We start from the raw sequence: 288358 nt of genomic DNA on the forward strand, positions 1-288358 counted from the left end.
TGAGCACAGGTGCAATATTTCACAAGATAAAGGCTCCTCTGTTTTGAGAAACATACTGCTTAACAGACATGGTATATGGAGAACTTAAACAGAAGCAGGGACTTCGGAGAATAGTAGCAAAAAAGGTTGACAAGAAATTTGGTGGTTAGTACCAATGCTGCTGAAATTCCACAATTATCAATACCGTATCCATCCTAATAAATACTAAATACTAAATATTAAAAATGAATGCCTAAACAATCTAGCACTTGGGACTGGACGTTCCGAACCGACATCAAGGACCTATCTGCAACTGTGGCGTCATTTTGCACTTGAACACACCAAACATTACAGCCAATGACAAACTAGCATGTACGATCTGTGCCTGGCTGCACCATATCGGAAAAATTACTCATGATTTTTAAGTGTTAACCACAAAATACATGTATGCACACGCTGCAATGGAAATGGGCAATGCTTTATAATCTCTGTCCTATGTAATCAATGTTCCCGTGTGAAGGTATATGGTGGCAGTAGTCTGTATTTGTAATTCAAAAGAGGAAACTGGAAGTTCTAGGACTAGCTTGGACTAGTCTAGTCGCGTAATGGGATGTTTTGATGGGATTCAGATGGAATATGAGAAGACCCTACTGATATCAAATGCAATTCTCTTCTCGTGCTCTGGTTTGCTAGGCCGAACAGTCAATCAACGCATATTCAACATGCTACTTCAGCTGAAAATTTTCCAGGAGAGGTTCGACAAGTGGCACCATTGCGGGCTCACCTTAAAAACTTGCTCAGATGCCGGCCACTGGTCTTTTGTCAAGTTGGCGTGTCGTGGGCCTTAGCCGTGGACAGATCTGGAAGTCTGCATTTGTGGTGTTTAGATATGTTTGAGGTCTTTCTTCCTTTAGTTTGAAGTACTCTGTGGTGCCATCGATCAGCAGATTCAAACACAAAATATTTCTAAACATGACTTTTGGTATGTACTGTTCAGCAGATCTGTTGCTCCACCTGACATCCCTAGTTACCTGTTGCTTAGTGCCATCGTAGGGCTCCCTGCCACAGTAGCAAACAAGGCTAACTTGTTGGGGTTGTTGAGAAAGACAGACAAATGTCTTTTATCAGAGGTTTCACAGGAACAAGACCCTCAGATATCAGTTACCCTGTATCATGGGAAATTCCCACCCAGATACTTTAATTCAGTTTCCACGTATGTGTCCACTAACAGGCCACAACAGGAATAAAATGCTCTATAATGCATTTGGCTCTGATAAAGTCCCACATATATAGTATAAGGTCAGTCAGAAAGTGATGGACCATTTGCAGCCTCCATGTTTATAGAACTTGCTTTGTACATTCCATGTCTGTAGGACGCTGTAGGCCGCTAGACAGAGATTGCCTCATTGCTAGGACCCCGAAGTTAGAGAAAACAAGACGCACACTTAACATGTCATTTCACAGCGAGGCGTCTTAAGAAGTAGCACTGCAGCTGGCCCGGCGCCAAAAGCAACAGAATTCCTTCAGTTTGGAATGCCCGCTTGATTAATATAGAAAACAGAGTCTTGCTTGAGCTCATTTGGTGCAGAAGTGTGGCACTTTCCTGCTAGTTAAGTTGCCTATCAAAATAACGAGGCTCGTCTGCCGTGACGGGCGAAGGACTGAGCTTTTAAAGCCGGAGCACTCAAGCTAATGAATTACCGCAATCAGCTTTTAGGCTTTCAGTATCTAAAAATCAAAATATGTGTTGATGGGGTTTCTTTTCTGCACCAAACTCTCATAAAACTAGAAATTAAATGCAACACACTTTCTGTAATGCCTTAACTGCTCACATTAAATCTACTTTGAGTCATATAATAGCTCAAATCTGACTCTGAGGTCTCATGAAAGCGCTGCCGTTAACATTGATTTCATTCTGCACATGCTGACACCATCTCTGGATGAATAACACACACGGGAGTGCTAGCCCTTTAGAAATTTACTGTGTATTCAGGTGATGCATGTATGTAGGAATCTTTGTGTTTGTGTGTTTACCCAAAGAGGAAGTTCCTGCGGTGAGACAGTCCTAAGCTGAGCACACACACACCGCTGGAAAAATCTCGGAAAACAACTTCCTGTGGTCACCTGCTCTCAATGACCCTGAAGAAAGAGACCCTTACAAACCAAAACTCACTGTCTCTCCCATACACAAACTGTACTACCCACAGTGTCGACATGGTCATAGGCAGGCCTTGGCTTTGGCACACAAGGAAAGGTGGATGAATGGGAGCCTCAGAAAAAGCCGGCAAAAAAATACGAGCAATCCTTTAAATCTCACTGCCATCTTCAAACAAGCATTTATTTTCCACTTACTTCTTCCGAAAAAAAAAACAAACAGTCTGGTGAGATAACTTCTAGTCACAATAGAGGCAATTCATGATACACCACAGTAGCTACATTCTGTTCAGCAAAATCTGCATGACATTACTACATGCGGCCGATCTCCGAGTCAGATTACATAAGTTTCCCTTTTCGGCACAGGGGACAGCCAGTGAAATCATCATGCCTACTTGAGCTTTGCTTATTTAACACTGCTGGGTGGACTATTAGGTGTCCACGCCTGTGGGCAGGTTGAGTGGCTGCATTCAAGACAGAAAGCCAGAGTGGTTGTGTGATGGATTCTGTATTTTAGGTGCGGGCAGGGAGAGTCTGGAAATTTTCACATTACCAGAGAAAATAATACATGCCTCTAAGACTCTTTTAGTTTACTTTGATCAGCTCTTGGCTTTAGAACATTTTATTCATCCCAATTCATGTTGTGGGATTGTATCCCAAGCAATATCTTATATTAAGTAGACATTGTCTAATTACATATTTTATACATAGTTTGAGCACTTCCAAATGTTTATCCCTTAACTTTGTCTAAATTGTACCATTTATTCACTTCTTTTGGTTAACTATTTCTTCAATTTATCCCTTTTGCAAAGAACTGATTTATTGTTTATCCCTATTTTACCTGTTTAGTATCATATGTTGCTAGAAATCGCTAGCTACTCGACAAAAAGCCTTGTGTAGCCCCCTCAATCAGAAAGGACTGGACCCATAAGAAGGATCTTTCAATCACACCGAGAGGGGTGTTGTAATAATAATAATTCGAAACATTAGTGCCACGTTTGAACTGGTGGTTTCTCTTTGACCCACTTGGGATGTACACCAGGTGATGTGGCAAGTTTCCAGGAGGTAGCAAAACAGTGAAGGGCTCAAACAAGTATTTGAGTAGACGAACAAAGCTGTGGGCATCAATGTGGGCATTGCCGTTGAAAACATGAATCCATCTTGGTCTTCTTGTTCGATTGAATGAATTCAGTCCTTTCAATAAAATTGGGATACAACACCTCTGTTATATTTCTAATCCCTTTGCACAAGTCACAAAAAGGGGCACCCCCATACTCTTGTTGGCCGGTTGTGGCTGTTCTCCAGTTGGTATTCATTGAGTGACACTTTATTTGAATTTTCTCCTATTGGACGTTCACCCAATGACACTCGAGAGCTTTCAGTCTGATACGGACTTCTCCACTGTCCTTCTGCCCCGCAACACTTACCCACAACCACTATTCATCCCACTGTTATTTGCCTGTTACAGTACAAGATGCAAAGAAAAGGCTCCAACAGCTTCAAGAGCAGTTTGGCCGTCCCAGACTGTCAACAGTGTGTGAGTGTTGTCGGGGGTTCAGGAGTATTCTGCCAAGCTGCGCTCCTGCCAAGAGCAGGTCAAGCAATTTCCGCTTAGTGTGTGTGGGCTTTCCATTGTAATATCTGGAGTATGTGCTTAAAACAGGTTACTTTTTAAAGATGTGAGCAGAGATGAGGGTATGCTTGAAACTACGTAGCTCGTATAAAGTGTCAGCCAACCGTATCAGAGTTCAGAAGTGTCTACAATTCAGGCATCATCCTCAGCCTCATCACAAGTAGGATATAGAAAGGGCTGTCATAAGTATAAAAGATTTAAGAATACCCTTTCTCTGAGCCCCTGAGCTCGCACAACAGCAATGTCATTTTCCATTTTCTGAAAATTCTAGCACTGCCTCAGATAGGAGAAGCAGTCAAGCACCATTTGTTTTCCAGTCCCTGCTGGGAGCAGAGGTTTAATCTTCCAGTCCAAAAGAAGAGCGAGGACAACCTTTTTGCTGTTGTTTAAAAGACTGCGACGTGCTGTCCTACAAGAAAAGCTGGGTGATGGGTGCGACTTGACAAGTCATAAATAGGGTCACGGTGAGGGTTCTGCAAGTTAGAGGAACAAGATCATTTTCCACTGCCAACAGTAGTTGCCATGACATCTACCTTTGACTATTCACCAGTCTTGCCAGTGCGGTTACCTTGAAACGGGATTTCAAACATTTATGAGAAGAAGGCATTTTACAATCAGGGATGGTCCGTCTAGTGACGCTGCATTGTAGGAAACGTAGGCGCCTGCGTTTCTGAAGCATGGATCTCACATTACTTTACAAACATTTGGAATCTTTGCAAATGTTTTACGCCTTCAAAAAGTTTGTCAGGTCTCCAGAAAACACGGAAGCACCGATTCTTGCTAGTTTGCCATTGCTGTTGCTGTCCTATATCTGTCCATACAGCTAGACCCCAGACCAAGTTGCTTCACCGTGTCACTCTGAGTGGAATATCTGAGTGACATAGTAGCGAAGACTTTAAATCAAGGTGTCAGTCATTTGGCACACCCTTCTGAATGTTATCTTTATACAGTGGCTCGTAGCCAAAGAATCATTTCATGGCCTGTTTTTGTATTGCCAGAGAAATACTGCCTATCATCTTATTTTTCTTGGCCTCCCCATAATCCCCTCTGTGCGAAAAAGGAAGTTACTTATCAAGGATCTGGTCTACCTGTGCCAAGCTAAGCTTCATGTTCTTCTACCGACTCAATATCCAGTGTGTGTGTGTGTGTGTGTTTTCCATATGTTTCTTGGAAGGAGACAGAGTTAGATTCCTTCAAGACACACACACCGGCTGCTGCTGCTGCCCTTTGAGGCCGTGCAGCGAGAGCAGCAAGTGATCGCCATAAAGTTTGCTGTTGCTATTGACAAAGCGGCCTCTGTTCTTCATTTTGTGCCCCCACCACCCCTTCCATCTCACCTCAGCCACCCCTTCCCTTCCCACACATTTCATGCCTTCTCCCTGCAATACCCCACTCTCTTGCCTCTCTGCCCACCCCCTGCCTCAATCCATTCCCTCCAACCTCCGTCCTCTTAATTCAGCTCACTTCTCCCCTCGCATTTCGGATGTAGGGCAGGAAAAAAAGAAACAGCGCCAAGCTCTGTTTGACAGGGGAGAGCAGGGGCAACTGCGGCATATGGGGACCATTTTGAAGGTGTGTTTTGCCGCATGGAGAGGGAGGGGACGGATGTAACTTCCGCCGATACTGACTAAAATAAGGAAGAGCACCTGCGGATGGCAACACACAAGCAGATATGCTTCGTCAGCTCAAGATACATACTTAATAAAACAGAAAGTAAAAAAAGATTAATCACCTACAACTCTGATAAGTGAGGAGAAAATGTTTCATTCTCCAGCCCCTCATATCGAGGTAATGAATATTTATTCAGAAATAGGCCATTAATCATGCATTAACCTCATAAATCAAGAAACAATGACTCTCCCCATAGACACAACAAGACACTTCTATTTATGAAAACAATCATATCTCTCGTGATATTAGCAATCCTGACCCATTATTATTTTATGTCAGATTGCTTTCCAGTATTGTGGTCGTGCCTGGCGCTATCTCTCTGTGCAGAGACAACAAAGAGCGTTTGGAGCCGACGCAACAGTATCTCGGAGCTTGGTATGGATTTTTCAGTGTGTATCAAAATCCTTACAACTTCAGTGTCAAGAAATTGAACCATCTGGACATCCAACACAGCAGAGAAAAACTGAATGCCAGTCTCAGATGTCAGAAGATGATTTTTGTTGTTTTTTTACAGCTTTAAAAAGACAACTCTATTGTGAAAAGTAGAGGGAGGTTGACGGGAGGTTGATTAATGTTGACGATTGATTTCTCCATATGTTGGAGGAGGAGGATTTTTATCTAAGATGACAGTCCAACACTCCAATAGTTTGGTTTTGTCTTAGCGCTTTCATTAAAAAAGCTTCCAAACAAGTAGACAGTTTTTTTTCCATCAAAAACGCTCAGTGCCAAGGACGACAGCTGAGGTTGAAATGGAAGCTAATGCCGAAGTGCCGAAAAACTGCTGTTCCACACATGACCACTTGAGGCTGGCTCCAAAAATGAGTCAGTCTCTGGAGACCTCCACGTTAAATGCCCAACTTTACAGCAGTGTAAATACAAGTACTAAGTTCAAGATGGACACCAAACTTAGCTTCAAAACTGTTGCTTTGTCTTCAACTGCTAGCATGTGCATTTCAGTGCTGGGTTTACAGCTTGCAGGAAAAAAATAACGAAAGTATCAATAAGGCAGTTTCAAGAGACGTATTCAGTATTGAGATGGTACTTGGCTCGGCAGTGCTGAACAAGGCTAGGACAAAAAATGAGGGAAGTGAGGGAAATAAAGACACAGGGTGAAGTCATCTGGCTGCGTGGATTGACTGATGGATCTGGGGGAAAACGGGATGAGCAAGGGGGAGATTGTAGGTCAGAATGTAAAGTTGGAATTAATTAGGGCCCATCGCGGGGCAAATGAATGGCTCATTGTTATCGTGGACAGACAGCCAGGAGGAACAATCTGGGCTTTGTGCTCCAAGTTCACCTCTCCGTCCCCCTCTTTCTCTCTCACTTTCACCCTTTAGGATGGTAATGTTTCAGTACGCAGCCCAAACAGGAGAGTGTTTGCGTCATAAAATACAGAATGATGGGAAATTAACTGTAAATGACCATTTTACATGCTTCATTTGGGTACTAACGTATTAAAGTTGTAGCGAGACTGAGGGCTCTGTTTGAACTCAGCAGAGGGAAGAATGGGACAGGCAGGTGGCTCTTATCTCTGGCAGACAACAGCATGGGGACACTTGCTGCATTGTATTCTCTCCCCCCTCTCTCTCTAACACACACACACACACACTTTCTCTCTCTCACGAACACAGTGAAGCGCAGGGTGGTTGGCTTGGTACCAACCATCTGCTTTGGACGGCAGGAGCCTTCCACTCTTCAGCAGTGATGTATGGTGTCTGGCTGCTGCTTGCCACCTCGCCCTGCAGTCACAAGTTCAGCACTTCATCATATAGAGGCACAAGTGGGTCAGACTCCGGCACTAATTGCTTTGAATGCGGCTCTTTGGGACCGAGCTTGTAAAGAAAATTCAATATGTGTCGTCTTCGACATGGTTAACTGTGCTAGCATGGAAGCAGCAATGGCACGCTGAAATATTTTGCTACTCAGCTTTAGCGACCCTCTGACTCGCACCACTATAAGGTCTTCATGAGATTGCTGCACCGTCTGGCTTGTATCTTGATAGATTTCCATCAACGTTCATAGTCCCCGAAGGATGAACCCTATTGACTATAGCGCCATTGTCAGGTCAAAGTTTCCTGCTGTAGATCTTTGCATGCTAAATTAAACAGACTAAATGAAGATGCTGAAATTGGTTAGCATTAGCATTTTTTGTAGCATTTTTTCTGCAACCCCACATAGGCACTCATGACGTGCCAACAGACTGGGTCTCTTCAAACTGGCAAGGTTCAAGTTCATCTGAACACAGCACATCAGCTGCAAAACAGTCGCATCCGAAGTAAATATTCACCTTTGCATTGTCATCCCAAGTACTTTGAAAGATTTACTGCTCCCCTAATTCCAGTGCAACCTGGTCCAGGTTTATTTTGTCTTAAAAGATTGGTCCTATTGACTTCAGCCCTGAATCCAATCTCAGCCATCTGTCCTGGAATCAGAAAGCATTAGCCAGTTACTCCTGTTTATTTCTTCCACCTAATGGGGATCTATACATCAGAAAGAGTGCAAGACAAACTCTCCTCCCCATTGACATCTTGATAAGTGGAAAATTGGGCTTGGAAATGGAGCTTGAGAAGGTTTACCGAGTCTCTCCACCCTGCATAATTGTAGCCTCGAAGCTGGCTGTAATTAATCTTTGAGAAAACTTGTCAAATTATTAATAGGGCCCTTAAGTGATGGCCCTGAAAGGAGGCCACTGTTCGGAGACGTCGGAGAGGGAGCGAGAGCCTTTGGAGGGTCTGTTTACTGTGAAAATAAGAAGAGGTCGCTCTCCAGGAGTTCCACGACTCCACGTGTCAAGGCTCTCCACACAAGAAGGAGTTAAAGGGAACGCAGGTCTCTCCGGAAACCAGAGAGCTCACGCTCAACACTTGAAATGTCATCAGGTGTAAAGTGAGCTGCTCGATAGAAGTGGACAACTAATTTTTGCCAAGCAGCCTATGGTTTTAGGGAATCTATGTATCCAGAAAATACGCAGGAATACTTCGCATCTGTGTTGGCCAGCACATAGGTTCTTTACCCAGAGCGCCTCTCACCCAACCCCCTGCTCCTAGTGAACACAACGACCATTGTTTTCACCAGCTGGCCACCTCACACCATCCCATTCTCACTTTTGTATCTTTACGAGGCTCCCTATGTAGCTGCGTGCGAGAAGGATAACTCTATTCACACCTATTCATGAATATTCATAAAAAAAAAAGTGGGGGATAGACCAGACTAAATCAGAACGGCGCTCTCACTGACAATTAAAACTTAGGTTAAACATGTGCACTTGAGCATCCATTTTAATTTTGACTTGTAGGAACTTGAGCTGATCACACAACTGTTTACTAGCTGGTAATATACTCTGTAGTCAGTTTCATATCACTCTATTGTTGGTAGCATGGAATCCAATTACACGCTTGAGTACAGTTCCTCTATTTTCATAAAGGAACTAAATGGAAGCTGCACGCTCAAAATAATAAACACAATTGCATTTTATGTGATACCAAAGGCCATAATTCTTATTGTGAATTCTTAGTTTAAGTTCACTGAATCCTAAGGGGAGAAAAAGGCTTTTATATTTCCCACTGGAAGACAAATAAAGTTTGATTTATTGGGCCATAATTGGGTGATTTTCTGTGAACTATTGGTTAGGTTCTTTCTTTTTTCCGTCAAGCTATCTAATCGCAGATCATGCTAAACGTCTACATTTTAAGCGCGCTCTCTTGTCGCCGTTTATACCTAAACATCATCCTGTGCGTGCGATGTGATTAATGGGCGGCCGCGTCGCCGGCGTATTACTCCTCAACTGGCAGACCAGGTGGCATCCACAGTTGAATGTCAATATTTGCCGACGTTGAGCTTGTACCGGCGCATGCACATGTGCTAGAGTGCTGTTACAGAAACACAGTGCAACATGGGAACAAGGAAAGAGGGCAAAGAGGGCAAAGAGGGCTTTTAAAAAAAAAAAAAGTTTAGGTTTAACACCTGTCTGTGAGCAATGAGATACGGCACTGGGCAACAAAACTGAGCTAGCTAGCCCGACGACCATCTGGCCCAGTTTAGAGCATGTTAGCTAGCAGTCCGAAATTTTATTTCATAAATGCATGTATACAACACTAGTTTAAGATAAGTCATCAAAAACATTGTAAATGAGAATAAAATACTTGTTTGAAACACGAAATATGTCTAATTGATGCATATTTAGTATACAAGCCTAACTACCTCAAACAGCAAGTGGTCAAGCTTGGTTTAGCTTTGTGCTAGCTAGTGGCCTCAAATCGAATCTGACGTTTCTATTCCCATTGCACAAGACGAATGATCAAAAATATATTAACATTTTACAGAGGAAACATTAGGGCATCTATCTTGGACATGCACAAGACAACACAAACTGTGCAACCTTGGGACTACCCATACGTTCAGGACAGCCACAAACATTCCTTATTAAATGCCAAATCAAAGACTTTGCAGAAGCTTTTACATCACCTTGATAATTCCTTGTTTATTTAAATGGATAAAGTTCTGTGCTAGGGTAGCTACCTCAAACCACAAATAGTTGAGCCCGATCGAGCTAATCGAAGACTTTGAAACGGTCTTCACAACCCATTGATAAATTCCTTGTTCCTTTAAAGGGATAACCTTTAGGCCGCTTTCTCAGGCTTCACAGATGTGTGAAAACACCCTAAAAATCCCTGAGTGTGTGCGTGCATGCATGTGTGCAGTCTTGCGAAATGTCACAGTTCCTTGTCTGACATTCGACGACAGACAGGCATGTGTCCGGGAAGCCGTTCCAAACCCATTCTTCCTGTGCGTACGAAAGACGCCTCGAGGCCCTGCCGTGTGTGTGGGGACTCCTGAATGAAAGGGGCATGTGCGTACATGCGAACGACAAAAGCAGTACACACAGCTATTCCGCTCTCCCGCAACACAGTGTTTCATGCCCACTTGAAAGCCAAACAGATTACATATTTCCTCACCTGCTGCCACAGGGTTCAGAGGCTCTGCTGTTGTGTAGGTGACTGCTAGTTGGAGTCAATGGAGCGGTTTATGTTTTGAGTTTTAATCATAAAACCATTTAGTCATTCAAACAAACAGATCCTTGAAGAGATTAGTGGTAAGATTACTAAATTCTATACTTGAAAACAAACGCCATCCGCTCCAGAAAACTATGCATGATGCATAATTGAAAGCTAGAAACTGGCGACAAATAAAGTTTTCAACGAATTCTCAAAAGCTCAAAGACAACCATCTCTACACGGAAAACTGGAACTTTAAAGACGAAGGTTTGCGAATTGATAAGGCTGATGCGTGGACATTTGATAAGCCTCTACGATTAGATGATCAGACTGTGGTTAGTTTCCATCATGACCTTATCAATAGTGGTATCAGATAGCAATCAGCTTATGAACGTTTTCTTTCCTGTTAGTCACCAATAAATATTTCCACGACGCAACTTGAATAAAAGAAAAACATCACATTTGTGCAGATAAAGTAGCAAGACAAGTGCTAAGCTAAGACAACTGACTCCAAGTGCCAGCTCCATATAACTTGTATTTGCAAACAATGAATCACAAAATGCCAACAACACCATACAGTTTTGTTCAACTGTGCAAATTTCTTGACTGAGTCAAGCTTTTTGGCAATCAGTAGAGGCACCCACACACCGGGAAGTTGCTGGACGAGCACGGTAAACTAGACCCTCACAAACACACACACACTTGGCAGTAGCCAGGCAGCCGAGGCCCTCAGACATGCGGCTGACAGAGATTGTCAGCACAGTTCTCTGGCTGCCTCTCTCTCTCTCTCTGTCTCTCTCTGCATGCGACAGAATTTCCTCTAGGATGGGGCCGGGCCCTGACTGGGCTCCACCTGGCCAGAACGAGGCCGAGAGACATTCAGACGGAGCGGCGGAAAGCAAGAAAGGATGAAGAGAATGAGTTCAGAGGGAGGAGAGGGCCTCATAAAGGGAAACATTTGCAAACCGGAAGGGAGTTATGTAAATGGGCTAGTCATTAAGGCCTTCTGAAAGAGAGGAGGCCAGATTGGGGCCAGGGGCAGGCGGGTAGGCAAGTAGGGAACATAAACCCATTATGTGAATAGGCCTCTCTGTTCAACGTAAGCTCCTCTTTCTTTTGCTTTTTCTGTTTTTTTTTTTTCAAGATCTGATTTTGTGTTCAGTACACAGCCTTTACTCAGAGTGTAATATCACAATGTGCTATGGAAACTTTCAGTCATTATTTCCTGCAGCGGTGAGGCTTTTACTTGACTCATCCTTTTAAGCTCAGCTTCCCCCGGTGGACAGTGATCGCTATTCACGGAGTGATTCAAAGTTAAATAAACACTGTGAGACTTCCCAGTTAAACACGTAAAGCTAATTCACAAATTCACAAAAAAAAGGCAATGACAAAACGCACCTGTTTGTTTCTGTGAACTAAATTTGACTACATTTGAGCATCTTATCCACCTACGTTTTTGGCTTATGTCTTCAAACCGTGTTTATGATGAACTATTAATGTCAAATTTGAGACCATCTGATCTGACATACAGAAGGAACGGAAATGTAGAAGTCTGGCCACGAACCCACAGAAGGTATATAAAGGCATATAACAGACGAATAAAATGTTGAGCGTTTAGGGGCTGCCAGCGACTCACAGGTGCCACAAGTACCACAAATGGAAAGTAATAGTTAGTTGGAATCAGTGCTAAGGTCGACAAAGCGATTATTATGTATGGAAAATTTTGAAAACAGTCAGCAATCACGCCTACTTTATGTATTTGTAACATTCTAGGGTCACGTCTGTATGAAAAGCATTTGGCTATGATGCTTACCCACGTATTTATAGCCTACTCGATGTATTAGAAAGATTCCATCATGGCTACTTAATGTACTTGTAACATTCAGCAACCAGGCCTAGTTAATGTACTAGCAACATCTGATCACATCGACTACCTATGCCATAAGTCTACTCCACTATTTCAGTGTGAGCAACTCCCTGTTGAATGCAAATCAGGCACAAATTTCTCACGCAACATGGCGGTGGGACGGTATTCGGCACGAACTTGGTCATTTGAGCGTGCGGAGACCACACCCTTTGAGGCCGAACATTCGCCTACATGTGGCTTTGTGGAATTGCAAGCTGCCGCAGCGGAGGCAGCCCTGTCAGCTCTGTCAGCTGTGCCTCGCGTAGCTGTCGTCGGTGACAAGAAAAAGACAGAGGAAGGAGAGAGGGGCCGAGGGGGAGCAACATCCTGTGTCTAATGTGACACCTATCAAAACCTGCTGTATAATTTACACAGGAAGGAAAGAGCAAACACCTGAGCCCTGTCTGTCAGGGGGCAGGAGACAGCTTGTAGCTTCAAGGATTTCGCAGTTCACGAGCAGATGCAGTCTGGTACATACCAAGACTCTCGCCTCGGCCTCAAGTAAGGTCATTTTAACCCATGTCAAGACAAGTACGGTTTACAACTTTAACAAGGGGCTCAATTTTTGTAAAGCTGCCACAAGGTGTCACTGTTACCCAAGGTTCAGAGGTCAGTGGCGTTAATTGCTCGTGGATGCCTGAATATTTTCAGGCCAGAAGATGTGGCCGAGAATTGGGTTCACAAGAGCCACATGCTGGCTGTATAGCTAGCCACATAAACTGTAACTGTTACACTCAAGGCAAACCTCAACATTAGGCCTGTGCTCTTACTTTCAAGCGTCCAAAGGTGATGGCAATGTGTGTACACAGTGCCTCCTTGTGGTAAAAAGAAGCAATTACATTAGAAACAACATGCATTGTATGACTCATGGTTTTGGAGAAAGTGATGGTGCTCTAACAATCTATGGGACAATTTGTTTAGCAATGAGATTGACTAGTGACAGGGATAAAAAGTGGGATAAATCAACTGATCCCTAGCATTGCAGCAACTCAACACTGAAACATCAGCAACTTTTGAATTGATAGACGTGAAAAATGTTGACATTCATGGTCCACAGAGGATGAATCCGAAATAATTTGGGTATTGAATGACATATACAGCCACCATCAGGTCAAAGTTTTAACTTACTGAGAAAAATATCTGAATATCTAATTTTTGTTGCAATCAAATCATGGTTCCCAGATGATGCATTAATTGAATGAATGAATTGTATGCAATTTACCCCAACCACTCCCTGACTCGCTTGAGTACCACATCTAATAAAGGTCTAATGAAAGACCAAAAGGTCCTCCTCCTTAGTCTCCAGGAACTTTTTTGTCAGATAATCAGTTTGAGCTGCAAGCTAAATGACTTGTTAGCGCAGTTTCTCTAGTTTGTTCTAATCTAAAAGTGACAGTCGCCCACTTAATGACCGACAGATCTTTCTGCATCCTGACCAGTGCTGTCTTCTCGCATAAAACCGAGCTTCTGGACGTTACCACGGGCAGCTGTGTGAGGAGAGAGGGCCTAGTTAACAGCCTGAGGCACTGGGGTGTGAGGACACATTGATTGAGCAGAGAGCGAGAAGCAATCCCCGAGCAGTCCTAAAGAGCCTCTAGCTTGTATTTATCAAACCCTCTCCGAGTGGGACCACTGCACTCGGATCAGTAGTTGGGTCACACCACCATTTAAACTTCGATAATAGTGCAAAAGTAAAATGGGCCACAAATCACCACTGTAGCACAGCTGGCTTTTAGAGAAACCACACCATCAATATAAGATATCAGAACATCAATGAAACAGAGGCCGTTTCTTAAAATGGAAAATCTATTTTTTAGATCACAGTCATTTTTATAAATAATATAGATGTCTGCTCATCAGTGAGGGAAGAGCCATTCACTGATAATAGTCCTGGACTCTAATGCATTAACAGTATTAGCGCCTCCTCTTGTCTCACTAAAACGTTTTCTGTCGAAAACAGGAAATTCACTTTTTATCACAACTTCATCTCAGCTTTTTTTTGTCTCAAGGGGTGAGCGAGGCTAAACGAGTCCTGCAGTGTTATCACACATTGTGATAAAAGGGCAAAGATGATGTTAACAGGAAAGCTGGACACGGTTTGAGAAGGAGGCGTTCGCAAGATCTGTGACTCCGACAAGAGCTTAGACCCAAATAGGACAAGTGTGTTGACCTGATAAACAAACCGCTAACACTGAAAGTTAAGACACAATCTTTGGCTCCATCTAGTGGACTTAGTGAAAACCTACACTGACTTTTAATCTCTCTACAAACTTTAAAGGGGAACTACTGTTTCTTACAACCTGGACCATATTTATGGCATAAAATACAGTTGTTTACTCACCCATATAACTTTTGTGTAATTTGCATTCCTTCTGTAGACTGGGGCACCAAAACGCAGCCTCTAAATAACGCATTATCTGCCACGAAACTTGTTCATTTCACCAACATTTTGTTATGATATGCGAGTGCTATTCCCCGTTGAGTGTTGAGTTACCTGTTATCATTATCCAGGGCCTGTAGATTGACCTGCTAAACTCTGACCTGGAAGATGTCATCTCTAAGCACCGCGCGCACCCGCACGGCTTGTTTACCTGTAATTTGCTACTGCTAGTTTTTTTTTGCAACATGGCTGAATATTTTTCCGATACTGTGGATGAACCACAGCAGTAGCAAATTACAGGTAAACAAGACGACCATCGCCGGTGCGCACGGTGTTCAGAGATGACATCATCCAGCTCAGAAGACATCATCCGGGGTCTGTAGGTCAATCTACACACCCCGGCTGATAACAGGTAACTCCGGACTCAACGGGGAATAGCAAAATATTGGTGAAATGAACGGGTTATGTGTTATTTAGAGGCTGCGTTTCGGTGCCCCAGTCACTCCCACTACACGGATATACGTGGCTCTAAATATCTACCGAAGGAATACAATTACACAAACGTTATATGGGTGAGTAAACGACCGTATTTTATGCCAGAAATATGGTCCAGGTTGTGAAAAACAGTAGTTCCCCTTTAAGTTTTGGTTTATGAGAAATAAATTACTTATAATGCACCTTTCCAAAACTACACAGTAAGAAATATGTAGAGTAAATCCTACCTTTATATACTGAGGGCCCAAAAAGCTTTATTTCATTACTGAGGACATACTTAAAAAATTTAACTTGCTCTAATCGATCTTTTTTAAAGTGAAAACGCATCTATATAAAATATATATCTTACAGAATTTATATATTTCATGACTTATTTTTGTCACAATATATACCTTATATTGTATATATCTCATAACTTCTATATCTTGTTAGTACACTGGAGACCAGCACCAAAGGATTTATTCTTCATATACTTACCTTTGTCTATATAACGTTATATCAGACATATATTTACATTACATACTGAATTTACGGCTTCCGGTGAAAAAGAAAGCACATCTTGTGGAAACAGGTGTTTCTACAGACATTTTCACTTGATATTTTTTATTATGTGCCTAAAGCTAAACTAAATACAAAAATCTGTCAAAAACAAAAGAAAAAAAAAGATCACATGTTCTTCTGTGGAAATTCTTTTTGAGGCATTCCTTGTCGAATCAGCGTGGCTGCTTAGCATCTTGTTGAAACGTCCACTTCCTCTTCCAACGATCAGACAGGTATCCTTACATCTTCTTCAGCGACTCTGAAACAAAGGAAACCGGACTTCTCGGAGATGTTTTGCCTCTCATGCAAGTAGCTTTGATAATTAACTGGATAAGCTGCTCAGCCACTGAGGCGGCAAAGAAACTGATAACATAGAGGTCTTGGAGATTTGCTGGGGTGGACGGGCAGTTCAGGACACGTTGGCGGTCAACTGAAGATGACTGTCCTTAGTGGAATCAATACTGTGTGGCAAAATAACTGAAGATCTTCTTAAATCCCTTGCAAGACAGACAAATCCACAAACTTTTTTTTTACATTTCATAATGGCGCCAAAATTTGAGGCGCTGTAATTGCTTGTTTTTTCCACAGGGAGGCACTGTCGACAACTTAAATTAAATATGCTTCCATCCTGGGTTATTCATCTTTTCCCTTGGGAGTTTGTCGATGAGCACAACTTTACTCCAACTAATAATCGTCTGCTCATTCTATTTTGGGGTCATTTCTTCTTTATTAAATTCAAGTGTGAAGGCCAGGGGAGATAATCCAAGGCTGACTGAAGGACAGCTTCACACCATGAGCACAGGGAATGAGCCCGGTGACTGATTAGATATGATAAAAGGCCAGGACGCTCCATCTCCACATCCCCCACCCAAGCCATACGTCAGCCGTTAACGCAGCAGTCTCGGTTTTACTGTCAAATGTGTGCAAACAGAGTCCAACATAAAAACGTAAGTGGCAGGCTTTTGAACTTTATTGGCATTTTTGCAAGACGTCATCTGTCATTTTAATTCCAGTTACAATAAATGCATATCAACTGTTTTAGAAACTGTTAGGAGGAGGAGTACTTGGGACAAAAAATAAATTTGGCCGCCGTCTGTGTTTTTTTTTCTCTTCATTTATTTACAAAGAAACGGATTTGTACTAGATCAGTCCTATCATTAACTCACTTGTTGAATGCGGATAAATCATGCAGCAGAGATTTAATTCACCGAAGAGATCTTGATATTGCTGAGAGAGGCTTTTACTGGGATATAACCAAAAAAGACTAGAAAAACAAGTTTGGCAATACTCAAGCGGTCACAGTTTAGGCTAAAAGCGATGAAACAAGACAACACACAATAACAATATCATCATTTTTAAAAAAGAAAAAAGTGCAAATTATCCATTTGGGATGATTAAGAATTCCAGTCGAAAAACTTTGATGGCTAAGATTAACTTTTGTCTTGTCCAAACCACCGACATCAAGTTCAGCAGATTCACAAATCAAAACTGTACATAAGTTCTTCAAAGTGCAAATATTATGAATTGGCATAAGCTGGTATATACATTTCATTTTCCGGATGACAAAAATAATCAAAAATAGTCGTTTTTTTTTTTTTAACTTTTCTTTGTCCAGTCAGGCTCCACTTTCACGTTGGACATTATGAACTCGACTTCTTCCGCCGTCAGATTTCTCAACAGAAATCACAACATCTGCCGATATTGTTCTAATAATAATATTAATAATAATAAAAATAATAACTACATAAGCTACGCCACGTCACCAAAAGCTTCTCAATCCATGAAAATAAAAAGGAAGAAATTTCTATCTAATCTTAAAAGCCGACATCCTAGAGAGAGACCCACGTGTTTGTCTAAGTCATGCAGAACATGCAGCCACCTTTAACTCGGTTTTTATTGCATTTACCTCCGATTCACGGTCATCGTTACATAATAGTCGATCAGTTGCCAAGTGTAGTCAGCACCTCAGCTTTACGATGCAGGCTGAACCTAGCGTTACAGCTGGATCTCAATCTGTGATCAATAAAACTACATCTATTTCATCATCAGCGGACTTTACATCCACAGCAATTGTGTCATTATAATAAATTGCATAAGACTCTTTGTTCTCCTGTATTTAAAATGCTTGCTTATCAGTTTAAACGTCCGCAGCACCGAAGCAGAAGACGCCTCCGACCGATTCGACTGAAGGAGGCCTGAAAAACCTTTTTTTTGTTGTTTTTTTAAATCCATGGAGTTTTTGTTTGGTTTGTTCCACGGTAGCTTACAGATACTGTTTGGACTTGGAGATGAAAAGGCGTCGCTTTTACGGCCGATGAACTTGGCGTACGATGTGAAATATGTTCAGAGAAAACCAAAGTTTTGGCAAAACCTTTTATCCCCTTTGTCTCAGGATGGTGGCGTTTAGATTTCTTTATCTATTTATTTTTCTCCCCCATTTTTCTTTGATTCAAACTGTGAGATGACACCATGGATGGATAAAAATCCTTACTGCATAGGTTCGGGTCAGCGTGAGAGCATCCAAAATGATTGGTATAAATGCGCCCCGGTTTTCAAACGAGGCTCAGAGATGATTCAGAAAAATGCACCGTTTCAAAAGTTTCTCTCAGCTGTTTTCTGCCTTGTGGTGTATTTTGAACTGTTTGGTTTGAAAACAGGAAAAGCATCGGGGTCGGTGATATGTAAACTGATCGAGTTTCCTCCTCGCTGAGATGCACACTCGAGTGCTTTTAAGAGGCTGAGATGTTCACACTGTCAAATAAAAAGATGCTACATACACAGTTAAGACTTTTTCAAAACACTCTGAACTTAAAAAGGTGGAATGGCAGAACTCGGATACTGTATATTGTAATGAAGATATATATATATGTTATGAATCCTCCTTCTTTTTCACAAGTTTCGGAGACAAGTTGGAGGGAAATCTGTATATCAAAGGCTCAGAAAAGGTTCCCACCTCCTACACATTTTCTATTTTAATATTCCAAATGTTACTTTAAAGTCATTCGGTTATAATCTGTTAACGTCGCCGTGACTGGTTACACACTACAAGCAATGTCATCGAAGTTATTTAAAATCTGTATGTATAACGTACGTTTTGTCTCGACTGAAATTGTGCTTTCCGAGTAAATGCAACGCGTGAATGTCCCTCAGGTCATGTATCTCAACAGCACCGCTCTTAAGAGACATAAGCTGGACTTTTGTGTTTGTTTTTTTTTTTTTGCACGATCCTTGAGAAGGGCTTTGAATCAAAGGAAAATGAAAGACAATCGAGCCGGGGAAGAGATCTGATAATCAAAGACGGAATTTTTGTCCCCCCCCCAGGCTGGGCGAGCTGGGTTTAGAAGCGGAGACTTCAGAGCGAGCCGCGTTTTTTTTTTCTTTTAATGAGACTGGTAACACTTTCTCCCCCTACTGCTTTCCTTCCCTGTCACCTCTCTTCGCTTGCAAGGCTCCTCGGTCAGGTCATTCGAAGGGGGAGGGAAGAAACTTCACGCTGGAAACAAAAAAGAGGATGCCGTGGAAACCTAGAGGGAATGAAACCCAATCAATGGCTGTCATCGATGCAATCTTAAAATTCCACTGAATTAAATATGTTCCACTCTTACAAAAATTACCTTTAGTAGAGGAAGAAGAGGCGTGTTCTGTGAGCGGTGGCCATGTTCTCTGACATGTTGCGGACTTTTAGGTAGTTCACGAAACCCCTGAAGAACAGCAAGAGACCTGCGGAGGGAGAATTATTAACACTCTTTACAACGGAGGCCTCGATGTGGGGTTTAGGCTGAGATTAGTCTGCGAGAATAGAGCAACCTTACCGAGCAACAGGAAGATCCACCAGAGCCAGTACTGGCCATTGAAGTAACCAGTGAAGTAGTCGGAGAACTGGACGGAGGAAAACACATTTATCACCTTTAGTGTTAAAATGATTTTTGCAACTTCTACTGTGTTTTTCTTTTCTGATGATGGTGATGAACCAAATACGTAACGACGCTGCAGTTTTACACCCGTTTGTGGAATAAAGAACACAGACCTAAGGGCAACTCTTCATCCTCCAGTCCCACTTCTGTCATATCTATCAGTGAAATACTTCCATTCTGTGCAGTCTTGAAAGTATTTTCAGTGACGTTCTTGTACCGCAATAGTTCGGTTAGAACCACAGCGCACGTTCCACGTAGGTCCGATAAGTAGGTAAACTTTCAGAACACAACCGTCGAACCTTCAAGCTTCTGCTGAAATTCACCCAATGTCCATATGGACAGTTTTTTTCATGGGTTTCGTACAAGCTCGCTAACAACTCCAACATGTTTATGATTCACATTCGGATTCCCGTTTGGACAAGAACCCAAGCAGTTCTTGGCCACTGGCTGGTTGAAAAGCCCTTAAGTATGTATGACAAATGACATCGACGACTGTTTAGACAGTTTAGTTTAGTTCCAGGTCAACTTTACACAAGGAGTTAAAAACGGCTATATTTAATTCCACATGGAGTGCGGTGTTAGCTAAGAACAATGGAAAACTAGCAGGAACGATAAGGCCTGGAGTTTTAATGATTTTTATTTCCCCCCTATTGTCCTTCCCAGCACAATATAAAAATAACTTCAACTCATATAATTACTTAAAGTAGTTCAAGGTGGACTATGATGATGCTAGATTAACCTATGAGGAAGCTTGGTAGCTAGTAATAGTGTCTGAACAGAACTTTTCATACCAAACCCATGGTTTGTTTTAAGATCTTTTAACATCTGTAACGGGATACAAAAAAACTTCACGATTACCTGATTAAATGTGAACCTTTTATGCCTTTCGTTAAAGCTCGGTAACTGACAAACAAAACGGATACAAAGAAACCACATCCATCCCATAACTCAGCACTCCTTATCAGAACCAGATGTACCCTGCTCGCTAAATACACTACATTTGTTCATAAACTCTCTGCTGATTGCAAAAAATTCTAGGAAATACATACCCTTACGATAAGAATCCACTTGATGAGGGAAAGCCCGAAGCCGCAGATGGCTCCATAGCGTCCTGCAATGGTGTTGGTCAGACAGAAGGACAGGCAGAACCCAATCCAGTTGAACAGGAAGGCCACTAGAGGGAAATAACAAAGATTTATTTTCATCATTTATTCATTGCTCTTCATGTTCTACACAGGCTACGTGGCATTTATTAACTGAAATACTGGGAAATAGGTGTTGAAAGTTTCTTTCTGAGATAGTGATGGATCAGCTTAAAAACAAAATGTCAAACCAAAGCCATTCACTCTGATCTAAGGTTATGTTAGTTTAAGTCATCTCTTATCAAAGGTCCACATGAACTCTGTCACAATCTTGTCAAAACAAACCGCTCTGCTTCCGAGCGGTTTTTGGGACACAGGAACAAATCAAAACCAACTCACTGAAGAACGCCAACATGAAGATCCCATCGTTCCCGACTCGAAGCTGATCGGCGTCGCTGAAGTCATCTCTGGGAGGGAATTCGTCATCCTTGAATGGACACAAAAACAAACGTGCGGCTGAAAAGAGAATCTGACGCGCCTGCTACACAAAAGCAACACGTGCGCCCTCCTTCACCCATTCACTCCCATTAACGGGCGTTGCCACTTGTTTAGTACTGAGTCAAGCCTAAAAATTATTTATAAGATGCTCACAGAGTGGGTGGTGTATAATAGGTGTCGCTGAACTTTTTTTAGCCAAGTTTACATGAGAAATGTTTACTAAGAGAAGAACCTGAGATGGAAATAGACAAGTATTCCTAAGTAAAGCTTTTTCTTCGAAGCATTTTCAAGAAATTCAATTCAATTAGTGGAAAACACGCCCACAGGCAGATTAAGGAATTTAAAATGAGGAAGAACAGTCTCCTTACCCGTGGCATCACCTCCACAGCGGAGGCAGCCATGGCGGCTGCTTTAGCCTTCTCCGCTTCGTCATATGTGGGCAGCGAGGTGGCAACGCTGTAGGGCGGAGGCACTGGGAAGTCACTTCGGAAACTAGTCTCTGGGGAAACGAGAGAGAAAGAAAAGACTCAGTCAGGAAGGGGAACACGTGTGGTATCCAAGTAGTCTTGAATCGGCTGCCAATAATGTGGTGATGTTGCCATGGAAATCGGTATGACTCATGGGTGCAAAAAGTCCAGTAGTTGCCACAAAACTGCCGCAAGATTACATCCTGTCGTTATTTTTGGAAGCAGGCGACCACAGTTTTGAAACCAAGTTGATACATTTAAAGGAATTGGTGTAGGCAAAATGAGAAGTAATACCAGGTGCTGCAGCGGTCGCTCCCAGTTCGATGGACGCATAAGGAGGCGGCGGGGCATCCACCTCCCCCTGAGGCCTCGACGTTGCTCCTGCCGCCTGGGCTTCAGTCGGGCCGGCCTGGGCCTGGGCCTGGGCCTGCGCCTGGCACTGCTGGTCCTGGCTGGACGTGCTGGCCTGAGCTGTGGCTGAAGTGCACGGCTGCTGCTCGCTGGTGGAGGCCTCCGAAGAGTCGTCCTCGTTGTGCAACTGTGGAAGAAGAGGAGGAGGAGGAGGAGGAGGTTCAGAGGAGTTGGCACAAGCGGATCAGCTGATCAGTCAGCCAAACAATGTGGCTGCTGGAGGGAATTGCTGACACTGCCCCACATTTCTGAAACTGGCGCTGATCTTACGCTTTCATCTCAGCAGAATGCACTTCAAGACCCCACTTCTCATGAGCTGACATTATGGATTTAATTTCCTGCAATAGCATATCAGTGCATTCATAACTAATAATTTACTCTTTGTTTCTTAGTTTGCAGAAACAGTGACGTATTGATAAGTGCATGTAACTGTGCAGTGTTCTCCCACAACATCATATCATACACATCAAGTTACAACAAATGCAAACAGAACATATCCTGAAGCTTTAAACTCTAAAAGTTTAAACTGCCACAGGAATCGCACGATTACGACGTCATTCCAGTCGATACAAATTTAAATTATTGGTTGTGTTTGTCTTAAAAGTTGCCCCACAGAAGGCTGCGTTGGTATGTCAACAGACGGAGGCCTCGGAAAAAGTGATCCGCATGTAATCAGATAATGAGTCTGAGCGTCATCTGCAGGCTTAAGCAGATTCATTTTTGCCGAAAGGGCCAAATGGGTTCTGAAATTACAGAAAGGGACACGTTGGTTACAGAAAGGCTGGCGGGGAGTTTGGGAGGGAGGGCAAAGAGATTCCTTCACACGTCCTCTGCGACAACTCCCATCGAGGCGCCCATGAGAACTTGAACCCAGACTATTTTGTTTTTGATATAAGCATTAATAAAGACAGCTACACAAAATGGTGACGGAAATGAGGCCGTGGTTTTATCGGTGACTGAATCGCATCCCACCATATGCTGCGTCAGCGAGCAATAGCAGACAAAAAAACACAGACTATTTACATCTGCTGACATGACATGAACAGAAGCCGTCTCAACGTGGTCGAGCAAGTTTGGCGAGTTTGGCCACCTTGAAACTAATTCCTCAAAGAGTACAGTGAAGAACGTGCGGCTGACAGTCGAGTATAAAATGCTAAATCAAGTTCAAGTGAATCAGCTTTTGGTTGTTCTGCTCGTGCTGATACATGAAACATCACCTGCCTTCCTCTGGCTTGCAGCCTGCAAGATAAGGACTCGGTGATGCCGGAACGCCGAAGGAAATTTTAGCCACAAGCTTTCTCTCAAATCTGATTATTTGCATCACACGTCCGTTTCCATGAAGTAATGACAGTTTTCTGGTTGTGGTAGTACTCACTGACAATAAGGGGTAGCACCTTTTGCACCGACTGCTGACATTATATCTATGAGGTCATTAAAAAGTGACTAATATCTACCACGCATGGTCCACATCGTGCAGAAAAATGTCTCTAAAAAAAAAAAAAAGTGAATACATTTTAAAATCTTAAGAACTGAAATCAGCCTTTAAACCTCCACCGGGGTCAGGGACTGAATGAGCGTCTGGCTCCAAATCAAGGACAAAATGCACCCACGCACAAAACAATTGCATAAGAGATATTAACCACACAGCCACAAGCCCCCCGGTGTATCCAAACACTCCCAAAATTCATAACTGTGGAGAAATATTTAGAGAAAAAACAGAGCAATGAAAAGCATAGGCACAGTCTGAAAGCCACAGCGTCATTTAACTCCTATCAACTTGGCTTGAGTGTTGTTGACCTGGGCACTATCTAAGTAAGCCTCGAGAAGCCACCACACAGCTCAAACCAGCATGTGTTGTTATTGTTGAACACTGGAGTGTTGTTGAAAAGTTAGCACACACAACGCAGATTTGCTTTGGCTCAAACTGAAGCCTGTGGGATTATCAGTCATAAACCATTACCACAGGCATGTGAACACAAAGCACTCACTGATTCAAACGTTTTACAGCCTCTACTGTTACTCCACAAGCCCGTTTTATGAGTTAAGTTAAACCCAATATTCACAAAGCTGCCTGTAACTGCTAGCATACATTTAGCCCTCAATAACAAACTGAAGAATTTCTAACCACATTTAAATTAAGCTATAAAACTAACAAGAGAAAGTTAGAAAACTAACTTGATCATAAAATTATTTATTTTAATGTTTCGCCTTCACAAGGCTTTTACCTACCCCTTTAATGTAGGTGTTAACAACGGAAGTTATAATTCGTTTTCAAAAAAATCCCTTTAGCGAACATATCAGCATTAGCTAGCTACCCAACTCCCATGCTAACGCTAATGTACAGCTAAGTTTGTTAGCACTTATGGTCATTTATAGCCAAGCAACTGTACCGACTTATATGGCTGGCGAATAAATACGAATAAAAAATTGCCACGTTAAAGTTAAAGGCCCGTACGAGTAATCGGTGCCTGGCCAGCTAACGTTAGCTTAGTCGATGCGGAAGTGGTTTGTGAAAAGCTAGCTAGCTAGCCGTCAAAACAAAACAATTTTAAGGGGGGATTTGGGGAAAAAATACATAATATGTAAACGTTCGGGATAAGTTTGAAAAAGTTTGTAGACGTTATCTGGAGCCTTCTAACTGAGTGGAATTATTATTAGGCCTTAATTCTTGGAAAGGCCTTGTTCTTCTTAGACTGCCAAGGCCGAGCTGTCGGACCGTGTTTTGAACCGTCCACATAACTCACCACTTGGTATCGGCTTGCTGGGTCCATCCCGACGAGATTCAGCTGGCAGGAGAGCCAGCCGAGGAAAACCTAGAGGAGAAACGAACTTGTGTGTGTCACGGACGAGAGACACTCCTCCTCCCAAACCACCCAGAAAACCAGAACGAAGAGCGATGAAAGAAATGGCTGCAGTCTACACTGTACTCGCTTACGAAGAATACCGTTGTTGGTAGAGCGTTGCCCAGCGGAGTCAGCTCCACTAGTGTGTCGACGGACTTCCGATTGACTTTTCAAAATAAAATATGCAAACCGGCATAGCGTAACATTTGTATTATCAATAACACCAATTCCAGGTACTGCCAATGTATACGGTGTAATTCTATTATAATGATTATAATTATAATGTATAATCTTTTATTCAAACATTATTTGTTTTTGTTTTTTATTCAACGGCGCTCGACGGGTGTTTTATTTTGAAGGTGGATCCCCTTGATTTCCTATTCTCGCCTCGCTTGACGCTGGGGGCGTTTCTCATGGATTTCCACGGATTGAGGAAGCGTGATGACGCAAATACGCCCACAAAACATTTGTGAATCCCTGGAGTCTCTAGGTGGCGCCAAAGCCCTCTTATATCACCATTGCCAGCTTTGCCTGAAGTAAAGAATGTTACTTGCTTTAATTTTTCAAACATGTTGTAAGACGCAAAAATGACCTAAAAAATTTAATTAACTTAAAATTTTAAATCATTATGTAGAATTTTTTTTTAAATTCGTCAAACATGAATTATTAAGGAATAAGAAATAGGCCAAGGCGAAGCATTGGCAGTCAGCCTATCAGCTTGAGCAACTCTCCCAGCTCAGATCCATCACTCATGTTGCTGTGAAAAAGCTGGCCTTGGATGGAAGACGAATGCCCCTCAGACACACTTGATACGTGGAAAAGAAAATTCAAACACGTGACGGAGCGGTCCCAGCTCAAGGTCCCACATGCTTTCACCGACCTTCTCTTTAGTTTTTTAGCCTCGAGGTTACGTGTCAACAAGTCAGCTTGCTTTGTTGCATACAATGAGATGATTACTCCCGGGTTTCCATTGTTTCCCACTGGGAACCTTTTCTTAGTGAGATCCGTCCTTTTGCATGGTCAACGCGAATAAAAACACTCCTGCAGAGAATAAGCTCAGATACATGGTCAAAGATCAACAGCACACACAAAGAACTCCAAGAAGTCAACAATCTGATCCAAAAGCATGAAAATAAAACCTGATAAATGTTCATGTTTATGTATATATAAGCACACAGAGGCAGGTTTGTGACATCAGTGCTCATCCTGAATCAAACATTGCTGCAGACTCACTCATAATAGGTTGTTTTCTGAATGCACTGGAGTTTCAAGGATAAAGCACAAAGACTGTTATGGGTTGACTTTAAAGAGATAGTTTAGAAACCTATTTGAGAAGATTCCTACTTAGACAGACAGTAAAATGGACATTTTGAAGGCAAACACTCCATTTGATTCATCGCTGTGGGATATTTTTGGGTGCAAGCCCCAACTTTTGTCTCTCTGTGGTGCACCGCTGATGAATTCCCCCTCCGAAACCTGCCAAAAAAAAAAAAAAAAAAAAGGCCATCGATATTCTCCTGTCTGCTTGATCTGTCACATTAATACACTTAATATTCCTACGGCTCGCCAAAAGCCACCCTAAACAGAGCAATGAACAATGAGCGCGCAGTGAGGTATTGATAAAAGGCTCTTCTTGAATTAAATATTAATCCCATTCGCTAAGAAGGGGGATTACTGTAGTACATGTATCAGTTAAGCAGCTCACACTGAGACGGGAAGGGATGGAGAGGAGGGGAAAATGTGAAAAAGCCATGAGGTGTGATGCAAAAAAATAAATCTGAAAGATCATAAAGAGTTTCGCCCTGTGCAAGGTAGCAGGCATTAGCAGCATTAAGGATTTATGTGTAGTAGTGATAGATGAGTTCCTGCCTGCACCTTTCTAAAGCAGCAGACCTGTAAAAAAGGCTCAAAGTCATTTTTTTGCAGCTGCTGTAAGAACCTCACTTTTAGAGCCAATAATGGCACTTTAGGACATCCATCACTGACACACACACACACACACTCACACACACTCGCACACACACAATTGGGATGTTGTTACTTGGCAACATCATTTCAAGGTAAATAGGTGCTATAAAAAGGTGTTATATAAAGGAACAGTGGGTGTCTTTGTCAGATGCGGCGGCTTTTCAGCAGGGCCGACTCATTCTCATGCTGTGAAAGCGCCGCCGCTTGACTGGAGGTGAGTGCTTTGTTGGAGGCTTATGGAGTCGTGTATTACAGGAGAAGACATCTGTTAGTTTTGCGTGGATACGAGCTGCAATTTAATTGCCTTGCCGCGGTGCGTTTTGCATTTTTATGAGTTGTGAAGTGACATTAGTGGAAGCCTATTTATATATACATATATATATATATATAGTTCCAAAATGTTAGACATTTATATATGTGATAAACCAAAAATGCCACAATTAAATCTGTGCAGCATCAACTGTGAAGTATTTTATGTAAGGGAATGTGTGAAAATGTATCTCACTCACATTAACAAATGTGAAAAAAAGACAAAAGACAAGGTTATGTCACATTTCCCCACACAAGATGCTATAGCTAACTCTTCTTTGGAAAAAAAAAAAAGGCAAAGGAGAGAAGTTAACTACGATTCCCAAGGTGCATTTCAGCAAGAACAAACATGAAGCTTGAAATTCTGATGGCCGACGCTAACATTGGCTAGAACTAAGGGTTGCAGAGTTGAGAAAACTGCTTTAAAACTGACTGTTTTTAATTTAACAGCACCTTCTCCTTGGCAACAGCCACAGAGGATCATGGGTATTGTAGTATTCAAACCCCTCGTCGTGCCAAAAGTTGTATTTATGATTTTATGACTTATTACTGACATTCACAACATAAACCAATTGCTAACTGAGAAATCTACACACACACATATATATATTAATTTAGCTATTAAGCAAATGATGAATTATAAATAATTTCCTTACAGTCCATAAGTGACTGCTGCTTTTTCACCATTGCACATGTACTTCATTACACTGTTGAATCTTATGTGTTCAAAGTAGACCTTTTAATTTAGTCTGCAGATAATAAGGTGATAGTAAGACTGATGGGAATCTAGCCAGGAATTCAAATGCAGAACATATATAATCTTCCCTTATTAACAGGAAACTGTGACAACACTGGGTGACCTAAGCTGACAAACACGTAAAAAAAAATGTCTGCAGTAAATGCAGGAGTAATTCAAGTGCTGCGCTGTTCCTTGTAATGAACACATTTTCTGCAGGTCACTGTATTGTAATCACCTGTTGGGAGGGTTAGAGCCATTTCCCGAACTTTCTGTGAAAGACGTCTGAGCAATGGCCCCGAGAATACTTGGGGACAGCCAAGTCGAGGTGCTGGAGTGACCATTACAAAGCCCTGACCTCAATCCAATAGAAAGTGTGTGGGCAGGATTGAAAAGGCGTCACTAGGGAGGCCTAGAAACCAGACTCACTTACATCAGCTCTGTCAGCAGGAGTGGGCTAACATTCCTGCAACTTATTGTAAGCTTGTGGAAGGCTACGGGACGAAATTTAATTGCGGTGCCACCGAATATTAAATGAATGGAGCTAATACTAAATTAAGCCAATAATGGCTTTCCACATTCTTAATGAAGTAGTCAGGAATTGTTTAAATGTATTTGGCTAAGGTGTATGTAGATGTGTTAGATACAGTGCCGCTTAAAAGTTTTGGGTCCTTCAGTCTCTACTTCTGCCTAAAAATGACTCAAACCTCAGTGGATTTTTTCCTGTCCTAAAGTCCTGAAAGCAGACTAAACAAACCAAATCAAGGGTTGCAATAGTAAATGCATCCTGCCCGTAAATTATGGGGGTGGTAATGTCCTTGGTCAAGCTGATTGAGAGATGGCTACTTCAAGGAATCTAGGACTTTTCAGTTTACTACATAATTCAAATGCAGACACTGAATCAGAGGCTCTCCATACTTTTAGCTGGCTGTATACGTATGAGATATATGATATCTGCCATCCAGCCCTCCTCTAAAACACTGGCTGAACATAAGGACTTGAACTATAATAGAAAAGTATAAATAAGAAGCAACTCTTGTCCATAAAATTGGTCCCTGTGCAGCACAAACTGAAAACACGAGTAATTAAACGTGTAATTACGGCGTCTGCGGCTTCGTCGACACAGGCTAAATAAAATGTCTTTTAAATAGCCGTCAGTATGAGCTTCAAGCAGCTGCTAATTAGCGAGAAAAGTGAAAACGGAGAGCATTAATCACATGCACACGCCTCTCCCGGTGTCTGCAGATGATTGTGTGGGCGTGTGAATGTGTGTTTGGCAACGGAGAGGGGAGATAAATCAGTGCAGGGTACAGCGCGCGTGTGCTGGGTGTACTCAGAGTATCCAGCAGGGTGCAGAAAAGACAAGGCTACCCTTTAATACAGCAGGTTTAACTCTGTCCCTGTCACCGCTTTGATAAAATAAATCAAAATGTATGTCTGAAATCCATGCACAATCTGGTCAGAAGGTTGAAATGAAGTTGAAATTGATCAGATAGGTTGAAAAGTGTGCATTAAATTTGTCAGAGAAGCTGTAAACCATATACATGTATAATTTTATGCATTTAAAAGAGCATGCTGACAGTCACTGTGTGAAATAGGCCTAAATAAATGCTGTCTTTGTCTCATGCTGGGAGAGACTGTAAAGGGAACGATAAAACGGACTTGTTAACCTTTTAGGAGATATATGGTGACATTTAAAACAAAGATACTTTTGTGTCGGCCTCTCGCTGGCAGCCACCGCTCGCTCATAATGAGTCCACGGAATGGAAGTGCTCTCGTCGCAGGGATAGGGACAGGGAGGGGGGTGGGCGCGAACGGTTGGACCAGGCTGATAATGTCAGCACGCAGTAAGAAACATCCAGAATGTGGACGCCAACATGACCGGTTTCAGAGCTGCCCTGTGTGAAAAAAATGAGAAAAAAAAAATGATAAAACATCTGCCACGAGATCCTGATGAATCGAGAGAAAGTGCAGTGGGACGGTTTAAATTATTCCACTGCATCTGGCAGAGCAAGCGAAAAGTTTGCATAATGACTCAAACTTGAGCGTTAAAGTGCACTAATTAAGTCTGGTGTCAGGGAACTTCACTTAGACTTGGATATTTGCAATAAATGAAGCTGTCTGAGTCATGAGAGGGCAAGTGTTTTCATTCCCCGACAGACAGAATGAAGAAGGATGTGATTCTTTTAAACCCCGTGACACCGCGCTCTCAAAAAAATTTCCTTACTTTACTTTTACATGTGATGCTTGGTCGTAAAAAGCAGACTGGATTCAAATCAGTTGAGCATGAACCTGCTATACCTCACCTGTCCACTAGGGGTCCTCGATGGCTGACATCAAATCGTCACCTAACAAGTCACATGTCTGCCCCAAGCACATACAGACCTCAAAGATAGCGTATTTGTTATTTTCCCAGACTTTCAAAATGCTTACAAATGTAATTCTCAATAGCATTAGGCACAAAACACAATAGTACACACAGCTCCGAAGATGAGTCGCAGCAGAGTGACGTAAGCACGACGTTTAAAACCAACCGGAAGACTATCCATCGAAGGGGCGTGGCGTTCCGTATCCAGTCACAGATGAGGAACAGCACAGAAACATCTGCATACCTGACAACGGACAGAACAGAACAAGGCAGTAATGGACAGGGCCATAATATCTGGTTTGTTCCTATTTAAACCCCATCTTCCCAACCAATCTTTTCGAACTGAGGAAGCTACTTAGATGAAACGTCTTCAAGAAACGCTACAAGTCCAGCTGCCTTTTGTTTCGGCTTGTTTTTGGACATACCCTGACCTATGTATAAAGTTTAGGGGCTACAGCAGGTAGATCGATCTCAAAAACAACAAACAAGTAATATGAGACACAGGAAATCTGAAACAAAAGAGTGAATATGCTGGTATTGAGGTCTGTATATGTATGGGGCTGATGTTTTGTGATTTTCTGGTGGGCAACATAACCAGATGTTCCTCTTTTAGAAGTGAGGAAGCTACTTGGATGATTGGTGAAACAACGATTCATTGACAGAAGGTAAGACCATGAGCCAACAACCTTGAGTTTTAGTAATAATCGATGATGTAGGAAGGAGTGTTGGTAAAGAAAGGGACCTGAGGATGGTTGTGTAAAACGTTGCCCTCAAAAAGAAAAAACTTGAATCAACTTGAAGGTGAGTTAGTTCAATTTTAGAACAAAAATGAGAGTGACCCTGTTCGCTCTAATCTGCGTGAACTGAACTTTGCTCTCACGAAGTGTGAACTTCCGCAGCAGTGCCTCCAGTCGATACATTTTTAATGTGCGTTTGACTTTGAGGCCCTGCGAAAAGCTCCGAACAACACCGACATACTGCAACCTTTTGAACTTGACGCGTCGTACGCATTAGCGAGCGGTGGCTAGTTGCTAAATCTGTTTGCAAATTTGGTGGTGTATTTGTTTTTAGATTTTCTTTTCTGTTGCGGCTGAAAATGATGCCAGTAAAAGCAAAACATTAGAAGCTGAAAGTTGTAAAAAATCAGTAAAATTAAAAACTGCTACGTTTGCACCTCACAGATATGTAATATTGGCGCATTTTTGTGAAGAAAAAACACTCTAGAAGATGAAAATGCGGTTGTGTATTGTTTAGTGTAATTGCCCCCCTACATAATATACATAATCACTCCATCATTATTAATATGAACGTTTTGACTGTAGCGGATACAGGTTCAAATCAAATACAGACTTAATCAGGCTGAGCTAATTGGATGCTTTAAAATGAGATAACAGGATATTGTGACAATAACAATTTTCCAGTTTATGGCATTTATGTAAATCATTCCTAAAAGGCAGCTGCTTGCACACGCGACGTTGCGCGATATGTTTAATGCAATTAGCCGAGCGACTGCTGATGCGGCGGTGTAGTCATGTTCGATGAAGCCTAACATTAATCAGGGTCCCATCATTGCCGCCGATGCGAAGCCAGGCTCGACAAAACCTTCCCCTTTGTTTTGACAAAGCAAAACAGCATTATGATGATCAGAACAAGTCCGTATTCTCTTTAATCTGTCTCCAAAGACCCTGTGTTTTTTTTCTCCCCTAATAATTATTGCAGTGAGCAGATGTGACTGAAGATATGAGTGGGTTGTTTCTGGGTCATGTATAATAGGACGTGGTATTCTCTGTGGCATTGAACACTTGGGGAATAGCCCCTTAAATGTTTAATGATTCGGGTGGGGTGGGGGGGATATGCATTAGCATCTTCAAGAAAAGTTTATCGTCGAGGAAGTTGAAAAGAACTGCTGTGGGAAGGATGAACCATCAAAATATTTCCTTGTTCAGTGCCTGCCAGCTGATGCCAGGAAGAATGTCTCACAAAATAAAAGACAGGTTATAATTAGAGACAAGAGAGATGGTGAAATGCAAGAGAGGGAGTAATGAGCAACAGAGTGTATTAAGATGAGTGAGAGGGAGCAAGCGAGACAGAGGCCGAGCACGGTAAAGTAGGCTGCTGCTGCTGCCGCTGTTGTGTATCATTGAGTTCATAAAACAGAGAAGCATCGTGAAAAAAGCACGCTGAAGAGTCGATGTATTCCCCTCAGTCTCCGAGACGGGCTTTTGATGCCGAAACAGACTTTCTTTCTTTCTCCCTCCATCCATCCCTTCTCCCTCCCACTCTCTCCCACGCTTCCCTCCACCGCTCGCCACGCTGCTGATGAATTGAGAGAAAGTGTGTCAGCTGGCAGCCAGGGAGGGGAGAAAAAGAAAGAAAGAAGACATCAGAAAGAATTCATTCAGCGAGTTGGTTTCTTTTTTTCATCTAGAAACACGGAGCCAAGTCTTCGGCGCCTCGTGAGTTTTCGGTGGGGCTTGAAGGACGGTTATTTGGGTCGGCCTTTAGGGTTGAGAGGGGGACGGTGTATTGATAAGCTGCATTATATTCTCATCAGAACAGCCCGGCCTCAGTGTCCACGGGGTGCCTCGTCTTTAACAAGCAGTAAACACTTCTACTGTACGCAGGAAGCTTCCAGCTGTGGAAGGTGCTGTTGCTTAAAGTTGAAAATGTTTTGATGAGCGCAACAGCTCAGCAAGCTCTCCGTACCATGACGTCAGCAAGCACAAGAAGGAAGGAAGAAGATGAGCAAGGTGAGTGTACACAGCATGAATGCAGACTACCTATGGGTTATGAAGCAGAGGCCGGTGGCAAAAGTTCAGAGGTGTAACTTTTTGCACTTGTAGCAGTTAATTAATAATGATAAATGTAAGTATAATGGAGTAGTAGAAACAATAAACAGGCCAAAGGTTTGCCAACAATAACTCAAATTAGGTACCTTACATAGACTGTATAAAGATGGACGGCAGAACTGCTCCTCTAAAGTGAAGCCAAAGCAAGTAGAGCTCCCCCTGGTGGCTGGCTGCAGTATAGGTCATAAGCTCCACCCCCTCCATGTTAGTGGATGGGACTTGAACCAAACTAAAACACTAAAATACACGTCTTTTTTTTTTTCAAGGATGGTTTCTGTCATTTTAGGTAGTCAATATAATGTCGATGCACGTTCAAGTGTCAGCTGTTTGGATAAGTTTCGTTTTAGTTATTTGACGCCGAAGAAACAGGATGTGACATAATGGCGACTATCACTTGCCATGCCAACCACTCCCTAAAGCGGCAAGTTGTAAAAAATATATATATACATATAAATAATAAGTCCAGTGTATAATCAAACATTTCTTTGAAACTGGTAGAGGTAGAATAGAGCATAGTATTAAACAAAAACGCGAGTGAGTCTGGAGGAAGTGTGGTCGGGTCATCGATATCGCGGCTCCGTTTGGCACCCCACTACTGGACTGTACTGCGCAGACTCTGGCTCCAAAGTCGCAAATGGCGCTGCCTGTATCCCAGGGCATCACTTTGCCCAATGCAAGTAAGTGGCGACCCATTGTCCCTATTTATACAGTCTACGGTACCATAGGGCAGCGGGCAAAGAGAGCCCTCTAGGGGCAAAATGGAGTACTACATATTTGTTCAAAGTTGAGTCAAGACAAAAGCCTGACTTTATTACTCCCTGCCTTACCACAGAAATTATTAAACATTATTTTGGTTTTCCACTGTCAGATATCCTGGAATGCATTTCAAGTTCGCTGCTGCTTTGATTCCAGATTGACCGTTTCTTTGGCCCTCTCGGATCTCAAAGTTTCAATTCCCTAAAGTTAGGATTAAAGTACGTAGCAAAAACAAGCTAGCCTGACGTCAGGACTTCTTGCTAAAGCCATACTACTGTTAGCTAATATTAGCCACCTTTAGCTATAAATGTCAGTTTGTTAAATCTCTCGTCAAACACAGAAATTTTTTTATCACCGTTAGCATTGTATGTAGCATGCTAATGCAAACTACCATGATGCATATATAATATTATATGTGTGACCAAACAGTTTTTTATATCACTGTAAAACATTAATAATGATACAGCATTTATTTAAGTCCTAAACAGAACTACACTCTGCTTATATGCACAGTTTTGCCAATATTCAGTAAGACATGCTGAATATTTGAGCTGCACCGTAGTTTTTTTTTTGACCATACCCTTAAGCCAGCATTTCCAACATTGATGTCTGATATGTGAACAGCTTGTTGCAAAGCACCAGGATCCCGGCCGAGTCAATAAAATCAAAGTGAGTGATAGCAAGGCTGAACGAGGATGAGGCTCATGAAAAAGCACTTTTCTTTTGTTCTGATAACCTTTGGTTGACTTTTGGTTTACAGCCCTCTGGAGGGCCTTTTATTAGCGGCTTCCAGAGGTCATCTATCAAAATATCTGAGCCTCTGAGCAACCACGTCCCTCCTGAGAAACGCCAGGTAGAGACTGTAAGATGGGAACTGAAATCCTTTGTCTAAGAACTGGGGGACTGTCATTTTACAGCACTACAGGAAGAGACTGACAAAGTTGAAGAGCATTTTGAGAGCAGAGGATCTGGGGATGCGACGTGCCAGGAACAGGGTTGACAGCAGAAGCAACCTCTTGCAAATCTTTGAGGTGAGAACTGTATGTGCTGCTGCGAGGAGGAAGCTACTCAGGTCGGTACAGCTGAATAAACATATCGACTAGAGCTGCTATATTAAGCCCTCCAACACTTCCAGCACCCCGCTGCAACAAATAGTTGGACGTTTCTTATCGTTTTCTGCCAAGAATGTCTGAACCATCGTCATGATCTCACCCTCCAACTTGCCTGATTACCCAACCTTTGGCCTTGTGCTGCCTTTCGATTGCCTACGCAGCATTATGGCTTATTCTAACTGCCAAAAGACCCACTTCTCTTGGAGGAATATTTGCCTTGCTATCAACAACAACTCTACTCATAAGTCTCCCCCCCAAACTGCTGAACAATGCTATTCTTTAATGATTAGTTTAATGATAAACTTATATAGCATTATACCTTGGGGTTATAACCCTTATATACATTATAAAGGCTCTAAAGAAAAGAGAGTTTGAAATCTATCACATGTGCCCCAGGGGACTCATATACTGTCGGGAGGCGGGGATGGAATAGGAAAGCCGAGCTCAGCGTTTTCTGCAGTCCTTATGCATAAAAAGCCGGTGTATATTTTCTCTACCTGAGATGGAGGGGAGGGGATTATGACTCCATCAGGCAGCGCTAAAGGCTTCTCATTTTTAAAGCTCGGAGTGCGTTTTATTGAGCCCCACTTCCATCCTTCTTGCAAAACTGACAATCCTTTAGTAAGTGTATTGAGCTCCAATGGAGCCAACTTCCCATAGGAGTATGAGTGTACTTCAAAATCCGGCGTTGTTTTTGTCATGAGTTTGTTTCATAGGTGATTCATCCAGATTGAATTGGTGAGCAATTCAGATGAGCTGTCACAAGTATTCTTTCTGTAACTTCTGAATGAGTCTTTCACGGGCTCCTTCTGGCAGTTTAGGCATTTAGTTTTGAGATGTCTTTTAGAGATGGTTGAAAACACACAATAGAGGCTTGGTTCGTACTTCTAAAATGGATTTACAGAAGGCATCTAAACCTTTGTACCACGTTGATGTGTTGGCATTTTTCGGTAATTGCACAGTTAAAATGCCCCTGACTCCAAAGAATAGCAGCTGGAATTAAAGGGCTCACACTGGAGCTAGTAAATGTTGGACAAGTTTTACTGAAATCACTGCAATGCAAAAAAAGAGATAAGACGTCTGAGTCGATGGCATGTAGGAGGGTGAGAGACATGGACTGTGATTTTTTTTTACCAAAACTGTTGCAGACTCCATTGCCGTTTCTGCTAAAATACACTTGTGGTGCAAGTCAAGCTATGGAGCTACTGTATGCTATAGGCTACCTAATCTGTTGGTATAAATCTGTCTTAAAACACAGGGTTGCAAAAGTATTCATTTACTGCAAGCAGATCACATCAATTTTAAGGACTTACCAAGAGAAACCCCCGTTGTTGGCGTCATGCCTCTTCCCTCTTCTTCTTCACGGTTTATTTCAAGAAAACAATGAAATGCAGAACTGCTGCCACCATGTGTTTTGTTGGGGAAAATGGTGCCATCAGCCCCTTGCCTCATAAAGCCAACACATTTTCACATCGTTTGTAGACCCCTACACTTAGACCGCTAAACATAACATTAACAATACTAGATATGTCAAACATGCTTGGCTTCTCATCTGAGGAAACCCCACCACTGCTGGTTCCTGCTCTATCTCCTTACATCCAGTCCCAGAGAGACCATGAGACTCAATCTTGATAAGTTGCAGTGCTAGGATTACCCGCATACAGCCAACCGGTACATAAAAGTTAATTAAATGCAATGTTTTATTTATAGATGGTACTTAACCCATGCTCGGAGACTGTGCCCACATACTCTATCAATAAGCCTGAATGTACACAGAATTAACATCTTTGGTTTTGACCAATTGTTACGACCCAGCTCTGCAAGAGGATGAGGGAAGCAACATTAAACCAGACTGAACTGGTTTTTGAGAAGGTTTGTTGTTTTCAGTGATCAAGCAGCACAAAGACTTAGGGAATTGAGAAAAATAAATGCTTTTTGGCTATTTGGCCAATGCAAGGAAGTGTCAAGACGTCCATATCTATACAATCTATGAACAAGGGCAGTAATGGCAGGAGACATAATGTTTTCCATCCTAAGACAAAATCAAGTGGATTATGTCTCAAAGTCCTGGAGAGCAAGGAGCAATGCTAGCGTCTCTTTCTCAATCGTAGAGTACTTCAACTGGTACTTTAAGAATTTACGTTGGTCTTTCTTTCCCTGTCAGGAGTGGCTAAGATTCTCTCTAACATCTACAAATCTCTTAGGGACCAGGAAACTTAGTAGAAAGGGCAGATCCAAGAACAGGCAGTGAGGCCAACACTTTGTCTCCCAGGGGAAATTGTCGGGGGACAGTGGAGAGGTCATATCGACGCTTCAGTTCAGCTCGAGACAGAAAGATTATCTCTGTCAGAAGAGTGTGCCTGACGCACTCGCTCCTGAAACCGACTAACACAATCCAGAATGTGGACCATCCTAGATTGTGGACCAAACCCTAGGGTTTCCTGCGTAGCTTCCCGGGCTACAAACAGGATACTTGGAATCCCAACTTTTGTGAGTTTCCATGAAATATTTGTGCAATATATCGTCTGATGCCAACGCTCCAACGCACCCTGCGATCCAGGATGGTAAGCAATGGAAACATATGCAAAGGACCAACACAATCAATAATCCCATGCTCAAAAGGCTCTCCTATGGATGGCGGTCAATTGAAAGTGCGTGGTGATAATTATCCAATCGCACACGAGGGACAGCACAGGAACATTTGCATACCTCAAAACTGACAGAACACAATCAGGGCAGTAATGGCATTGGCAAAAACACCAACAAAACAAGCTGCATGAACCGTACTCATCCAGCACATCTCTCTGCAATCCAAGAACACCTCATTTGTTCCACATTCTGCAGAATGCGCCGCTGTGTGTTGGCGAAATCAGAAATAGTTCTGTGTGGGTCCCTTCGGCGGCCCCGGGCTCCTTCTAAGGGCATAATTATAGTCATTAGCTTTAGAGCTAATTTTTTTGTAAATACAGCGCACATTACCTTGCTGGTGTTGCTTTGTCTCATCTTCCCTCTCAGGTTTGGGCCCTAGCAAGAATCTCAGAAGTCACTTGATTTTTTTAATGTCATGGAATATGAGACTGGCTAAATCTTACAAGTAGCTTGACCTGCTATGAGCCAGCTAGCATTGTTTAGCATGGTAGCAGCTACTATACCTAACTCACCCAAGCAAGAAAACATTGTTCCACACAAGTACAAGCGTTAAAAACTTAAAAAGTTATGAAGTAACTGGGGACATGTGGACCCATTCATTGATTGAATTACTTATTAGCTATAAAATGCTAATATTAGCATAGCATTGCATAGCAACACCTAAAAACCAACAGGACGGTTAAACATTAGACATAAATTTGGTTTCCTTTAAGGCCTGCAGCTTGATGTCACCTGAAAAATTAGCAACAAATAAATACCGTAAGCATTGGTGCAAGTTGCTGCAACTTTTCTGAGTAGGACAGAAGACTGACAGCAAATAATAACCTCCACCTCCGCATTGTCTTTTTTTTTTCTCCAGTCTTTATTTATCCAGGGAACTACTGTAGTCTTATACACAATCACTCTGGCACACATTCATGAAGTTCACTTCATACACATAAGGTACTGTATTCAAGTGGGAGTCGCAACATACAGCATAGAGTCTTCACCGAGCAACTGCACCGGAAAAGACAGGGATTAAGTTGCTTGAGGGCTTTTGTTTGCTCCAAAATGAGATGTTTTCCAAACCAGTCTTGGGATTTGTACAGGCCACCTTCCCAATAACTTCTCAAACCTCATTAAAGCTAATGATTTATTAAACCTTTGATGGCTTTTTATTCTATTATCTTGCTGTACAGTATATGCAGATCCTTTACGGAGTGTTATGCATGCTCGCAATACCAAGTACACAGGTACAATGTATATCATTTATTTGATGGTTTAACATGGTACTCTACTGAAAAAGGAAGAGAAACATACAGAGATATACAGTATAAATCTAAGCCTAAATACATTTTGTGGCAGCACAGAACATTTCACATTCCATTATGGGACCAAGGCCATACAACACCTGAAGTCTTCGATGACGATTTTTATTTTTATTTTTTTTGTTTTTTAAGTTACCGTTTTATTTTTAATGTAGGCTTACATGGCGTAGTGTCGTTATCTCTAAGATGAGCAGTTGGCAGCTCTCATAAATCGCAAAATATCTTTTGAAAAAAAAGAGAGAGAGATTCTCCCAAGTTACGAGTTTTAGTTGCATGCATGTTAAACAGCTATCTAGAGTTTGTAACAGTAGCGTTCTCATTCACTTTTCAACTGCACTTTTATAGATTGGTAATGAAAGAAAAATGAATCGCACAATGACCAACGATCTCACCCTGCTCCGAAATGAATGGTTTGGATTACAGCGAACCAGTAAGCCAGGAAGATGTTCGTCCTCTTGCACCATAAAGTTTTCAGCTTTCAGTCTTATTTACACCACGCTGAAGCTTTATGAACACTTGGTCGGTGCAAATATTGTCCTCCAAACTACACAAAGCAGTTTGGAACATCTATGGACAGACTGGTTCCACGTCTTTTAACAAGTTTCAACGCACCAAGATCACTAAACACTGCATTGTGCCCAAGACCAAAGCCAAGACATTGCTCTCAAGCTAATTTTTGAGGTGGTGTCAACCAGGGAAATGCAATTTGACAACTTCACCTCAAACACGTGCAGATCCAAGAGCTTTCCAGAAGTTGGTACGACAGCATTACGTCTGAGCAAACCGTCAGAAAAGTGTTTTGACATTTCATTTAAAGGTATTATTTAATCTGTAACTTTCTTCTGTCCCTGTCCCAGGTCTTATTTGCGCCGGTCTACACAGTAGAACACGAGACTTGGGGCCAACTTGAACGTGGAATCAACGAGAGCCCTATATGAACCAGGGTCGAGGTCAGTCCTGCTTCCAGAGAGCAAATTGCATTTGTGCAGCAACAATCCAAGTACAATACATTCAGTTCTTACGTCATATATCGGACTGTACACGTAAAACTTTACAATTTTTCCAACATTGTCGCCAGACTTTTATCAAGTAGCAATGATTTTTTTTTTCTCTACACGTGTTCCAGTGCATGCACAAACAGTGGATGCGCGTGCACGATTGGACAAGGGCGCGTCAAAATGTACATCATCGAGCTGCAACCGGTCGATTGCTCTGCGACCTTAGGTGGAATGGCACACAGTTTATCAAGAGTCGGACAGGAGAGCTATTTTTATCCACAAAACTATTACACGCCGACATTTGTCTGTAGTCGAGCAAGCAGCGCAGGAAATAAATGGTGTGCCGACGCTAATCTTCTCTTCAAGGCTCCTTAACCATTCCCCATCGCACACATGTACATGCACACACTGGTAAAACCCAAACCCCACCCTTTCCCTCTCTCTTTCCCTTTCGCAACATAAGAATGGGTGTGTTACATTCTGATGGAGAAATGATGACCATGGCTCATTATCCTCTCCCTGAAGAATGGATCTGATACATTCAATGCTAGTATGTGCTTATAATTACTCGACAGACCCGGGTTATCTCGGTCCATCTGTGAAATCCATTTGCATCGCCTTGCCGCTGCGTGGCCCGGGCAGACAGCAGCGGTTAAAATGCATACAGTCTCTAGAGCTGGACTCCAACACGGTCGCCCGTTTGAGCAGGAATGTATTCAGAGTGCACAACACAAATGCTCCAAAACTAAACTGGTGCCTCAAGCCGACCTGTTTAATCCTTCGCCTTTTTGTTTGTCCACGACACAATCTGACAATTCAATGCCAGCATGATAACCACGAAATGATTGCTCTCATTTTGGGGTCATACACACAGTATATATATATATATTTATATATATATACATTTATGTATATACACACACCTATGTACTTATGTACAAAACATGGGTTTAACGCCTCCAATCCGTTCCATCACCACAACAGAGTTGAGCAAAAGAAAACAAGAACAGGTTAGGAAACCAAATGAATACCTGAAGACACGGAGTACAAAAATATCAGAATATTTCACGGGTTAAGTAGTAACTGTGTCGCCCGAAAGGCCCTTGGCAGTTGTTTTAAATGAAAGTAAAGACAGCTTTTAGAGGAAGTTTGCTAAATTCGAGTGCAATTCTGTCAAGCTTCGACTTGTAGCGCTGTTGCTCGAAGGTAGAAGTGGAAAAAAATGGCAGTTTATAGAGTTATATTTGTGCTTTTTTATTTATTTATTTTTTTTATTTCCCCCTTGGTCCCGCCCTTTATCAAATGACCAAAAAGGATATTCCTGCGACATTTTTTCTCCGCTAAGAAGATGCCAAAAACAACCTGAGTCACAATCATCCTGAACAGAGGACTAAACCCTCAGATTTAAATTATTATATTCGGGTAAAGGTTCACCAGATCATGCGGTGTGGTTAGTAGCAAGTGTGCACGTCAGTCTGTTTCTGTAGAGTTGTGCCGTAAACCAAGGCAAAGGTTAGCCATTATTTTTCCACCACAGCTGATCATTGCATGCATTAGTTGTGCATAGGGTACCAGTGTTATTGGTTTTTTTAGGAATTGCCTGCATTCATGTGAACATCTGCGTAGTATAAAGAACTTTTAAGTATTCTCTCGATTAGAAAAATCTTTGCTTTGACTGCGTCTATATATGTTTGTTGTGTTTTTTTTTTTTGCAAATACTGTGTTATTTATTCAATTGCTGGCTTTGTATCTTGCTATTTACAACATTACTGAAAGGGCAAATGTTGGGAAATGACCGTCACAAGTCCCAATTACAGTACATACTTTAGAAAATAAAAAGAACTCGGTACTAAGGATTCAAAGACTGCAAATATAAAAACAATTTTGATGAGAACTTGGTCCAGAGCTCAGTAGTCTCTTCTCAGTCTGTTTTTCTCTTTTGTCTTGTAGTGTTGCTGTCTTTAACTCGACAGGTTCCATCGTGTAGAAAAGCAACAGAAAAAAAAGGAAGAAAAACAAATGAAATGAAAAAAAAAAAGAGTCACACAAACGACAACAAACACCAACAACAGTTCAATCAGACATAGTAGAGCCAGTAGATGAGGTTGAACATTGAGAAAACAGAGGGGAAGATGATCCGTGACCAGCGGTCAATGGCGTTCACATCCGTCAGGTCGGGGATTTTGATTTTGAGCTGCGAGGACCGCCTCCTCAGGCGGCTGCGTTTAATCTGGGCCGCCCGGTCCAGGGAGTGGCGGCTGGCGGAGCGCGGCCCGATCCCGCCGCTCTGCTTGCGGTACTGGATGTGCGTCGAGGCCGTGCTGTCCAGCTGCACCATGGACTGAGAGTTTCTAATGTCCGCCACGCTGGTGGTGATCTCGCCTCCCGCCACCTCGTTATGGATCTCCAGGGTGGTCAGCAGGATGTTCCCGTGGCCGTGGGGTTCCGCCTGAATAGACATAGAAACGGGGAGACAAGGTCCTGATCAGAAACATGGAACGACTGCAGGTGACACTAAGGATTTGAGACCCTAAGCAAGAAGTCCATTCAAGAACATGAAACATGCATGTTGTCACTGAAGAATTATTGAGAAAACATGATGCACAATAGCAAACCATTCCAGTGATTTAGGACTGCTTCTCTGGCAAGATTATAAAACCAGGTACCACAGAATACCCAAGACTCGCTGTCCCCTCCACCCGCCACACATTTCCTGCTTGCTCTGGGTCTTGCAAATGGGAGGGAGAGTTTTGTATCTGTGAAGATTCTCTGCGATCCAGATCAAGGATTGCAAAACAAAGCCAAGCCACTCCTTCAGCTCTCTGAACTATTAGCTTTGTTTCATGTTGGTGATACAGACGTTCAGTGTTTTTGGCGTGCTTGAGAAGATGGTTCCAACGTGTTAGCAAGCTTAGCCCTAGCTGCGATCCCACTAAACCCCACCAGTGGTTGAAAACCTATCTCAACTGTGAAGCATTAGCATATAGCACCAGCCGTGTTGTAGTTGCGTTCATCTCCAGCAGCAATATCTATCTGATGTCTTTGCGTCTGCTGTTTGGGGGTCGTAGGTTTACTCCTAGACTTATTGTTAGCGATGACTGAAAGGTATGATTTCAAATTATAAGGGAAATCAGTTGGATATCTGCAGTGCTTTTCTTAACGATGGTGTTGCAGTTGTTCATGAATTGGTCCTAAACCTCAGCCTTTGATGGAAGGTCTTCTGAGAACATTTAATATGACTAAAGAGTGAAGCCACTAACATCATCTTCTTCTCTATGCCGATGACGACTACAAGAACGTGTTTCCGTAGGCTAGCATAAATAGATTAATGGAAGAACCACAACCATTTCAACCGCAACCCTGAAAGGATTTAGATGCATTTGTTGCTTACAACTTGGTCCAAACATTTAAAGGCATGAATTTAAGTGTTGTGTTTTTCTACGATGGCGCCGCAAGCCACAGCAGCAAGCCTCTTGTTCGTTTGTTAACCCATGATGCTGTGGCAAAAACTCAAGTTGGACTGTTGGACCATGCTCACCATCACGTTGCCAACCAATAGCATTGTGTACTACAGCTCCTAACCCTTAAGTGTCTCTCGAACAGAAGTTAATTTAGTCAGTCTGTTATCACTTTCAACAATTGAACAGTACATTGTAGTCCATGCTTATGGTGCAGTATGCACGCCACAAAAAAACAGTAATGGAATGTGGCGTTCATTCATGCAAACGTAGCAACTGGGGAAGTCCCACATTTCCCTTTTTGAAGTCAAAAGGGGTTTTTAACTTTCAGAAAACTGTAAAAAAATAAACTACGAAGCCATTGTAGTGTTATTTTAACAACCCCACCATCTAATATTAATAGGAAATAGATCTAGATCTAGATAATAGTTCTAGGTAATATCGTATTGTAACTGAACAACACAAATTTATAGGTCAAAAATGGTTGCACGTTTAAAAATTAATATGTTATGTCAATCATGTTAACACCAAGACTATGAAACCATCGTACATCATTTAAGTTTTCATGGGAGGAAGGGACGTTCTTCGCTTTTTTTGCATTTGTCAAACCCCTACCTAAGGGGATATGTATTTATACCTTATTAAATGTATTGTTTTGTTCCTTCATTACATGACATTGAATTATACAGTGGCCCCATGTCTTTTATGTTGTGGATGCACTGTGCTTCTTCCTTAGCATGGTGTGTTGTTCTACAAGTGAACAATGGGGGACCTCTGCAGTGACTACCCACTGAAAGTAGACCGGTTCACCACACCCTGACATGCACCATGAGAGAAATGGCCGCACTGATGATTTCAATGAGAAAGGACGTACAGACAGCATGCAGTCGAAATGAGCTCTGAAGAGAGGAAACGGCATCGACTCAATGTGGCAAAGAACTGCGATGTCATGGAGATGTCTGTTGTTTGCTTAAAAGTCGTTTCATGGATGGAGAAAGATTTTTGCTTGAAGGCAAAAGAAACACATCCATGTCAGCTGATGGCGATGGCAGACTTGAGGATACCGAAGAGTCTCACGGAACGAGCAACTCACCGAGCGTGAGTGGCGAAGGCCTTTAACCTGATTGGACCGTTTTAGGGACGCGGTCCTACTACCTGCCTCCTGAGGAGATGAAAATATTCAGCCACATGTGGGGAACAAACGCCTGGAAATTTGTTTTTCAGTTTTTTTTTTTAACCAACTTTTTGTCTACTAAACTATAATGTATACTGTAAAAGAAACTGTTCAGTTAGGCACAACATTTTCCATTTGCTGCTGTCTGTCCTGGTGGGAAAAAGAGAAATTAGTTTCAGACTATCCTGCAGCATTCTCAGTAGCGATAGCCAAATATCACTTACTTACGTACTTGATTGGAGTTCTTAACTACCATCTTCAGACTGGCATCGGACTTGTTTTCTGTCTACTGACATTGTCTGAACAACTTCTGGCAATGAACCAGTTGGCGTTGATTAGCTATGGCATGCTAGCAGAGTAAGGGTGGACAATACTTTAAGCATGGGCTTCCAATAAAGGTTATTCAAACATGACGGCTGTGTCCACAGCGTTGACAAGCCATTCTGGATTTAACTGTTAAAGTTATGGCCAAATAGAGGACCTTTAAATGTATTTCATGAAATAAATGGCATTAGTGTGAATGTACATATCCCCCACTGCTAACAAATCCCCGATAACCAAATTCGAACCTACCCTTGCAGCGTCATACTTGGCAGACCTCTCATTGTTGGCCTTCTCCGCCTTCTCCGCCAGCTTCTTCTGCATCTGCGGGCCCCTCCCGAAAAAGATGTAGTTGACGAAGGCGTACTCCAGCAGGGCCAGGAAGACCATGACGAAGCAGCCCATCAGGTACATGTCGATGGCCTTGACGTAGGGGATCTTGGGCAGCGTCTCCCTCAGGTGGGTGTTGATGGTGGTCATGGTCAGCACGGTGGTGATCCCTTCAAAAAGAAGAAAACCGTTGTGTGTTTAACACTGTACATATGCACCATCTTGTCATCTGGGACCAAGAAATATCACAAAAGTGGTGAAAACGGCAGTACCTTGAGGCTGGCTCCCCATAGACCTTACTGTCTGCCTTATTTGAAATCAAGATGGCAATGGCCTAAACCAACATACTGAGCTTCAAAACCCCTCTTCAAGAAGGGGTTTTCCTGTCTTTATATCCAGTCGATGATCTCGCTTCATTAAAAATGAATGAAAGGAAATCACTTTTTATCCAATATTATTCAGCTAATCACTCAAGAATGACGTGAAACTGGGATTTTTTGTTCCTTTCTTCCAGGCTCCCTCATTACGAAGCTTTGCAATCAAACTGCGAAGATACATCTGACGCTTAATTATGCCAAACCTGTCACAGCATAAGCCTGACTTTAAGGGGCACCCCGCTACCTTAAGCAGATGCTGCCATCTCGTCCGGAACCTTGAGGTCACGTTGTGGAAAACTCCAACAGATGTCCTCGATGTTACTATAGAAACGGGGATATTTTTATCGAAACTATGTTTGTTCCGCGGCGGTTTGCTCTGCTAGTTAAGAGCAGAATTGACCCAGTGGAAAAATATATCTAATTACGTTTCTCTGGGATTGCCTTCCTGAAGAGCTAAAGGAACAATGAAGGGGGGAAAAGAAAAAAGCAAACACAGCAATCACCGGAGCACTCTTATGAAACAATTTGCTGATCGCTTTCATGTTTGATATTGTTTTACTTGCGTGAACACTCACGAGCTGCTAGTGTGCAACCTCAGCTTCATTGAAATTCAAAGGTCTGCCTCAAAACACCCAACTGGCCCTTGGTCATCAAGCAGAAATAACTCATTAGAATAGTGCTGCATGTATCTCGCCGCAAGCTCTTTGTAACCTTAACCACTAGGGGTAACGAATGGTTATGTGCTCTCCCAGTAAAGGCACCTTCATACCTTGTGTATTTCATTACGACAGACTCTTACAAAATCATAGACAAATTACGAATTAGCTAAGGGTTAATGCGTTTCCGCAAGGGCCAAGGGGGGGACAGTAAACATTCATGAAATTGACCTGACCACGACACTGAAGCGGTGCCAAGGAAACGACAGCTAAATGCATAAACGCTGCAAGTTGCGAGGATATAAATGACCACCAAAGATCAGTCCCAACAACTTTTGAGTTGTTCGCAACATCCGTATTCATGCAAATCCCACACGGCAGCAACGCTCCAACTCATTATGGATCGCAGACATACACTTCACACCTCTTCCACTTTATCTACCTGAAATAAATGGAGCCTATCAGTGGCCTGGGTGGTCATATAACACACAGATGAAGCTATTTGGTGTGTGCGCCGTCATAAAGGACAGTGAGAAGACAAGGAACGGCCAGGCGGTTGGGAGGAGGGAGCCGGATAGCTAAGGTCAACCCGGCCCTTAGTGTGATTTATTGGCATGTTACAAAGCAACACTTGTGTGTGAACGTGCGCGAGCTTAACCACACGTGCACATGCTTCGTGTCTTGGCCCACTATTGGATGGTGCAATCTGTGTTTTTTTTTTTTTTCCTTCACCCTCTCTCTCTCTGCGCTTAACGACAGCCTTGTTCTTTATAGGTGTTCTCTCAGCTGTGCCATTACTCTCCGTCCTTCGCCCGCTCCCTCCATTCCTCTTCCTCTCTTTTGCTCGATCCCCCTCTCCCTGTTCGGACAATTTAATCAAGGGGCCAAGCGCCCATGGGCCTCGCTCTTTTTTCATCACGCCGCTCCGCTCTCCGGGGAGAGATATAGCTTCACGGGTTTTCCCTGGCTCCCCGTGTCCCCCCCCCCCCCGAATTCTCCCCGTCTTGTCCCATTGTTCTCTGCTTCTTCCCTTTATCTGTCCTTCTCCCCCATCTCTTCATTCTCTCATCCACCACACCTCGCCATCATTTAGCGGTGGCCTCCCTCTTCGCTCACACTGCACCCCTTCCTGTCCCCCTCCCCCTCCTTTCTCTTGTTATATGTCCCAGAGTCTCTTTTCCACCTTAACAGCTGGAACAAAGGCCCACAGCAATCAAATCTCCTCTAATCATGACCCAATAGGCCATTAGCAACGCAGCTCAACAATATAAAAAGGAGAAGGTATCATGGAGGATGCAATAAAGTGTGTGCAATGGCAGTGAATTTTAACTGTGGGACGAGAGGAATTGTTAATTGAACACTTCCATCTATCACATGCAGACAGTGCGAACTGTCAGCTATCTAGTTAGCATACGCAGCCTTTGAAGACGCTTTTGGAGCAGAGACGAAAAAAAAAAGAGGTTTCGAGCGTTTGAAAGAACATATTGTGATTTCAAACTTGTGCGTCTACCATTACACCAGCTAATGCGCACACCTTTGCAGCTCACGTAACACGATTATGAAGGAAGGGTATGGAATGTGGGAAATGGGCTGCAACCAGATTAGGGTGCAGGCGGGTAATTTGTAACTTTGCAGTCCTTGGAAATTGCTCGGGAAAATGAGATTCTCCTTCAAACAATTCAATTGTTTGCCTGCTGCCTCCTTGAATTGATTTCCCCCTGATCATTACACCGCTCTTACTGGCAGGTTTGCACACGCAAAGGAGAAACCCCGCACGCGCTTCCTCTCCAGTCAGGATACCTGCTGAAAGCTCGCAATGGTCCATCAGGGGGAGAGAATTCAACTCCGGTTGCCTCTCAGCTGTAGAGGCTCACACCGGATATTGCGGCTATTGTATGCAGTCACTTACAAACACACAGGGAGAAAAAAAAAAAGAAAAGAAAGCAGGCATACACTCCAAGGCATGCGATAATGACCGGATATTGTATACATGCTTTAACGAATAAAAGAAAAGAGACAGAAAGGGTATGTATATAAAAGACAGAGTGATGGATAGAGCGGGAAAGTAATGGATCAAAGCATGTTTTCCAAACAGCATTATGACGTGTTAAGGTCATTACTGGTCCATTATCCATCCATATAAAGATGATTGAAGCGCCACAGCAGCAATCAATTGGCATACCCAGATTGAACTGTTTGGCTCCAGGGCAAATATTTATTGCTGGGCTCTGATTGGCCACCTCCGTCCAGCCCTGTCACCTGGAAGTTTCCATCAAGTATGTCCCACGCATGCAGGCAATACGTCGATGGAGAAAGCAGCGGCAGTTTGTCGACTAATGTCAAACTCGACCCGGCTTCTCAAACGCTCGCCTCTTCCTTTCCTCCATTATTGCAACCTGCATGTCTTTGTTTCGTGGACATGAGGAGGTCACCTCGTGATCTTAGAAACGGACCGAGTCAAAGGCACATTAATTAAAACCTCCAGCCGCGGCCACGCATGGGCGGCTTTGTCATGTGCCTGCCTTCCCATTACAATTACCACAAACTTGCCGAGACACAATGAATGTGGGCTTCTAAGGCCCTCAGAGGCTCGGTCCCCGAGGGCTGTTACCTCATTTGTCTTCTGCATGATAATCCCACTGTGTCCACGGGTGAGCTGCTTTTGTTTGAATGGTCAAAAAGGGCAAATTCCAGATTCTGCGACTGTAGTTCAGAGTCGAAAACTTATTTCACTTTGCAAGGCATCATTAATTGGAATGAGTTTTTTGGGAGGGGAAACTGGACGCATGAATGGCCGGATTGTTGCCGGTTCAGTGGATGACTTCTTTCTTTAGTGCCTGAAACAGATCTGATGAGGAGAAAAGTAATTTTCTTGGCTCACCTCTCATTGTCCTGAGCACCATGCTAGCTAACGTTAGCTCCAGGAATAAGTCTGAAACAGTGATTTAAGTTCTGTGGGGGATCTCAGTCATCTCTGTCAATGTCTGAGATTCTTTTGTTTAAATAGTCAAAAAGGTCAATTCAATAAATAAAAAAAATGGTCAATAAATTGTCTGTGAAGGTTCTCAGCCATCCAGGTCATAGTAAAGGTTTCTTGAAGACCTTTCACCACTTATCCAAGTAGCTTTTTCAGTTTGAAAAAACTAGTGGTGAGTTGGGGTTTAAATACACCAGATGCTTACCTGTAGTTGGACGAACCTGATTACCTTCCCTGGCGAATGGCACTCTGACAATCTATGATTATATGACTCCATTTCAAATTAATAGCAGATTATAGGTGTTCAGAGAAGGTGTTTCCAACCTGACATGGATTGCTTCCTTACCTCCTCTTTCAAACCATCCATCTCCTCCGGCTAAACGTCCTAACCCTAACCCTAACCCTATGCCCAGTTGCCCTTGTTGCACGTTAGATGGATTGTTGCCAGTTCAGAGTGAGAGCTAACAACAGTGCCCTGAACATTTAGGATTCCTGGAGTCTCTAAAACTAGCATATGAATCAGAGAATTGGGCTTCCTGGAATGTGAGAAACAGGAAATGTGTGTCTGACCTGCTCACCAGCAGCACAGGTGCCCCTCAGGGGACTGTCCTGGCCCCCTTTCTTTTCACCCTCTACACAGCAGACTTCAGACACAACACCGACAGCTGTGTACTGCTGAAGTTCTCTGATGACTCTGCGATTGTAGGGCTCATCAGAGACGATGATGGCACAGAGTACAGAGGACTGACGGGGGACTTTGTAGACTGGTGTCAGCGAAACCACCTCCTTATCAACGCGGGGAAAACCAAGGAGATGGTGGTGGATTTTCGTAGACGCCGTTCTGCCCTCCCCTCACCAGTGAACAGTAAGCTAGTTATATAAAAATTCGAACAATTGCAACTTACAGTGGAGCAAAAAAAAAAAAAAGCAAAAAAGCAAAATCGCAAATCGCACCTTGATTGAAGAGTAGGTGGTGAAATCTTTTTATCTTAAGTTGCTACCTCTCTCCCTGTGAAGATAACTTAATCAAGCCAAGCTAGAACTGGACCGTTGTTGTTTAGTGGAGGAGTTTAGTGAGCAGTCATTAACAATTTAGCATATTAATTAGAGCTGCCGAGGAAAGTCTGCTGTCTAAATTGCATTTTAGATATTACTTTGACATCCTTCACGTAATGACTGCAGCGTGTCATCATGAAATTGTGCTGCTGCAGCCTCCTGCGAGGAATCACTGATTACAAACCAACCACCTGCTACTTCCATCTTTGCCTTGTTTACTGCTCTCAAGGGGAAGGTGAGTGGGCCCTGGCACCCACACAAACACTCTTCAATAAGAGGTGAAATTATGTTCATTAGAGATGTGATGCATGTACGGCTCCTGAAGGCCTCTCAGTGACCATAACAACTGCAGACACAAGGTATGACCTTGTTTGGTCGTGTAGTCATGCTTTCGCTCCGTAGTAAGGCGCAAAACCTTCCGCTACAACAGACGAGATAATGTTCTTCAGATCTATTACAGTTTAGATCTCCAACTTTCAAGCATGTTCAGGAAAACGCATTGTTGTTGGGAATCCGTCAAGACAAAAGCATGTTTGTGGTTTGTACTGACCCCCTGATCTCAACTACCTACACCTTCTTACCTAAAGCCACTCTGGCTGCCGATGCGTCATAGTTTATCCAGAAAGACACCCAGGACAGGATGGTAATCAGGATCGATGGCATGTACGTCTGCAAGATGAAGTAGCCGATGTTCCTCTTCAGCTTGAAGCTCAGAGACAGTCGAGGGTAGGCACCTAAGGAAGGAGAGGACGGAGAGGAGACGGGTCAGCTGCACGAAATTAGACGACTAAAGTGCGGTACGTGAAGCTAATTTCAAAGGCGAAAGATTAAAAATCCACTGTCTACCGAGGAGCACGGAGGGACACCTTGTGTTTTTGTTTTTGTTTCTGTTTCCGTGGCAACCCGGCAGCATGGGTCGGATTTATCACCATGGTAACAAGTATCCCCTTCACGAATGCGAACACACACACCATCGCTCTCTCTCTGATACACACAAAAAGCTGCATTCCTGTTTCATGATGATGTGACACAATATTCGGGACGGTGATGAAAATTGTACGACATTTTGACTATCAATTCTCCACATCCTATCCTGCTGCATTATTCATGACGATGATTCTGAGAGATTCAGCAATACTGAAAGAATACCAGCTTCATGAAAGGCATGTAGCAGTACCTCTGATGCTTCGTAACTCATGAATTCCAGATTATATTCCTCTGCGACTCGCTATGAGAGAGCATTTCTGTCATTAATATTCCCACGGCGGGAAACACAGACAGTATGTGTGTGCACAAAGACTCTGATATAAAGGCCAATATATGATTTCACATCAATCTCCCAGCGTTATGCCGCTGAATGGGCTGTATCTATGGCTCGTTACTCCCACTATTCTAAGCCATTTTTTTTCCATTTTCGTTTTATATTGGAGGAGAAGTGGGGCCCATTACGCTGTAATTTCCAATCCGTGGGTTTCAGCCAAAGCTACTTGTGGCGAGCGTGGGTCCAATTGGCTGCACACTTGTGTGCAAGTCTCATTAAGATTCAGCGCCTGCCGTATGTTAGATTGCAATAAAAATGGCAGAATATCATTTCAAAAAACAGGCAATTCATCAAATGTTATAATGTAACTGCTATTGACAGATTTGATATTTTAAAGAACCCGGCCACCACAAGATGCAGTTTGTATCAAGACTGGGGTTGTGGTAGTTATTTAGTACCATCATGCACACTTGAACTTATTAGACAAAACATTGCTGCATGTGTTAAGTCGGTCAGAAACAACAACAAAGAGCTTAGCCTGTAGGAAACATTAAAAGGTTTTAGCCATGTTAGGGGCATGGCTGTCAGTGCAGTGATGGGGAAACCACTGGAGGAATGTTGGAACATGAAACGGTGAAAGCTTCAGCAACATTTGGGCTGTTTTAAGTTACAGATCTTTGACTTTACACCAAACATCAACACATCGTCTTTAAACACCATGAACACTTTGCACTGAGCATCCTATAAAGTATATACAGTACATATCCCTTATGGCCAACATCAAATTTACATCACATTTAGAAATTAATGCATATATGTATGTCAACATCATTACCATAATGATCTTGTGTGTAGCTGGTGCAGTTTTTCTTTTCTTTTTTTAATGTTTATGAGCCTCAAATCCTGGATTCAATATTAATTTTCTATATTGACATGTTTTAATTAAGTATTTTGGGGCTTTTTAAGGTGTAAAGCGATTTAAAGGACAAATAAATCTTGTCATATATATTCAAAAAGCTGAAAACCAGCAGGAAACTTTGTAGAACTCCAACTACAACTTTGATGATCCAATCACTTTCAAGCATATTGTAAAGCTCATAAATAAACAAACTATGGCCTATTTATCACGTTAGATAATGTTCCTATATTTGGCTTGTGATTAACAGCTCTGGCATCAGTGAACGAATCCGGAATACTGAACATACACTTCATTAAAGTGTGAATATGGGAACAGACTGTGTCACATCTTAAAATAGCTCATTCACTCCTTTCGATGCATCCTTGATGGGACCTCCTCCGGCCTAAATCGGAAAAGAGTATCTCCGCGGTAACGGATGCAGAAGTGTCTTAAGAGAAGCGGAGGCTGAGGTTCGCTCGCGTGTGGGCGTAGAACTGTACTGGCTGTAACTGCTACACCAAACAACATCCGCGAGTGGGAGGAACACGCCATGTGTGAGGCCGAGGAGGAGAGGGAGGAAAACGAGGAGAGAAGAAAAAGAAAAAAGTTGAGCCGGCGGTGACAGCGCAACAATAGAGTCTGGGAGGACGGCTGGGTGAGATGGGAGCGCTGAAATGTAGGAGGTCTGGTGTCTCTCTGTGTCTCTCGTCAACCTGAAGGCAGGCATGTTGCACTGGGGTTTCGCAGGAAGAGAGAGGCCGAGCTGTAACCACTGGCAGTTTGGATGTGGCAACAAAATGTGTCACTGACCACATACAGTATGCTAATTCCAAGCAGTGCTGGTACAATCTGAAAGTTTTATCGCATTTCCAAAGCCCAAAAACAACTGGGCACCACAAGAAAGAGATTTAATTGTTGAACACTGGCAACAAAAGCTGCCAATGTTCATCAGTCGGTAGAGCAGGTCGTCCATGAGCCAACGGGTTACTGCTTCTATCTCCGGAACATGGACCACATGCCAAAGTGTCCTCAAACAAGACTCTGTGCACTTCGAGTACCATTCATTCATTCATTTTCTGTAACTGCTTGTCTTCTGGAGGGCTGCAGGGTGGCTGGAGCCTACCCAGCTGTCATCGGGCGAGACCTAACCGAACCAGCATGTCTTTGGACGGTGGGAGGAAGCCGGAGTACCCGGAGAGAACCCACGCAGACACAGGGAGAACATGCAAACTCCACACAGAAAGGCACCAGTCGGCCAATGGATTCAAACCCAGAACCTTCTTGCTGTGAGGCATCAGTGCAACTTCGAGTACCAATAAGATGAAAATTACTACATGCAAAGTAACGCCCCTTCCATTGGACCGTTGACGACCGCGCTCATTGTTTCAGAAACAATGGAGCCTTCAAATGTTTGCTGACATTTTCTGAAATGCCAGAGGCTATAGATTTATTCTTGGAATTTTTTTAATACGTTGAATACCTTTACGTCGTGCCTTTACATTCCCTACATGACATTACCTGCTTATTAGCTTATTAAATTACCTTTGGCTTCTAGATGCTGACGGTTGCTTTGCAGGGTTCACATGACTGATGGCGCCATTTGACGGCCAATCATTTTGTGTCTGCAACTCCCCGTAATCCCGAACTGGGGAATTCCATTTGAAGGCGGTGTAAGGTGTCCACTATGTCCACTAGAAGTAGCCACAGTAACCCTAATGTGGTTACTTCACAGGTCAATGATCAGCAGTTAAGTACATTTGAGGACTTAAAGGTTTAAAAGCCCCTTTCAGCCATTCTTTGAGGAAACTGGTCCTGGATCCGTTTAAATGGATCTGGGGAAGCGCCGCAGAGTTCAGGGGGGTCTAGTGTTTTGAGGTCTGCATACGCCTAACCACTCCCAGCAACAAAGGCTGACTGTGATGTTGCCCATTTCTGGACAAAAATGTTGGATTTGAACACACTGCACACACTTAAGCCAATGGCCAGCTGGCACACAGGGGAAAGGAAAATATTTTTCATACCGGCAGACGGCAGGAGCTCTTCGATGACGAAGGCTGGGAGGGAGAGCTGACCTCTCCTGAATCATGAGATGAACCTTCTGCGTTGTTTAATTACTGTCATCACATCCACTTCTCTTCTCTGCTCTTGCACTGGTTTGCTAAGCTGAACAGTTAACAGTCAAGGTGATCTCTTTCACCGACGCACTCCGGCTGCAATTCAACATGCTCAATTGGCTGAAAAACTCAATTGGTGCTCGGGACACACAGCAAAAGCTAGGGCCACAGATGCTCACCAAGCAGTCAAACACTGGCAAACGGCAGATCATTGACTTACACTCTACACCCAACACAAACCCATATTTTCACACATCTTAAAGTCTATTTGTCAGCGTTATACACAGATAAAGTCAGATGCAGCACTTGACTGGACCTGGCAAATGGCCGTTAAGGTAAAGCCAAACATATACTGTATTAAGTAGCCTCTGCATTTTGGAGAAGAACTGCTTCCATGATACATGCGTTTGTTGATGGAATACCAACGGTTTCCATAAGTGAATTCTGGTATTACGATCATGAATTCAAGAAGTTTGAGTAGGATTTGAAATAATGACTTGTTCTTGTGAGCAGAGAGGACCAGGCTGCAGAGGAATTTCAATGAATTTCACTGGTATGTCGAAAAATTCAGATTTTCGTGGAGGTTTTCAACAGCTGCCCACGAAGCATTTCCTATTTTCTAAAACATGAAGTCATATTCAAGGCCTGCTCTGTCAAATTGCAGCAAAACAATCAAATGTAGACGCTAATAAACACCAACACAGCGAAGATAACAGGATAAGGCTGATGATGGCTGTGACACTGGTGAACACACACTTAAATGTCGCCTAACTCGGAAATGGTATCCGGCCACGCGCATGCAGGCTGTGCGCACACACAAACACAAACAGGCAGCGTGTGTGTGCTTAGAGGAGAATAATTGATGTAGCAGGCCTCGTTTCACATGAATATATGATGCCCTGTATCCTGGGCTGTTTATCTGCTAGAGAGCAGGGTAATTGGCATCCAACCACACCTTTTATGAGCGCGAGGAAAAGTTATTCTAAAGAAGGTTGGAAAGGATAAAAGGAGCAGGAGAAATGACAGGCTGAGGGAGGCAGAGACGGAACAGAGCGATAGGAAGGGAGCGAAAGGGGGAAAGAGAACGACGGGCTGGCGGCCGGTGGCTCGTGTAAAGGAGGAAAACCTGGTCATTAGCCAGCCTTGCGGGGATCCTTTGATGTGCTTCACATATCCTGCCAAGAACAGGGGAGCAGACCACTGGACACTAAACTTTAATAGTCGCCACCCGCAGGGGAAACGCCGTCTCTTGCAAACAAGTGCACTCTGCACATGATACACTCTGGTACTGTACACAGCCAGGAGTGATGGTAAATGCAGTGTGGCACTTTCGTTCAGACGCAGTTTGTAGACTTTTCTTCGTCGTTGGCTAATGTCAAAGCTCCAGATTTTAAATCCTAAATATCAAACAATATTAATAAGTCTGGGAGCAGTTCAGGAGCTTTAAAAGCAGATCTGTAATCCAACTGCGTCACCAGATGACGTTGGCCAGAGCAAGGTTCAGATTTCTCCTCCGATTGTCAGGAGGGATGAATTGGGGCGTAAATTGGCCAAAAACTCCTCAAGTCTGAGCCAAGCTTTACAGTGTGACTGAAAAGGGGGGAAAGGAAAACACCCCCCAAAATACGCCAAAAGCAAGAAAACAAGAGATTTCCTATTCCTGCCCTTTTCAGACCGACCATGTCTCCTCCTCTTGAGCCCAACTCCTGCAAGACATTATGTTATTACTAAATGTCACACGGCTTTTATTTCCCCCACTACGGCTTTCTGAATGTGTCTCCGCTGACTGGATTATATAGTAGTTGGTTAGGGAGTGTCAACAAAGTTCTGTACCTCAGCACAAATAAAAATGAATTATTAATTTAGGACTTCAAAATCACGTCGCATACTTCACAGTGCCTTCGTGGGCGATGAGGATTGATGAATTACTTTCCTCCACTTTCTTTCAAATTAATTACAACACAATATGTGATACAGTAAACACTTTTCACATGAGGAAACCTGACAAATTGTCTTACCGTGTCACCGTGTCTTCTCATTACTTGCCTTGAGAGAGGCAATGCTCCAAAGAAAATGGCTGTTGTAGCCTATAAATAACGCTTGATTGATGTGTTTCGCACCGCCAGTTAATGACGACGGCGACGTCAGAGGATTTAAAGGCCATGCACGACTCTTCTTGGTTTTAATTTCAAGCGGTTTATGCCATTAAATGTATAATTGGAGCTTCAAGGAAATGATTGTGTCTAGGCTGGATGTGGTTTGTTTGCATGTGGCACCAAAACAAAGAACAGGTAGGAACTGACAAACTTATTTTCTCGTGAAAAGTATTTCACATGAGAATTTTTTGTTTTTTTTGCAGTTTTTCCTAAAGTGGGCGGGGCTTCTCTCAGTGCACCAATCAGAATTGAGCAACCAGATCTGATGTGTGGTTGTTTACGTAGCCAGTGCTTCCATCAAAGGTATAAAACCACATGCACACTGCTCCGATGAATCAGATGATTCTTCATAAATAATAAATAAAGCTGCTATTTTCCCAGAGCTTATTTAAAATAATGGTAGAGATTATTACTACATCTGAAAACCAAGTTTTCAAGGCCTTTGAGATGAAATTGATTTCATCACAAGGACTGATTATATCGAGTGACTAAATCGATTGGAGTCTTCAGTGACATTTCGTCACCATCAGAATGATAATCAAACCATTAATTCCGCCTAACGTCACCTCTCAGGGTCAAGGACCGCCTGACATGGACATAATTTGCTCACTAATTTATGGCGCGTTTTGGCTAAGCACCACTCCAGCATGCTTGCATCAGCCTCCGCTTCTTGAGGGATACTTCAAAGGCGGCGTATTTCCTCATTTCAACCCAATTAGAAGCACTGACAAACACAACTGTGGCTCAGAGGGGTTTTAAGATCAACAGATCGGGCTTTGGCACAGATGCGTTTTGCTGCAAAGAGTGATTAAAGAATCAGCTTGAAAATATGCCAGCGGTTGATATGAACAATATCATCTAAAATGCAACATCCGGAATCAAAGGAAATACAGCTTGTGAAGGCCAAACAGCAGGAAAATCATCACAGTCCAGACCATTTACCTGTGGAAAAGACTACGTTTCTGGACACCAGCTTGTAATCGACGATGGAGAACTGAGGCAGCTCGATCCTCGTCACCCCCGTCACCGCCGAATCGCCTCCCTTCCAGTAGAACTCAATGTCGTCGGTGGTGTAGCCATCTGCACAAGAAGAAACACACACACACGCACCAAGGTGTAACCATCTGTCTAACCATCACTGGAGAGCAAGATATGCAGCGTTGCTGATCATCCAACTGGGCTGTCATTTGGGAAGAAACAGAAAAATAACATGTTTGAAGTTTGCTTCCAAACCAGACGTTGCTTTGAAAAATGCCAGTCGCTTAATAGTTTACTTGGGTTCAGAGAAATGTCAGAAGAATTCAAAAACAGTTGATATTTTTACTGCTTTTACCGATTGCTCCTGGTTTATTTTTGGACAATTTTTTATTCTAAAACAATAATTACTGACAACATGCTTTATTCTTTCTCTGTATCTAAGACATTGGCTATAGCTCAACTTAAACTAAGCTATGCGTATAAATCATTGACTGTTTTTGCGGCTATTACTTGTCGTTGCTGCACATTAGCATTACCAAAGCTGTTTCTTTAAATTATTGTTACTATTAGTGGACCCCTAGTGGACATTTTAGGAATAGGTGCCACTTTTATTGAAAAATAGATTGATTGGACCCTCTGGTAGGCCGTTTTTTGCCCAAGGGCCTTATGTTTGACACCCCTGCCCTAACGTTCCCAGACATACACTCATGTCAGACTATTGCTTGCGGTGCTGCCACTGCTTTAATACTGAAACTCAATCTCAGGTGGCTAACCACACAATTATCTGTATCTTAAAAATAGTTGTTATTCCGTATAACAAAATCTCTGGATGTAGGCCAACGCTATTTTTTGCTCGAGCTCTTCTGAGAGGCTCTTCTCCTGCTATCACTCAAGACTCCTGCACCAAATCTGTCTTTTTTTATCCTTTAATCTGTCTGTTGCGTCGTCTCATTCTTTAAGGAAGTGAAATATTCAGTGAATGAAATGAGCCGAGCATGATACGTTGTCATGTACTGCAGGGTAAGCACCCGTTCCCTTCTGGTACAGATTTAAAACCAACGCTGTATGACATAAAGGAGAGAGGGAGGAAAATATTGTTTCATTCACGGAGTAACATTTCACACACGAGACTCTGAGTGGTCAGCCCTCAAGGCATTAGGCCTCTCTACTCACAGCTTTCTATCTCCAGAGTGCAGTTCTGTTCATCCAGGGGATACCTCCTGAGATCCATCATACACGCTGCTGTTGTAGTTATCCTGAATAAAAGAAGAGACAGAACAGAGGAAGCCAAGAGAATATATTTGAGATACTGCATGTGATTTACACAAATTACACTCAAAGAAAGATGGATAGGAAGGGAATAAGGAAGCAATTTGTACTAAAACAGCCATACATGGAGGCTGGCACCCGGGAGCATAAGGGACTGTGGGAATACAATTACATTAACTGATCTATAAAAGAAACTAAATGTCTATTTATCTTTTCACCAAGTTCCTCGTTTGGTTTTACATTACTGGAGACTATTGGCATTGTCATCTTAAAATAAGATTATGGCACCTCCTCCATGTTAAAATGCTGACAGTGTAACTGTATACATAATTATACGAGAGACAGACAAGATTTTTTAATCAGTTCACATCCCCTTCGCAAAACTGGCTGCCATCAATCCTGTGATTAAAACGAAAAAAGATTTAAAGGCAACACATTTTAGTTTCAAATGAGCTCAGTCATAAGGAGGTATCCCTTTGTTTGGCAGATAAATAGGCAGCAGAGTAAAATGCAAATTCAAAATGATTTAGGCTAAACACGGCCTGATTAAAATCTGGCCGCCTGGATGTTTTCTTTCTGTCAACTCTGACTCACAGGAGGTTCTGGAAACCTATTAGGTCATTCTGTTTTAGAGCTAAAATTACAAGAACAAAACACGGGGTCGGTAATTAATGTGACACTGCAGATTACAGATATTATAAGTAATTATGCATGTGTTCTTTTTTAAGAAGAAACAGAGCAAAAAAGAAAATCAAGCTTAAGGATATGGAGTCCCAAAGAGTCCAATATTAAATAATAAAAAATGCTATTATGAAATAAATACCTAGATTAATAACTTCTATAAAATATTGATATAAACTATTTAAATGGGAAATAAAGACTTAAATATATATTTTGGCTGTAGGTCACAAAGTGTTAAATTAATTATATTATGAAATAAACATGACGTAAATCATGTAAAATATTTAAATAAAACATTGGATTTTCTTAAAACTTAGCTCATTGTTATAAATCTGCAACTTAATTTTTTTCTCTAATGCATAAATGATATTATTAAAAGATGTAGTATATTAAGGTGGTAGGGTATGGAGTCCTGATGTGTCCAAAATGAAATACAAAACTTATATTATTAAATAAACATGAAACATTGTTTGCGGTATTTAAATAAACCAATAAATAATGGGAAATAAATCAAGCGAAAAGCTGGCCTCTCTTTTTACATGGCTAACGATTGCTGCACATGCTGCCTAGCTAGCTAGCTGGCTAACTCGCTAGGTAGGCAGCCGTGAGCTCGGGTTATTATTCAGCATTGAAGTGAACAGCCAGAAATATCTTGGCTGTGTTTTGCCTCCAGATTTTCTTGAGAGAAGAAAACACAACTCAACTGTGGAGAACAAAAAGACAAAGTCTGTCTCTATTGTTGCTGTAGCCAAAAGAAGCTAGTTGGTGGTTAGTGAGCAACCAGTTGCTAGGTTACAACTCCACAGTTATACAGTTAGTCAGAAAGTGACATGAAATAAAACAGACTTTTGAAAATGGGCATTCTGATGTAGAGAGGTCTTTAAAATGTACTGGAAATATTAATTATCAGTTGTGAAAATAATCATTTGTTGTAGCCACGTTAATTAGCACACACACAAACGTGAAGTTCGTTCCTGGATGCCATGATAGGAATCTATATTCGGCGTGATGCTCAACTTCACCTGACATGCATTTATGTAACAGCTCATATCGCAAACGCAACGTCACACATCTCCCTCTCCCTTTGATCTGCCGAAAGCATTGAGAGGCCTATAAGTAGCCCACAAGGCTAAATGCTATGAACTCCACTTGCATAATCAAGCATGGCTGTTTGACTACAAAGTATGAACACTGACAGATGCAAGTATGCGAGTACACAGCCAAGCACACACACACACACACAATTTTTTGCTTTGCACTGTAATAATTCAAAGCTTGCATCCATATTCATAGGTCACACCAACTCTTCTGAACCTGCCCGTCGAAAAGATCAATGGAAATTCAAAACAAGGCTTTTCTGAAACAAATATTAAACAACAGCTGAACCCAACGCCGCGCATCACGCCTAACCTGTTTATGCGTCTTATCGTGAATGATCCGACTGCAACCTCCCTCCCTTAAAAATTAAATGCTAGGGTGCCCTTGAGCATGACACATAATCCTCTGGCTGCTCAGCGGCCCGCGGCGGAGAACTGCCAAGTTTTCGGCTCGGGCGACGGTCGTGCCATAATTGAGCTTTAAATATGTAAAATTAACCTGACGCCGGGAAACATCCGAGAACAGTTTTGACCCCGTGACTCGCTTTTGTTGCGGGAATGTGTTGCTTATTTGCATGGCACAGAAATTGCGCATTATCACTGTAACCTCATAAATAATAATTATATCTTGACTCAGTTTATAGGGCAGATATTTTAAAGAACAGGGCTGGCGTCCTTCGGCACTCTTACACTGAAAAGATCCAGTGAATGCATGCATTGTGGTGTCTTTTCACACTGAGACTTCCACGACTTGTTCATGAAACTCCCTATTGTTGATGAAACGGGGATGCACAATAAACTGCAGTGGTTATGTTCATAGTAATGAAGAGGATGTCATTCAGGGCAAGATTAATGCACTGAGGTTAATTTGTTTTTTAATTACTTTAGGACAAAGTACAAATCCAGTAGGATCAAGTAGGTTTGATCTTTGCATGGGTTTAGGATAATTTTACAGTATGGAAAACAATCTCTGTCTCGCTCTCTTTAGCACCCTCTGTGGCAATACGTTGTAATTGCAGGTGTGTTTTGACCTTACCTTAAACTACGCTAAAAAGAAGTAAATGCACAAGAAAGCACAAATGTACAGCCCATTCAAAAGCATCACAGAACACTGTGTTTGTTCCTCTACGCTGATGTAATCTTGTGACGACAAGGACTGAGAAGAACACACCTGAGCCCGTAGAGAACCGTTCCGTCTGGATGCAGGCGGATCATGCGGTTTTTGACCGTGACTCCGTGGACGAAAGACTTCTTGTCGTTGAGGAAGTAGGTGTCGGGGACCCAGAGTTGGTCGGCGACCCTGTTGTCCAGCGTCAGGTTGAGGGGGATTCCTAGGTAGGCTAGACGCTTGTCCCTCCAGTACTGTTGGAAATACATGGTCAAGGTGTAGTCCTGCGGATACAAGGAGGAAAGATACCATGAGATCAGGCCACATCTGACTCAAATGTTTCATTATGAGATGTTACACAAGCAGCCAGCTGAAGTTTCCCTCCACTAAACAGGCTGCAGCTGACATTAAAAGACAACATTAACAGCTTTGATATATTCCCTGCTGTTAGTGCTCCTAATATTTATATGACATGACACAGCATCCTACAAGCTGAAACGAGTGTGGGCCAACTGGTTCACATGCTGCAGCCAAATTCTCTGAAGTGCCTTTGCCCTCCCTTTCGGAACACAGTAACCCATACAGTGATGTGCCGTTGTACAGCGTGTGGGATGGCTGACTCATGGAGCTGCAGCTTTAATGAAAAATCTCTCATAGACAAGTTCACCTGATCCACAACAAATTCATCTCCCCAAGTAGAGTATTCCCAGTGCAGGGACGGTGATTCACAAAGAGATCTGAACCGTACTGACACTCTTTTTAAGCATATGCTGCCTTTTATTTAATTGAAATGGGCTTTCAAAAACATAGTGAATTATTGTCAGCTCGGTTCCAGTGGTTGTTTTCTTGCAGGGTTCAGTGAACAGCCTTCTCCATAGGGGCCCAAAGTTGAAGTACGTGATTTAAGTAACACTTTACTGTGCTATCCTGTGAGGTAACACTTAATTTGTTAGTCTAATAGGTGTTTTCCCATTACCCGAATGCAATCAAAATCTAAAGGACTGAGTCTCAGAGGCACTATGTAAGAGCCTTGGGGTTCTTTTACCTCTTAATGCAAAGGCAGTCTTACCTTACTGTGTGTTCATGTTTTTTTTCTTTAAATAAACTCAAAGATTTAGATTTTGCGTAAAAAAAAAAGCAAATTTTGTGCACAAAAACTAAATATAAATTTTACAGATGGGCTTTGTGATAGTTTACTTCCTGTGCAACACCGCATTTGCATATACCGAAGTTATTTGGATTAAGGTGGTAATAATTATGTATTTTTCTGTGTAACAAACCCTCACCATCTGGCACCCAAGTCAATAAGTACTGGCGAAAAAAAAAAAAAAAAAGTGAAGTCCATCCACGAGGGTACACACAGTCCTGTGAAAAATCACACATTTTTTGGGACGTTCCTGTAAGTAAATGTTTTTGTTTGCCTCGATTAAAGTAGTATTTGACCAAAGCAGAATCGTCTGCAGCAGCAAAAGAGGACACAGACCCTCCCTCCTTCCCTACACATCACATAATCCACTTACCCAAGCGAACAGTCTCTCTCCTCTATTTCTGTTTTTCCCTGTCTGTTCGCACCTCTCTCTCTCTCTCTCTCTCTCTCTCTCTCTCTTTCCCTCTTTCCCTCTCTCTCTCTCTCTCTCTCTCTCGGGGCAATGCCATGATCTGTGCTCTGCCCGCTGTGGCGCTGAGATGAAACCAGCCTGCACCAAGCTGGCGCTGGTGAAAGGCACACATGTCCGCGTGGTACTGCAGTTTTCAGGTTCACCCCCGACACAAACAAAGAAGATTAAAAGGCGGCCACTGCAATGAGCGCCGCTTTTCCAAAATGTTGCGCGTTACATAACCAAAGTAGTTATTTGTCTCTTTGCACAGGCTGAAACGCTGCGTTGCTGATGCTTACAAAACACTCGAGGTTTTGCATTTTCATGGGGACAAATAGAAAAACAAATAGAGTTACATAAAAGTCAGACAATTTCCTCAAATTTAAATGACTGCCTTTCACTAATATCTTATATTCATTATCATTATTTCTGGGTTTCGTTAGCACAAGTGAAATGGAAGATCTTAGTCAGCACAGGATACAGATTGCTCTCACAGCATGGCAAGGAAAGGTCTCTGGCACCGAGCCATGGACGTATATAGTGGTGAAACCATGGCCTGGACGGTGGCCTGCAACCCCCAAACACTGGCCAACTGTGGTCATTTCAAAATATGTGGGAGGAAAATTTAGAAATGTCTGCCACTAAAGCACCTTGTGTGGTAATCATCTCCCATCTCCTGTAAACCAAGCCCATGGAGCCGACTACAATCCCAATTACTTATAAACCCTTGGATATTTGGGCACATTGTGCAAAAAAAGATGGTATTCTTCACAGTTTTTTTTTATTATTGATAGAAAAATGCATGAATATCTTGTGGATGTTGGAGCAAAACTAAATCTTAAGTTGTCACCATAGGCTCCATAGGCTCCATAGGTCCTGTTTTGTTTCCCTGTTGCCTATGGATAAAAAACACAACTAATCAATACATTAATCAATAACGGCTTGATTTCCCAGTGGTTATTTGACCCATTAATGATTAGCGAATGCACATCACCGCTCCACTACAGTACATGCTTCCATGAGCACTAGCTTCAAAACAAGAGCTGGAAAAAAAACAGGTGAAAGGATGAAGCCTAAAGGGGCGCAACGCAGAAAGAGACGAGCAGCGATGTGGCAAAGGTACCAGGTTATTTTAATGAGATTCAGAGAGTTCGAGCTACAACAGGTGAGAACTTTAAGGAAGTGTGAATGAGGCAACAACAACTGGGAGATAGAGCTGATTGCCAGGTGACGCAAATTGACCAAAGATGGAGCGACGGCAGCGTTGGCGGTGTTTTCTTTTCAAATACAAAGCAGGGACTTTAGGGGCTACCTCTGCCTAAGCTTTTAGGGTGGGACATATACAAAGAAGAGGGTTACTTAGGCAATCAAACCTTGGACTGTCCGCTAACGACCAGCTCTCAGTTAGAACCGATTGGGGAGTTACATAAATTGTTCTGATATTATTATTTAGATAATAACTTTTGGTATTGTCGCCTCTACCATATATACATTTAGGGGACTCAAAGATGGTCAACGTTACAGTGCCCGTGTTGGAGATATCCTTACGGTTGTAAAGGTGCAGAAAAATTCCACTTATGCACGTTGCAACCTTATTATTAATAACCACAAACGCACATAAGAGCTGCTATTGGACGATATATTAGCCTGTTAGCTAGTTTGAAGAGGACTGTTTTGCCTTCTAGTTTCAAGTTACAACAGAAGCTGAAGGCGCCTTGCGTTGGGTCACGTCACTTAATCTCTTCGCCCCTTGTCACAGTCACAAGTCACAATATTAATTTGGTTACAAATTAAACTGCACTGCATTTGTTCTCGAAATGAAAATCCAAATTGAGCAGGGGGGCAGTCTAAATAAGACACGACATCCACCGCCACGACTACTTTCTTGTGATCTATAAATAAACAGCCAGCTATTAGCGCTAGCATGCAGTTAATCTTTTTCTCAATTGTTGTGAGTGATAAGAAAATAAATCCCTGTCATTTTCTGGGAGTTTCTCACATGAAGGTGGCTAAATAAATCCGTCATAGTCCCATTAAAGTAGTCAATGTAGATTGATCACAGCATGTGGTGGAAATTGAATTTGCTCTCGGAATCAGTGCTCCAGACTCGCCTCCCCTCCCCCCCACCCCTCTCCTTCCATTACCACAGTAATCTTACCCTCCATCACACCCTACAAATGACTAATGTCTTTCACACTGCCTTGTTTTGACCCTTATCAAATCACTTCTCTCCTCCCTCTCCCCCCGAAGCGCTACCCTCCTCCCCCGCCTCACCCCGAGCAGTATCATGCCACTCAGCAGGTGGGCAGCACAGCGAGAGCCTCGTAAGACATAAATGATTTAAATCAACTGTGTAGCCTGTGCAAACACTCGGCCAAGGAGCCCTCATCAATCTTGCATGTAGACAATCAAAATGAATTTCAGATGAGGACGAGCACAGCTTTGTATTACCTGCCCTGGAACTGTTTTCTTATTTATTTATTTCGGGAGGTGGGTTCTGCTTGGTTTTCTATGAACTAGGACTGTGGGTTATGAATTATTGACAGCTCTCCCATTTCCCAGTACACTCTGCTTTACCACTGTTGTTTGGTTATTAGCATATGTTTTCAGCGCAGATAATGGCGGTGGCCGGTGGAAATGATTTCCAGTAAGCTTCAATTATTCAATTAACTGGACTGGATAATCAGTTTCCATTCCGGGTGTGTGAGAATTCAGATAAGCAAGAGTTTTGGCTGCGAACTGACCCATATTCAATTTAATCTCGCTCTCTCTCCCTCTCTCTGCAGTGCAAGCATGCCGACTGCTATGTCCTGATAGCGCCGCCAGTTTCTAGAAAATATCCCGTCATGTGTTCTGTTGTCTCGGAGCTCGTCGTCATCACAGAAGACAAAACGTGTTAATAAATCGAAGCCTATCAAACGCACATCAAAGCAACTACGCATGAGAAATAAATGGCCGCCGTTCCACAAGTTTTCCCACATGTAACTTCACAGTTTCGTGCACGAGAAGGATAAAAAACACAATATGATATGTAATCACCGTGTACTCCATATGAACCTCGGTACAGCGAAGCAATTTGAGTCACTTCAGTGTAATTTGGGAGGTATCCCTCGGGACGGCCCTGAGGCGGTATATCACCGCAGTGCGGGGGATTCCCTCAGCGAGTTCCTAGCCCCCGCCTTTCCCCGCTAGAGAAGGGTAAAAATAGCACCGTCCCTTACTGAGAGCAAACAGTAGGAGGTAATTGAACTGGGTGTTTTCCCCTTAATGACAGCGGCAACTTAGATGTATAGGGTAATTTCCTCTCTGTCTGATATTTTATGATGTATTGCCCCATAACAAGGAAGGAACGAAGAGATGACGAAGGAAGATGGGGGAACAGTTTTTAAGACTCTGCGCACACCTGCCTCTGCACAATCTGTTCTTGTTTAGTCAATTCTTTCCTTCAAATTGATGGATTCTTCAACGGACCCTGCTGCTTTAGACCATCTTCAGCTTGGCCGGTGTTGTGGATTCTAAACAACAATGTGCTTTTTCTTTGTACTAAATGAGGTCCCAAAAGTGTGTCATATGCTTAAATAACAGATGCAGTCAGAGAAGGCGGTACTCGAGGGTAAAGCGGGGTTTCATCTGCCAAAGATAAGGTATCGCGTAACCCAGGCTTGAAAAGACAAAAACTGTAGATAATAAATCAGCAGGCGGCACAATAAGAAGTCTACCCATTGAAGGAACCGCTCAGTCGAACGATTCCGCAGCTTTAGTAGAACATGTGAATCCCTTTTTCTCAACGGTAATCCAGACCTGCCTAACACAACCTGTGCAGATAGTCGGCTTCTCTTCACAGGACGTAAGAACTTGAATTGGAAATGATTTGAACTCAACACCATAAAGTAGCTTCTTCACGAGGTAAGACCAAACTGTTCCCGGGACTTCTGGAGGAAGTCCCAGGGAATGACACAGCTTCAGATTTGTTCCTGTTTGCGCTCAAACTCCCAATTGGTGCTGCAACAACGTTTGACATAGAACCAATAAAGTCTGTATTTCACTCTCTGGCAGTGTTTAGTTGAATTCTTTTAAGAGAGTGATTGTTGCCAGTGTGTACAACCCATCAATGTGCAAATAAAGACCCTAAAATCTGAGCCCCCAGTTGCGAATTACTTTCTCTAACAGTTGTAAGGACTATAAAAACACCCACAAAGTTTGCTTACTAAGGGTTTTTTAGCATGCAACTCAAAGACACTTCTGAGTCCTGACCGTTCGTCAGCCATAACCCGAACCCCCCATCCAACTTGCTGGCAGCTTAAGCATCTACTCCCTCCCGTTTGTCGCTCAGCATGCGGTGGCAGTAGAAGACGGCGGTTTAGCATTGGCACGAGCCTCGGACAGCTGGCTAAGCTGCACAGCTGCCAGACGATTTTCACAACTTAACCGTCGACGACTGCCACCGTTAGCAGAGGCAGGCGAGTCGAGAGCGTTTTCTCCAAGGTGCGCTCTTGCTTACGAATCTGTGCAGCCCATATTTCATTTATTTTACTGTGTGGACTTAGAAGTTTCAGCTTGGATGATGAAAAAAGAAAACTGCTAGGCTGTGGGTTGGGGGCAAGCTGATAAAAAAACAAAAAAAACAATGGTGTAGTTTTCCTTGCAGCAGAGTAGGTCTTTACTCCAGGCTTTAAACTGTGCTATATCCATTATAGTAAGTAGACTCCAGACTGTTGACCTTTGCAATAAACCCCATCATAAATCCAGTTCATAGTTTACCTGCTACAACATAACGGCTGCTTGAGTGGCACTGAGAACGGAAATGGGGCCGGCGCCTGTCAGTTTTTACATTCCCCAGGCCAATACTCGTCTTCGAGGCAGGGCTATTATCGCCGCGCAAAGGGTCTGCAGCGTTGGAATTGGTAGAACGGGCATCCCCTCACAATCACTCTTTCAGCGGGCTGGCACTGCGAACCAGGAAGTGCCCGCTCGGCTCATTCTGAATCTCAGTGATCATCGCTTCATCTTACAGCGTGCTCTCTCCTGAGGCCAATTACATTCCATCAGACAGGAAGCCGGATGCTGGATAAAAGACATGGGGGTATATTAAGCCACACTTGGAGCAACAGAGAAAAGATATGCTTTTTTTTCCTTTTTGCATAGCTGGAAGACCTATATAAGATAATTAGGGCAACATAGTTAGTGCATTGGCAACATCTGATTCCAAGATGTATTTTATGCAGGAGGGCATACAGTACAGGGCTGGTGATTATTGCATAATCCGCCTCAGACCAGGTTGTTCATTTTGAAACTTAATTAACCTCAACAGCTGTCATTCAAATCTATAATCGAGATGAAGCCAGAGGAATCAGAAAACGCGAGCCGAGGCGGGCGAATCGAAACAGGCATGTTGGTGTTATCTTCCGGGAGCCGCTGCGAAAATCTAAACAACAAACTGGGCTGCAGGAGCATTTGGAGGAACGGAGATGGAGAGGGATGGATCTTTTCACCTCTCCATAATGACAGTTTCTTTTCTTTTTTTTTGGACACCCACACACAGCCGTGGGCGTACCGATGACTAGCTCATTCAACCTGTTATTGCAGCCGCATTCGCAGTGCGGACTTTGGACCGTGTTCCCGTGTGAGGGCCTTACTTTTCGTAAGGTGCAGATAACGGGACGGGATGAAGGGCTCGAGGGCTGTTACTGCAACGTAGAATCATCAGATTCAACAAAAGTGATCCCTTCTTAAGCATGCAACTAGTTCCCTAGTAAGCTCTGCCTCAACACACACACACACACATATATTTTGCCTTGCTCTGATCTTGTCCTAGTATGTGTTTCTCATCAGCTGAGGCGCCCGGCACACCACAAACAACCCTCAGAGGTAATTAGTGTGCCTTTCTCAGACGCTTTCGCATCTGCTAGCGCGAGAGCTCGAGCCCCGCAAAGGCGTCGGGAGTAGCGGAGGCTGACTTCGCCGACCTGCCCTGCCAGGTGGGTTCTTGGACCAGCCAGATGCCTCGCTCACACTGGCTGTCTCACGCGCTCGAGGGGTGTTTCGATCAGCCTCCACCACCTCCTCCTCCTCCTCCTCTCCTCTCCTCTTGCTTAACTCCTTTCTCTGGTTCCCTTACATCTTTGATCCCTCGCTCTGTCTGCTCTTTTCGGTTTCGCTCGGTCGCTCAATAAATCTTTAGCTCGCCTCTCGCCTTTATTTCTCGGGTCTCTTGATGCGCCGGTTGCCTGTGTGCCGTGTCCAGTCAAAATTCCCAGGGCTAATAACGCTGCAGAAGAGGACTCTGGCATGGACTGATGAAATGAACTCCCACTGTGCATCAAATAAAACCAGAGTGTGCATAGGAATTAGGGGAATCTATAGGCGGCAAACACAGGTCCAATTTGAAAATGATCCCCAGGATTAATATTAAGGGACCATCAAAAAACTAATGGGGTAGAAATGGAGAGAATGAATCTTAAATTTCAGTTTTTATTGAGAAGACTTTCTGCAGCAATTTCAATAAATACATTTTTGTACAGCAGCTCACAGCACAAGGCTAAGCGCCTATCAAACTGCACGTATTTTGAAGAAGCCGCACCGAGTTTTGAACAAAGAAAAATGCTTCTTTTAAACACTGAGACACTAAAACTATACAGGATGGCTATTAATGCACCATTATTAGCAACTTTGCAATCCAGGAGTGTCATTGCTATGGGGTGGGGGTGCCTGGTCTGGTCTAGGTGGGTGCTACATGTCTAAGTGACATCCACATGAATGCCAGGTCCACAAGTGTCCCAGCAGATCAAAACATGGTCATAATGTTGTGGCTGATCCGTGTATATTCTCAACTCCCAGCCTCATTCCCCTTCCAGTAATTTGCAGACAGTCCCTAATGTAGTTCCTTTTCACTTTCAGTAATGGATCAGTTATCTCAAGATGCTTGTATACGGCCTACTGCAAGGAACAATCGGTCTTCTCTCAAATTCAGATCTGCACGTCCACATGTATGCAGATACCCTCACTTCCTTGTTATATCACATTGACTCACACATTTGCTACTCCAGCACTTCCAACCTTAACTCTCACATCCGAAGCCGAACAATTTGCCGTGATTTATCTGCAGCTTGGTTAACCTCCAGTGACCCATGACCTTAACTTCTGAGCAAACTCTGAAAACGATCCTGGTTGTCTGCAACGGTGAGATGATTTCGGATCCGATACCCCCGCATCCAAGCTGCACGGAGAAGACCTTTGCTCTCAATCTGACAAAACCTTAGGCACTTTTCATGTTTGTGCTGTATTTATCCTGCATTCTCTTCTGGTCTTTTTATAGGTGAGAACGTCCCAAGCCTGAAATTCTGCACCATTGTTTCTCCTCATTCATCTGCAAATCTGTGCTGCTCGTAGAACATGCTGAGTAGGATCCTCATTTGCATAGCAAGCGGCAATCGTCGCAATAAACCCTCAACTTTTAAGACTAGCTTCCCCAATAACGCCTGCGGCTCGTTCCACAAGGCAGGCGAGGCAGAATTAGCAGCTGAAGTTATTGAAATTAATGCACGATGAAGCCTTTAACAACTTGGAAGCGGTATTTTTCCCACCCACAAAACAAAAAAGAAAGAGCAGCATTTATCTGGGCTGTCCTGCTTGGTGTTGATCAATGGTCAGTGCAAAAGCATTCATTATCCATTTCCCTCAAGAGCAACGGTTCCCTCATGGAAACCACAGAGGGCCCCAGCGTTGGACGAATATCGTCCGCGAAATGTCAAATGCCGAAAATAACAAACAGCTTGACCGGTCTTGTTTTGGCTTCAACACTGGATAACAGCCGGGGATTGTTCATTTAACAAGCGCGGGCGCACAGATGCACGCGTGCGGTCCCTCAGCGAAGCGGTGGCGATGAGACGTGGACCCAATTAATTATCAGTTTAAGTGTGATCTCAGCTGTCTGACTGCCTGGTTGATCGGCCGCCCTTCATCTGCTCCGTGGAGGACGGCCATCTCGGTGGCTAATGTTAACAGCTCAGCCATTGGCAAACAAAGAAATTTTAGCGTGAATCACGGCGGCACGGCCAAAGCAACATTTCGGATCTTGCTTCGCTTTTTCACCTTTTTATCACAGCACGACAGAAGTCTACACAAACTAAAAGAAAAACTAGTCTCTCCTTATGTGATCTAGACTTTTAGTCCCCGTCTCCAAGAAATTATTATCCTGGAAGCCAAACCAAGAGGCAGAAAGTTGGTCAGGAGTCTCTCTGTTGGGAACTGATAATTCTCCTGCAAAGATCTGCAAGCCCAAAGTTTTACACATGCAAGACAAAACAAAAGTATGCAGGCAACTGACATATCATGATTTACCTTCCCTGGCTATGAGTCCCTCAGTTTATCTCTTTTTATTATTATTTGGTCTACGACATGCTGCGTGTGGTGTTTAACCAAGAGGGGGGCCGCGCCAAGATTACAAATCTCCCGAGACTCCCTGCCAAGAAGGCAGCCACTCAAGGATTATAAAGTCAGGGACGGAATAAAGAAGTCAATTAAAATTTACTTTGATTGCATTTGCGAAAGGTGGTAGAGAAGGAGTGGGGGAGGTACCGCTCTACCACATAAAGTGGAAACAGTGCCTTTACTGTATGTCCAATCCAAGAATAGACACAGGTAACTACGGCCTTCATTTTGCAGAAGGTCTTGGCCGGTATAAATTGCGCAAATACAAGATTTCTCTGACGCTCTAATGGAATAAAGTCCAAAACGTAACAAGTTATGTTGTAATATTTCTAATCGTGTTAAGTTTGATATACTCCACAAATCAGTCCCTCTCTTCAACTAAAGTAATTAATGACTGATGGATGTGCCAACTATCATTATATTTGTTGCACTGATGGCAGTCAATGTTACAGAGCAATAAAAAAATTAATTACATAGTCTGAGTGCATCTTAAATCTATTTTAATTAAATATCTGTAATAAACCGCCGATTATGGATAGACCTCCTGCCGTCAGACTTGGCGAAGCAATGCTTCTATAAACATAGATGTAGAGGTGTTTCTGGATAAATGACCAAGAGCAAAACTACACTTGTAATTTAACAACTCAAATCAGCCGTACACAACCACAGCACAGTGGTTCCTGTGTTTTCCTCCGTACAGTGAGCTACGACGCTCACTCAGTGCTTTTGTTGTTGCTGTACTCACCTGTCCTTTGACATTTGGCTTTGGACTCCTCGTGGTGCGCCACCATCTGCTCTACTCTCAACTTCGCTGCTTGCTCACCGCCAGCGATGGATACGGACAGCGCTCAAACTTAACATTTACAAGGCTTGCTTAAGTGTGAAGAGAACGACGAGGACTTCTGGGGCGACATTAAGCCATACTCCAGTACACCTGTGGGGTCGCTTAGCGTGGGCTAATCAGCAGGTGGTGCCTTCAACCATTAAACCGGTGATTATTGACTTAAAGTGACTATCTGAGGTGTTATGACAAAACTTGCAGGTCAAATGATTAAACAGTCAACTGAGGAAAATCAAATGTCCAATAAACGTCAGATGACATTTAGCATCAATTTGCAATCAAATAAGACAAAAGGCGGATCAAAGTCACAACCGAGGAACTGGAACGACGTCAGGTTTGGTATTTTTGCTTGAACAATTACAAAAACTAGTGAATCAGTTATCAACATAGCTGATTACAAATGGATAAGTTGGACGACTAAATAGTGATCAGACATTTACCTTTGTACCAAACTAGATCATTCTGTGTCTTGACCTAATATTGGCAGTACTCTGGATATTTGGACCCTGGTCTAAGTCGTTCAGCCTGGACTTCCCTTGCATTATTACACTCATAGAAATAAACATAACCACCATCCGTTTGAGCCGTATTCGTTGTATGGACAGAGAGCTTCTGGGGAAATGGTTAAATTAGACAGAAAGTGCTAGAGTACTGGCTGGAAGGTCAATTGTTAAAAGCCATCACCTGGTAAAGTAATCACTGAGTCATTAGTATTGATCGACACGCGCCCACAAAGAACACACTCCCCTCTAGGTAAATAAGTTCTCTAATACTCTACAGAACAGCTTCCATTGTTTTTCATTGTGTGATATAATGTCAGCCACATGGACGTCTGAGTTGGTGGTGCGCACACGTAGAGGTTAAAACGCAGCATCCCCGACTGACCCGCATTTGCTCGTATTGTTGCAAAAGCACATGGCCTCAGCAGCCATCATCTCTAATAAAAGTCATAATGCTTGCACCTGCTCGGGCAGTGGCCCGTGAAACGCGTTCCGAGCAGAGGTGTTGATCTGGAATCAGCCTCCGGGCAATTGCGGAAGGAACGGGTCCATACAGATTACAAAGCAATGCCCGTGGCGCCGGAGTCTTCCAATCTCTATTATAGATACTAAAACGCAGCCGGTGGGAGGGGGAGCGGGGGGGCGACACAGTGCAACTCATCTCAATTTGGGTCATCCTGAGCTGATATTTTAAGATTGAATAGCCTGAAGTTACAGCGTGTGGTTACACGTGTCAACAAAAAAAAAAAAAAAAAGATCCAGCTCATGAATTAGCAAATCTAATAAGAGTTCAGTGATAGCTGTCTGCTCAGAGGGCCTCCTGGGAGGACGCTGTTAACTCTGGCACCGGAGGTTAACAAGCAAAGCAAAAAGGGAGAGAGCGCCGGTTTCTTCTGGCCCGGCTGTCAATTTCAGCCGAGCCGTCTGCTCCCAACATGTATTCGTTTCGTGTGAACACCGCACATGATTTGTATCTGGACTGTATCGATTCTAAAAAAGAAAAAAAGAAAAATCATGGCTGCAGCTTTCCACTTCCTTAACACCCAGGCAGGCTTGTGTGTGTGGAAGGTGCTGGCAGCATGTGAGATAAAGATGTTTTATTGCTTACAGGAAACCAAGCCCATCCATCTGACCATCACCTAATGGTCCGGAAGGGGGTAAAAAAACAGAAAATGCTTGCCTCCATGAGGGGTATTGTGTCAGCAGAGACTGAGGATGCATTATGCGGTTGAGTAAACACTAGAAACATAGCTTATGGGATGTACATGCACTCACCATGTTGACTTCTGACACCATGTCTATGCTCGCCACGTCTATGCTCATGCCGACTGCAACAGGGGCCCCTGGAAGAGGTTAAACAGCAGGTTACGCATAGGGGGCCCACGCCTCGACACCTGACCACAACACTGCGAATGGCGCCAAAAATAAAGCTGGGGATTAACGGTGCACGGGGGGGAGGAGGAGGAGGAGGAGGAGGAAATGCGGCGCATACCTCCAAAGTCCGGCCTCAGTCGGATGTCGTACCCCTTCAGTAGTTTATCCACCGTCTCCTTCACAAAAGACATGTTGCCCGGTTCGTTGACGCTGGAATGACAAACACACAAACATAACCCATCGGCTCCTTTGCCCGAGCAATAACCTTCACAGAAAATAACAAAAAAGCACTCACCTTTTTGCGCAACACACAATCGAACCGACAACCAGTGCGGAAAAGACGCGAAATTGGCGAACCCTGTGCAAGGGAAACATCACCCTTTTCTGTTTTTATTTGATTAAATTCTTATTTTTTTATATATTTTTTTGGTCGTTGTTTACAAGCACAACAAAAGCCCCCCCTCAAATGAACAAGACGGCTCCGGACGCTCTTCAGATCCACAGTAAATCCATTGATTGACCGAAAAGAAGAAAGTGGACTGACGCGCAAAAGTCAGCAGCTCGCCGTGGATGGAGTCAGACGTGAAATACGGGCTGACATCGCCTTCCTCGGCACAGATATTTTCTCCGCGTTTCTTTGCCGTCTCTGACTGTGCGAGAGGCTCTTACATTCAGGAGCTGGAGCGCATATTGATGAGGAGGGCGCATACAGGGGGATGCTGCTGCTGCTGCTGCTGCTGGTGGCAGTGAAGGCACTCAGCTTGTTCAAATGAGAGGCGAAGCCCAGCACTTAACGCACTGTAAAAAATGCAACCCACCAGTAGCTGCAGTGTGGTCTTTAAACACAATGCTTTATTTTTTTTATTTTAGATTCTTCCCTAAAGCAAATGTTTTTGTTCTAAGTGAGTGTGCCTGACACTGAATGATGCAAGTTAAAGCAGCACACTCAAAGATATTTGGACCAAAAACTTGTCTTAATAAAAAATAATAATAATTCCCCTGCTTGGCAAATGTGAAAAATGACTTTTATTTTGAGAAAATAAACAAAAAAAATATAAAATAAATAAATAAACGGTTCAAATTGCTTTCATTTTTGTATTTTTACTTTAATAAGCCCAATCGAGTCGATGCCCCCACCTAAAACCACTACATCCAACTCGCTTTTTAACAGACATTTTTTACAGTGCTCTCCACACCATCTGCGCCAATCCCCTTCCCCTGCGTCTCCTATAAAAATGGCGGGACCTGAACAATATCGAGTAGGGAACAGGCTGCATTTATCAGCCCTATTAGTCGATGCGTGTGATTGATTAGCCTGATAATTGTCTATAAACGGGGCCCCTTTCAACATCAAGAACGCAGGGATACACCATACATTATTCAGCTTGGGAAATATTTGATTGGGGGGTGGTCGGTGGATAATTGGGGAGCCTCGTTAACGAGGAGTAATGCTTGTGTTGTTGTGACATTTCTTACCTGGTGTCATAGATGGCGAACAACTTCTTGTTTCCGTCAACAGCATTCCTGAAAGAAAAAAAAAAGGGCGATCACGTCGTCAAATGTGCAATCTTTTAACCAATGAAAACGCTGATGCAGTCATTGACATAAACGCGTTTTATTGCTTTTATGAAAGATTTTTTTTTTTTTTTAGACTTGACACTGATTTGTTGTTGTGTGGACGCATTGATCTGTGTGGTTTGTGTTGCTTCTGTTTCTGCACATTTTCGCAGCCTGCGGTGAAGCGCGAGTCTAAAACAGTAGGATGCCTGCAGGGCTGATATTGAAAGGGAGTCGATTTCCTTTAGGAGACCCCCCCACCCCCTCCAACCCATATCTTATCCATGCACAACACACACACACACTCTTCTCCCCCCCTCCCCTCACGCTTTTCCAACCGGTCATAGTCTCTGCAGGAGCTGTCCGCACCAGGAGTGGTGCTGAAATCTGGCTCCCGAGGGCGCAGTCCGGTGTTTCCCCACAGTCCGTGGCCGCCACTCCGGCCAGCAACATTCCCATCTCCAGACGCATTAAAGAAAGTGGAGGAAGATTGAATTTCACACACTAATTATCGTCTGACGAAACGTGGAACTCGGCTACCCTCTTATGGTAACCGTCAGGATCATAACGACGCCGAGGAGGACTTGTTTAATAGGAAGAGAAGTCGAACATAAAACATAAATAGAGACCTACTCTCCATATTTAACGATAAGAGACGCTACTTTATCTCAGTCTCACCTCTTAGTGCTGTATCTACCTCTTAGTCTAATGGCTGCGTTCCATTAAATGTCCCAGGAGGCCTTGACAGTGAACCAATGTGCACAAAAACCCCACCTGTACGAATTGGAACGCAGCCATCATTAATACACCTGTGCTGTCAATCCTGAAAGTCAAAATGTCTCCTGCGAATATATATAAGAGTATATCTATTAGAAAAAAACAGAGGAATAAGAAGTTGCTACAGAGATAATTAACAAAATTATAAATAATTACCAGTCACAATTAGTCAGTATGATGAGGGATAGCCTAGCCTACTGGAAAGGAAGCTAGAAAGCTAACAGTTAGCTATTTAATGTTTACTTTGAGCTGGCTTTCAACAGTGTTGCTAGCTCAGCATTAACTAATAATAGCTAAAGCAGCTCTGTTAATGGACAAAAATGCTATCCTAAAATCAATATAGCTTGCACAGCTAGCATAAAAAGTGATTTAAATATTTAGCTACAAGCAAATGATAAACAGCTGGACTTGTTTTCTAGCTTATAAGTGAGAAACAACTGCTTGTTAGCTATTTGCAAACAGCTAAAGCAGTTAAATAAGGACTGAAGCATTAGCTAGATGAATGCTAATTAATTAATTAGGAACTGAGGCCATATTGATAATTAATAAAGGCTGGAATATAGCTCAACTCAGTGGAAAATTTTAAAAAAGCTAGGTATTAGCAGCTAAATTAGTATATTATGCTAAATGAAATGAAATAAAGCGAGAATATGACTAAAATCAGTGGGAAATATTGCTAGGTGTTAGCAGCTAATGAGGCTAAATTACCTAAAAGTAATTAATGCAGGCTGGAAAACATATTATTCAGTTTAAGGTGGTTTCTGTGAAAGTTGACTAAATGTTGAATTGAGCAAACATCAGCTGCATTGTGCGCCTCCTCCTCCTCGCAGCCCACCAATGGGGAGCACCTATTTTAAAAATTATTAGCGTCTGTTGCAGCACCTCAGTCTCTCGCACCGGCAGTAGGCGGTATCGCGAAGGAGACGGGAGGGAGGGAGGTAGGGGGGGGATGAAATGTCGAGCGAATCCGGTCTCATGCGAGGCTGGCGGACAAGACCGAAGAGGCTGCCGGTGTGAGGCTACACAGCCGCTGCAACACCTCTGGAGGCGATGCGAGAGACGCGGTGCAGCAGACACTGGAGGAGCCTATAGGTGCAGACAGACTACTACAACACCGCCTGATGGGGAGCCGCTGATTGGGAGAGGGAGGGAGAGAGAGAGAGAGAGAGAGAGAGAATAAGTGAGTGAGAGAGCAAGGACAGCCCATGGTGGAGAAGCTGAAGAGAAGAAGGAGGGAAGACGAGCGACAAGCACAGGGATTAGGTGATTGAACTCGTGATCGTCCAGTTTCAGCATCGCCGACGGAGACCCCCAGCCCCCAGCCTCCAGCCTCCAGCCGCCGTCAAAGGGGAGGAGGAACAGAAAAAACCACGATGGTGATGGATCTGCATTCAGGTAGACCCAATTCTATCTCTCTGGCTCTAATTAGCCAAATAGGAATATGTTTTTAGTGAGAAATGGAAAAAAGGTGATGGTGGAGGAAGGCTTGGGGGGATATGGAGGGGAGACGGAGGCTGGCCCGTATGAATTTCAATGCGCCGGACTCAAACGCAGTGGAAGCTTTACACAATCACACTGCAGAAAACTACACATTTTTTATTTATTTTTTTATTATTATTTGGTAGTCTTCTCTTAGTGATGACAGAGCCATTGTTTCCGAGGTAGATGTTTGACAAGAGTTGCAGGTTGCAGCCCCACTGAAGCAGAGATTGTCCCGCTGCTTGATTTACTGGTTCCTGTAATGCCCTGCCTCTGTATGCAGTGAGGTAAAGAGTTTCCTTATGTGTTTTTTTTTTTTGTTTTTTTTTTTTTTTGGTGCCTGATTGTGAGAGTTTATTTCATGTTGTGGCTGTGGTATTTCTCCAATTTGTTCTTTTGCCTGTGCCCGACAGCTCTCAGCAACAAGATGAGCAGAATTTCAGTGATGGCAAGGCTCACCCTATCCCTCCTGCTCCTGTGTGGGTGCCAAAAAAGGTAAGCTAAGATATAAAACATCTGTTAAACAGCTGCTTAAAGTGCATCCCTTTCGTATTTGCGAAACCACGGGTCGACACATTTCGACTGATCCGCCTCCAATTTGGCAAACGAAACTCTTTGAATTTCACACATCCTTCGCTGGTGATTCCTGCCAGCTCTGCCCTCCTCTGTCTGATTGATCGCGCACCCGGGCTGCACTCAGCTACAGCGCCGCTTAAGTGGCCGCCCTGCACTCAAGAAATAGCCGCACACGGAAAAAAAAAGATAAAAAAATCTCTCAGTAAATCACTGCAACAGTCCACTTTCCTCCAAGCAGATCAATGGCTTTTTATCTCACGTGTTCAAATCCAGTTTATAACCCCTTTTCTTCAATCTCTGGTAACTCCTCTTGTACATGAACACGGCGTTCTCTGCAAAAAGAAAGTGTAATTTCCCTCTTTTTCTAGCCACAGGGAACAAACATTACTTACATCTCTCCATTTTTAGAAGAGGGAACTCATTTGTTTGTATTTGGATCACACGTCAAAGCCTTAATTATCTCGACTGGTAGTTGTAGGCAGTGCTCATGTTCAATAATTAATCACAACAGGCCTGTCCTTAATGCGGCAAACTAATTAATCACAATGCCCATGTCACGTTTGACGTCCTGTCATTCAACTAATTCCTGGATACTGTTCCCGGATCGTTTCTCTTGTCCTTCCTCTCACGTTGTCACCCTTTCCTAGCCTGAGCCAGCCGACCTCAGAGACTCAGAAGGAGACGGGGACCAACGACAACAGCACGGTCTTCACCAGGATCCTGGACGGACTCCTGGACGGTTACGACAACAGGCTCCGGCCAGGGCTCGGAGGTTTGTTCCTTTACATTCTACTATAACAATGCCACATTTCCGCACAAGCTTCCCAGTGTAGTTGCACCGATTCATGGGAAAATACTGGGAGACTGTCAGATGCATGGGTACGAACTGCACGAGCAGAAGTGGGATTTGCTTCTTCCGTGTCAGCTAAGGTGAAGGCACGCGCATTTTTTTCGTCAGATGCCTTCTGAACTGGGGTGAGGCTCACGGAAGCATGCAATCTCCTCTTATACACTGGCAGGGTAGAGTAATTCAATCAATGCGGAGCCTGAATACAGTGTGCTGTGGCGTTTTATTCGCCCTGGTAACAGAGGATAACCTTGAGAGCAAAACAACTTGCAATGAAAAGCTTTCAATTCACAAGTCACTCAGAGAAGGTAATCTCCATCTCTGAGTGACTTTTGAAATGAAAGCTTTTCATTTTCTCCTTCTCTAACAGTGTCGTTTTTTCACACAAAATTCCCACGAGCTTATTATTTTGCCTTCATGACACTGTTCTGCATTTACCTTGTTTATTACGTACTTGTCCCCCCCTCACTTATTTAAAAAAAAAAAGTATGTTTTCATGCTGAAAGCCTGATGTGTCATGGCAAAAGCCTGCTCTCACATCCTGGTAACGGTTGCTACCCTTGACAAGAGGGTCTATAAATACATACCAGAGAAACAGAAAAACATTCAGGCCTTCATTCAGCATTCAACAAGCTGCTTTCCACAGAAGGACCCAATCCCATCTTTCAACGAGCGGATTTATATTCATAGAGGGTTGTAGTTGCCGGTACAAATGACAGGAATAGCCTATTTCACATTGTCTCGGACAGGAGTGTGTTGTGAGAGAAGTCATGGATTTGTGTGGGTTATTCTGCAGCTGCGCTTTAGCCGGTGTGTGCTTTCAAATCCTCACACTGATGCTGAGTTTATTGCGCAGTATCTTGAGCATTGCAGCTGCCAAAGTTGTAAGCAACCACAGCATCTTGGTCTAAAACTAAACTGCAGTTATTAGTTCGCGAATCGATTTTGCACAACGGTGGAAAACTCCAACTATTTCTACCTGTTTTAGGTGTTTAATGTGGCCGTAGCTAACGTCCTAGGTACCCAAGATATCAGGGGATGAAAAAAAAACATTTTAAAAACGTCATTTCTTCTCTTTCACCTCCCCCGCCCCTTTTCCCAAATGCGCTCTCTCAACAGAGAATGTCACCGAGATCAAGACGAACATTTTTGTCACCAGCTTCGGGCCCGTGTCTGACACCGAGATGGTGAGTCCATCCAAAGCAAACACTGTAGATACACAGAAGGAGATTGGCTAAGCCGGACAAACACACACTGAGGCGCCAGACTACTGTTGGTAAAATGGAATAGCTAGCCAGCTAAATGCAGCTTAATTAGGGAAGGCAGTAGCAGCTTACGTAGCTAAATGTGATGAATAAAGGGTGGTGTATAGCTCAGCTCAGTGGGAAAAGAAGCTAAGGTATTAGCAGCCAAAATAGGCTAAGTATTAGCAGCTGAATGATCTAAATATAATGAATAAAAGGTGGAATTTAGCTCAACTCAATGGAAAAACAAAACTTGGGCTCCAGACTTGTGTTGGTATTTTTAGATGGAAACATATATTTACATTTCATGAGACTGATACCCCAGCTCCTGCTGTTCCCCGGAAGTACACTCGTGTCCTAGTTGCGTCTTTGAAGACTGGCTCGCTTTTTGCAAATGAGACCAAATTAATGTGGAGGACTTTTTTTTTTTTTTTTTGGGAGATTTAATGCAATGTGGCTGGCCCATTCCAACTTGTTCCAAATGATTCATCTCTTTATTAATCCGCTCTCTCATGAACTCTACGCCACTCTACCTGGGTAGCAAAATCCATTAAATCTTCTATAACACCCTGCGTATCCTTGGCCCACTTTGCTGTTACCGACTTGAGAAAGCCATTGTCAGAGATGCATGATTGATTAATGAATTGTGGCGAGAGACTTGAGTGTTCCTGCGTTCCATAAAAAAAAAAAAAAAGCTCATAATGTCAGGCAGCTAACGGCGTCGTTATTCTGCGCGTTGCATTTACTTCTTGGCCATTTGTTTTTCGGCGCTCGAAGCGAGTCGATATTTCGCGCATGAGCAAGTTTATGATGGATTTGTGCGCCGCAGTGTTTAATCACTGCGTCCTTAAAAGCTCAGCTCATTTATGAAGACGTGAAGGAGGAATTGGTTTGCCATTTTGTGAAGTTAAATTAGCTATTAGTTATTTTCTGCGTAGCTGCAAATATGTCTTGAAATGTAAGAAAAACTGATCTGATATAACTTTAAATTCTTATTTGGGGTAAATAAACACTGCAGAAAGTTCTGTCCTGAAGCTTAAGAGTAAATTAGATTGAGATCTTGGAGATGGTAGATGAAGTTAATGCTCTATTTTGCTTTCATGAAACCTAAACTATACTTTCTCCGTCCAAGGAATACACCATAGACGTGTTCTTCCGTCAGAGCTGGAAGGACGAGCGCCTGTGCTTCAAAGGCCCCATGGAGATGCTGCCATTAAACAACCTGCTGGCCAGCAATATCTGGACCCCTGACACCTTCTTCCTTAATGGCAAGAAGTCCATCGCTCATAACATGACCACACCCAACAAGCTGCTGAGGCTGAAGGATGACGGCACTTTGCTCTACACTATGAGGTGAGGCGGGCTTCACGTGGGCTGCCGTGTTCTTGTCCTCTGAATAATTACCTTTGCTTCACAAACTAATTGAAAGCCTCTTCGGTGGGGGCCAAGGTTGGCAACGCTTATTGAATAGTAACAGAGCTGTACAAAAGGTTGAAGGTGCAGTGTTTGTGTGAGACTCAGGGACGCATCAAGTTCATCACACAGTCAAGTCAACATTAAATAACACAGCTTTGAATTCAGGGAGAAAATGTCAGCAATAGAAAGCCACAGTCTGTGACCCTAACTGCAGACGAACAGTGGCACCTAGTGGTCAATCAGTACTACTGCACCCACCCTACATAAATATTATATATAGAAAGTGTTTCTATTATTTTTTTAGACACACTGCCACAAAAATAATTTAGTGTCTCTTTAAAGGTAAACAAAGCTGCACTGGAAGATCATTTATTATAGAAAGCAACCTCACTGGGAGCTACAGAATGAAGTAGGCCAATGCTCAAGTCCAGATGGTGATCACTATCACTTTTTTCCCAATACACACACACACGTACAGTATTAGCTTAAAGAACTGCAAAAAGAACGACACATTAAATAAGGTCTTTTCAGTATCCTTGTGACAGACACGTTATTGTTTATTGTGACCAGAGTGTAACCACCAGGTCTCGGCGTGACCTTTTGACCAGAGAATTAGAATAATTCTGTGCTTATCCTCAGGAGTCACAGTAGCCGCAGGACTCAAGAGCGAGTGCATCACGGATGAGAGCACTCTATCTGATAGCGGCGGCGGCATCCACGGGGGAGAATGATGCTGCAGGGAGGGCAGATTATCCGTCTGCAAGCACCCCGACATATATACATATCAAAATAAGGCCGCATTTATAGGCGTGCGTCAAGAATATGCATAAACACGCACACACTCTGGGTGTCGAGCCTGCTTTCTGTTCTAATCAGTAATGCATAGTGACACTAGCCTTCGACCTCGAGGCTTAACGGGTAAAGGATTGTGCAAATGTTCGTTTCTTTATGCGCAATTATGCGTGTGAAAGCGAAAACATGCGCAAAACAGCGACAAGGGAGCTCGCAATCTAAAAACGGCCTCAGATTCCCTGCCACGGTAGAAATGAAACAGCAGTGCGCTGCTTTTAATTGTCCGATTGTTACAGTATCGTGCCTGTCATTACCGGCGGAGCTTAACTACAGGCAGCGCTGATGCCGTCTCCTGCATAAAGAGGCGCCGACACATGCAATGCACGCACAAACGGGCCATCTGGGTACTTGCAGGTTACGGCTAGCAGCAACACTTGCTTGTAATATATACAGTACAAGATCTAATTGTTTGGTATATCACTTACGCAACTTCTCTCTTTCTCCAGGCATCAACATTATATTTCTTAAATAACACAAGTCAAAACAGACATCAGTTTAACATAGGGCTGCAGGATATAGTTTTAAGTGCCACTTACAGTTAAATGAACAGTCAGCCTCCATGGTTCTGCTGTTATTGAGTCTTTAAGAGTCTCCAGAGTAACACAGTGGTTAAATAAAACATTTACCATTGACTATTATGAGCCAAATCTTTTCAAACTTGAACAAAAAGCTAAATACTTAAAGAGAAAAAGTCTAATTCCTGATATAACTGTAGCTACAGTACATAAGGTTTCTATGATGTGGTGTTAGTCACTCCTCTAAGTGCTCTCAGTTAATTAAACATGCTGATCCACATGTACAGCCCATTAGGACACTCAGCAAACAGAGCAACAGAGATACCCTAACACAAGCCGGCGTTACAGACACTCTCACGTTTCTGCATCATGCACGGCCGTCAACGAACGTTCTCCCCCGCCGCCCTCATTTGAGAAGCATTACTCAGGTCTGTTTTCACGGAGCAAACTTCTGTGCATTTGTCTCCATGGATAATTCATAAAACGCCACTTTCCAACAACACGCCGCATTCCTAATGCATGCAGGCTTGATGGTGGCCATTACAGCCGGATACCAGATAGGTTGCTGCATTTGCAGCTTTATCTGAAAGTCGAAACGCTCTGTATTACCCAGTGAGTGCATTACACGCCATTATCATTAGGTACTGCTGGGCCGCCGTTCCCATTCATGCTCCATGAGCCTGCAAAGCCTGATGTTTTTATTCATTTTTTCCTAAATAGAAGAGATTTCTTTCCTTAAACAGGATTATTGTCTTTTCATTTTTGTCTTTTGGTAGAAAATAACTGTTTCTGTCCTTGCTCAGGCAAAGAAGGCCCATAAAAAACGTTTGTAAAGACAATAATTACCAAGTGAAGCTCTGCAACATTAAGCTGCATAGACATAATTACAAACATATCCATAAATTCCACTAATATGGAACAAATTTATGCATATTTTAAGATTTTTAAGATCTTTTTAGTCATCAGTGTAATTAAATGTAGTCCCAAAACCCAAACTAGCATTGTAACAGTCAAAATGCAGATGCTATATCATATTTGTTGCAACTTTTAAAACGCGATTTTACAATAACACGATGTATGAAGTATGAAGTAATCATAGGTCACTTCCATAAAGTAAATATTCACATTTAAATATCACTGACGATATAAACAGTAATCTAAGTCGATCCACGAAAGCAGCCATTTTGGAAATGGCTGCCAAAAGCCTGCTACTGACTGCAGAGCAAGGAATAGTCGACCAGGTGACAGATAAAGTAAAGTATCCAATTGTATACAGGTTTTTCAGGCAGGCATTGATTACGTGGGTTGTGCAAACTCGTTAGAGACTGTTACATAAGCATTTTTGTAATTTTTCACTCCCTAGGTTCATTATATAACCCTAAATCCCATGAATCCAAGTATATATAAAACAAGGTTTTTAAGACTTGTTAGTGTGAACAGACATATGGTGCGTCATGGTGGTTAATACCTAGACTCAGAGCTCAGCCCTTTTCCATTTTTTATCCAAGCTCTGGACTTTTCTGCAAGGTCAGGCGTATTGCAAACTTTAGATTTCCCATCGGCGTGAAGGTCCCTGCGCTGGTCTGTTTCTAAGGTTTCAGTCCACAGCAGCAATAGGCTGACAGAGTCACGGTGAATCTAACCTAATATTTAAATTACACCTGCAGAGAAAATGCACAGATCTCAAGTTTTAATAGAGCTCACTTCTCACAGCCTCATCTTGCTAATGGGACCAGGCAACAAGAATAATTAGAACATCGTACAATAGCCGACAGGCATGTTCTCATTTATTTATCCCAAAGACACCCTTTCCTCTCCTCCTCCTCCACTGAATATCCTTGATCTGTTTCGGCACAATTGGATAATACCGCACTGATGTGGAAAGCAAGCTGAGCCCCGAAACGCTCGTCTCTGCTGGGACCAGAAGTGGCCCCTTATCCCGCTTCGTTCTGCTTCATTCACCCCAGCTATATAATTGGGAAACCTCCTGCAGTAGATACATACTGTACACGCGGGAGGTATTGGAGCATAGAAAACACGATGTCCCGAGTGGATCTTGCCACATCTTCGGCGACACAGTCGTCATTAACATCATAATATAGTTCATCTAAGAGGAAGGAAATCTGTAACTAATGTCGAGGTATGCCTGAATGGATAAAGCACCACTTAATTTTCCTTCATCCAGCCCATTAACTTCAGCAAATCACCGAACTACAGTATTTCTATTCATCATCATGCAAAGAGCAAAAATTCCCAGAGGGATGTGAGTCAATCTGGGACAGATAGTACGAAAATATATATATATGATGTGCTGATTTTAATGCAGGACACTGAGAGGTACCATCAAGACTGCTAACGAGGAGTTTTGAATTACTGCAGAATCTTAAAAGCTCTTGTTGGAAAAGGATTTAACATCTGATTGGATGAATCCCGATAATAAATTTAAAAAAAGACACGCAAGAACCATAATTTTGTAAAAACTAAAATAAAAAATATTCCTTTATGTTTCCTGGAGGGCGCTATAACAATCTGTGACCACCAGGTGGTAGTATTGTCACTTAAATGCTGACAGAGAAAAGTTGTAGCACATGCATGAAAAAAAAATATATTTTTACTGTTCTGAAAGAAATAATTATTACATCTGACAGTAATTTTAACGAAAGATTTACCTACATGTTTGCACATTGTTTTAACCTGCAAATATAGCGACTGTAATTGTAGGGCATGGATGTTTCAAAGTAAGATACCGATATGTTTCTGTGTTATTACATGCAAAAGCAAGACTATGTCACACGGTTAACATACTCTATCGCATGTGTTTTGTCTTAGACTGACCATATCAGCAGAGTGCCCCATGCAGCTGGAGGATTTCCCCATGGACGTCCACGCCTGCCCTCTCAAGTTTGGCAGCTGTGAGTAAAATCCCATGCTGTGCATGTCCACTCCCATCCTTTTCTCCACTGCAGCACACGCTAATCCCAGCTATTATCATATATGGCGCGCAGTGGTAATTTTCAGCCCAGTGCGGTTAAAGACTGTAAAACACTAAATCTAAATCTAGAGAATAATAAGGCATTATTTTGGGTAATTAAAGATTCCCGGGATTGCCGAGCGTGCAGCCCTCACATTAAGTTGCCGCTTTTAAAGCAGCCGTTGCGTCGACAAGTTACAATTATAGAGAAGAGTCATAAAGGTCCTGAACCGACTCGGATCCAATCACTGGTTTGTTTTACAGTGTAAAATAAGATAATCCTCTATCTTATCCCACAGTGGGGGATTTGAATAAAGGTGTGGAGCAAATTTTATCCAGGTTTAACATGCTGTAATACGGTCTAATTTGAGCAACCGTGCCAATCACTGTTTACCTTCCGTACAGCAACTATTAAAATCTTGAAATGAACGCAGGCTGTGTTTAATTACTCCTGCGACCAGAAGGGTCGTCCCCGTCGCCTCCTTAAATGGGAGGTCATGCCTTTGTCTACCGGTGCAGACATGTATAGACCAACGGTATAGACTCTTGTGTGGCCCCGGGGTATTTAAAGACAGATCTGGCTAAATGGCACACCTTGGTGGCCTGTCGGGCTAAAAGGATGAGGCTCTTATCCCCAGATTTCAGTGAGACGCGGTCCACCCACACTTACTATGTAAGAGGAGCACATCGGACTGCAATCCAATTAGAGTGTAAGGAGCCGCTGGGACTTCTCATGGCAGACTTTGACCTAATCGTCCTGGTGCAATTCCCTGCACAGTAAAGGTGATAGCTAAACTAGGAATAATGTGTTGAAAAGTTCTTTCTTCCCGGGGCACTGAGACCTGAGACTGTGACCTCTTTGGTTGACCAGAAAGAAGAAGAGAAAGAAACCAGAAAGATTACAATCTCCTTCTGGACAAAATCGTTGCTTTAGTGCAGTAATCTGTGAGCAGTATTTTGACTGTGTCCAGTGTTTATTATTGTCATCGGTGGGGGATGAAAGGAGACGACATCTAATGGTAGGAAAAATGGGGAAATTTAATCCCTTGTGTCAAAAAAATAAAAAATAAATAAAAAGCCACCAAATCTCTCTGGTTGCTCCTCCTCCTTATTCACGATGTCAGCAGCAGATTCGATTTCAGAAATTACAATTCATAGCTCATAATTAAACACGTCTCCGCGCTCCGGCTCATCCACTAGCTTTCATTTGTTCCACTCCAATTCTCCAGCTTTAGTCGTCTAGCTTTACCGTTTATCTGTGGTGCGCTAAGTGCGACTGCGGCTCCTAGATTATAGCCAGATGGCAGAAACTTCAAATCCAGAGTGCAGTCACCTCAGTAGTTACTTTGAGCTTTGCAGTTTTTCTTAAATATGAAGTATAATCCGATAAAGCAGAAAGCAAATACCTAATCCTTCAATCAATAGTAGATCATTTGATTAGTAGAACAAGAACAGTCTTTTAAAGGTCATGTAAATCTTAAACTATGCATACACCATGTATCCACCCCTTTACAACAGTAGTGATTCATCTTACAGTTAAACCATGGAGGCCCGCTTTAAAGTCATCCCAGGTGAAGGGCAACTAATCTCTTCTTCCGGTCTACTAATTTAGCTGCTGGCCTTGAGCCCTACAGTTCTCAAATGTACACTACAGAGTTAGAATATATCACGGCATTCACTGAGCCTCATCGCATTTAGAATTTAGTTGTGTGTACAGCTATATTTGAGCTGAATTCAGTTTAATGCGACGTACGGAAGGTTTTAACAGTAAATGAGCAGTGGCGTGGTGAGAAGTGTTGGCGCACCAGACGCAGAGGCTGTACAAAAAAACGTCAGACGGGCAATCACAACATCTGCATCAGTTAAAAGGCCACGTGTTGAACCCCGACTAAGACAGAGGAACGGTTGCCAAAGAAACCTGCGTTCTCAGAAGACCCGCCGCATGATTGCTGTAATTGACAGCACTTTGGTGAAAAAGAAAGACTAGTCGTTTTAAAACTTTGAAAAGCTGGTGTTTACGGAGAGGGGGTTGTTTCAAAATGGTTCGTTCCCTGAATCGGCGCATCAGGATTCAGATGCAGATCCCTTCAATCCACGGTGATCCCCGCTGAATGCACAATGGGAACCACTGAGTCACTTCATGACTGTTCCCGTTCCAGAGATCTAAATTACTTCTCTGACTACTACATCGATGAGGCTTCAAGATAAAGACAAGCCCTCTGTGAGGACAGTCTGGCAGGAGTTCAGGATTAAGAGGTATAAAGAGGTTACTCGCGTGTATATGTGGTGTACTGAACATGTGTCGGTTCCTTGCTTTCCGACTATCAACTTGAGCAGCTCAAAATAATTGGGTTATGTTAGGCGCGCAAGCTAGCATAACCCCAAACACACACTCTCTGACTGACTTCCGAAGCCCCGCCCACAAATAAAGATCATCGCTCATCTCTCTGGAGCTGACATGTGGTCGCTCGTGGACAGTCCAAGCTAACCATCTTGTATATTCCCCACCCCAGATGTTTCAGAGGGAAGAAAGACAAACACAACAATACTGCTAGCGTACAGACGGTGCTAGCCTACTTTTCAGCATAAAGATCACCGCTCATCATCTTTCTATTTGTGGCTGACATGTGGTCGCCAGCTAACCATCTTGTGTTTTCCCAGCTGCAGATGTTTCAGAGGGAAGAAAGCCGAACACAAAACTACTGCTAGCGTACAGATGATGCTAGCCTACTTTTCAGCGCTATAAAACACAAATAAAATAGCATAAACCCAATCTGGGTTCACCCGACGCTCCAAGCTAGCCGTCGGTATTCTGACTTCAGCAGTAGCTCTTGTCTGTAAAGACTTGGAAGGCTAAGCGCATGACATATCATCCATTCAGAGTGGCTAACGTTAGCATCCAGCTGTCACACAGAGTATGCGCTAGTTATCAGCATTGTTCTGTCCCTCAGTGTGGATCTCCTGTGACACTTGGCTGGTATTGACATGTACGCACACAGATTAGTAAAGGAAAACACTGTGTATAATAAAAGCTGAAGTCCCTTCGCCACACACACACACACACACACACACACACACAAGGCAAGAGCGGCAAAGCATTAAGTGTTGAATAGTTGGCACAGGTACTCGGTCTTGCCTGCCAAAGTCTTTAGCTCTCCCACCGTGTAATGAAATTCACCAATAATCCCGTATTGCAATCTAACTACCCTCCAATTAAGGTCCGGACCTTTGACCCGACCCGGGTCTAAATTTAAGCGCTATATATATATTGCACGCCAGCGTCCGGCTGCCAAGTGAGCGCCCAAGACTGGAAATACTCAAGTTAAGATCTGATCTGCTGGACAGAAATAAACCCTGTTACCAAAGTGGAGCTCTCAGCAGCATTTGTGAAAGTCAGCAAAATAAATGCTTTAACGCAGCTACAGCTTCTGTTGTGTCACACTGACAGATTTAATGTGGAAATTTTTAGTTTTTATCTCTGGCATTCGAAATAATTCCCAAATCTTGCAAACTGGTATGTTCTTGGAAACAGCTGACAAGATTTCAATGAGCTTTTCTCTTTTTTATGCCGGTAAATAGTGCATTTGAGTTGAATCCGGATCTAAAACAAATTCAGATATGACTCCATCTCTCTACGGCAGCTACAATTTTCATCTCTCCACGTTTCTGCGCTCACAAGAGAACAGATGACAGACCGGGGCCCAGCGTCAACGCACTGCTCAGTGTGAATAAATTGAATAGCCGGAGAGGCTTCGGAGTTTGCGCTCTGTTTTTCATCACAAGTGTGATGCAACACATTTTGGTTAATCTGACTCAGTCTGGTTCCCGCTGACGGGGAGCTCACCTCTGACCCAGAAGTGTGGTTTAAACAAAAAATACACTCAAATATCCGCCCACACAGACACATACACACACGCATGCAAGCAATATTCTGTTTTTGGACTTAAGCCTGCAGTCTAATCAAAAAGTGCTAGAAAGACTCTGACACACACAGAAACACACAGCTCATAATGAGTGATAGCGGTGCTGAGAGTGTAATATGCTCATAATTACTGGGTTTTAACAAAAGTGGCTTTTGGAACTTCCATTTTGGATGTAATATCGAGAACTGAACTGAAGTAATCTGCCTCTGTCTGTCTTTCAGATGCCTATCCGGTGTCAGAGGTGGTCTACACCTGGACTCAAGAAGCTGAGAAGTCTGTGGTGGTGGCAGAGGACGGCTCCAGGCTCAACCAGTACCATCTTATTGGGCAAACTGTTGGCACGGAGGACATAAACACAAGCAGAGGTGTGTGTCTGTGCTCTTTTAATTATTGTGTACTGATGGTAGCGTAGCTGAAATACATTCTATAGGCTCATTAAAATGAATGAGTCAATGAAAAATAAATAGGAAACGAAATAACCAGGAAATAAAAAAAGAGGAAGAGAACGAGCCAATCATCTGTCAGCATAATACACCCCACAACAGCTATTATTATGAACGGCTGGAAACATTCTGTTTGTCTAAGCACACCCATAAACCAACAGGAATGACTTTATTGTCTTAAGCATTGACTGTGTAGCTGAGTTTATTTAGCTTATCTGGAGCTACACTCAGTTCATTAGGTACAAAAGTGGAAACAAACACACTCTAATTTAACAGTCCTGCATTAAATCCCAGCTTCATGAAGGCCATGGTGTTTGGAGTTATAACAACGAGCAGTTAATTTAGCTGTAGTACTGTAGTACTTAGTAAGTAGGCTAGGCTAAATAACAAAAACACTTCTGTTCAAGTCGATCTAGTCAAACAGCGCCACAAACGACATCCTCCATAAGGATCATACGGTTGAATCACCACCTTTCTGACTCTGTTTCAACATAAACTGACCATTAAAGATTAGATTCAGTGCACGACAGCTTTCAAAGTGCTAATTTACTCTTAGCCAATATTTTCATATTATATTTATGTTTGCACACAAGGATGCACAAGTGTGGTTGCAGGTGTTAAGGCAGTTTAAGATGCCACGATGACTAACGTTAATGTCAGTTCATTTTACTTGGATATGGTTTTGTAATTCACAGTAGCAATGAATTGAAAATGTTTCATTTGGTAAACATTTAGAGCAGCGAGCTAAATCACTGCACCAGATACATTTGCCTTGAGTAACGTACTTCATTTCTACTCAGTCTTGGTGCCATAAATACTGCCATAAATTCAGTGTTTGCTAGGTAAAGAACTGGAAATGTAATGACAAACTATACAACTACATTTGGCATTTTTATGGGGTTTGGAATAAAGTCCGCATCCACCATAACTCGGCACCATTTGCCATAGTCTGATGCGTACCTTGCCGCAAATACAACTATTCGGGTTGTCGAAATTAACGCAAATTCTCATAAATGGCACAATTTCTTTTGAAAAACGACTAAAAATCTCTAAAGAAGAAGAAGAAGAAGAAGAAGAAACAACTACTCAGGGGTGCAGTGATTCAAAGTAACGTTTGTTTCAAATCCAACATGAGCTACAAAGCCAGCTAGGCGCCACCTAGTGCCTTAGTGATGCAACTACAGAACGTAGCCGGCGCCAGCATACAATTATGAATGCCCTCAACATTTTAGACCACTTAGGCTTAGATAATGCTTTGTGTGCATCTGTTGCAAAAGTATAAACCAGGCTTTATCCTTTAATTGTTTCCAAGTCAAAAAAGTTTCCCCGTATCACAGCGCGTCACTTTGCAAACATTTCCTCTCCAGCTTCATCCGAGCATTTCCAGCATTTCCACCGTCCTCCGGCCATCTTAATAACATCGTGTTCAAATACCTTCGTCCCAGCAAGTTAAGAGCTGCTGTTAAATTAAAAAAATGTTTGGCTGCTGCACAACCAGGCACTACGTGTTAATTCTAAACTTTTAATAACTTTATTTTTTTTAATTAAACAGCGGCAAACCTCAAGCAGAAAGACCGAGACGCTGTCTAAAGGATAAAATCCTCTACAGTGCAAGAATTTTTTTTCCTCACTTCACTTATCCACTCACACAATCTCCGTTTTCCTTCACTTTTCGCATGAGTAAATTAATTCTGGACGCGAGATGCCCGATACGTGTAATGCCAAATAACGTGATGTAACTAATTCTAGATTAGAAAAGATAAACACTGAAGGGGAGATGGTCGTGCGAGGCGGAGAGTAAATGTGGGAAACATTATCAGGAGATCAGAGTCAATGAGTGGAGGCCAGTGGAGGAGAGTAGCCTATCCCTCACACAACCAGCTGTCTACAGGCCTGGACAGCCCTGTCAAACAACACTTATCCCTGCATGAGCCCGTGTGCAAACACACACACATACACACACAAACACACACAGAGCTAGAGAGAGACCTAAGACCTTGGGTTAATCCCCCACCCCCCACCCCACCCCACCCCACCCCACATCCAACCACCCATCAGCTTTTGCATAAGAAGATGACATCACAGATCAGCGGGGGATTGGTTGGGTGGCTGTCGCTGAGTGTATCTGTGGGTTTGCGGGTATGTGCTCCTGCATGTAAGTGCCAAACGTCCTCACAACGATTGCGACAAACACACACATTAAGGTCGTTTGGGCGGAAATCACAATGACCTGGAGTTAGTTGTGGGCTAAGGGGTTTAAGTTTAGGGGTATTAAGGTTAAACATTAATTAAGATCGATTTTACAAGGTCAAGGCTGGAGACATTTCTTTGCTGAGTTTGCAATAAAGGAAATAGCAGGAGTCAAAACTGAAGTGAGGTCCTCACAGAGCTAGGAGAAGAAATGTGTCCGTGTGTCTGCATGTTAGGATTGGACAGCCTCGCTCCGACACGTGGGGGTGGGAGGGGAGGTGGAGCGGGGGGGGGGGGGGGTTGAAAGGCATCTGCTTAATACTCTTATGTAAAACGGAACTGTAATACACTTCCCTCTAGTTTCTAGTAGAATCATTATTAAACGCGTGGATTTCCCCTGGTTTTTTATTTGCAGATGAAACCTGCTTTTTTTTTTTCTTTCGTTGGTTGGTTGACTCAGTGGTTTATGCAAAGGGTTAAAGGGTTCACCGGTTGAGGGACTGCATGTCGAAATGGCTGGAGGTTTTACTGAATGATTGATTGGTTGACCTGTTGACCAGTTGTTCTGTGTCTGCTCGGCTGGCCTCAAGCAGATGGGTCTCTCCATATGAGCTGGGTTTTGCTCAGGGTTTGGTCCAAACTCCAGAGAGTTTTTCCTCTCTCTGGAGGTTTCAGAATAGTCAAAAGTGTCTTGAGACAATTTGTACTGTTACTGTTGAACAGCTGGCTGGACGACTCAACTACGAACAAGAGAGGCTTTCATAGTTTACTCACACTATCGTCAAAAAAATCCTATGAGTACAGAGCAGAAGGCTAAAGCCTCTTTTTCCAAACAAATATTGACGTTCAGAGTTATTCACCAAACTCACAGTATGTATCCTTCAGGCCTGACAAATGTTCTGGATGCATTTTTCTTCCTCGTAGAACACTTGCAGAGGCGTCAGTCTTCCCATTGCATCAATAATGCATTGTCTACGCCTGTGTCTGCTAGCTAGCTAGCAGCCCTCTCCGTCCCTGCCTTTGTTGTTGTTTTTGCCGTTTCTTTTCATATAACTATCTCGAACTTTCAGCCACAAGAATAGATGACAAGGGGAACTGGTTTAAGCTCTTGTACGTGGTAAGAAACAAACCAAGGTCCAAAACATTGCTCTGTAGCGCTGACAACTCAAAAACTCCCAAGTAGCCCCTTCACTCTTCTTTAGCATTAGCATCTATTGACCGAGTTCTATTAATACGCACCAGTACCAGCCAAAAATCTCATTTTTTTAGCTTCCAAAAAACAAGGACAACCTTCACAGATGCTGATCTAGCACCCAAACCTAAACCCCACAAATTTATCATCAAAATAAGCTGTAAATACATCACATTGCTAATAGTTTTAGACCTGACATTCCCTCCGTCTGCTATGTTATCCCTTGTGTACCGTGCAGTGTGATTGGTTCCAGCCATTTTCAAGGTCAGTGTATATTATTTATATACACAGAATCTGTAGCTAACATTTCCTTGTTTGTCCTAAATCATCAAACCACCATCTGGTGTCCTGACAGTTACAACAAACTGCTAAACGTTATCCGAGAATTCCATTTAGCCGTAGGCCCGGAGGCGGGAAAATCACGTATGCGGCTCAAAGCTTCTGTCTGGAAACCGCCCAAATCAGCGGTGGAGATTGCTGATGAGGTCGAGCTCCAGGGTCACATTCAGTCCAGTAGGCTAATTTACTCCACGCATGTCTTTGACTCTCTCGCCAATAACTTTTATAAACCAAATATGACGCCAGAGCTGTGCCTTGCAACTTTGATGTAGCAGACTTTGAATTTAACACGCTCTCAGTTGAATATTACCACCTCGGATGTGATCGGCAGGTGTTATTGGAAGTGTAGTCCCGGCTGTGGCAACAGATTCCACTTCTGTCTTTATTTAGGTGTTTGTAAACCACAACTTGAAGCTATTTTTACAAGCTCTACGTCAAATCTCATGATATTTGAGATTTCATTGGTGAACCAAGCAAGGTCCAACATGGCAAACATCAAGACTATTAATGGGCAATAAATGGAGGTGTGTTTGATGTGAAGACCAATAAATTTGTCTTTGGCGAGAGAGAGAAAGCCCAGCTTCATTAAAAGAAGCGTCACAGTCGCTTGCTGTTTTACTGGGTCTAGACAACGTAATGAAGTATCCGCAAACCTGAAATTCAAATCAGCAGTAAATTAACGATTGTCTGGTCTTTCTCATGTTCTTACTCTCAGCTCTAACAAACTATCTGTTTGCTCTATCTGCACGGCCTTCATGAAAAAAATAAAACCTTATTCCTCAGATCAAATGTGTTCAAACTCAACCTTGCAAACTAATGATTTTTTCTCCAGAGGCAGCTTTTAGCCGAGGCTTTCAGAACAATGCATCAAAATAATTCCAGCACCGACAGCAGCAAACAGATTTATTATTCATCTAAACAGCTTCAACTTTAGGTTTGTTTCAAAATCCGAACAAGATTTTAGCTTTAAAGTTGTTTGTTTTGATTTAGATCAACATAGATCTTGTGCCGTTTCGTGCTGTAGTCGGTATCTTAATATACTGGGCAGTTGTGATTGTGTCAGTCTTTAATTAGCACATCTAATCTTAGACAAGAGTCTCATTTGAGGACACGAAAGAGGAGATAAGTCCGTGTGTTTCTCTGTAAAGACCTGACATGACTTCTTCTGTCTCAGACAGCAATATCTTCCCTTAAATAACTCCCTGACTCTGAAAGCAGATGAGACTTACTATAGCGACAGTTAAAAACCTTTAGGATTCATTTTGTATTTGGGCCTAACTTTGCTCTTCAGAAACATTTTCTGACGATAATCCCCACTTCGAACCTCTCCGTGTCCCCAACTCACCAGTTGACCAGCATGGCAGCATTATTTCCCGAAATAAAAGGAAGTTCCCCTCGGACGTCGCGAGATACAAATCCTTGGGAGAAAAGCACTAAAGTCCACCAGAGGAGCATGTTCCTCTTCATTCCTCTGCCCCCGGTCCTGTTGGGATCCATGCATCAAGGGCAAAGGTGACCCTGGGGTGTCCCAGGTTGGCAGTGCCTGGATGTGTCCGGACGTTCCCGGCAGCAGTAGAGGTCAACGGGATGGTTGTGAGCCAGGCGGCCTGGAGTCATGAGGGCGTCAGATGGCCCAGGTGATGGGATTTCGGTGAGAGCTAACAGCGCCGGGGATCTCCTGATCCAGGCGTGGCAGCGGCCTCGGTGTTCATAAGTGTAGACTCTCTGCAAGTTTCCCCCCTCTAGGCCTGCTCTCACTTGACTCCTGCTGTACTTTTTGACTCGACTCTTCTTTCCTTCGCATGCCAGCAAATCCCATCAAGAACGTTTCCTCCACGTTTCATCGATTATATCCACAGACAGCTGAAAATAAAACATTAAAAGGGGATGTCCAGACGGCTAGCCCCCCTCCATTACCACCAGCAACGAGCAGCGGTGAGAGTCCCCCTCTATGGTGTTTGCCGAGGCGCTTGTCGACAGTTAGAAATCACACAATTGTCGTGCGTTTCAGCCCTGTGTCACCGCCTCGATCGGCAGGGTGCAACGAGGGCGGGACTTAGAGCTCTGTGAGGATCCCGGGACAGGAAAGCCTCCCCACCCACCCTCCCCCCCTCCCCTCCTTTGCACTCCCTCTCTTTCTCTCACTGATGGCAGGATGCAGATTGTAACCGGGGATTAGGGAGGTTCAAAAATCCGATTTTCCCCGGAGAAAGCCTCGCGTATTACTGTGCGTGTGTGTTGGGGGTAGAGAGAGAGAGAGAGCTGCTTGTGTACATGTGCCCTAGTGTGTGGAATATAGTTTACCAGCGCCTGCAGTCACAAACTACTGCTGGAGAGAGGATTTTTTTTTTTAAAGCCTCAAATGCAATCTTCACTTGCTTAACTGAATATTGTGTCCCGTTCTCTTTCTCTCTCTCTCGCTACACTTTCTGGATTTACCTCCTGCTGTCGCGGGCCATTGTCGAATCCCAGACATTAACCGCATAATAATCTATTGTCAGATTCTCCCAATAATAATTAATGCCACTCGCTGTTATCTTCAACTAAACATGAATTGCTCTAATTTTTGTATTCTTCCACCGTTGTCGCTTTATTATACAGCTTAAACCACACATTATTTCATTACTGATATTGGAAGGATGAGAAGATGTGCTCGTTTTATCCAGTGATTACAGGCCATCAATAGTATAATCAGACAGTATCTAAAATGATCTGTATCTGCTTTAGTCACAGAAAGTCTTATCCTATCTTTTGTGCAGCAAGGAGGTCAAGTGGTAAACAATATTCCCCCTGATGTGGCTCAGCTTAAAGCAGACATCTCCAACATTAAGATATTGCTTTTTTCTTTTTTTTATTGTCCCTCTCTAACGCTCTATCCTCTCTATTCCTTTCTTTCCCCTCAGGACAGTATACCGTGATGATGGCCCACTTCTACCTGAAGAGAAAGATTGGATATTTTGTCATCCAGACATATATGCCGTGTTTCATGACTGTAATCCTGTCCCAGGTGTCATTTTGGCTAAACAGAGAGTCCGTTCCTGCAAGGACCGTCTTCGGTGAGCGAAGCCGCCGCTTATTTTATTTATCTGTGTAATATTCCTGTCATGCACATTCACACCGGGGAGAATAATAGTTGCTCCGGCCTGCAGCAGCAGCTGGAAGTAAGGAGTTATTAAAGTGCCCGCTCGTCTCCAGTCAGTGTTGTAAAAGCTCAATTTATTAAACTTGTCACGGGCCTTTGTTTGCACCCAGGGGTGACCACTGTGCTGACGATGACCACTCTCAGCATTAGCGCCAGGAACTCCCTCCCTAAAGTGGCGTACGCGACGGCCATGGACTGGTTCATCGCCGTGTGCTACGCCTTCGTCTTCTCGGCCCTCATCGAGTTTGCGACGGTGAACTACTTCACCAAGAGGAGCTGGGCCTGGGACGGTAAAAAGGCCCTGGAGGCGCAGCATCCTAAGGTACGCTGTCTGATCACTCTTCAAATGCCAAATCAAGTTGCACAGAAGTTACACTTGCTTAAAATAGGTCATCTTATCACTGCAGATAGGTGTCTGAAAGGACCAGACTAGACACTAAGCATTACTTTCATGAGCTGTGATTTTACAGAATTTAACCTATGATATTCAGAAAGGGCTAGCCTGCATTTGTAGTGTCCATCTGCACTAGTTGGAGCCCTGTCAGTTGCTTTTTAGCTAAGCAAACCTGACTGCATAAAGACAGGAAGAAGTGGGAAACTGCAGACTTGGCGCTGTTCAGAGCCAGGATGCTCCTCCAATCACTAATCCCTCCAGACAGAGTGAAACACATTGATTATCTCGGGGCAAAAACACCACTAATAGCAGAGCAAACCGCTCCCAGGGGGCGTGAAACTAACACACTGTCCGCTTCAATCTGTCCCGCCGCAGAAACGGGATCCCATGGTGCTCTCGAAAAAGCCCAACAACGTTTGCTCGGCGGGCGTCAACTACACCCCCAACCTCACCAAGGACGTGTCCATCTCCACCATCTCCAACACGACGTCGGTGCAGCTGCGAGCCTCCGAGAGCAAGATGGCGGACCCCAAGAAGACCTACAACAGCGTCAGCAAGATCGACAAGATGTCTCGGATAGTGTTCCCCGTCCTCTTCGGGACCTTCAACCTGGTCTACTGGGCCACATACCTTAACAGAGAAGTCCTCGACTTGTCCACGTAATCGCTCGCTTTGATTTTTTTTGTTTTTACGAAGAGAGTAAAGGAAGAGGGAAGCTGGAGCCTAATCGGAGAGTGGGTTGACTAAAATGAAGGGCTGTTTTAAGGTCTTTGCCCTGGACAGAAAAAAGAAAAAAAAATTAAAAAAGTAAAAACATATCTGCGCTTGAAGAACAAAAACAAACTATACTCAACTATCTAATTCAAGCACTTTGAATGGATGCAAGGCTGCAACAGAATCCCTTTTCTGTTATTCATTGCCTAAAAAAAAAAAACTGCTTGATTATGACGTAGCTGCTTTTGAGACAATGTCGACAGGAGAGTGGGTGCTTTGCTTCTTACTCATCTATCCTGCTGCAGTTTGCATGACGCTCTCCTCATAGGAAAAACCATGGATTCCTCTTTGTCTTGAACTCCATATACGTGTCCACCATTGCTTGAAGTACAGGAGCGCGCTGCGTCACTACTGCCCGAGTAATTTATTTAAAAATTAACTTTCAATTTTTGCAAAGAAGGCTCTTTATGTTCTTACGACGGAGGCTTGGAACGCACCGGGCTTACGCTTTGAAAAGTAAACTACCATGCATTTGACAAAAAATGGATTTAAAAATGTACCTAATGTGGAAGGAATATCTCGATATTACCGCTGCAAGTGCATTAATAATTTAGTTTTTTCTCTCTCCTATTGCAGTGGGAGCTTTTGTGTCTTGTTGTTACATCTTTACTTGAAGATTCAAAGCCCACTGCTGCAGGCCTGGTTTCCCAAGAGCACTGGCAGCCAGAGTCTCTAAGAAAAATGACGGCGAAAGGCTCAGAACGCCACCTGGTTAAAAAAAAGTATGGGTGAGATTAGAATCACAGGAGTTTCTTAGTTTTATAATTAAGAAGTTAGGACAACATGCCAGCAAGAAGAAAATTACAAAATACTCCTTGGCCCACTTACGCTAGGTGATTGAGTGATGTGCTAGCACAAATGTGGGATTGGATACATGTGGTTTAACTGAATTTTGAGCCGTGGTCACTCGGCTGGGAAAGTAATACGCACAGCCGAGAGACCAGTCCTCGAAATGCAGAGCGTGGTCCATACAAATCAGAAGAGAGTGACGCCGGAGAGCGAGGGGACCAGACTTTAAGATGTTATTTAGAAAGTATCCAGTGTGCCAAGTGTCCTTGGGTCAAACACTCAGACTTTATTAGCTCAAACTGGCGACTGCACTTCAGATTGATGTCTGAATTCAACGCTGGCCACTTTGAGTAAGACTTACATGGCTGCAATTCTTGGTAAATTAAGACTCATTTTAGTTTAAAAAGCCGGAAAGAGTAGGAGAAAGGAGAGGAAACGGCGATCAATAAATATCATTATCACATCGATGTTCTCGGAAAACGGCTCGTCAACAATAATAGACAAATATTCCCCTGAAGAAAGAGAGAAACCAGCTCAGAAAACTAGTCAGAAACTGGTACATTCAGCTGTATTCAAAAGTCACAGCAGGGCACTTTGCACAGCAAGGTCAAGAAGACCTATTATTACAGAGACACCCAACAATTACTGCATGAGCAAGCACTTGGTGACAGAGAGCTTGTCAGTCACCTCAGCTCCACGAACGTCTTTTTATTTCTTCTGTGTTGGGATTTTAATCTTTAATCTCGTAGTGGTTTCGTTCAATACGAGGGACAAAAGCTGCTTGAACTTGGTCGGACACATTACGCATCAACTCCCGACTCACAGCTTTCTCCAAAATGTGTCTGTTTTGTTAAAGAGTGAGCAACGCAGGTAATGAGCTTACGACAGCGTCCACCATTTTGGCCGCTCGGCTCTTTTAAGACGGCCAGGGAACAGTCCTTGGTGCCGACGATCACACGCTGATGAGACGAGACCATTAAGCTGCAAAGATTTGGGGGAAATTAGGCCAAGTGTCACAAGGGAATCATGTAAATAGCCTTTTATTTTCAGCTTAACTGTTTGCTTTGACATAAAAATAACTGAGACTCTTCTGACGCTTCTGTTTTTAGATGAAAAGAAAAAGTGTAATGTTGACTTTCAATTTATTAAGAGTATGTTACCGTCTCTGATCTCCTTTTCTTAATGTCTGTGTACACGTGTGAAGGATCTTTTGTTCTTTTCGCTTTTCGCAGAAGAGCTCACATCTGTCCGAACCTGTTCTTCGACCTGCATCTTATTTGTTTTATTTCCTACTCAACTCAAAGCAATGAGCACGTGTTGCGGCTCGACATGTGCGACTGGCTGGTCTGCGGTGAGACACACTCAGGAACAAAAGGACCCCGTGCTCCCAGCAGAGGAGCTGAAGAGGAGCCGCTGCTCCTTTAATCACACGGGCTTTAACAGTTGTTCCTTCTGGCCTGCTGCTGGGAGCATCGTGCTAGATAACTGTAGGACGCTGAACAGATATATATATAAAAAAAAAAAAACAACAACAACATGTAAATAAAGACATCAGCTGCTACTTTATCTGCGTTGCTTTGTGAACCTAAAGTGGTAAATACTGTATCCGCTTTGAAATCTTGTGATGTTTTGTAATACTTCTGTGCCGGTTTGATTCACGTTGAAGCTGCCATTTATGGAAACCCACGTTGCTGCTCTCTGTCAGCTAAGACGACGGTTCGGTGCTTGTTGGAGCATGACGGCAAGTGAAATGTAGTTGAAAGGCCATCTATACATCAGTCTGTCCGGGGTCAACGTGGCAACCTGGCGCCGATTATCAGACCAGACATCCCACTCAACACGCCCCAACCTCCAACCTCCAACCTCCGACCTCTGCTTGTGCCTCCCATCTCTGTTTGTTTCCGACGGGCCTGCAGTAGCCGAGTCCTTGGACAAATCTGGGCTGAACTGTTCTCGTTTCGTGTTATGCTAATTTGTCATTTCAAAAAGAACAAACGGAGGGACGCAGCAAGCCGCTTTGCCAAAAAACTAAAAATGCAAATGTGACCATGTAATGCCAGCTCAAAGCTAACACGAAATATATATATATTTTTAAAAAAAAACTCAGAGACTCACTATACTGGCCTCCAAACAGAAAAAACAAAATGTACGCTCATGTGCTAGAATGAAAGACATGAAGGATTGAAGCTGAAATATCCACAGCAGCAGCTAAAACTTGTTCGTCTACTTCCTGTCCATATACATCTTTCTTGACGTCCAAGAAAGTGGCCCTCCATAGCCATCAATCCATCCATCCTTCCATTTAACCATCTCCCTCTACTGCCAGCCAAGAAACGATTGCTCACCCCTCCCTCCTTCCTTCAGCCACTGTGACAGACTCATCTGCCATACATCTGTTAGAAAGGGGATTTAGTTCCGCTTAAGTTGCTTTCACCCGTTCAGGGGGGCCCCTCGCCTCCAATTTAAGCCCTGACCAGCCCAGCCTTGATGACAAACACTTGTTTTTCCTCTCGGCGCAGTGTCTGGACAGCTGTGGCTGCTGCATGCTCGGGACGAATTTAGGATTCATTATGTGTTCCTTATCCAAAGCTGGCTGGTGACTAAAGTTTTGAACACTCAGCTGGAGAATGTACTGCACACCCAGCATCTGGGTTAGACAACCATTTAAACGTTATGTTTAGTTTTTTTGTTGTTTTGTTTTTTTGCAAAAATGCAGCACAGCCGTTGTAGCTATAGCTGGGCTTTAACAATGTACTAGTGTCACTCATTCTTTGTTTTCTGTACTGTATTTGTTTCGTGTATTATACTTAAACTGATCAAATAAAAAGGATCAACAAAGGATGAGCATTAATTATAGCCGAGACGCTGCTGTAACCCAATCAAAGCTTGATTAAAGCTGCTCCTATCAGAAGGAAAACTGGCACTCATGTTGATTTGATGCTAAAAAAAATGATTGATACACATGAATGTCATTAATTCCTCCAGAAAAGAAGAGCCAAGTCTGTTACAGGCTGCCAATGATGCGCTTTCAAGAGTGGAAGAGTGGAAGTTTTGGTAAGTTTGAGTAAAGAAAATACTTCAGTTTAATAAAACATGGGATGTTTTATCCATAATAAAAGCAGAAACTGCTTCACAACAGTTCAGAGGGGAATAACGTAGTTTTTGCCGATTGCTCTCTAAATTTTCAAACTTCTATTTGTGCATTTTGGTTTGTATTTGAGCTACAAACACTCATTTACTGATGTCCTCACATGAGCCAGTGATGACTAGCTGAAGGTAAAGCTGACTTTGACCAGGACTTAACTTTTAAAAACTGCTTTAAACTGGCAGGTGGGCTGGGCCTGTCATTGAAAATGCGTGTTAACAGCTCTTGATCGAAGCTTTGTTGTGTTTTTACTGAAATTCAAGTTCTTATCTACTGTAAATGGTGACGACTGAGATCACCACGATACCGCTGTCAATCAAAACTTCACACTGAACAACCCGCTGAACGAAAATGACAAGACGCTGAGGCCAGACGTCGGAGGTGAGAACGAGGAGATCAGATCACGCTGATAAGTTTGGAGCAGATGTTGTATCTCGGAAAGATCGATGACTCTGTCCAGGGTGCTGAAAGCTTTTGTGGCGGAGCTGTCCATGGTGCTGAAAGGATGTTTAGGCATAGTGTTACAGATCTGCATTGAAGCTTTGCTATGTTTACACTGAGATTTTAGTATTTAATCTGGTGGTCAGCACATCTAAAAGAAAAATTATCGTCTAATATATCTGGACAACCATGAATCTCTGTGTCTGTGTCTTTGTCTGGAATGACAACAGAACAGTGTCTGAAAGTGGCTCCTTTAAATGCATACGATTATAGATAAAAGTGATAGATACGTGCTACTTATATAAGGCTCTTTTAATTCGAGTAAATACAACTGATAATTATTTACATCGTGGAAGGGTAATGCTACATGTCAGCATTAATGATCAGGTGTCCCTGCAGGTCAGTGTTGGTGAAGAGGTTAAATCTGTTGCTGCATCACTGCGAGAGAGGAACCTGAACAGCTGCTGCTTGTTCCCCTTTTCCGCCACCAGGGGGCAGCGAAGCCTCTGATCTCGAACGTTTTTTAAACGCCTCAAATAAATAAATAAATAAATAAATAAATAAGTGTGGCAGTTTTGTAGGCTGGACGCCGGCCGCCCTACTGAGCCGCGCGTCTACTCAGAAATGAGTTATTCTGAGTGGGGAGGAGAGCTTGCTGCGACTTTGTGGCACCCGAATGGACTTCCAGAGGCGACAATCAGGCAAAGCGCAACATCAGTGTAAAAAAAAAAAAGTCGCACAGTCACTAAAACAGACATCCTACTGTCTTCATTTCTTCTTTTGAGGTTATACTTTAATTCATTCTCTAATAGGGCCCGGTGCAGCAGGAGTCTTCAGGGAATCAGGATGCTGAGGGTCCCTCTTTCAGTTGGTTAACTATCTATAACAGGAAGATCTGGATGTTTCCATGTGGAGGGAAGGTCATGAAATAAATAAAAGGGGCTCGTGACTCGCAGAGGCAGAGGTGAGGTGTTTTGCGTTTGGTTGTAGATGTGATCCAGGTAGTCTGGGCGCGAATGAGTCACCAAGATGCTCATCTAAGGTTCACCACCTCCACCTCCACCTCCACCAGCAGCACCAGCAGACAGCGTCACCCAAACACTGTGTTGCCCACACAGGCGTTAGAAAGGGAGGAGGGAGGCGCCGCTGGATCCCGTCGATTGGACTCCCCCCGCCCCGCACACACACTCCTCCACCACCACCACCACCACCACCACCACCATCCTTCCCAACTCCCCGCTCCCTTTCCCCACCCGCATCTCGCTGGGCTGATCACACTGATTGATCGTCGGGTGCCTTCCCGGTGGAAGCCCTCCTGCGAGGAGCAGAGGAGGACCGAGGGGGGAGACCAGCCGCCGTGTGTGGCCGCACATGACGCGCAGGAGGGGGAAAAGTGTGTGTGCGCGCGTGTGGGCGGATGAGGAAGTTCAGAGCGCGGATTGATGGTTACACACCTACTGTACTGGCACTTGGATCGCAGCAGCAGCGGCGAGCAGCGCAAGCCGGGGGTCTCCGTCCACCAGTTCCTGTGCAACAGAGGTGATCTGCGCATGGGAAAATGACAATCAAGTTCATCCTCTCCATACTTCTGCTCGTCCAAGGCGCTTGGTGAGTCCTGCTCGTTTATTTGCATGATCAACAGCTGAGAGGGGCTTTCCTTGAAAAGTTGGGGTCAGAAAAGCAATTTTATGTGTAGAATATAGTATATATATTTTTTTTCCTAAGGGTTATCCCCGCACTCTTTTAGAGAGACTGAAAAAAATGACAGAAAGCATTTACTGCTGCGCCCTTACCCACAGCCTGCGCGCTGGCAATTCAATTCCAAGTCAAATTAACACCACTGCTTGCCTTGTTTTCCGGCTGCGACAAAGTTTTTACGACAATTTTGTTTATTAAAGAGACGCCATTAACACCCCCCCTCCGTTTCATCGCCACCAATCCCCCCCCCCTCCCTCCCCAACAGTTCTGATCTACTGGAATATGGCGACGACGAAGAAGATCACCACGATACCACTGTCAATCAAATGCTGGTGCCCAGGTCGCACCAGGAGGACGCCACCCTCATACTGAACAACCTGCTGAAGGAATATGACAAGACGCTGCGGCCAGACATCGGAGGTAAGAGCCAGGGGACCAGATCACGCTGATGAGTTTGGAGCTGGTTTAATGGATGGGAAAGTTAAAGCATCGATGACGCTGTCCAGGGTGCTGAATGGGGCTGGCTGGTGCTGGAGCTGGAGCTGGAGCTGTCCGTGGTTCTGAAATGATGCTGTGGCTTCATGGAAGCTTTGCTGTGTTTACGCTGAGAGACTCAAATCAAGACTTGATGGTTTTAGATGCACTGACCACCAGCTTAAAGACCAAACATATCCTCAAATAAATCCGGGAATGTTTGGTGTCTATGACCACTACTGATCTCCATTAACCAGTAAAGCTTTGTGTCTTTGAGCATTTAGGCTCAATATTGTGTCTGTAATGACAACAGAACAGTGTCTGGATGTGGTTTGCAAGCATAAAGGAGGCCTGCAACTAATGACTGTTGAGGTTTTTGATCTATAAATCGATTTGTCTGTGAAATGTAAGAGAAAAAAAAAGGTCAATAGCATCCTCAGCTGACTTTCAGCAGCCTGGAGCTCAAACGTGTTGCTGTCATGAAGAATAGCAGTGCACCAATGGCTGTGTCCAGGGTGCTGATTGGGTGCTTTTGGGCTGTTGTTGTGGTTTAAAAGCCCAAACTAGGCCTGAAACTGATCACTGTTGATGTTTCAAGGGCCTAAAACGCAAACATTTTTGTACAGCACATCTTGAGCGACTACCCAACAAAAGTATCATACAGTTAGTGAACTAAATTGTACGGTGGCCCTGAAGTGCAAATCACAACGGCAAAAGCGAAAACACAACGGCAAATCAGAAAACACAACGGCAAATCAGAAAACACAACGGCAAATCAGAAAACACAACGGCAAAAGCGAAAACACAACGGCAAAAGCGAAAACACAACGGCAAATCAGAAAACACAACGGCAAAAGCGAAAACACAACGGCAAAAGCGAAAACACAACGGCAAATCAGAAAACACAACGGCAAATCAGAAAACACAACGGCAAATCAGAAAACACAACGGCAAAAGCGAAAACACAACGGCAAATCAGAAAACACAACGGCAAAAGCGAAAACACAACGGCAAAAGCGAAAACACAACGGCAAATCAGAAAACACAACGGCAAAAGAGAAAACACAACGACATTAACCAAAACGGAAAGGGTAGTGAGGTATATTGACTTCTAAAAGAAAAACATTCTTGTAGGATTCTGGCGGATGGCCAGATGGTTAAGTGTTTATATTAGTGTCAGGACCAGCAGACTTGAAGTTGGGAGTGATAGTTTGGGAGGCCTAAGAAAATATGCTATGTAGGAGAAGATGGTATGGTGTATAGTATGTGTGATATGAGCTCATGTTCAGCTGGTATGCATTAAGTTGTAGACGAAAACAACCTGACTATATAAGTTGGGTTTAGGACGGAAATCGGGAGAGCGACTTCGATTGGCACTGAATCCTCTCCAAGCAATCCTGGGTGCTTGTACTTAGATGCTGAATTTCTTTGTAATAAACCTTTTTATATACAAGAAAGACGGCGTCAGCGGAGATTCTTTTCTTCACCATCTTCACATCATCACCAGCAAATAAACAACAGTAGGTACCCTCGGGCGACAGGAATCGTCGCTGATTGGACTGGTCCGTCCTTTGAACCGGAAGGACAATGCAGCGGCGAAACACATATGAAAAAATTGTGTTTTCTGATTTGCCGTTGTGTTTTCTGATTTGCCGTTGTGTTTTCGCTTTTGCCGTTGTGTTTTCTGATTTGCCGTTGTGTTTTCGCTTTTGCCGTTGTGTTTTCGCTTTTGCCGTTGTGTTTTCGCTTTTGCCGTTGTGTTTTCTGATTTGCCGTTGTGTTTTCGCTTTTGCCGTTGTGTTTTCGCTTTTGCCGTTGTGTTTTCTGATTTGCCGTTGTGTTTTCGCTTTTGCCGTTGTGTTTTCGCTTTTGCCGTTGTGTTTTCGCTTTTGCCGTTGTGTTTTCGCTTTTGCCGTTGTGTTTTCGCTTTTGCCGTTGTGATTTGCACTTCAGGGCCACCGTAAAATTGCAATACTGCAGCATTAAGCTATTAAACGCTATTTAAAAGATACTTAGTATTAGCTTCCTTCCAACATTCAGTTATGACTGCTAAAGGTGCAGAGGTAGTGTTCTTCCTAGCCTGAGTGGTGCATGCAGGTGTGCGTCTTAAACCACAGGTAACCAGCCCACCAATCAAAGGGCAGAGCAGTGGGTGCCACATGGCCTGAGAGGCGAAACATGGAGCAGAGAAGAGTCACTACGAACACATGGTGATAGCTGGGAGTGGCCTCAGAAATCATTTTTGGCTGGCATGAAAAATTCAGGAAATTTCGCAAGCAAATAAAACTGTTTGGTTCAATTAGATGAGAAACACTTCTTTCTTTTGTTAAATAAATAAATAATATATCCATTTTTCCACTAACCACTGGGAGGCATCTCAAACCAGATGTGAATTTTACATCTAAAAAAAAAATTTGAAAAGTATATTCTGTGATTTTACATCAAGTTATGTCAAAATTAGCTGAAAAAAAAAAGACAAAACGGTGATTGACAGATGAAAATAGTCTGGGTTACTGAAGCTCCTATCAGAATCTGAAACACGACGTACTAAGAGAGCTGTGTGCGTGTGTGGGAGGTTGAGGGTGGGAACTGGAATCTAAAACCTCCCCTTGATTGCGCCTACGTCCTTTCTACTACGGTGCAATCAAAGCTCAGCGCTTCTCGGAGGGGGGAACGTTCCCCTTTGCCGGAGCCTCTAATCAAACGGTTGCCGGTTTGATCCTGGAGGGTTCTCGCTGGTGGGCTGTTGCCTCGGAAAGTTTCCTGTGATGAGTGCGCAGTCATTACACGAGACCTAGTTATTATTACTGCTGCCGTTTCAAGAGTCAATTGGAGAAATGACTAGTCTTTGTAGACATTTGAATGCTTAGTGCCGGGTGTGGTTATCACTTGGGTTTAGTGCAATGACAGCCAGAGGGCTATATTATTGCTCTGTTTATGTACAGACAGACTTTATCCTCATAGTTATTCTTTCACTTGCTTGTGTCATGGCCCATTTTTATCTCTTATATTCCAAGCTGCCTCTGTGCTGGTAACATTTCCCTGTTTTGTTTTCTCCTCATTGAGATTTTGCATATACAATCAGCAGTGCAATTTGATATGGGGGGAAACCATTTGGGAACTGCTCTACTCCAATTTTGTTTGTGTGTTTTTAAGTAGTTTGGCTTCCTGCAGCTTGCTGTGATACTTTTTATCCCCTTTCTCGAAGTTCAAGCATTCCAGATGGTGTACAAAGATAGTTTCACCCCGAAAACAGAAAAACAACAGAGGCGATAGCGGCAAAAATGTAAACGGTACTAGAAAAGCAGTGCTAGTTTTGTCGTAAAAGGACAGGTGTGTTAACATATATGAGTAGGGAGTAAGTAGCAGGGTATATTAACATTTGGCCACCACCCCCACCCCGGGCAAGAGCAAGAAGGAAAGGCCATATAGTGAATTAGAGAGTGTATGAAGAGAGGGAGCGGCGTTATCAAGAATATAATAGCAAGTACACCCTGCAGGCTGTTATTGGCCGGGGCTACACGCCCACCCCCCACTAGAAATGTCCCAAACACAGCAAAATACCTATAAACTACAAAAAAAAAGAATACAATTACTTTCATCATCAAAATTCCACACTGAGAACACAAAGACAACTCATCAAATGTTGAAGCCATGCTCATTTTGAATCTAATGACAGGGACACATTTTTAAAAGGTTGGAGCAGTTCGGTTTACCACTGCGTTGCATCACCTCCTCCTTTAACACTAAACGTTTGGGAAGTGAAGAGACCAACTGGTGCGGTTTTGAAAGCGAAATACTTTCCCAGTCTTGCTCAGGTACAGCGTTTCAGGTGCTCAGAAGTCACAAAGCCGCACATCTTTTCAAATCTGGCTGACAGGTCGAAACTGCAGGAAGGGTGTTTTAGATCCTTTCACCACTGAGCCATGCTATTGCAGGAAAGTATGTGTGGAATATGATTTTAATTTTCTTACTAAAAATTTTTTTTTAAAAAATGGTTCATTCATGGCGCAGTCACAGAAGTGATTACGCAGTGTGCACTCATACATCTCCATACCATCACGGACGCTGGCTTTAGACCCGATAACAACCCGTATGGTCCCCCTTGCAGCGGTCATGACTTTGATTTCATCTCGCCAAGTTATGCACTTGCGGCTCATCCAATCAGCGTCCTGCGGCGGTTACTACTGGCAGTCGCGGGCGCGGCTTTCATGCACGGATTTTCCTCAGTGAGACGTCAAGAATCGTTGGCTGTCGTTGGTTCAGTATAAAAAGTGACAGACAGATGGTTCATCCAATCAGCTGACAGTGATTTGTCCCTTTCTGGAAGTTGTCCAAGGATAACTGTCCAGGTGGTTCTGTGCAAAACATCTGTTCTGCCAGGCTAATTTATTTTAGCTCCTCCCACTACCATGCAGGGGGCGGGGTTTATAACCAATGGCTATAATGGATATTAGTGGACAATTGATATATTTTGCATTACAAATAATACATAACTCAAATAAAATACCATAACTTTGTATCTATTTGAGAGTAATTTTTGCTTTCCTTTAATTTATTTAAATTAAACTTAGAGAGAAGAAAAGGCCTGCTAGCCTTTTATAGATATAGTCCTTACCTAGACGCTGTTTGTCCTCCTGATACAAAATTTTGGGAACCAGTGGCATGTTCAAATGTTCCAACCACTGACATTAATAATATAAAACTCTCCTTGTAAGAACTGTTTCTGAACTGTCTGCTTACTTCTGCTGCTGTGCAGGATTTTCTGTGTCAGATGCCGAAGGACTCCTGGGTTTTAAATAATTTTAAGGTTTATTAAGACTTAGAGGCCACACTCCATACGTTGAAGTTCCCATAACCATGCCCTCTGGTGGGAACACTTGTCTCCATTTCATTAACAGTGGTTGTGTGATTCATGGGATATTTAAAATGACCAAGCACCCAGCTAGGGCAGGCAACGACAGGGTGGGGAATTAGCCTCGGCCAGCGTCTCGCTCGGCTCTGCCAGGACGGGCAGTTCACCTCGAGGAGAGGGAATCTCCCTCCAGCTCTGCTTCCGTAATTAGGGATGAAATTTTGATGAGATCCAGTTGACAAACCTCGGTGTTGCAAATGAAAAGTTAATGCCTTCGCAGGATAATGTGAGGCAGCGGAAACACGTGGGCGTGCGTGCAATGGGGGTGGGGGGTGGGGGCACACAATCGACGAACACACTAGGAGACGACGCTGAGTCAAAGACAGATCTGGGACATTTAAGTCCTTGTAAAAAAAGAGTGGGTTCAGTTGAAAACTGCTGCAAAGTATCTCTGAGAAGCAGACGCGCTCACAATAACAAGTACACTCACACTGCTGAAGTCAGAACAGTGTGCCTCTTCTCCCAGATACACCTGGATTTGGTCTAAATCAAAGTCACCCTCTTTCCACACAAACGTACAATGCTTTTCAGTTTGCCTCTATGTTAACTTCCCTTCTTTGGTTCTGCTTGTTTATATGCCGCTGGCTGTGGAACTAGAGTGTACACACTGTTTGAAGCATAGTGGAGATTTCTCTATTAATTGGCCATTAATTTAGCACTCGTGTGTTTTTATCTCGCAGCGAAGCTCAAACTTCTTCGGTACAAACAACCTCTTTAAGCTAAAGTCAAGCAGGGGAGGTTGGTGATGGTTGTGGCAATGAAATTCACTTTCACAAGCTAAAAAATGTTCAGGAGAGACCACCCGTCTGTATATGACACCAGAGCCAGGAGGTGGTTAGCTTAGCTTAGCATAAGAAAGCTAGGCAGTTGGATAAATGACTTTGGTGGGTTTCTCGCAAGCATAACAAAGTGCTGGTGCAGACATCTTATCCCTCCTTCTTTTAGTCTTCATTTTAAACAACTATGTTGTAAAAACCTTGTACACATTTCTGTGGCGCCCCCTAGTGTGTGGATGACTAACTTGCAAACAAAAGTATAAGTAAGTCGTAACCTTTTTGTTTTAAACTGCTGCTACAGCTGGTGTTTATGGTTTCCAGGCCAAATGCTGTTCAAAAACAACCAAGTACTAACAACCAAGTAGTAAGTTGAGTACTTTAACCACGCAGAATCATCACAAACAATGTGCTTGAAGCATCAAAGTCATACAGCAACAAACCGCAGCAGCCAAACATCACAACTCCTCACATCATGATCAGTTTCCACTAATAGGCCTGTGGAGCACATCTGTACTCTTTAGACAGACGCACCTAAAACAATTGTATGTGTGTGTCGCGTGAAGACGGGCTAACGACAATACAACAGGCATCTTCCTCCTTGCAGAGCAGAATTCGCACATTACAAAATTAAGCCACTGAGTATGAATCATAAAACAGAGTTTGGAAAAATCGGGTGCAGACACAAAAACCACAAACTCCAGCAGAGCTAAAATTAGAAGCATCTACGTCGTACTTGCATGCGAGCTCATGTGATTACCCCCTCAAATTCTCTAGGTTAGCCTCTCAATGAAAACTCACTCGGTAAACACGCTGACGAGCCTTTTAGCATGTGTTCTTGTTTTATCACTGCCGCCGGCGCAACCTCATTGTTAAGATTTTATGTTGATCTTTCTAAATTATTGAGTTATTTTACCCCAGCATCTTTGAAATTGGTGAAGAGTGCAATTCTTTTTCCACAGCAGTGAAGTGAAAACTTGAGAAATCCAGGAGGCTACAGGATAGCAGGGTTATTATCTTAGTGCCCATGTTTGTTTTCCCCCTGTCTCTTCCAGTCTTGTGAAGTCAGAGTGATCCTAATCTTCATATAAAGTGGGTGACTGGTCCACTTGTGTGGGGGGGAAAGGAAAAAAGGAAGAAAAAAAGCCAACCTACATTTCCCCCGAGCAGAACAAGTGTTGAGCCTCACCTTAACCGATAAGAAGCAGTTCGCCTTAGATGAAGATGAGATGCTTTTGTGGCCCTATTGTGTCACTTTCCTTTTGGATTCAGAGCGTGATCCCTGCGCGAGATCTGGGCGATCCTCGCGTACTGTGCCAAAGACGCGCACGAGTGTATGTGTCAGTGTTTGCTCGGTGGGGAATCGAGGAAATAAAGGGCCGGGGTGAGAGGCTTTGTGCGCTGCGAGCGCTCTGCAGCCACATAGATTTAGAGTTTCTGGAGCCAGGTGAGTCAAGGATTGCGATTAAAGTCGGGTCTGAGCTGCACTCTATACATTAAAAGATAAATTTAACACAGATTGGAAGAATATTTTTCACTTTTAAGCATTCTGCTGCCATTGAGCACCTATCTGTGTATCCTTCCACAAATGAAAATAGTCCCAAAGAATTTGAGGCCTTCTTAAAGATTGTCTTGGCTCAACATCCAACAGTTTTGAGTTAAACCTCACACTTAACTGCGTTTCTTGTGTAATTTATGTCACAATTAAACAGATTAAATAAGTTATTTTCTCTTGCCAATAGACAGTCGTAACCTTTTTTTGCCAACACTAAGCCCACCGGGAGTGGCGGGTCTTCGTCTCTCTATTAGCCTGAGAGCCAGACCACCTCCCACGCCTACAGCTTCTTTTGAAAGTTTATCTGGAACCCCTCCGCCGGGAGTCGATCATTCTCTGACAAATCATTTGGTTGTTTACGTGGCGACGGGCTGATTGGTAACGGCTCAGTTTCGGGGCCCCGCATGCAAATACCTGACAGCTTCCCGATATAGCCGGGCGGCTAATCCAGTTGCAGCTCGTGTGCGATTCGCAGGCGGGGACTGAAGTAATTGTCCGTGGATAACAAGCTATTGATCTGCACCGACTGATCAGGTCGCTGCAATCATATCCGCCATTATCGCCCCTCTGAATATGTCTGGCGCTAACAATTAAGTCTGTGTGTGGGTGTGGAAAGCAAAAGACAGCGTGTGCATATAGATGGGATATTGTTACTGGGTGTGTGGCGAACTAACCAGCAAACTATATTTTATCAACCTGTGGTTATTCATTTGTGGCGACTGATGGAGCTTTTCTTATTCACGAATGATATGTGCATGAGCTAAATGTGTTCGTGTGTGACTGAAGAGAAGGACTTCAGAAGGATTGAGATAAAAGCCAGGTGTGTGTGTCAGAAATAGAAAACCAAAGCTGCTCATTGTTGGTTTGCAGCTGCTTCCTGTCTCCTTCCCTCTATTTCAATGCGCGTCTCTCTTTCAGCCACCTCCCTCTTTTGTTTCATTTCTCCCTCCATCTCCCTCTCTCCCTCCATCCTCTGCTTACTATCAATTACTCTGCACTGCCACGCAATTTACGCGTTAACGCTACAGATTTGAGATTTGGAAACCCGTGTGAAAGTTTGACCCACTTTTGATCGCATATTAAAATGTCATAGATCCAATTCAAGAGTCGTGTCAGATTAAATCACTCCGGGGCGAAGCACCAGAGAGAGCAGAGGATGGGATGTAGGCGCTGCAGCGTTTTGCTGGATTCTCCTTCATATACGTAAGCAGCCCCAACTTTCCTCCTCGTTCGATGAGCGACTTGGATGCACCCCTAAAGCATAAAATCACATTCCAGGAAACTTAACGTTATTTGCTAAGAAAGTTCAGACGGAGTTTACATTCCTTTCTGCACCCAGGCGCCTGAAATAGCAATGAAGCATTTGCCTTGTTCTCAAGTGCTGTGATTTAACGCTGAAGTGCAGCTTCGACTCGGAGTAGAAGGAAGGTGAAGGAAGTAACAAAAGTACTCAATGTGAAGAAGAACTCCGCAACGCTAACTCAAAGACTTTATTCCAGCTGACTGGTCTGCCGCTTGACAGAAATATCTCAGCAGCCACTGGTTGGATTGCCATACAATTTAGCACAGTCATGTTTCCATGAATAAACTGCAACAACTTCGATGAACCTTAAACTTTTACAGCTAGCGGCTCAACGAAAGCAGAGAAATCACGACTGCGTTTGCTTTGGCGCGAGATCAAATTACAGTTAAATCAAAATAGCAAAGGCTACCATGCTAAGCTAAGACCGTCCTAAACATATCTACAGACACCTGTCATTGTTACCATGTAGAAGGAGCCCTTTGTGTTGCAATAGTGGTATTTGCCAAACACAGAGAGCTGAAAATCTGAATGAAAGAAAATTTACACACAAACATAACAAGATAAACAGGAGAAGCACCAGCTTGGCCTGGAGACAAAACCTACAGTCGCCCTGTTTCCTCCAAGTCCTTCGAGATATATGACTTTAATTGATTTTGGATCAGCCCTCATTCTAACATTTTCCAATATTAATAATATCAATCCTCCAGGCGGCAAAACATGTATTACACTGCCTTATGTTGTACTACATGTAATGGTCCTGCACAGATTACTTGCAGCCTATTTGCTGGACCATTAAATAGAAACACGCACCGCGGTTTCAAATGAAGATTTGAGGAATGAGCTAATTTCCGGCTAAATGTCGCCTGCTAACGCGCTAAACTACGGCTGCGCTAATGCTGCAGAAAAATAAATTTCAGACATCAGTGACTATTGCAAACAGCTGGAATCTGCAGCCGTCGACTTTAACAAAAAAATAGTTTCAAAAATTATGAGCAAGGCAGTATTTGATATTCCAGCCCTGGTAGTAAGGCATCTTTTTTTGTTGACTCCTGCTTGAAGAGTTAAATACTGTATCTTAAATGTTAAATATAGGTGCTTAAACATGCAAGTTAGGATTTCCCTGTTTTATATTATTATTCTTGGGCTCTGCTGACATATTGTTGCATCTGAAACATGCTCCTGTCTCTTTAAGGCTGTGGAAGTTACAATAACATGTATTTCACCCTGAGTCCAATAGCAGACAATAGCAACAACCCACCAAACCACCTCGGCAATGATTCACCTCTTTGTGGACATTATGCTCAGGTAGAGATGACATTTGCAAACTTTGACCCTGCAGAATACAAACTTCTGACCTAACAGGATATAAATGGCAACGTTTCCCTATTAATGCCGTTTCTCCAAGCTTTGGGTCAGAATGGCACTCTGTTCAATACTGCTCACGTGAAAACTCTCGTCTTTCTCGACTGAGAAGATGAGACCACGAGAAGTCGCCTCAGCCTCATTTCAAATGAAAACGTGCTCGCTCATTCTGAAAAACTGAAACTGTATGTGGTCCTCTTTGGTAATTGCCAATTTTCTGATTGAAATCCCCTTTTTAGATTCATTTAGCTACAGCTAATGAACTGGCTTAATATTTTAACAGGGGAACATTTGCATCATGGTGGCTACCCAGCTGGATCAAAATTGGTGACAAAATGTGCAAGGAATTAAACTAAACTAGTAATAATTAGAATCAGATAAAAACTGGATGGTTTTTGACCAGGACGTCAGTTTATAATCCCACTGATTCATCCCATCATTAACGGTAGCATACTGTAGTTTGCTACTAGTGCTTCTAAAAACACCAACCAACTTATAAACTGTCATAAAAAATCGTTCTGCAGAACAAACAATTTCACATGGAGTAAGAATTATATCTGAATTAATCATCATATGGACACTAAGCAATTAAAACTATGCAAGGCACATGGTTGCTAAAGTAGCTAGCATTAGCGCACATGTGCACTGGTTGCTGTATCCAGTGAGCTGAAGGTATTCAAGGTTGCCAACCGTGTTTCCAGGCCATGAAAGGCAACATTATGCACCCCATATTTGGAAGACCCTGACTCAAAATGGAAAAGATGGCGGACATCATGTGCTCTGTGCCCGTTTTTATATTTAATCTTCGGATACCTCTTAACAGCACTAGTGAATTTTATTCTCGCAGCAACAGCAGCATCTGCTGAAGTATGTCAGCATTTACTTTTCTTTTTAGCATGCTAAAATGCTAAGCTAACATAATTAATAACGTTTTACCACGGTCTGGTCTCACAGAGCTGTTCGCCAAGCTAAGCATCTTGGCTAACAAGAGGTAAAGAAAACAAATGAAAACGAAGAATCTGTCGCCGACAATGCATGTTGAATTTTTGATTGATCACTTTCTGCAAGAAAGTATCACCCAGTTTCCATTTAGGAAAACAACGGGTTGCTGTGCAGAGTAATCGTACGTAACATTTAACCGCTGGATTATGAAATAATCATGCACAATTGAAGCGTTTTTGTCCGACCGAATTAGTTGTTCTCTCCACCTCTGGCTCAGATCTTCGGTGGCTTTGAGGCCAACCCGGTCCTGGCAGGATTCTTCTCCTTGATCTTCACAGAGCTGACATTTGGCACAGCGGCGACATCTCACCAGCTGAAAAGGACAATTCTCACATGAGCCTCTTCAATATTTCAAGTCCGGTGACATTTCATTAGATGAAGAGGAGTTTCGAGTCCTGGCAAATGCTTCCCCCCGTGTCTTGGGTAGCCGGGTTTTCCGAAACCGACAGTCACCTGCAGGAAGGAGACGCGGCTGCTGCTTCACTCCCGTCAACATGTGCACGGACGCAGTTCGTGTGAATGGGCGCGCACACACAAGCTGGCAGATGTTGTAACCTTTCATGAGCTTTATGATGCAAATGTCTCTTCCGCAGTGTGTGTCCAAGTCTGTGTTGGAGCTTAATGTCTCAGGATTAGTCAAGATTTTCTCAAATCTCCAGCTTGTTTACAACACATTTTGAAAGAGCAGTCCGTTTATTTAGCGTTTCACTTTTGCAACATCGCCAGCACGGTGCAAGGTCTTTTCTATTTGACACATTCTTCTTCCTCAACAGAACCGAGTGCCTTGGTGAGCGAGGTGGCACTAAGGTTCCCTTCAAATGAGGTCATGATTGTCATGTTTACAAGAAAAGTCCATTGTGGAGGTGGGTGGCAGGTTAATATACGGTAATAAAAGAGTTTTCTTTGTAAAGAGAAAAATGTTGATATCCCCATTGGTCTCATCCTTGCAATTATTTTTCATTCCCTACGTTAAGCTACCGAGTGATTAGTGTACTAAACCGTGAGCCTTGATGGCTTCTAGGCGTTACAGCGGCGTTCTCACGACTTATGGTTGATATTACCATTTGAATGCCAAGTATTTCCTGCAGACAACTTGGTGTAACCAAGTGCAAATACTAGCTGTAGGTGCATTTAAGGCTGAGGGGCCGCAACCGCTGTTTTGCAACAAGGCAAACCGAATAATGGCGCATGACGTGTTCAGATAAGCATAGAGGTTTGTTTCGTCTTGTGCAGCTCAATCATAATTTGTCCGTGACTCTGTTCACTCCCAAGTATTTTCACTTATTACAGCGACCTTTCCACCTCCAACATAAAACGTGAGGATTTTTCCCCTAATGATGACTAATGAGAACTTTTCTACCTTTACGCATAGCCGCGTTACAGCCAATCAAACGTGTAATGACGGCCCTCCGTTGAGGCATTTTTGACTGTGCTCTGGAAGAAATGCAGGATTCATTTTTCATGTTATTACCCATATCATGTCATGCATTGTTATCCGCCACCATGGTACGCCGCATGTGGGAAGTTGTGTCGTGGTGGCAATGTCTGACTGCGCTGACAGGCATTGTGATGATAATAAGTTGTACTTACAGATAAGATGATCTCATTATATTTTATACCTCCAAACTGCATACATTTGCAATTTAATGAGATTCCTTTAAAACATCTATAGCCTTTTAATGCTTAAAAATAGGTAGTGACCTACAAGAGTATTCTGACAAATATTTGCAAATTAATGCAGCTTCTTGTGCTATTTTTTAAATAAACACAGATGCTGTCTGAGGATGCAAGAAGTGGGCCTTGACCAGATTTTTATCTTCTCTTAAAATGTTTAATTCATCTCCAAAGAGAGGTTGCAGGGGTTAGCAAAGCCTCGCCTTTCATTCCTTCAGCATTCCCGAGTTAATGAGAAACCACAACGGAATGGCCAGGCGACGCTGGAGAGCTTTAAAGGGGTGGGCCGATACCACAGTGAAGTGCATTAGGTGGTAATAAGACCAAGCTGGGTTTGGATCATGGCTGACACATTTCCCATCCCTGTGAGCTCTAACCATTAAATCGATTTCCATCTGTGCCTCCCATGTCCGCTCCACTCCAGCCAAAGCACCAGTGGTTAGCCAAAGATTTGGAAGGTGTGGATAGACTATGAAAATACAGAAAGAGAAAGGAGGGATGGCTCCCACCTGCGCAGTTTGTATTTCCACTTAAGCCTAGTCATTTAGTGGAGCTGCTGTAGAAAACTAATGAGATGGACCAATTTGTCAGAGCAGTTTATTTCTTTTTTTTTTTCTAAAGCTCCTCTGGCAAAAATATTATCTTCTGAAAGCACTCGATGATAAAGACGATTTGAAACGCCTACATAAAACAAAACAGGCTTTCATTCTCACTTTTCTAATTGTACAATCTTTGCACTCAAAGATACAGCTCCAACAAAACTCCTTTGTTATCCACAGCAGCTTCATTAAATATCTATGGAGGCCTTTGAATGCCAAAAACACAATAAAATAAAATGCTATACAACAAGTGGACAATCATTTGCAGCGTCGCAATTAAATGAAGGTCGTGACGTAAAAATAAATGTTTTTTGTCTTCCGTAATACAAAAAGCAATGCAGCAAATAAGCTTTAGAAAGAAACTTTTAGGATGTTTTTCCACATAAATGCGCAATGCCAAATCCTTTTTCTTGGGTGTTTTTTTACTAACCACAAACGTCCTTTTAGATACCATTACTTCTGGGCTGACCACGCAGCTTTACAAGTTACAAATGTTCCTGAAACTTTCTAACACACAGAAATCCATTATAATCTAAAAAGCTGTCTGCAGTGGCGACCCTAGGTTGTGCGGAGGCCCAAGGCAAAGACGTATGTGGGCCACCCTAGTGTACAAACCTAACTTGCTAAACATAGGTAGTCCAAACTAGCAAAAACTCTCAGTGTAGACAGAAGGGGGACACGAGGGGGGTTGTGGAAGATTGGCCAAGCACTGTAGGACCTTTATAAGTGTTTATGGAAAGAAAAATATGTCAAAAGGTAGCCATCTGGGGTAGCCAAACAATTGCTTGGTTTGCCCATCTTGACGGTACACCCCTGCCATCAGGGACACTTCCTTTCATAGCAATGCCCCGACATCGTTTGGACCGATTGGACTGTTGCTTTACTTTCCAATATAGACATTCAAAATCTTCCGTACGATTTGAGTCAACTTCAGGCTATCAGAAAAACAGCGACGTCCGCTTTAGGAATCCGTCACACTCTGGGGACCCCTAACTTTTCCAGAGACAGATGTGGCACCTTCTCTCAAAGTCTGAAACTCCTAAAATCTCATCCCATCCCATTAGCTTGTTTGGTACCAGGCAGTATGCATTGTTGTGCTTTCACCGGGGGGAGCTAAGCAATGCATAATTCATTGTTTACCTGACGGACACAAGGTCTAATTAAATCTGCAGGATGTCTCCAGCTGTGACGTGGGTTTTGGGGTTTTTGTGACAAAAGTTGCTTATGGGAAAAATTGCACCGCTGCTCACCCAGGATTTCTACCAAGCTTGGGTAAGTTTAACAACATAAAAGAAGAGCATGTTTCACTCCATCTCATATTACGTCTCACCTGCATCAAAGAAAATACAGCACTGACCTCTGCTGTGGCAGAGGTCCAATCCCTATTAACATAACTATGAATTAATTCTGTTTTGATTCTTAACACAGTGTCATGGGATTCGGCTGAATGGGACAAACACTAGCTTCAATTCAGTCAGTTCACAAAAACAATTATACAACAAATAGACTCATTTACTATTGATAGCAGGTATATATTGTTGTTATTTCATTATTGTTGAAGTTTTATTTGAAATTTAATTACGAGATAAATCATGATTGTGTACGTAACACACATCCCCTCCCAGCTAGAGCTTTCCCTTTGCTTGGTGCCCAAAAAACCTCTGAAGGCAACAAAATACCTTTTGTTCCCAGATCTCAGATTATGTTTCATTGAGGGAGCAGAATCTAGTACAATAAAGTACAGTATGTTCTCGCTCTGTCCCCCACACACCTACATGCACCAACCACAAATACAAAAGCCCTGTATATACACCTACACGGCCAGTCAATATCTGTCTGATGGGAGAGTCTTTTCATTAAGGCTTTTTTTTTTTTTTTTTTTTCTTATTTATGCACTCATAAAGGAATATATGAGATTTTACCAAATCCGCAGAACACCTGATGTCGTCGTTTTTATCTCCCTCTATTGAAATGTGATTCTGTTCCCTAGCTGGGTTTCATAAAAGACGCTCTGGAGGGTCAGACAGTGAAGCTACACTTTTCAATTTGAATTATATTTGGTTTACAGGAGGGGGGGATCTGTGTTAGCAATGGTCTAAATTCATGTTCACAGCCACAAGACTAGTGCAGCTACAGTTTATTGAGCATCCTCGCTCAAAAGCGTTAGAAAAAAGTATTTACCAAACACATTACTTTATCCATTCAGCATCAAGACAGCTGAAAAACAAGATTAGCAATTAACTATCAGGCGTAGTGGTGCATCTTGGTGGCTAAAGTGACAGAAATCGTCCCCAGGAACTGGAGGAGACCAAAAACGGAGCTAAAAGATAGTGAATATTGAACACCCATTCAACTGGTGACCAGATACATGGCTCCAAATAAATACTTAACACAGCTTCACAAAACTAAGCAACTAGCTTATAATATTCATCATTTCTGCTTTCTGAAATTATTACATGTTTTGGGGAACATACTTTGTGTCCATTTTCTTAGCAAAAAGTCACAATCTAATGCTTGACTGCAAAACATGTAGCTACCACCACCAGCTAGCTAGATTAGCACTGCAGAAAGACGCAGAGAAGGCCAAAAAAGCTAGCTTGACTCCAACAACATCAGCCAAAAGCTCAATATTTAACAGGAAAGGACAATAAAAGAAAACTAATTGCAGACTAATGGAAGTGGAAGCGTGTCCTGTTTCATTTTTTGGGTGATAACTGCCTGCATTTTCTGTTGCTTGTCTACTAAAGGCTTAGAGTCAAGAAATAATCCAATAGATCAGTGAGCAGATTGTGTTACCAGGACAATGCCAGGCTACTTGTTTGCAATTGCTTCCGATGTTTGTACTAAGCTCAGCTCACCATCTGCCAGCTCCAGCACATAATTCTGGATACAAACACGAGAGTCATCAGTCTTCTCGTCTTACTGTCAGCAAAAAGAAAGTTAGTTTTTCAGATGTCAAACTATTTGACTGTCAAGGTTGATATATAAAGAGGCCTGCAACTTAAAAGTGTCATGGTGCTTAAAGAAGTAACTCGCAGGTTTGGCAACAGACAACGCGGGCGCCTCAAGACCTTTCCTCTTTGCTGTGGAGCTTCAAATTTGTCAAATTAGGCAGCGCTCACACACCATTTGCTTGAAGACACACACGTCGTCTCAGACAAACCGGGGCGAAGCTGTCAAAGGATACAGCTCTTTCTGGGTGGAAGCGTTAAGCAATAAACACTTTCTGCGCACGAAGGGCAACAGTTCCCCAGTAGTCGGGTGGGTGCAGCTGATGTCCCTCTCAGCAGTGCAGATGGCTCGCTGCAGCTCGTCCTTGGAGTGACGAGCTGCTGAAATGTTACAGATGTGGGTCAAATAGCATTTGCCAGCCCTTTTTTTTTTTTTTTTTCTTTCCCCTCTCTCTGCTTCTTCATGCTTGGGAGAACCAGATGGCTGCTGTTCATCACATGCAGTACGCGGTTTTAGTTATTTAAAAATTTCTTAGAGGCAGAAATAGTCCCACTGGTTGAATTAAACCCAGATGGGTTGAACCAATTTGATCATGTCTGGCTCCAGATTCTTTGGGGTGCTGTCGGCATGGTTGCCATTACCTATAAGGGTAATCTGTTTAGATATAATAGAAAACATATTTACCTTTAAATCTTGGCTCATTATATCGGTACTTTTTCCTTTCAGTTTTAGAGTAACACGGGTGGCTGCTGTCTGTTTCCATGGTTACAGTGTGAGCAAGGACCAGCTAGTAGTGGCAGCATCATGGTGCAGATTTGCCAAAGTGTAAATAAGTAGGCTATAGGCTTAAAAAACACTGGAGGCACAATTTACTTTTCCTCAGTTTTCCCCACATTTCTCGCCAAAGAGTGCAGCGTGAGATTCGCTGAGAGTCTTGACCAATATTTACAGGTCTCACTTTCAACCTTCTGGTCCCATACTGAAGCCTGGCACATTGCTGGGTTGTTTGACCTCGACAGCTGAAGTTGGGATGCACGGAAAATCTTTGCCATTTCTTTCACAAACTTGAAACTAAATGTGTTTTCACTGGAAATGCTTCCAAATATATGCAGCATTTCATCATAAATATTTTAGACAAATACAACTGTCTGCGTCGCCAGCTGTTCCTGCTTCTGTTTATCGAGGGAGAGGAAAGACTCCCTCTATGAAACTGAGAGAGAGCTGAGGTGTGCCCTGACATTTGGCTCAAATGTTAAGTAAATAAATCCATTATCTAACAAATTCATCGGATCAATCCCATTAGGACTTGGTTTAGAGCGCCTTTTTTTTATTATTATTATTTAAATCAGTCAAGTTCTCGAGCTCTGTTTGTGTTTGGTGGCGTTCCTCGGTTTTGACATTTTTCAATGATCAACATTTTGTGTGTGTGTCTACAAAATTACGGCGTCATGTGGACTGAGGAGGAGAGCTGGAATAAACAGCCGGAACCCAAGTGGAGCTGCTGCAGTCAAATACATAAAGATTAGGTGGCACTGTGTAAGCACTTCTCAACACAACTACACCTATGACAACTCAACTGTTTACCGCATACTGTCGTATAATGACTAGAAGTGTCCACTTGTTTAACTTGCTGGTCTCTTCTCATTACTTGTATTTTATTTTGTAATCAAGTAGCACCCAGCATCTGTCAAGTCAACGTGGAGTCTGCACTGGCATGCTTCAATCAATCCGTTATGCCAAAAGAGTGTTTCAGCAGGAGTAGGTGGCCTAGTTGTGATTACCACTAAGGGGCTGACACCAGAGGGATGACACAAATACTCCTGTCGTCAACTCTCATTTGCATTTGTTCTGTTATATAAATTACAACACCTAAGTGATGGCATCAACGAAGGAGTACTGGAGCAAATCTTTTACTGGGTTAGGGTTAGGGTGTGTCATAGTTGAAAAAAGGGGTTTTAATTTCCTGTTTGAGCTAAAAGATCATTTGCTGAAGGCACTTGAAATGCCATTGTGGGAAGCCAGTGAGGGCTCAAATCTAATTCTAGGGGCTAATGGTTGTAACTGTATCCTCAACTTTATCACGGCCAACTGTCATTTCCAACGTACTGCCACAGGACTGGATTAAAGGGGAACTACTGTTTTTTACAACCTGGACCTTATTTCTGGCATAAAATACGATCATTTACTCACCCATATAACTTTTGTGTCGTTTGGAGTTGTTCGTCACATATTTACCAGCGTATTTATCAGCGTATATCCATATAGTGGGAGTGATTGGGGCACCGAAACGCAGCCTCTACATAACGTATTATCTGTCGCGAAACTCGTTCATTTTTCCGATTCCGAGGTTGTGGACGACGACTTTGTTTATGATGGACGTCCTTACCATTTTGAGCCAGAATATACAGATGTGGAGCTCGTTGAAAGAAGGATGCGGAGGCAGAGAGAGGAACAGTTGGCCAAAGAACAACAAACTGCTGCACGTCCGCGAATAGGTAACAGCTAACTCCGAACGCAACAGGGAATAGCACTAGTGTATCATTACAAAATATTAGTGAAATGAACGAGTTTCGCGGCAGATAATGCGTCATTTAGAGGCTGGGTTTTGGTGCCCCAGTCACTTCCACTATATGGATATACGCTAATGTAACAAATAACAACAAAGTTATATGGGTGAGTAAACGATGGTATTTTATGCCAGAAACAAGGTCCAGGTTGTAAAAAACAGTAGTTCCCCTTTAAAGTTGACGTTTTGAAGTGTGCTTGTTCACGTTCTTGACTCCAACCCAACGATGGTTAGCTTAGCATAATGACATAGCAACCAGCAGGGACTACAGTAAGGCAGTATGCATGGCCAAGAATGCCCATTTTAGACATGTTTAATAGGATATAGCATACCAACAATGGCTTAGTCTTTTTCTCAGGTTCCACATCTTTATGCTAAGCTACCAAGTGACTGCATTATACCTGTATATGGCCTTAGCAACGAGCCTTTTTTATCTCAAACTTGTGCATGGGTGGTTTTTATTTCTTAGATCAGAGCTGTGTCTGCTTCATTTAGAATATGTGTTCACTGCAAATCATAAAAATGATTTATCTCATGGCCATTGTACAAATTCTCCTGACTTTAGGAAGGGCAAAACTGTATGATTTTATGATGCAATGAAAAAGGAACCATTGACTAGAAATCTATACAGAAGAATTTATGTCATGTCCCCGACACTGACTGCACCGAGACCGTTTGCCTCTACACTTCTGAATTGTAATGGTGGCTCTAACAGCTTTTCTGTGCAAACACAAACTAAAGGCAATGTGGGCTGCAGGGCATTACACATAATAACAAGGGAACAGAGGGGAGGTCATGCATGACGTGATGTGTGATCGCTGTGGATGACATGGGCTGTACCACTGCAGCACGGATTGTGTAGTGGATCACAGACTACACCCTCACGGATCTATAACTGACTTGAACTTTATGACCCAAAAGTGTGATGTGATGGGATAAATTGACAAAGGCTGTAGTTACAGTTGTGTGCAGACTGTATTTGTTCCGCTGGAATAGTCTAAATTGACAGTTAGCTGAAAGAGTTTCTGGACTTTGAACTTGTAAACTTTGATTCAACCCAAGAAGAACTAAGTTAGGTTTATGGAAAAGGGGAAATTTGAGGATCTTTCTTGTCTTGTAGTGGAGTGGTCCATAGTTTGAACCCATCCATCTACCCCAACCTCCTCTATATCTGGACTTTTTGGCTCTATCATTATAATATCCATTGCAATTGTAATGAAACATACACGTTTGTACACACACACACCAGTAAGCCATTGTCAAAACAACGCTGGAGTCACCAGTGGCAAATAGCTCGAAGGCATGCTACTGTAGATGACTTTTGCTTAACAGCGTGTGATTAATTATTTCACAGCACATTTACTTTCAAGGAGAGACTGGAGACATGATGCTCATTCTTTGGAGTGCATCCGACAGCCCACTGAGGCCTGGAGTATTCCCAGTACAATGCTCCTTGTGTACCGAACATATGGGAGTTGAATGGTCAGCTGGGAGATGCGCGTCTGCATGTACACACGAGAGTGTTTGCTGTGGCTGACAATGCGTAATGCATTTGTCATGCCAGCCAAGCAAAGCAGGCATAAAAGCCCTTTCTTCTTAATCGAGGCCCACAGGGTAATTCAGTAATACAGATGGGGTCTGTCATGCTTTTGTGAAAAGCAAGACAACGAAGGAGGAGGATGAGCAACATGAAGAGGATGAAGAAATCATCAGGCCCCTGTGGATCATGGTTTCTCCATTAAGAGTAGAAAATTGGGTTGATAGATGGATGGATGGGAGGGGGTTAGCATCTTTCCATGCAAGTAAGAAGTTGGTTTCTTTTGAACTTTATTTTTCTCTTTGAGGGATAAAAGAGAGAAAAACAAGCTCTCAGACTCAAGGCATAGAAAAGATAGAGAGAGAGAGATAAACAACAGAGTCATGATTACCTGCGCACCATCACACATAAGTCTGCCATCCGTTATTTGGACACATGTCAGGTCGGCTCAGCTTTTGGGAGGCTGTGTTTGTTCAAAGACTCACTCTCATTTTCAAAGGGAGGGAAAAATAAAGGATTGAGGCTGGAAACACTGGACTGTAGCTTTTTTTTGTTACTAGTGCAACAAGGAAAGAAAGCTACTAATGTCTAAAGTGCATCTTATGCAGATACGGAGTGTCATCGTCTACCTTGATGAGCCGCTGTGGTGTAAATTAATGACAATTCCCTTCCGGCTGTCCCAGTTTCTCGAAGCTGCAGACCTGCTTAGCTGTAAAAGATCAGCTTTTCCTCAGATTACTTTCACTTCTGTGGTCTTTCCCATTTCCACTGCAAATTAGTCTCAGGGGAGGGACAGTGGCGCTCACTGGAACCCCCAGGTGTTTCTGCCTCATTTCCAAAGACATGACCCAAATGTGTGAATTTTGTTTATCTGCGTCCGTCGTTGTCTGGCGGTGGCAGAGTGTCCTGGGGTTTCCCAAAGCACGCTGGAATACGCTTCGATTACCCCGAGTGAACAATGAAAACGTGCCATTTCTCTATAATTCACACACTGATTAGGTATTGTCCTGTCAGGCTCCAATGCCAGCTTTTTCCAAGTGGACAATAAAGATTTGATTTTGAGTGTGAGGTTGGGCTTTATGCCCAGCAAAGGCGCTAGATAATAGTCAAATTATGGTTTGAGATGCGAGGCAGTGACCTGAAGCATGCCAGCAAGAAGTCATAAAAGGTCTTTAAAGCAGAAATCAGATGAAATACTATTTTGGGTGGGTTGGCCATTCTTTATACTGAACCTAGGTGGCAGTCAGTGCCTTCCCCAAAAGATGGACCAGAAAGCAAAGTCAGCAAACAGTCAGATGCACGCCACATAAATGCAATGGCCACACCTGTTGCATGTCATAAACTGCAAGTCGCCCCTGCTCATTTCACGTCTGTATCTGCAAGCTAATTGCTAGCACGCATACATGCTCAAATTGGGTGGTTGTTGGGTGTTAGATGGACACTGTCATTTTGAATGAACAGGCGCAAAGACCACACAAAGAGACAGCTGGATTGTACCCCTAACCCGCATAATTTACTCATCTCAAAAGTGCAACAGCGTTGTTGTCCCTCATTGTCCAGTTGGCGGAGCAGAACACGAGGCTGGAATTGAATCAACGCCTCCCAGCAGGCCTTCACCGACTGAAAAACGGTGCGTCAGCCGCCCGGTGCAGCTGGTCCCCCGGGGACACGGCACGCAGATGTGCACCCATGAACACTGCATGAACTTTGCAGGCGCACACACACACACACACGAAAACCCCATGTCCATTAAAATGCTAATAATCTGACAAAACAAAGGCTTCAGCATCAGTGAAGCATTAAGAACAAATGAAATGATTAATGCGGGTCACGGATTCGTTAAGTAGCTCGTTCCGCAACATGTGACAACTTGCATTACTAAATTGCACGGAAAATGCCATCTGCTTAGCGCTCTTAATCGATAGCACTGCTGTGTGTTTAAGCTTTTTAAATCGACTTCTTTAACTGCAGTACGCCACTTTCTAATTAATTTCTTTTAATCAGCCTCTCAGAATATTTGTAATTTCTCATATTCATTCCCGTTCCGACGCTCATACCTGCAAGCTGCTCGGGAAAACAACAGACGCTTCTCGTTGGATTAGAAACGGCACGCACGATCAAGGTTGGGGGTTAAATACGCCGTTTAAAGACAAACAATGCTTTGGCGGAACACTACGCAAGCCTCCAATAATTGAATTGCACAGAACTAATAAAAGTGGCTAAAGAAGATTTTTCAAGTACATAAAAGCGCTGCAAGTAGATCAATGAACCATCTTGTGTGTGTGTGTATACACCCAGGGTTGGATGGAGTACTGGAGGAAATCTGTGCTCAAGAAAAGCTGCTGTTTGCAGAAGATGTACTCGAGCAGATGTAAAAGTACTCGTGTAGAAATGGAATCGGATGAAAGTAAATAGTAAAGGAGTTAAAATGTACTGACTGCGTACTGATCCTTCAGTGCTCCAGGTAGATCGATAGCTGTGATTTTATTTTCGGTTCATGCTGGGTATAGATTTCCTGTTTTGAACCTCAGAAATGGTTTGTAAATGAAGCCGTCTATGAAGTTTAGAAGAGTTCTGTTGGAAGGCGGCCATCATAAGTCGAGCATCTTTGGTGCTATGGTTTAATCAGTATAAGCTGCTGAAATCTACTGTAGCTTTAGAGTCATGTGAGGGCATAGCAGAGCTCAACGGGGGTGCCAGCAGACCTGGGATCAGGAGTGCAGCCTCACAACAGGAGTGCATAAACTAATAAATATGCCAAAATCAAAGAAGTGTGAGGAATGTGTCCGGTGGCAATGGCCAATTATCATTGGTGATGGTGATTTGCGCCGTACTCACCAGTCGGAGTGTCGTTCTGCGAGGCCGGTGCTCCAGGACGTCCTCCACCGTCTGCTCAGGGTCCTGCATCTTCTTCTTCACTCTCATTTCAACACACCTTTGCCGTGTTCAGCCTTTCCGCCCCTCTGTCCAGCTGAACGGGTGCTCTGCATTCACAATATTGCCGAAATTAGCACAAAGCTTTGAGTGTTTAGCATTTAACCAGATCCAGTGTGCTCCTGTTGACATTGTGGGAGTGTTTGCTCAGAGGCACTTAACATGCTCACTGGTTTTTGCATTAAACCGGTGATTAAGGTGGATGCAAGCTGGGGTATTGCCAATCTGAGCCACATCTAACCCCACCTTGATAGGCAAATTAATCAGCGAGGGAGCCTGGAGGCTTAAAGCTTAATTCCTCAGAAATCAAGCAGAAATAAAATGACTGGTTGATTAAGGAATCACTTGAATGGGAGTACTTGCTACCTTCAGTATTTTTAAGATTTGAATATGTTCATTTTGGTTTCGCATTTTAAATTATTGTCAGAAGTACTCATGATACAAATGATTGCCAGTTGCAGCTTAACAATACACCACAACGCTGGACTCATATTAGATTACCCAAGGTTTTCAGTGTGAAGTACTCGGACGAGTGTTGCCAACAGAAGCTAAAGAAAAGGTCCCTTCAACAGACAAGGCCACACAATGGAGGCCACTCACTTTTACTTCAGTGCTTCAGCAAATTTAAAACGGATCAACTCAGGTTAAAATACAAAAACACCCACATTTGCTCAAATTATTGTTTAATTGTTTGAAAAAAAGTAAATATGCATAAAAACTTTCTTGCTTTTGGTACATAAAGTGACAAGTAGATTCCCCAGGCAGGCACATGCGAAGGAAAATTACACAAACCAACACTAACATCATGCGTTATGGGTAGAATAGAAGGACTCATAATATGGACTGAAACCCAAACAGCTTAACGGTCATTGTGTGTGAGAGGCCTTGCAGTCGTAGCACTCGATGCTATTCAAAAGGGACGCAATTGTTTGTGTGTTTGGGAGATGGACAGTGTATGGTACGTGTTCCCGGTCTAAGCGGCATCGCTGAGGCCGGACAGCTGCATTTTATAGACAGTGAGGATTGTGACTTATGTTTCCTGCTGCTTACACTGGAATTAGGAAGTGATCTCTTGATAGATAGATTCCAGTGATAAATCTTTAAAAGTACACATACAGCATGGACATGTGATCATTATATTAGGTTAGACTCTAAAAGATGTAAATCAGTCTTTGGTCAATCTGTTATTCAGCAATTTAAATGAATACAAAGGAAAATTCATATTTTGTCGCTGAAATGAGACTATGAGTTTACATATGTGCCAGGTGAATACTGATGTTAGCATTGTGCTAATGGTGTGCTAATGGTTCAGAGATGTGTTAGGGTTAGGGTTAGGCAGAGCTAAGGCGGATGGTAATGTGATCAGTTCGGGTATCAGTCTATAAATCAAGTTGAATATTTGATCTCATGATGGCGCTGAGTGACAGCACCATCATAACTCAGCTAATCTCATTAAACATATTTGCACATGAATTTGCTGAATCGAGGCATGGAGGCTGCTCGTGTTTATAAGAGCTGAGTCTATGAAGTCTGACTTCATTAACTGCACGTGCAGACTTTTTTAAAAAAGTGTAGTTTTCAGTCAAAATGACTCAAACAACATTACTACTAATGACTTTATGTTAGGATCCATCGATCGTCCTAGGGTATCGGGACTAACCCCTAACCAAGCTGGCATTCAGTGAGAAGGAGGGGTAGACCCTGAACAGTCTGATCACAGAGCCACACAACAGCGACACAAACAACCAACCATTCGCAGTCGTGAATATGACTGCGCCCACATTAGAATCATAATTTATGTAGCCTCGATGTCTGTGGACTGCGGGGGGAAACTGGAAGCACCCAGAACCCACGCAGAGAGAGGAAGAACAGAGGCAGCAGAGCTAACCACGGCGCCGCCGTGCAGTCCAAATGCATTATTATGCATCGTAAATACTGATGAAGTTCCATTCAAAGCTCATTTCGGCGCTCGAAGAAATGTCAGGGGATCGCCCAAGCCATTTTCGGGGGACCATGAAAGTCCAATCCAGCCAGCAGTTGTAACACTTCTGTCCATTTCCATAGCACATATAACATAGCAATGGAGGGCCACACGTCATGCTAGACGCCAGCTAACAGGCTTGAGTGTGTGCTTTTGTGTGTGGGTGTTTTTCCTTAGAGATTTCACGGAGAGAGTCAGAGCATATTCAGCAGCTTGTTGTGTGGCAACAACACCGAAAAAAAAGAAATAAATAAAAAGGTAAAACTTGATAATCTCGAGTCAAACTGATCAGACGAGGGGCATGTAGTATAGCTGTGTGCTCTGAGGAAAAAGAAAATCTGTGTTGTGTGTCAGGAAATCAATCAAAGTGGAGTTTAAGAATGGAGAGTCCTTTCTTATACTGAATTTCCACAAACACATGAAGCCAGAATGGTGCATGAAACACATGATATGTTCTTATGCAATGTTTGTTCACTAACATATACTGTTTTTTCCTCCTCCATCCTTCGACTGGCTGCGTTATCAGACACCATTTCCCCCCGCTTCCTGTTTTACAGTAATTAAGAAAAAACGATCTTACTTTTGGCATTCACGTCTGGAGCCCCTCCACATCTCCACAGCTCCAGTTTTTACTTTACCGAACCGACTGAAATGCTGCTGCCACGCAAAATTAGCCAAGATCCTACATCCTGGCTGGAAATGCTATTAATTGCCATGGTAACACCGGAACTGCTCCAGGAAGCAACAGTGAAGCTTTTCTGTTTCCAAAAGTGTAAATCTTTCTTCTCCGGGTGGATTGATGGCTGCACCAGGAAGGGAATTCATTTTATTTGCCAAGGTGACACAGTGAATGATGATAACCCTTGTTTTTAACTTGATTATCTGATTTTTTTGGGGGCCTGGACACGCTGCAGGTTCAGCAGACGTAGAATGAAAGTCTTGACAAATGGCAAATAAATCTCACTTGTCCCACCTACAAAAATGTGCTCACTGTTCTTCCTTCTGGCTCTTGCAGAGAAACCAACAGTCATCGATGTGGGCATATATGTCAACAGCATCGGGCCTGTGTCATCCATCGATATGGTGAGTCGAGGCATTGTGTTCTCCCCCGTTCACACGCACATATCTGTCCGACATTAGCGTCACCAAACGTGAGGGCTGTCGTATCTCACGCCGTGTTTTGGAGGTCGCAACAGCTGTTTGTGTTGCGGCGGAGGGCCAAGAAAGGCAGGTGTGGACGCCTTTTGTTCACTTCCTGTGGATCAGCTCGGATTAAGCAAATGAGCAGGCTTAAAATACAAAAAAAAAAAAATGAATTTGTGCAATGAAAGCTCTCCGCTATCGAGTCAGACAGCAGCTTGTGTCTCTGTGGAGTCTTATTTTCTCACAGTTGTCTTTATTTGGAATCTGCAGCTTTTGCACCAGAATGGAAATCACAAGAAGATGGAGTTTGACTGTGAGGAGCAAAACAAAAAATGAAAAAATGGTTATGGAAACGGATCAGGATGCGGATCGATATATATTTCATTATGGAGGCAATAAAACATACCCAGAGCTGAAACTAAAAGTAAAGTTTGATGAGCAGTAATGAGATAATAGCCGCTTTTCAGACAGATGAAAGCATAAGCAGTCTGTTGTTTGGCCTCGTGTGAAGTGTGGTTGACTAAATGGATGCAGCTTTTTATTATTTATAATGCAAAGGGTCTCTTAAGCCGCTGTCAGTTCCCCTCAAATGTGGTATTTATTTTCCCGCTTGAAAATTCTCCCTCGCACACAATAAACGCCGTGCAAGTACTAACCGGGCGGGACATGATAATGAAAGTGTTCCATCTCTGAATTTACCAGATCACCAGATGTTGAGTCGTGGCTGTTGCCTGGCAACATTTAATAATTCCACATATAAAAGCAATTTAGCCTTTTTTTTTTTTTTTGACTGTCAGCTCCAGCTTACAGCTTATGTAATGTAGATTTTATCTCACCATTCACAGTTACATTTAAAAAATGCACAGACTAATGTAGCGCACTGACTGCAATTCTATGCCGTTGCCATGTGATGCTGTTATTAAGCCATTTGTTCAAATTAATTAAAGTTATACATACATAACCACAGCCGATGGCAAAAAAAATTAAATATAAAAGCCTGTTTATATAAAGGACTAGAACAGTGGATTCGATTTTAAATGAGAGCAACTGTACTCAGTTGTTTCAAGTCCATTCAATCAATCAAGTGCTAAGGCTTTATTATGCAGAGGACATATGCAGAGGATTCCCTGCAAAGACAAATTGGGTAAATTCAATTTGGGATGCAAAATGGTGCAGTTAAACCCACAGTTCATTAACTCCATCTTGGACTCAGCGGAGCCAGGAGTCAGTTGTTTTTTTTTCCCCTCACAGAACTGTTCTGCAGACGCCGCCAGTGAAAGAGTAAAAACTGCAACCGGACCCAACACCAGCCACTGAAGTCCTCGATAAATCTGTCCTGGATTGTGGTTGTTGTGGTAACGGCGATATTACAGGGTGCAGAACTGTGGGGGCAGCAAACACGAGCAGCCAATTTGGGAAAGCAACTAGTGTGTCTCTTTACAGTGCAGCCGGGGGAAAAAAAAAAAACTGTTTTAATAAAGATGTCGGTCCCTAATTGGCCTTTTCAAATCATATCACAAGATACTGATCCTTCAGCTTCTTTTAAATAAAAGCCACGTTATAGCTTGATGTGTTCTGACATGGTAAGACGTCAACAAGGTAAATAAGTACTTTGAGTGCAACTGAAGGCAATACGAGTTACGTGATGAAATGGAGGACCTCGAGACCAATGAAAACATTTACAATGAGAATTATTAAATAGAAATATAAGGAGCAACTTCAAGTGCATTGTCTCCATTCTGGGAGCCGTGAAATTACTGCACAGAGGCCGTTATTCAAAAAAGAGGAGGGCAAGACGAGGGCATAAATGGCAAGATTATAACTCTATTGAATGATCTTGACTAAGACACAATCGATTGCATTTCTTGTTCCCACATCTCACACGGGCTGTGATTGACGTACTAAAAGAATAATCCACGGTGAAGCATTTTAGTGATTCAGCTGTTGAATCTGAGGCTAATTGATAACTCTGAATGTCCTGCACTTAACGATAACGCTGCTAAAATGCTTTGAGCAGGACTGAGCAGCGCGGGGAGGGGAATCGAGCAAACAGATAAGACGCTTGGGGCTAAATTTAAAAAGAAAAGTCGAAATAAAAGCCCTGTTTACCTTTAACTGTGCTTGAGTGCTCAACATGTTTTAAAGCGAAGCAAAATCTGATATTGCTTTCAGCTTGATCAGATAGTTGTCACGTTTTTATATGAACAGCTTCTACAGAATCTGACAGCTACACACAACCACACGTAGGAGAGTGATAAAGTTGTGAATCAAAAACTTCACACCGCAGTGGGTCACTGGGGCACAGCTGGCCTCGGCTCGCTGCGGGAGCCCAGACTATATCTCGGCGGAGAACAGGGTCGCGCTGTGACATTCTGCCGATTTTCCTCTGTGTAGGAGCCGAGTGGCCTCTCGCTGTCAGGGCCGACGGATGCCGGTCAGTAGAATGTGAATCCTCGGCTGCCCCAGGGGTTGACTGGGCTGGAATTAGCGCGACGCCGCGACTCTTATCTCCCTCCGCCTGCCTCAGTGTCTCTTCCCCTTTTGTCTTTAATCCATTTCACTCGGAAAATATTGCAACGCCAAGCAGACAGACGAAACAACTGATGTCTTCGGCTTGGCCTGGCTTTTTTTTATTTTATTTTTGTCAAAGCCGCATTCACACTACGCTGCACTCTTCCTCATGCTTTAGTCCAATGCTTTAGCCGTGTGTCCTGAGACCTCCACTTAGCGTGTGTTCGTACCTTCCACATGAGAAAACAGGTCAAACGTACAGGGCGTATCAGCTTCATGATTCATATCGATCACACACACGAATCGTCTCCAAAGCCAGTCAGCGTCCAAACTCCAGGAAGCTTCTCCTCTGCCTTGGAACAAAACACATTATCTTTCCTCATTTGCGCTGATGGTAATGGGCACTGGCTGGGATGATGCAACGCCAAATGAAGCCGGCGGTAATTTAGGACATACTGTGATGAATGGTTGAGTGATTAAACGGCATTAGTGGCACTGAAGTCAAGCGAAAGTGCCGGGCTTTTATAGCTGGTGCTGGGAGAGTCGGATAACACAGCCGGTAAATTAACTGACAAAGACTGACGTACTTTGACATTAACACTATGTTCTCTGTTGCCCGTGCTTGAGCTGGTGAGTGGGTGGCGTCTTGAATTTCCCAATCTTTAATTAAGGTTGTATCAACCTGGCATAGGACTTACTAGCACGACTGGTCCTGTCATTTTAAATGGACTAGCGGAGGCAATCACTCAGTCTTGATACCCATATTCCAAAGACAGAGCCTCCGTGTGTTGTTTCCAAAGACGTTTAACTATTCATTTACTGGTTAAAATCAATTGATTATGAGTTTATAATGTCGAAAAACTGTCAGAAATGGTCCACTCCTGACATCTTCAAATGGCTAAAAAGTGAAAACATTCAGTTTCTGCTCAAGTCTTGTCCCGGGATACAATACTGGCCACACTCCACTATTGTCCATGTAGTTTCAGTTCCATATGTTCCACGAATATGCAACAGATTTCCCAATAAATGCTAATTGACACGCATATCCATCCATTAATGAGAATGAAGTTCCATTAAACTTGCAGGAAGATTATATAATTAACAGCTTTGTGCCTTTAAAATGCTTCTTAAGATGGATTCCCGTTCTTAAAGGATCTGTTTAGCTCTCTTCGGCGCAACCAAAATAATGTAAAACATTTTTTCAGTCCATGTTAAACACTTTGCAAACCCTGCTCCATAAAAGGTGCAGTATATGAAGCTGATAATTGTCTGTTCATCCAGAGTCAGTAAGTCTTATTCCTCTTTGTTGCCCAAAAACTAATGAAAGCACATTCATGTGACACTCTGCTGGACATAACCACACACTCCTACACACTGTAATTCAGTTTGACTCAGTTCCGCATATAGTATGCCGCCCTGCTGCTCTGCACACTCACTAGAGCGTCAAACGTGTATTCATCCGCAGATAAAAAAGTAGTGCCTGACAAATGTGCTGTTGTCTTTGAGTGGGCAATGTAATTTTTGACATATTACAATGAACATGGCTTCCTAAAACTGGCGCTTTGCATTATGTAGCATTGTTTAAGATTAAATAAGCTTCTTTTGAGGGTCTACATTTTCAGTAGGAACCAATTAAGGCTGAGGACCACACAGAGGGAAAGCATTGTGCAGAATATGAATAAAATCAAACAATATATACTCAATATGAAAGTATTACTTGCCATTTATAATATTTTGGGACAGGACTGTACTGGAATGGCTACATTTCCAAGAATGCCTGCGGTGTAGCCACTGGGCATCAGCCAAACAGGAGCTACTTCCTTCAAACATCAGTGGAAGCTCCTCGCCGCTCACATCTGACTGAAGTGTCAAAGCAGATCATTTTCACCTCTGTGGAAGTGTCTGCCCGCTGTTTGAGACTGCATGACAGTTGTGTCACAGGACAGCTTTTTTTAATCACATTCCCTGAAAGAAACATATTGTATCTCTTTATATAGCAAAAGGAAATCGCCCAGGGCAGGTCCGCGTCGAGAACTGCAGCACATCCTAGCTGTTCAGTGCTGCGGCGCAGCAGTGAATGGAGGTTCTAATGATGTGACCCTTTTCTGAGGTAAAGTGGTTGTTTAAGGGCAGAGTTATAGGACATGAGGGGCAGCATGTATGGACACACAAATAGCTAATCTAAACGCAAACAGACAACCAAGCTAATGGGACCACATCTATAGATTTCCTACAGTGCTATGATTTTAAGAGCAGCGTACAAAACATTCGGCCGTACCAAATGTAGCTTCCACAATCTGAAATTATATCTTGACAGCACTGATTAATCGCTAGTTCTATGAATGCAATCAGAAATTCAATAGCTAGTTGTTGGCAGTGTATTAAAAATTCTTTACTGCAGTTAAAGCGTGAATATTACACTGTAAAAATGGTGTTGAAAATGTTACGTATAGTGGGTATAAAAAATGTTTCTACAGACCTGTGACAGCAGGATCTTATGATTGTCAAAATATATATTTAAAAAAGTTGTTGAATCATATTTTTATAACAGAAACCTAATAATTTTACTTTTTTACAATGTAATGTATTGATTGCATGGTTTGTAAAAGTCCAGAGGTCTTTGCTTGATACAAGTAGGAGTTGCTGTACTTAGTTACATCCTATTCACTCCAACTTTTGTCAATACATTAATGATTCAAGTTTAGCGAATTCATTTTACTATGATTTGGAAAATATTTAAATCATCCAGAATGATTTTCTACAAGCAGATGACGACAATTAAATCTTTGCACATCTTAGTAAGAAGTCTTCAGTGTACGATTAGCTCCATAAGTCATTTCTCTGTCAGACTGGTGAAAGTGTGTGGGTGCAGGATGACTGGGTCAGATGGCCAGAAGTATCGCCAGATGGACATCACTAAGACAGTTTGTAAAATGGACGGTCCAGGTGGTTGGACATGAAAAAAAAAAACAACAAGTGAACACGGCTGGTATAAAATTTAACCAAAATAAGACCTTCTCTGAGAGTGCCTGTTTTTTTGACCCATAGAGCCACAATAGCCAATTTAGGAGACACAATAAAACCCTAACTTATCCTTTACAATAGGTCCAAGTGATCCTGTTACTTTATAAATTCTAGACCACTTTAGATTCTGCCGTTTTCCCTAAAATACATGGCTCTCATCCGCTCAAATTTCTTACGTTATTAGTCCCTCCACTTAGCGTGTCAGTTCAAATTCGAGGGATGGATGCATCGACTACAGACAGCCGTCTACATTAGTCCAGATAAATCTGTTTACACGAGTCATCTTTGAGGAGATGTCATTCCGAGCCAAGAAAAAAAACGCTCCGTTTTGACAGATGCAATATTTCAAAGCAGCTTTGTGTGTGTGTGTGTGTGTGTGTGGGTGTGTGTGTGTGTGTGTACAGTGTGCATTCTGGGCTGTGTGATTTTAACAAGATAAAAAAAGCAGTGTACACTCTGTATGTGCATGCGAAAGCGTCTATGCATTTGTGTGAGTGTGAACATCCTCCCTTTGTGTTTTTTTTTTTTTTTTTTTTTATTGTTTGGAATGATAAACCCACAGAAGTACAAGTTCTGCCTGAGTGATCGCCGACTTCCCTTCTGCCTCTTTTCCCTCCGCTTTGATCACGTCTGCTTATTGAGATCCTTTCCCTCTGTGTGCTGCTTTCATTTTGCGCCGCTGTTGGAGGCTCAGAACGCCCTTTCATTCGCTGGTTTCACAAATCCTGACTCATCCAGGTTTCGAGATCAAGGTCGTCCTTTTGCGAAGACGGGCCAACCCAATCGGCCGACACTTGAGTTCCCGGCGCGTGGACAATGAACGCATTTATCATTTCGTAATTAAAAGCAAAAGAGAGACAAAGAGAGGGACAGTGAGTCAGAGATGGGGAGGATAGATTATTATTCTCCTTGGCAGGCCATCAATCTAACACAGCCCTCAGTCTTCTGGTGCAGGGATCCTACTAGTATCAATTAGACCGCATGCACGTTTCCCATAATGTTATTACTGACCTCAAACTAAAGTTACATTTGTGGTGACCATGTTGAATGGAGGCGTATTTCTATATTATTTTGGGTTTTCTGCAAACACTGAGCGAGCAATCAGCACTGTAATTATTCTGACAGTCCAGGTTGGGTTTTCGACAACATGGGAAGGTAATTAAGTTGGTAATTAAGTTCTAAATGACCTTTTTTTCTGGACTATTTCTGTAAAATGTTTGTGTCACAGTAATTGGAAAACTACAGTGGGGCATGGAGGATTTTTTTTCCTACAAGCAAAGAAGACAATTCAAGAAAAACTAGGCGTAATCAGGTAGGAACTTGATCATCTTCAGCCCTTATGAAACAAGAAATCCCTAGGTTTTGGGTATGAAGGGTATAAAGTGGATACTTACATTATGTTTCAAACGAACCCTGAGGCGTGGATATGAGATTTAGCTGCAAGCCATGTGGAATAAGCTGGTCTTTCTTAAATGAAGACGCTTCCTGGATCGAGTTCCACAAGATAGCTTGAATTCCTGACGTCTCAATCAGTGGTGAAGGGATGCCTCTATGCCCTGCAGCTCCACTTATGTGATCAAGGCTGATAAATCAGGTGCGTTTTTGCATAAAAGCTCACTTAGCGCATGCTAATGGTAAATCGTCTGAGAAACCTGGGATGTGCCTTGAATGGAGGAAGTTAAAAAAATAAAATGGAAGTACATGGTGGACCCTTGACTTCCAGTGTTTCAGTCCCCGCATGTAACTTTGGTTTCCCGGCAAACCGAGTCAACCTGTGCATGCACTTAAACCTCGACAGAATGGAATAAAGCGTGCGCCCTCGGTGAAACAGCAGCCGTGGACGGACTCACTAAATAATTGAGTCCATAGAGATTGAAGGACTTCCTGACCCTCCTCCACTCGGAAAAAAAAGACAGAAGGAGCTATTTTTGTGGCAGGGACACTTAGAAGGAACACAAACAAGCGCACACACACACACCTCGGTATCCATCTGTCTGAGATGAACACACATGAACGAACGCACGTACATCAAAGGCTGCTCTTCAGAAGAGACTCTTAGACATAAAAAGGAACATTGTGTTTCCCGCCCTCTGCTTCTCCTTTTCATTTCTGTTAAATATCCGCTGCTCATTTTTGCTTTATGCACTGATGATAATGTTTTTAAATCTGTTACGGGTTACTTAGCAGCATCTTGGTTTGCTTCCAGAGAGGAAATAGATTTAGAATTGCTGTTATTTTATGTATTTATTTAACTACCTAGTAGCATGGACAGAGTGGAGGCTGTTATGAACCCAACGTGTACTACAACAACCCCAACGTGTCTCCATCAGGAAATTACTGGAACCGTATATGAACGCAAGCCCTTACCAAAGAAGTTTAGGATTAAGCTAGCTGGAGCCAGGTAGCTGCTGCTCCCACTCGCTAGCATTACCACTGTGACTGCCCTCGCCTACCGTCATTGCCCTCCATAATCACATAGGATCACAGGCATAAGTTAAACGTGCGTGTTGAGTGTTTGTGTAATGACTCTCACTGCCAGAAGGGGTAGACAAACACTCTGGACTTTCTGTTTAACTTCAATTAGCAAGATGTGGTTTCCTCTATTCTTTTGATTCTTCAGTATAAGAAAGAATCAAACTATTAAAACTCCGCTTGAAGATTAAATATTTGTATAGATGCTTACCGTTGACTACAGATGTTGCTTGGTGATACTGGAGTAAGTCCTGCAGCACTGATGGGATGCTTCCTGCTTCCTGGTTGGTGGTAGGTAACTGTCTCCCTCCTCTTCACAGAGAAACCTCTCTGATGATGGCTCCATGTGCTCATACATGATGTCGTCCACTTTCATATCAAGCTTTTCTCTCCTGCATGTGCACTGATTGCACAGATCTGCTAATGCTAATGCTCTGGACGCCGTCTTCTTCTTTTATATGTCACCAAGAAAAGTTTCGGTCTCTTTACATTTTTCACCTCCTGAGGCTCTCCCTCGTGGGAAATCCAGGGTCCAAGGTGGTTAGACTAGTCACTGCAAGCACAACGGAAACAGAACCCGCGAGTTCAGAAACAGGTTTTAAGTTTTTTGGGTGAAAACACCGGCAAGCAGTCAAGTGGAAGAAAAAGGAATAACTTCAGGGACGAGGCAGATGTGAGGACAAACAACTGGAGGAAGACGGCTGGTGTGTGTGTGTGTGTGTGTGCACTGTGAACTCGTTAGAGAATGAGACACAGGTGAGGTGGGTTTGGGAGTCAGGGGTGGGTGATTAAGGGCTGAGGCACAGGTGTGTGTGTGGAGGGTCACGTGACTGAAACAGGAAGGCACTGGACGAGGTCAGCTGACTAAAATAAACCAGGACGAGACAGAATAAGACATGTTGGCGATATAATACTTACTTTCAAACTCGTTAAATGTGCCCGGCCTTCTTTACTGATGCGCTTAAATCGCAGCAAGCTCAACAACTTCGGCGAAGCGTTGGCAGGTTGTCGAAATCAGCAGAGCAAGCTCCAAACAGTTTAATCAACGAGCCTCAAGATTCCTGACACTGTAATCATGTTAACGTCAATGAGAGAGTAAATCAATTCCACGCACAATCACAAGGAGTTCCAAGATGAGTACGAGGTCCCCATATTTGTTTGATGACACTCTGCAGCTGTGAGGACTGTAATAAATGCACTCGGAGGCCACTTGAGGAGCACCTCTATTGTTTCCAATGTTTCTGAAGATGTTGTTCTTTACGGAAAGCGAGCTCACTCAAAAGATCTGGACATTCACTTACACTTGTCTTCCAATAACACAAAGAGTGCTTTAATTCCTCCAGTCCGAGCAGAGGAGACACTAGCTGCTGTCTTTTCCTTTTTTTTCCAGTTCAGATTTGATTTAACAGCACGGGAAGTTGACGAAAGCCAGAGCAGTGTTAAGCGTGATTCAGAAAATAAGTGCCCGGGCTGAGACTTCATCGTGTACAGCAGAGAATTTACCAGATGTCAAACGTCACGTTTAAAGTGCCTTTTAATGTAGTGTCGGTGCGCGGGCGTGCATGAGAAATTTTGCATCGTGTCTGTGTGTGTCAGTTTTTTTTTTGGAGCTTTTTCGTGCTTGACCTTCAGTGATGTGACTCATTTAGGGGCTGGAAGACGGAGGCTGAAAATTCATAAGAAAAGGTTATCTGATTGCTGAGCAGAAGGTCGCCGTTCTTCACCTTTTGCACCAAGACGGCATTAAGACAGCTTCACAAGTTAATTCAGAAAAATGAAATGGCATTCAGTGTGCTTAATTGCATTCTCTGCGGCGAATGAGGAACCTTTGTGGCCTGGAAACACAAGTAATAATATTAAAAATCATTTTTGTCTTGCATGGCTGTCACATGTGACCTTTTTAAACGGGTGACACCTGTTGAAACTAGACAGGGCAGAGGACAAACATTGGCCAATGCTGCTCAGCTTATTCCTTTTTGAGCTCGCAAACGTACATGTGCCATTTGAATTTATATCTTTACACAAATAAAGTTGCAGGTTGTAGGTTTATGTGCATGAATTCCCAAAGACTTACTCTGCGTCTTGATTAAATGTGGCTGCGAAGACATGTTTGAATATCACAGGCGATTTTTTTCGAGTCAGCACGTATCGATTAGCTGACACAGCCGTAACTCCCGGATCACTAAATCGTTGTCTTTTTGTGTTTTCCCCTCCGTCATTCCATTTTCTTTTTCCTCTTAAATCTTTCACTTCGCATTATTACACTTCATCACTTTCCTGGCCCGTTTGAGATTCCATTACCTTCTACTGTTTCATCTATAATTTAATTCCTCTTCTTTCTTTCTTTTTGTTTGCCTCATCTGCTTGCTTGCCATCCCCACAGAATCAATGCATACAGAAGTTTGGCGTCTGAAGTGAATTTTGTGTATTAAATGAAGAGACTTTAAAATTCCTATGCTAATACGAGCCATAGCCCTGGGATGGACTGGCGACCTGTCCAGGGTGTACCCCCACATCTCGCCCGATGACAGCTGGGATAGGCTCCAGCAGACCCCTGCGACCCTTAACAGGACTAAGCGGGTAAAGAAGATGAATGAATGAATGAATGAATAATACTAGCCACATACCACAAATTAGTTTTAGGTTCTCAGTCATCCAGGTCATGGTATATCCAAGAAAAGTCATAGAAGTCAACTGGACTTGTAGAGTTTCTTGAAGACGTTTCCATCCAAGTTGCTTCTTCATCTCAGAAGACTGGTGAGAACATCTGTAGGTGTTGCCCACTGGACAATTGCATGACTAGGGTTTGTTCATGAGCAGACACTTACCTGCAATTGGAGGAAACTGTTTTGATCCCTCTGTCCTTCCCCAATGAATGGTACATTAACGTCCCATTATCAGTCAGAGGCTCCAGTCTCGAGGTGTGAATGGTTGTGGAACGTTCTGGGGACAGATGTTAAAACTGTCTCAGAGAAGGGTTTACCAGTTTGCCAAAGCCGGCTTCCTTCACTCCTCTTGCAAAGCATCTGTCTTCTCCGGCTAAAATGTGGACGTTGTTGTCTTCAAAGAGTCTCCTTTGACCTTCAGGTGTGGGTGGACAGCTGAAGCCTGGCCTGAAGAGCTATGACGCAATGTCTTCAAGAAACCCTTCAAGACCATGAAACGTGTCAACCATACAGGGTCAACTGATGGTAGACAATTAAACACTACTGCTGCCTTTGCCACTGCGTCCATTATTCCACTATTGGACCCCACTATTAACAGACCAAACACAAGTAAATCATTTGTCTCTGTGACAGAAACACAGGTGCCGACTGGACCTCAGGCTAGATGTTCAGTCAAGCGTAGCCCATACAATTGCATTTCTCATTTTGCCTCCTACATCCTCCCAAACAGGCTTTGAGTAAACAGCCAGGTATGCAAATGACTTTCTTTTGTTTCTTTCAAAGGTCTTTCTGTTTGATTCCTCGGAACGAACAAGACAAAGGCATGTTTGCAAAATTAGCTCCACACGCACACACAACAGCAGCAATCTTCAAAATGGCACTCGTATCCAGAGGTAGTGCGGTTTGTTCCACATGTGACAGAAGTTCATCGTCACCCCTAAGCGGCGGTTGAACGGCCGTCACACGAACAAGGGGCATCGCTGTGAGGCTGCCTGCAGGACAGAGCGAGAGCAGTGCATTCTGGGTGAATGTGTTTATGCGGGGAGAGTGGGAGTGGTGGTGTGGGTGAGAATATTGTTTGCTCAGAAGTGGACACATGACTTAGAAAAATTAAACACTTCTTATGTTTACCCTTGTCTTCTTCTTCAGGGATTATAAATGTAGTCCAACGACCAATTTCCCAAGGTCTGCGAGATATAAATATTTCACTTATAAATATTTATACCGACTATGCAGCATCGGTTTCGCCTGAAGAAATACATTAGTCAGTGATCTGTGCCTTAAGTCTGGGGTTGCCTTAGAGGAGCGTAATATAATAAAGTGCAGAGCCCACTGGATTCTAGTGGATCAGCAGTGAAGAGGAGGGTCTGCCGCGAGCTGTAATGGTGAAATATTTAGGGCATGCTGAACTGATGGTTTTGGTAAGTTCATTAAGAAAACCAGAATAAGGAAAGCAAGCATTTGATCAGCAGCGGAAGAGCTCAGACACACGGCACAGGTAGAATTTCCCCATTATTAGGAAAAGTCCTTCGTTTGGGGTGTTAATGTGAAGCGTACAGGAAGTGTTGAGTTACTCTGACTTTAACTTCCAGTAACACCAATACAACAATTACATTTTGCAGTGAAATAACTTCAAATGCATCTGATTTCATTAATATTGTACACTGTCTGCTTCTTTTCTTTGTAATTTCCATTATCACCACCCCCTCAGATCAGGTAATGAATGAAGGAACAAGTGATAAACAAGGGATTACTCACTGTAATTAGGGATTTGGGGAAAGAAAAATAACCTTGTCAGTGCCAATCTGAACACTTTTTTATTGACATTTTTTTTTTTTTTTAAACACGCAGGCATTAAGATAGTATATCTGCCCTCTCGGGAGACATGTTTCCGTATGTGAATGTGGAAAATCTTGATGAATGACATCTGTAATTGGTGAGGAAAAAAAAAAAAAAAGAGAGAGAGAGAGAGAGCCGCCTCCACACACAAAAAATGATGAAGCCGAATAAGGGAGAAGCTGTTTGTTCAGACGCCTGTAAAGTCGGGCTGATTAATTTCAGTCAGACGTGCTTTGTTGTCGACATCCGTTGGCTTTAACAAAGGATTTCGTTGTTATCAGATTCTGATTAGTGTTTGCATTCCTGAAGAGAGAAAAATTTGTTTGTTCTCGCCACCCTTATGGGTTTGCTGATATCCAGTGTGCAAACGACATAGTTGAGGGTGTGTTGCTTTTATTTGAAGTGGCTAAACGAATTGTAAGTGGCCTTCATCTTATTCCAAGACTATGAATTTAGCTGATATGAGTAAGACTTTTGATCATGTGAGGGTTTATTAGCTCTTCCTTTAACTACTTCCTGCTGGTTAACACTTAGTCAGGGACAAAAATGCTTATCACACTAAATATTTTAAGACCTAAAATAAAATACCTCCACCCTAAATGATGAACTTGCATCTCCTCGTCTGTAGCCTTTCCCAGCAGAGAATAGATAATGCAAGTCACCTTTAGTTCATTCATTTGTTCTTGTCAATGGCCATAAATAACAGACTCCCTTAACATCTATCGATCCCAGAGAGAATAATGCAAACCTTCCCGGCTAATTCCAGCCTCCCAACACTCAGCTTCATCGTTTTGAATAATGTCCATGATTAATGGACCTGTTTCAGTGCCTTGTCTTGTGGGGACAGTCCCCAAAAGAACCCAGCTGAAGCAGAAAATCCCACTTGGGGATTGCCGTGAGGGGTTCGTCTGCTCCAGGCGCTACATGTAACACTAAGTGGTTTGTTGCTGCTCTGAAGCGTGGAGCGCGTCGTCATCAGGCTGGTGTCTATCATTACCCTCCAAAGGTTATGCAGGGCGACAGCAACAATATGGAGGCTGACGACGGATGTTCAAAGAAGGTCGGGTGTCTTGTTTATGGAAAAGGTCGGTGAAGTCAGAAAATAAGTGACACCGTGTGTGAAACTGTGATGTCTGGGGCGAGCTCGGGCAGGTGTACCTTTGGTTAAGACAAATATGATGCAGGTTTAAAAATAAAACTCCCCTGTGCAGAAAATCCTCATAAGATTGGACTCTTTCCCTTTAAGCCTGGATCGGCTTTTCTCCAAACAGAGACATTCTCACACAATAGACTTGGGAATGCCAATATTTTTTTTCCCCTGCATTTCATATCAGCAAACAATTTTGAATGGCTTCCAAAGAAGCCTGACCTTATCAGTGAAGTGTCCGCCTTGTTTACATTCTATAGAGGACTTCCAGCTGATGTGCTGACCTTCTACTGGCCACGCTGGAAGTCCTCAGTTCCTGAGCGATGGGAAGCTGTGAATAGCTGGTTGCGTTTCTCTACTGTCTGTCTCAGTGTGTATTAAAATGATGTGTTTAATCTCCTGGCTGCTCCTGCTCCATCCTACAACACTCGCTTTTTGTGAAATGATGTGATGTTTTTGACATTCACACTTGAAGATGAAGTCGCACCTGCGTGTTCCAACTGAAATTGGGCGAAATTGAATTTGCAAAACACAAATAAAAAAATGCTTCTTTTCCACTGATTTTCTAAAACGACACAGCAGGTTGAAGTACATTTATCGCACTTTTAAAAAAAAATAATAATAATAATAATGTGGCGGTAAAAGCAATACAGGCAATAATTCTTATTTTTTCCTTAATTCTGTGATGCAACTCTTCATCTAACAGCTCACTGTGGCTGCTCCTTCTTGTTCCTCTACTCCCGGTTATATTTCAAACACATCCTCTGTCAAAAAAGGAGGACCAGGTCCTCCTCTAGAGGGGACTGTGAGGTCCCACACAGAAAAACAGCCTTTGGACAAAATGCTCTTTCTTTACAGAAAGGCCAGAAAGAAGGCCAGTAAGATCTGGAACAGTCTTCCACTCTCCATAAGGGAGCGTCCCACATTACAAACCTTCAAAACTTACCTCAAGCAGTGGTTGAAAGCAAACCAGTCTTGTAACCATTGACTTTCATCTTTTTAGTAATGTACTGTCTTGTCATGTGCTCTTATTGTCCTGTCCTATGTCTTATCATGTTTTTGTGTTACCTGCCTAGGGACTGAGGATGCAATTAGCAGTCAACATGAGCAGCTAAACTTTCCACTTGACACCAATACTTTTACCACTGGGTGATAGCCTCAGCCACCCCTGTGTTACCTGATCCTGCAATATACAGTAAAATGAAAATCTTTGAACCTTTGCCACATTTAAGCACAAAACCGTCAGCAGAACTCGCACGTATCCGAATTCAAGATCAATTATTTTAACTCCAGCCTCAAAGACAGTTAAGATCAATGAATGACACCATTTGTCAGTTATATTTAGCCATTATTTCAATGCAAGCTCTCCAAAGGGATCGGCACGCTCCGATCTTTGTGGAGTCTACACGTGAGCTAAAATATCTGTGGTTATATTAATAACTTGCTTCTACACTTTTTAGTGCAACACGCAGCAGATGCAGTGCAACCGGTTAAACCGCGGAGGAAAAAAAAAACTTTCCAAATAACTTAGATATTCACTAATGGAAATATACTCACCTTGGGGATTATAAAGTGCATTCAAATTCACTTTCTCAAGGATTTAACTTGTGTATTGAATAAAACATAAAACAGTGCACCGACAGACACGCAGAAGTACTTACAACAAGACAAATTCTTTGACTTATATTACCTGGCAAGTGAGAAAATTCTGACTCGGTGCTCTCACGCTTAAACATCTCTCAATTAGAAGAAGAAGGAGTCAATGCTGAGGTGAAGAAAATGTGCTGAAGTAAACAGTTTGCGAAATGGAGCGATTTCATTTCCATATCAAAAGCATAATATGTATTTGGATGTTTCCCGTGAGCGCCGAGCTGCTTTCGGATTTTCTTTGATGTGGACGCGTTTGTGTTTAAACCAACAAATTATCTTATCTTCAGTAAGGACTAGAGTGCTTGGCACACGGACTTCATCCTGCACATCTCTGTCTGTCTCCATGCTTGTCTAAAAAAGGGCTGCCAGTATATTGACTCCTCTTTTTCTCTCCCCAGGAGTACCAGATCGATATTATCTTCGCCCAGACCTGGGTGGACACCCGTCTGCGGTACAACAGCAGCAGCATGCGGATTCTAACCCTCAACAGGTATACTGCACTTACCGAGCATATACACCAAATATAGAGGCATAGAGGCGACTTTATTTATAAACTCCTACACATGTCAGCTTTGTGTTGGCATCGATACGCATCCATTGATCATTTTATATTTACCTTTAAAGGAACTTTGAGACGTCTTTCGTTCTTTCCACTGCAGCAACTATCCTATCTGAACATTTTCACGTGTGAATATCTCATTTGAGAACAATATTCTTCCTCTCTCCCAGGAAGAAGGGCTGTAATTAATGGAACAAATTGATTGATGTGCTTTATTTTCCCTGAGTCTTCCGGGTATTTTTTGCTATACTCTCATTGGGAAGGGGGAGCAGGAGCTTCGTGCGTTTCAGGGAAATCAGAAGGAATTCAGCGCAGATCATTAACTTACCTCCTGCCTCTTGCTTTAACCAGCAATATGGTCGGCCTGATCTGGCTCCCAGACACCATCTTTAGGAATTCCAAGAACGCCGACTCGCACTGGATAACGACGCCCAATCAGCTGCTCCGGATCTGGAACAATGGGAAAATCCTTTACACGCTGAGGTGACAGCAACACATGAAAACACACACACACAAACAGAGCAGAGATATAATAAGAAGGAAATGGCATGTAGCCACGCTAGTAAAAAAAACTTTTTTAATGTGAATAACCCCCTCTTTTGTGACCTTCAATACCTACACTAAACCCAAATTCACTGAAATCAATTTTAAGTTTTTGTTTGAACAGTTTGAAAGAAAAAAAAATGTGTCTGAACAGTATGAAAAATGGATTTAGACAAAATGAGCTGAGAGGTGCAGGCAGCAACCGCGTCGGATGCTCGCTATATTTTATTCTGGATGTATGTACCACGTCCTGTGTCAGTAAAGATTAACAGACTAAGCGCTTGATGAGCTCATATCCTTTTTAGAGAACCTGTCCATGTGATAATAACATTACAGCTACATGGCTATTAGTAACCGTGCAAGCAAAGCTAATTAAGAACCCTAATTAGATTTACAACATCACTAGTGACCCTCCATGTGAATTAGTAGCCCTCCGGAATTAAGATACTATTAGGATTGGATATTACACAGCGGTGGGCAAATTGGCACGTGGGTAGGGTGATGGAAGATGGCATGGTGATAACATAATCGTGGAAATCTTGGAGGCTACTGGTTGAGCCTGTTAATGAAATTGCTCAAGAATTGACAAATGGGAACCTGGATGGCTACCTTTTGGTATATTTTGCAATGATAACCATAAACCCCATTGAACCGTGAAGACCATACAGTGCATCGGCTATACTTCACAACCCCCTTTCTATCTACCCTACGACAGATGTCGCTAGTTTGGACTGAGGGTTATGGCACACGTAAGAGAGGTAGACAGCCCAAGCTGAAATAGAATTTTACCATGGCCCAATTTAAATTGTATATAAGTGTGATAAATTGTGTACATGTGTCAGCCCGTGTTGTTTTCCATGTTGAAATTTGAATATTGTAGCCCTTTTCGGCGCAGCTTTTGTTTACCTTTGGCAAAATAGGATAGGAACTCCTCATCCAACATGTCAACGTGTCATGTGTTTCTGTTCATTTGGGTCTTTTCTTTCTGACAGCTTCTCAGTGGTAGAAGAAATGACACACGGGGAAAGGTTGTGCGAGTGTGTGTGTGAGTTTGTGTGCATGGCCTTATGACAAAATACAAACCCTCACTGTGTCTCAGGATTCGAGTGGATGGGCTCTTTTTAAATTTGAGTGGCATATGGGTTTATGAACCCTCAAGCTCTGACATGAGCTTTTTCTGTCTTGAGGATCCAATTTCACCTGCGCATCCGAGATTTTTAGCTCGAGCTTGGCAAAAACCAACGAGTGTTTATTTCAGGGGTCCTTTAGAGGGCCAGATGCACAGCTCCTGTCATGAAGAGTCAAATAAATCAAAAAACTAAAATTCCTGAAAGGTCCTTCTCTGAGACTGTGGCATTTCATTGTATTTGCCTTGACTGGCAAATTTCAATGTTCAGAGTAGGTTTGATGCCTGTCTGTGAAAATGCTCAGAAGGGAGCAATGTGGCTTTGCAGGAAGCCAGTTACTATTTCTAAATGTAGGAGGGAAAAGGGCTTACTTAAAATGTTCTAATTATTGCTTAAAATCTAACCCATAATTGCAGGGGGATGATTTGGGGCACAGTTGAGGTTAATAACACTGATTGTGAGCTTCTAAATTGAGCCATAAATATGCCTCTTATCAGCAAGGGTTCAGTGGTTCAAGGCTAAAATCCTCCACTCTAAAACAGCTCCAAGTTTAAAGCTGCACTAATCGATATTTTATATATGAATCGCCGACCAAATCATTATGTGTCACGTTAAAGGGGTTCGCTCATTGTGTAAAAAGCCAAAGAATCATCCACCAGCACAGACGTTTGGTGTCAGCTCAGCGCTGTGGTTTGCTCGCCCGTAAATTCTTTTCTTATCAACCTTGTTATTAGCAGCTGTTCTCAGTTAAATCTGTTAAGCCAACTGTGCGCTACCTGCTGAGAACCAAACAACACACAGACAAGTAGCGTTAGCTGGTGAACACAGGTTAGCATTTAGCAAGCTAAAGAGCTAGAAGGAAAGTATAAATCATACTTGGTTTGGGTTAGATTGAGTTGACTTCACCGGGTCACTGTCTTTAACCTCAAATCCAGATAGAAGCTTCTCTCTGCAAAAAAGTAGTTACCTGGTGAGCATAGCTTAGCATTTAGCAAGCTAAAGAGATACAAAGAAGGTAAACATTTATCTAAGCATTTAGGCTTAGATTGGATCACTTACAGTTACTGTTGAACCTCAGTTCTTGATGATAGAAACTTCTTTCAACAAAAGCATTTAGCAGATAGCAGATGAATGTAGGTTAGCATTTAGCAAGCTAAATCTCTAGAGGGAAAAACACATATTGTACTTCGAATAAGGACAAAGTTAGGGTTACTTCACTGTGTTACTGTTGTCATTAGCTAAAGAGCTAGAAGGAAGGTAAATATCATACTTGGTTTGGGTTAGGTTAGCATGCCTAACATAGCTTAGCATTTGGAAAGCTAAATAGCTAGAAGGAAAAAGTTATATTGTTCTTCGAGTTGGGGCTAGGTTAGGGTAATTTCATTGTTTTACTGTTTTCATTAACTTCACTTCCAGATGCTAGCAGCTTCTTTGAGCAGACAGTGTTAGCTGATGGTCTTGGTGTAGCATTTTGCAGTTAGTGGGAACAGAAGAGAAATGTTGTGTGCTAAACGAAAAAGAGGTTGACATCGGGTAAAAAGTGTACAAAATGCTGACATGCGCATACATTGTTAGAGAAATTTTATATTGCATTTAGTATTTTATTCTGCACAAACAGGGATTTGTAACCAGGACAAATATATATATATATATATTATGCCAGCATTTTCCATCCCACGCAGTTGTGTGTAGATGCTAACAGGGAAGTGACTTCTTAAGGCAGCTGCATGTTGGCTCACAGAAGGACTGATTCTGCTCACAAATAGGAAAAGAAACATCTTCGAGAAATTCCCCTTAACAACCACAAACTTCATTTTTAATAGCTAATTTCACTTCTGTTAATGCGTGTCTCTGTGATGAATCTGAAATTTATTGTTTCATTAAAAGGATATTAAGTCTCGAGAGAGGCGTATGTTTGGGGGCTTATTTGCCTCGACTGACACGTCTCTCGCGCTCACATCTCCGCCGCGTCGGTTGCTGCTTGCTCTTTTCACCTCGGCTCCACTCTGTTGACCAAATTTGGATTTCCTGGCGGCTGACAAGCCTGCAGCGAGCGTGTATGCAAATTGGAACTGTACATCATCTGCACTTTGTTCACCTACAAACAAGACGAGCCAGACAGCCCTCTTCCTGCTTTGACTGAAGCTCCTCTTTTGTGCTCTAAGTCAGTCAATTAATGAGAATTCGTATCGGGTACAAAGACACAACAACACACAATGAAAAAGCCAATTTTCATGATGTTCTCCCTTTTGCAGCCTTTATCGTATCCAGTGAAAATTAATTTTGGGATGATGTATTGTAATATGCTGGGAATTTAAAGTGAGTCGGATGTATTTTGCTTGTACGACAAATCTCCAGTGCCTTCATGATCAGAAGTGCTTCCCCAAAAACATCTGGTGTATTGACTTGTCCAGTGATCATAGCTAAGTAGTCCTGTTTTTAGAGGCTTGCATGCCTTTGGGCATTGACCTGATGGAAAAACCAACATGTCCGACACTGATGATGAAACAGTTCTGTCATTTTGAGGGATTCACACATCAACCAAGCAGCCAAGTGTGATCCTGCACCATCTGGTTTGAAGCGCCATATACTATCATGAAAAAAGGAGCATTATGTGATATAATCAGAGATGAATGCCGTGCACTCATGCCGTGCTTCATGGTCCGAGAAATGAAGGAACCGAAGCATTTCTCGTACCTTGGATGTCTAAGTGTCTCTGCGTTTTCTCTCCCTCTCCAGGATGACCATCAACGCAGAGTGCCAGCTGCAGCTCCATAATTTCCCAATGGATGAACACTCCTGTCCTCTCGTCTTCTCCAGCTGTGAATATTGGCATAAACACAACGCAAAAACACACACACACACACACACACACACAATTACGCAGATTGTGATAGCGATACCTATTTATCTTCTAAAGCAAAGCAGACAGGGAAACTCACGGACACAAATTAGAAACTAAATGAAGGAAAATAAAGACAAAAAATAAAACGAGGAGAAAGGTGACAGGAAGGAAAACATCAGTTGATCTGAGCAGGCCGATATGAGTCACAGATGTTATTAGCACAATTTGTAAACTTGGTTCACATCCTGGGAGATGCAGCCCTCTGAGAGGATGCAGAGAGGATGCTAGGTGTCCATGTTTTATTCTCACTGGTGCAAAATGTGCTTAATGGTCTCAGTTAAAGTTCAAGTGACTGATGATAAGAGATTGTCTGATGTCCAACTATGCATAACGTCTTCCTGGTAGCTCAGATTTACATGAGCTTTCCTAGACTTTCCTATAAATGCAATATAGTCTCCTGCAGGGGTGGTAATAAATCAATGATCACATTGTAAGCCTCTAAATAGGGACACCTTCAAACGCAGCTATAACTGCAGTGCAGCTTTTCTTCCATTTCAACAGAAGCTAGGTTAGGAGTTTGGTCAGTAAAATCAGAAAAGGCAATAATCAACATAAGAGTACGGGGAAAAGCAAGAACAGCAATTTATTGGAAATAGGGCTGCATCAGCACGTCAAATCACTTTTTGCTGGCACTAAAGACTCCTCAGCACCTTATCGACTTAGCCACCACTTTTAAGGCATCCATTTTACATCTGATTTTGTGTGGCAGGTCAATTTATGGGCGCAGACGTCTTCCTATGTGAGATACGGTTTCATTTAAGTAATAATCATTACGTGACGCGGCTACAGACGGCTGTGTTTGTCACCGCTCATTATTAAACCCCTGCTCAGCAGCGAGAGGAGATAACGAATTGACTGTTTTCGAACCTGTACACAATGTGTTTACAGTGTGATGAGACAGGGTGTTACAGTACTGCAGTTAGTAAGAGCTATTGACCGTAAATAGGCTTCCATTAAGTCCCTTCTTTCACTGACAGGATTTGACAATCAGGCATTTTTTTTCCCAGCGTATGTGGAAAGACGTCATTTCCCGATTGTGGCAGCAATGGACGAGGAGCTCGTATTTCCAATAACACCGAATTAAAGCCTTACAGATTTTATATGCTGAACAGCATGGCTTATTTGGAATTGTCATGGTAATGTTTCATATTTGGCCTAAGTCATAAAGAGCGCTTCCTGACTCTCCTAGCTCTACCTTATTTAAGTTTTTCTTATTTGTGCCAGATCTCTTGATAATTAAGGAACTAAATTACATTTGGAGATATTACTAAAATGCCTCAAAGAGCCTGGTGTGAGGGAGTTGAATAGGTGTAATTACATTTCTCAGAGTAGAACATATTCTTCTTGATAACTTGGACAGCAAGAACTGTCCTAACATCTGGTTTGTGTCTGTCTCTTATAAAACTTCATTTGTATTTAAGAATATGTCTGATCTGCTCATATGAATCAACTAATTTTGAAAACGTAAAGCTCCGCTCCAGATTTTCCCTGACACGCTACTCCGCCCAATTAGAGTCTCTACAGAAACCGCTTCGGTCCGTCGTGAACCAGCGCAACGGCACATAAACTACCCGAGCAGCAAGTGTTGCTCTCAGGTTGCCTCCGTCTGTCGCGCACGGGCCGTGCTGCCAGCCCGCAAATGGCATATTCCACGGCAGATGGTTTGCGAGATGAAGGTCTGCTCTAGAGGAGGAGGAGGAGGAGTAGAGGGAGACGGGGCAGGCCAGTCGCCGTGCGCTGGGAGGGCGTCTGATGATGAAACCACAATTGGCCGTTCTGCACCGTCTGGTCACATCCACCTCAATCTCTCTCCCAAAGACGCTAATGTATTCTAAAACAGGACAAGCAATGTACATGTGTTTCAGGCCTGATCTTTTAGTTCTTTTTTACAGCGGATGTATCCCTGACAGACATAATCCAAGCAATCCGGCTCCATCATATTTTGAAATCAGCGGCTCGAGTTTTTGTGACAAAGAAGCTTTTAAGCCACTGTGTCTCTCCTTTTAACGTGGCCACTGTATAATGTGCTCAGACAACTGGTGAGCTCAGTATAAAAGCCGTGAAAAAAGCCTCGACTATGATTACAAGCACTTAGCATTAGCTACCTACATCAGAGGCATGCCGCAATCACTTCCTAAAGACCACATACTGTGGTGCTATATATATATATAGTTTAACTGCGCATACCATTAAGTGGGAGCGATTGCATTTGCGTCAATCCAATGGCGTCCATGATTAAGGGTCCGTGGGTAACAAGAAATGGAAATTATTAGCTTGATGTTCCGAAGTCAATGTGATAAACAACATGTGATAAATCTTATTACAAAGCTAACTGTTGGCGTGCCACAGATGAGGAGTATTTCGCATTGTAACATTAATTTAAGCGTCCATTTTATCCAAGACCGTGATCTTTTTGTAAGACTAAGCAGCTTTGTGCCTTTACAAAACAGGGACTAAAAACAAATATTAAAATAGGAAATATTAAGTAAGCTATGTGAAACAAACAGCTTCCTCCACATCCACTACCTTAGCCGTACCTGTCTTTTCTGCAAATCCCTGGATTGATGTAAAGAGGTTCAGAATTCACCGGGTCACCAAAGTCAGTCAGGTACATCCTCTGTGCACCACGTAGTACTGTCTGTACCAGATTTCACATAAATTCACCCGGCAGTTGTCGAGACATCTCCACAAAAGCCAAAAGTGTCAGCCTGCTCACGGCGCTGCGGGATAAGTCAGAGGATCAACTATGTCTGGAAAGTTTATACTCCGGGGCCCGCGAATGTCTGTGCAAAAAAAAAATTCTTTCTAAATCGCTGTTCAGATCGTTCAGTCATGACTAAAATGGTGGACGGCAGCTCGCAGAACGGCAATGTGGCTAACAAACCTTAAAATAAAAGAAACAGAAAGCACATCACATTCTCACATACCCTCCCGCCCAGAAGAGCTGAGGGCCTCCGTTATGTGTGTCTGCCAGAGAGCTTGTTACACTTCATGAACAGTCAATCAAGAGAAGCCGCCGCTCGCAACTTCCCCCGTTTTCATTTTAAATGTATCATCAGAAAAATGGCAGCTTGTCACACTTTCGCGCGCCAGTGTGAAGAACATGGGAAATAATTCCAACTGTTAACAGTTTGAACATATTCCCAAAGCAGCTGACGCTAGAAATAAAGTCGCTACTGACCTACTATGCAGGTACGGCTGTTGGGTAAGGGTAGAGGAGAAAAAAAAAAAGTGCTTACTGTCGGCTGTTCTCTTTTTCTCCAAGTTCTCTGTAGGCAGGGAAAATTTTCAGCTGCCAGATATCTTTGCATATATGCCAGCCTTGTTTACAGTAATATGGCAGAAGTGGACATCTCTTGTTTCCTTTGTTTAGAGGATATTAGCCAAGGCTGTGCATGTGTATAATTTATAACACTGTGGAAGAGCATGTTGCTTCAGGGGGCTTTTAAAGGCATGAAGCATTCTGTAGCTATGAAGATATACTGGTAACACGATGGTAATATTGTCTGCAGTAAAGATAATTGTACAAGCGCACCAAAAGAAATATGACAGCAATAATGTTTGCCAACTATATTGGTGTTTGGAGACAAAAAAAAAACAAAAAACACCCCTCTTGCATCATTGTGATTGCTCCTCATGGTTATAGATGGCTATCCTCTAAATGAGACCATTTACATAATTAGTCTGGTTTCCACTACAGGGCACAACAAGGCTTGCCACTCGCTCATTATTGTCACTCGTTTCTTTTTTCCCGATGTAAAATTGCCTCGACTTGTCGCCTGAGCCCGGCTTTGTTTTCACATTTCGACACACGCAGTCGCTGACGTCGCTGCCTTTTCAGAGGAATCCGATCTCCGGGGCGCGCTTGTGTTTTCAGCGCTTGCCCCCCAGCGAGGATATGCATGCGAAATCCCGTTTTAATGCTAAATATGTCCGGGATCATCGCGCCTGCAAAGAGTCCCCAGCTTTAAAGGCTTTTGAGCAGGTTATTCGCCTTGTAGGCACTCCATGGGAAAGTACTTTCACACGTCACTGAAGCGTAACCACTGGCTCTTCATAGGAATACAGGGATAATGCGCCGCCCACAAACGTACAGACCCCCGGCTCAATTTTCACCATTAGAATATTGTTTGACTCGAGAGACACCTTGAGACCAGTTGGCTTGCAAACAGATGAACAGCAATTAAGATAAATATGAACTGCCTGATAGAGCGCTGGTGCACTATAGTTGATTCCAAGCAAACAAGTTAACAGTAATTGCTCTGTTGGACTCCAGCCCACTGAACCGCCAACGAAAACTTACTGTATAAATTTGTATAAATCATGCATAGCTCAGGTATAAATCATGCATGCAACAAAAACTGCATCACTGCATTAATCCATCCTGTATTCCTTGCCTTCAACTTTTATTTCTATCACTTTTTCTTTCTTTCTTTCTTTCACACGCCAAACTCTGTGCGGTTCCCAGACGGCTACCCGCGAGACGAGATCGTGTACAAGTGGAAGCGGAACTCAGTGGAGACCTCGGACCAGAAGTACTGGCGGCTCTACCAGTTCGACTTCATGGGGCTCAGAAACACCACGGACGTGCTCACGACCACAGCAGGTGAGCAAAACGGCGAGGAAAGGTCGAGGAAAGGTCGACAACTCGGGGGTTTGGGTCGCACAATTCACGGCGTTTGGAGAAATAATAATATAAACCTTCACTTGTCCCGACAGGAAAAGTTGTTTTTGCTTCAACCCTATGTTATGGGAAGGTCAGTCCTGGCTCCCTAAGCTCTACACAGGTTAACATTAGCACCATGCCCATAAATGTAATCATATAACTACAAGCTCAAAGCTCATAAGTATTCCCCTCGGGTGTAAGGGCAAATAGGTTTTTCCACTGACATTAATCACCAAGATTAAAGATTAAAAAGGAAGTTTAATTATTCACTCCTTTCCCTTCTCCCTTCCCATGCGCCCGTGCTTGTGTATATGCCGATTTAATGCGAGCTTGTTGTTTGGAAAACGGTGTCAGCCGGAGACAAAAATGTTGCTCCAACAGGTGACAGTAATTACACTTGCAAACCGGCACGGGTTTGGACAAGCTCCTCATACGATGCTTTCACGGGACCCTCGGAGACAAAAACACCTTCCAGCGGTTTAAAAAGTAAAGCACAATGAATGGGGATGAAGGGAGAGCGTGACGCAGGGATTGTTAACCCCTCTTAACCCTGTTTATGAGATGCACACTCCTTTTGTTTTGGCGCCACGCCGTCTTTTGTCTGCGGAGAGACGTGCTCAGATCTGCATAATGTGACCTGGTTCGGTTTTCCACGCGCTCAACCTCCGTTCATGAATATTCGAGGAAGAGGAGTATGATTAAGAGAAGGATCAAATTATTAAGGAGCTCAGAGGAAATTAGTAGAGCGGCTTCATTTTGCTTTGCGATAAGGTAAAGCCGTCATCGTGGAGCTATGAGTGAAGACTCGGCAGTCTGCGGCAAACAACTTGTTTGTTTGTTTAACTATATCTCCCGTCGGGAATACTGATTGGGCATCCTGTTTCTTTCTAAAGACTCACCGTCAGTGCATCTTTCTGATCACCCCCTCAAAAAAGAAGTGACTGATGAGCACTCTCAACCCGAAGCACAATGATGGCCTTTTAAATTATACGTTTTCCTGGACTCCCGCTGCACCGTTAAAAACACAGCCAAACTAATTTTCTGCCGAGATGCTCAAAAGCCACGGCGAAACCTACACATCTACCTCATGCTGTTCAAGAAAATTAGCCGTTTTCTCATTTATTACCTCGTTTCTTTTTCCTGTTTCACTTGCCGGAGCTCCATCTCCACACGCATGATGATTAGATCCCGGCTAAAAATACCTATCATTAATTTACATCATGACAAACTTTGAAAGTGCTGCGCTTCTCTTCTTCTTCTCCCGCCTTGTTTCCCTCTTTCTCTCATTCTCTCCCCGTTTCATCCCTTCACCCCTCATAAACACATGAGGTATGGGGCTGTTTTAATGAGGACAGAGTGGACAGATCCCTGGCCACGGCGCCACCGGGGACCCCCGTCGCAAATCCACCGTCGTTATCAATTCAGCAGCGTCCTCTTCAAAAGGCCCCCAATGTTGAATCCCAAACACTTCAGTTCTTTGTTCTGCCATCCCATCACAAATTCCCCAAAAGCTTCCATGATGCCCTTTTCTGTGGTTACACTGGAGAAATGCTGATGTTCTTTCCTTTTTTTTCGAATGCCCTTCTTTTCATATAAAGGATCTTCAGTCCCAAGCGAAATAACTGGAAATCCCATACCTGCTATATCCCCTATACTTATTCTTCATTTGATGCTCCACGACTATACATGTTAATTTCCCCTTGCTTGTGCTCATTAACCTGCAGCTGACCGCTATTGCATTGACATCTCAGCTGGAAATCATGAATGTGTGATTGAATCGTCACTACACGTGGAGGAGACATCACCCCACCCTTCTTTGAAACGCAGTCACGTCTAATTATAGCTTAGTAGTGATACGGCACAGTCGGCCCGTCGAGCTTGTTAAGGCGCAGGAGGAGAATGGATCGTAGCATTTTTTCCTAAACCAAGTGCACCGTAAGGAATGCATTACTGTGAAGCTGTTAGCATGCGGCGCTAGAGGATGCTACAAAGTTAGCCAGAGACAGACTTCTCATTGTTAGATCTCATGTTAGCTAGCAAAACATCTGCAGGCATCAACTGCTTTCAGGTGGTCGGCAGCTATAAATTCAAATCACAGCTGTTCGTTCATTGAAATACCTCAGCACGCAATTAGATACTCCTACAATCATTGATCAAATTCAACTCCACAGCACTCACATGATGTATATGACTACGTTGCTGTTACTCTTTTGTCCCTCACAGCATGAAGCCCACCCAAACGGCTTAATTGACCCGGCAGGAGCATAATCAGTTCCCAACGTAGCGTCTCCAGACTAATTTTTTTACAAAAACATTTAGTGTGTGGGGAAAGTTGGGCTAGCTTCAGAGCGAAGTAAAACTCACCAGCATCCAAAAACCAAGAGCTTCTCATAAGGATCAAACTGACCTGAGTGATCTTTCTAATTTTCACCACTGAAAAGCTCCTGAAAAGCTCCTGAGAAGCTCCTGAGAAGCTCTTGAGAAGCTCTTGAGGAGCTCTTGAGAAGCTCCTGAGAAGCTCCTGAGAAGCTCTTGAGGAGCTTCTGAAAAGCTCCTGAGAAGCTCCTGAGAAGCTCTTGAGAAGCTCTTGAGGAGCTCCTGAGAAGGCCCCTAAACCCTCCCCCAACTCTGGCCATGTACCTAAACTGAGACAACCGTAGTAGCCAGAGGAGCCTACGTCTGTGTTGAACTCTGCAACTCAAGCAGCTGCTGGTAGGCCGAGAAGTGCAAGAACGTAAATATTCAGTGGTGGTAAATGAGAGAGCAGCTTGCTGAACGCTTGCCTTGGGATGATAATGATTCGCCAAATCAGTTACCTATCCATAGGCATATGTATTAATTGGCTCGCAGTATGAATAGCCAGGGCTGATTAAATCCTTCCAACCTCCTCTAATTATCTGCCACTGGTCTCTCATTTACCACCAATCGCTAGTCACTGGCTTTGATGTTAACAGACTCTCAATAGTCTTATTTTTGGCACCAGCCTTAGGCCATGTCCCACTGCTCCAATGGAAGCACTTAGTAGCCAGCTAATCAGAATCTTAGTAATAAATAGTCACTTTAAGAGGCATTTCTTTCTGCTAAAACTCAGTTAAATCCCCCAACTGATTGTCACCAGACCTTAAGCAAAGTCTCCCAAATTTAACCTAAAGCATGACGGTGAGGAAAACCACAATATTTAGTTATTATATATCGATGTGTATTATTAAACTTGGTAAAGGAAGAGAAACGCACTTATATCATCACTTCAGCCAAGAAGGAAGCAGCCCGAGTTTCTGCTGACTTGCCCTGAGCTCATTACTGAAACAGTTTTCCCAGAGTTTTCCTCGCAGCTTCCAAACAGAAAGCAGAGCCCAGCGTACGGCATGACAGAGTCTGTGGACGAGCGCGGCGCAGGCAACTCGAACTAATAAGTATCCAGCCGAGTGTGTAAACAGAGGGGTTGATACTCCCCTAACAAAATGTAAACAGTGGTGTTGTTCGCTACAATGCACAGTCAGAGCTGCAGCCGTGGATAGTCGGTCTGGGATTCTGCATTAATGCAGCCTCATATCATACAGTAGAACTTAAATAGCATTATCCTGCGTAATAATGCAAAATTAAATGCCACAAATGAATGGGGACATAGCTGCAATGCTAAGAAACCTTTAACAACAGGGAAATGGGTACCCATTGTTGAACTGATCTCAACTTTGAGTGGGGCAACGACCAATGGGAGCGTCCTATGCAGATTATTGACCATGCGTTTTATTTTATTTGATATAAGTCTTAAATCCTGAACAAATGTATTCATCATCCATCATTACCAAAGCAGACATCTGGATATAAAGCCCAGTCAAAAATATCCTTGATTAATCCCAGTGGACTCCTACACCTGGCCTCTTATTTTGATTGTATACCTATCACAATTGTGTTAAATGGGACTAAAGTAAACTGCACATCCCTGCACATGTAATTGAAGTGATCAATGGGGGTCACAAAATAAGCAGTAGCCAGCTGTTTTAATTAATAATGTCAGCCCCCGCCAGAGAGTTGAACTGAAAGCGGGAAGACCTCATTTAAAATCCCACCGACGTTCATAACAGTGCCACGGACTAAAAATTCAGCAAGAATAGAGCCTTCCTCAGCCCAGTGTTTCAGCATACAGCTGAGAAAAGACTTTCTCAGCTATAAATCACAAGGCTTGCTTCGTTTCTTTAGAAAAGGACGGCTGTTTCTTTTTAGTGAAACGCTTGCTTCCCATCAGCCCCGGACCTTTGCAAGCAAAAAGTAACTGCTTATGATTCAAGGGGCTCATGCTGTAGTGCTAGGACAGAGGCTAGAGGTACTAAATGGAAGAAATGGCACACGAAGAAAACACTCCTGCACTGCAGACAGCTCCAAAATGTTTTACCTCATGTATGAAAATGTGAAAAAGTATGATGGAGAGGCTTTCAAAAAGTCCTCCAGCTGGCGGTGCCCTGTGGGTTACCGTCTAGTGATCAAATACTTAAAGAAAGACAGGGACATTATCACAAAAAAAGCGCCGCACCTTTACACCTGAACAACCGTGCAAGCGCCAAACACTCCTCTCCACTGTGCTCTTTATTCATGGCACCTGCGATTAAAATGCTTATTTCACTTCTGTGTAAAGGAAGAGGTGAAATTCCGCCGCGAGCGGAGGACAAAGGGCCCTCCTCTACAGATGTTTTATTCAGCCTGACATCGTTTTTGTGGAAACGTCTTGAGTGGCGGCAGATTATCAAACGCCGTTCTCCAGTAATATTTAAAGTAGTATCGCTCGACTGATGTGCATAACTTTGTCAAGGTTACGGAACAATGGCTTCTGTTCGCCGTGCTCAATATCTCCCCGCCGCTGTCAATTAAAGGCTGCAAAAACAAGCATCCTGCTGTAGTCGCACCATTAAAGAGGCAATAGAATAAACTCTCCCCTCATTTTTCTTCCCCTTACACTGACAGTGCCATTGTGCACTTGCTCAAGTTGGAAAGAAGTTTCTGTTTCTATTTTTTTTGGAGGCCTTCATCAAGGTTTTACACTTTTGTTTTCCTCCTTTCTTTTTGTCCTTTGCGCTCTGTAAGTCTTAAAAAGCTCATTTGCTTCAGCCATCTCCTCTCTCTTCTGTCTCCTCCCGTCCTTGTGTTTTTTCCTCTCCATCTGCCTGCCTTAACATTTGATAGATGATAAGCAATTATATACCCAAAGGCCAGACCATCAGAAAAGCAACTTAACTCTTTGTCTTGTGTGACCAATAATAAACAACTCTGACAAACTCCAGTGAAGTCTTAATTAAAACGAAGACCTTAGGTCTCCACACGGCTTAAGACACTTATGACAACCTCATTAGAAAACTGAGCCGACACCACTTTCTCACTGGTTTCCGATAGACAGAAAATGCCTCATTTTGTAAGCGGTGTTCCCCAGGGCTCACTCATTGGCCCCTGGCTGTTTTTGTAACTGCTTCACCTCGATTCTGTTAGTCCATATACCAAAACTGCCACAGCTTCTCCAATAAAGTGGAGTATAGAGTATGTAGAGTCTGCTGCTAACAGTCTGGTTCCGTCCTCTGTTTTCACGACAATAATGAAGTTAAGAGCACAGCGTGATATCGCCCCTAGCTACACATCAGACCTTTTTAATTACTCATGAGCCAGTGTGCTGCTTTGGGATCCTTGGGGATGATGAACTGGAGCTCGTGAGCGCATAACAAAGTGTAACTTACAAAATAGCAGGTTCACCTTAATGGAACCTACGGAGCAATTTCACAGCTTGAAAAAGGGGTAATTGTTGAAAACTGTTTAATGGGTGCCATATGACTGGAAGAAAAAAAAGGCTAACTCTGAAGGGGGAATCCTACATCAACCAGAATGCATTGTAGATACTGCCATCCAAGGCAGCTCAGTTTGCCACTACTTTTTATAGGTATTTCCTACAAAAGTTTTGTCACGGCATGCATATTTACTCGGTTTCACGTTTTTTTAGCAAACTGCATTGTGTTAATGTCATAATTATTCAGTAAAGGACGCAAAGCAAAGTTTTCTAACTACAGTTCACATCAATGGGGGCTTTAAGGGATTTAGCAGGAAGTATAATGTTGCTGTTACTGGACAACTTGATTATTTTAGCATATAATTAATTACATTTTTCAAAACAGGCCGTTTAAAAGTGTAAAAAAAATAGCAGTTCTGATTGTTGTGTATTTATGGGTAAAGAAAAATGTTACTAGATTACTTTGATACTGATCAAGTTAAAAAGCAGTCTTGTGAGACCGCAGATTTTGGAGTATTTATTTATACTCCATGAAGGAGAACAATTTTTGATTCTTGCTTTACTGTATTCCATATATATGATATCATCATATCTATCTTACATTTTAGTAAACTGACAGCCCTGTTTCTGTTCTCCATTTTCTCCTCTCTCTCTCACTCAATAGGTGACTATGTGTTGATGACGGTTTACTTTGACCTCAGCAGAAGGATGGGCTACTTCACCATCCAGACCTACATTCCCTGTATCTTAACCGTGGTCCTCTCCTGGGTCTCCTTCTGGATCAAGAGTGACGCAACACCTGCAAGGACAGCTCTAGGTATGCAGCCACACTGTGACAAGCGTGAAAATTTATACATGACATATATTCAATAGGGGATTATATAACTGAGTCCTCTGTGGGATAAGCAATTTCTCGCCTCCGAATCTCAGCAGTAACAGTGTTGGTGTCCAATATTTTGGCACCCTTTTTACTTTAATTGAAGTGATGGGAATACGCTGTGGCAGGATTTAAAGCTTTTTAATAATTCCCATTCAGTCTGAAAGCTAGATAGCTTGATAGCAAAAGCACTGATCTTTTTTTCCCCTTTGGTAATTGCAATATTATAACTCTTAGTTGTCTTGGGGATCACATTACAGGCATACTTGCACACCACTTAACACTACTGTGGAGTGACAGAAGGCGACAAATGAAGAAAGAGCTTGCACATCAATGCATATGTGTTTGTGTCATATACCTGCCAATCACAATTTATTATATAACATAAAATGAGCATTAAGCTATCGACAAACTTACCATCAGAGTGGCTTGTTTCCTTTTCATACTGTTGCAGTGTTAACATTTCCTTCTTTGCATGAGCTGACAACTGTTTTGAATTATTTTCCTCTCCACTGCATGCCTGCCATTAGTTCATTTGCTTTCCTGTGGATGATCATGTTGTTGTGCAAGGTGCCGATGGTTTGAGATGGAATTCGAGGTAAGTGCGTGAGTTTGCGGCTGTTTTATTCACTCCATAATTTCATTTCCGTTTGAGCCGTGTTTTCCTTAAACCTCCCTGATCTGCCCTTGGGTCACTCATCACAAACTCATCCGGTGCAGCATAACATTGTTCAGGCTCGAAGAGCTTTCATTTAATTTGTAGAGGAGTTCTCAACATTTCTAAAGATACCGAAGAAGTTGCACAAAACATCTAGCCTTGCATACAGACTGAGAGTGGAATAACCCTAACTCTAACCCTAACAATAACTCACATCTAGAATAAACAAGCTGATATAGAATATATAAATTATATTTTGTAATTGTACTGTTAACCGGATGCAAACAAGCCTCTCCTGTTTCCAGCATTTCCTTGGCCCATCCATCCACAACCAACCTCCTCCCTACATAACTATGAGTCAACAACCATGCATATCGGCTCTCTGAAGCCTTACTTATGTACGAAGCTAGCATAATATTACTTACTGAACACACCCAACTTTTGTTGTATGTCTCCTAAGTAGCACTGACTCAGTTTATCCTCAGGGGAACATGAATATAAGCACTTCAGTCTGGACCAAACCAGCTTGAGTGACTGACTAAAAGAGCACGTCCTTTACAAATGATCTTTCATGTACGTACATTCATCCCAGGAAGCCTGTACCATTTACTCCACCAGATCCGTTGGACTTCAGCACCTTGCTCTCTGCCACTTTGGTTGAAGGAGGTTAGCCTCTAACTAATTAAGATCACTCAACCAAGTTCTCTCACTTGACCCAAGAACTCAACCCGAGCCAACTGCTCAGACCTCCACCGCTGCTGTCACTTGCACCGAGACAGCGCACACCACTCTGAAGTACTTTAATTCCACTCAGTCCCTCCTGCCCTTCATCAGACTGCCAGTCAAACAATATCACAGAAGGTCATCTGGAACGTCTCTGCGGCAATAAAGAAGTTATATTGGAGTTCCGTCCGTCCCCATTTGTTATCAAGCCCAAAGAAAAACCTCATAGTTGGACAATAAATTTGTCTCGTGTTGTTTCGAATAAGCTAGTGTTAATACTCCAAATGGAGCCTTTCCTCTTACGCCGTTAATGAAAGCTGATCATAACAAGAGATTGTGTTCGGCGTGTCTTTGGCTCAGCTTCCTTTTCCCTCTTAGGCTGATGAAAGTTGAGACGATGACAGCTGAACATCAAAACGGTGTGGAGCAGATGAGATCAAGAGAGACACAGCAACACAAAGGTTTATTTTCAGAGTGTTTGTATTGATTGCAGATATGCGCTGAAACACTATTGATTTCTTGTTTTTTATCAAAAGCAGATTTTTTTTTTTTACCGACCGAAAGTCTCAGATCGAGTTGACTGAGATATATTGGAGAGGTTTTAGCTCATGATACTTTGTCAAAGCTGTGACTGCTTTTATAGCAGTGTAGGAAAGTTTTGGGAGCACTGCATCACAGCTTTCACCTTGTGATTTCACCTGCTTTTAATGTGTATCACGCTCCTCACACGACTCCTGTGTCACTCTGGTCCGTTTGCCAGGTGTATGGAACATCCAAAAGCAGTTAAGGCTTACTGTACGTCTGAATGGTGGGGTGATACATCACCAAAGGCAATGAAAGGCCTGTGATATCCTCCTCACATCTGGTAGCAAAAAGAAGCAAGTTGCCCCAGTCTTAATAAACATCGACATTCAGCTCAACAACAGAAAGTTATTTTAGCCTTTCTTCTCCGCCACATCGCACCCCCCTGTTTTGAAGGCAGCCCGAGACCTGATCCCGAGGCTAAAAGGGGAGAGGAGAGATAAGCCCGGCACAAGAGCAGGACAAAATGAGTGTAAAGCAAAGTGAAGGCCTTTGGCACGCAGCGGCAGGAGGAAATGTCAGAGTGAGGAAGGTGGATCAAGTTGGATTGCGGAGACCAAGCTGAAGACCAAGAAAAAGGCAGGTGATGCCACCGCCACACAGCTCTCCACTCCACGCCTCAAGGCAGTGTGCCTTGACAAGCTGTTAACATGTTCCAGGTGGCATTTCCAAAGAGCTGTCACTCGCCTGCTACTCCTTCAGCAGCGGGACGTTTGGATAGCAGCGGGCTGGAAGAAAGAGAGCTGATCTCAGATTGATTCCCATTAGACCTCAATCTCTGCAGCTCAGATGGATCCAGACAGAGATACAGGGGGTTGTTGATGGGAAATAAAACCACCCCAAGGCAGAAGCTGAGAATATATATCTTCAGAGGATATAAGAGAGAGCCATGGATCTGGATTTAATTGAACCTTTCCCAAAAGCTTCAGCAGAAATGCTGATATTTTTGTTTTTGCGTGCACAGGTTATAAGATTTCTGCCATTAGCCCACTAGGAATGGAGCAAGTTAATGGAAATGAGTTTACAAGAAATTGTAGTCCAAATACGAACGGAGAAAACTCCAGAACAGAGTATGTTTACAGGTCTTGCTGTGCTCCACATATGTTGGAAAAAGTTGTATGAGCCTTTTGTGTCTCCTGAGGGAGCTGTGCAAGATCTGATAAATTGCTTTTAGGATCAGATGTGACTGAAGAATACGAGTCTGGGAAGGAAAAAAAAATACAGAGGGAATAATAAAGAAGTAAGATTACCAGACCTCCTTATCTCTGCTTGAGGCGAGAAGCTTGAGGCTACGATGGCTGCTTGTAGCGTAACTCATCTGTATCTCTGACACAAGAACGCAATGTAGGACAGGAAGAATACTTGTCTAGTGTTGACAGCACTGGAAGAACATAGTATTAAAGGGGAACTACTGTTTTCTTGCTAGTTTCTTTGCAACATGAATACTTTTCTGATTCTGAGGTTGTGGACGAACCATAGCAGTAGCAAATTACAGGTAAACGAACTGACCGCCGCGGGTGCGTACGGCGCTCAGAGACGACATCATCCAGGTCAGAAGACATCATCCAGGGTCTGTAGGTCAATCTACAGACCCTGAATGATGATAACAGCTCACTCTGGACTCAACGGGGAATAGCACTAGCGTACGATGACAAAATATTGGTGAAATGAACGAGTTTCGTGGCAGGTAATGCGTTATTTAGAGGCTGCGTTTCGGTGCCCCATTCACTCCCACTTTATGGATATATGCTGATCTAATTATCTCCCGAAGAACTACAAATTACACAGAAGTTATATGGGTGAGTAAACGATCGTATTTTATGCCAGAAATAAGGTCCAGGTTGTAAAAAAGTTCCCCTTTAAAGACAGGGTTACAGGAAAAAAACAGAAAAGTTGGACTCCACAAATGCACAGATTTACAGTTTTCTGATCTGGTGTCCCAATGACCAGGGTATGGTTTTAGTTTGTTCAGGTTTAGGCTCATAAATGACTTGGCGAGTTAGAGATAAACCATTGACTTTTAAGTTAATGGTCATTGTGTCCTCAGCAAAAAGACACCAATGCTGACAATCCATATAAAACTGGATGCAAGCAAATGTCCCCTGCATCTGGCATTTTCTTGGCCCATCCATCCACCACGACCTCTTTCCTCCACAGACTCTATATCAATGTCACACTATTTCCTCCCATACTCCCGATGGCAAATAAAAGTCATTATTCATACAGCCACGAGAGAATCTGTCACTAGAACATGAACATTTGTCATTTTAGGCCATTTGCTAAACCAGCTGATACTGTGTGTTGTTGTTTTTTTACTTGGGTGGATAGTCTCAAGCCCACAGTAAGATTTTTCTTTTCTTTTTGACCAAAAGAAATATCCTCCAAACCCAAAGAACACACTGTTAAATACTGGATCCTGGCGAGCAAGTTTATTTCTTATTATATGTGAATGGTGGAGCCTCCCCGTGACAGTTGTCAGTCGCACAAATGCTTGGCAATGGTGATGTGTCAGCTCGGGTGTAAGAGCTAACAATGTTCCTCGTGGGAAATCGACCAAGAAGGCAGTGAGTTAAAGATAGGTGGTAGTACAGAGTAATCCGCACCTTCAAACTGTGGCGTTAAAAGATGGGTAAATCTGAATGAGGAGCTCTGTTCCCCACATGTTTGGCTAATTTTTTATCCCAGAACAGTTTCTGTCTCACATGAAGTAAATAAACGTGACGTGTCAAAAGTCTCACAGCAACACAACAACGTTAATATACAGCAATTAAATTCACGAAGGAAGGTTCTCTGTCCTTTAAGTTGCCTCCCATATAATTTGACTATCAGAAAATTTATTGCAGGGGAAATAAATTATAGTGGAGCCCAGACTCGCTTCAGGCTGTTTGGTCTCTCTCGTGTCTCCGTGGTCAGAGGGGACCCGTGTAGGGCCATCTAACTGATTACATGTACGCAATGCCGCTTTAAATCAAGGCCTCTACAAAGTGCACGGAACACCTTTAATCAGATTAAATTGAAGTTGCCACATGGAGCATTTTAACCTCAATCACTAGCGCATTAATGCGAAAACATCAGCATAATTACTATAAACAAACAAGGTTCTTGCAGAGGAGACTGTCAGCGCCTATGTACACTAGATTTTTACTTTGCTAGAGTGCTCCGCAGCTCAAAACAAGAACGCCCGGACTTTTGCAGATAATACACAGTTTTTTTTTTCCCCACTTCAACTCTTCCAACTGCACTAATTTGTCAGGAAATACATATTCACATCCAGGGCAGCTGAGACCTCTCATCTTTCTTCTTGCAATTGGAAACTAATTATACTAATACAGTAGCAACACACATTTTCTGACCAGATGCAAAAAGGGTTACAGGAAATGTGGCCTTAAAAACAAAACAATCAAACTGAATTATCAGTTTCATCTGACATGTTTATGTTCACCGCAGAGATTATGCTATTTAGTGAGTTTAGTCCTGCTAATATAATTTTACAGTAGCAATTAAAAGCTGAAAGCTGCACAATGGAGTTGAATAGCTCAGAAAAAAACGGAATATTTGGTATTTTGCATAAACATGAATTAAAAGATTAATCATAGTATAAAAATAAAGCCAGGTAGACCTCTAAGGCCCTGCTCACAACTGGCATCGACATGGGGCTCGGGTGATCCAATCACAAGTGGACAGCTCTAAGTATGTCAATTGGATGTGTCTCCACATGCACCCCAAGTGCTTTCATACGACCGGATCTCACCTCCCTGTGCCGCTTGCAAACAAACACCGCTGCCATTTCAATGTGCAAAGGCCGAGTGTGTCATTGTTTTAAACCAGCATGCGACACAAATGTACTTCCTGTTGCTAGTTAGCTGCTTGGGGCTACAATAGCTGCTAGTGGCATCTGTATCTCTGGCACAATGTAGGACAAGAAGAAGGGGAAGAAATGAAAACGCCACACCATTTGTATTCACTGGCGTGGTCTACTCCCTTGGCGTACATATTTCTGCTTCTACAGAGCACAGGGCGCATTTACATAGACACTGCTAACCAACAATGTGTCTGAGAGGTCAGACCTTAGTTCATCCTCAATGTGTCTTGGATGCTTCTGCACCTGTGCTTCTGACTGGATAACCTAAGATCACATTTCCATTCTTAGTCTTTTCTATAAAAACCTCTGATTGGTTGTCTGTTTCTCCAAAAAGCCCTCACTTGGCTCTAAAAAGGTCTAAAATATAACATAGGAGGTGTTGAACAAATCATAGCTGTCGTCGTGTGGCTGGACTGAAACCGGTAGGGGCGCAAGAAGCAAGCAACAGCTTTATAAACACAACACTGGGGGTTTAATCTCGAGAAAAAAAAACAAAATAACATCCTAACCTTTCAGTTACGTAAAACAGAGAACAACGCAGCAGTCTTAGTATTAAGCAGTGGAAAAGATTAAGTTTGTAGTCAAAGTGAAACCCATGCAGTCTTGTGACCTGGCCACTGATCCTTGGCTGGTACTCCTCGGCGCTATTTATAGACACTCCATGAACACAAGCTGTGGTCTGTTCCACCTGGTTTACCCCTGGACACATAACAAAGGTCAGTGTCTGACATTTGTTAACATATTGTGGCAACACGCAGTCACAACGAGACATGTATGAGACTATTTTATGTCCACACGACGAAAAAACAAAACAAAAAAAAAAAAAAAACATGTCACATACAGAAAATCTGTTCTTTCTCGTCTCTGTTATCACACTACATTATTTTGCACTCCGAGGATGCCTGTTGTATATTTGCCTCGTAGCGACATATGCACTCGGAGCTTTTCTCACTCCTATGTGACGGACCTGGTTTTCTGTCTGAAGATGTGAGACGCTGTGTGGTTCGGATCGCCTGCACAGACAGGAATCTCCGGGGTTGCTATGGCATCGCGTAGCGGCAATTTCCACAGAATGAATTAAACAAGGAAAACTCATGACTTTGATTTGAAACAGCAGCTAATGGGAGGCTTGTGATAAACAACGAGAGAGGGAGAGAGGGGGAAAAAAAAAAGAAAACCAAAGAGAAAACAGTGCTGTCAGTGCACTTGCAGGCTTACACAGAGCACACTGGTTACTGCGTTTGGACTAGATTTGGGAATTTGCGGTATCTGAAGCACAGAGATGTTCATTTACCTTGCTGGGCGCTTAAATCTAATGAGCAGGGAAAAAGAGAAAGTCTAGACGAGCACTAGACCAGAAGAGGTAGCTCGAAATAGATGGGAGCAACTCGTCTCTATGGAAACCACAGGCGAAAACAGTGGCACACACTGCCATGAAAGACATGCAGGAGACGGGGATGAAAGAGAGCGAGGGGGAGAGAGAAAGGGACGGAGAGGGGGGAGAGGAAGGGTGAGACGCAGCGTGAGGAGAGAGAGGGGAGGATGAGAGGGGAAAGATGCTGAGCGTACGAGAATGATGTGTGTGTGTCACAGCGGTGGATATCGATGCCCCCAGCGGGCATTACTGTCACTGGGTTCATCTCTCTCTGAAAGAATTGATTTCATTTCATCAAGTGAACACAGTGTTCTGCTTTAAGACAGCACGGGAAGTCATTTCTCAAACAATGACACTGATGACAGTGATGCACAACGAAAAGTTATCTCCAATTAGAATAGTCACTGACAACTCTGAGAGGTAACTGTTGTTACTGATAACAGCCACTATTACAGTGTTGCAAGTATTGCCCCAAAGTGACTGACTGACCAGTCACAGATCGTACTCGGACGCCAACAGGTGATTAGTACTTATCTCCCAACCTGGCTGTTACACATTCACAGTTCAATGTATTCACTGTAGAGGTCAAACTAATTCAAGCGTCCCCGCCTCGTTTCCATCGTTCATCACTGTCAGTAAAAGACAAGTGGACAGATGAGAGCTTTACCTCTCCAGAGACTGACTAATGGCCGCAGCCTGTGCGTCGGTCTGCACGTCAACTGTCGGCGCAGTGTGGCTTTTTCGCTTGACAAGTTCAACGTAAACCTCAGGGGAGAGCGGAGCCGTAACGCGTTGCCGTCCATGTATAATTACTGGAGCCAGTTTCTGCCTGGAGAAAAAAAAAAATCGATTAAATATCACGCACGGTCAAAAGGTCAAGTCAAAACCATGAGAGGGTTGTTTAAAATTTAGAGACTAATTAATTTTGAAGTTCGTATATAGCAGAAACAAACTCTATGTATGCAGTGAGACAAAATCCCAAGACCGAGCCTGGTGTTGACACTCTTAACACTTCAACAAGAAGAAGTACAGAAAAAATACAAAAAAACCTGTGGAGTTCATTGTCTGACATGTTTCAATCAATACAGAGCACTCCACATGTCACTGGAAAGTCCTCCAACCAGTCAGAGCCATTTTCTTGAAAACAAATCCAACTCAACGGAGCTCAGCTGATGTATATGACTGTGTTGTAGTTACTCTTCTGTCCATTCCTACATAAAGCCAGACCCTGCAGATCTTTGCTGGGGTATAATCAGTTCCAGTGTTTCCCATTCAATGTTAATACTACGGCGGCCCACCAGTGTCTAATTTACTCCGCCATGGTCTCGTTACGAATCAGAAATATTTTTGTGCGTTTCAAACAACGTTGTGCTTGCGTTGTTTTTCCTATTGCTCCTGAAAGCATCTCTCCCTCCAGACCCTCCTCAAACACCAGTCGCTCACCTGCTCTGTAATTTAACCTGACGGAGAAAAACGGCACTGTGAAGCTATTTGTGTTGTTCACTAATAAAATTTTACGCCACTTTTTTGCGCCCTTGAGTTTTTAGACCATTGAGATTTACAATTACATTTACAAGAGTTGGTCAAAAACGGAGCAAACGACTCCAGACGTAACGGGAACTAGCTTAAATTTGCAAGCGCTAGCTAGCGATGTTAGATAGAAATTCAACAGTTTTCTTAAAAAATACGTTTTATTCGCTGGTACTTTGTTTAATCTTACACACATATGTCCATAGAATGCCACGTTTCACCAACTTAAGTTTAGAATTAATGTACATGAACTGTTTTTGTCGCTAAATCCAATATCCGCTTAATTTAAAGACTGACTGATACAAAACAAATGACCCCAGACCAACTTTACCCCACAGAGCATTTGTTGTTGGGGAAGTTGGCCTGGTTTCCACGCCTCAATGTCTTTATATCCTCATCTTCTTGGCAGAAATCGTCCTCCGTACACAATTATTCATATCCCTGCACGATTCTAGCATTATCCAAGCTGTTGCTGTTAATCTGTGAAGTCTACATGTTTATCACCACATCAGCACATGGCGTCTCTACACGACAGCTTGTCTCCGTCATTGCTGTGCTGAGCAGCAGAGGTTGTTAGCATGAAAATGTTTTCTGATCTATTTTTTCCCTTCGCTGCACAACTTACGGTGCACACTTCATGCACGTATCTAACTGCTATTTCTCGTATTTTGTGGCTTGGTGGGTCAATGTCTCTGAAACCCTTCAGTATTTTAATTTCAGGTGCAAACGTCTGGATTTATATGAAGGGTTACCTTGTGTTCAAAATGTCTTGATTTGCTGCTACAGGGACTAGCCGACCATAACACAAGACCAGGACACACCGTTGAATCACCCAGTTATGATTTATCCTAAGTTGGATCGTATTATGTTTACAGCATAAACACCCTGTTACGATTCTCACACACTGGTATGAGCAAACCCTCCCTGGATCTGCAAACCCAGCAGCCGGCAGGTTATGACAGTGGGAGTCAGTCAAACTCCACCAGTCTGTCTGTATCATCCTCTCTGTGTGTGAGCAACAGAGGAGGCGCAGTGGATATCAGTAACAGGCTTTTAGAAGTGGATCGGGCGTCTGAAAACGATTACAAAATATTTATTCCTAACCCTTGGTGCACCTCAAGCAGACGGCATCCTGGGCAACATGTCTATGCGAGCGTCTATCTTGCATAAGCATAAAAACAGCTGCGTTCAAACATAAGACACTTAGTGGAATAAACCAAACTGTCTCTATGGAAACCACAGACGAATACAATGATAAATACGTTTCCCTAAATTACAAATCTTCCTGTTTCTGCCCATTTTATTTTTGTTCCCATTTCTTATTTTTGGGCAATAGAGGTTTTGTACCGGTGGTTGATTTAGATGCTGAACCATTTACTGAAGCATCTGAGCACCCTTTTTTAGTGCAGTCATCGAGTACAAATGGCCCTCATACTGGTTCAATTAAATTTATGCTACAAACTAAAAGACCTTTTTCTTTTTACTTGCATTCAAGACCGCTCAGCATGCTCTGTCTATTATTGTGAAGCCAATGGAAGCAACACAAAAGCAGACCATTGTCAAACCGAGAAGATTTTAGCCAACTTTTGCGATTAGAAACCACTGCTAAATCTATATTTGGGTTCGGATCAGTTTTTCATCTCGATCCGTGCGGTGTCCGGAAACCCTCTGCTGCGGCCGACGTCTCTCTTTCACACTGAATTCATTACCATCTCAGAGTTTACGGGGACACAGGGCCCAATTTCCATGCGCGCTTTCTGAATTATGGCCGCGCCACATGAGCCACTTCAGCGACAAGTAATGTTTCAGTCATGAGGACGAGTCGGGGTTTGCCTCATAATTCAGACGCGGCTCCGTTGTATAATAGAGGTGCCTAACGCGCAAACTGATTTCTGACACATCACGTGTTTGATTGTTAGGCAAATGACAAAGAAAGACAAATGCAAGTAGGGGGGAATCTACCCAGAATACCCCATATACATTATTAATGGGGACTGATACACTTCTGCCCGTGTTATAAAATCACTGACATCCATACGGGTCACCCCGCTGCTAACCACCTATTCATCATGCACTAACAGTTGATAATCCTTGCATGGTATCGATAACTTCCCTCATCAAACATCCATTACCTTTCCAGGCATCACCACAGTGCTGACCATGACCACCCTGAGCACGGTGGCCAGGAACTCGCTACCGAGAGTGTCCTACGTGACCGCCATGGACCTCTTCGTCACCGTCTGCTTCCTGTTCGTCTTCGCCGCCATGATCGAGTACGCCATGCTCAACTACTACTCCTACAGCGTGCGCAGACCTCCTCCCAAGACGCAGAGAATGGTAAGCCACCTCCACTGCAGACAAGGTGTGACAAAGGGATGTAACAAGACTACAAGTAGGTGGTAAACGACTATAGACTTTGAGTCTATAGTCTACTACTACAGACTGGAACCAACTAGGAAGAGATGTAAAACAACTACAGACACAACAGCTGCAAATAGACACAAAAAGAGGAATTAACAAATGCAAAATGACTACAAAACTACTCTAGACTACTCAAGAAACGCAAAACGGATACAAAACAACCACAAACAGGTGAAATCTGACTACAAAGAAACAGAAAAGCGTGCAAAACAACTACAAACAGGTCTGTCGTGAGTCTATTCAGACGCCCAGATGCTCATAATCTGTCCATGTGCATCTCTGCCATGTTTACAATTTATAATCAAAGGACTGACGCGCAAAATATGATAACTCAAGCTACTCGTGCAGCTCCACGAGCACAACAACCCCTCGCTCTACACGCGTCATGGACAAATGAAAGGAGGGAAAAGGGAAGCGTATGTTTGTACACGAGAATCTGCTCCACTCCATGTAGTTCTGGTTCAAGGTGGAGACTTGAATGAGCAGAAGAAAGCTACTGAATGGATGCCACTAGTCTCCTCAGTCTACCGATATTGATTGAATCCATACGCTGCCAACAGATAAATACATATGCATATAGGGCACAGTTTCTTCCCAGGAATCTGACATATCTTTATGAGCACCTGCATGCCGTTGAAAAGATTTCTTTTGAAGCCCCTGTGCGAGAGCCTAATGCCGCGTGTGGGCGTTCTCAAGGCTGCACCTGCCGCGAACGCTTTAATGGCGGCCGCACACAGAACATGTACAAGACTGAGTCAGCCACTGGTGCTGTCATTTCCCTCTCTCCAGATTCTCTCCTTATTCATTATATCCCCCCAGTGTAGAGGAGCTCTGCTCGACGTGTCTCAGGGCTAAAAAGACTGTCAGCCCAGACTGAACAATTAAGTTGTGTTCCGTTCAGTCCACTCCCCTGCATTTCTGCCTTCTCTGCTGTATTTTGGCCCAGCCTGCCTGTCTGTCTGTCTGTCTGCAGGGATGCCTCGTACCACCCCTCTCTGCCACATCCGTGCGACTCCCTGGTGCCAGCCCACTCAGTCAATTCTCTCACTCCACGCGGCACATCTAACTCCCCCGTCTCTTGCCTACAACGCTTCCAATTAGGTTGGCCCACACGATTTTATAAACATCAGAGAGGAAGTCCCTTAATGAATTTTCTCAGGGGGGCACTTCTTTTGCATTCTGGTGGGGAAAAAAAAAAAAACTCTGGCTGAAGCTGCGTTAAAGGAAATTAAATTGCAAGAACAAAAATGTGGTTGTTCGTAGGTTTTACTTTAAAAAAATGAACACGTATAAACATGTCAGTCAATTTCCGAAAGTGAATCACCGCGGTGTGACTAAAGCGGTATCCATTAGTGTGTATTACACAGGGGCTGGAGCTAACACGTTGAGCGAAAGGCGAGATGCAACCTGCACAGGGCACCAGTGCATCACTCTACAAAAATAGAGGCTCATATTCACTCCTATTTAAATTTAGAATCGCTTCACTTGCATATCTAACAAGCGCCCGGGGAAAAAACAAAAACACAGGAAGGACATGCAAACTGAAAGTCCCCAGGACCACACAACACAAAAGACATCACTTTGAGATCAATTCAGTGCATCGATAGAGTTGAACTGAGACTTTCTGCAGTCTGAAAAATCAGTGAATGCCTGTCAGGTCTTTGTGTCTTTATAGATCTGCCATGGTCAGTCACACATCTTGTGTCGTCTAATGTTTTAATCTCACAGAACAGAGTGCAGCACAAATGAGTGTTGCTTTTTAAATCAGTTTTTAAAATCTCCTCTGTCTTTTTAGTTTCATCAAGTGAAACGCCTTAAAATAAGTTGCTGGATTTTCTAGTATGGACTTAATAGCTTCATAGTATGTAATATCATCAACTACAAATCCCAGGGGAAACGTTTTCAAAAAGACTTGAATGAACAAACTTATTCATCAACAAAAGACAAAGGAAGGGTTTTAGCAATTGCTCCTTGGGTGCGTGCATTCACCGCTCATGTCTTAAGTCAACAAATATCATTGGACCACTAATCTGAGGAGGGATTGGACAAACTGCCAGTCCGTTCATCATAACATTTCTCCTTCTTTGATATCTCGCAGGCCTACTCATCTTTCAACATGAGTCGCAACCCTCGGACCATGATGCCCATGGGCAACTCCCTGTTCTGGAACGACTACGAGGACAACTGCCTGTACGAGTGCCTGGACGGGAAAGACTGCAAGAGCTTCTTCTGCTGCTACGAGGAGTGTAAAGAAGGCGGCTGGAGGAAAGGGCGGATCCACGTGAACATCCGCGAGCTGGATTCCTACTCCCGGGTTTTCTTCCCCACCTCTTTCTTGCTCTTCAACATTGTCTACTGGGTCAGCTACCTCTATCTCTAGTCTGTCTCGGGGCCGCGATCCGCCGGGGCTGTGCCCGAAACGCCCCCCTCCCCCGCCACTTTGCACCGCGGCTCGTGATTTGAGGTCAACGCTAAGCATAGAGGAGGACGCGAGGTGGACCCGCTCTATGGGAACTGCGAAGGACATGCTGCCACTTGAGTGGTATGGCATATGAAAAAAGTACACGTGCGCTGTGGTGCACAGTGTAAAGGCCATGATACATTGAGCAGTGGCACTCCGTGGTGAATAAAAAGCTCAGCAGTAGAAAAACAAGCCGCCAGCACCAACCCGAACGGCTAGGTCCCATTAATAGCTCTCAGAAACCAAACAACAGACGGCTGTGACTTCAGAGACGTTCCGGGACGGGGAGGCATAGCTGAATCTTGGTCGTCGAGATGGCGAAGCACCCATAGTGCCTTCTTTAGAAAGGGTGCGGCACCGAGAGACGCAGCTTCAGAGTCCCCTCCATTATCTTTATTACCTCATCCATCACAACCGCCGCATGCTGAGCTGTTTATTCTTTGACGAAACAAACCCGGATCACAATTCTCACCACTGATGAGATGTTTTAAACTCACCGTTCATTTTGTAGCACATTAGTTTTAGTTGTACCTTAGAATTAGTTCTCTTTTCTAAAAACGGTAAAGTTTTCTTGTTCTTCTTCTTATTCTTCTTATTATTAGAATTAGCTGTTCTTTCACAGCAAGTCAGCTAGCTCCCACATCAGCTGTTAATTGTTAAATATGGGTTAGAGGCAAGGGCAGTGGTTGTCCAGTAAAATCTTGTTAATTGAGTCAGTGAGCTTTTTTGTTCATGATGCTTTATGAGCGGGCGATGCGGTTGACAGAAGACGCCAAGAGGATTTGTGTGTTTTTAATAAATGCTGGGCTAATGTATAACAGCGGCATACAATAATACAAATCTAGCAACTCTCAACCCCAGGCTGAATATGTATCTCACGCTACATGAATAAATAAATAACGGTTAGAGCAGTACTCGTTTTGAGAGGAGATATATTAAAACAGATTTTATTTTACAAAATCGTATTCGTATTAAATATTTTAATATTATCTGTGGATTACGTAGGCTAAACAAAATAAGTTTGACATTTGGGGAAAGTTACTAAACTCTCGAATAAGGACCAGCGCTCTTGTTTGCTAGGGACCATGTAAGCTATTGTAGCCATACTTAAAGCTAGCAGGAAGCAGCTAGCAAACATAGCACAAAGAATGGAAACAGGGCTAGGCATCGAGATTCGTTCAGGACCTCGATTATGAGTCAAGGACCAGTAAATGGTTCGGCGACCTTTATTGATTTAATTTATTTTAGTTTGAGCCGGGCTAAGTTTCTGCATTTCCAGGCTTGAGGCTGAGTTAAGCTAGCTAGCTTAAATATTCCCCAACATGCTCCAGATATGATCCCAAAGAAACTGGAAGCTGAATATACAGGACATCGGCACAAATCTGCAGAGATATTAGCGTTTAGCTCCAATCCACTTGAACCCCTAAAGCACATAAATGCATACGCTGCACATGGCCTATTTATTTTCCATTAGAGTCATTCCGTTTCAGAAGTACGGCTCGAGTACACAAAATTGGAGCCTTGATGAAAGCATCAATTTTGTTTCCCATTTTATTGCCTGATGAAAAATGAAAGGAATTTCTGATGTCCTGCCAAATGCAGGACCGTACGGCACATACTCCTGTGCCGGGCCGGCAATGATCACAGGTGCTGCGAAATAGGTTCCATATATTATGACATACACACATGTGGTACAGAGAGCAGTGCTGCAAAATGGATGACACATGATTCCTGTTGATGACTTGATGGAGTCCCGCAACCTCCCCTCAAACATGTAAAATTGATGCCATATGTGGAGGCGTAGGGAAGTACGCTCTGAAAAAATAAGAAGGAGAAGGGACGGACAGTAGTACCAGTGGCGTTTGAAACATTCTGGTTATGTTTACTGTTCTATGGTGTTTTATGCAGTCGTTTGGCTTTGTAGAACAATCAGCCCCCCCTTCCCCCTTTCCCCGTTTCCCTCCTCTGCCCCAACACACACACACTTTTCCCCCCGGTATTTGTATGTTCAGAGAAAAGCTTTTATGTAAGACGTATCTAATTAATGTTTCTATTTTCATACCGTTCTATATGGAATGTATGTTAGGCCAGTAGCGAGGCCGGAGTCGATCTGGTTCCAGTTCAGTCAGTTCAAGCAGCACAAATGAGTTTATATTTAGTGGCCCTGCATATTCATGAGGTCTCCAGAACCATTTGTGTCCTGTCCAGAGGTTTGTAATTGCAAATCAAATCGCCTCGAGTGATGCTAGAGGAGCAGCAGAAGGGCCATTACCCTGTGGGCCATTACTTACTCTGCTGATTTAACATATTAGCTCATATGAGAAATTTCATTAGTATTCGATTAATCTATCTGTGTATGTATCTATCTAAGAACTGACTGAAGTGACCAAAGCTTGGCCAACACCGCAGTAAACTCTCCTCACCTCTGATATTTCTACTACACTTTATAAGTGTCTTAGTCCGTTGAGATACTTCAATAAATCAAAATCACTATTTTCTACGTCTAAATGCAAATCACCTGTGTGTTTCAACTGACTGGGACCTGTGTTTATAAAGCGTCTTTGAAATCAAGAGTACTAACCCAGGATCAACAGTGGTGAGCGTAATGCGGTGAGGGCTCCGGGAAACGTGTTACCCCGAACCAATTTTGCTTTGATTGTCGGTGAGATCTCCGGTGTGGCGCTGCTGTGCAAAGAGAAAAAAAAAAAGCCACTCTGATCTTGGATCAGCACTCCGAAGGGAAATATTTTATGAAAACAGGATCTGGAGTGAAAATAGGTATCTTTTTTCTAGTGCGTGGTACATTGCTTATATTAATAAATAATGTTTTGGTCAAGTGCTACTGTGAAGTCTTTTGTGTGAGAATGAACTTCCTCGAGAGTGTTGCCCCGTTGGCACTGACTAAAGCCTAGCAGAGAAAAATGTTGTGTTAAGTTGCGCTGAGCCTCTGGTAAATTGCTTCTCCTTCAACTATGTATAGTGTTGAGCAAAAGATCTGGAGGGGTTTAGGAGACACAAGAGGGAAAACAACACTATTATTCCACGAGAAATTCCGTCAGTTTGGGTTTTATCTTCTTTCCACAACTGTATCTAGTCGATATCCATCATATTATGCTGCCTTTGGACTTTAATGCCTCCTCAGCTCTGATCCTTTGTTAATCTGAACAGCATTTTATATCGACTCTTGACAAAAGTGAACCCAACACTGCTGCCTCTGAAAGTCAATTCAAATACCTTGCAGTATCTTGTGTATAAGCTGGATTATTTGTAAAGTCAACAATCAGACAGGACTTTTTAACTGCTTTGACCTGGAATAGCCGAAAAAAATAAATAAAAAAAAAAATCAGGTCTATTTAGTTCAGTCGTCCACATGGTGGCTATGTCCACAACTACACATTAGCTTCCCACCTACACCGTGAAGCTTGGATCAATTTGACAAATTTACAACGTCTAAGTCAAGACTCACACAAACTCAAAATCCTTCAAATTCTGTAGACCCACTAAGGAAAACTCAACAAACAGAAAAACAGAGAGAGGACACTAATGTCAGGACAGATACACAACAGAAAGCCTTATATATGCAGACGGGCTTGTCGATGTCACGCACAGCTGTCTCCAGACTGAACGGCGCAAAGAACCAATAACGCCTCGTGAGCGGCGGTTCTGCAGAATGAAATGATAAGAGAGGTCAGAGGAGAGCGGGCAGCCTTTGCTGAAGCAGACAGCGACTCAGATAATCGCTCTGTGCAACTGCACTGAGCAGAAAGCGCGCCCAATCTTGAGGCAGATGGGCTTCAACAGCAGAAGGCCACGTCGGGGTTCCTACTCCCCGTCAGCCAAGACCAGAAATCTGAGCTGCGAAACTGGTGAGTTAAAGACTGGGGAAACGTAGGCTGGTCTAAATCAATCTCCATTCATGCTGAGGCTGCAGATGGTTGAGGTCAGAATGTGGCTTCAACAGCGTGAATCCATGGACCTAGCATGAGTTGTGTCAACAGTTCTGGCTGCTACTGCTGCTGCTGCTGGAGTGGGGAATGTTTCCACTGCACGTTGGGTCCCTAATATCAACCAATCATAATTTGGATGCCACCAACTGTGTGAGTATTGTTGCTGACCATGTGTATTTCTTTATGATCACAGATGACCACCTTCTAATAGTTACGTCCGACATAATACTGCACCGTGCCACAAAGCAACGAACCAACTGTACGTTCAGTGTGCAATGTGCAAGAAAAACATTTAGCCAGTGCACATTCATTGGTCTCATTAGTCTGGAGAAAGACCTCTAATTTAATGTTCTGATGGGGAAGTTGAGAAATTAATCTCTCCACATACAACAGAATGGGATACAATTGTCCTCAGGCAGTCGGCCCGCCTAATAACAATGATACGACTAATATCCAGTGACGGATGCACGGGCACGTCACGGCTTTACCCCGAGTTTGGTGACCCAGTTTGAAGCAAGCGGGATGAGCGGAGCGCCAGCGAGACGCGGACAAATAAGTAGAGTCGAGGGGTGGATGTTACAGCGGTGGAGCTCCAAAACTGGCAGAAGCTCCGGCCACCTATGCGAGGCGGGATATGGAGGGAAAAGCACTTATGCAGTAGAAAAGGAAGCGAGTGAGGATTTAACTCATGACAGTGACAGCTTTGCCTGTAAGAAGAACTAACACCCCTTGTGAGAAAACCCACTATAGGGAATTAAGCGTGCATTTAGACATTATGTGTTCACGTATGACCTTTCTTTTCATGCGTATGAGGGCGAACGTACCCATTCATGTTGGCACTGTGTAGGTGTGTGCATCTCGGTGTGTGCCAGTACACCAGGGATGTTTGCGGTCTGTATGTGTGGGATTGAATGAAATGAGAAAAATATGTGCATCCGGTGGTAGGAATTCCTTGAAATGATAAATTATGATGTCATATATATGTCCTAATAAAGAGAACGAAGGTAAAGGAAAATCTGGAGCCTGGTAATCACGCCTAAAGACACTTTTTTGGCACGACATTAGCTATAGCTAGGCTAACAGGGTCTGAAAATCTTACAGGACCAACAACATCCACCATATGGACTGGGTAAGCCTGAGAGGTGAAACTCAGGGCAGAAAAAGCACCGAAATCAATTAAGCTACACTCAAAAGCGTCGCCTTTGTCCGACTTTCCTTCGTTTTCACCACGGCTGAAAACACTCCGGTGTGTGCTTGTGGTGTAGTTCGTGGTATGAACAATCAATGATCCTGAACTGATCTGAAAAAGGTGTGACAGATACAGGTTTGTGTGTAGCCTTCATGCATGCAACTCCCCTGGTCCATGAAAATAGAGTGTTACCGAGCTTTCAGCCTGAATGGAGCATCTTGATACATCAATTTCTACCAATATAAGACGTTGTCAAGCTGATGGACGATGAAGCATTTTATCACCCCGCACAACCATCTGTGAATTGTCTTGCTGAACGCTCGCACGCGATTGGGAATCCTTGGATGTTTTTCTGTCATTTTAGAGCTCGTTTCAGCTGACGCGTCACCGTCGGTGTGATAATAGAGGGCTTTCGGGTGTAGGAACGATTCCTCCGGCCACGTCTTGGGAAACAGGCTCCGCGAAAAACTGATTGGATTCCTAAGTTTCTCCATCTCAGACGGGTTATGGTACATTTCTCTGAAAAATGTTTTCTATCATACAGGAACAAAAATGTGTGATTTGGTTAAGGTTTTAGGGAAGTTATGACTTAGCTGGAGAGAGAGACGTGATAATAGAAACACTTGTACACTAATGTGACATTCAAATCAGCAACTCAGCAATCAGTACTGCTTTTGTGATCTTGGTCGGTTTTTGTTTCAGAAAGCTGCTACATCTTTTTGTTTTTTTTTTCTCCGCCTCATATGGTTGCTGTGAGTTTAGGAGAATTCAGTTTAAGATCTGTTCAGTCAAACAAAAGCCAATCAGGGACTTCTGGGAATGTTGCTGCGTCACTCAATTTCCAACCCTCTTGGCGGCAGTTTAAAACTGGTTTAGATAAAATGCACAGCTGCGTGCTAAATTAGACCTGACGCCACGATAGGCGTACGTTTGACTGAGCTGCTGCTACGTGGCATTTCGGCCTGACACGGGAGTTTGGCAGAAGTGCTGCAGGCTTGGGCCGTATCCTCAAACAAAATGATAATTCAATTTTCTTTAGATAAAACACTGAAGGAAGTATCACTTTATCAAGCTAACATGACTTGTTAGAATATATCAAGCTTAAGTGGTCGCTATCCTTGTCTGTCAGTTGCTCATTGCCGCACGGGTGGATTTGTGACAACCTTCTCGGTAAAATCAGCTACCAGCTGCTCTTGGAAACAACCCTGATGACAACAATGAAGCTGAAACATTGTATGTGCTGGCGGTAAAAAGCAAGGACCTTAACCTGCCCTAAAACCTCCACAGCAGTCACCAACTAGTCACAAGGGAAGGATGGAAAGACAGTCCAAATATCAGAAAGTCAGATCTGGGTGAAAATTACTTGTGTGTCCATCTCTGCAAGCAGCATTTTACATCCAACTTGCTTGATCACTTCAAGATAAAATCATCCAAAACTATTGTGGTTTCATTAACCACACTGTTGTATCTCTATTGAAGCTATTTAACATGAGGATGAACACACAATACAGAAAGTAGAAAGTGTATTCAGATATTCAACAGGCAGATGCATTATTATGAAACCTGGTCAAGGTTGGTTCACTTTCCATCAAAATGAAATTCTAGTCCTTGGGTCCTAACCTCTCAAACAGCACATATATTTCCAATGAATTCCTGCCTCAGCTTTTGTTGGTTGTCTGCTGAATAGCCTCATATCTGGCTTTTACGATTCTCAAGCTTTAGGGTTTTAAAGGTTTAATTCAAGATGTCTAACCTATCATTTATCCACGTCTGAGTGCAGTCTGGCGTACTTCTCTTTCATTCTCACCCCTCGCTTTCAGACTAGACTTTACTTTTTGTGCAAGTTCAGCAGCATTTACAGAACCAGACACGCTAGTCACAATAAATCTACATCGCCATACAAAGAGACATCTGCAAAGCGTCTGCAGATTTTATTGATATTCCGTCCGAGGTCAAATTGATATTTCTCTAAAATCTTAATCTTGTCAAGGGATTAAATAGAAACTGCACATTATGTGTGTTTAAAACATTATGTCAGTGGAGCCTGTTCCATATTCATGGTAATTAGAGAGATGAGTCCAGAGAGAAGAAAAATTGGGATAGTAGTGCGAGATGTCACTGCTTAATTGCTGCAGGTCGCCCAAAATCATGATGGGATGCTATGATCCCTCCGTTTGATAATGGAGAAATCTCGGCAGGCGACTATCAATTTCCACTCTATCTTAACCACCTCATTTTACTTAGCCAGCAGCAGGAACAGCAGGATAAAACAGAGAAAGAAAAAACATGTATTTCTCAGTGTTGAATACGGTGACATCATTGGTTGTTTTTAGGGAACAGCATGTAACAATCTGCTGCTCATTCCCGAAATAACAAACGGTCTAAATCCGCGTTTTTCAAGATCCAGATGATTTATGATCAAAGGGACTTTGAGTTACAAATCGGCGTCAGCAATCTTCTCTGTCCGTATCTAGAGGGCACGAATCATTACAGTCACGCAACGCTGCTGAGCCGTGATTGAGTCTTGATCAGTGACAGTATCCAATGAATCCAACGAGATATTCATTCATCAGCTGCAATGAGGAAAAAGGTTGGGCCGCGGGCTGTAATAAGACCCGCTCAGCAGAACAGAACAGGGCTTTAACAGCATTGTGCTCAGAAGAACAAGCCGTAATCTGCTGCTAAGTGGTACAAGTCGTAATATTGGAGTTTGAAGAAGCTGCGATTGTAAATTCTCGTGCTACTTCGTGTTTTGCATGACTGCAGCTGAAGGAATAGTTTGACATATTTGGGGGTACGTGCATCGATTCAGTTTTGAGCTGAGAGTTAAATTAGGAGATCAATACTGCTCTCAAGTCTGCACGCTCGAGCACGACGGCGCTACTTCAGCAGTGATGATAAGAATTTGTTTTAGGGAGCTCGTATAAAGCAACAAGAGCTGATCTGTGAGGCTGCATGGGAGCTAATGCTCACACACTCAATATCTCCCTTCCACACACTAGTGTGCCAGCAGACTAGTGCTGCAAATACACCGTACATTTATGAACTAAGAGCTATGTGTGTTAGCTTTAGACTTAGCAAGGCCACCTGTTTCTAGGCTTTATGCTAAGATAACTCTCTCCTGGATTTAGATTCATATTCAATGCTACGTCAATCTTCTCAGCTAACGTCTCTGCAAGAAACTTAATAAACATGTTTTCTTCAAAAACAATACCTTTATTTGGACTATATTTAAATTAGCTTTGAGCTTTGAACATTAGCTTAATGTTCCAGGACAGCTGTTTCACTCTGTTTCGAGTCTTTATGCTAAGTTAAGCTAACGCACTTCTAGTTAAAGCTTCATATGTCAGCTAGAGATGCTTATTCTGATCCTTTCCATTGAAAATTACAACATAATGTTTTACAAAACCTCAATATTGGCTTACACCAACTCTTTAGGGGACATATCTAGCTGGTTTGAGCTGCTAAATGCTCCGCTGTGTTCAACAAACTATTCTGTCTTTGTTTTGGCGATGAGCAGGTGTTGCCCTAGCTTCATATTTAGTGTGATATCAATTGCTGCACCTAAAGCAAGACACTGAATTGAATTGAAATTTGCTTTGAAATCAGTTTTTAGGAAATACATTAGTCAACAATACTAGCATAAAATCCCTGGTATAACAAGTTGCTACCTCCAGCTTCATCCATAAATTTGTGCTTTTCTGGCAAGAAGGCAACCCTACCCTAACCCTACACTAAGCAACGCAAGTGGGAAAGGTCAGCCTTTTCATAATAGAGAAACAACCACAGCACTGCATGTTTCTGACGAACACCTGCTCTTCAGTGTGCTCGCCCATGTCCATAATTGACGCCGCAAATTGCCGTGTGTCTGCCGCCGATTGACACATGAATGGTCGTTGACACATTCCTTTGTATCTACAAGTGTTAATGGACACTCCACAGCAATTTCACAACAATACGGGCCCTTCTTGCAATGGCTCCTCTCGAATGGATCTTACTGCTTTTAAGCGTACTGAAGCACGAGATGGTTGAGAGGGGCGAAAATCATTAGGAGCTGAAAGGCCTTTAGGAAGAACAACGTCGGGAATATTGTCAACTTTTTTGTACAGGCACGGGTTCCTGGCCCGCTAATTGTCAATCATTTATGCTCTTTGGTGCTTTTTTTTTTTTTTTTTTTAGAAAATACAATCAAAGCTTGATTGTTAGGTGGCAACAGCCTGAGGGCTCCAGATGCTGGAGATAGTTATTTCAAAGATAGTGTTTGAAGTGAGGTTAATTGTGAAAGTCAAAGTGAAAGCCTTGAAAGAAACAATCATGGATGAAGGTTATTAACCTACTGCACTATCATCACGTTGAGCAGGTCTCGTGTGTGATTCAGGGCTCAGTAATGTTTGTCAGTCTAAATAAAGCAAACTGATATACCAGGAAGTTAAAAAAAGACAACTTTGTATGTCGTTTTTATTACAGTTGCAAATTGGATAGTGGAATCAAGGCATGTGCCGCATGGACAAACACATCTTTGACAACTCGCAAAACATTTCGGCCTCATCTGAGGGTTTCCGTTAATGGAAACTCAAGGGAAATCTGTTCGTTGGCTGGGTTTTTCTGATTTTCAGCTGACAAGGCCGCAGACGTGAGAGAACGAGGACGATGTCAGGGAGGCGGATGGGCTCATTCCACAATGCCCACTACTGATGACTTCATTAAAGATGCATCCTGTTTCTGTCCGGGTGCCCACAGCAACAAATAAGACCTCAGGGGAAATCTGACACAGTTATATTCCATATATCTCCATCATTCTCCAAGGGGAAATCTTCTGATCAAAAATCTGACAGGATCACAGACTAAAGCAGTACTGATGTAAAGGCTGTGGACATATATTTTTCAGATGTCGTCACCAAAATGAATATATTTATTCCAATCAACTCAACCTCGGTTCTTGGCTTACTGAAAGATTTGCGAGCAGAAGCAACTTTAGAATTCACCTGATGGATGCCAGGTCAACATTTATTGTGCTTTTAGCTCAATTTTGGTCTCTACCATCTCTGGAGAGAGTAGCTCACAAGCCAACACTGATTGTGTTTGGTAGGTCTGCAAGCAAATAGTTAAAAAATTCATTGTTTATTTCCTGTCCTGTCCAGAGAGAAAGCCAAAGACATTGAAAGTTTCTTGGTGATTATTCACGACCGTCTGTACCCTCCCCATTATTCCCCGAGTTTGATCTCCTGTTTCACTGTGTACACAAAACCTCGGCTCAAGGGAAATCCTTTGACCATCACAGTCATTACAGGGGAGTGATTAAGAGAAATGAGCAGCCACCGACCAAACATCTGTGACAGCTCTGTTGGCTTTTTTGGATCCTGTCAGGGGGAACCTGAGTCAAAGTCATCACGTACACCAGCTGTCACCAGCGGCAGCGCACTCACCAGAGGACGGCTATGGAGGCCGTTCGCCTGTCACACAAACACCTTGTGTCTTAGCACTGTTTCAGGCTAATTGGTTGGTTTCTAATTTTATTTCGCGACTTCAAAGTCAATTCCAAAAGGTTACAGGCGTCTTGTAGGATAACAATTGGTATGGGGTGTTCGTTATTTAAAACAAGACATCCCAATTGGCCGTACAAAGGCGGATTAAAGCTCGGCGCAGCCAAAAAAAAAATGACTTTCATCACTGTCCTGTTTTGGCTTGACCTGCCATCTATTTACTCATTTCATGTTTTTGTGGCACTGGGATGAAAGGATGCAAAATGTACATGCTGTGCTGAATCATAAATCAGGCCTTGAACAAACAGCATACAAGCTAGTCCGGTGGGTCTTAATGGATAAGAAACGTGTCGCAACAAAAGGAAAACAAAGTGGTCTCAGCCTTTATTCCTGACTTCCGCTACATGCCATCTCCAGCATTTGCCAGGCTTTCACAAAAACGCTGTTAGCAATTAAGCACATCTAGTCAGGTGAGTGACGCCGTTTTGCTTTTTTTATTCTGCGCACACAGTATTTAATCCTGTGTAATGAGGCTTTTACCCAATCACAGTCACATTTTCAGGAATTTAAATAACCAATATTTTCAGGTTTTGGAATATAATCACAGGTCTCGAGATAATGGAACGTAAAATGCATCTATATGAACACTTTTACGCTCTATAATTTTCAGAGCCATGGGGGAGGCCGAGTGATTTTCCCAGCATGCTCTGGAAAAGGTTCAGATATTGGAAGAAGAGGTGAATATAGGCGTACATTCTGAACTTATATCACACTCCCCGTGGGGCGAGCGAAATGGAGGAACAAAAAACTGGACCAGTGGAAGTGTGAAGCTTCGTGGCGAGCAGACCTTCGAGGTTTGGTTGCCTTGGTAACCCAATTCCCATCGTAGAAATAATGCTAGTGTATGGACAGAGCTACTAGCTGTATTTGGCGTCACTGCTTTCTAATTATAAAGGGTCTCTCATTGGTCATAGTCTCAAACGCATCATCTCCATAAGCACAGCCAATCAACTGAAAACCAAATACGAAAGCTAAAATACATGCATTTCGTGTGCAATAACAAACCACTACATATATTTATTCATGAAATGACAGCATTGAGAGGCAGCAACAGGTTTGTTACAAACTGACACAAGGATTAGCTTCGGTTGCGCCATTGAGCACAGCTCCACCGGGAGCTCCAGAGTTGTAAGTACTGTGGTGAGAGCACACACCATATGGCTCTTGTTTATTCGGTCTTAATGCGAAACATTCGCTGGAAAATCTCAGTTAAACGCTTTGTCCAATTCACCAATTGGTTTGTTTTTTATGTAAGTATCTGCTAAAGCCAGCTCTCTTGTAAGTGATCTCCGAGACACGCCATTTCTCCACGGCAACGTGGGGCCGAAATGGCCGCCCATACTGATTGGAGTGCTCTTTTAAAGCCTTCAATCCACGCACAAGATTGCGAAATTAGACTGATGCCACAAAAGCCATATGTAAGACGTGTTGGGGGTGCAATCATGTGAAGTGGAGAACCTTCAGACGCACCAACTCGTTTAGAAGCTGGAGCCTTTTTTTATTTAATTAATTTTTCCGTGTCTCCTTTTGAGCTCGCTTGAGTCGAATAAAATATTCAGGCTTCGTCCCTGCGAGCAGAAGACACTCCGGATAGATTTTTTCTGAATGCACAAACTGCCTTTCTCTTTCTCTCTCTCTCACTCTATATCTCCGTCTCACACACTCATCACTCTCATCATCGCCCCCCCCCCCCCCCCCCCCATCCAATGCCACAAACATACACTGTTTGCCTCTGTGCTCTGTGTGCTACAGATAATCTTTATGAGGCAGATACCCCATTGAGAGTATTTATAAGCCAATCAGAAGGGTATTCAGCCATGTCTTCTCTTGCCACTGTTTCAGCTGTGGCTTCTGTATGAATGTTAAAGCTTCGAAATCAATAAACCACCAAGAGATCCACGTTAGATTAGCGTGTGAACATGCGTTGGTATATGTGCATCCTGCATGTATATGGTGCTGCAGCAGGTGGTAATCCCTCCAAAGAACATTTAATTAAGAAGATCATTATAGCCTAGAACATTATTACCGCCTATAAAACTAATGTGCGAACAGTGAACACACTAAATCGCACGCATGGAAATGAAGAAGCCATGTGCGCACATACATACGCGCATGTGCAATTCCTACATCTCTTTCAGCCAATAATCGCGGCCCTCGAGTCAGTGTGTAACTCCAGATGGCAGACTTTGAGGTGGAATCTTATTAGTTGCATGTCATTTCCCAAGGAGCTGCGCTGCTGTGTCGCCATTTATTTTGTCACTGCTAGGTGACTGGAACAAGCAGCTGCAAGTGTCTGATCAGCGGCGACGTTAGAATCGCACCTTAAGTGGAATCTTGCCAAAAATGACAAGCCACATCCCCGAGCTGATGCGGATCTGAGCGGTGGAGGTAAACACACAATGTCGCAAGGGTGGGAATATTCTCGGATCGTTTTTGAGTTTATATGTTTGTGGAAATTGGCTTTCATCCTGCCAAGTGGATGGAGGTATCCCAGATACGTAGATGTGTATACAGAGTATTTTGGTCTATAGCCTGGAAGCCAGCCCGACTTCCCCCACCCACAAAATCTTTGCAGCAGAAAGTTGGCGTGGAGTCATCCCGTTGGAAACTGATTATTTCCCTGCAAATATCTGTTTGGCCTATCTCTGTACTGAAGGAAGCTGAAATTTAGGAAAGTAGCAAACTGCGTGCAGAGGTATTTTTCCCTCTATATCAGTGAAAACATACCCGCGATGAAATCTAAATGGCGTGATACCAGACTCATTCAGAGAAGAATATGAGTCAGGTAACACCTTATAAAGTACAGACTAGCCTGGTTATATGTGCAGGTCTGCTGAGTCACTATCTGTTGCCAAAAGAGGCAACAAAATGGTGACTGAGCCTATGATCCACTGATGAAATCCCTGGCATTTCCAGTAATCTGGGTGTCTGTGGAGACATTCCCGCACAAACTCACAACGCAGGCCCATTTAGCGAGTCGTGATCCATCACCTAGCAGTTATCTTTACGCCTGAGACAGTAGGTATTTTCACACAGGTGACTCCGGCTCGGATCCCTGCAAAGTGAGGTTTATATAAACTCACTGCCATATTTGCTGAAGAGGAAAAAAAAAAAAAAAAAAAAGAGAGATCTTTGTGGGTGTCACTTTAAACTACAGAGTGGCTACAGGCTACTGTTGTTGCTTACTGCTGCTAATAAATCAAGATAACAGTGTCCAGCACCTCAAGGTATTCACAAAAGGACGGAATGGAATGAAAGTAATAAAAAAGGATGTCAAAATCCCAGTGAGTTATTTAGGAAATAGTGCATCCAGGCTAATAATAAAAAAGGTTATTACGATAAACTAGAATTATCGCCATGTAATCATATGCCGCGACCAACCAAGTTGCAGCTTACAGGGCTCATATAATGTACAGTATGAAACGGAGACAACACCTCAGCCTGTGAGCACGACCCAACCAGGCAACGGTATTTAATTGAAGTGTTGTGAGGGTGTACAGTTCAGCGCCGCAGAAACTATTTAAGTCAAGACATTTGAAAAGGCGGAATTGCAAGAACAGACACAAGGATGACTTCATTCCACCTCGAACGTGCTATGTAAATGACTTTCGGGTTGGTGGTCCGTGAATCACTGGAGCCTGCTGCTGGCCAAGTGTGCACCTGCGTCATGAGAAACCTCTCGACTGAAGAGTTGTTCAGCTCAGATCTGTGATCATCCCGAAATTACAAATCACAGGGAAAGTGGAGCGGCTGCAGAGTGTCTCGCCTCTCCTCAGATCTGTCGATTCAATGCAACGATGGCGGGAGGAAGGAGGCAGAAAGCGATCATTGGCTTTATGTCGTGCCATGCGTCAACGTTGACCGTTGCCATCAGCCGTGGCTAATTGGCCTTCTATTACATGTAAATATGGGCTGTCACAGGCAGGGAAATTATAGGGATGGGGGAAATAGAACAATGTTTCAAAATAGTTTTGAATTCCAGTTGCTTTTTCTCTGATGCAATGTTCCATATTAAACTGAAAAAAATGGTCACTCGTCTGAGATGCAGAGCCATCCTTTCTATTTTATGACAACAAAATTCAGTGTTGTTGACACACCTCATCAACACCCCGCTGTTAGCTCTTTGGCATGCCACATCAATCAAGCGCTTTAGTTCCTGCACATGCAGACCAAACATCAATCACGCCCTGATTTGTGAGTTTCACATAATGTGGATACCCCTGTGGAGAGTGTGCTGGAACACCGCACAGAGAACGGGACGCCGTGTACGTGCATCCGCGCTCCGAGAGAGCTCTCATTTTCGGGGCTTTCAAATTACACGACAGAACGTTGTTTATGACCTGCGTTGAGATTTCCATCAAGTTTTCGGCGCAACATCTAAGAAGACGGCTGTAAACAAGGTGGTTACAGCTGATCCGAGGGACTGAGCCTAGCGTAAATCCTGGGAGCTTTAATTAAAATTGAAAGAGATGGGAATATTGAGAGACGTACATGAAGGAGAAAAGAGCACTGCTAGAAATTGCTTGTACTGTACTTGACAAACAGCCAATCTATGAAATGAACAGTGGCGAGTGTAAAAAAAAAAATACATTAAAAATTAAAGACATTGGCGAGGAAAGCCTTTTCGCCTACTTTATATTCAAAACCAATTGAATGATTTCTCGAAGAAGCCACCGCTTGTTTGAATGTTGAATATTTTAATACTCATTGCATTCCTGATGGCGCCAGACAAGACGGGAGATGAAACAGATGACATATGGCAAAGGTCAAAACTTTCTGCTGGGACTAGCAGAGCTGTTTCCATTTAATCATCGGTGCCACGCTGCTCGCTGCAGCAACATTTTGCACGAGAATGTTTTTTTTTTTTTTTTTAATGCCTGATATACTCAACTAAATCTATTTATACTTTCAGTTTAACTTAAACTGATCCTGGGTAACTTTAGAGCAAAGAATTAACACAACATTACAAAATAAATAATAGATAATAATAGAAAATTATTTGACAATGTTTTCTGACTAGATACTTATGTTAAAAGGACATTGCAGAATCAGCTTGTTGTCTTTATGACAATGTAAAGATACTTTAGCATCTTAGCACAATGCTAAACATTAGCATTCATCATCATGACCTTATATTTTCACTCGCTTCCTGTTGGTGCTAAATGCTATGTACATTTTTATAAAATGTTGATCATTTAATATTATAATGGGTCATATTCACTTTGATGTCAGTGTAACAGTTGCTTTACTGTTATGGTACATATTTCCTCAAGTGCTAAAATGCTATGCTAATCTGCTTAAAGGGGAACTACCGTTTTTTACAACCTGGACCTTATTTCTGGCATAAAATACGATCGTTTACTCACCCATATAACTTTGGTGTCATTTGGAGTCGTTCGGAAGATATTTATATCCGCATATATCCATATAGTGGGAGTGAATGGGGCACCGATACACAGCCTCTAAATAACACATTATCTGCCGCGAAACTCGTTCATTTCACCAATATTTTGTTATGATACACTAGTGCTATTCCCCGTTGAGTCCGGAGTTACCTGTTATCATCATCATCCGGGGTCTGTATATTGACCAACTAACCTCTGACCTGGATGATGTCATCTCTGAGCGCTGCGTGGGGTGTGCGCGGTGCTTGTTTACCTGTAATTTGCTACTGCTAGTTTTTTGCATCATGGCTGAACATTTTTCTGATTCTGAGGTGGACGACGACTTTGTTTATGATGGACGTCCTTACCGTTTTGAGCCAGAGTATACGGATGAGGAGCTCACTGAAAGGAGAACACGGAGGCAGAGAGAGGAACAGCTGGACAAAGAACAACAAAACGAGAGCTGCACGTCCATGAATAGATAACAGGTTACTACGGACTGAACGGGGAATAGCACTAGCGTATCATAACAAAATATTGGTGATATGAAGAGCAAGAACTATATGGATATAAGCGGATGCAAATAGCGTCCGAACGACTCCAAATGACACCAAAGTTAAATGGGTGAGTAAACAATCGTATTTTATGCCAGAAATAAAGTCCAGGTTGTAAAAAACAGTAGTTTCCTTTAAGGTACACTAGCTTTTTGCTAAATGATTAAATGTTGAGCATTTAATTTTATCCCATAATTTTTAGCTTTCATGACTGTTGTTCAGCAAATATTACTTCCAACGGTGAATCAATCACCCTGAAAAGACATTCACCGCATACACACGTCGAGACTAAAATCTTTTTTTAGAAACTCTTTTCATTTCATAAATTTTGTAAAAGGAACAAAGCAAAAAGTAAAGCCGGTACAAGGGAAATCGTGTTCTAGTGTCACTCTGTCTTTATGTAGGACACCTCCTGTGAGTTATTCACTTCTGCACAATTTGGCTGAACCTTCAGCAAACAAAGAACAACATGCTTCCCTGTTCCCACCGGACTCTTCTATCAATAATTCACAAATTATAAGTAATTCTAGTTGCTGCCTATCAGCTCTGACAACACGGCTGTGAACTTAAAATGCTGTTACAATATCTGGTCTATCTGGTGCATGTGTTATACTAGTTACTCCGATTCTTGCGTACATTTTACCATTTACATGCAAGGCTCAAAAAGAAAAATAGGAATAATTAAAAAGAATCCCTCACTGGCGCCAGTGGCAAGGATGCTACATGCAATTATTTCTAACAAAATGCTTAATTTTCAGTACAGGACAACAAAATGGAACTATAGCGACAGAGAAAAGCAGCCAAAAGTGGAGGGATGGTCAGAAATCGTCAAATCGTCTTTCGGCCTAACCCCAACTTTAGTAGATACCATGTAGGGTAAGGTGTGGTCAAGAATCTTTACAAGATTTAAAGACAATTTAAGGGCTAGGTCAAAGAACGGTTTCACTTCTCAGACGGTTTATCCTGATTCCCACTGCTGAGACTAACGAAACACAAAAAACAAAGAAACACCATAAACACCATCAACCAATCTTCAGCACATTTGATAAACACTGAAATGTACATAATCTTCAGGCTAAATTGAGCTCCCATTTTCGTTGGCATCAACCACTCTCAAGAGGAGCGCTTTAAAGATTGAGTCAATCTGAAGGCTGATTTTCTCCACTTCTCTTGGTCAATAGTACCGGCTACCACCCACGAACAAGAAAAGCTGCCCTTCAGCTTCAGTAAAGGCATTTCTTTATGGTTAGCCGGGATTCTCAAGGGAATACGGCTCGCCTCAGTCAAGGTCAACATCAAAATGTATCCACTAAAGAAAATCCCCACTCTCACTCAAGTTACTCCTGATCAGTCTTGTCTTGTAGCAACCTCTCTTAACAGCACCCTCAGAGAGGAGAGTTGTTTTACCAGAGACTGCGTGGTTTTGTTGACCGTGTTAGACTGAAGGTGTTGATGCGAGCTATAGCGGACAAGGTGAGGAGTGTTTCTTAGACCCGATAATGCGAACCAGAGGTGATCAGTAAGGTGCGACTGGCAGATCTGGCACAGTTCGTTCAATACGGACTATCTTTATGGATCTAGATGTCTGCTTTGTCAAATAGCAGCATAAAATAGCACAACAGCAGTTGCCCAGAGTTTTACAGAAGAAGGCTAGAACCTACTATTCAAATCCCCACAGATGGAGAAGGTAGATTAGTCGTACACTTGCATCCATCAGCGAATATACTTCCGCAAGTCCCTCAAGCAAGGCATTGAACTCACAATAATAGGCGCCAGTATACTCTATCAATAGTCCTCCGATTGCAGAAACAGATTTAGAAACACCCTCGGAGTTTGACGCTGAAATTACGGGGCTTGCGTCTAAACATTTTCTGTAGCTTCCCGAGACTGACAACACGACAAACACAGACTGGTCTGTTGTGTGGAAATACAAAAAAAAAGAAAAAAGAAAAGTAGGTTCTGACAATCGTTCCTGTCACATGAACAAGTTAGTACTCCATATCATATTTGCACAATATCACAACTTTCCATGACTAAGCTATTGTTTACACTTTTCATTTCTGATAAATGATGTCTGTGATGGAATAAATAGATCTCAACTTTCTAGTGTCATATCCTCAACACCAAAGCCATATGATTGATGGAAACAGCATGGTGTTTCAGTAAGTAATTACCGACAGTCATTTACATAGAAAATCTCAAGAATTGGAGGAGTCCCACTCTGTCGAAGAGATCTGGATGTCAGAAGGTTTTAGTCTGAATAATGAAGAGTGGCATCAAGCATTTCCCGCTGCGAGAGCAACGACTGACAGATGACTGAGAGGAGATACGTGTTTGAGGGTAATGTAGAGAGACGGGGGAGGGGGTTAAACGGGAAGGTAAATGAGTGAGTTTGGGGTGAAAGTGAGAAGTCAGGGAGACAGGAGGGAGCTTGGCGAGCGAGAAAACTGGAATAGATTGGAAGGGAGTTGCGCGGGCGATGGCAGCGAGAGGAGTCTTAGCAGGAGATAAGGGAGGGGATAGATGGAGGAGGGAGGGATGGGTGAGATGGAGAGAGGAGGAAGGACGGAAAGAGAGAGATAAGGCCTGGCAGTTAACGGGGGCAGCCCGCTGATGTGCAAAGCTCGGGGAAAGCATGTCGAGCCACAGCATGTCCCCGTGCTTATTATTTCCAAAAAACTCATCTATCCTTCAAAGATAGCCTAAAGAGAAGAATAAAAAGGTACAAAACGTGCCAGTTTTTTTATTTTTTTTTCCAAAACACATTTTGGCTTTATACTGCTTTTCAACGAGCAATGAAAGCCTCTCACAGACAGCTTTGCCTCATTTAAAATCTAGCCACTGAAAGATGAAAGATGTGATCCTCCCTTAGCTGTTCATCAAAGAAGTTGACAGATTAATGTGCTTGAGCTGCCTTGATTACCCCTTTAGCCCAGCAGGAGCCCCTTTGTGAAGGCTTGACACCAAAACACTTTCTATCTATCTGATTTCATGATTATTAAAGGTGCATGCTAATTACGTAGGCTCTATATATACTTAAATGCTTCAGCTAGTCGACAAAAATACATTTAAACTGATCTATTAAGACTTCAAAACAAGCAAATTGTATGTTCAACTGAGGTGGATAAGTTTGTAGAAAAAAAAAAACTACAACAATGGGGAATAAATAAGACCAGAGAGCTAAATTACTCAGAAAGAAAAGAGGTGCTTTTCCCTTAGATGTTTTATAATTGCTTTTTAAATTCAATTCCAGTGTTTGCCTCTGGGACTTGCAAAGGTAGATCCCTACAGTGTCCCAAGCTGAGGCTATAGCTGCTTTGAGGTGGAAGGCTAATGGGTAGACTATTGGATCCAGAAACATATCACTGGTACTTTATAATGTAGATTTTTACAGCTAAAGTAATTAGCAGAACCAGTTTAGCTGTCTGAATAACACAATGTGATGGAGTCTATGACCGACTGATGAGAGTATAGGAGAGCTTATATGCTTTGATAATTACAAACTGTGGCCACACTCCAGACAAAACTGCAATAAGTTGTTGCTAATGTAATCTCTATAGTTGCTGAAAGGGATCGATTCCTAGATTGTTGCTAATGCTAACCGAACATTTCCAACTGCCGCAGCTTTAATCGCATTTTGTTGCCGTCTTTCAGTAAAGGCGCTTATGTGGTTCTGTGGGATCTAAACACAAGGACCAACACATGTGGCCAACTCCATTTATACTTGTGCGCTTGTCAGTCTAGCTCATTCTGTAACAACGCCACCCGAACACTAGTCGGCGCTGTGTCTTTTTTGACAGTCGGGTTCATTTTTGTTTCACTTTCACTGAAACTTTTGCCAAAATTTCGGCCAAACACGAGTCATCCTAATGTCTGTATCTCTAAACCTCCTCAGTTAAAGCTACCGCTTTTTTTACAACCTGGACCTTATTTCTGGCATAAAATACAATCGTTAACTCACCCATATAACTTTGCACCGCATATATCCATATAGTGGGAGTGACTGGGGCACCGAAACGCAGCCTCTAAATAACGCATTATCTGCCGCTAAACTCGTTCATTTCACCAATATTTGCCAGTGCTATTCCCCGTTGAGCGCGGAGTTACCTGTTATTATCATCTGGGTTCTGTAGATTGGCCTACTAACCTCTGACCTGGATGATGTCATCTCTGAGCGCCGTGCGCACCCGCAACAGTCGGCTTGTTTACCTGTAATTTGCTACTGCTAGTTTTTTGCAATATGGCTGAATATTATTCCGATTCTGAGGTTGTGTATAGCCAGAAATACTAAAGTGGAAACATACTACTACCAAGCGGACCAATCACAGCTCTTGCGCTTTGTGTCGGCACGGCCCGTAGTTACATTTCTGGGGAGGTACAAGTCAGCTACGGCAGTAGTCTCTGCGTAGCGTCTGCGTTATCGCCATAGCCTCTGCGTCAGCTTAGAAGGCTAAACTGCCTATGATGGAACACCAAGAAATGGGACTCCAACTTCAGGTGACCAACTCCTTTTACTGTGGCCTGCTGTGTGTGTGGAATCATGTCCTGTGCGGCACAACATCAGATCTCGTTCGCTCATAGAATGATATAAAAAGCCCAATTATTGTTTATCTCCATTTTTTGTTTTGCTGCCACTAGAATTCTGCGAGTTTCATTTGCCGTTGGCAGCAGTAACTGCTGCTTCAAACTGCACAGCCATGAAATTACAGTGTGCATGGGACAGAAAGATACTTCACAGCTTGTTTCAAAATATATATAATTTCCTCTTGTCATGACACACGCACAATAGGTAGCGATAAGTTCAAGATGGGAGCTGTTATAATGTCTCACTGCGCCCGAAAACTTGTCTGTTTGTTTGCATACAGAGTGTTGGAAACGCATTTTAACTCCAGGTTCGAACTCAAGTACTCAAATCTGGCCACTTGCGTTCGTATCGCCCGGGTTAGATGTTAATGCAACGTCTGAACGGGGCTTTAAACAATCCATCAAGCTGTGGCCAACTGCACCGCTAGGGGATTGTTCTCGGCGGCGCTGCCACTGTGACACATTTCACGCAGTCATGTGAGTCACTATTATTATAAAAATGTCAGCTAGAACCGCTCTAAGATTAGTCAGCACACAGTTGGCGAGTACTTTCTTGACACTTTCATCCACAAACAACTCCAGGCTTTTCGTGGAAGTTAAGACGGCGGGAGCGGCAAAGACAAGAGCAGCGGAGACAGAAGCATTTATCATGCAGCGGTGCAATCAGAGTTACCTTCAAAGTAGACTCAAAAAAAAAAAAAAAAAGAGGATAATTAGCGGGAAAGCCTGTAGTGTGTGTTTACGCCCGTGTCTGTTTGAGAGTGGAAGAGTGGAAGTGTCTCAACTCCACGGTGCACCATATATCACCAGCTTGTCATTATTCCTGTGCATGGGTTGTTATCTGCCAGTTTCTTGCTCTTCTATAATCTTCTTATCCACCTGCTGTTTCACACATCGCAGATTTTACATTTGGATGGAAGAAGGGATTACGGTAGCGACTGAATTATTAGCGTCGACGGGAGGTGGTATAGAAAATTGCAAGCCAAGTTCCTAACGGGTGCTGGTACACTTATTACGGCCGTGCAGTTCTGCGCTGTGCAATCTGGCCAATTGAAGCCGACAGCAGAGAAATTGGCACCTTTGCCCGCTCCGACGACTGACACCAAAACCTGACACTTTAACTGGAGATACTTTCAGCAGTGCGGGAAGTAACTTACAGCACATAGGAGGAGGATGCAGCAGAAGAAGAAATGCTCCACAGAAATCATGAAGTTCATGACTTGCGAGGGAAAAGCCATTATTGCTGCAGCTGATGTCGAGACATTTGCTCCTTAGTATGAGCCAAGAATGAAGACACCACAATTCCCACAATGCAACTCAATTTGAAACTCTATAGCCAGGTTTAGTGACGTTTATGCATCTATAAAATCATCATTAAGTTCTTTATAAGGGTGGATTTATCCATCAATCTCTAAAAAAGTGGGTACTGAGTAGAATCCCACTGAGTGAAAGTAAACTTTATGAGCAGATGGATGCACATTTTCCAAGTTTAAGGCTGGCATCTGCTGCCTAACATATTTTTTTTATAATGTACGAGAAGCAAAATCTAAAGTGAAGGATGAGATTTTACTTTGACAGACACCCACAACAAACTCACATCTGTCTGAGGTCTCTGTTTCGCGGTAGGTTTTCTTTCCCTCTTTCTCTATCTCCGCTAATACGTCATGTTTTTGTGGGTTTTCCTTTTTTTCCCCCACGTGTTTTCGTGCCAATTGTATTCACTGTATTCCTCCTGGTAGGCTTGTTTGATTCCATCCACGAATGACGAGCTGAAACAGAGCTCGTTTTCTGGAGAGCAGAGTGGCGCCGCAGCAGCAGAGCGGGACAGATAGAAAAAAAGTAGGGCTTGTACTTCTTTATTTGGAGCAATTTGGGGAGGGAGGAAGAGGGGAGGGCGGCGAGGGTATCCCTACTTTAAAAAAAAAAGAAGAAGAAGAAGAATTTGAAGAGTGGTGAACTGCGTGATGTTGCTCCCTCATGTAAACGGCTTTAAATAAATCATGACTCCTCTGAAAGGCTTTGCGGTGTTTCCCAAGCTTCAGCAAGACACAGAAATGGAGGTTTCTCTTATTCTCTCTCTGGCCCTTCTCGTTCCTCTCTCTCGTTATATATGTGTATGTTTCTATCAACCTTATTAATCATCAGTGCTGTTCCATAAATATGCAATAATTCCTCCTCCCTCTCCGTAATATTTCTTTCTATTTTGCCCATATCCGTTCACGCCTCAACGGAGGAAAGAAGAGGTCATAACAAAGCACCAACAAACAAGCCGTGCCCAAAAAAAGCCCAGAAATAAAATTGGCAACGCGGCTGACATGCTGAACTCCAAGGCGACTTAATAGCTCATAAGAGGACGGTTTTCACGTTGCTTTTGGAAAGTTTCAAGGCCGACACTTAACGGTCTGCCCTGTTAATGGACGCTGCTAAACCAGGCTGAAAACAAACCAGCTTTCAGGCCAGTAACTCACAACAGACGGCCGTGGCTGCACTGCACCAAAAAAGGTAACGAGAATCAAAGTTAACAGGAGGGTTTGACATGATTTGCTTTCATGCTGAAAATTAGATAGACCGATTAGAAGCTACAGCTGCTGGCTGCATTACTATTACTATTGTTATACTGTTCTGATCCCACATGGGGAAGTAATTTCTCGTATTTGACCCATCTATTATTGCTGTGTATTTTTAGAGCAGTGGGCTACCACTTGTGCAGCACCTGGGGAAATTATAAATACTGTGGTTAGCTTAGCACTAAGAAGCAGGGACACCTGCTAGCCTAGCTCTGTCCAACGTAATAAAGAAACACCTGTGATGTGTTACATTAATCTTATTTTTGATTTATCCAAAAACTTCTCGCTCAATCCCTAAATTTTGGATCCCACCAAAAAATTCACCATGCTAGTGAGCTTGGGGAGTCAGGTGAACCCAGATGGAGTGTATTTTCTTTTCAAATAGAGAGCTGTAACATCGAGAGGATCCAGGTCTCTCCATGCTCTAGCAATATTTTATGTTGTTCTTGTTTTAACAACTATTGACTATTAGAAAAAGGTTTTCTGCAGTAAAGGGCATGCTAACTCGTAAACGGAACAGTTTACGGGTTAGCATGCCCTTTACTGCAGAAAACTTAACATGCTTCTCTACCAGAGCATGCTCTATAAAACTAGATGGGGAAACACAGCTAACCTTTCTCTATCTTTGGAAAGACCAAAGCTAGCAATGTTCCCAGTCCTTTATGAAAAGTCTTTATGCTACGCTAGTTGGTTTAATTACAATCCTGATAGCATGACTCCTTGAAAGACTTCTGCCTTTCATTAGCCAGTTCAAATAATGTGACAGATTGGTGTCATTAACGATATTTGTTTCTACATTTGCCGGTGCCGTGAGCACATGCTGCTGTTGTGCGTTTTAAGTACTTGCACTACATTTCTGTATTGGCTTGTGTTGTGAGTGTTTTCAGCCCACGTGTCCTCAAACCGACCAGAACATTTTCTTTAATTTGCTTGTGTTTTGTCTGTTTGCAGGCGGACCAGATAGTAATGTAACTTCTCTCCAGACGGTCCACATCTTCAAACTGCTTGAAACAGAGCCAGCATATACCTTGCTGCCACTAAGTGTAGAGCATCAGCTAATGCACTATGTTGCTGCTCTGTAATGGAAAAAGCAGGAACAGCTAAGAGGTCTTTCTACATTGTGTGTGTGCGCGCACATGTGTGTGTGGATATTAGCTCAAGACTATAAAGAGTATAAATAAAACAGAGGCCAGACTATATAGCTGCAACAAGTTCTCCATTGTCGGCCTATTAAACTGTATGTATAGTTTTCTTTCTTTATCCAAGTCTTGGGTGTGTTTATGCAAAGGCACATGCAAAAAAAAGACTCATACATGTGCTTGTATTTGTGGATTTAATGGGTGGGTGTTCGGTTTGAAAATAATTACTGAGAGCCAGGAGAGGTGAGTGAGGGTATAGGAGAGCAGGTGTTAATTGCCTTTTTTTTCTGATAGCTGAGACACAGCGTGTGATATTTGCCAAGCGCCGCCCGTCTTCCTTGAGTGCAACATGCCTTAATTGCTCATTCTTGTTGGCAGGAGGAAACATGCAAATCGAAAATGCCATTTGGAAGCCCTTGGAATACAGCGCTGTGACTGGGTGCACTCCATGTTTTTGTCATATGCTGCTTTGGTGCTCGGGGAAAAGTAAATGCCAATTAATTAAGTTTCCAGTCTAAGTCCGCGCGCTTTGCTAAAGCTTGTTTTTGTGTTTTCGTAGGAGAGACTTGGAATATTTGAAATCACTTAGGATTTGGTGGAAGTGTGCGCCGGGATAATAATCTTGACGACACTGACAATTCATCAGTGAAACATAGGCTTATTCGCCCACCGTCAAAAACACATAGCAGCTAAACAGATGTGTATTTAAATGAAAGTAACTGAGACTGACACTTTAATATACAAATACCGATATGTGCAGCTTTCCCTTTTGTAATAAAACCTTTTCATTTTAACCTCTGTGTCTGTTCCTAGCCTCTAACATAAAACATAAATGACACAGTCTATATCGAGTTCATAAAAGCTTCTGCAGTGAGTGTTTAGAACTCCCTGTGACTGGACAGGTACGTCTTTTTTCCCGAGAAAGGTCCTCTAGCTTACAGACAGCGATGCATTTTGCATTTGCAGTTTGTTCAGAATAAATAAAACATAGAGTAAAACCAAGGGCAGCGGCTACGGACGAGCACAAGTAAACAGACAAAAAGCACCCATTTGTTTTGGGTTTGTATTAATTTTAGTTTTAAAAAAAAAGTTTCTTTTTGTTGAGCTCGGATTTCTCAGTGTAGAAACTACACTTTACCAGAGATGACAGGTCTGAGGTGCTTAGGACGGCCTGTGCAGATCAAATTCGTACAGCATTTCCCCATCTGTGCAATGAAGTCATGCACATGTGCCCACGGGCCGGAGTAAATAACAACTGAATAAAACAGACTGTTGAGCTGCTCATGATGTGCTCTCCCACTTTATGCTGGGGTTGCATCATGAAATCATCAGCTGTTGCGCTGTTCGCTCGCCCACCAGATTCCAGCAGCCGCCACGAGCCGCCGATCTGGAGCCGGCTGACGCGCTGAGCCTTGCTTCTGCAAAAATAGATGTTATGCAGACAACAATCACTTTTGCCGGAGCTTGTGCAACGCTGAAGGCAAGCCAAGCCATATATAGCACATTGTTCATAAGGAAATCAGAGGATGTGGGGATAAAAAAGGAAATAAGCATCTTCATTCAGGAAATAATTTGTACAGAGGCCAAGTTTGTGACAGAACATCAATTTCTAAAATGCATCCCTCTCTGTTGAAGAGTTCTGAATGCATACACTGCGTTTATAATAATTATATACCCTCTCTTCTTAGCAATAATACTGATGGGGTACATATAAAGTACCTCCTTAATACAAACGTGAAGTCTTCTTGAACATAATTGACTTCTGCTGAATTTTCCAAAGAACAGGGATAGATACTTGTAATGCCTGGAACATCTGCACGGAAACAAATAAAATATTCAAAGGCAAAGTTGTCTGAGAAAACAAGGAACCGAGTGACGAGCGTGTCGGCCGACCCGGCGCCAGAGCACACGGTCCGCTAACTCCGCTGCCCTCTCCTTTCTTTGCCCGAGCAGAATGGACATGTATTGTCAGTTCTCGTCAAAAATAGCACGGAGCCTGTTACAATGCGGCCACCAGAGAGCCAAGGAGTGGGGTGCCATTTCTCAGCTCATTACAGAGCAACAGTCTGCCTCGCTGGTGTCACAGTGCGACACGTCGGAGAGCTCACACCGCAAACACGGTCCTCCTCTCAGTGCAGTGTATAAATTCATTTAAACATTATACATATTCTACAAGGAATAACAGGTTGGTTTTACACCTGTGACTTAACATGTTGTAACTGCTTGCCTTTGGGAAACAAAACTTTGGGATAGGGTTACTTACGTCCACCGTGTTTTTAATGTGTATGTTGTTGGTGGTGACCAATGGCCGCCAATTTTTGATCAGTCTTAAGCATGCCAGAACAGTACTGTACTCCCCATGCTAGTGATTCGTTAATGGTGATAAGAGAAAGTCAGTCACTGAGCCCTCTGGAGGCTCTCCAGTGGAAGTGAGATCCTCCTGTGTCAAATTAGTGTAATAATTTGACGCTAGCTTTTTGTTAATCTTTTTATTTTCCAACGCAAACTGATATAATCAAGTTTACAGCTTGCTGCAAAAGTGCAAAGAAGGTTCAGAAAATAGACTCGAAGGTCTCAGAGGGGTCTGTAGTGTGCGAGTCAATTTGCAGATCTAGCTAGTACTAAAAAAGCTAATAATAAACGTGAGCAGGTCCAGATTTGTGCAGCTTGGTGTCTGCTAAATATACGAGGAGTTGTGGAGGAAAGTGGTTAAGGTGAAGCTGCTGAATGAGTCATTTTCCCAAGATGTTGGGATCTCTGTATACAGCGTGACATTATTGCTCCCCTCATGATTCAGACTTGTACTTCTTAAAGCGTAGCAGTAATAATGTACACACCACCTCAGGTCTTTCATCGAGAGCGAGGTCAACTCAAGGCAGCAATCATTCGTTCATTCATTCATTCTTTGTCCTCTGGGGGGCCGCGGGGGGGCTGGAGCCTATCCCAGGGTGAGAGGCGGGGTACACCCTGGACAGGTCTCCAATCTATCGCAGGGCTAACACAGAGAGACAGACAACCATTCACACTCACTCCTACAGCCAATTTAGAATCACCAATGAACCTAATGAGCATGTCTTTGGACGGTGGGAGGAAGCTGGAGTACCCGGAGAGAGCCTATGCAGACACAGGGAGAACATGCAAACTCCACACCAAAAGGCCCAGATTCAAACCCAGAACCTTCTTGCTGTGATGCATCAGTGCTAACCACCACTCCACTGATAACCAAACTACTGCAAGGGTTTTCAGAGACTAAACCTGGAGGTGCTGGAGCCAGCAAATTGCTCCAGCGCACATCGGCAATTACGGTTCACTGAAGTCAGAAGGACGGTGTCATCAGCAAAGAGCAGATACCACGTTAATGTCAGTAAACTGGACCTTCGCCAGAACCCATCTACGTGAAGAGGAAAAACGGCACCGGGTGACTCTGGTGTCCATCTTAAACACGATTGGCCTGCATGCCAAGGAAACACGATGCTTGCTTGGAGCTTAGAGGGAGCTAATGGCTTTCAGCAGCAATGATCTGTACTCCCATAAGGATGGAAAAGCTTTCTGGAAACACCAAAAACACATGGACATGTCACACTTCTGCAAGCCCTTTGATTCACCAGGAGTGAATGCATACATTTTTATGGTTGACAAGAGAGAGAAATTACGTTCTAAGTACAGTTAAACTAATGCTCAAGTGAAATACATCTTTCAGGGCACCTCTCCCTGTCTGCTCCACAAAAAATATGGATGAATTAGCACAGTCACCGCACACAAATCATTTTTATTTCATCCTCCCCGACTCTTAAGTACACAGAGGCTATGACATAGGCTATGAGGTTAGAGATTTTATTAGGCAGGAGTACGTGTGTGTGAGAGGGAGCGAATGAGAAAGATAGAGCATGGCGGGGAAAATCAATATTTCATCTCATCAGGTGTTTATCTGAAGGGCCATGCAGTAAATATCATGATGGATGGTTGGAGGTGTGGTTGGGAGAATGCATATAACACTAACGGGTCAACGTCGTTCACACGAACGCACCCATGCAAGAAGAGGGCGAGGACAAGCAAAACCAACAAACTTTAAACCTTGTAAACACGTCCATTCCTCATGAAGACAGAGATGCGCACACACACGCACACTAACACACATAATGTCAGAGCAGTGGGTAACCCGTGGTAATCCTCAGCCTTCTCTGCCTCTCCCAAGCAGCTGTGTCGCTCATCCCTTGTGCCGCCGAGCGTGCGTCCACGTGTTTGTGTGTGATCACGGAGGGATTCGACAGCAGCACAGCCGACAGTGACGATCGCCGACAGATTATTATTACTGGCCGTGTGAACTCATGGACACAGGCTGCGGATTTGCCAGTAGCGCCGACGGAGAAATGCTTTTGAACGAAAAATTTGGCTGATGGACTGGGACGAAAGTGATTCCAAACATGCTGTGATGATAAACAATGTGTGAATGTGTGTGTGTATGGGCGAGTGAAGGCATGCGTGTGGTGGTAGCAGACAGTAGCACTGACGAGTGCAGCGTTTGCAGAAGTGTCAAATGTGTTTAAAGCTGTGCAGCAAGAATGTATGATGTATGTAGATCTACATGCAGACTTTACATGCTGCACTGCACGTGTAGTTGTTGCAAAAATAACACTGGAGATGTTCATCTCATGGTGGCATAACAAAGAGAGTCTGTAGGGTTCATCCTCTGGCGACCATCAGTGTTTGCACAAAAATTTGATAGAAAATCATGCAATAGCTGTTGAGATAAGTCAGACAAAACTACAATTATCTCTTTCATGGTGGCGCTAATAAAGTAGTCAGGGGACCATGAAAAGTCAATAAGCATCATCCTCTGATGACCATGAATCTCTATTAAAAAAATTCATAACAAATCATACAAACGTGGTTGAGATATTTCAGTCAGAACTACAAATGTCAAACTCATGGTGGCAAAATAAAAGGAGTCAGGGGAGCACCAAACTCCAAAAATAGGATTCATCCTCTGATGACCATGAATTTCTGTGCGAAATTTGTTAACAAATCATGCATCTGTGGTTGAGATATTACAGTCAACGGTCAATCTCATGGTTGCTCTACAAAGCAAGAGCCAGTGGAGAGCAACCAAAGTCGAGGGGGTTCATCTTCTGATGACCATGAGCGTTCTTACAAAACTGAAATCTACAAATGATTGATACAAGGTTACAAACTGAAATTGCAACATACAGCGTGAAGATCAATGAATATTTCAAGCTTGAGCTTAGTAAACGGACGCACCCGCTAAGCTTCCTCCACATGCAATGGCATCCAGTAGGTCAGGCTGCACTGAAAGCCTGTTGAGTACATTTCCATCAAACCGGCAAATCTCTGTAAGCGGTCGGGAAATAGACTGTGACTTGGGAGCCAAGGGGTGGAGGTGGCGTTGGGGAGGGGGGTTAGAAAAGTGGGCTTGTGACAGGACAATTGCTGGCCTGGAGCCCCGGAGTGGAAGGAGAAACCTGAGCAGGTGGCGTGAATGCATAGCTGTCTCTGCAGTTTTTAGCTACAGCTGTTGACTTTGAGCACTGACTGAACTGCCCAACAGAAGGTTTTTATGTAAAAATACAGTAACGTTTATAATGTGTGTACGTGGAGACGGATGAAGAGATGCATAGATAGTACCAAGGTGAAAATTCTTAGTGGTTAGTAGTGCAGCACAACTCCCAGCTGTGAAGTTGTGAATGTGTGAAAATCCTCCCGGCAGCTACAAGAGTGTGTTAACAAGAATGTGTTAATAAGGTCTGAATAAGAATTGAAGTTGATGACGTCTCTCTCCTCGTGCGCTTCTCTCCTGCCTTCGTCACATCTTGATGTTTTATATATAAAAAAAAAAGCAGGAAGGCTCTAGAGAACCTTGAAAAGAAATGAAAGCTAGGCGCGCAGAACAGACATCTCTGCACCGCTCGTACTGTATGGGACAGTAGTGGAGGCTTTCGTGGAAACCCAAGTCGTAATCTGCATCTGAGATTAAAACTGTGCCACGGGCCTTAATCCTTCCTGGAGCGCACATACACACTGATGAAGCCCCGGCAGCATAAATCCCACTTAGGCAGCTCTGAAGCAAGCTTTAATTGAAAGCATTCCACTTATTTAAAAAGGTGGCCGCCTGACTGCGGCGTCCGACGATGGAGGGGATGCAGGAGTATGCATGCAGTGGACGTTTATCTTGGATTAGGAAGAGATGGAAACAAGGCTAAAGCTACTGTAGCGATATTCAGTGTTGATACATGACATTAATGCACACTTGTTTCCTACACATCACTCATTAACTGTAGCGTGTACAGAGACTTGACACTCGCAGCACCTTCATCTTAACGTGTTGACCTTTTTTACGCTGCGTTGTCTTATTTTTTCGACCTTTTCATGACTCCTCTAACCAGCCCCTCTCTCGCCAGAGGTCGCCCCAGCCGCACCCCGAACATGTGCGCCGACAGCGAAACGTACCATTAAGAGTGTCGCCTGACGAGACTGAGCCGCCCATCGCCACCTGACTCCACGGATTAGACAATAGTGGAACTGAGTGGCGGGGTTGAATCAAGTTGCGGGGCCGGTTTGGCTCATTTGTAGCTGGGCGACGTACGCCCGGGGCCAGGGAGACGGCGCTCGTGAGTAACACCGCGGTATCTTTAAATAGATCTGAAAAGTGCTGAGAGCAGAATAGCATTTAATCCACAAGCGGTTGAGGGGGTATAACAGAAATACAGTCTGAAATATCATGATACAACCTGGACGTCAGCGCTGAAACAGGAGAACAGCAGCAAAGATAGCTGTGTCACATTACACTGGATTCCAATTAGCAGCCTTTAAAGAGGTGACATAATAATAACAGCCCAAGATTTCACACTTATATCAGCGCTATAAAAAACAGTTAATGGTAGTAGCTAGCTATTAGCAGCTGTGACCACATGGAAAACATGTGGTCACAGCTCTGCACTGGTTGATAACTGGCAAATAACACATATTTATCTTGTTAAAAACACATTATGCCATTTCATTATGGAGGATGATTTAACCAAATACCTCAGCATGCAAGTGGATAGTCCTACCACCAATCTGGAGCCATTTTGACGTAAACAAATTCAACTCCAAGGGGCGCCCAGATGACGCGTATGTCGCCGTTACTGTTCAGTCCATCACCACATAAAAAGCAGGAGCACGATCAGTTCCCAATGGAGCTATTCCAGACCAACTTACCGCCACAAAAAAAACATCTTTGCCATGCTAATACTAAGCTAATGACTATAGCCAAACATAGCAAAACTTATAAGAGCCCTACTAGCCTCAGCTTTAATTTGCGCTAAGTGCTAATTAATGTCTGCATGCTAACGTGAGCTGCCAACCATCAGCGTTAGCATGGTTTTTTGTGTTTGGTCCCTGCAAAGCCTTAGGATTTTGCTTAAGCTCTAGCTACGACGAACTAATTTCCGCACAGCTAGCCTTGTGGGTTGTGCTAATGGCGCCTCGGCGTGCGATCTCCTTCAGCACTTTTCAGCTTAAATGCAGCATTTGGCGTTTTGATAAAACCCCCTCGGATGTCATTTTTGCCGACAGCGAATCTCCCGCTTCCCTTCCCGCGGGTCAATTAGCAGCGCGTCTGCAGTCATTGATAACGTGTTGAGATGCAAGTTCGCACCAACAACATCAAACCCCATGCGCGCTCCGTCCAAGTGAATTAATTGGGTTATAGACGCAGCGGATGTTGAAACTGGATGTCAAATACTGCCACGTGTTTGAAATGAGATAAAACAACTAAAGTGCTCGGTAATGGAGCCGACTGTGATTCCTGGCAAACATTCACTCGTATATATTTTATTTTAATTACGACTTGATCCTTGGAAAGAACAGCAACAACAAACTAGTCCCACTGAATGCTGAAGGATGTCTTTAGACTATCAAACAGCCACCTTTTATTTATTATTTTTAAAACTTTTCCCTCTCGCCTGAAGACCTCAGGCTGTCAGAATCTCATTTTATCACTTTCATATTACTGCAAAGCCCACTTTTATTTGAGTTTATCCCTGCTGACTGTCAATATTATCGTGTTTTTAGTTATTTGATTCTCTGTGTGTACTCTCTTTGTTCACGGCATGAATTGATTTCAGGCGTAATGGCTGAAAAATGTGAGTTATTCTTTTGTTTTTTTTGTCATATTTGACCGTCAGCTCATTATCTCACTCTGTGATTTGGCCTTTTTGTACGTTTCTTATGTAAACTTCTACACAACGGTCGATATTTTGTTTCGTAATGGAGCAGGGCGTAGCATGTGGTGGACAATGGGCAATACAAGCTCACGGTGTTTGCTTGCTGTGACAGCATATGTGAGATGCCACAGCACAGGGGAGGGCAGATATAATTTAAACGTCCAGACCTGGCAGCTTGTTGATATCTTAAGATGATAATTCACAGGCGTAATTGCCCTCCGTGATTAAATCAGTGGTGGGACTGGTAGCCCTGAGCTATCTGTCAGGGCTATCTGTCCCTTCTGGCAGCGTGTCATTCTGGTGAATAGGCCTGACCACAAATAGAGTACATTTATGTTACACTAGAATTAAAACGATCCTTCATCAGTCTTATTTTCTGGTCTCAGCGTGCACCACAGCCCCGTGGAAGACCGACAGCCGAACAATTGCACAGAAGGACCTTATCAACGCAATTTGTGTTCTCATTAACTCATATTTGTGGCAGTTTTGATAGCTGGCACATTTTGCCATTACTGCTGAAACTCAAAATGAGCCGACGGGTTCATTAATTACATTCCTTTCCTTTCTGTAAAATCAATTTGAGAAACACGAGTTCAGGATGATGGCAAAATAAAAGCCATGTTGGATACTACTCGACGGTAGTGAGGGTAACATTTCCCAACTATTTTCTTTTCTGCCAGATGGAAATTAAAACCCAGAACCTGTACTCTCAGGGGTAGGAATGTACTTGCAAAAGGCGGAAAGGTTCACCAAACGCACTCTGATCTCTGATTACGGCAGAACGCCCAGCGCGTAGCGGGATGCACAAATCTGGCAGAGGTTAAAGTAAAGCTGAAAAAAAAAGATCACAATCATTTTAGCACCAGGCACACAACCAACACACCTCAGTTGCCGAGGGTTTATTTTTCTCGTAGTTTTAGAGCACAGTGATTGCAATAACAATCATAACTGCAAGGGATTGACCGGTGGACGGTGCATTAAATTAATTCTGGGAGCATGACTGTGTGGAGGAACATATTAGCGTTGCAATACATTAATAAGTGTACGGTAAAGTGTGTCATTTCCATTCATACTTGTGTGTATTTGTCGTGCTGGGCATGTGTAATGGAGTGTACCAAATATTTCACATCAGCAGTGGGAGTAATTTAATTAATCTCCACTTTCACGCTGAGAAAACAACTTTGGCGATGTATGTGTCTGTAAGACTTGATCGAATTGATTTTACATAAAAACATCTAAATCTGAACTTCTGTTAATGGGGAAAATTCCCCTGGTTAGGCATTCAACATACTCAAATACATTTGAAATAAATTTAATGTCATACCATGTTTGGATAAACCAAAGTGCCAGGGTGGCTGTATTGTACTTTTGCTGAATATGTTATGTGATTCATCTGCTTATGCCAAGAAGCTTAATCAATCTTGTCAACATGTACTCTTTCAGCAGCAGCAGCAGCAGCTGGAAGAGGCAACATCTGGCACTTTCCTACACACAGTGGTTGTATGCTAAACAAACATATGGAACCGACTCAAAGCATTCCCTGCGAGGTTGCAAAAGCGTTACACAGGAACCGGAGAACCAGCCAATAAAAAGTCACAAAACACAGCAACGCGGATCAAGGACGTTTTCTTAAGACGGACTGAAATGTGGAGCGGCACCAAGTCGACAAACACTGACTGTCGCGGTAAAGAATCAACCATGAGACAAATGAAGTGACGACTGATTAAATTAAAGGGATCCACAGATGCCGTGGTATCTGCTAGGCAGTGATGTTTAGGAATACAGCAGCAGATAAACAGACTGAAAATAGACGTACTCTAATTGGAGGGAGGCACGAAGAGTTATTTTCGCCTCAAGACTATGTTACAAATTTGAGTTTTATTCTGTTTACTCAGATTCGGTTGTCCAAACCAGTGACTACCCTGTTGTGTCTCGTTTAGTTGCCTTGAACGTTTCTCGCTAAAAGCAAGACCGGTCTCGAGAGAATGACCGTGCTCGTAAAGAAATCAAATGAGAATGAAAAAAAGATTATTAAAAAACGGAAAAGAAGTTCTCCCAGCAAGTGCTTGCAGTGCTGCAGACATTCACTGGGAATAGCGGCGTCTACAATGGGCTTTTCTCTCTCAGTAATTGGAGACACAGCTCGGAGCCTGTAAAGCTTGTTTTACTGTGTTGGTGCTGTAGTTACTAAGCTAATTAGCGGTAAACAAGCAGCTGGTAAACCACCTTTCTGATTCTCTTACAGCGTTTTGCGTCTTACATAAAACTCATCTTTTGTGCTTTTTGTTTCTGGCGTTGAAAGCACCCCCCCCTTAGGCTCCTCACTGGAGCAATTTGGGTTTAAGTGACGGTGACTCCCTCGGGTGTTGCTGTGAGCATGTGCGAGTATTCAGTCATGAGGTGGACCAGCGTATGGACTCAGTTGCTAAGGGCCGGCTTTTAATTGTATGTCCGGAAATATTAAGACCACTTAGGGTTTTTAATTATCTTCCACCACAAAGCCACTGAAAGCATTTCTTTCACACAGAGAGTGATGTGAGAGGAGGATGCCTTTTTTTCTATCCTCTTGGTCTTTTGAAAGGATTAACCAGGCCAGTGGTGGAATGGCAGGTTGTAGACTCTCTAATGACCAGAATTAAAAACGGCAATCAAGGATTCTACAGAAACAGGACGGATGCAGACACACTGAAACTAATTAGTGTACTTGGATTTAGCAGAGCGCAGTCTTGAAGTGTTATTAATATTATTGATGTTTCACACGTCAACTGCTTTCATCTCTTATTCCTCAACAACTAGCAAGTGCTTCCTTCGTGTATACTTTTGCAAAAACTCAAATGACATTTTGGCTACTCTCACCTTCTAAGCCGGGCTCAGACTATAGGAGGAGAGTCTGGCAAGTTTATCCTGAGATTTACCCCTGCCTTCAGTCGGAGGAGAAATCCTTCTTTCGACAACTCAGTTTATTTGATATGGGGAGATGTTTGCTGATCTGCTCTTAAAACCCCCCGAAACCGCTCACAAACTTTGGACTTGGGAGCCGCCAACATCAGCGTTAGCTAGCATGCTACTTTTGAAAGATTCTCGCTACGAAGAGACACCGAATATTGCACCACCACCTCCTCTATTATCACATGAACGTATGAAATGGTGCATTAAAAAGTTCCCTGATCGAGCACGATGATCAAACTAACACCTCAAGGTGTGTGTTGCGCTACTATTTTCAAATCTGTGTACACCTTTGATATTAGAGAGAAAAACAATTGTGAGGTTTCTCCTGAAGTGCGTGACGGAAAATGTGTTGGTTCTGTTTTAGCTTCTCTTCATTGGCTCCCTTTAAAATCTAGACTACAATTTAAAATCCTCCTTCTTACATACAATGCCCTTAAAGGCCTAGCTCCATTGTATCTCACTGTACCATAAAGACCTCATTGGACCTTATCATCCCAACACTTTGATCTCAACGTGCAGGTCTTCTTGTGGTTCCTACAATTTCAAAAAGTAGAATGGGAGGTAGAGCCTTCAGCTACCAGGCTCCTCTCCTGTGGAGCCAGCTCCCAGTTTGGGTTCGGGAGGCAGATGCCCTCTTTACTTTTAAGGTTAGGCCTAAGACTTTCCTTTTTGATCAAGCTAGGGCTGGACTGAACCATCCCTTAGTTATGCTGCAATAGGCCGAGTTAGCTTGGGATGATGCACTGAGCACATGTCCTCTACTTTCTCGCACCGAGCTCCTGTTTTCTAATTTCTTATCTAGTTTCTTCTCCATTACGAGTCATGCAGTTCTGTGGTACTACTGTATAGCATGAAGTCCGTAACACTCGGGGGTCACTCTGTCGAAGAGGTCAACAAATTTACCTACCTGCGAAGTGTGATAGCTGTAGACGGAGGGCCAGAGGAAGACGTAAAGCTAGAGGAGCAGTCAACATCCTAACCAAGATCTGGAAAAGATCTCTCTCAAGACCAAGCTCAAAATCTTCAACTCCAACGTCCGAACAGATCCAAAACATTGAAGACTGCCATCATAAGCAAGCTGCAGATATCCATGAACCACTGTCTAAGACGCATCCTTGGGATCTTCTGGCCAAACACAATCAACAACATCACTCTGTGGGAACACGCCAACCAGGAACCAACAGAGGTACAGATGAAAAGGAGAAAGTGGATCTGGACTGGTCACACACTGAGAAGAATCAGCAATAAACAAACAGGCACTGACATGGAAGCCACAGGGCAAACGGGGGGGAGGTCATCCCAAGAACACCTGGAGAAGAAGCACAGAGCAAGAGTTCAAGACGGAGGGGCTGACATTGCAACAGCTGGAGAAGATGGCTGAAGATATTCATGGGTGGAGGCGATTCATCAATGGCCTATGCTCCAAAATGAATTTAAAGGCCTAAGAATAAGACTGTATAGCATGTTAGCTGCTGTGTGTCCCTCTCCTCTGCTTTAAATGCTTTGCAGATGCAAAGATGCTGTCAGCTTGGATACCCCCTGTATTACTTAAAGTTACAACTCCGCGTTTTTCTCTCCTCTATATCTAACTCTTCACCGTCCTAATGAAATGTTTAAAGGCCTCAGCGCAAGACACACTCTGAATCACAATCACGTAATTTTCCAAGTATTGTGAATTGATAGAAAATAAATTGTCTCAGGGGCGTACGGTGCAGGTTTTTTTTTTTTTAAGACAAACGCACATCTGCTGCAAAGAGGACACGGAATTCTCTAATAAGGTACCACTGCACATGCCCACAAGCAGCACTGATTTGGGTCACGACCCGAGCATCTTGCTCCACCTTAAACAGGAAATGCATTCAGCTTAAAATAGCTCTCCTGCTAAAGAGGCAGAGCGGAAATCAAGACGTTTGAACTGTCTGTAGGGACAGAATAATAAATGTTCAGACATAAACTGAATGATGTTCTGAGAATAATTTTCAGCCATGAAATCCAGGTTAATACCCAACCAAGGTAAGGCCTGCCCACTCTCCTTGACGTAAAAAAAAAAAGGTTTTATTTGCCATTTGGGTTTTTCACCGCCCCATCGAAAATAAACATTTGTGTTTCCGTCCGAGGAAATGTCAGGGGGATTTATGTGGTTCCCGTTTCATGTCGCCAGCCTATTTAATGCTACAGTGCACACCGCTCGCGACGTTAAATGAAAGCACGGCTCTTTATGTCGCCAGCCATATTCAGCGCCTGTCAAACTGACACGTGTGCCAAATTCAGATTCTCGGGTAGTGCATCTCTTTAAATGCATTTCCAGGTGCTGGTTTGAAACATATTTCAGGCCTGTCGTTCCCTGAATTAGACGCACTAAAGGAGAACAGCGGAAAAAAGTTTATTTCTTAAAAAAAAAAACTTCTCACCTGTACAGCAGATGTAGTTCAGGGTGTTGCAGTGCCACTTGGTGGACAAGTTTGCATGCAGCTATTTATCTGTTTTGGCTTTTTGTCCTTCAAAGACAAAAGCAAGGATTTTCATACAAACATGTCAACTTGTTACCTAATCGTACTTAAGTAAACAGAGATTACGCTTAGCCTTTTTTCTGAGAATCGAGAGTATTTGTCCGACTGTGACGTCTGGATTTTTTTTTTTTTCCTGCTTGGATTTTCTTGTAATTTGGTCACTTTCATTTTCAGATGTGTTAAACTTCAGTACATCCATTTGTCATGTCGTTTGTAGGTCCTTGGAGTAAAACCTGTTTTCTTAAAGGTCGGATCTGAAAAAAACAATGTCTAAATGGGGCTTTTATTGAAGGTAAAGTCATACGCGCTGGTGCACCCACGCAGCCTCGTCTGAGTGATTTGATTGAGTCAACACTTACAGGTCACGGTTCGCCTTCAGCTTGATTCAATCATCCCTAGCTCTGTCTGCTTTGATCCGGCTAACTTTAAACCAATATTTTCAGGAAGATGAATTAAATATCAAACGTAGGCGCTTGTTTTTCCCCCAAAAGACACAACTATTCCGTCCATCTCTTCGGGCCATGAACATTTTAACGGAGTTGCGGGAGAAAACATTTCCGATATTTCCTAACGTGATAAATCCAACAGCTAATAAAGGAGCATTGTGGCTGGTCTGAGCTCAGTCCAGACGGCTTAACACCAGGGTTAGCTTTTTATTCATTTCAGCATCGTAGGAAGATTTATGTCTTGCTTCTACATACTTGAAAGCCTGATACCGTTGAGCAGAGCCAAACAGTGAGGGGTAATAGCTTTGAAAAGCAGCGAAGACCGATACCTTCACAAGCATGGCAACCACACCACTCTGAGGTGACTCAGATTCCAGCAATTTTGCATTGCTCGCGGCTATGTTAAGGGTTGCAGAACACTGACCTTTCAAAACACAACATATTAACACTGCAAACACAAGTGTGCCACCGAGAAAAGGTTATTAATTGCAATTTCTCTCTTGTTAAGGTAGAGAATGCGCACTAATCAAGACTGAGCTGCGCAGAACAATAGGAGTGATTTATTTCACAGAAGAAGTTCATTTTTTTTTTTTCGTACATTGAGATGTTGGAGTAAAAACAAAGCGTGATGTGTGATCATGTAATGTGGCATTTAAAAGAAAGGCAATTGCGCCTAATGACGAGGCAACCAAATGCAATTCTCATTTTGGCTTTTTCACTCAACACACTGGAGCTCGAGAGCGTCAGACAAAGAAAACACAGCACCTTCATATAGCTCACTTAAGGGTGACTCATAATTTTTCGCAAGATTAGGAAGAAAAAAAGCTGCGGGCTACGAGGAGATGACAAGTCTGGCATTTAAAAAATATTGCTTTTCGCACCACAATAATAACTGTGCAAGCGAGAAAGACTCCGCATTGTCATTTTTAAAATCACACAGCACTCTGGGTTGAAGCTGCGATTGTGAGATTCGGGGGTCGTTGTGTTCCAAAGATGAATTTTTTCGCTCTAAAGTTCTCTTCAAGTTTGGAGACTGGAAAGTGATCTATTTATCTATCTATCTATCTATCTATACTAAAAAAAAACACATAATATCCAGTGTAAAGACTTAAAAACTGACCAATGAGGTAAAGGCTCCAAAGAAGTCAAGTTTGATTTCAGAGTTCCTCCACAAATACCACGATTGCCTGAAAATAGAATAGTTACATGAAACCTGCCTCTATTTGAATTTAAATCACGTTTTCTGTTAACATTATGGGGCATGTTTCAACCAGTACAGAGAAAACACCACATCTACACAACTGGATAGTCCTACAACCAGTCAAATCCATTGTGTTGTAAATAAATTGCATGACTAAATAATGTCAGCCTGTGGTCTACTATTAATTTTTCAGTTACAGATAACAGTAAACAAGAAATAGAAACAAAAAACAGGTGTACTTACTGTAGCCTAGCAGTGGCTAGCTTAGCGGTTAGCATTTAATGAAGCTTTCTACAGAGGCTTTAGAGTTAGCAGCACAAAGCAAATCAAGAGCAGTATAGTTGCTGCATATGTTTTCTTTATATTATGTTCTTTCTTTTCTTAGTCAAGTTCAAGGTTTAACTTTTGATGAAAAAAAGTTTTGAGTTTAAATAAAAGCAGTCGCAACTGAATCACTAGAAATCCGATCCTGTGCCAGCCCCTCGCTCAATTTCGACGGAGGTAGAAGCATGCCGCGGCTAAATTTCGATAGCCTGTCAATGATTTTGTTCTGGGAAAGGTTCAGGTTGCCTCGCCACTGTCAAAGACATTAAGGCTCTCCATCATCGGGGGGGGGGCAAGAGCAGACTCAACCTTTGCAGATCCCACAAGTGAAAGTTCAGAAATTGTGAAGATGTCAGCGCTATTATTCTCAGCAGACAGAGTTGTTTATGCTGGGTAAACAGCTGACATGGCATTAGGAGATTTTCATTTGTTATCTCCAGCTTCCAGTCTGTCAGACACAGTGACCCAAGCATCCTCCACATTTTTAACACTCCGTGCTGCCTTCTGTTGTCTCTCTGGTTAAAGACACAGACATGAATAAAAGTCCTTTTTTTAAATAAAACTAAATTATGGAAAAGGCTTTAGTCTACGCTCAGACCGCCCCGAGAGTTGGTGCTTTATATTTGACGAAACAAATCTCGCACGCCTCAGGTTCTTGAAGCCTTTCCAAGCACGAACCAAGCCAAAGACTGTGTTCAAAGTCGGACCAAATTTATTTAAGCTTTTGACGGAAGTTGCTCAGTTGCCATTCAAAGAAGTTAAGAAAGAGAGAGAGAGTGTTGCATCTCTGAGGGGCCAAACGCAATTTCTCACCCAGGAAGTGTGCGCAAGTCATTCAGTGAAATGTGTGAGGTGAAAAGCACTCACAAGGACAACTGCAAGTATGAGCAATGCAAGAAGTACGCTTTAAAAAATAACAGTAAAGAGTAGCTGATGGAGTAGAGAGAGGAGGCAGATCCTGTGTCAGAAATGACCTCTCGGTTTGAGTCTGTCTTTTTGAGACTGCAGAGGATGGTCAGGTCATTGTGTTGAACATGTCAGTGGGGGGAGAAGCTATTTTCCTGCCACGGGGTTCGGCACAAATTGAGCCGGCTGGAGCAAAACTGTTCCTGTTTTCATTGTCAGGTCTGCGAGTGTTTCCTCTCGTTTCTAAGTCGGGACTGAGGAAAGAATAATAGCACCTACGTTCACAGGGCGACAGCTTCAGAGTAAAGCGAGATGTGAAAGGTAGACGTGACAGCTGAGTGAAGGAATTACACAAACTAGCTGTAACAGGAGCGTGTTGCTGCACAGAAGCTCCTCATTTCCCCTACACTTCTTCTGCTTCTATTATTAGAACAACTATTACTTATTAAATGTCCTGTATATCATTGCTGTGGCTAATTAAATATGTAGCTATAGCGCTGCTTCCTTTGAGGCAGACCACGCATATCAGGTTCCAACCTGGAGCAAAAATTAAATTACATGAGCACTCATAATACAATGAACAGAATTCTCATTTTTAAGCCGCAGCAAAAACAAGAGCAACGGCCTTTAAAGGAAAAAACAAACATTTGCTGTCATCCCTGTGTAGTCTGTAATGGCTACGGACTTCAGTATGTGCGTCTAAACAATGTGACCTATTTTTTCTGTTAAAAAAAGCACTCAAATGCACTTCCATTGTATATTTCTACAGCACGCTGCAATTAAGTGAGCACACATACGCTCTGCAAAGGACAAATGCTCGTGGAAATCTAATTATAAAACTCATAGAGCTGGAGCTCCCTCTATTGGAGGCAATTACACATACGTCACATGTTTCTGGACTCGGTGGCACTCACTTCACAGCATGTCAAGTGGAAATTAAATTTTTTCTTAATTAATCCTCTTGAATTCTGATGTTTCTAATAAAACCAGCCGGTCTTTTGGACGGCGACAAAAAACTAATATCACAGCAACAAAGAATCTAGGAATTAGTTTTCAGTGTGAAAGGTCAAGTGATAATTTGCTCTCAAACATGACAGCGGGCCTTTGCAGCATAGAATGGTTTAATGGTAAATAGTCACACTTTGCACGTACAGCATGGAGTACAAAATACAGATTCATCCCGTGCCGTCAGTCATGTGATGTCATTTGTTCGAAATATACTGTAGCTGTGCTTATATATGGCTCTGAGTGGGTGGAGGGTTAACAAATTCACAGGATTTGTAAGAGCACAGGAGGGGAGCTTTTGAGTGGGTAGAAAGAAGGCTTATAGGTGGGCGAGAAAGTAAGCAGGTTTTATCTCGCAGAAGCGGCAGGGCTGACAATAGAGAGAGTCTTGTACCAGCGAGTAGAGCGGGTATTAGGCTCACTTGTGGTGGTGCGACAGTGTTTGCTCATATGTGAGTGTATGTATATAGCATGTTTGAGCACTATTTACAGTCCTCTTCTGGCGACTGCGAAGAAGTTTCCTCAGTGAGTTCGAGTTCCTTCAATCTGGCCATCACTCTTTTTCCCATCTGGTTGTACCCAGACGTGTAGGCCTCCTCGATCTGACGCTCCCTCTGGTGCCTGGGACACAGCAACGATGGAACATGAGCGGAATTAAAGCAGCGAAATGAAAGATTCATATCACGTGCTGAAGTGTGATAAAACGCTGGGGGGGTTTGATTATTTATTTCATTTAGGGAGAGGCTGCTTTGATTGACAGATGGGCGACCTCACAGTTTGCTAGCTGTCTGCCTTGGCATCACACTTCCCTCTCACATCCACTCCAGCACCGCTTCTTTGGCCATTTTTTTGATTTGCAAAGAGTTAAGCGAAGTCAGACGCTGCCAAGATGGCGATGGCCCGGAGCCACCCAGGGTTACTTGTTGGAAATATACAACGCTGGAAAAGATATTCCCTCTCATCTTGCTTTAAATAGTAGGGAAAAGGTCCCACAGATAAGGCTTCAGCTCCCTTGTTATGACTAACTGATTTCTAACAAGGCTGTCTCTCTGTAACCGTGTCTAGGTCGGGACCCACTGTATAAAAGTGAATGTAACCTTACAGTCGATTTTGTACTTGCTGTAGCGTATGTGTCAACTCCTTGCTGCAAGTAAAACTTTTGAACAAGACTCCAGTGACATTGTCATTCTTGACATTACTCCATTCATAAAAATGCACTGATGCACTAAAACGAAAACAGACTATTTAATAATGTTTTTCTTTTTTTCAATTTCCATTCCAAATTAAAGCCAATTATTGGAAAATATCATCTCTGCTACGCATAAATATATATCTATTAGCTTTTTACACCGGCTGGCATCATTTGTACGCCCTGCTACAACATTTTTAGCATTATAGGAGCTTGATCTCACACAGAGAGGCGGGTTAAATTAGTTTATATACAGGAGAAGAGGAAGGGGAAACTGTGTCAAGGCTTTGACAGCAGCATCATGCCGTTAGCGTGTAATGGGAGCAACTCCAGGTACACGGTTTGCACATTCGTTCACTATATGTTTGGTTTATTCAGAATATTTCCCCTCCTAAAACAAAATAATGTTCAATGCTCGTGCCAAGAAGCACTATAGGAAGTATACAGTATGTCTGCACTAAAACATGTATTGTATTTCTTGCATAGGAAGTGGTTTCTTTATGTAAATATTCGTTCATCATGTCATCTCCACGTCATAATGTAGTAGACTTACGTGGCTGCTGTTACGGATGTGAGTTCGCTATAGGGGGGCAGAGCTTCTCCAGACAGGAACTCCGCTCTGATCATTTCTGGTGTCAGATGGACTCTTGCGCCTTCACCCCTGTAGAAGATAATGCACACAGGACCTGTGATCTTAAAGGAAACCTGATAGAAAAAGCTTTCAATCAATATTGTAAATAGTGTTATATGTGCTTACTGTGTGTCCATTAGCGGTGGCGGATCATCAGGGAGGCCAGCGATAGGAGAAGGTGCCGTAAGCGGAAGTATATCCGTGTTGTAATCAACGGACCTATAGGAGACACACACACTGCTTTTCCCCCTGAAGAGCCAGACCAAACATTACCGAATCCAGATAACGCTCAGATATCTACTCCGTCTCACGGAGATGAAAGGATCGCTCGCGGGGGTTTGAAATCTCAGTCTGAACGGCGATGATAAAGGTGAAAGCTGATACCACTGGCGGGCGAAATAAAATTAAAACCCAGACACGCCACAGGTTTGATTTCGGAGGAGACCCTGCTCAAGGCTGCGATATAAGTCGGAACAAAAACTTTTTTTTTTTTTAACAGAGGACGGAGCAGAAAGTGTAAATAAAGGTGTGCTGCACTCCGAGCTTAAATGACATCATTGAGGGTTAAACTCTTTTATTCCTCAGAGTGGCAACTAGCCAGCTTAGTCAGTCATCTTGCTCTGTTCGCTGCACATTACACCTGGCAATTATTGGAGGTAAATATTAAGAACTAATCACAATGTAAGCAGTAATTACTCTCTCGTATAACTATTAAGAGTTATATAAGTCTATAAACTCTGTGTACCCACAAAGGGAAGGTTTTAAAACCTTACGCTGTCGAAGAAGCAACACCACGCTTTTAATAATTCAAGGTTACGACTCGAGGAACTGTCAAGTTAATGCTCATTTCTTATTGTGGCCGCCTGACATGGATCATAATGTTTGGACTCACAAGAACCACTGCGCGAGAGGCGGTGATAGAAAATTAATAAGGCCAAGCAGAGAGTTTTCTCATGCACGGATGAAGAAGAATATATCTCCATGTATCCCGGAGATCAGTGCTGACAGGCATAAAGGGAATACTTTGCCTCTCCGGGCGTCTGATTATGTAACACACAGGGAAGGTGAGGAAAAATGGGAAGTGGATAGAAAGGTGAGAAGAGAGAGCTTTAGTATAGGTTCAAACCCACGCGTTCACAAGCATGTCAAATAAAGACTTGGAGGTCTCTTGAGGAAAACGCTGCTTCATTATCTCTGCAGTGTTCTCTTTAAATAGGCGTCAAACTAATTCTATCATGCAAGATGAGTTGCAACACCCATGGCTTTACTGTCTGGAAAAGGGTCAGAGAGCGAAAGTGTTCTGCACAGCTGAGCGGTATTGGTTATGACAGGGCGCAGGGAGATACATACAATGAGCTGCAAATAGAGCAGGACAGGCCAGTGCTGTGTTCACTAATACACAACATCCAAATACCATCATTTATTCACTGTCCGTTTAGACCAAAGACTGGATAAATCATTATATTATAGAGAAAGTGGATAATTTGCTTCCATTCTGTACGACCTGGATCCTGCAATTCTCTTGAAGTACAGGAAATATTTATCCATCAGGATGATGGATTTATAAGTTTGTAAAAAAAATCAGAATAAAAGGCAGATCACATATCAACACATATCGCTGCAGTCCAAAACTAATAAAATGCAACCATTTGCATTGCAGGCGCAAATGTGTATTTTTGAATAGAGAAATCTAATCTCGACATTCAAGACTTCTTTAGAAGAACGGTTTTATCCAAGAGGGCATAAACAACAGCAGCTTGTTTCACAAATATTAGATTATACCAGACTTACGATCCAAAATGATAACAGTACAAGCAATCTTCTCCAACTCTACGAATGCAAAAGGAGTTCTGCCAGATACATTACAAGCAGAGGATCTGATTTGCAGCAACCTGGCAGGTGCTGGAATTTGCGCATTACATGTTTATTCTGTAATACTGCATGTGAGACGATGAAGCTTTTAAATGCTCACGCTGTGTCTTGACAGAGGGCATAGAGAGGACAGTATTTGTTAACTATTATCTCTGTCTTCTCGCTACACCCTTCAGTGACAGGCACACATTTCATGTATTAATGTAGTCCTTGAAAATGTTTTAATCAGGGTCAGAAACACAAATTCTTTCACAGGCTGAAAAGACATGGGCAGCGGAAGTGAACAAAAGCCACTTTCCTCACTGTAAACAACTGTGGTAAACAAGTACTCTGTGATCCCACGATGCTCCAGTCGGAGCAGGTCATTGTACATGAGGGTATGACTTTATATGGGGCGCTCTGAGCAACGACACCATTTCTTTTAACTTCTGGGTGGCTACTTTCACTATCAAGTCTTTCTTGCTACCTTGTTAAGTGAATAAAATGAATAAATAGCACAACTTGATGGTGTACACACTTGGTGTTGTGGCAAACTCCAGCTGTTGATCATAATTCATTTGTATACGCAGTCAGTAAAAGGCTTTTTGGCCCACGGCTCACATGGCAGCTCTGTTGAGGTTCAGCCATCATAACTGGACTGAGCACACATGCATTTGAGACTTACCTGCGAGGGATACAGTCACTGGTGAGAGGAGGGAGGCTGGACAGGACTTTGAAGGCGATGGGATCAAAATTCTTCCATGTCATGACCTCCGGGATCAGTCCCTGCTGTTGGTCGAGAAAAGGTAAAACTTATCCGAGCAAATCAAACAAGTCCAGATATAAAACAAGTTCTAGTTTCATAAGACCTTGACTGAAAGGGGTCATCCATCAAAAGTGACTGACCATAACCAGACACTGCAATGCAGCAACTGTAAAGAACATTTACCTTGTTCAGAGACTTCTTCTGAGGTTGCGGACTTTGTGTACTTGCACCATCCACGTTGCTCTCAGGGACTGGATACCTGCACACGAGAAACACTTGATAGAAGTTTTGAATGTCTAAAGAAACAATAAATGTAAGAGAGGATGACTGTTGTTACCTGGGAAAAGGGCAGAGGTGGAAGTCCAAATCAGTCTCCAGGTATTTAGGGGGTGGCTTGTACGCATGAAGACCAGGAGCTGGATTCTAAATCAGAATATTCACAGACAAATACGTTGTTGGGTATGATGTATGATGTTGTGTTTCTTGATTCTTGATTTGTAATGACGAATCACAGCCTTACAAAGATTCTGAGTGGGTTTGCTGCTGGTGGTCTGAGCAGAGCTTCAGAAGCAGTGAAGGAAAAAGAGATGTTCTCCTTCGCTTCTACATGCTCCTCATCATTTTCACCTCGCTCTTCGTCTGCTGGTGTGGAAGACGGGGCTCCGGCCTCATTGGGCACCAGCGTGTCCTGAGAGCAGATAACAAAATCGGAAATGATTAGGCAGATAAATTACGAAGGAATACATATATTTCTCTAACATGGGATTCAGCCCAGGTGCTGCTTAGTTACCAGAGGTCCAGTGCGAAGTGGCCTGGCCAAGGTAGTGGGAATAAAAGAGTTAAATGCCTCCCAAGTTGACACAGGCTGGTAGCCCATGAGTTTATAGTGCTGAGGGACCTAGACGATGCCAGCAGATAACAATGTTAGAACACAAATACCTTAAACAAATACATTTGAAAGAAATTCAAATATGAGTAAAGCAGGAAGTTTTCTACTATTAAAAGTAAAATACGTTGGTCTAAAATGCTCTAAATCACCTTGGTGGATATAATGGTTTATTATAAAGGACCTTATTAGATTATTAGTACAGATGTAACAATGTGAAAGGGCCTGTTTACTTGTCAAAGTAAAGGCTCTAAAGGGTCACAAAAAGTGTGAGGGGTCATGATGATTAATAGGAAAGAAGAAAAACAGAGCAGGTGATGATTGTTGTAAGCAATTAAAAGCCAAAAGGGTTGGGAGGCGCCGGTTTAATCTTCAACAGTACATTGCATTTTAGGGATTGATCCTCGCTTAATTACTTTCCATCACTGCTGCTGTATATATTGATGCGGTGTTTCGGACGACCAGGTGCCGCAGTAAATACCTACTTGAAGCTTGAGGAAAGGAATATGCGCCGTCACAGTCACATCAATAGGATCCACAGGCACTGCGACCAAATTACAGTGAGCCTAGAAGCATCAAGGAGACAAATGGCATTGTTTGTTCAACTGAGCCCTCTTCCTTCTGCAGGGCATTTGAAAGGGGAAATGAATGATTTAATCAAAGTGCTGAGCTTCCTCTTTGATTCCACAGTTAGTTCAAAAATGTCTTTCACAGGAAATAATGGATGAAAATGGTTTCATGTGCAGGAACATAGCCAGCACTGACTTTTCTTTATCTTCTGTATGCCGCCGCCCAGTTAGGCAGTTGAGGATTTCATCTCAAAATGCTTTAACACGAGGAACTGATTTATAAAGAGGTGATCAAACTCTGTCTTGGGGTTACACTACTTGACCTTAATGAAGACGTAAGTGTTTTATTTCGGTTTTGTTGTGGTGTTTTACTCACCAAGGGGTCTTCTTCATTACAGAAAATGGGGAAAGACGACGGAAAGACTTCGTCTGGAGAGATTTTCAGGTCATACGTCTTCTGCTCTTCAGCTAAAGCAAACATAAAAATATGATATGACAAAAAATAAATAAAGGTTCATTAGTGCAGATTTGTTCCAGTATTCAGTGTGTGACTAAATACACAAAGAACCATAAATAGATGTTCCTGTTCCCGGGGCGTGTGTATATGTTCTAAGATCCTCATAAGAACTCGGGGGGATTTCAATTCAATTTTACCTCTAGGAGTAAATTGAATTAAGCATGCTTTACTGACAGGGCACAATGAGATTATTTCTCAATGAGGACATCAGAGGATAATCAAAAACCTTTCTGCGCCGAAGGCAGGTTCTTCCTACTGTCTGCAAGTTTCCTCAAACAGGCCAATCTCCGGTCCATGCGACATCGGATCACTACCTGGGAGAGAGGGAAGAGATCGGGGTGTAAAAGCTTTGGCAACTACTGCTCAGTCAAAGAGTTTAGGTTCATTTAATTTGAATGTTTTTTTTTTTTTTTTTAACATTTCCTCAATCCATAATGAGCCCCCTCATGGAGGTACAGTTGATTCAGACCAGACCACACTCTGTAGCGCTGTAGATTTCATTTTGAATGGATTAAAAAGGGCATTTTAAGCTGAAATATCTCATTTATTTAATTATTCATAAAGACCATTTAATTATCCTTGACGTGTGGCCAGGCCGTGGCAAATTGCATGACTGGACACAGACAAGTGTGCAAAAAGTGGAGTTTAATTTACATCTGAATACCTTGTGTGGATTAGAGCATGTATGTGAGCACCAACGCTTGTTCAGTGAAGTGTTATATTCTGATTCAATCTCGGACGAACTGATATGTAGGACATTTGAAATTAGCAGGTTATGATGACCACATGTCATTCACTTAAACTGGGCTTGTGTTGTTGCATGTTCTTTTAAAGGGACGGGACAAATTAATTAATTTCTGTTATAGCCACCAAATTATTTTTGAATCAAATTGTGTCATAGGAAGATAGAAAAAGAAAAATGACAGCTTTACCAAGTGCAAATACAATAATTGCTACTCTATGCACAAAGACCTCATATAGCCATAGGGAAATACACAACATCAAGCCATTAACAAGTATCTTAATTTTATACAGATCAACTAAACACAAGCACAGGCTAAAAAAAACAATAAAAACAAATGACCAAATGTCTACAATCTACATACTATCTAGTACTAGAGATGCATGTTCTTTCTGTGTCTTTCAAATGCCAGGGGAGATCGCTTCACTTTCACTACATTTCTGAAGAATATTATACATTTATTGGGAGGAATTCACGCATGGCTGGGCTGAAGGGGAAACAGGCCAGGGGGATACCAGCCCTCTCCTGAGGGAGAAGGAAAGTGTGTCCGTGTGTGCGATGTGGTGTGCATCTCATCTAAGCAAATACTCATTCATGTGCGCGTTTGCTTTACAGTACTCGGGCGCATGTACCTTGCGTGCTGCCTGCTGGAACATTCTGAAGGCTCTCTCTCTCAGCTCCCACTGAAAACTGGAGTAGAACTGGAAGGACGGGGCTCCCTCTGGGACCTGGAAGAGGTTAGAAAGACATCCATTGCCGACTTTCATGGGCTCATTTGGCGCGGTTACTTTGAGTGCATATGAAAATACCTATTAAGTAAAATTTCATGAGGCCCTTAGCTTGGAGTGTTGAAATGACAAAACGAGAGTCGGATAATAAAAAGTGAATGTTAGATTGAATTAAACTGGAAAAGGGTTGTAAGGAACAGATTTGTTTCATGAAAGACCAGGGAGAGCTAGTTTTTTTCAACCTCTCTTATACAAGACGTCATCCAGACGATTGACTTGATCGAGGATTACCCTTACAATTTTTTCAAGGTATTTAAGTGGCAGATTTAGACGTGGAAAGACATTGTGCTGCCTGAGAAATCCTGTAACTATATAACGAACACTCCTGGCAAGGTCATCGGGCCTGGCAAGATGCTAAAATAAATCCAGTAGCAATGGGAGTCGCCAACATTTATGAAATGTCAACGTTAACAAAAGAAAAGTTGCACCTGTCCAGCTTCTCGAAGCACCCGTCTGACGTAAAGTTTAGTTTGTCCAGCAGTAAAGTCATCCTCCTGGCTTATCTCTCCCCTTTTTACCTACAACACAACCAAACAGCACGGAGCACAGTATTTTATAACACAGAATGCAGCTCAGGCTGATGCAAACGCCACTCATTTTAATAACATTTGCTCATAAATGAAACATTTGAATTTTAGTCTATCGAATATCTGTTGACAAATATCACTTTTGCTTGACAAGAAGTAGCTTGTTATCATTCGAGAGATATCTTCTGTCACTGTAGTCTTACTGTGGAGTTGCGTTTCTTTTATTGTACAAGATTATATGTGATGTATAGAAAGAAATCTGCAAAAAAAAAATACTACAATACAATGGGGAAGAGGTTTAAAAGTCTAAACTAAACCCTTCACACCTCTGGCAATGATGGCAAGTCTGAGTGCGATGTAAATAAACGATCCCAGCATTTTTATCCTCTATAATAAGAGCAACTTTAAAACCTTTGCTTGAAAAGGAAATATTCTCTTTGTCACATAACGAAAAACGACTGATGGCAAGACGAACTTCACTCAACTTTCCGAATTTGCACCAGTCACGGTCAAGATGAGGTTTACGGCAGTAAAGCTGTAAACCATATCAGATGCAAACAGAGGAAGTTTTATCTGTGGGCCTTTTTGAGTCCTGGCCTTCAGTCAAAATTCCACAGAGGACCAATCAGAGAAGACAATAGCTCATCATAAAGACATCAGGGATCCCATAAAATACAGCGTGGTTATATGAAGCTGTAAAACAAAGGGTGTGAGGCAGAGGATGCTGTGTGTGTATGTGTGTGTGCATTATAAACAGCGCGGGTGGAGAGGAGATGAGGGAGGAAGTGCTGTTGAGTGTCCGTGAGAGTTCTGTCAGCTGTTCAGACAGCTTTTCTGGGGACACTAACACACGCAGAGTAATATTTCAAAACTGATGTTCCTTTGGCTCCATCTGCATTATTTCCATGTTGACTCGATAAAATCAATCACAATGCTTTTTTTTTATTATTTTTAAACAGGGCGAACGTGTGGGCACAATAACACTACATCTTAATTAGGTTATGACATTGGCATGCCCGCAGGGATTAGATATCAACATATCTGGTGAATGTCATGTTGAAGTGAACAACAACTCAAAGGCCTCGCATGAAAACATCCACGGCAGCAAAGCCAGAAAAACGTGTTCTAGTATAAACACCGTCTCGAGTAGAGGCAGGACTACCTTGGACACCTTGGTACAACAAAACTTTTTCATCCTTCGAGCTATGATTGTCAAAGAATTCAGACACTCAAGAACCAGGAGTGAGTCATCGAGGAACAGTTAAACTTGTAAGGCAGTGTTGAATGCAGATTTGAGTATTTCCTACACTTTTCCTCTGCAGGGCTGTGGCTGGATTACAGCAGGGCGGCTGAGGGAACCATGTGAGCCAATGATATAACGTGAGGTGAATCCAGTATTCACGCATGCAGGCATTCTGAGGACAGCAGGATGTTAGTCAAAATATTCTTCACCTCCTGATTACATCCTTCTAATATCACCAAACTATGGAAACCGTACCGTAACCGATGATAACCCAAGTCAAAATCAGCCAAAGAACAGTGATAAGAGGCCATAGTTGTGTCAATTTTCATTGTCTGTGTGCAAATCCTCTATGACAAAACTCAAAGGATTCCTGAATAGTTTTGAACATCAGTGAAGACGACTTATGGTGGCTTTTTTGAAAAGCAGATTGTCCTAGCCATTCCAGTTTTCCCCTTTTGAATGATGAATCCAGACTACTGCCCCCTGCTGGTATGAAGAGTTATTTCCTCTGGTCTTTCTGGCCCAAGCGCGGTGTAATGAGGCAGCAACGCAACAGTTGGCCTTCGTAGCTGGTAGCTCTTTGATGTCAGTTTGGCAGGTCCAGGACTTAACGTGGAGATCTATGGAGATTGTCTCGCTTTTGTGACCATTCGAAGAACAGCAGTATTTGGCACTTCTTCACTGGCTTCATTTTCCAGCCGCTTTGGTTTCAAATCTCTGCTCTGCATGAATCGTTTCTCTCAAACAGCTCTCTGTGTGAGTGTCAGTGATCAGAGAGTGTTACTGGCTCTCCAATGAGTGAAAAGTCTTACCATGTATTCATGCAGAGCGATCTCTCTCTCCTCCACTACCTGCCTCCTGCTTTGCTCTGACATGGGGTCCATGCCCAGACGAACTTGCCTAAGTGAAACATACAAGTATAAATGAATTAAGTTAGAAATATAGAACATACTGTGCATACTAAAACTTTGCAATTTAACTGAATCATGTGAATGTCTAATATTTCTTTGATTTCTATTTCAGAGCACAAAACCTGTCCTGCAAGTAATATAAATTCTAAGCTGAAGACAAGACGTTTTGTCATCATTTTCTTCTCAACAACTGGGCTTTAGTTTTATATTGTAGCCTACCATTTGAGGTGGTTGACTTGCTCCTCCTTCACGCTTTGCTGAACCTTTTTCACGAAGAGGGCCTCCTTCATCTGCTTGTTCTGCAGTCCAACAATGCTGCCACAGGATATGGCTGAAAAGAAGATGGTGCCAAAAAAATAAGTGACATCAGACACAGTTGAGAATTCAAAATGCTTTACTTTAAGACAGTGGAGATCCTTTATAAGCCACAGCTACTGGCTTGAAGACTAAGATCTCTGGGTTGCATCTACCTTCCTTCACGTCTTTGGAGCTGAGTTTATTGGTGCCTTTGATCAGCATCTTTGCCACCCCTGCAGGTGTACAGACGTCTGCTGGTTTTAGTCCTGGCTTAACATCTTCCTGATCTCCCAATGTCTAGAGAATTACAGAAAGGAAAGAAAGATTAAAAAAAATAAGAATAAATCCACGTCTTTGTAGAAAACAAATATGATTTCTATATCTAGAATAAAAACAACGGTGCATCAGTTGTGTCATATCAGTGACAAAAACCTTAACATAAAAAAGGTGAATTCTTCTTTTGTGTCCTTAAACTAATAAAAAACAAAAACTTGAATCCACTGCTAGATACTTGATTGATAAATAACAAATATCCTCATAATTTGACCACTACCTTCGATTTGTCGCTCTCCTTGATCGATCTGTATTTGCTTTTACTTCGAGGATGCCCTTGGGCTGTAGGTGAAAGTCCTTTGTGTTCTGCAGGCGCTGCAGCTCCGCGACCCGACTTCCTTTCCAGCTGACTGTCATGCAGGAAGAAAAATAAACATAATACAGGTGGCAAGGTTATATCATATTTGTTTTCTACTTTAAATGCAATGAAATAGTTCACTTTAGCATGGAATAAAATATACGAAATCATGTAAACACAAGTGACATTTTAGATTTAGGTTAAAGTAGTTCAAATGTATGATAAATTATTTGGATTTCTACTTTTATATATAGAAAGATGGATAGTGGGGTAAAGAGGTAGAGGAACAGTTTCTTTCTTGGATCACTCACTGGACAGTAAAAATGGCTCTAAATTGGCGGTGTTTATATAATAATAAGTGGACAGCTAGAGAGTTGAAGAGTGTGAGGGTGGCAGGGAAGCCGAGGAGGTCAGAAGCCAGATAATAGCTTTTCATAATATTTACTTTTTTTCCCCCGTCTGTCAAATAGTTTTAGTGTCAGTGCCCCCCCTTATTTTTCTATAAATGTGTGCGGACTAAACACTAAAAGCGGCTCTCAGTATAGTATCGCAGCCCGTTACAGCAACCTCGCTAACTTTCACACTTAATCACCAGAGTAGATTCAGCACCTTTCGGAAACCACGTCAACAGGAGCGGAACATTACAAGCGTTAGACAAAGATTTATTCAGCGATTTATTGCAGGGCTTCTGAATTATATTGTATTAGATTGATTAGACTGGCGGAAAATGCAACACGAAGGTGGTTCATATATTAAAAAGTTAACCATCTGTCTATTTTAAAAATAGCCTCTATTTATGTCAGATAAGTCGAGGAGGGGACACTCGGCAGCGAGCGAGCGTCATACACCGGTTCGAGATGGAAAAACATCGGCTCTCGCATATTGGATCTTTCATTGTGCATATCTCATCGTTTATTTGGTTTCACTGTGGGAAACAACAAACAGAGGGAGAGTGTTTTATATGCTAAACATTCATCGGGAAGCATATCCATCTTGATATCGCTGCACCAGCTACCAAGCTATTTCCATGAATTATTAACTTTTGGCCGAGATAACACCAGACAGTGCAGTGGATGGAGCCTCCAGTGTGTGATGGATAGCATCCATCACACACAGCTTTCTCATGGGAACAGAATTAAACATTAGGTTTTATACTGGCTGAAAAAAAAAATATATATATATATATATATATGAGGAGGACTATTTTTTTCTGAATCTCTCTGGGTGTATATTTGTTTTTTTTTACCCTAAACTAGTATTTGCTTGGTAGTTTCCTCATGCAACAACCCAAAAACAGTTTTCATTTAAGAACAGCTGAAAATAGTGGTAAAGGCTTCAAATCGTCATGCCAATAATCCCTGATGTCTGTTTTCTTACGGCTACACAACAGAAATAGATGACGTGACTAGAGGAATTAGCTAAAGCAACAGTCTGAGTATGAGATAGCACAGTGTGATAAGGCAACAGCAAGAGCAGCACAGTAAAATGTGAACGGTGGAGGGAGAATACAACGCCCCTTAAACAAACAACGTCTGGTGACTGGAAATATAAAGAAGATCTACTTCACCGGCAATAATTTGTTTGTACTTTTTAACACCGTGTCAACTTTTTCATCTGTTTGGCCGCTTTTCTTCTTTCAGTGGCCTCCAACGAGGAAAAGCAACAGCAGTTCAAACTGTAATCCTTTCCCCGAATGTTTCAAAAGCTTCTTGGATGCTGTCGAGTCTGTATTTGTTTCATCTGAGCTACCAAGGACAGCAAAGGCACAGTGAATGCATAGAACCTGAGCTACAAATATAACCCTTGCTTCTCTGACGGAGGCTCCACCACACTGCTAATTGTTGGAGTCTTCCTCACGGTTGCTGGTTGACATAAAACATATTGCTACCGAATGTCCTCACAGACAACAGCTTTCAACTCCAGTAAAGTGAGCGATGCAGAGATTTACCTGGAGTTGAAAGGCTTAATGAAGCTTATATACAGGACTTGAACGCAACACAGTTCTTATTACCCGAGAGCCAGGTGAGGCGCAGAGCTCCCGGTGATGGTACAGAGGTAAGGCTTGGTGTTGAACTGTGAAACGACCAGCTGTATGGTGACTTGAGAGGTCTCATACTGGAAAGGGCGGAAGGTCACAGTGATCTTGGCCTCACCATTGGCTGGTATCACACCTGGAAGAACAAGAAATCCTACAATAATGGGTGCGTTTCGATTACCTAGGTCAGTGATTTGTATGCAGGGATTACTTCTGTAGCAAGCAACCGGCCACCTATCCTGATAACACAGATTGAGAGTAAGTGCACAGAAACCAATTAGCAATACAGGGGAGCTTTAAAGTTAGCTAAATATTTATTAAAACTGTTATTGGTCGCTAAAAGTAAGAAATAAAAGTCAGAAACCTATTTATTTGTGGGATAAATTAAAGGGTTATCTTAAACAGCTGAAAAAGTTAGTGAGATGTAACGAATTATGATCAAAAGAGAGCTAAACCTGTTATCGAATGCACTGCGAAAGAGTGTTGAAATAGTTTGCAACTAGTAATATATTAGTTTAATATTAGGGATTAAGAGTTAAAATGCAATGAATGTTAATTTAAGAATAAATTCCTAAAACAGTTAGCAAAAAGCAGCAACTGAATAACTGAAAATTTTAGCTATTCCTAATGAATAAGGTAAAAAAAATAAATTAAACAAGATTACTGAAAATGAATGGCTTTGGCTTACAGATGGCAGATGTGACAAGTGTCATTAAAAATGACAGACGAGCAAACAATGAATTACAGTGCTGAACTTGAATTCTACAGCTCACATTACATGTAATGTTTTACATGTAAACATGTAATGTGAGCTGTAGATACGGCAACGCGCTCCTGTTTTAGCGTGTGCGTAGAAAGTATTTCCAAAATAAGAAACTCATTTGTATCTCTTCGTGTCGCTCCAGGTTTCTACGGAGCTAAAGCAGCTGTGGCATTGAAATCCCAAGTGCTTTTTCCGTCTTGTATTATGATTCTTCCCAGACCATGAATACTGCTTAACGTCAGTGAGTGGAAACTGAAGGCATCCTTTAAGTCCTGTAGTGACTTATTTAATACAAAACACAGAGTGCGCTCAGGTTTTGAGAAAGCACAGAATACTTGTTCTCTCTCTGTGTTATATTCTCAACCAGGCAGGCTAAATGAACAATGGGAAAAAAATGTTTATTTATTTGTTTCACTTAAAGGGCAAATCCAGAAATGTGTGCAGAGCAATGCCAGAGCAAGGTGGAGTTTCAGGTTTAAGTGTTACATTATATAATTTTTTGAGTCTTTACCTGTGAGGGGCTGAATGGAGAAGGCTTTGTGAGGCTGAATAACGAGCACCTGAAACTCAAAGTCAATGGGACAGCTGCATCTCAGAGGAATAACATGGCGAACACTGGAGACGGGGGAGAAGAGGGAAAAAAAAATACATTTTTTTTTTTTTTTTATGATTCGGAACCAACGGGGAAATGAAAGCATGACTGGTTGCATGGAAGAATAGAAAGAGACAGGCAAGACCTCGGGCAGATGGGAGGTCAAAAACAGTCTATCACAGATCCCAACACATACCTTTCTCCAAGTGGTACGGCTGATAGGTCGATACGAGGAGGAATGTGCAGGTCATCGATAACGGGGTAAGCATGAACTGGAATTAACAGGTTCTCTTCCCCCTTGGAAAGAGCGTGGGCGGGTTGAATGAACAAGGCATGAGAGAGAAGATACAGAGAATGAAAGAGGCACACAGATAAGAGAGGTCTCAAAGTAAACATGGGGATGTGTCATCAAAAGAGAGAAGCAACAAGGATTGTTTAAATGTTTAGTGGACTCAATGAGACCTGAGAAAAGAGCTACAAGCTTCTACTAAACGATTAAAGTGTAAAAACACACAGGAATGGCATGCAAATTGCTGGATCCTAACCTTGCAGTGAACCCGAATGCAGTCATAGAAGTAACGCCACTCATCGGGACAGAATTCGACCTTCAGCGTGTAGGCGAGGCCCGGGATGAGTCGATACTTAGAAAACAAATGGAGCAAGGTTGAATCATCAAAAACAGCACTGATTGCGCTTAAAGACAAGTGGAAATCTTATATTCAGGTCAGCAATTTGTAATCTCAAAAAAATATATATATACCTTTTTGGTATAAGTTGTTTGAAAGTGTTTGGTTTGGGTGGGGATGACATGAATATTCATAACTTCAGATGAGACGTTGATTAGTTTCTGATGGAGAGGAAGAGGAGAGAAAAGAAATAATTCATTTCCATCCAATCATGGGCACTTGAGAAAACCATTTCCATATCCCCGATGCTTACAGTACATCCAGCCTACAGTGCTTCATCATGCATATAGGGTGTAAAATCAGTACCCATTCAATTAAAACTAATTTATCCTTGATGGAGGAATTTATGGTTTTTGCAGTTATTTGAATACTTTCTTAAAGAAAACACAAACTTTTGGTGGGTGCCTCAACTGAAACTTGATTAGTGCTTAATACGCTCAAGAAAAATAAGACATTAAAAGGTTGCGTGGCCGTATAAAGCAGCCATTAACTACTTCACCAAACACCGATCGTAAAAAACACAATATTGATGCCATAAAACTCAACCGCAGCCCTTGGCCTGACACCAAACTGTACTTCCTGCTTAAAGCTAAAGGCGCCGCATTCTGATCTGGAGGCAAAAAGGCCCAGCACAAAATGCACATGAAGTTTTATTTCATCTATTGAGAACATGCAGGCTTAAATAAGGTGTCACACGTCACAATTATCAAGTAAATTTCAGCCGTAATGGACCAGAATCATAATGGTGTCTAATTACATGCCGGTGAGTAATCAATAATCCTCCTACCACTACTTAAAATAATAATTATAGTAAAAGCTCCTCTCTGTGGTATTATATTTTTTAAAATGACTGACAAATTAGCCATTGAATGTGACATTTTCCTCACCAGGGTCTTTATGTAATCCTTTCTAAGCTCAAACCCACTGAAATGAAGCACTGGGGGCTCTGCTTGGATCAGGCTGTTGCTTTGCAGTTTGGCATAGATTTCTAGATGGAAAAATAAAACACGACATCGTAAATCTTTTGCAAAAAACACCTGCAAAAATAAAGCAACATAAGCTGACAAATTAGTGGACGTAACACTGCTGCATCGCACAGATTGCCTGCCACTGTGTATAAAGTGGATGCCACCGTAAGGTTAAATATCACAGCAGTAAGAAAGCAGAGCTAATTAATCTATCAAGGGGTTGCAGGGGTTGTGGTTAATGTGTACTTGACTCCAGCAGATGATTTGGGGCGCTGGCTCTGCTCCTGCTCTCCTCCACCAGCTGGCCCAGAGGCAGAGGCGTCCCCCTCCTGGGGGGGCCAGACAGGGCCACCTCCATCCTGGCAAGGGGTCAGGCCTGGCTCTTCATGAGACAAATGACAGAAGGCCGGAGGACAGCCAAGGAGACAGCGGTATGCTGGGAAATAGTGTGCTCGTAAACCTATGACAGTGTACACAAAAGTAGAGACATGAAAGGGCAGGAGGTTACTTTTTATGAGAGCAAATTGAAGTTAATTAAATCACTTGAGTATTTGTTAAACTTACTGTCACACAATGCAGGAAATATACCCAACTCTACTATTTGTTTATGTTCCGGACTCTTGGCACAAGGTTAGCAAGGAGGCTAACGAAAGGGAATAACACGAGAGTTGTTAGCTTTTAGCGTAATTTAATTGACTTAAATTAAGTTAAAACAAAACACTGCTTATGAAAAGGCAACGTCCGGACTTACTTGTGTTACAAACAAAAGCTTGTTTGTAGCTGTTCAGATACAACAGCCATATTTGTTGTGTTTTCGGATGGACCCCCTTCCAACAAACTCCGTCGTTGCCATAGCGACGGCGGTTGCTCTGAAGGGGCGGGGCAAGCGCACCGAGAGCGAATACGATTTGTTGGCTGCGCGTTCCAGCGAACTACGTCAAAACCACTAAAATGAGACAGGAAGCCAGCCGTGGTAACTTCAAAATAAAAGCTGTGGGGCACACAGTGAGGCGCCACGTTGCCTTTATTCGTTTGAAAATATATTTTGTTAATTGTTTCATTTCTATTTATAATAGAGACGTTATTAAATTGTTCACTAGTGCCGTATTATGGACTGCGGCTATACGGTATGGTTTTATTTTGAAAGTCACAAAGGGACGATCCAATTTCATTAAAGCTGCCTTTATAAGAGCCTTATCAGATTCCCTTGAAGAGTGCGGTGAACGATTATCGACACTGAGTAAGGCCGTGTTTGATTTTCAGAGCTCATATAACCGCTGCATGGCAGGATGCTCGCTTTTCATTCTAATCAGATATACAGCTCTGGGTTTGGACCTAGGTACACATCTTGATGGGGAAAAGGAACTTGTTTGACATCATGAAAAAAGTTGGACTTATTTGGGTGTTACTTTTGCCACAGGTGAGGGGAGAAAAAAAAAAAAAAGTTTATTTTAATGTGCGGTAATTCAAAAATCCAAGTGCATTATTTGCGTTTTGTTTTTGTTTTTTGCAGGCAAATTCATCACCAGGTTGTCATCCTCATGTTAATCTCGTGAGAGAGGAGGAAAAGTGCATGAAAGATCTGCTACTTTTAAAGCCGCACACAGCAACAGGTAAGTCACTGCAGTTTCTAAAATGTGTATTTCCGCACTTTTGTTATATGTCATGATAAAGATGAAGAGAAAAATTATATACGGTGAAATTTTAGCTTTAAAACAATACGCGTAATAGTTCAAATAAATGTAATCTGTGAATTAAGCTTTAAAACTGCAAACTGTATGTTTGTAACCCTGAGAAATGTGATGCAATGTTTTAGTACCACCTAGTGGTCAAGTAGCATAATGCACTTGGATATTCATGAGCAAAAACAGTCCATGGAAAGTTGAAAATGAATCTGTATTATTACAGCTTTTATTCTGTTTTTTGGGGGTGGATTTTCAATTTTAAATACTGCTACGAAATCTAAGCAAGTAAAAATAAAACATCCATTGTCACTGAAGACAACAATACCAGCGTACACTGCAAGGGAATGTGGGATGACCTGAACTGCTGGCCACCTGCTGCTCTCGGGGAAACGGTTTCTCAGCCGTGTCCGGAGTTTTTTAATTCGGAAGGTGAGGAGCAAACACACACACACACACACAAAAACAGTGACGCACATTTACACCTATTATCTATACCACATTACACTGGTTAATTATTTTCCAGGAAACTCGTTTGTTTTCATAGGGAACTGAGATTTCTCGCTTTCAGGGTCTCTTATCCAAACATTCAACCATAAAATGCTTGTGTACATAGAGACACCGGGTAACACGTTAGAATATCAAGTTTATGTTGGGAGATGAGGATGGTAGATTTTATAACAATTTATTCTAGGAGTCAGAGGTTTATGGAGGCACCTAGAGAGATAAACTAATGGTTTTGCAGGTCTTTCTCCAAAGAGTCTGAATTTTTTCTTCTTTTTCATATAGATTTTTTTCTGTTTGGCTAAATTTTCACACTCAAAGACACAATGGACATATCTTTGCTATTTTTGCAGGTAAAGTGCATCGCAACTGCACTGCTAATGGCTGGACAGGCCTGCTCGTCCCACATGTAGATGCATGTGGATACACTTTCAATGAGACGCTCAACTTTCTCGGAGAGGTTTGTGTGCTTCCTTCAATATTCATGATCACCGACAAAACGCTCCTAAATAAAATACTGTGAGAAACAGCTGACCGAGGCACGAGTAAATGAGAAAACTGGTAAAACAAATAAGTTAAATCCAAACAAGCAACTCAGATCAACTAAAGTTATGTGGAAATTTAACTCAAAGTTAACTATTCTTTCCGTCAGATTGGTTGTTTCTCTCTCTCTGCGTCCTCAGTAAACGCTAAACCTTCCTGCAAATCAGCAATTTAAACACTTTGCTGCCAAGTCACCAAACTATTATTTACTTTTATGCTGTTTATTTTATGAAAAATGATTCAGCCTGAATAATTCTGCCAGAGTTTGAAGCATGTAGGTGATTACATTTACCGTAGAATCCTTCTGCTTTGTAACAGAGCATTGTTCACGTTCTCTTGTCCAGTCCCCAGACTCCCAATTGTACTTCTTCTGCGTGAAGACGATGTACACAGCCGGATACACACTGTCTCTCATCTCTCTCACCATCGCTATCGCCATATTCTGTTTCTTTAGGTAAGAAAACCTGCACATGACTCTGATTATTTTTTGCACAATTTTGGAATGCTTTAACAGCCTTAAACCTGAGGAATTATGTTAACATTCTTCAGGAAGCTGCACTGCACCAGGAACCACATTCACATCCAGCTGTTCATCTCCTTCATCCTGAGAGCCATCTTCATCTTCGTCAGAGACGCCCTGCTATTTAATAACGAGGAGCTCCATCACTGTGACTATTACCCGGTACAATGACAACTTCTTTCCTCCTCCAAACAAATCATCACGAATTAGTTATTTCTTGCCAATTAAACAAGTGCCAGGAGGCAGTAAGATTAGAATAAAGACTGGACAGACTGGTTTAATGTCTAAGGTTTAAATGCGATGCAAAAACAGGTGCTCTTGGCTGGAATTAGTGACTTCTACAAGTCTTTTTGTCATTGTCAGGTTGACGAAGACTCCAGGTTACGACTGCACCCAGTTAAGCACAGGAGTAAAACCAGGAGTATTTCACAAGTTCACATGGTTATTAAATAACCGCAAGTGTGAAACCAAATCACAAAGATGCCTTTTGTCTGTTTTCAAATTTATAAAAAGTTAGCTTAACGTTTAAAGCAGTTTCCCCACTAGGTGGTGCTAATGCGGTTTATTAAATTTCAACTAATCCAAAATATTTATGCCCCTAAGATTAAACTTAAATATATCTTTAAAGTCATTATCTAATCTGTTTTCTAGTGTTCAGCTGATGCAGGTGATACTATTAGGACCTCTGAGACAGCCACGCTGAAAAACAAATAATAACACACCTCCCACTTATTGCCATGTGTTGACAAAATTGAGCCTTCTGAAGGTCACACTCTAAACGCCAACACTTCACTCACTCACCATCTCTCCTGTGACACTGTGCGGCAGGTGGCGTGCAAGGTGGTGCTGATGTTTTCCAACTACTCCATCCTCGCCAACTACAGCTGGCTGCTGGCGGAGGGTCACTTCCTGTTCACCCTGGTGAGCCGCTCTTTCTTCTCGCTGAAGAAACACCTGGCCTGGTACATCGTCCTGAGCTGGGGTAGGCAGAATCACGTGCAGCAGCCACGGATGCATCATGTCATCAACGCTTTCTCTGTGCTGGTTTTCAAGCTTTGTTTCGTCAACACAGGTGCACCGTTGATTGTTATTGCCTCCTGGGGCTGTGCAAAGTATATCTATGAAGATGAAGGGTAAGAGGGCTAGAACAGTCTGTTACACTCATTCATTCTCATCAATCATATTATCTCATAGCAGGGTTTTACAATTATTTCTCATTTTCTTAAAGCTGTTGGGAATCCAGGAAATACGAAGGGATCTGGTGGATACTTCGAGTGCCAGTTCTTCTAACCATATGTGTAAAAGCTTTCTCTTGCATTTGCTTCTTGTTTAAACAATGTTCTTTTCAATATTGTTCAGTATTTTTGGTAAATACACTTACTCATCTTCTTGGCAAGAGTTAGATGAGAAGATTGATACCACTCATGAGTGTATGCTGAACATGTAGCTACAGCCAGTAGCTAGTTAGCTTAGCATAAGGACAGACTTAGCAGTAGCAACAAGGCTTCAGAAAAACACTGCATCCAGACTTTTATTTTGACTTGTTAGTAATTGTAAATACTAAACAAACAGAATACAAAATATTAGTTGGCTTCAAAGCTCAACTGCAGTGTTTAGATGCTAAGCTAAGCTAAGAGACTTTGGATACTTGTCCATATTTAGCATTTGAGACCTCCCTTTTTGGCCAAAAATGTCCAGATGTGTGCATTTTTGAATTAGTGACAACAGTGTTACCCGTTTTTTTTTTGTTATTTCAGATGAATCTCATCTTTTTCTTGGGTATTCTGAGGATACTGGTGAGCAAACTCAGGATGCCGGATGCACAGAGGAATGAATTCAGCCAATACAAGTGAGCTGGTGTTTATATACTGCATGGAAAGACTCTATTTTTTATGTGAAAAGGGGGGGTAAAGATCATTCCTGTTTATTTTAAAAGGGAGAAGCTAATACAAGGGTTTCTTGGTTACAATTTTTCAAGCATTGTATATATTTAGTGCAAAAGCTGGAAAGTCTTTTTCCCATTAATGAAGAAAATGCTTTCTTTCTTCATTTTCCCCAGGAGGCTGATCAAATCCACATTTTTTCTGGTGGCTCTGTTCGGCCTGCATTACATCCTGTTTGTCTTCTTACCTGTCGAAGTCAGCAGCTTTGTGTTTAAGATACGGACGTTTGCAGAGCTGGCCCTGTCATCCACACAGGTAAACACGTTTTGAGAGAGGTATGCAATCAGCTACGACAAATACAGCTGCACTCACTGAGCTTTCTCTCTTCACAACCTCTCAGGGTTTTGTGGTCGCCGTCCTCTACTGCTTCATGAATGGAGAGGTATGAAGTGTTCGGCTGATTTTTGATTTAGTGTAACGTCAGCTACAGAATGGTTGGACCAAACTGCTTTTTTTTGATGATGCTTTCAGGTGCAGAACGAGTTTCAGAGGAGGTGGAGGAGATGGAGGCTGATTCAGCACCTCCCCAGTCGGTCCAGGCGGCACCACGGCTCCATCAGCCACAGCGGGTCTCCTAACACGCAGGTGTCCCTGCTGCTTTGCTCTCCGGGGGGACAGACAACCACGGCGCTCCCCGTGTATACAGCAGAGACGTGACTGAAGTTGGCGTTGGCTCGTTCTCGAACTCGCAAAGACGTAATGGACGCTGGCTTAGGGCCGAACAGTAAATTACTCCACAGCTGCAGCTTGAGTGTTTAACAGAGCAGGACTATCATATGCACATTTTAATAGTCTGGCTTGTTTGTAGTAATCACACTTATGTCTCAAAATGAAAGTTACAGTTTAATTTATATGTAGTTTAATGCCGCGCCCATATATTTAAAGCATTGGCAGGCAAAGGTGGAAGAAATCCAGCAAGATCCAGCTGTTGCCAAGAGTTATGGGGATGTTTAACGTTGAAACTGATGAAATTATAATATATAATTAATTTAATTTGAGATATTCTGACTTTTTGTCCTTAGTATTGTTAAATCTCCAAAACGCCAGAGCCTTTCAGACAAAGGTCAGTCATGGTTATAGCAAACACTGCAAAAATTTCCCCATTATCAAACAGACGTCAAAGTAGTAGGGGCAAAAATGTATATTATCCATACCAGCAGGTGGTATGTATATAAACTAAAGGTTTATTTTACCTTATTTAGGAAGCTGGAAGAGCTAAAACTAGCGAAGATGCCAGGAAAAGCTACACAACATTGAACAGAGCTGGTCTCCTGATTCACACAGATCATTTTCTTCAGTTTTTTGATTCAAGATGACCAGAAATGTTCAAATGTGAAGAAGAGGAACACAAGACGACCTTTCTGCATGCTTCCTTCACTTCTTTTTACTTCTATTTCACCGAGCTGAACAGCCAATCAGAGTAATCTCTCTCGATTTAACGCCACAAACCTCTAAAACTAGGGCCACAGAAGCTCATCAGCAATCTGACATTAACCTAAGACTGACCATCAGCTTGGTGTGCCACTGTCCACTGCAGGTTTGCTACAACAATCCACCATATTTACCTTTAGTCAGGTTAAAATCGCCTCCTTTAACGACACAACTCCTTCTTGGCCTGTGCTTCGAGAAGACAGCTGACAACCTGCAGCAGCAAACCGCGCCCGTTCAGCCATCTGCGGTGAACATCTGTGGGACTGAAGGTGTTGCTTCCCTGAATTAAAGCGACTGGGACTTTGGGGGGCATCTTACCCTGGAAGATGTTTCTTAGAGGACAACAAAAACAGATGAAGCGTGAGGCTTACAGAACAAGAGTTTATTTTTGATAGTGGTTCCTGCGTACAGATAGTCTGCACTGCAAGTAAGTGGTCTTAAATAGACAATGTATATATCTCTATACTTAATGGCATAATGGGAGATGATCGTTAACACCTTTTGTCTGTATGCTAAGTATGAAGCCAGCTAGTGATTAGTTTTGCTTAGCTTAGCATAGACAGTGAAGGTAGTGGATAGTTTTGCCTTTTTTTCAGGCTAGTTGAAGTAAATTAGTGTCTGTACAATAGTGGTGACATGCTCCTCTAAACACCAGAAATCAGCCAAAACAGCGTTGTTCTCTGGAATGTAAACTTACGCAGTAATAAAGTACCATACTTAGTCAAACAGGATGAAAAGCCTGGTCTAAATTTTGTCCTCTGCTTTGAAACCTCTGCTGTGAAACAAACGTTCTCGAGCACTGATTAGAAACAGACTACTTTTCATATTTCTTCATCAGTCTCTCCACCACATCAATGTAAGCGGCCATCGCGTCTTCCTTTGACACACCTGTTGGTTGAGAAACAGAAACAGTCAAGAATAATCTTCCACATGACTGTATTTTTAGACGTATCGGTTTTACAGTAAGTTGTGCGCAGCAGTTTCCATAAATCTGACCTTTCCTTGCATTCCATGCATCCCATTTTGCTCTTCCCGCGAAGTCGAGCATTCCTGGGCGTTCTGCGGAAACAAAAGCAAAGTACTGTCAAACTGTCAGCCACACAGCAAAGTCCTAAAACTAGAGTATTAAAAAAAATTGCAAACGTACTCTGCTATTTGATGCTTCATGAGTAATTTCATGACACAAGTGACCTGAACTGTTCGCAAGTACAGTGGATACAGTGTGTTTGTGTGTGGCTGTCAGTGCAAAGAGGAAGTGAGCTGGATGGAGAGAGAGAGGGGGGGGGGGGGGGGGAGGGACGGAGAGCAGGAAAAACCACTTGGCCAAATGAGTGGACTGTGAAGATAAGCCGATAAACAACAGCTCAAAATCTTTACATTTCATGAATACTATGTATGGTTAACTTATTTCAGAGGGGATAGATTCATTAAAACATTTCCCTCGTTAATAATACATTGAACAGGCACAACATTATGACCACCTTCCTATTATTGTGTAGGTCTCCCTTGTGCCTCCAAAGCAGTTGTGACTCATCAGAGAATGGACATGGGCCTTCTGAGGGTGTCCTGTGGTGTCTGGCAACAGGATGTTGTTAGTGGGGGGCCTTTGAGGGGAGGGACCTCTGTGGATCATCCCACAGATACTTGATCAGTTTGGGATCTAGTGAATTTGGAGGCCATTCTTCATGTTTTTTTGAGTTGTTCCTAAAGCATTTTTGTGTGCGTCTGTGTCAGGCTGCATCCTGCTGCCATCAAGGAGTGTCGTTGCTATGGGGTGGGGGTCTGGTCTAGGTGGGTGCTACATGTCTAAGTAACATCCACATGAATGAATGCCAGGTCCAAAAGTTTCCCAGCAGAACATTGAGTTATCACAAGATGGCTGATGTTACTTACTTCTCCTATCATAATGTTGTGGCTGATCTGTGTATATGTTTATTTAAATTCACAGTACGGGAGGAAGACAAGAGCAGGGAGAGTTGGGAGGTGATAGAGGAAGATATAAGGGATTGGCATTGCCAATAATAACTTATATGTATTATTGATAGTTTGATAGTAATGTATTAATTGTGAGGCACTAAATGTGTGACATTGTGTTGACAGCATCACCACAAGATGCTGCAGAGTGAACGAGTGACCTTTATCCCTATGGAGATCATTGGGGAAAACCCGTCAGACTTCATTTTTCCTCTCCACCCCGCCCATCTCTCATTGCACAAGTACCGGTTTAGCCACACAGCGGCTCAGTCACCCTCAGCGCTTTCATACAAAACTCACCCGCGTTAATGTCACCAACTGTGGCTTGCTTATAGAAACCGTATAGTTCACTCAGCTCTCCATGGTTTGGTCTGACTTTCAGCGTCGCCACCTCCTTTACCGCTTTCTCAAAAGCTTCCTGCTAAGGTGAGAGAAAACGTGATTTGTCCTTATTGCTTCATCACATTTAAACCAACCTGCACACGTGTTGGCATACTAAAAAGATTCCTGCTCTCCAACCACCTTGTGCTTTTAAATGTGTAAAAGTCAACACCAATGATAGATCACTTACTATTATGACACTGTGTTAAAAGGTTTAAATTCAAGATTGTACTTACAGTCATGTTTGCAATGAAAGTGTCACACCTGCTGCTCCACTCATGTACCAGTTGTAAGTCAGTGTCCGTCTAACCTGCCCAGCGATCACACCTTCAGAGTGAGGAAAATAAAGTGGGAGGTGTTCTCCTGACTGTGTGTGCTCTTCCATTTGACAGTGAAGGAGGGGAGCAGTGCATTTTACACTCGACATGTATTCCACAATAACGAGAGAATATTTTATCACGTGATGTTCCTGTTGTCTCGTATAATTTGATTCATTATTGTGTTTCAAAGGGACAAGACTTCTGAGACAATACTGAAAGATACCACCAGAGGGCAGCATCCACACATTTAACAATATTTAAATAATGAAGACACTTTATTTACCATGAAGTTCATATCCGGAACATTGTGAAAAGAACAAGAGTTTTGTAAAAAACCATACTTTATTCAGTGTTCTAGAAATTTCACATGTTTACATTCTTGTCTTTATCGCAATCTAAGTTAGATGTCAGTACGCCGCGATAATGTTATTAATTTAGATTCAGAAAACAATCACATAACAGAGAATCCTCTTTGGCAAGCAGATAAAAAATGAGAAAACGTACAAAGTCATTAAACGCGACGATTCTGAAACACACCGAGTTGTTCAGATTGGAAGGATTAGGAAGTTGTGTAACAGCAAAGATTGCATCTTGATTGACACATCAGAATGTTGGATTAGTGCAATACTAAAAAAAGGAAAAGTTAGTAATGTTTAGTCTTGTTAAATGTTCGACAACCATATCTGCAGTGCTTCATATTTGGGGATTCCTTTGGCACATTGTCAAGACACCTTGGAGTGTCGAGATTAAGGATATTGTCATTTTTATTTTTACCTGAATGATTCAGAAAACATGGGAGTCTTTTTTTTCCTTTATCATGTCAAGTTTGCTAAATGGGTGGTATCAGTATGGATTTCCAGTTAAAGGAAAACAGCTGCTTTTAAAGTTTTGACCTGGACACCGACACAGCTCTCCTATTTATCACTTTGCACGGGAACCAACTGGTAGCTTAGCATTTAGCAGGTCTGAGACAACTATTAAAGGGGAACTACCATTTTTTTTTACAACCTGGACCTTACTTCTGGCATAAAATACAATCGTTTACTCACTCATATAACTTTGGTGTCATTTGGAGTCGTTCGTCAGATAATTAGATCCGCGTATATCCATATAGTGGGAGTGATTGGGGCACCGAAACGCAGCCTCTAAATAACGCATTATCTGACCGCGAAACTCGTTCATGTCACCAATATTTTGTTATGATACACTAGTGCTATTCCCCGTTGAGTCCAGAGTTACCTGTTATCTATTCGCAGATGTGCAGCGGTTTGTTGTTCTTTGGCCAGCTGTTCCTCTCTCTGCCTCCGCATCCTCCTTTCAACGAGCTCCTCATCCGTATACTCTGGCTCAAAACGGTAAGGACGTCCATCATAAACAAAGTCGTCGTCCACAACCTCAGAATCGGAAAAACATTCAGCCATGTTGCAAAAAACTAGCAGCAGATAATTACAGGTAAACAAGCTGCGCGGGGTGAGCGCGGCACTCAGAGATGACATCATCCAGGTCAGAGATTAGTAGGTCAATCTACAGACCCCGGATGATGATGACAGGTAACTCTGGACTCAACGGGGTATAGCACTAGCGTATCATAACAAAATATTGGTGAAGTTTCGCGGCAGATAATGCGTTATTTAGAGGCTGCGTTTCGGTGCCCCATTCACTCCCACTATATGGATATACGCAGATCTAAATATCTTCCAAAGGACTCCAAATGACACCAAAGTTATATGGGTGAGTAGACGAACGTATTTTATGCCAGAAATAAGGTCCACGTTGTAAAAAACGGTAATTCCCCTTTAACTATAGTTGAGTAAATTTTGAAACCTCTTATGATAAAACAGTTAAAAATATCTTTCCCGTCCTCGTAATTTTCTTACGGTGCCCAACTGTTCAAAATATCACAGCATATTGATTTTTTTCCAAGTACTGCTAGATAAAATGTCAAAAAAAAAAAGACCTCCAAGTACTACAATGAAAAAAACTACGTCAGTTTCTTTTCAGCATAAAGATGGAACAAAAAATCTGCAGAGCACAAATCTCCAAGGGCAAGAAAATAATCACGACAGGACAAAAACAAAGCGGAGTCGACATAAAATGATCAGGCTGATGATGAGGAACTGATGTAAAACTAGTAAGAGCATTAAAATGTGTCCAAGAGCCAATACTGTTCTTCAGATTTGGACAATAAATTAAAAGAAAACGCAGCATAAAGACGAACTATGTAGTCATTATTGCCGATGTTTAGTGCAATACAATTGGTGATCAACACTCTACTGGTTAAATATCTTTAAATTTCTCTAAGGATCTTCCTGCTAACGTCTTGAAAAGAAATATCTCAACAGGCCAAAGTGACAAGCCTTCAGCAGCTTATAAATCTTTTATCTTCTATATAGTTTATATTCATGAGAGCACATTTAAAAGACCTTTTTTTTTTTTTAACACCTTCCATACCGACTGAAAGCAGAGTTTCTCACACATTACTGACATCGTCCAGCCCGTTGCGGCCGTCTTCGTCCGGCAGTATGAACCGGATGTGTCGGCTCTTCTCCCAGCCGCGGCGGATCTGTCTGAGCCGCCCGGCCACGCAGGGCACAAAGAGAGCGAGGCGGCCCAGCAACACTGTGATGGGGAGAATCAGGACCAGTGAGAAGGTGGGAGGCAGGTAGAAGCGGTACTGGGCCGGATCGAAGGCCCGGTTCCAGCCAAAGAGGAGAGTGTGGAGGGTGGCCATGAACAAGGCACAGTAACCTAAAGTGGACTGGAAAATAAAGGGTCTAATTAATACATTTATTTACAAGGATTAGATTTGTGTGATTTTTATCCGCTAATCTTGAGGGGGAGTAATTTACCAGTAAAATTATCCTGCCCTTTAAATATATGTCCCACTTAATTTAAAAAAGAAAAAAAAGAGAGACAGAGATCCAGACAGTTCACTACATTAGCTCACTGTGTCGCAGGCTACTGCAGACCCCGAGGCAACACACTGACCTACCACTCCTGACCTGAATGAACCCCACTTGTGTATGCAAGTGTGTATGTATGCCATATACGCTACCTTCAGGGTGCACTAATTACAAAAACTTCCCAAGGTTGAGTTGGGTAGAGGCCAGGGGTTAAAAATAGCTTCATTTTTTCTATGTGCACTCACTAACAGGGCTGAGTGGATCGTAATTATTTCCACTTGACAAGAGTGAAGACTTTTTGACACAGCGCTTTTAAATTACGCAGACGTTTTATATGTATTATTATGCAGCAATGGTGAATATTAATAGCAAACGCCAAATCAGTCCCATTGTGTATGTCGAGAGCTGAATTTATTAATTATCAGCACAAGCACGTTTTTAGTCCTCTGCTGCAGGTAGTCCCCAACAAATGCATGTGCTAGAAGCTATCACTGTCCAGTTGTGTTTTACAAAAACAAAAAGATATGTGCTTAGTGCAACAAACTGGGTAAGGAAGTCAGAAAATACAATTTACAGCTGTAAAAATATATCCGATGTGTGCGCACCGGGAATTCTGCAGGTCTGAGATCAGGACGCTAATTAAAATCTCACCTGCTGCACATTTGAATACATCTTGTCAATGCACAGCAGCATGTGGTGCTCTATGTGATGCAGCTACCACTTTGTCCACATTTTCACAGCGAAGTAAATGATATCAGCAACTTTTAATGTTGGACCAATTACAGCAGTTGCAACCGGCATTACCATGCAGTGTAGAAGTATTGCATAAGTGTTGCTTAACAATAACTGTCACATACTAAATGATCTATACTCATTACTTGAACTCTTCCGAAGCATTAGGTACACCTGTGGAATTTAATGCAATATAAAAAGTGTACGTTTTCATATATCCTGCTGAGTCCTGTGTTTGGATATTTCAAAAGAAGACCAAGTTCAACCCAATTGCTGAAAGTAATATCACAATGTGCAGGTCAAGTGGAAGAGGTTCTGCCTTCAGGAGGCGGAAACCTCAGACTGCAACTGGTGAAATGCTCGAACACACAGCAGCGACACAAATACATCAACACGCACGCACATTTAGTACACGGCACACATGAGCGCACTGTCTTGCAGCTGTGGGCAGCAAATTTAGAAGTGCAGGGCAGAACCTCGCCTTTCGTCACGCCGGCTCTCGGCACGTGACTAATCTGACAGCCACTGGATTACAGAAAGATGAAAGGGGAGGGGCAGTACAAAGAGAGGGGGAGAAAAAAAAAAAAAGCAGACGGCAATTCCTGGAAAACTGGAGGCCACGATGGGGGGAGTTAAGGAGGAGATGGAGGAAGTGTGGGGACTGAGTCACAACTCTCCCGACGGCTTTGTCACTGCACAGGTTTAAGAGAAAATCTGGGGCAGCAGTAAGGAGCGTAAACACTCAGAGTCACAATGTTTACATGTGACTGAAAGGCCTTAAGTATATAGTATAAGAGACAAGGTGTGCATCTGTCTGCACATCTGTGCGACACCCGTCGACCACGTCACACCCATCAGTCAGTACTGTTATGTACTGTCTGCAAGAAGAAGAATCACGTCCTTTTGACAGCATGCTATACCTGTATGAAGCTGAACTCCCTCCAGTTGACGGTGTTAGCCACTGAGGGCAGAGAGGCGACAGCCAGCAGAGAGAGCAGCCCGAGGGCCATGATGCCCACAGACAGGTACAGCTCCATCCTCCACACGTCCTCGTCGACCCACGAGTTCTCCACCCCCGCCTTCACCTGCACACAAAGCCACACGGACTGATTTTAGAAGACTAGACGTAAAAACATCATGTCCATGCAGATTGTAAGTAGGTGACGACTGACGATCAGATGATTCCTAGAGGCAAATACCTGACCTAGCTCAGTCTGACTACTGAATCCAACTCATCTAACCTGTTTAAATGCCGTGTTGATCAGCTGGAAGCGGGCAGACTTCCTCATTGGAAGGCACAGGCTGTAAATGGCATGTAGGACTGCACAGAAGAAGCTGCACAGCCCAAACTGCTTCCTCCTGGTTAACCACCGGTCCAACCAGTTGGGGAAGCGTCTGTATTTGGTACCCCACCACAGCTGGAGAAAGGCGGCGCACAGCCCGGGCAGGTAGACCAGCGATAACATGACCAGGGACACGCTGGGCAGAGTGACGTTTACAGTCTCGATGGGCATTTTGTAGAAAGCGCTCTTCCCTGCTGTGACGAAGGGGTGCAAGACGTCCCGGACAAAGTTGTATAGGTAAAAGAAGATGAACAGGGACAGGGTGCAGATGACGGGTATGGTCCAGGAGGGAAAGAGATAGAGGGGGAGGTTTTCAATGTCCAAAGAAGAGGAGAGGAGACCCATATCAACCGGGATGAAACCCATCCTGTGACACAGCTCCATCACTGAGCTCTTGGCCTTTTGACTGTCACTGCACAGGAAAACCTGGAGAAAAAACAATCACTTCATTATTCCTCAGTGACTCCTTTGTCCTCATTTCCAAACACATTTCAGCTGAGCTGCCAATGTGTCCTACCTGCCTACATCCATCCCGGGCTCCCATCTGCAGCGTCCAGGCTGATACGGTGTTAAACCCTTTGACCACATGACTCTCTGGGAAAAGGTCAGCGAGCCGTTCGGCATTTGATGGCCCGTCTTGGTTGACTTTCAAACTGTTGCTAACGTCCACCAGGGTCTTTCCTGCTAGCGCCGGCTTCAGCGCTATCAGTGTGGAGTGGTGCTCCGGGAACACAGCTACGAAGACCAGCTGTGCCTGGGTGGCTGCTTCCAACTGGGACGTCACCTGGAAGACAAAGACAGAAATACTTGCACTCTACATAGACATAAAAAATGTTTTAATTTTATATTCTTGGCTTATTTTATTTTATTTATAGTTCACCCTGTTAATTAAAGGCGAATTACTGTTTTTTTACAACTTGGACCTTATTTCTGGCATAAAATAAGATTTTTTACTCACCCATATAACTTTTGTGTAATTTGTAGTAGTTCAGTAGATATTTAGATCTGCGTATATCTATACAGTGGGAGTGACTGGGGCACCGAAAAGCAGAATCTGAATAACGCATTATCTTCCGCGAAACTTGTTCAGTTCACCAATATTTTGTTATTGTACGCTAGTGCTATTCCCTGTTGAGTCCGGAGTTACCTTTCAGGGTCTGTAGGTCAATCTACTGTCTTCTGACCTGGATGATGTCATCTCTGAGTACCGCAAACCCGTGACGGTCGGCTTGTTTACCTGTAATTTGCTACTGCTCGTGTTTTTTTGCAGTATGACTGAATATTTTTCCGATTCTGAGGTTGTAGACGAACCATAGCAGTAACAGGTAACTCCGGACTCAACGGGGAATAGCACTAGCTTACAGTAACAAAATATTGGTGAAATGAACAAGTTTCGCGGCAGATAATGCGTTATTTAGAGGCTGCGTTTCGGTGCCCCAGTCACTCCCACTATATGGATATACGCAGATCTAAATATCTCCCGAACGACTCCAATTCATTATTATACCAGGCTTTATGCTAAGCTAACTTTCAACCTGTGAAATTGGGAGTATGTTTAATATTTATATTTTTTACTTAATGAATACTTTAGTATATATTTATCAGTTAGTATCACGTCCATATATGCTGCTGGTGACCAAAACAAATGACACAAAATGTAGTTCAGCCCTCAATCAGGGATAATGACCGTATAATAAAACTTCATTCCCTTCCCAGCTTATCTTCATGCATTCAGGAAAACAACAGTGATTATCCATAGGGGCAAAGGACAAAGGAATATATAATTATCACCAGAAGGAGAAACACTAATTACACAAAGCTGAGTATAAGCGTCAGAGTCACTGTGTGTCTGTGCGTCACCTCTGCCTCTTCAGGGAAAAGGGTCGCGGATCGTTTTGAGTTCCTACTCCCCACCACCACGTGGTAGCCCGAGGCTACCAGCCTCTTGGCCAGCGAGCGTGAGAAGTCGCCCGTACCCAGGATGCCGACCACCGGGGCGCCGGATTCATATGTGGAGGCTTCAAGGCGCCTGGAGCCCCCACCTTCACCTCGCTCGCGGATTAAAGGCCTTGACATCTCATCAGGCATAATCCACTGACAAATCTACAGAGAGGGGACGGAATGATTATTTGGGTTTATGATTATTTGCATTTATATTATCTAAGCTTCTTATTAAAGGAATCAGCGGATGAATGAAAAGAAAGCCACACTGTGGGAAAGGTTTCAACAGTAGATGCTTGGCATTTCATCTCTTATGAAGCCTAAAATAAAAGTGATTAACATTAAGAAGAGATGTATTGTAATACTGAGATTATATTTGCACCTTTCTGGAACAGAGAAGTCAAGATTCCCATTATCTCTGTGTCTCAACTGGCATGTCCCAGATCTGTAACTCTGCACTGTCACAGCAATGAGTTGACATCCAATAATAGCATATATTACGCAGCCTAAATACAGCAACAGCTAACCAGGTGACTTTAGATGTAATCAGGATTAATTTCGCACATATTTAACCAAGAACTCGCGTGAAACTTAACTCCTCGTGAGCCTCTGGTGAGTTTAGCAGCTTAATATCGTGCGTTGCTTACATTAGCACTAACAGAAATGGCAAAACACAAATTGTGGTGTTTTTATAGTCACCCAGATATATGCCGAATGCACAAGAAAAACGCGTTTACTCAGAATCTACTTCGATTATTGTGGCAGCCTTTGTTAAAGCTGAGCAAAAAGGAATAAAAGCTTAAATTGACAGAAATCCCTATTGACATTCTCTTAAAACGAGAGAAGCCACCCACCTTGCTTGTTGTCCTTGCTCCTGAACTCGTGGAAACTTCCGAATAAAGTTACTCTTCTTAACATATAGGGAACAAATACGAGACATTTTGAAAAAACAACACTTTATGTAACATAGTTAGGCGTCTGTTAAGCGGTTTTTTTTGTACTTACTTACGTCTGTTTCTTTTCCCCGCGTCTACGCTTTCTGTAAACTGGAACCTTTCGTCCTGATAAGATGACGCAACCGTTGAGGCCACACCCCCGAGTGTGTGGGTAAGATAATGTGAAACCAAAAAAACCAAAAAAAAACAAAAAATAAAAAACACACAGTGTGACCCACGAATCTGTTTGGAAAATAAATAATAAATAAAAAAAATCAGAGAAAGGGAAGAAGGTCAAAATAAGAGAAAATATGAGGCAGATGTTAACGAAAACAAGCAGAATTCAGTCTAAAATGTATAAAAAGGGGGTAAAATCACAAGACAACAAAATAAACATGATTGGAGATAGTTTTAAAGCTGCACTTTGAATTAACTTCTCTGACACTTTGTGGCACAGCCCAAAAAAAATATATATTTTGACTTGGTTATGGTGGAGGTCTGGTGCGGAGACAGAAACGACAACATCTGTGCCATGATAAACCACCATATATCATGTAACTGCAGTGGATCGTGTCCACCTTTGGGGAGCTATTTAAAGAAAGAGACAGCAGCGTGTCATCCGCGTGACAATTATCTGTGACATCGGGCAATATATGGCCAAGGGGCAGAATATAAACACAGAATGGTAATGGACCAAGAAGTGATCCATGTGGAACACCGCATATTAAAAAGGGCTCATGATGTGATCACTTGTGGAAGGATAAGATTCAAACCACTCATGCTGGATGCAGATCCACATCAGCCCGATGTACTGAACCTCTTGCTGTATATTTATATCTTATAATGTGTGTTTACGAATAAAATCTATCTTTAATTTTTATGTAGCGCCATTATGAGGTTCAGATTTTGGTTTGAACGTAGTACTGACATTCATGTCCCTTTAGGATTAATTGCATGCACACTCTTCTGAGAGTCTCCAACTTTTCATTTTGCGCCCTAATCAGTCCAAAAACTGAACTCATAAAATTAAACGCTAATTAGCTCATGCTTACAAGCCAAGAAGCTGACCGTGGTAAGCGGTATACCTGTTAAACATCAGCAGCACGTATGTTATGAGCATGTTAGGAAATGGTGGAGGCCATGAATCTTAATTTTTGGTGGATGGCGAGTTTATATATTTTAATCATTTGGAATTTTTGTTGTAATTATAAAAACATATCTGAATAAAATGTTGATATTCCTCATCTTTTCATTGTCCCTGATGGCGGCCTCGAGCTGAATCGTGTCGGCCATATGTTCAATGTATGTTACTGCTACTGGATGCTTGAATTTCCCTCGGGATTAATAAAGTATCTATCTATCTATCTATCTATCAATCTAATAAAGTTGTTCCATGCACTACAAGTGTTGCAGGAGTCTTGACCTCTCCAGAATTTATTTTCTTCCTCCATGCACCTTGGCAGAGCCAGAAATACAAATTTTCCTTTGCATACATTACATGACTCCTTGCTAGCATGCTAAATTGTTAGCCTCTGACCAGATTTCTCAGCTAAGCAAGCTTAGCATGTTATCGCAAGCTCACAAATTCGATTTAAAGGCATGAGTAAAACCTCACTACATACTCAACTATAACAATAATTTTAGTGGAGGCTTCAAAATTTGCTGCAGCTATTTTTTGGTTCTCACAGTCTCTTTTAAAATTTAACATCCGAGTCCCCCCGTATTCCCTATTGCTGTAAAACCGGTGTGGGATTAGAATAAAAAAGCAAAAGCAAAACCGTGTTTAAAAGATGTCTGACCGCAGGATACACACTGTCAACATGACTTCATCATGTCTGCCTTTGCCACTTGCAAAAGGTTGAATCCCCCCGGCACACTGTGCTGCATCAGTGTCACTGTGCAGACACACACACATTCACAAACGGAAAGGCACACTATTTCTCTCTCACTCAGTCTCTCTCTCGGCCGTGGCCTCGTGTTTGTTTATAATGCTTACGGTGACAGTCCTTGACATACATATTTGATTTTGAGGTCTTTCACTCATAGGGATCGATTACCGGTGTCTCCTGGTGTGGTAACCCATTAATCTTACAAGTCAAGACGACGCAGGGGATTCTGATCCAGAAGGACATTTCCGTTTGCAGCTTTCCCTCAAACAAGTGGTGACACGGATCGAAAATGTTGAACGAATAAACAGTGTACGTCTCTAATAGCGCCTTCATTTATGAGGTCAAGCTAATGATAAGACTACTTCATAATGATTCAATGGCTTGGATGGGAAACAATGTGGCAGAGGAGGAAGGGCAAGGTCATAAACGGTTTGCCTGAGGCGGACAGGTACAACTACGTTAAAATGTGACAGGACCTCACTGTCAAAACATTACATCCAGAAAGGCATTTTTATCTGCGCTATCAAGGGGAGAGGTGTCTCCAGTGCCCTTCATCTGGGATTAGGGTCACATGTTGAGACAGGAGCTGATGCTGCAAGTTCTCATGGCGGTCTTGTTGTGGTTCGGTGACGGATTCCCACACAGATTTATAGTAACACCCTGTGACATTTTACTCACAACGAATACAGCATGTTCTGCTAACTCAAAACAAACATAATTGCAGCGACTCAGAAGGCAGTAATTAAAACTTAATAGAGGCATTTTTCTGGATCTCCAGATAGGTAGATAAAAATCTGGATTTCCTGTATGATACGAAACAAAAGAAATCTATTCCTTGTGTCAGATTTTAACTGATTACACACAACATAAAGACTAAAGGCAGCTAATTTTGGATTGATTCATTTGACTCAGCGTCTGTGCACTAACATGCAGTGTGATAGGAAGCATAGCAGTGCCACGGGGGATGATAATCTCAGAAGCTGCAGTGTATAATGTCTGCCGCGCATGGCTCACCATAGCCTAAAGATACAGTTCACTGTACTAATCCTGAGTAAAGGTCATTTCTGCCTTCATGTAACAGAGTCAGGGAGCATATCATGATCTTTATGCATCTCTGCGTGCTTATTTTTAGGGGTTTGTTTCACACTTTATTTCTTTCCTCATTTCAGTTATTAGCAGATGAAAATATAAAAACATAACAGGACGTTTCCAGAAAGACCAGGACAGTCGCATCCTCAAATTTTAACCTCCATTTTTATTTTTTTTGACCCAGCTCTCATGACATGTCGCGCTCGTTCTCACCTTCAGACATGAGCAGCCCAGCTGGAGCCATGTTCTGGGGAGTTAAAGCAGAGCTGAGCACAAGTGGAAATTGGTTTGGGGGAGGCAGGAGGAGGCGGCTGGTTTCAGCTAAGCCTTGTCTTCAGCCTCTGAAGATTTCTCCACATCGCCTTGAGCTCTAAAGCCTCTGTTGTGGATGTGGGGCCTGCGCTCCAATTCCAGGTGCTTAGCTCCGCCGACCCGCATTTTAGAAGTATTTGAAGATCCTTTGGGCAAAATTTTTAAAGCTCGAGGACAAAATCAATCGTAGCTTTTATTTTTCAATGAGCAAAGGATCTCTTTATTGAGTGCCTCAAACCTTTGCACAACTTAAAAATAGCCAATGAGTTGCATTAACAATAGTCTCATTCAGCTGACGTGCCCACAGACCACATGGAACCCAGTGGCCTCAGAGGAAATGAAGGAAAATAAAAAAAATAAATAAAAAAAAAGGCTGAAGAGGCATTTAAAATAATCTGTATGCAACAGAGTAATGATTGCCTGTGCACAGCAAGAATTTTAATTTGTTGGAGAATCTAAATTCAAGGCCTATGGCACTCTACCTCGTGGAACAAGACATCAAATATATGTCCGTGCAGCCATGGGGAGCCTGGAGCTGAAGGTGTTGACAGCACTTAGACATCTCTGGTCCACTTCCTGAATATATTAGCTCATTCCCCCCTCCGTCTGCTCTCCCCGCTGCCCCTCTGCCCATGTCTGCGTGTGTGCGAAGCGACCAGTGCAGTCGGTCATTTGATGTCACTACGGTGGACCTGCCCCCGGCCATATGATGTGACTTTGAAAGGACCCCCCTCGTGATCTGAGTCAATTATCTGCTCATGTGTTTTCCCGCAAGTTTAAGCCGTTCATCAAGTCTGAATCTAACCTGGATCCATTAACGTTCAAAATAAAATACAAGCGATGAGTGTGCTGAATAAGAGCCTGACGTAAATCTAACCCCCCCCCCCAACTGTTTCTATTAATTTGTCTCAGCAGGAGAACAAATGTTTCCATTTCAGTAAATTTCCATAAGGTGGAAATGAATGAATAAATTGTGTCTGTAATATATTCCACCTGTAAGAACGTACATGGATGGCTCTATACCTTTGAGATTTGGGAAAATAAATATGCAATCATGTGGCATTTTAAGGTATGCACGGATTGATTCGTTTAAGGAGAGGATCGGGATATGTCACCATGTACCTGTAAATGCTGCCATTTCCAATGATAATTATGCAGACTTCAACTTTTATGCACCTTGGTGCTTCTGGCAAGCGGATGGAAACCAAATAGAACACTTCCTGTTACGCGATTATAAAATAAAAGCCTTGAATTAAAAGTATGCAGATCTGTTAATAATAATAATAATAATAATAATATGTATAAGTGAATTGAGCAGTTTATCTGGTTTAGTGGTGAACGTGTTTAGATATTTTACTTTAGTAAAAGTTGCAATGTTATACATGCTTTTTTTTCACTTAAATAAAACTAGAAAAGTAGTCGCACCAACGTCTGATCATATGTTGTAGCTTGTAAACAATGTCATAATGTCATAATGACAGCAATATTCCTCAATGGAAGTAGTATAATGTGGTATAAAATTGAAATACTCAAGTGCCTTAAACCTGTACTTTGTTCCTGAGTAAATGTTAATGTCCACCGCTGAAATGGGAAAAAAATTAGCCTACTTTAATAAACGGGATTGGTGACTATAAATTATCTGGGAGGCATGATAATCTGAGCCATACAGTGCCACCTCACGTCCTGACTTGCACGGCGAAACCGATCTCCACACCCACTGCCATAAAGCAATAGGCTGTATGCTCACTTGATTTTGGATTCACCCTTTTGCATATTCCCCGGATTTCTACGTCCACCAAAGGGTTTTAATTTGGAGACCAAATCATCGATCTTCCGGTCTAATCCTTTCTAACTTGGGCAGCTGGACGCAGCTGTCTGCGCGCACCCATCCAGCCAGCCAGCCAAGACGCGCTCCCCTTCTCCGGTCACAGTCGCACCCAGGGGCTTGAGGACAAAAATTGAAACAGCTGGACCGAGTTATGCGCACTTCCTTAACTTCATCTCTCTTGTTTTTATGGTCCTGAGCCCCCTCGTCATCTGTCACGATTCCCCTCCAAAACGGCTCCACGGGTTTTCTATCGTCCTTCAGTCCCCGAACGGCGCGGAGGAAGTGGTCGGTGGTCTTTCTGGTGACCGCCGTCGCCATGGTTTTGCTGGCCCTGGCCGTCGCCGTCCCGTTAGTGCTGCTCCGCACGTCTGAAACCAGCGCTCATTACTACGAGATGATGGGCACCTGTCGGATGGTTTGTGACCCGTACAACCCTAAACCGGGAGACGCCAGCGCCATGGAGGTGATCCAGAACTTGAACGGTGTTGCTCCGCAGCCGCCGATGGCGCAAGGGAGCCGCGGGGAGCCAGGGCGACCGGGTAAACCAGGACCCAGGGGCCCGCCTGGAGAACCAGGACCCCCGGGCCCGAGGGGACCACCGGGAGACCGTGGCGACAGCAAACTCGCGTTTCCCGCGTTAACGGGAACAACGGGGACTGACAACACCGAACCAGACGGTGTGAACTCCACGGCAAGCGGTTTCAGGATCGCCTTTTACGTCGGTCTGAAGAACCCGCATGAGGGATATGAGGTGTTAAAGTTTGACGACGTGATTACAAACTTGGGCAACCACTACGACCCGAGCACCGGGAAGTTCACCTGCCATGTGTCCGGGATCTATTTCTTCACCTATCATGTGCTGATGCGGGGAGGAGACGGCACCAGCATGTGGGCCGACCTGTGCAAAAACGGACAGGTATGATTGGAACTGAATACGAAGAATAATGATGAGTAAATCACGACATCATTGTCAGGAAAACATCTACAAAAACTTAAATGACATTGATTATTCGTAAATAAAAGACCAACAGTTGATGTTAGTTTGATCTGATGACATTTAAGAGGAGAATATGTCATAAAAGACTCGCAAACTTGTTATTTTACGCACCAAAAGCGCGCAGCCTGACGCGAGGCTTGCCCCTTCACTCCCCCTCACAATAGTTATATAACTGCGTGGTCAACCGGTTTATATTTTTAATGAATTCAACCTAACATCAGTGATATTTTTGGTCATCTGTGAGCCTTGTCTGCGCTCTGTGGCAGTGGCGCTCATGCGTAAAATCCTGTTTGGATGAGTGTTTCTTCGCAGACGCTCACAGCAGCAGATGGATTCGGGGTCAGACATGAGTATTAACATTATCAGTGTTCATTATGGATGCTGTCACGGCATTCAGTTCAAACCTAGACGAGCGGCGGGGTCACATTTTATCCTACTCTGTGCTTCGTTTTACCCAAACCCCCCCTTAAATTCCCTCTATAATTAGGATCTACTCATTTTACGCACCACTGCTATTCCACTTTGCCCCTCAGGTGTATGTGAACTTTTCTACCCTGTTCCCAGTCCTATCGTATTCTAATGTTCATTACTGGGAGTTCTTTCTGTCTCTTTTATCCAGGTTCGGGCCAGTGCCATAGCTCAGGACGCAGACCAGAACTACGACTACGCCAGTAACAGTGCTGTGCTGCACTTGGACTCTGGGGACGAGGTCTACGTCAAACTGGACGGCGGAAAAGCTCACGGTGGCAATAACAACAAGTACAGCACCTTCTCCGGCTTTATCTTATACCCTGATTAAACACGCTGCAGCCAGCAGGTCATGGGACAGTAATAACCACAGATATCCGTCTCAAGTATATGATGAAATATGTTTCTGTTCTTTCGCAGATAGGTGCCATATTGACAGGCTTATCTGCAACTGTACGTTCTGTTAATTTGGTGAAATAACCTTTTGTAAATATATATACATATATATTTATTTTAACTTAAGTTCTACTGGAGGATGCCGTCATCAGTGAGCATGTGTTGATGAGGATGAGAGAGTAGATGTTCCAGGCTGGGGTCCCCAAACAGAGGGACACGGACCAGCATGGGGCCGCAAAGTATTTGCTACAGGAAGCAATATGATTCAGGAAAACTCTTAAATAATAAACACGTAACATTATTGGCTGTTTGTGCAGTAATTACTTGGAGGTTGGCCTGAGCTCACTTAGCAGCTTTGGTAACACTAATTTATATATAAAGATGCATGTCCCCAGTCGACAAAAATATTGTTAATATCAAACCAGTTGGCAGCACAATAGGTCGGAGATTCTGCATACCCCTTAAAATCTTAAAATCTTAACAGGACTTAAAACTCACTGGCCGCTTACAGGCTGAGAGGTTCTAGTGTGAGAGCAGCAACTAAAATGTGTAGTATTTTGAAGCTAATGCAAGGTCTGTTTTGAATGTCAACGTAAGAAGGTTTAAGAGCACACATATAAATAAATAATGCTTGGCCTTATGACCTGTTCACAGCAGCGTGGGCAAACAGTAACTACATTGGGGCCAAATCAATTCATTGCAATTGGATCCTGCAGTATGTTCAGTGCATTGGGTGTTTATACGTATCAAATAAAAATTTTAATTAAATAAAAGTATTGACAATAATAAACCATCTCGACAGCGCTGACCTCTCACATTTTACCTCCTCTGTGAGAGTATTAGCAGTTTGCAGACGGGAGTAAACAGCACGGCACAGAGAAACCAGCGTTAGCATGCTATCAACCAGCTAAACAAGGCGTGCGGTGCAACGCTAACATTTCTTAGCCACAGTCCGTCCGTTTAACTAAAAGCACATCATTGGTATTCGAAATTCGAAACAACTTAAAGGTTAAGAATACGTGTTTTCATTTCAAATTTTATTTTCATGCTAGCACGAAGCTTGAAATGAGCTTCAGAGACACTTTGAGAGATGTTTTGCACATGTGGATTTAGCCCCTTTCCCTTTCAATGGAAGCCTGTTAAGAAAGGATCCTTTTAGGGCCAGTATTATACAAGCAAGCAAACACTCTTACAGTCTTCATATGACCGTGTGAGCAATTAAAAAAAGAAATGTGAATCTATGGTCAGAGGACACTAACAATGCTGAAAGGCCTAATATCTTCAAGTTCTGATTAATATGAATGCTGTAGCAAGAAATAAAAGAAACCTGTGGTGCTTTGAGTAGGGTTCAGTGTTTCATAAAATAACCAATCACCGCATATTAAAGATGCAGATGGATGTCCTGCGTTCTTGCTGAATCTGTTCCATTTTGTTCTCATATATTCCAATAAAGACTGTTTGACAGAAAGTTGGCGGCTCCGTGTGAAAATGTCTTGCACCCGTGTGCAACTTGCATCTCGATATAAATATGAACATGCACCATTTACCCGCTTTTAGACATTTCTCGTTTAAATTGATGTCAGAGTTGTGTGTTTCTGCCTGACATCGGTCTGGATGTATTTCGCTCTACACTTTCCTTAAAAAACTGTCTGAATGTGTTACATTGAAGTGCAGCATATGAACCTACCTCTCTACAGCCCCTGGGGTTTCAGGTATGTCCCTGATTGTCCTTTGCTCCACTGTTGCTTGCGGACATTTTCAGTCGGTGAGCGTGGACTCAAATCTGCTCTCTGGCATTCTCTACTGCAAGTACAAAAAGGTTAATCATTAATTAATTTTGATATTCAAACTATTTCCACAGTCACAGCATTCATTTTTTGTCATTTATTAAGTAAAAGGCGTTTTTGGACATGCATTTCGTGCTTTTATTTTGAAGGGCAGTCACAGAGAACAGTCAACTCTTCAGCTGTTTACTTGTAAGAGCTGTGCTGATGAAATATAAGTGTTGAAGAAGTCACGGTAGCAATTCTCAAACGTAAACCAAGGTGGAAGCTCGCGGCTGCCAGCTCCCGTGTTTCATTTTTGATTAACTTGTATTAAGATTTGCAAACGCTTTACCAGACACAAATATTGCTGTAAGCCTTCATTAAGATGACGGCCGTTCTGTGTGTGTTTTAGATTGTTTTGCTCCACCAGTCCGCTCAAGGACAACACATAAACCAGCTGTTTACACATCACTCCTGTCACTTTAAATGGAAATCATGGAAAACAAATATTAACACGTCTGCTTAGATAAACCTCTATTAAGGTGTTGGCTTATTTTCCCGGGCTCAACAAACTAAACTGATCCTCCTATGAAGGGATTGTGTTAGCCTTAAGCTGCTCAAGGAAAAAGAAACCCAGGCTGATGGTTGTCATTGCCAATTTTATGATCGAAATTGTGTAGCTTATGTGCATATAGGGGAAAAAGAGCCAAGTAGCATGCAAGTTGTTTTGGTTTGTTGAATTTATTCCATCAGCCGTCACTCATTTCCACAAAACCTATTCAGAGATCACCTCCCATAACACTAAGACGTAAAATACATGTATAATAATTTTCCACTGTTACTTGGAATTTAGCAGTACTCCCAATTTGATGTATCCAACACAGCGAATATCATGTCACATCGCAAAAACACATTTAAAAGCTTGCCAGGCTACAATTTCCAAGTTAGCGAACCAGAAAGATGAGCAAGCTCCAGGTAGCTACGCTCGGAGAAATGCAATTACATGTGCTCAACACTAGGGGGCGCAGTCTACGAATTATACCGAATACCGAATTGGTATTTGGATACTAGACATTTTTACTCCAGGAGCTGGCTTCATTCAGAGGCTGTCAGGATTTTGTCAGGATTTTTGGGAACTAGTGTACAGCACATTTGGTCTTTTTGGTCGTTTTTTTGCAAAACAGTAACGTGCAAGGCTGAGATAAAGATAACAATGCGCCTGCATGCAGCATTCCCACTGTGCAAACACAGCCTGCCTTTCTCATTCCTTCTTTAAATTTCTTGAAAAAAGAAAGATTCGTTGTTGCGTGGGCACCCCACAAAGAGCAGTGATATCTTTTGTTGCATGTCAACCCCTCCCCCCCTGCCCCCCCCCCCCCCGCACAATTACTTTCTTATAAAGGCACAAGTAGCCCAGAAAAAAAATGGTATGTTGAGGATATTTGTGCATATCCAACTCAATCATATTGTCAAAGATAAAAGCCAACAGGTCTAGATAAGTATGGATGAAGGGCTGAAAGAGGGGGCCATGTTTGCACAGTGATATAACAGGAGAAATCTGCATGTAGGTGGAGTATCAGCAGACTATCTGTTTTTATTAAGAAAAATTCGTACTGATCAATCTTTTTGGCTAACCTCTGGAAAAAGGGGACAAACTTAAATCCTCATTGGCCAAGCTGATGGGAAATAGACATAGTCATTAACAGATCCTCAGAAGGACGGCGAAGACTTAAAGATGACCGAGGTTTATCCTTTAAGTATTATGTGCTGTTTCTCTCCACGAGCACAGGCGTCATTCGGCGGCCGTTCGGGGCGATCTCTGCTCCGAGACGTTTGAAGATGTGAACTGGAACGGTGACGTCACCAGTGGAGAGTGTTTAAGGCTCAAAGCGTGATGGCCTCGCAGCCCCCACTGCAGACACATTTAGGATGAAAAGTGGAGCTGCTGACACCAACTGAGACATCAACAGCAGTACGTGTCACCGGCTGCCTGACGGATGCTCACACACCCACCCACACGCCCACACACACTCACACTCACATATATAAGAAGACGATAGATGATCAGGCTGCTCCGTCCCCCTAGTCTGGGTGACAGTGAGGGATAGCTGACTGACAGGCGGAGTAGTGAAATTCTCTGATGGATGAGATAAGTGGGACGAGGCCTCACACACACACACACATACACACACTCACGCACAAGCAGTGTTCAGGGGAATTCAGCTTGACAGGCAGCTGAGCAACAGGCGTCATATTGGAGTAATGATAGCATGTGTCGCCAGGCACTCTGGCTGCTGAGCTCTGCCAGGTTTAGAAAGTGTGTGTGTGCTGTTGCCACCTTGATTAACTTTGATCGTTTGAATTAATGTCGGTGAATATTGAGTCCGACCTAACAATAGAGCCTACAAACGCCACAGCGTTCAAGCCTGCTACCCGGACGCGTGACTCTAACAACAAAGAGCAGCCTGCCTCGGTTGACTTCAGCGTCTAGATTGCCAAACCGCCGTGAAATATATCGTGTCCGGCAAGCTCTCTGCACAAGCAGCCAATCATCCGGACATTTTTAAAACCTATCCCCATTCTTTCACTCCGCTGGTTTCATTTATTTTTTTTTTTCTCTCTCCCCGCGATGATTGATCCATGTTCAAGCCTGAGATGCAAATGCCAACGTGGCATGAGTGAAATATAAAGAGGGACATCTAAAGAGACGCCTCCTGAGAGGGAGACGCTGAGAATTTTCACTTTAATTGACACTTTAAAACCCTCCGCTTATCTTCTTCTCTTGTTTATCGTAGAAGTCTCACTGAAGCCGAGGGGTGCTCTTTCAACCCACATAGCTTGGAGAGAAGAGCGGCCTCGACGGAAAAAAGGAAATAAAACAAGGATAAGCGGAAGAGTCGTCACATTAAAGATGTAACTGTGGAGTAAAACGATGAAATGCAGACTTTATCTTTGAGATTAAACTACATTTCATCATCTCTTAAAGGAATACATTGAGTTTGAATAAAAATTACTAACTAAAATTAAAAAATATTGAAGCAAAATATGCTTGAACCCTCCATGAATGGCGTCACCCATTGGTTTTGTGGTTTTCAGCGTGGGGCTTCGTCTTCTATTCATCCTAACTCCTGACTAATTTAAAAATGTACGTGACGGTGTCTGAGAGGAGCTAAGGGCGCGCGGGCGACGCCTCGGCAGACAGCTAGTAACCTGAGATGGCACCCATCTCTCACTAAAAGCAACCGTGTCCTAAATTATGTATAAATTTAAGCATTAATATCATATAAATGTGTAATTTATGTAAAACTTCACGCCACCCCACATTTGTCATGAAACTACCTATAAAGACCTAAACCAAAGTTCTTTTTTGTTGTCAAGCAACATCTAGTGGCCATTTAAGGAACTGCACTTTAAGGTTATCCGTCTCACACAGTGAACTACTGTTTTTTACAACCTGGACCTTATTTCTGGCATAAAATACGGTCGTTTACTCCCCCAAATAACTTTATCAACGTAAATCCATATAGTGGGAGTGACTGGGGCACCGAAACGCAGCCTCTACATAACGCATTATCTGCCGCGAAACTATATTTCACCAATATTTTGTTATGATACGCCAGTGCTATTCCCCGCTGAGTCCGGAGTTACCTGTTGTCAGATGTCCAATCATTATCATTGTCTAAGCCAGATGTCTTCTGACTTGGACAATGTCAACTCTGTCGGTTTGTTTACCTGTAATTAGCTACTGCCAGTAATATTTTTCCGATTCTGAGGTTGTGGACGATGACTTTGTTTATGATGGACGTCCTTACCGTTTTGAGCCAGAGTATATGGATGAGGAGCTCGTTGAAAGGAGGATGCGGAGGCAGAGAGAGGAACAGCTGGCCAAAGAACAACAAAAAGCTGCACGTCTGTGAATAGATAACAGGTAACTCCGGACTCAACAGGGAATAGCACGAGTGTATCATAACAAAATATTGGTGAAATGAATGAGTTTCGCGGCAGATAATGCGTTATTTAGAGGCTGCGTTTCGGTGCCCCAGTCACTCCCACTATATGGATATACGTGGATCAAAATATCGTCTGAATGACACCAAAGATATATGGGTGAGTAAACGATCGTATTTTATGCCAGAAATAAGGTCCAGGTTGTAAAAAAACGGTAATTCCCCTTTGAACCAGCTAGTTCAATTTCAGCAACCAATAGGGAAACATTTTGAACAATGGTTGTTTGCAGTCGTATTGTTTTCCACAAACTCTTACCCATTCTTTACGGCGAGCTGAAACGTGCATAAATGTAGAGCTTCCTATACATAATGACCAATCGTCTAAGTGGCAGTAATATGCGGCGATATATATATACAGTATATATATCAGCTGGAATATTAAAAATTTGTTACGTTATGCTAAACTTGCTGGCTTTGCATTGCACTTCTGACGAACTATGGAAGCCAAATGTTTGCTATATTAAGGTATGCAGGGTGAAAGTGTTAATTCTTTACTGTTTGCATCTTATTGGTGGCTGAAGCAGGTATACTTTTGTATTTTTTGTGATAAAGACAGACTTTTATTTCATTCTCTGAGTCAAATGAGGGTCCATAGATATTATTAATGTCACGAGGAAATCATACACTTTAAGAAACTTAACTTACAGCAGTTTAAGATAGAACTGACTAAAATTATTAAAATTAATTTGAGAGAAAGTCACTTTATCATCAGTATTTAGCATAATATGATAAGGGACTGAGTACAATTTCCAACTGCACTACCTTTATTTCATATGCACCGGTAACTTTGCAGATTTTACCCTGTCCATGATGTTTAGATTTAACAATCCAATAGAATATGAAGGCAGAAAGAATAAGTCAAAAACAGATGCAGAGACACTCTTCTGATATCTGCTCCCGTGGAATTTCTGCTCTGGGTTAGGATTCATGTGCTGGATAATGACTCGTCCAAATGCTGACTCATTTCATCTGTCAGTCTGCACTAAATCTGCTCGGCCAAACGAGGGAAAACAAAGGAAACCAAGAGTGGGAGAGGAGGAAGCGGGAATCAGCGCGCAAACAAGAAGAAATGACTGAGCACCTTCTTTTTTTTTTTTTTTTCTGTCACAGAGGTAAATAAAGCAACAGCATCCCTTGAAGCATCTAAACTTTTTGGGTTTGGAAACACAATAATCATCCAGGTTATTCTGTCAAATCCCACACATGGCATCGTGAACACTTACACGTGCGTCTGTCTGTTCTTTTGACTGGCTTATTCTGCACCGTCACTGACCTTATGGCTTCTTTTCATGGGGCAGTCATTTACATCTGGGACTTTCAGAGATCCTATCAACGTCCTCGGAGTCATTGAAACAGCCTGAATTTTATCTGTTCCTAAAGAGTCGAAGCTTACCGTTGTTGTTCAAAACACTTAAAAGGGCAAAACCTTAAAGCGTGCAAGGAATAATTTTAAAAAAAGGTTTTAATATGCCTTTAAAGCTTGATGTTACTAAACTATATTAAGAAAATGACTTTTCATAGTGTAAACGATACTTCACCAATTAAGAAAATGACGAGCTAATGAACTGAACACAATATTACTGTCTTGTCTAAAATAAATTTATTTTATTATGTTTCATGTTGATGCAAGGAAAGTGTTATTAAATGGGAATTGGCGTCTTTTTACAACCTGGACCTTATTTCTGGCATAATATACGATCATTTACTCACCCATTTAACTTTGGTGTTATTTGGAGTGGTTCGGGAGATATTTAGATCTGCGTATATCCATATAGTGGGAGTGAATGGGGCACCGATACGGAACCTCTAAATAACGCATTATCTGCCACGAAACTCGTTCATTTCACCAATATTTTATGATGATACGCTAGTGGTATTCCCTGTTGAGTCCGGAGTTACCTGTTATCTATTCGCAGACGTGCAGCGGTTTGTTGTTCTTTGGCCAGCTGTTCCTCTCTCTGCCTCCGCATCCTCCTTTCAACGAGCTCCTCATCCGTATACTCTGGCTCAAAGCGGTAAGGACGTCCATCATAAACAAAGTTGTCGTCCACAACCTCAGAATCTGAAAAATATTCAGCCATGTTGGAAAAAACTAGCAGTCGCAAATTACAGGTAAACAAGCCAACTGTCGCGGGTGCGCGCGGCGCTCAGAGATGACATCATCCAGGTCAGAGGTTAGTAGGTCAATCTACAGACCTGGATGATGGTAACAGGTAACTCCGGACTCAACAGGGAATAGCACTAGTGTATCATAACAAAACATTGATGAAATGAACGAGTTTCGTGACAGATAATGGGTTATTTAGAGGCTGCGTTTCGGTGCCCCAGTCACTCCCACTATACGGAAATGACACCAAAGTTATATGGGTGAGTAAGCGATCGTATTTTATGCCAGAAATAGTCCAGGTTGTAAAAAAACAGTAATTCCCCTTTAAGTCACCACTGCAGCGTCAAGTCAAATTTCGCGAAACTTAATCTTTTATATTGGTGTCCGTCTCTCAACTCTGTGGGAACGTCCTATTTATATATTAGCTCCTGCTGCGTTGTGCACAATCCTATTTCAGTAACTATACCGTATTTTCCGCACTATAAGGCGCACTTAAAAGCCTTTAATTTTCTCAAAAAACGACAGTGCGCCTTATAATCCGGAGCGCCTTACATATATATAGATTCATTCTGGTTGTGCTTACTGACCTCGAAGCGATTTTGTGTCGTACACGGCGCTCACGGCGCTCAAAGCCGCACCGCTTGCAGCATTACGGCTACCGTAGTCAGGAGAATCACGGAGCAATGCTCAGCAATGCAGGACGAAGGCAGAAGCATTAAACGAGGTGAAAATCATTATAAATCGGGTCATGTCGAGAGCTGTAGTTACACGAAGGGAGTTTTGGTCGGTTCTGTACGCGCCAGCATGCGGGACTTGTAGTTCGTTTAATTACGTATTTTCCATAGCGTTTTACTTAACTATCTGGCGACAAACTGTGAGATTCTTGACATGTAAAATCATTTTTTATTCTGAAAAACAACATATGTATAATCCAAGGCACAAGTCGATCGGGACCAGAAAATAATTTATCTTTCGCCATAGACTGCCGTTCATATTTTTTCAAAAGATAGGTCCCATAACTCGGAAGTAGAGGGGGCGGGACTTCGGCTCTCTTAATGCGCCTTATAGTCCGGTGCGCCTTATATATGAAAAAAGATCGAAAATAGACCATTCATTGACAGAGCGCCTTGTAATCCAGTGCGCCCTATAGTGCGGAAAATACGGTACTTTAATTTTGCACCGCAATGAGCTAAAACTCTCCTCTAACTATAAGCAACAACTCAGTTTGCGTTATTTTCTACAAATAGATGCTGCTCTCATGCTAAATATGCTAACCGTGGAGCTAGAGCTAGGACGCAATTAGATTAGCTTAGCATATAAGGGTGGTAGCTGCGTGAAGCTAAGCTAAATGCTGTATGCTAAGAGAGGAACTGGCTACAAGTGATATTCAGTATAAGATATTAATACACAATGACACTCAGCACCCACTTCAAATCCAAGCTCTTCGACTTTTTTCACCAATCTCGTATCAACCAGTGATGTGTGTTTGTTTCACTAGTTCATTTTTAAACAGATGAAGACATAATGGTACCAGCAAGCGCTCGAGCGGCACTCTTCAACTGCAGCTCTCCCGACAACGTAGCCCGGCGCACTTGTAACTTTCCGAGCTCATTGTGTGAAAATTGCCCAATCCTTCATTTGAATTTTAACCATTAACTCTAAATCTTTCCCGCGCCCAGCGCGAAATGTCTTTGCATTTACTCCGAGGACATTTCATCCGAGAGCAAAGCGATAAAACATCTCACATACGTGCACAAAGATGATTTGCAAGGAGGAAAATGGCAGAACTGTCAGAAACACATCTCTGTCTTGTTCTCAGGGCCGGGCTGTAATGAGAGGCTAAAGGGGACAAAGCACAGATCAATCTCTCTCTCCCTCTTTCTCTCTCACTCGCACACATTTCTTGCCTTATTCTGTCAACCATCAAGCGCCCTTCCCTCCCGACGCCCTCCTCCCCTCTTTCTCTCACACATTTATATCATCATTATTTATGTCCAGCCTCCTGCCTCGGCTTGTCATGATTGACAGGAGTTTCAGATGCTTCAACGTGGCTCCACCATTCTCCTCCAGCTCAGTCTAAAGCTCTTAATATGAAGCCAAAAGCCTTATTTATTGGTATAATTGTGTTTATTTCAATTGAATACAAATTATAGCCTCTAGGGTACTTTTGGTTATCCTTCTCTTCAGTGCCAAATAGTGCTCAGCACAATTTTAATTAGTCTGTAGTTTGATTTATATACTTGCTTGCAACTAACGGCATCATTTGTAAATGTTGGCATGCTCACGCCCTTAAGTGAGATGTCAGCTATTATACTTGCTAAACATCTCAGTCTGTTAGCATCGTCACTGCGAGCATGACATTAGCATTTAGCTCAAAGCACAGTGGTGTCAAAGTACAGTCTCGCAGAGACATTAGCATGGCTGCAGACACCCAGCCTCATTTATATTTGCATCATGCAGCGCGTTTGTGTGGACTTGCATGATATCATTGTTTACTAGTAAACCAATAGCCAAATAAAGCCAAATTACTCATGTGGATTCTGTCAAATTGTGCAAAATGGCAGCCATCTGTCTCCTTTCAAATCTAATAATGACCTATCTGAGATATAATTAATTTATCGACGTGTCTCTTCTGAGATTTTTGGAATCCCGTGTCACGCAATCTGTCATATCCGAATATAGAGGAGTAAAGGTTAAGGAAATAAGTCACAGAAGCAGGCGGCTTTTATTGTAACAAAGCCAATAAGGACTGTATCTTTTATCTGTGATGACAGTGACAGGCCGAGGATGCCAGATGAGAGAGACGATCCTCAGAGAGTAGACTGAAAGGTTAGATTGGCCCCAGGCAGCATGGCTGATGAGGACACACGCACACACTCATCCAGACCCCTTCAGCCATGCATATGGTGCTGCATGCAGGGGCTTGATGTGTGTCATTACGTCGGCTTCTTAATGAGTGAAACAAAAGACTGTGATTATTTTTGTTAGGGCGCAGCTTTACACAAGCTCCAAGATGGCTTCTAAAGACGGAAATATCCTGCACCCAAACACTAAAATATGGCTAAAGGTGGATGCACACCAAGGCTGTATTAACACTAGCATCTCTAATATTTCAATGGACGTCCTTTATTTCCATCCAGTGTTGCATTCATTTTTCACCAAGATCTTGTATTGATGATGGGAGAGTCTGACCACTGAGCAAAGCCTTCTCCAGCACATCCCAAAGATTCTCAATGGCGTTAAGGTCTGGACTTTGTGGTGGCCAATCCATGTGTGAAAATGATGTCTCATGCTCCCTGAACCACTCTTTCACAATCTGAGCCCCATGAATCCTGGCATTGTCATCTTGGAATATGCCCGTGAACATCAGGGAAAAAAATAAATCCATTGATGGAATAACCTGGTCATTCAGTATATTCAGGTAGTCAGCTGACCTCATTCTTTGGGCACATAATGTTGCTGAACCTAGACCTGATCAACTGCAGCAACCCCGGATCATAGCACTGCCCCCACAGGCTTGTACAGTAGACACTAGGCATGATGGGTGCATCACTTCATCTGCCTCTCTTCTTACCCTGATGCCCCCATCACTCTGGAACAGGGTAAATCTGGACTCATCAGACCACATGACCTTCTTGCATTGCTCCAGAGTCCAATCTTTATGCTCCCTAGCAAATTGAAGCCTTTTTTCCCCAGTTAGCCTCACTGATTAGTGGTTTTCTTAAGGCTACACAGCTGTTCAGTCCCAATTTTAGTAGTTTCTACAATCTCCTTAGATGTTTTCTCTGCTTGATGCATGCCAATGATTTGACCCTTCTCAAACAGACTAACGTCTTTAGACACGGTTGTTTAAGAAATGAGAAGCTACTCATTGCATCAGTTGGGGTTAAATAACTTGTTGCCAGCTGAAAGATAATCACCCATGCAGGAATTATCCAATAGGAGGCTCGGACCTATTTGCTTAGTTAAACCCACGTGGCAACATGTAGCCTCAGATCTTATTTTAGCATGTTAGCATGTTGCTAATTAGCAGTAAAAAATAACACAGGACCACCATGAAGCTGGTATTTCCCATCCCACATTCTATTGTCTGGGAACCGTGATGGTATGCACAACATTTTATGGCAAGCAATCAAATCCTTATTGAGCCACACTGCAAGCTATGTAACCCTGAACACCGTGGCAAATTAATAGACCTCAGTGCAGGGTGAGGAAATATAGCGATGTATGAGGATAGTTCTGTGGCTTTAGCAGTCACAATTACAGCAGACGCGTGGAAACTCATTACCTGAAGGTTAAAAATCCCCGGACTCAGCCAAGAGATGTTTGAGATATTTCACTGCACAGGCCAAAACATTTAACCTGCTGATGATGCTATATAAAAAGTGATTAAGTCATCAAGAGTCAACCTCAGGGGATGACAGATCTGAACCAGACTTCATGGGAATCCATTTAACGGCTGTCAAGATGTTTGACAGCCACCAAACTCACCAGGAGTCATCAACCAACAACTATTCCAATATCTCCTTCTTGACTAAATCAATCAGGCAGCAACAACGTGTAGAGCCAAAAAAATAACCACACAGACGTGAAAGAAATCAGAAGACAGATGTGCGTTTAACAACAACGTGGAGCAATACAGACGGGTAGCCGAGCAGTGTGCCTGCATTGATTTCATTTGCCAATTGCTAGATGGGGCTCATTTATCATCACCGAAAGCTTTTACAAACTTCTCAGCAAGACGTAATAAGACTAAGAAGCAATCTGTCCCCCACTTCTCATTAGGACTCTGAAGAGATCCCCCCGAAGCTTAATTATTTATCTGCATTAATATCCCTTCAATTATTAATGATAGGTGAGGGTGTGTATGTGTGCGAAGGCCAAAGATCAGCCCTCCGTTACCTCAGCCTCCCTCCTGATTAATGGATGAGGGAGAGGAGCCCTTCATGTATTATTACTGGAGAGAGTCCGGACCTTGGAGAGAGAGAGAGAAAGACGGACCGAGAGGAGAAGAGAGAGAGAGAGAGAGGGGAGGGGGGTAACTATGTGAATGATAATCACCGTTTAGTATGCAAACATGTCGTCTGCACACTGCTGGCATTTCAATATTTCAAGGGACTTGTGGTACTAAGTGGCGGGATGGGAAACTTGTTTGCGATCTCACTAAATTTGACACTTGTGGCACAACATCATGAAATAATCATAAACTATATAATTAATATTCTATCTTGAACTGTGTCTAAATTTTTTGTGCATTTGTCGCTTTTGTGGACCGGTTTCACCGCTTCGATTCTCGTCTTAGACAGCTGAGTTATTTGATAGTATAACTGACATTTAGCGTCACGTTATTTATTTGGTCATTTCACATAAGAACAAGGAGTCTTTGCTAGTGGTTTTATTGGTGGCTCCTATAAAGGAAGATAAATGTTTTGTGGGAAAAAGCCCATCTATTATGTTTGAATGCCACTAACGCTCTTGTTCGTGTTGCAGCCTTTAGTTGTGTTTTAGCTGTTTTACTCTGACATCTAGTGGACATGCTGAGTACTGCACAGAAACAGTGCAAGCGTTAGATCAGATTTTGTTTATCTTTAATTAATCTACTTTTTATTTTATTTAAAATATTATTTAATTTTAATTTGCAACTCATTTTATTTTGTATATTTAACCGAATATATGAATAGAGTCAATGGTCGAAAGAAGGAAAAGAAGCACAAGTTATAACATACAGCCAATTCTGACTGAGAGCAGTTTGTCCAGTGTCCTCCTGTCCCTCACTGTCTCCAGTTCACTGCCAATAACACGTCCAGCCTTTCGGATCAATTTGTGGATCCTACTGATGTCCTTTTTACTGGTGCTGCTCCCCCAACAAACCACAGCAAAGTACAGGGCACTCGCAACAACAGTCTGGTAGAAAATCTCCAGCAACCTGCTGCATACATTCAAAGACCTGAGCTTCCTCAGGAAGTAGAGTCTCCTGAGTCCCTTCTTGTCCACAGCATCACTATTGTCCCTCCAGTCCAGTCTGCTGTTCATGTGGACTCCCAGGTACTTCTATTGGTCCACTACTTCCACCTCCAGGGCCTGGATGGTGATGGGTTCCGCTGGTGTCCTCTTCCTCCTGAAGTCAATGACCAGCTCCTTTGTCTTGTCCACAATCAGGAGTAGGTGGTTTGCCTGGGACAGCTCTACAAAGTCTCCAATCAGTGTCCTATACTCCACCTCCTGTCCATCTCTGATACATCCAACCAATGCAGAGTCATCAGAGAACTTCTGACCCAGAGATATGAGAGGTGTAAAGAGTGAACAGAAATGGAGACAAGACAGTCCTCTGTGGTGTCCCCACATTACTGACAACAGTATCGGACAGGGAGCCCCCCAGCCGGTCCCAGCTGTCATTGGGCGAGAGGCGGGGTACACCCTGGACAGGTCTCCAGTCTATCACAGGGCTAACACAGAGAGACAGACAACCACTCACACTCACACCTGCGGCCAATTAAGAATCACCAATTAACCTAACCAGCATGTCTTTGGACGGTGGGAGGAAGCTGGAGTACCTGGAGAGAACCCACGCAGACACAGGGAGAACATGCAAACTCCACATAGAAAGACCCAGTCGTCCAATGCATTTAAACCCAGGACCGTCCTGCTGTGAGGCATCAGTGCTAACCACCACACCACTGTGCCGCCCAGCTGTAAATTATAAATATAACCAATATCCAATACTCCCTACTCTAAGACGTATGACACAACTACGTCTCTTTTTCCTAAGGAAGCTGAGGAGAGCTGGTCAGCCACAGAACCATTAAAGAATCATCAAGGAAGCACAGCCAATCATTGGGACCCAGCTTCCCGCAATTGGGGACATTTACCAAGCCTTCTGTTGTTACAGGACGATTCAGCCATGAACAACAAGACTAAAAAAAGTGCCTCTCCCCTGAGGCACTCATACACACTCACTGGACAGTATTACTTCTACTGTTTACTTGTCCTTGATTTGTTGTGATAAATGTCTTTTTTTGTTGCAGCGAGCGCTATCCAGATGTTGTTATATTGTTGTCTAACCCTCAACATCATAAAAGTTCTTCTTCATCTTGATAGAAATATAAAACAACGGGAAATGCAAAATGTACTTAATGACATATATTACATAAATGTACATTGCACTTCTCTTATATGTATAGGTTTTAATTAAAACAGTTATGTTACGACTAAGTATTTTTAATCTCTTACTCGTTGTTGTTTTGACTGAGTGTTCATTTATTTTTGTGGACTTTCTTAATCTGCTAATCTAATAATTTTAATCTAAATGGTTTTTTTTTAAAAAGGGGGAAACATTTCACTGCAGGTCAACAGTGTGCCAAATGCGCCATTTACACTAAATCACCATGAGGTGGCGCCAGAGGAATATAGTTGCTTTCACCAGCTGTGGCTAATTGAGTCCAGATGTTCACACAATGATTCATGCCATAAATCCTCTCGATGCACTTCATCTGGATTAGCACCTGATTTCATTAATGTTTTGTCTACTTTGAGATGTTTAATCTGACCGTAGTTGAGAATTAAGCTTCTGTAGAGTAAAATTCTTACATCCTTCCCTCATGTGAGCTTTAACTAAATAACAACAATAATAATATGTATATAACTGACCGGTGACAACATTTTATGACCCAGTTTGAGGTGAATGATGATCAATGAATGCAGACAATCTGCAGACGTACACAATTTACCGTAGTTCCCGTCTTCCTCCACTAGGGGGCAGCATGAGCAAACAGCTGCAGCAGCCAGCAGCGGTCCGTCCAAATCCTCAGGGAATCAGTCATGTTGTCATCCGAGACATTTTCTGATCCCTCTGATCACTTAAAGACACCCAAACACTTTCAACTGGAAGACAACAAAAGACAATTAATTATTATTATTATTATTGCAACACAGAGGAGCAAACAAAAAGCAGGAATGTCACAGAGATTGATTTTTAAGTGTTTTGTGAAAATCTAGTTAATTGTGAATGCATAATTATTGTTGTGTGTGTGAATATTTGTGCACTTATCTGACTAGTAAATAAATAAATAAATAAATTATAGTAAACATATTCTACTGGCAATGATATTGTGCTACGCAGGGTTTGGATTACAAATTAAAACTTTTTCTTGTAAATCCACTATTAAATCATTTAGATTTTTACTTTTTACAAGAGTTTATTTTGTATTTTCAGAATAAAAGTCACGCAGGCCCTGTTATCTACCACACACCGTCTCTTCACTTGAACTGGATTTTGCAAAGACATGCACAGCTTAGTGTGTTTTATGCTTAACACAAAAATGACACGTTTCTTTATGGAAAATAAAATCATTTTAAAGCAGCTGTAATTGTTTTATCAAACGTGTTGTTTGGTGGGTAACTAAACCAATCCCCTTAGATAACTGGTATCACATTTAAAACACTAAGGGCTGTTCTCGTTGCAGCATTTTTAAGCTGAATAACCAACCGAGATGAAGCCAAAAGTGAACCTCAAACAAACAAACAAAAAAAGACAATTTAGGAAAACAAAAGTAGTATTTTCTTTTGTTTGTGAAGCTACATGGTCTTATTTAGTCAGAGGAAGGGAGCTGCCCAAAAACCTGATTCCCTTGTGCTGAAGAAAAAGCAGCTCAGGTTCAGTCTACACACACCGTCATAAAGCTTTACATCAGCTTTCCAACAAGGGGGATCATCATGACTGGGTGTGTGTGTGTGTGTATATGTGTGTGTGTGAAGCACCTCCACTATATAGGCTACTCAATAAAACCAGGGCTGCGATCCGTCAGTGCATTTATCATCCTATTACGGCGACAAATCCGGCTCCCAATACATGAAAGGTAAAATGAATTACCAACGTTAAGCCGTCAATAAAGTCATTTCTGTAAATGGTGTCTCCGAGGGCCCCCGCTATTATTCAACAAGCTTTATCAGCACCTTGGAAATTACGTGGCTTGTAGCGCGGCCCCTGCTTCACTTTGATTAAGGGCCCTGCCAGGGACCGGTGACAGCGCTTTTGACTCGGGTTTTATTCAGCCCCGCTCCCCGTGATGAACACCGGGCATAGCGGGCGGAATGAAGACTAATTAAAAGCTATAAATTATCTTTTGCAGCCCCTCTCAAGCAGCCTCTCTTTGCAGCGCCAGATAAGAGTAGACTGAGTGCTCATTTACCCACAATGGCGCTGCGGCTAAACAGCATATTGATACTGTCCTAATTGGAATTTAATTAAGTAGCCATGGCTTCCCCACTCCGGCCTGTGGGATAAAGATTTCACTGCGGCGGCGTTAACCATCAACACGTCCCCCACTTTCGTGCTGTCGGCTATTATGATTATTAATATTATTATTATTTCAAATCACCAATTAGAGCCTGATGACAATTTTATTCACATTCTGGAGATTTTGCAAAACCACTATTTATTGTATCAGGGCGCATCCCTGCGTGTTTCTATGCCTCATTGTGTTTCCATTCCGTTTCCCCTCGGTACTTTTCACATTAGGGTTTTCATATTATCGGAGTAAAGTGTCGCCAAAAAAAACCCCAAAAACTTGTTCTAATTCCTGATAATTAAATAAAAATAAAAATAAAGTCTAAATGCAGACAGTTGAGAAAGAAAGGCGTGGAAAAAAATGGCGGTGGCAGTGAAAATTCCCAAATACAGGTTTTTGAGAGGTGAAGCTTCCACATTATTTAATTTTTTATCTATAAGCGAGACCATTTTTATATTTCCTTTAAATTAGAACAGTTTTATGCGCACACTACCAGATTTTTAGTCATGTTTAGTTGGTGTTAAGCTGTCAAAATATTAGCCAAAAGAGTATAAATATATAAGATATAATAGGTTTCGCGGCGGTAGGCCAAGAAAAAACTAAAATTAATTCTCCGTATTGTTAAAACAAGTCAATAATCGTGTAAAAGCTGTTTTAAAGAGCGTATTTAAATTTAAAAACCTACTTTCCGTCCTTTTTTCTGCAACATATCTAACGGTGGCTGTTGTTTTTGTTTTGCTGCGTTCGTGTGTATGCACGTGCGCCCCCTTGCCACTATTGATCCGAGCGAGCGCGGGGTGGCGTGCGCCCGCGCGCTCGCTCGGGGCTGGGCGCACCCCGACCTCCGATTGGACGTCGTCAACTGTGACAGGGCCGAGCCGGTTACCGGATTGGCCCGCTGCACGTGTGTACGCGCACACGTGCTTCCGGCTGGGCTCGCAAGAGAAAGAAAAAACAGACGGAGGGGGGAGATAACGGTTTTAGGAGAGTTTGGGAAGACACAGATATTATGCTGCACCGGAGAGAGACAGGGACACTGGTTATAACGTGGAGCTGCTCGCTATGCCAGGTCTCGGAGCACTATTAGGAGAGGACATGTCTCCGCTGTAGGTGATATTATAAATGAAGGCAGGTATTTATTCTAGCAGAAAGGTTTGTTTTTACATGCTGTCCGTCTAATTGGATACCGAAGGGGGCGGGAGAGCGAGCAACAAGTGGAGTTTGGCGTGGACAGGAGGACATTTCTTACCGTCACCAGCTATGGAAGAGCAAAAGGAGCCCAACAGCGGCCGGGACTCGACCGAGGAGGAGAGCATGTCCCTGTCACCGAACCTCCCATCCCCTGCCATGATTTTACCCCACCAGGCCGCGCAGCAGGCCCACAGAACCACGAACTTTTTCATAGACAACATCCTCCGGCCGGACTTCGGCTGCAGGAAGGAGCCGAGCTACCGAGACCGGAGCCAGACGCCCGGCAGAGAAAACGTGAACCCGCTGGGAGCGAGGCCGCCGCCGCACACCGGCAGCCTCTGCCTGGACTCGAACTGCAGCAGCGACAGCACCTCGTCGTCGTCGCCGTCCTCCTCGTCGTCGTCCACGTCCTCCTCCCCGTCGTCCAAGCAGAACTCGTCGAAGCAAGGCGAGCCGGCGAGCAACGGGACCGGCAGATACGCAGACAGCCCCTCAATTGTGGTTGTGAGTGGCAGCAATGGAGGGTCCCCGCCCACAACGAAAGAAAGCCAGCCGCTGTTGTGGCCCGCTTGGGTTTACTGTACGCGGTACTCGGACCGGCCCTCATCTGGTAAGGCGCTAGTAGTCCCCGAACTGGGGCGTTTGAGTTGTGGGCAACTTTGTTGGTGTTGGGGGTAACTCCAGTCTCTATCCACCGTGTTATTTAATTCCTCCAAACTCTCTGGCACACTCTAAAAATACTAAAATTCACGTTAATACGTAAATATTCAATTTAACCGGTATGATAACCAGAGTGGGTTCATCTCAACCCCAAACAAAACAGAGGGAGTTTTATAAATAAAAGTTGTGTTATATTAAAATAAAGTATGAATACTGTGAAAAGGCGTTCTCCTAAAAAACAAATAAGGCTTTTAGTTATTATTTTTTTCAAGTATTTTCCAATAACAAAGCTTAAAAATAAGTATTATAATTTTAAATGTTGTTTCAGATTTAAAAGTGTAACGTTTAATCCTCGGTGCGTGCGTCTTTGGACTTTTATACACTTAAAACGTAAACTGCGCTCACAGAACAATGTGGAAATAAATATAAGCTGTGTGTGAATCAAAATATGTCATTCATCGATGGCTACGTTGTTAAAGTGCTCATCTTCAAAATAATCTGATGGTTTATTAAATTACGATAAATCCATACAAGTCAAAACTTTTCAAATGTCGTTTTCTATTATTATTATTATTCCTTTCTGGAGTTTAATGTTTATATTTTGGAAATAGATATGAGTTGGAGTCGTGGTGAGAGTGGCTCACATACTCTGCCAATGTTAGGATTTAAAAACAGTGCAGATTAAAACATTTACACTTTTATTTTTATATATATATATATATATATATATATATATATATATATAAATATGATGTTTGGAGGCGTTAAAGAACGGGATAGTAATTTACTGCATTTGTTAAAAGCGTTGAGGAATAATACAAAATGAAGCCAAAAGCTTAGTATTTAATAGAAACTAATTCACGCTGTTTTAGTCTGAAAGCTCTTGTAGTTTGTTGGTGGCTGTTTCTATTTGTTTATAATAATAGTAATAGTGAGTAAAAGTGAAGGTCAAAGCCGTTTTGCTTAAAAATCAAGTTTCTTTCACTCTTTGCGTAAATCTGACCCCCGCTGCCATCATGCTGCTCCAGCTTTATATGATGGTGCGTTCAGGCCTCCTTTACACCGAGCATGTTTTATTTATTTATTTATTTTTGGTGAGAGGTCCTGGATGGGCTCCCGTTTAATTGTGCTACTGCAGGAACCGGAGAGGAAGCTGCGACGGTGTGGACATGTGCAGTCAGTCTGCAACTGGACTCTTGTAAAACACAACCCCACCGCTTGTTTTTGTAACATCTAATACACCGCACTGCGACACCACAACCTCCTCACATGTCACCTGAACACACGAGAGCACGGAAGAGAACATGGCGACCGTGTTTTTATTTTTTATTTTTTTTGCAATTATTATTCGGGTGTTGGATGCTGCCATGATGCGCCCTGCTCCGATTGGCTCACACTCGGCCATGAGCGGCGCGTAAACACGCTCAATGTGAATTAATAATCGCGCGTTTATAAAGCATGGCCTTTAACTTTTTTGGTGGTTTTTTTTTTCTTACTTTGTGCAGTAAAAGTTAATTTAAAATTAATTTTCAAGGCTTGATTGTGTGGGATGAGGTCTGATTCAGTGTCCATATTGTGGAAGAGGTAACTTTACGCACAGATCGCATCAATACGCACAGTGCGGTGACCTACATTTGACTGATCAGACAGCTCATCATCACTCAAATGGAGATGGAGCTAACGCTGTGCGCGGCTCGTACATGACACTGTCTCCGTGCCCCAGCCGTAGAATAAATATTTTATTTCCATTGTTGTTTCCACGCCAGGCCCAAGGACACGCAAACTGAAAAAGAAGAAGAGCACCAAGGAGGACAAGCGGCCGAGGACAGCGTTCACGGCCGAGCAGCTGCAGAGACTGAAAACCGAGTTCCAGGCCAACCGGTACATAACGGAGCAGCGGAGACAGTCTCTGGCCCAGGAACTCAACCTGAACGAGTCCCAAATTAAAATCTGGTTCCAGAATAAGAGGGCCAAGATTAAAAAGGCCAGCGGCTACAAGAACGGCCTGGCCCTGCAGCTCATGGCCCAAGGACTCTACAACCACTCCACGACCACCGTGCAGGAGGAGAGGGAGGAGAGTGAATGAGCGGCCCGGACACTTCCCTGCGGGGGCCGCTCGATCTATCTCTCTCTCTCTCTTTTTTTTTGGCTTCAAAAGAAACTGGGAAACTATTTAAGAACACAGATTTCTGTTAAACACTATATGGACATAATTATATAAATGAACGATCGTTATTAAAGTTTATATAGCCACAGTTATCATGTTGTATACAGTATATTTAATTTCAGGCTCATCCCGTCCTCTTCTGTCTGTCCTCGCTGTTTTTTAGGATGTCTGATTGGCTCTAGTTTTCTTGTGGTCTATTGTCCTCCATATTACCCGCGCCATATTTTTCCTCCAACACATCAGTCCGCAGACAAGCCAAAGATTTTAATATGTTCACATGTAGTCTGAAATAATAATAATAATAATGATAATAATAATAAAAAAAAAAAAACAAGAAGTGAGAACTGTAGTTAATGGACTAAATTATTCTTTCTTTCCACGGTTAAGCGTTTTGTTGCAATATTTGGGAATAAAAAAAATATTTAAATATATTTTAACATGTCATTATGAGTCATTTGAGCACAAAAGGGATTTTTAAAAATTATTATTATTTCACCACTTGTACCACAACGTCCTTATAAATGCCTATCTGAGCATACATTGAGGATATAAAATAAAACAGAGGCATTTATTATAAGTTTAAAGCCGTATTTTAAATTCTTTCTGGGCTATATATAAGGACTGTTAAATATTTTTTATTATTTTGATATTTAAGGGAGACATAGATATAATACATATGAATTTAAGAGGCCGCCCACAGTTCCCATTACACTGCTTCTTTCTCCCGAATGGATAACATTTCACCTATTAAACTATTCTGGGCAAGTGTTCACATACCATCAGCTCCTCTCCAGCCATGAGTTACTGTTTATTACAGAAAAAAAATAATCCTCTGTCATGTTTGGGGAGAAACTCCTCTGGCCTGTTTGGCCTTACGTGACCTCAGGTTGAGGTTTGATAGAGCCTGGCTGTGAACTCTGTGACACGGTGTTTGCGTTGCACTCCAAGGTCAGCGGGAGCAGACAAACTTTAAGGGGCTCTGCATGAGCTTGTCTTGATTACAAGGAAGCGGTTGGAGCGCTTTTACTATTTCAAGTTTGTTGGTGGGAGAAATGGTCGCCTTCAGATCCCGGATATTTTTTTTTTTTAATGTGCAAGTCTCAAACTGAAGTAGAAGAGATGAGATTTTTGAAATGGGATGATTGGGAATCTTTATATTGGCAACAAAAGCAATATAAATACGCATGTATAGACTATATGTTTTAGTTTTTCTTTACTGGCATCTTGTTTTTAACAATTATTGGGAATGCATTTACACTTTTAGTTTGCATTATTGCACCAAGGCCAATCATTTACAGCAAAATCTCCTCCCTAAAAACACATTAAAAGCAAAACGATGCTTACTTTTTAATGAAAATGCACCCTGAAGTCATGATTATTATTTTTTTAACTTTTATCCTTCATGCCGATTTTTTATTTAATCATGTTAAAATTTGCAATTTATTATAAAAATGTCCAAAGACGCAGTAACAGAGAGCTGATCCAGGATTTAGTTTAGATTTGACGAGAAAGTGAATGCGTTACGGGAGCACGTGTGTGTGTGTGTGTGGCGGCTGCTGCAGGCGCGCTTTGGACACGCACGACTGTGCTCTAAACAAACGACACCGACCGTCGTGATGTATATTGTTTCTGTTTGTTAACGTCGCTCTTATACAACTGATCGGGTTATTTAATTAAGAGCTAACGAGCCTGCAGAGGTCTGCGACGGAAACGTTCACGGCCTCCGCGTTTCGCTCTTTTTTTTTTTCCTTCTTCTTCTTCTTTTTAATTATTGCAAGTGTTTGTGTTCATCTCAGCCTATAGAGTGCAGATTTAATAAGCGCACTGCATTGCAAGCTAATAATTGATTTCAATAAAGACGACCAGGGACTCGGTGCCAGTTTAGACGCAGGTTAGGCTCAGATTTTTAATTAACATTTGGATTAAAAACTGTTTATTTTTTTTATTTAGCATGCAGATATGGACTCACGTTTCAGTGCATATGAGAAAAACTATGAGTGATTTTTTTAAAATTATTATTATTATTATTATTATGATGATTATTTCATGCAGCTGCAAATAAACCGTTAGCTTCCCTGCAGCTAATGGAAATCTCCAAGGGTCCTTGAAGGGGTTTTCATCCACAGTAATATTAGCACTAATTCAATACAAGTATTCACTGGATTTTATGAATGAATATTCACAGGAGTGGACTGGAGTTTGACACCGAGCATAATTTATTCGAGGTGTTCTCAAATGTAATGTATAAAACTACAATCAGAATCATTTAAAGGGAGCTTTGTCTTTATAAAAGACGTAAGAGGTGGTGAATATGTTTTTGGAAAACGCACACTAATGTGATTCAGTGTCTGTAGCCATCTGGCCTGCATGTGTGAACAGAGGTGAAGAGGCTGCAGCTCTTCACGGTCAGCCAACCCTGTAGCTCTAATATTATCATGATAGTCCCGTTCCCTGCTGTGAATGCGGAAGAGCGTCTTATGACAGTGTATTTAAAATTCATACAATTATGAAACAGCGAGAGGATTCCTCTCTCCCTCCCCTCCTCCCCCTCTCTTCCTCCCACCTTGTCATTGAGGAAGCCGAGGGTTTATCTGTAAAACAAAGAAAAGCCCGGGATCGTTTGCATAGTTAGCATAGTGTGCCTCGCAGGCACAATATGGATTTAATTTATATGCAAATGAAAGCAATAAAAGGAGAATACACACTGGAAATCTGGCCCGTTCAAAGGGGGGAGAGTTGGATTCGGAGCAGGTAGCGGGCGTGCAAAAAGGAAGCATTATCAGCCGAGAGAGAACAAGGCTGTTATATAACATCCAGAAAGTGCACACATATCTGAAACAACGAACCAGTGCAATAGAAAGTTAGCTGCAGTTCTATTAGTATTTGCAGGAAAGTCGCATCCAAGAGGAGCCAAATGCGCCAAAGAGTCTGGACAAGATGGGAACCGTGTCACGCACACTCACTCTCTCCTTTCGCCTTCTGCCAAAAAATGCAACCTATTAGCGTTTCCTCCAGAGAGGAGAGTTAGCGCTGCACCTCCTCGTGCGCTCGCGCTCAAATGTTATTTAACAGCTTTGACATCTCTTCTAAAAACACGTCTTTTACAGCTACGTGAACACAAATGTCTGCTTTTTTAAAAATCCTGTATTTGGCAGCTATAGTCACAAGATCAGTTTATAAAAAATAAGATATTAGAATTGTTATTATTATTTAAAATTAGCTCCACTACAACCAGCTCAAGTATTATAATGGTGTTTGTGTGTATGGTAGAAAAAATACAGAATAACATTTGATTAAATCGTTTATCTGATGCTTTTATTTTGATAATTCTTTTTTATTTTTAGGTCATTTCTGTACGGCACGTTATTGTTTAAGGTGTCAAAGGTTAAAGTAGTTTTATCACTGTGACAGTACACTGTCAGAAACGTGCAGGCTAACCACCTGCCATTCAAATAACAACGGGCGTGACCTCAGCGTTTAATGCCCAGCGCTGCTTCATCAGTGTGCTTCCACGCCGCTGGAAAAAAACACACACAACGGGGAAGTGGGAAAACATTTGGCCCTGGAGACGAAAGGAAATACACATGCACACAAAAATGCAGCCGTGTAGAGACATGCAAGCGAAAAGGGCCGGAAAAAAAGGGACACACACACACACACACATTTAAAAGAGCCTCTTAGATCACTGTCCTGTGACGGTGTCGGTGCTAAGTAGAAGTTTAAAGTAATTCCTTCCCAGCTGCTGCCTCCGTGAGGGGGAGACGAAACAAGGGAGACAAAGAGAGAGGGAGAGAGAGAGAGAGAGGAGCTTCGCGTCTCTCCTTCTACTGTTTTTCCTAAATTACTGCAGACGCCCAGCTGGTTACACATCAGATCACTCTCTCTCTCTCTCGCTCTCTTTCTTCGCGCTGCATGGGAAATTGCAAGATTTGTCACACAGTGAAAGCAGAAAACAAAACAAAACAACAGCACTGCAAGAAGAAAAGATCTCGTTGCTTACTTTCTTTCCGGACTCGGACGCGTTCGTTTGTTTCATTAGGTTTTCGTCATGCGTCGCCGTTCAGTCGGCAGGAGGTGTCTTTGGTGCACTGCAGGAAGCCATATTGAAACTTTCAAATCGGTTTCTATTGTGTTTGACAGTACATGGGAAATAAATAGGCATGAGCCATGAGGTCGTCCATTAGGGGGGGAAAAAAATTACATAATTAAAGCTGCACTTTTATTAAAAAATAAATAAATAGTAAAAAAATAATTAAAAAAAAATAATAATAAAAAATAACTGCCTTGAGGTAAGAGGTGTAATGAACAAATTTAGACAAAAATAATAATAAATTCATAAAGAAATTAATGTCGTGTAGATGGTTCATTGTGTCTTTAAATAATCTTTAGGGAATAAAAGGTCAAATGCATCATTAACACAAAACCACAATAAAAATAAATCCATTTTAACTTTAAAATAATGCCATATAAAAAATTAAGTCTTTTTAATTTCGTATTTGAATCAAATAAATACATTGCAAAATAACGCAAAACACACTAAATCGTATTTATTTCGCTAGCTAGTCGAAAGCTCTATGCTAGGTACCGGAAGCTAGCTAGAGCTTCCTTTATCGCTATGTAAGCTAGTTAGCGCTACGTTTAGCAAGAGTTCAGCTAGCTAGGTTTTATATTCTTCAACTTTAGCCGTCATTTAAGATGTACTGAAACGTTTGCTTTTAAATTACAGACAAAAATATATACATATGTGTACATTTTGTTGTTTTGCGGCATGAGCTAAAGTTAGCTGCGGCTAGGCTAATTAAGTAATAAGCTACTGAGTTGTAGCTTTACAGAAGAATATTCAATGATAAAATGCAGCAGCAGATATAAAAAGGTGAAATGTAATGAAGTTTATCTGTATAGTCTTTTTCTTATCATCTGCTTCGAGGTCAAGTCCTCTTGCACTTGACTTTGCAGTGTGTGTGTGTGTGTGTGTGTGTGTGTGTGTGTGTGTGTGTGTGTGTGTGCAGACAGCCAGCCTCTTAACAAACAGTAAGAATGAATTTCAAGCTATCTGACCGCCATATTGTGCCAGCGTTTTTTTTTTTTTTTTTTTTTTGCTTCAGAAGTACACATATTGCCCAGATCGGTTCTCACCATGGGAGAAGTTTACTCATGACTTATTGTGGCCTGTCAGCGGGACCGCACTGTCGCACACACACACACACACACACACACACATATATATGGACAAAGGTGGCATTGAGAGGGAGCCTCCCACAATGCAGCTGAGCGTCCAGGGGGCTCTGTGCTCCAACAGCCGTGATCTCACCGAGCTAAATCCAGATTACATGGGGGATATACGCAGCGCCACTTGTTTACCCTGCCTATCAGGGGGTGATCTGAGCAGAGTGGGGTGTGAGGGGTGTGAGGGGGGGAGAGGGACACAGGGGTAGGGCAAACTGTTGTGCAAATAAAATAATATAAAGTTTCTATCACAGAATCTTCCACGGTTTCCCACCACAAAGCTCTTGCAAAAACTGCAATTTTTCAATGGGTGTCTGGTTATAAAACATGCTTTGTCAAGATGCTCCGTTACAAAAGATGCAGATTTTCCAATACATAACGTGCTGCCGAGAAGACGGCGTGCTCAAGGACAGTTATTCCGCCCTAATTAAAAAGCAAGCGTCAGGAAATGACAGCGCATCTCCAGCCGCAGCTATGTGGCGGACAAGCACGTCAGCTCGGGCTGCTGGCGAGCGCTTTTTCATCTGCTGAGTCATGTAGGACATTAATCTGAGTTGAGAACTTTGATTGCAATAAAGCCGGAAGTGTGGATTGTGTATTTAACAAACAAACAAAAGAGGAAAATGATGCATGTTTGAAGAGTTTTATTTCAGAATTGTGCAGAATTGTGCTCCACAAAGTTATATGTGTGTCTTGCATGTTTTCCACTCTTATTCCATGAAGCATACAAATGCAGACAAACACAGTGAGAACAAAGGCTGGGACACCTGGGATTCCCCCTGTTGTATGGGTGGTCACATGCACCTCTGCCTCTTCTTCATGCCTTCCACATGTGGAAGCACTTCATCTTCCCGCTGCCTCTCTCGCTCTGTTTCACGGTCTCTCTCCTACTCTCTGTCTGAGTGTGTGTGTGTGTGTGTGTGTGTGTGTGAACCACTTCACTGCGAGAACAACACGGTCATCGATGAAAGCAGTGATCCCATCGGCTGCAGAAGCTTCGGGGGCGAGGGCTGCGAAAGCGACACAGCAGATTGTCACGTTGGTCAGCCAATAAAGCGGCGAGACACCACACTCGTCCCCAGCGCCCCTGCAGCAGCGTCACTTAAAAGTATTTGTGGGTTCGCTCAAAACAAAACAACGGCTGACTCACGCGTTGGTCCGTCTGGTCGTCTGGTCGTCTCCCCTCTCTCTCTCCCTCTCTCTCTCGCCCTCCTCTCCGACTTCAAAAGCGGCCCAGCTTTT

At 42.7% G+C, this 288358-nt stretch overlaps 10 protein-coding genes across 12 annotated transcripts; 5 read left to right on the forward strand and 5 right to left on the reverse strand.

Annotated features, from left to right (window-relative positions):
- Positions 1 to 16700: 16700 nt before the first annotated feature.
- Positions 16701 to 25152, reverse strand: ndfip2 (Nedd4 family interacting protein 2). Its single transcript, XM_084574645.1, has 8 exons — positions 24869 to 25152; positions 22008 to 22251; positions 21615 to 21745; positions 21148 to 21235; positions 20716 to 20840; positions 19565 to 19631; positions 19367 to 19472; positions 16701 to 19276 (listed from the first exon to the last, which is right to left on the reverse strand). Exons 1-7 carry the CDS (start codon positions 24893 to 24895, stop codon positions 19369 to 19371), a joined length of 786 nt encoding a protein of 261 aa, XP_084430771.1. The 5' UTR covers positions 24896 to 25152; the 3' UTR covers positions 16701 to 19276; positions 19367 to 19368.
- Positions 25153 to 42040: 16888 nt separating this feature from the next.
- LOC311509228 (gamma-aminobutyric acid receptor subunit beta-3-like) lies at positions 42041 to 96506 on the reverse strand. The gene is made up of 11 exons (XM_084574334.1): positions 96340 to 96506; positions 76150 to 76197; positions 74792 to 74883; positions 74575 to 74642; positions 61994 to 62214; positions 58949 to 59031; positions 57740 to 57877; positions 50950 to 51102; positions 45225 to 45472; positions 44571 to 44639; positions 42041 to 42468 (listed from the first exon to the last, which is right to left on the reverse strand). The coding sequence occupies exons 1-11, from the start codon at positions 96489 to 96491 to the stop codon at positions 42097 to 42099; spliced, it is 1644 nt and encodes a 547-aa protein (XP_084430460.1). The 5' UTR covers positions 96492 to 96506; the 3' UTR covers positions 42041 to 42096.
- On the forward strand, positions 78390 to 99513 carry LOC311509232 (gamma-aminobutyric acid receptor subunit alpha-5-like). The gene is made up of 10 exons (XM_084574338.1): positions 78390 to 78402; positions 78900 to 78981; positions 79710 to 79834; positions 81029 to 81096; positions 82286 to 82506; positions 86766 to 86848; positions 91052 to 91195; positions 97898 to 98050; positions 98247 to 98458; positions 98906 to 99513. The coding sequence occupies exons 2-10, from the start codon at positions 78914 to 78916 to the stop codon at positions 99191 to 99193; spliced, it is 1362 nt and encodes a 453-aa protein (XP_084430464.1). The 5' UTR covers positions 78390 to 78402; positions 78900 to 78913; the 3' UTR covers positions 99194 to 99513.
- A 5724-nt stretch (positions 99514 to 105237) lies between these two features.
- On the forward strand, positions 105238 to 177431 carry LOC311509230 (gamma-aminobutyric acid receptor subunit gamma-3-like; the record flags this gene model as incomplete). The annotated part of the gene is made up of 10 exons (XM_084574336.1): positions 105238 to 105287; positions 105643 to 105797; positions 132020 to 132087; positions 147855 to 147946; positions 148367 to 148498; positions 152425 to 152507; positions 157059 to 157196; positions 163688 to 163840; positions 174771 to 174967; positions 177150 to 177431. 10 exons carry the CDS (start codon positions 105238 to 105240, stop codon positions 177429 to 177431), a joined length of 1350 nt encoding a protein of 449 aa, XP_084430462.1.
- A 42651-nt stretch (positions 177432 to 220082) lies between these two features.
- cfap221 (cilia and flagella associated protein 221) lies at positions 220083 to 236932 on the reverse strand (the record flags this gene model as incomplete). The annotated part of the gene is made up of 24 exons (XM_084574434.1): positions 220083 to 220603; positions 221725 to 221832; positions 221929 to 222021; positions 224339 to 224442; positions 224603 to 224678; positions 224757 to 224842; positions 224940 to 225107; positions 225210 to 225317; positions 225791 to 225871; positions 226251 to 226342; positions 226618 to 226705; positions 227766 to 227861; positions 228350 to 228439; positions 230504 to 230591; positions 230822 to 230933; positions 231073 to 231181; positions 231453 to 231582; positions 233542 to 233701; positions 234840 to 234943; positions 235117 to 235217; positions 235466 to 235561; positions 235681 to 235767; positions 236494 to 236594; positions 236821 to 236932. 24 exons carry the CDS (start codon positions 236930 to 236932, stop codon positions 220465 to 220467), a joined length of 2529 nt encoding a protein of 842 aa, XP_084430560.1. The 3' UTR covers positions 220083 to 220464.
- A 1017-nt stretch (positions 236933 to 237949) lies between these two features.
- On the forward strand, positions 237950 to 242924 carry sctr (secretin receptor). Its single transcript, XM_084574138.1, has 13 exons — positions 237950 to 237994; positions 238088 to 238187; positions 238575 to 238688; positions 239114 to 239220; positions 239648 to 239757; positions 239853 to 239985; positions 240652 to 240805; positions 240896 to 240956; positions 241052 to 241121; positions 241581 to 241672; positions 241883 to 242021; positions 242107 to 242148; positions 242238 to 242924. Exons 1-13 carry the CDS (start codon positions 237953 to 237955, stop codon positions 242421 to 242423), a joined length of 1350 nt encoding a protein of 449 aa, XP_084430264.1. The 5' UTR covers positions 237950 to 237952; the 3' UTR covers positions 242424 to 242924.
- A 204-nt stretch (positions 242925 to 243128) lies between these two features.
- On the reverse strand, positions 243129 to 247226 carry LOC311509403 (acyl-CoA-binding protein-like). Of its 2 annotated transcripts, none has more exons than XM_084574609.1 (5): positions 247112 to 247226; positions 245789 to 245879; positions 245472 to 245589; positions 244194 to 244256; positions 243129 to 244085 (listed from the first exon to the last, which is right to left on the reverse strand). In XM_084574609.1, the coding sequence occupies exons 2-5, from the start codon at positions 245792 to 245794 to the stop codon at positions 244012 to 244014; spliced, it is 261 nt and encodes an 86-aa protein (XP_084430735.1). In that variant the 5' UTR covers positions 245795 to 245879; positions 247112 to 247226; the 3' UTR covers positions 243129 to 244011. The 2 variants fall into 2 exon arrangements, with proteins under 2 accessions (XP_084430735.1, XP_084430734.1); XM_084574608.1 differs by having other exon boundaries at positions 245472 to 245592.
- Positions 246196 to 253853, reverse strand: LOC311509402 (metalloreductase STEAP3-like). Of its 2 annotated transcripts, none has more exons than XM_084574606.1 (7): positions 253797 to 253853; positions 253646 to 253701; positions 252711 to 252953; positions 251368 to 251634; positions 250749 to 251276; positions 250428 to 250592; positions 246196 to 248630 (listed from the first exon to the last, which is right to left on the reverse strand). In XM_084574606.1, exons 3-7 carry the CDS (start codon positions 252936 to 252938, stop codon positions 248343 to 248345), a joined length of 1476 nt encoding a protein of 491 aa, XP_084430732.1. In that variant the 5' UTR covers positions 252939 to 252953; positions 253646 to 253701; positions 253797 to 253853; the 3' UTR covers positions 246196 to 248342. The 2 variants fall into 2 exon arrangements, with proteins under 2 accessions (XP_084430732.1, XP_084430733.1); XM_084574607.1 differs by having other exon boundaries at positions 253801 to 253844.
- Positions 253854 to 259160: 5307 nt separating this feature from the next.
- On the forward strand, positions 259161 to 260750 carry c1ql2 (complement component 1, q subcomponent-like 2; the record flags this gene model as incomplete). The annotated part of the gene is made up of 2 exons (XM_084574121.1): positions 259161 to 259760; positions 260461 to 260750. The coding sequence occupies 2 exons, from the start codon at positions 259161 to 259163 to the stop codon at positions 260638 to 260640; spliced, it is 780 nt and encodes a 259-aa protein (XP_084430247.1). The 3' UTR covers positions 260641 to 260750.
- Positions 260751 to 278952: 18202 nt separating this feature from the next.
- LOC311509072 (homeobox protein engrailed-1-B-like) lies at positions 278953 to 282234 on the forward strand. The gene is made up of 3 exons (XM_084574120.1): positions 278953 to 278978; positions 279065 to 279673; positions 281490 to 282234. The coding sequence occupies exons 2-3, from the start codon at positions 279133 to 279135 to the stop codon at positions 281807 to 281809; spliced, it is 861 nt and encodes a 286-aa protein (XP_084430246.1). The 5' UTR covers positions 278953 to 278978; positions 279065 to 279132; the 3' UTR covers positions 281810 to 282234.
- The last annotated feature ends 6124 nt before the right edge of the window (positions 282235 to 288358 follow it).

Source organism: Chelon labrosus, assembly GCF_963514085.1.
Source record: "Chelon labrosus genome assembly, chromosome: 24".
NCBI classification, from domain to species: Eukaryota; Metazoa; Chordata; class Actinopteri; order Mugiliformes; family Mugilidae; genus Chelon; species Chelon labrosus.

What these genes read in the sequence shown, in the direction of transcription:
- ndfip2 (XM_084574645.1), bottom strand. Translation starts at nt 24,895, where the DNA reads ATGGACCCAGCAAGCCGATACCAAGTG. An exon ending in CAGCAAGCCGATACCAAGTG is followed by an intron (nt 22,252 to 24,868) that starts GTGAGTTATGTG and finishes CTTCTTCCACAG; the next exon opens with TTGCACAACGAGGACGACTC. An exon ending in CTTCATGTTGGCGTTCTTCA is followed by an intron (nt 20,841 to 21,147) that starts GTGAGTTGGTTT and finishes ATTTCCCTCTAG; the next exon opens with TGGCCTTCCTGTTCAACTGG.
- LOC311509232 (XM_084574338.1), top strand. Translation starts at nt 78,914, where the DNA reads ATGAGCAGAATTTCAGTGATGGCAAGGCTCACCCTATCCCTCCTGCTC. An exon ending in CTGTGTGGGTGCCAAAAAAG is followed by an intron (nt 78,982 to 79,709) that starts GTAAGCTAAGAT and finishes ACCCTTTCCTAG; the next exon opens with CCTGAGCCAGCCGACCTCAG. An exon ending in TGGAGGCGCAGCATCCTAAG is followed by an intron (nt 98,459 to 98,905) that starts GTACGCTGTCTG and finishes GTCCCGCCGCAG; the next exon opens with AAACGGGATCCCATGGTGCT.
- LOC311509228 (XM_084574334.1), bottom strand. Translation starts at nt 96,491, where the DNA reads ATGGATCCCAACAGGACCGGGGGCAGAGGAATGAAGAGGAACATGCTC. An exon ending in TGGTGTCAGAAGTCAACATG is followed by an intron (nt 62,215 to 74,574) that starts GTGAGTGCATGT and finishes TTGTATCCGCAG; the next exon opens with GACTACACCTTGACCATGTA. An exon ending in GGCAGCCAGAGTGGCTTTAG is followed by an intron (nt 45,473 to 50,949) that starts GTAAGAAGGTGT and finishes TTCTTTTTGAAG; the next exon opens with GGATCACCACCGTGCTGACC.
- sctr (XM_084574138.1), top strand. Translation starts at nt 237,953, where the DNA reads ATGAAAAAAGTTGGACTTATTTGGGTGTTACTTTTGCCACAG. An exon ending in GGGTGTTACTTTTGCCACAG is followed by an intron (nt 237,995 to 238,087) that starts GTGAGGGGAGAA and finishes TGTTTTTTGCAG; the next exon opens with GCAAATTCATCACCAGGTTG. An exon ending in GGAGTTTTTTAATTCGGAAG is followed by an intron (nt 238,689 to 239,113) that starts GTGAGGAGCAAA and finishes CTATTTTTGCAG; the next exon opens with GTAAAGTGCATCGCAACTGC.
- LOC311509403 (XM_084574608.1), bottom strand. An exon ending in AGTTGGTGACATTAACGCGG is followed by an intron (nt 244,257 to 245,471) that starts GTGAGTTTTGTA and finishes TTGTTTCCGCAG; the next exon opens with AACGCCCAGGAATGCTCGAC. An exon ending in TGCATGGAATGCAAGGAAAG is followed by an intron (nt 244,086 to 244,193) that starts GTCAGATTTATG and finishes CTCAACCAACAG; the next exon opens with GTGTGTCAAAGGAAGACGCG.
- LOC311509402 (XM_084574606.1), bottom strand. Translation starts at nt 252,938, where the DNA reads ATGCCTGATGAGATGTCAAGGCCTTTAATCCGCGAGCGAGGTGAAGGT. An exon ending in TTTTCCCTGAAGAGGCAGAG is followed by an intron (nt 251,635 to 252,710) that starts GTGACGCACAGA and finishes TTTGTCTTCCAG; the next exon opens with GTGACGTCCCAGTTGGAAGC. An exon ending in CCCGGGATGGATGTAGGCAG is followed by an intron (nt 251,277 to 251,367) that starts GTAGGACACATT and finishes TTTTTTCTCCAG; the next exon opens with GTTTTCCTGTGCAGTGACAG.
- LOC311509072 (XM_084574120.1), top strand. Translation starts at nt 279,133, where the DNA reads ATGGAAGAGCAAAAGGAGCCCAACAGCGGCCGGGACTCGACCGAGGAG. An exon ending in CTCGGACCGGCCCTCATCTG is followed by an intron (nt 279,674 to 281,489) that starts GTAAGGCGCTAG and finishes TTTCCACGCCAG; the next exon opens with GCCCAAGGACACGCAAACTG.